Below are 238,925 nucleotides of genomic sequence, written 5' to 3' on the forward strand. Positions count from 1 at the left end.
TTATAAAAACAACTATAGATAGAAATTTATGTAAAGGGTAATGTTTATAGCTCAGGGTTGAAATGAGGGGTCCTTGGTGCTCTCTGTGCTTGTTGGCTTTCTTGCAGATGTTTCAGTACCCAAGCTAAGTAACATCATCAATGCTAGTAAGGAGTGGGGTTTGCTTTCAATTTGTATTCTAATGGCTTGCCCAGTTGGTGTTGGTGGAAATGGTTTTGGTGGTTTGTTGTTGTTGTTTTTGGTTGGGCTGTTTACTGTGGTTTGTTTGGCAGTACTTTGATTGGAGTATTTTTCACATCTTAATTGTTGGTCTAATGTTAATCTTGATGTTAAATTCTGCTCATCTGGGTGTTGAATGCTGGTGGGAAGATATTTTGGTCTCTCTTTTTGGCTTATTGATTGTCTCTTTTGAATAGTTTCTCTATTTATCTCTACATGCTTGTTGATCATCGATTTTTCTGAGTGCCAATATTCTAGAAATTCTCTAGCATCTATGGATTTTACTTGGTCAAGGATGGTCAAGGTTTTCCAGTTGAAACTATGGTTACGTTTGTCAATATGTTGTAAAATTAAAGAGTTTTCATCATGTCTTCTGGCTACTGGTTAGTGCTCATGGATAAATTCAGCTAGCCTTCTATCTGATTGTCCTACATAATGACTGTTACAGTCTTTAGTCTGTATGTTGCAGATGATTCTTATTTTTCTTCTGGGACTGCTGGGTATTTTGGTTTACTTAGAATATTTTGGAAAGGTTTAGTTGTTTTGTGTGCTATGCTGAGGTCATGTAGTTGCAATAGTCTGTTGATGGTTTCTAAGATGTTTTTGAGGGATGACAGTGTTAGCCTTTTTACAGCTTCAGTGGGTCGTGCTATATTGGGTTCAGCAGTCAAGCACTTTTTTGATGAAGTTGCACATATATCCATTTTGTTAGAAGATGTTATATGGATGATCTGTTTCTTTATCCTGCTGTTCAGGATTGCTGCAATGTGTTCTTACACAGCTTCTCTTGTGGGAGGTTGGATTATTACTTACTTTGATAGTGGAGCACTTGGTTGGTATGGATGGTTTTCAGTACATCTGTGTTTTAGTTTGCCATTGTACTCTCTGCTAATAAGAATATCCATGAAAGTTAAGGTGTTATTTTTTTCTTCTCTTGTGAATTAGATTCATTTTAAGATGTTGCTGATGGTTTGCTAATTGGTCCTTTTTTACTATGGTAAAAGTGTTGTCTAAATACCTGGTACATATTTTGGGTTGTATGTGTGGGAATGCTATCAATTCCAGACAATTCCAGAAATATATACCTATTAATTCTATATGAATAATTAATGTAAGTTAAACTTTGCTGTTACATGAATTCTGGTGTTTGGACATCATCTGCCCAAAGCACACAACAGATTTTTCAAACTCATCATTTATTAGCAACCTTTTATAGGAAATACCTTGGGTTTCAATAAGATTATAATTTACATTACAAGTAGGCTGATTGACAAATCACTCATCAGTAGCTTAATCTTACCTTTAGTCCCATTGGACCAGGCCATCCAATAGATCCTGGCATTCCAGGGACACCTGGAGGACCTCGACTGCCCTTCAAAAAAACAGAAGATGGAGTAAATGAAATGAAATTAATTAAATTAAATTAATCAGATATAATAGCATGGGTGTTCACATAGTTTCAACATTCAAAACGACTGTAACGTTGTAACTTCAACTAGTAATTAGTCACCTACTTTACATACACCATTGGAAATTCTCCATGACCGTGAAGCACCCAGAAATCCAATGTACTCATCCCTTCCTCATCTGTCACTTCATTGCAGCCATTCCACCAGATTTCAGGAAAAGGAGAATTAGATCTGCCAAGAAAATGGCTGCTGGAATAGGAACTTCTTGGCCCAGAAGTGAAAGAGAAGGGGAGCCTAACAGATTTCTTGGGACAGGAATAACTTCTTTTTCAACTATAGAGAATAGATATGTGATATCTATATATCTCAGATTAATGCATGTTTATCAGTGTCTGATGTCATGTAGAACTTTTATAACAAATCTACATGCCTTAGCATATGCACAAAAGCAGCCTTCCCCAACCTGAACCCATTTTAGATGTATGGACTTCAGTTTTCACTATTCTCCGCAATGCCAATAGTGGTTGGAGGACTCTGACCACTGAAATCCACACCTGGAATTAAATTAAGTTGGGAAAAACTTCTAGAAATCAGCCTTCCCAAATGTGCTGGACTACAACTTCCATCACCCACATCCAGCATGACCTTGCTGAGTGGAAGTCAGGGGTTGCAGTCCAACACACCATGAGGGTGCCAGATTGAAGATGGCTGCCGCAAGCCTTATAATGTAAGAGATCTTATGCGTTTTTTCTTATACCTTTCTTCCTGGTCTTCCAATCTCACCCTGTCAGAGAAAATAATACATCAGTAGGAGTCACAAACAATTTGAATGTAGCTGGTCATTTTTAATTTGGTTGATTAGCAAGAAGAGAGGAAAGCAGTGTGTGACAGATTCCTATATTCTTTTTTATATTCAGGATTTCTATTAATCAGACAGATCACACTTCTTGGGACCAAGATAGACACTCATAAAATGAATACGGGGGGGGGGGGGAGACAGTGATGACCCCAAACATTAAGGCTCTTACAGGTTTTTTGGGAGACAAGTTTGGAGGGAGTCCAGATGACTTCCCCAACTTGGCTGGGAAAAATCTGAAAATGTGTTTAGATGACATGATTAGATTGTTCTTTGTCTGAGCAGGAATCTTACACAATCAAGATTCTGACCATCCAGAGGATAGAAAGGATCTTCAGTAAATCAAAACTGAAGCTCCTCTTCAACCTTTCCAATTCAACCTACAATGGTCAAGAGAAAAGGCCAGAACCAGAAGTTGCATTCCAAATTCCTACTATTGCGATATGAAGACAGCCAAATCAGGAATGGATTGCTGCTGGTTTTATTACCAGTTCGCAACCCGCACTTCCTGTGCACACACATGCACGTGCTGTTCAATGTAAATTGTTCTGCACACATGCACAGAACAATTTACAGCGAACTGCGCACGCACAGTCACTGAAATCCAAAACGGTGGTGGTCCAGCAGTGGCAAGGGAACCTGTTCAGGGGTATGACAGGCCTGTGTCGCTGCTAGTTCTGCAACCAAGGCCTGAGTTCCACTACTGGTTCGGCTGAAACCGGATGAACTGGCAGCAACCCACCTCTGAATCAAATCTGGATTACAAAAATCTAGATGGCAGCAAATATTTAATTTCTGAATCTCTTTGCTGCCATGTATATGAATTTTTGAAGCCCAGATCTGCCAATCTTAAAATATGATCTCGTACTCTGACATGCTTTGTTTAAAGTAGGCATTTCTGCTACAAAAATCCAGACTTAGTTGGTAACAAAGAAATAAAATTAAAAAAACTCTCTTTGCTGCCATTTGGGTTTAAAAGTTGAGTTATGAGAACCTTCCCTACAGGTGAACTGCATTTCTACAACAATCAACGTAATCAGCTTGCATTCCATATTTGCATACTTGTATGAGCAAATTCCCCCAAGATTTTTGGGTTTTTTTACATTAACAAAACAACTTTGGAGCTTACTTTTACTCCTTTTGGTCCTTTCACACCAGGAATACCTTGTGGGCCCTAAAAATAGAAGTACGGTGTTTAAATATCTTCATCATGCAATTTGTTCACTGACTTGTCAGTGATAACTTGTGACTCCACAAAACTTTTCTTATTTCTTATTGAAAGAATCTATACCAAGTTTAGACACTTCAATTTCTCTTTGGGCGACATATAAATGTTATTAAACTCAAAACTCTTTAATTTGGACAGAAAACTTCACATGCAACATGGTTCATGTCTGTTTAGAGCTGCTATTTTGGCCTCATTTAATGTTCAGATTTTAAGAATTTTTAGACCTAATGATAGATGCTTCCAAAAAGGCTTTTATTGTGCAACCTCCTGATAAACTCTGGAATTCTGTTAGTGACTCAGAATGACATTTTCTTACCATTGTAACTCTGTCCTTTGCCTTCACATCTGCCTGCATATTTGTTTCTAGAAATATTATTTAAGGAACAGTTAGACTGTGCTTTCATTTGGTAGAATTTGGAGTCTTTCCTATGGAAACACTATATAAAATATATTGGAGAGATTGGATAGAAGCATAACAGCTGGAATTTTGGGGAGGGAGGGATTCTATTTAGCAATGAAAAAAATAGAAAACCCATTTTAGTTATAGTTAGATTAGGCTCCCAGAACTGACCAGATGGAAATGAAGCTAGCAAGCACATCTGCCTGAACCTTATGCTGCAACAATGGAGAAACTTAAAAAGAAAGAATGTGGCAGCAACAGCCATGTTAGATTTCCAGACCCTTGGATGTGCTGAGAGGGGACAGATGGGAACAGATAGGCACCGGTTCAGCCCTAAGTGTGCCACTGCGCTAACTAGGCTATTTTTAAAATTAGGCATTTCAGTAGAAAATTAAAGCTTGCCTACGTCTCAAAATCAAATAGAGGTGGTATGTTCAAAGATTAGCAAATAATTATAGTTTAAAATGAATATTTCTGAAACTTTTAATGTTTCCCCCTTGTTTAAGATGATCTGTACCCATCAAACAAGAGCTAAGTTTTCAGAATCATAGAATTTTCATGGACCTATAGAAACATTGGATTCCTTATTAGTTTATATAATATTTAATTGCTTGCATATTTAAACCAGTCTATTTAAAAAGCACTAAAAGCACCTTTTGCCTTGATGGCTCAACAAGTATATTAACTAAATGAAGGCCCTATAAGTATATTTTAAGTAAGGAAGCTGCTTTATTTGCATCATTCCCATCTTCCTCTCATTGTGTGTTTTCTATTCTTCCATGCCATCTGACAAAGTAACTTATGAGAAATCCTGTCCCCGGTGACTACATTTTGTCCTTCCAAAATAAAATACTAACCTGGGGGCCAGGAGGTCCTGGGGGACATACAGATTCTGCACAGGGAGATTGTGTTATCTGAAGCTCTTGACACAAGTTTTTCAGATCCAGAGTAAACAACATCTAAGAAATTAAAAGGAGGAGGGGAGGCACAAAAGGACATAAAAGGTAAAATTTGTTTTGAGTTGAGTTTAACTCTTGATAACTTTATGGATATATCCATGCAATTTTCTTAGTAAGAGCATGGAAGGGATTTGCCATTTTTTTCTAGATGCTTAGCTAAAGCTTTGATAATTCTATTTTGGCTTCCCATCCAAGTATCAACAATGCCTGACTTTATTTAGCTTCTCAGAGCCAATAAAGTTGATAAAGTACAATTATGTGTTGAATAAAGTCCCACTAGAATTGAGCTTCATATCTAGGAACGTCCTGATATATCCATGTATTTATTTTTTACCAATGTTACAAAATTGTTTGTATGGTCTGCTGCTGGAATGACTTTTCAGCTTCCTGATTCTTTCCATAGTTTCCTGGAGATCTTACATCCAAAAACTAACCCAATCCTGTTTAGCTTCCCAATATAAATGCCCCATATACATGAGCAGTAGTCCAATTTCAGAACAGCTGAATAAATTTTTGTATGTGTAGCATCCACATGCCTCTTTCATCCATTCATGGGTCATCTAGATATTTTCCAATTTCTGATTTCCCAGGTTCTATCCAATGTTTTTGGATAGAAAGAGTTCTAGCTCAATAACTGGGTTCCATTCACACTAAGCAATGGTTTGATGCATAATCTAGAAATAGCTGGATTCACCTTTGATACTAAATTCTACATCATAGTTTATGTGCCACAAAGGTCAACATACTAAGCCATAGCAAGGTTTATTCTTTGTGGGAAATAAGGCTACCAGTGGTTATAAACCATTTTGTTACTAATAAAATACATGTTTCTGGGGCACATGAACTGCTACTAAGCTCACATATGGGTAAGCCTGTTTGGTCTCTGTGGAAATAGAATACTAGACTACACGGGATTTCAATCTGACTCTTCTCACCTTCTTTCTACAACACAACTTCCTCAACCAAAATAGACCTTCCTGCTTATAGCACAAATTGCAAGTAGCAGATGCTCCCAGAAATAGCATCTCCCAATAAAGCAGTCACCATATGACCCGAATACAGGTATTTCTCTATTTACGACTGTAATTGAGCCTGGGATTAGAGTCATAAATTGTGCTGAACACTAGACAACCCTTGATTTTACAAACACTTTTGTGGCACTTGTTAAGTGAATTACCATAGTCGTTGATTGAATAATCTATTGTCTACCACAGGTGTTTCCAGAAAAAAAGAGTCATAAATCAGTCACATACTATGGTATGCTGCAAACTGCTGTAAATTTGGACCAGTTGCTGAGCACCTGAAATGTGACCATGTGACCAGTTCTGCTTCTTGCAAACTATTCATTTAAAAAAATGAAATAACAGTCAGAGGACATATATCATATTCTCTTACCTATTAAAACTGAAGTTATATAATGCAGAAAGGATAGAACAGGAAACAATAGAAAGTCTTTCTCTCCTGACAGTTTTTCATATTACAATAAAATTAGGACTCCCAGTTGTACTTCTGGCGCCCTTGGAAGCCTGATCTGCAAGCTCTGCAGTCAGCTCCGACCTCTCCCTGTCGGAGGGTTCAATTTTGGACCACAGCCACCCTGAAGGGGTGATGAAGTAAGGTGGGACCACCTGGCAGGTCGAGAAGAGCTTCAATTCTCCTCCCTGACTTGGAAAGCTCCTTCATGTGAAGACGAGGAGCAGTGGCAGCCAAAATGGCTGCCATGAAGCTGGGGACAGCCTGAATAACCAAGATTGCGCTGGAGAGAGAAAGTGAATGGAGTGTGAGCTGGGTGAGAAAATACTTTTTATTGGAAGTTGACCCCAGAAATACGAGTGGGAAGCATATTTAAAGCTATTTTTTGAAGCTGCGAATGGGCACACAGGAAAAATACCGAAGAATTGAAGAAGAAAAATTGGTTTTTAAATAATAAATAGAAACTTGGTTCCTCAAAGCTAAAAGGCATGGTATTGAGAGCATTTTAAAATGCTGGAATTAAAGCCCCAAATTTCTCCTTACAAACATTGCTCAATTATCAGATTTATAATTTAAAAATTATTTGAATAATTGAAAAAGTAATTAAAATCAGAACGCTTAACAATATTGCAGAGATTGAAACAGACAGAAGCGAGAGTGCCATCTGCTGACGAAAAGGGAAATATGCAAACTATTCAAAAAAACGAAATATTTGTTAAATACAGACCTGCTCTAAGACCATTAGAGATTTGATTATTAACTAAGGACTTCAGTTAAGAGCCCCTGAACATAATTGAATATTATTGAACATATATGGTAATTTGAAAAGGCGTGGCTATCTCCTGGTGAATTCAAATTGCATGGACTGACTATTGATGAGACATTTAAATTGTGACTTGAAAGTTTGGCTTTTTGAATTAATGAACTCTGGACAGTGGACTAAAAAAAGAGATTGGCTACACACAGATACAACATAAGACAGAAGTGAGGAGAACCTAAACAGAATGGAGTTTTTTGAAAGCATTGAGAAAATATTTGATAGTATAGACCAAAACTGGGAAATTTAATACAAAGAATAACGGACAATGATAAGGACAAGGAAGAAAGAATGGAGCTACCAGAAGAAACAGAGAGGAAAGTGGAGAGAAATCAGCAAGAGGAAGATAACAAGGAGGAGATGTTGGCAAAATGAATAGTGATTAAGGAACTAAAGAAGGAGGGAAATAATGTTAAAGATTTTAAAAGGGAATGGGAGAAACAGGAAAAGATCTGGGGAAAAGAAATAGATGGTGGAATGGATAGTTCTGAAATAGACAGTGGGAAAGGGTAGAGTTGGGAGGAAAAGTTAGATTGCATAGACAAATAGAGGGAATAAAAGACCTAAGGGACAAATATGAATATAAATACCTAATGTATAAATGATCATGATTGATACTAAAACTGTATAAAGAGACGTTGAAAAATGGAAGAAAGAAGGATGGAACTTTGATTTAACTAAGGAAATATGAACAACAAAATAGGTGGAAAACATGTTATAGCAATATGAAATGGGGGAGTTAAAATAGGGATAGAAAATAATGGGGGAAATAATAATTATATATTAAAATAATTATAAAATGTTAACATATACAAAAGGACAGAAAGATGGTTCAGAAAAGAAGGGTGATAATAAAATAATAATAAATAAATAAATAATATGAAACAATGGAAATGAAATGTAATATTTAGGAATAATAAGACTATGTTTATGTGCACTGAAATGTATGTTACCCAGTTACCACATCATTCACTCAGTGATATGTATAAAGTATATAAAAATAAAAAATTGATTGAAAAATAAAAAGAAAGCATAAAACTATATTAGTTACTATAGCTTGATTGTATACATTTCCTCTCACATATTCCAATAATGTTATTTAAGATCACTACCCTCTGCTCTGAGTCAGCAGAAGACTTTGCATATACAGTATTCATCTATATAAAGTATTTCAAAGATTTTTAGAGGTTGTGGAATGGTTTTTTAAATTTCAGATTCTGGCTGGAAATGAGCTTATTCTTTTCCTTCTGAAACTGTGGAAACTGCAGGGAAAGATTCAACACTAAAATAGATAGCTAGATAGATAGCTAGATGATAGATAGATAGATAGATAGATAGATAGATAGATAGATAGATAGATAGATAGATACACGAATCTTTCAGAGGAGAATGGATGATAATAGGAGCTGTGGTGGTGCAATGCTCAAAATGCAGTATTGTAGACAAATTCTGCGCAAGTCCAGTTCAATCCTGACAGGGTTCAAGTTGACTCAGCCTTCCATCCTTCTGAGGTCAGTAAAAGGAGGATCCAGATTGTTGGGGACAATATGCAAATAATGCTTCTATGTTGCTAACCTCCCAGAGAGTGCTGCAAAACACTATGGGGTGATATATAAGTCTAAATACTATTGCTGTATGGAAAACATCTAGAGGCCAATAGGAACCACAGCCAAACGTTATCTATACAGTTTGCATTTTCCATGTAAGTTTTATCTATTTTTTATTTATTAAATTAAATGCCACTCATCTTACTGTTGAGGGAGATATTGAAACATCATGGGTTAATATAGAACATGTACTGAAAAAAGAAAAAGGGTACACTATGACCATTCTTCAGTGCAAATTCAGTTGCATGAAAATATATTTTACGTTGAGTCAAATTTTTCAACTTTCGAATTCCAAACATCAGAGGTGCTCAAATGTTGTGACATGCTTTGGGGATTATAAAGATGTTTTGATTACTGTAATATAATTTAGATGTACTTGTAATTAACTGCATACACTGATAACTTTTTAACATTTTGTCTGTTTCATCATATATTCTTAGCACAAGGTTCTTTTGGTGCAGCCTTACTGGAATTATTGACCTCTTTATGCTGATTTTTATGACAATCCATCTTATTCTTGGTTTTGTTGCTAGAATTCTTCTTATACTATTGCATGTTCTATATGTTCACTCACAGTTCTAGGGCAGCTCGTGGGATGCAGCTCATGGAATTCTTCATGGGAGGAATTCAAGGAAGAGGGTAGATTAAATCTGTTTAAGTCTCAATCAAGTTCCTTCATATGCAATGAAATAATGGCAGTCAATTAGAAAGTGTGGGGTGGTGAAGGAACATTAAAACTAATATCATAAAAAGTTTGGGAAGTCTTCCAATAATTGTGACATGATAGAATGGATTTATGCAACTATTAGAAACTAGATAGGATTATAGGACATTTTGTCCCAAAAAGAACATCTTGATATTCCAATAAAGATACATACTCTAATTCAGTTTCATAGAATTCTTATTTGCTTCCGATTTGTAATTTATTTATTTATTTTTACATCAAGAAGCCTGCTGCCTGTGCACTGTTGAGATACAGATATTAAATTATATTTTTATGAATGGCAAATTGAATCTAATCTATCTAAATGATGATGATCCTGTCTTTAAGATTACATCACCTCCCCCAAAATAAGATGTAAAATGGGATGATAGATAGATGGTGGGATGGAAGGATGGAGGGATAAAGAGATAGAGAGTGTGTGTGTGTGTGTGTGTGTGTGTGTGTGTGTGTGTGTGTGTATCTATTTATCTATGTATGTATCTATGTATCTAGGTATATGTTTTCTGAGATTTTCGCGGGTGTTAGTATGTAGGTCTTTGATTATTCGAGAAAACCATGTTGTATTTGTGCTGATAAATAAATAAAGGGAGACTAGTATAGATCTATTTCAAGCTATTTAGCTCTCATCAGCTAGCCATACCCTTACTGGGAATCGAACCTGGGCTGTATTACATATAACTGCCTGATATATAATACAGCCTAGGTTCGATTCCCAGTAAGGGTATGGCTAGCTGATGAGAGCTAAATAGCTTGAAATAAATCTATACTAGTCTCCCTTTATTTATTTATCAGCACAAATGCAACACACACACACACACACACACATATACACAGACAGACAAAAAAACCCTATACAAATGGTTATTTTTTTGCAGCCCTGATGATGTTACCTAGTTTGGTAATAAGCAAGAAAACATCCAAGCTCAGATATCAGCTGGGATCCCAGTCAAGGGGGAACTGTCAGAGAGATTAATTACTAACTCAGTTTAGCCCTGACCTACAAATATTTTTTTCCAAATTAAGCTATCCTATTTAGAAATTCATTTTATTGATCTATACTATTTCTATACCAACCACTATTTCTCATATATACCCTATTTTTTTTGGAGTATAAGACGCACCATTTCCCCCCCTAAAAAAGGGTGAACATTTGGATGTGACTTATACACTGAATGTAGCCCACCCACCAGCTCCAACCCTTTGGCTTCTGCCTCCCAGCAATTTATCTCCTTGCAGCAAACGGGGGATTGCGAGGCTGCAATAGGCTATAGTAATCCCTGCAGCCTCAAACAGCTGATGATTGGGAGAAATTGAAAGTGAAACTTGCTGTTCGCTCCACCTGGCAAATTGCTGGGAGGCAGAGGCAGATTTTTTTTTCTTGTGCTAATCAGGCTGTTTGCTGCAAGGAGGTAAGTCAATAACAGAATAAATTCCTATCAGTGGTAGGTTCCAGATCCCGTTGCAACCAGTATGGTGCAACGGGGCCGGGCGTCCACCACATGAATGTGCACAGCACATACATGTGTACTTACCGCCTGCAATGCTCCAGTTGCTCGGCAGAGCATTGTGCAGGTGCCATATGCTCCGTGCGTGTGTGCGGAATCCCTGAAAACTTCAAATACCGGTAAGGAGCACGGGCGGGCGGATGGGCCCTCCTCCATACCAGAACAGTACCTGGTGCTCCCGACAGGCACCAGTATGCCTGTACTGGGGCGTACCAGTCGTAACCCACCTCTGATGCCTATAGAATCCTCAAATTATTAGACATTTTTTAAATATTGCTTTATTATTGTTCTAGACAGCTTAATAAAATGAAGAAGCTTTTTACAATAAATGCTTGATCTGAAAAGGGCCCAGTGCTATTGTATCTTCTTTTAAAAATGCAGAGAATAACTATACTTCCAAAAAACACATCAATTTTAACAACATCTGTACAAGTATAGTCTGAAATGTAACGCTACAAGTCTGTACTGTTTGCTGTTCATTGCAACGAGGCAAATTGATGGGAGACAGAGTCAGATATTTTTCCCTTGTTTTCCTCCCCAAAAGCTAGGTGAATCTTATACTTCAAATATCCTATACTCCAAAAAATATGGTAATCCAGTTACAAAAAATTGCTATACACAAATACACGCATCCACCCATTCATTTATTTTCAACAGCTGTTCTCAAAAGTTACAAGAGCTCCTACTCCATGCACAATTATTGCGGGGGGGGGGGGGAACCTGTCTTGGACAGGTTTGACAGGCAACAAGGGCGTCCACAAGAAGAATGGAAAAAGTAAGATGGTAATAAACATTAAAAAGGGCAGAGTTTTTATGACATTTTTGTGTCCACTATCTTGACTACTTTTTACCACCACCCCCACCTCCATTCCATGTACACAACTGGTACAACATTCAAAGGAAAAGCCCATTGTCAAAAGAATAATAAAACACAGAGTAGTATTTCATTATCCCATGAAATTGAGATAATTTTCATATAACTGAGTTTGCACTAAAGAATGGTCAAAGTGTACCCTTTTTCTTTTTTCAGTACATGTTCTATATTGACCTAGGCTGTTTCAATATATCTATCAACAGTAAGATAAGAGGAATTTAATTTAATAAATAAAAATGCATGGAAAATACAAACTGTATAGGTAACTTGAAGAATTTGATTCTGTGTCATACATCCTGATGTTTAAAATACTTCCAAGCAGGTCTCACATAATACTGCAGGTGTGCTATAATTGCTTGCCAAATTAAATGGAGCATAATTCTATGTCAAAAATGATGGGATTGATTATTCACTTCAGCAGTATATATACTAAAAACAATGGTATTAAAAGAGTTGAGGAAATGGAAGGTATCAGCTCTTCTAATCATTTAGAAGAGTGTTTTAACTTACATCTCCTGCTTTGCATGTAAAAATACTGAAATTGGCAGGATTGACTTGTCAATGGCCACAGGATTGCAGATTATTTTCTGCCTTTTTCCCAACCATGCTCCATTCCACTGTTTTTATTCCTTATTTACAATAAGCTGTTTGGAAGAATGTTAAGCACAGAATCTACTTGGAATTTATAGCAGCAGTGACCAGTCTTTCCAGCTTGGCAGCATGACACAGTGAGGGGGAGAGGGGGCATGGTTCGTTGTGAATGGTGGTCCACTTGCACAACCCAGTTCTGCAGTCACAGCCTACAGGTTGGGGACCCCTGGCTTATAGGACTTAAAGCCAGATGAAAATTTGTTGCACAAACAATTTGGCTTACAATGAGATGAAAACAGTGGATTGATAACAATTGTCCAGACACTTTGAAAATTAAGAGAAACAACATAATGACTCTCATTGTGAATGTTTGTCTTCTCGTGCTCTTTAATGTGTGGAAGCAATATATTGCTTTCCATTATTTATAATACATGCAGGTTATTCTAAATGGGGCAATGGATAAGAAGATCGGTCGCAAAAATAAATATTCTGTTTGCTTGAAATCCCAAGATGTAGAGGCTGAAGCCATATTGATTAATCTCCAAATACAAATAAAATCAAGGGGAAACATCGGCCAGGATGGCATGAATTTCATATAGGATCAGAACCAGAGCACACGATGCAAAAATCATTGCAATTGGACAGCTGATATAACTTTATCAATTACAAGAAACTTTTGCCAAATCATCACTTAATTTTAAAATCTGCATGTATTTTATTCACAGTTCTACAATTAAATCTTCTAATATCAAAATTATTAATTTCAATTGTATTATATTATTGCTCTGAACTGTACTTAAAATATATAATGCTTTTGAAAAAGAATCATAATGCAATCTTATTGCATGCTTGCTTAGAAGAAAATCTAGTTAAATTCCATCAATCTTCTCTCAGATAAGTACAGTACCTACCAGATTATGGTCTTAATCTACTTTAATTAGAATTGCATAGTATCCTATGCTAGATGATCGGCTGATTTCTAACAAAACGTAAGAAAATATATATGCTTAAATCTATACTTACAGAATCCCACCCGTGTGTGAAGTGTGGTGGAGGAAATAATGGTGGGGGAGGAGGAGGGGGAGGAGGAGGAGGAAGTGCAAGAGCGATCAAAGAGCATCCTCGGTTAGAATTGATCCGTTTCTTCTGGTCCAGACAAGGGAGGGCTGTTGGAGAGATTAATTGTGGTCTTTGATGAGCTCCATTTATACTCTCACAAAACTGTATCATGAAACACAAATGTTATATAATTTATTGTATTTGCGCACACTTGTGCACATTATTAAAATAATTAAAGCTATGTTGAAATTATATAGAGATAGATATGACAGAGATAATGAGATATATGAGGCAATAATAGTCCCAATGTCTTTGTGGCTTTAAGTAGAAACCAGTTTGTCATTCCCCTCACCCACCAAGATCACCACTTAAAATATTTTTGTTGCACCATTTAAATCTCTTTTTTTTTGTTTATGTCTGGACACTTCTATTCAGTTACCATTTTTGGTCTTCAAAGCATTGGGATCAATCAAAAAAAGAACACAGCTGTTTTCATCAGAACTACCCACAAGATGCAGAGTTGTTCTGGATGACCCAATCAGCAGCAAATTAATATGGGAGGGCAAAAATCACCACAAGTAGCCACCTTTTTTGCTATTTTGCTCCACCTACCCTCAATTCTCTGTCTTATTTGTTTGATTCCTTTCCATCACTGATTTCAAAAAATTAAGGCCAATTTTTGTGAGAATGACTGACAATGTCTACCCTTACTCTGTTTAACAAGATTAGTAAGCAAATAGCATCTAGTCAGCTATGAGGAGAGAAATAGCCAGAAGTAGAGTGAAAGAAACAACCATTAACTCTATTTTATCACGTTAAAATGCTGGTTATCCAAATCTAACGGCCCTGAATTTTTAGCACCTCATGACTTACTGATCCAAGAAGCAGAAGTCTGTAGACAGAGTGTTGAAGATTTATTTTGAATTCCTTTTGTTTGCTCTTTGTCTAAGAGATTTGGACTAATCTGAGGTAACTTTCTTCTGCCTCTCTTTCGAGACACACACACACACATACGCACACACACACACACACACACACACACACACATGAAATACATGTTGTTAGATTTAAAATGTAATTGTTCTTGCTTGTCCTAGTCATATATTTCTTATAAACATATCATTTTTTCCACTATAATTCTAAAACTTATTAGTGAAATAAGTTTTCAGAGACAACACTTCAGTTTCAAAACTGGTTTTTAGTTATTGCTACTAAGGCACATCTGACTTCAAAATTAGTCAGTTCTACTGCTCCACAAGGGTGTGGTGTAAAAGCACACAATTTGTCAACCTGGAAGTGATGCTGAAGCCCTCTTTGGAAGCACCTTCCATGATATTGTCAGCAAGAGATCAGTATAACAGAGCCCATCCTGAGAGAGATGTCCTAGCTATTCTAGGTATAGTATATTATTATAATTAGGGAAAAACAGTAAAATAAGGTTATGTATCTATATACATTTAGCAAAAACCTATGATACTGGTCCTTTTGCTAATTTAGAGCTAATTGTTATTTTTTTGAAAAGTAAAATACAAGTTAAGCCATACATATTTCACTATATTGTTGTGCCTTCCAAAGGAGTCCCATTAACTCAATTTCCTTTCATAGTAAACGTTGCCAATAGCTTTAAAACAATTATCTGCTCCACTTCCATTAACACATTCTTTTGATTTAAGACCAGTTGTAGCCCTTTGTAACCATTACTTTTCATACTATGGTGGAGATTTATTATAATTCTGAAAATAGTCTGCCCTTCTAGAGTTGTAATTTGTGGCCCTTGGAATGAATGTATTTACCCTGTTTCCCTGAAAATAAAATCTCCCCAAATAATAAGTCCCATTAGATTTTTAGCGCATGTGCTAAAATAAGCCCTCCCCAAAAATAAGACCCCCCAAAAATATTGCAACACAGCAGCCGCCATGAGGTGACCATGCTCACCGCCTCCTGTATCTTAAAAATAATAAGACCTCCCCCAAAATAAGACCAAGTGCTTATTTTGGGGGTCCAAAAATAAGACCCTGTCTTATTTTGGGGAAAACATGGTAGTGCACCTCCTCCACACTTAACATTTATCAATAAATGCAGATATGCCATGCTCATATAAACCTAGAGCTGTTTTCTCCAATCTGGATGTTTCCAGTGTGTGAATATCATAATTCCCATGCTAGACTGACTTGGGATTTTGGGGGCTAATGGCCATATGTTTACAGGGCATCCACATTGGGAAAAGTTGTACTGTTGCCATACAGTCTTGCAATCTGTCTATCCTTCTTTCAGTTTTCAGAAATTAACTTCTGATGTCTCCTTTCCTATAAGGATTATGCATGGTAAATAATATAGCCATGAAAAATCCTACACAGTCATTCTATCTGAAAGACTCATGCAATAAGTGACGCAGCTTAGGAGATTCTGGATTCTCACAGGAGAATGTAAGTGAGTGAGCACATTGAACTTCAGTGGGTCACAAGACAAACAAGAGGGTTTCTATTAAAAGGCCATTGAATAATAGGTCCGTGATTCATTCTGTGGGACATACTAATTCTTTTGGCACCATCTCTGTGTTTCCTAACTTTATTATGACTCAGAATCAAACCTGAAGTTCCCCGATTCAAAGTAGTCTCTCCCTTGGAACATCCCCAGCATTGTTTTACCAGCTATTATACTGCAGTCATAATCTCTATTGCAACTTTTCTGTCTTCAATATTTTGTTTTTGACAAAATGGACAGTTTGAATGAACAGTTTCTACTTCTGAAGCTAGACAGATAAGCTAAGATTTCATTTGGCATCAGATAGGAAGAAGGCTTATTCTGTTCTTCTAAAAAGGAAGGATTCAAATCACTTCTGTATTGTCACCAGGAAAACCCCTCAGGAGTTAAGTTTGTGGGAAGAGTTTGATTTTACAACTGTTATCTATCACCTATCTCCATGTGCCTCCCACTGGCCAGCTGATTTTTTGGGCCTCTGCGCACATGCATGGGAGGACAGTGTCAAACATGCATGTGTGGGGAATCATGCATGCATGTGTCAAGGGAAACACAGGGGTGCAGCACATACACCCCGTGCCCCATTTTTGGTCCCAGGAGGCTGCAGGGAGACCTGTTAAGTCCAAAACAGGTCATAAGGGGTTGCATGTGCATGCACGTGGGGTGTGGGGAGGGTGTTGCATGCATATTGCATTATGGGTGTGGGCATGTATGTGTGTGCTGTAGTGCGCGCCCTTTTGGCATACGAGGACAAAACAATTAGCCATCACTGACCTATCTATTTAACATCTTTATCTATCCATGCATGCATCTATGCATCATTCATTCATCCATCCATCCATCTACCTATCAATCTTTCAGGACTAAAATTCACACTCTCCTGGTTTTTATCCTGGTGCCTTAATCATTACATGAAACTGGCTCTCATATAAAATTTAATTGGATGGGGAAAAATTGAGAGCCAATGGTAGCAAGACCAAACTGAATTTATTCTATTATATAATTCATTATTGTTTTTTATATCACCCTAGTCTATTGTTTTCAAAAATATTTTGAATTCTAAATATTGCCTGGATACATACATCATGGATGGAAGGAAGGAAGGAAGGAAGGGTGGGAGGGAGGGAGAGGCGGGAAAATTAAAATAGAAATGCAATAGTAGAGAAGAAAAGAATAACAAAATTGTTATTTTGTTTTTTGTTAATTTGTTATTATTGCCGAAGAGAATAACAAAATTAGAGAAAACGAGAGGCAGAGGAGAAAGACTCCAAAATACCTTGTGAACTCTGTGGCTAAGTAGCCCTTTAATCACTAGTTTCATTGCTTTCCTTTTGCACTTTCCCTTATTTTAAAACTGACCTTGGAGTAAACAGTTCTTCAACAAGACTGTCATCACAATTTTGAAATTGTCACCCATTCTCACTGTGCTCTCAGGACAGGATCTAGAGAAGCAAGACTTGAGATGCAAAAAGGTTGATTTACCAGGTTTTGAAATATTGTAATAAATTTTATAATTTAAAGAAGAGAGGTTGGGGCAGGTGATGTGCCCCAGCAAATGTGCCATTTCTGCTGTACCACCTGTCCTCTGGAACATTGTCTCTCCTGAGATTGGGATATCTCTGACCCTGAGGATTTTTGGAAGGCTAAGAAGATCTGGTTATTAATATTGAGGTCCCAAGAGGACTCCATTTTCTGGTTGCATTGACACTAACAGATTGTAATATCTATTGGACAATATTTGTATTAAATTTCTTCTTGTATTGTGTTTTATTTGTTTTTATGAATGTTTGTCACCCAGTGTCACCTAGTTTGAGATGGGCAGCTACACAAATTAAAAAAAAACCCAAAGACATAAATAATAAATAGAATAATTAAATCATCTTAGAATCCCCAATAAGCTATAATTGTGGATTGAATCTTTTTCTGATATTGACAGGATATAACATAATGACCTAGAATCCTAAATTGCTAACTCGACTATGAATGTACACATTTATACAACATACAAATAGCCCTTACATGTTTGTTTTTTTACTGCTGTGGCTTACAATATGGGTTGACATTTGTACTGTTTACATAATCTATAAAGTATCTGCTTTCTGATTTAAAAGTTTGATAAAAATAATTACCAGCTATCGTGATGAAATGAAATCAATTGAAGACACTATGGGAAACTGGTAATCCCTATGCCATTCAGAGCATTACAGAAAACAACCAACATCTTGAATCATACCTGGAAGCAAACCAGCAATTGGCACAGTTCATGAAGCAGCAAGGTTTAATGGGCATACTGAAGTATGCTCATTGTTGTTCACAATGCTACAATGCTGGATTGATAATCTTCAAGTACAACCCCACCTAGCAAATGTGCAATTTCTTTTATTTTCTTTGAGTTTTTTCCTACTGGTTCAATAAAAGAAAAGCTCTTAAATTCAGTATCTGCTAAACAATCAGATTTACTGTGGCTATTTACTTCCGAGGCAGCAAGTAAAAAAGCTGACCTTAACTGCAGAGTCAACTAAACTGATTTAATTTGCTAAACTGTCAAAGTAATGCACATTATATCAGAAACTCTGAAACATAAAATTGCTGCTGCAATCTTTATATGTGAAATGTTCCAGGGTTCAAGGAGCAGAGGTAGAGAAATATAATGATATTGCAATGTCTTGAACTCTGTTTAGTATTAATGCCTAGCAAATTATTTTGAGACCAAAAATATCATAAAAATATTTCATGACATCTAATATCAAAACAACAAAATTAAGTAATATTGTGTTATCCTTCCATGGTACCCAGAATTTATTCCCAGATATGTTTGTCTCATTCTGTCTTACTGTAAATGACTCAGCTGATTTCAAAAAACAAGCCAACAAATTATTCTGCTAACAAAGAATGCTGGGCCCAGAAACACTGATGGAAAGAGCATTGCACTCTATGAATATTCCTCAGCAACAGGGAATTGGTGGTGTTCTTGCAAGATCTGAGACTCAACAATTTGCATAGCAAGCAAGGTGTTGCAGCCCAATGTAGGTGTGTTATGAAAGACTAAAATAAAGTACAGGTTTCTTCCACTCCCAATTGCCTCCCCCATTCTCAGAAACAATTCTCAAGTTTCAAGGAAACTATTCATACCACCATCAATTTCAAAGGGTAGAGAAGATGACTTCATACAATCAAAGCCCTCTCCTGCTGAGTAGGAGAACAGAACCACCACATCCAGTCTCTGTTTTGACATTTCTGAACTTTGTCATTGAAAGAAGGGACTGCAGAGCTGACAAGCCTTCACAATGCTGAGCCCCCTTCCTCCTTAAAGGAACAGAGAAACCACAGGGGAAACCATAGTGTTATAACCTTTGTAGAATGGAAAACCAAGTGAGGTGCTAAGAGCAAAATTATGTAAAAGTTCCCACCAATGTCTCCAAGCTCTATGAGAAAGCAGATTTGGCGGGTTACCTTTAAAACTGCAGCAAAGACAGTAAGAAATCAGCTCAATTGCCAGCACTAAGAACTAAGAAAATGCACTGAAGAAAATGCATTAAAAAAACCCCATCCATAAATATTTTCACCCCTGCAGATTTGTTGTTAGTAACTCAACTGCTATAGCAGAGCCAGATGGAAATGAAGACTCATGGCCACATGTTACCTCATGTAACCTAAAACCTTGAGGCATTTCCTTTAGAAGTGATGTTTCAGCATCAAGAAATCCGGCTAGACAGAGCCAAGAGGATCAACCACTATATCTGGAAACAAGATGGTGCCTAGTCTTGGAGCTATTGAGTTGGGGGAATGAACCCATGGTAAAACCACGTGTCTATTTATCACAATTGTGATCTCTTGGTGATAGCCAATTATTTTGCTTCATTTGTTTGCTACTCTGCTTAGTAATCCTGTTTAGATGGTTCAGCTAGTTTGTTTGTTCATTTCATTTTAAATTAGCATCTCCTGAGAGGGTGCCTTTACTTGTACTAGATAGAAATAAGAGAGTGGGATTTTCCCTCCTTCTGTGCAACTCTATTAGACATTTACTATGTGTATTCAGCATAGATGCTTTGAAGCATCAAGTACACAAAAAAGGTGAAGAAACTTTTGCAAGAAGTCAGCAGATGATGGTTATCCAAACTGTAGGTCCTTTTTATGTTTGTTTTAATGTATTTTTAAAAAGACTTAAGATAAAAAAGAAAAAGCAGACATACAAAATAACAAGAATAAGATTTTATTGCCCTTCTAGTCCTTCCTTTGACCTCTGCAAATTTGCATTTGATCCCTGCACAAAATGAATTTGTGAACTTTGAAAGAGTATCTCAGCAAGCACTGTTCTAGACACTATATTAGTGCTAGTTCCATTTATGAGTATAATATTGTTTGTTTAAATAAACATGAATGAACAAAGGGAAGGAAAGGATGGCATGGTTTTAAACAATATTTTTATTTAAATATAATTCCTAAAAATTTAAAATGTCTTCCAACATGTTTTTTTAATAACTACTTCATAACTCTAATATATATAGTGAAGCATTGGCATAAATGTGTAGTTGAGCCATGAAGTTATACTAAAGTTTCATCAGTTACCAAAACCTACATCTGAAGTCAATATTTTAAAGAAATATTACACAATAGTTATATCCAGCCTAATTCTTAAAATAATTTATTCAGATTGCATCCTTCCAATGCCTTTAATAATTTTAGGAAGTTAACATCCCTTTTGAGAAAGCTGTGAAGTTTAAAACTACACATTGTAGTAACTAATATCATTCAGACAAGTGATGATTCTAGTTAGCATGAATTCAAAAGTAAACTTACATTTTAAAATTGTTGCTTCCCATCCCAGTGGTTGGGACTTCCATTATTCCTACTGATAAGAAACCTTTTCCCCCTGAGAATGAAATTGAAATTGAAAAGAAGGTATTGCCTATTCCCTGTCTTCTTTCCACTGCATACAGCTGAAGGAAAGCTAGGACTAGAGTGGTAAATAAGACTCCCTCCACTCAGACAATACACACTGGGTGACGGTCAGTTTTTCCATGCAGTGTTTTTTTATATCAATTAGCTATCAAAGTTATCTGAGTTTTTGATAGTTTGAGTATTATTTTTCATAAGATGTTTATCCTGATTATATCCAACAATGCAGGATAAAGTCAGGGATATATTAGCAAAATGGATAATATAATTAATTTCTCTTCCCTAATGTCCAAGTTAAATAATATCTTCAAGGGAACATCAACTGTCAAAATAAATTAGACCTATATTACAGGAGACAGCATATTTCCTGGGAATATGATTGGTTTACTATTAAATAGATGTTCACTCTTAGATCCTGAAATAAGATAGATATATTTAGGGGAGCTACATCTTGATTTACATTTGCAATCAAGTTTCTCAAAGCTTAGTGATTAGAGAGATTAGAAACAAAAAACATGTTTCAAAAAATCACCTAAGAGAAGATATGTAACTCACCAAGAAGCAAAGCAAGGTTGTCATTTACCTGCTGAAATGGAGAAGACACTGTCGACAAAAGAGGTTTGAGACAAAGCCCAACAGAAAAAGAGCTGAAGATAAAATCCCAGAGCAATCCAGCTGAGGATAACCATTCTGGCTGCGAGCTGTATGATTTCTTGACCACTGTCTTTTCTGCTTGCCTTTCCTCCTTCAGCCTCTCACTGATTCGAGATGTTTATGTGTGCATGTCTCTCTCGTCTCTCTCTCCCTCTCCCTCTGTTCTTTAGGGAGAAAGAATGCTAACCATTTCCCATTAAATCTTCTCCTTACACTAGACAGGGCTATATTTAACTCAAGCATTGGATCAGATGCCCCATCACAAATACCAGCTATTAAAACATAGCCAGAGCACTAATGAAGAGAGGGAGGGTGTGGTATGAAGCTGAGTGGGAAAGCCATGTCTCTGATTGATAACTAGATGATCACTGAACTAAATCCTTTCATGAATGAAGATAACTCCATTAACAATTTCAACATCCGGGACATGCAGATAGTAACCTCATGTTTTTTTTCATAGTGTTTCCATGTCTATAATTCATTTCAAAACTTCATGTGATTTAACAAATTAAATTGAGATACTAGAGTGCTATTCAATATCAAGTGCCATGGCCTTCAGCCTGGTGCCCACGAGCACCAATGTGGGGGTTTGGAAGGGATAATTAACATTTTAGAAAACTGGCACTTTGTACATGTAATGGGTTTTCTCTCCAGAATCTTTGTCAATGCATAATAATGCTTTAATTTATTTAATTTGTGTCCAGATCAAAGTTTCAACTTCCAGAATGAACCCACCTTTTTGGCTTTAACATTGGTCAGAAACTTGCCCCTTTTAGTGTATTCTACTGTAGACCAACAAATGGGCCAGACTCTGCATCCCTCCACATTCATATACCATGTTGTTATTCACCCACAAACCCCATTTGTTCTTACACTTAGGCACTCCTAAGAATGTTGAGACTATGTTTTTAAAATTTCAAATAAACTACTACTACAAAGAGTTTGGAGATCACTTTTCTAGTAAATATCATTAAGTCTAAATTATACTTATTGTAATGATGCAGGACTAACCATTCTTCAAGAAAAGTATTTTGAATTTTCAGTAACTAAAATAAAAAGGTTTCTTTCTCAGTCTGTTTAAAACTTTCCATCTTTTAGGAAATGTTGCATGTTACAAATGCACTTCATGTTCTGTATGAACTATGAATCAGAATTTGCCATGGGCTTCATCCCAACCCTTTTTCTGCAACACTTTAATAAGAAAACAACTATATTATTATCGAAGGACAAAATGTTTTTCAGGGAAACCATTCTGCAGTTATGGGGAAGACCTAGTAAACGTCTAAGGAATGTCAGGGTCTTTAAATAGAACAGTTTGGAAAGTACTGCTCTAAGGGATTAAGTCTTTGGCCAAATTGCAATGATGCAGATATGCTGGAGTCTAGATTATCCCTGTTATACCTGAAGTATGGATAAGAGAGAACACTTTATTTCTATTTACTGGTATGGCGTTTTTTATTTGATTCTTAAGTTCAAACAGAAGCTATAAAACTTTAACTCCAGTCTCTACAGACATATTTTTATGCTGTTGGTTTCTAAAGATAACTGATCACACTCTGGTCCAAGCCCTTACCTTAGATTTTTCAGAACTTCTCTTCAAAAAGGAGGAACAGTGCAAGCAAAGAATATTGAAATCGTGCTCCCCCTCACTCAATTATAAAAGAATTAAAATCCAAGCCAACTCTTAGTTAGCAATGAATTCTGCTATAGTGGTTTGGTAATTGCATGCCAATTATAGGCATAGCTGAAGGGCACCGTTCTTTTTGATTCCTCTTTTGTTATTTATTTAGGAAAATTTATATGGCTGCCTAACTCACTGATAGACTGCGGCTTACAAGGATAAAAACCCAATATAAAAAGCAATTAAAAGGAATAATCCCCTATCCCTTTGGAACAAGTCAAATAAGTCTTTTGATGGGTTCCATCCTATTCTAGGGCCAAGTCCATTGGCAAAACTAGGTCTTCAGAGCCTTGTAAAAATATGTCAAACGGGGGACAATTTTATCTCCACAAGTAAGATATTCCACAGGGAGCAAGCAATCACGGAGGAGGTCTTTCTTCTTGGTTCCATTAGATGGACCTCCTAGGGAATGAACCAGTAGCATTTCCTACTCTGATAAATCAGATAAATGTGACCAAGAAAAGATGGTTCTTCAAGAAACCTGATCCCAAACCATATAAGGCTTTGAAGGTAGCAACCAGCATCTTGAATTGGAAGCAAATCAGTACAGTTCCTACAGAAAAAAAGATACATGCACATCTAGGCCTGCACAAAACCATGCAGTCCATCACATTTTGAACCAATTGAAACTTCCAAATATTTTCAAGGACAGCTCTCTGTAGAATGCTTTGTAATAGTCAAGACAAGAGGTGACTAATGCATGGGTGACTGTGAACAGGAACTGTTGGTCTAGGAAAGATGTAACTGGTGCACAATTCTCAGTTGTGTCTAGACCCTCCTGGCCATGAGTGCCACCTGCTCCTTGAGCAGGAGTCTAGAGCAGTGATGGGCAACCTTTTTGGCGTGGTGTGTCAAAAATCGGCAAAAAATCGAGCATAACTCGTGTTGTGTGTCACTTCGACAAAAACATAATTTTGCGCAATTTATAGTTTAAACTACAAAAATGTATAATTGCAATATATAATTGTATTTAATAAACCAAAAACAAATTATTTAACATACCTGCTTAGTAACTTCTTTGTTCATCAGTCGATTTTGTATGTTGCCCTTGATATTATTGAACTTGTTTGGGGTGCCGTGAACCAGGGCTATGGAGTGAGCAATGCTCAAACTTACAGAGTTTAAATTTGTAGAGCCTTTCATAAATTTAAGGATGGAGTTAGATTGGCTCTTATAAAGGTGTAGCTTCCTGGAAATGTATTCCCTCCTTTCATCCTCACTTTTTTCCAAGAGCTGGGAATGATTAGTTTCAAAATGTCTATTTATATTCCACGTTCTGCTTACTACCGTTTCAGTACATAGAACGCAAAATGATCTGCCATTTTTTTCTATAATGCCATACATCTCGCTCCATGTCTCTTGAAAGGGTCGGCCACTGCCACTACCACTCCCTTTACTTAACCTTTGTTTTTTATTTTTTGGGTGCTCCATCAGTGGGCCAGTGACAGCAGATAGAATTATAGATAGCCAATTAGGGGTTAACTAGCCTAACAAGCTAACACAACCTCCCCCTCACTTATCTCAGTTATTGTGGGCAATTACAAGTCCATGGCACCCCAATAGTTGCTGCTAATGGCGCTCACAGTTCCCGTTGGCACTCCGCTGTTCCCTGCTGTGGTGCGGTCGTAACCGACAGTCCCAGGAGTAGACTCTCTGTGCTGGCCTGACTGGAGAGAGGCGCGCACTGTTCCCGTGCTCCTCTCCTGCGGGTCCTCCCTCGCCGCGCTGATGACGTGTGTGCGCACGGCACGCACGCCTTACCAGCAGCCCCTGCGCTCAGAAAGGGGCGGCGGCGATACAGTAAGTGAGTGCGGGCGGGGGAGATCACACGTCCCACCCACCCCCGTTCCTCCAGCACAGATTCTTTCATCCTCGGTGGCCGTGCAGGAGCCGAGGATGAATCCCATGAAATCCTGTGCGTGTCACCCCAAATGGCTACGCGTGTCAGCACTGACACGCGTGTCATAGGTTTGCCATCACTGGTCTAGAGGCTAGAAGAATCCTCAAATTATGCACCCGATCAATCTGGGGCAGTGCCATCCAATCCAAAACAAAGGTGTCTTCTATGGACCAAAGAACCCCAAACTCAGAGCCATTCCAACTTGTCAGGATTGTTTCAATCTGTTGCTCCCAATCCAGCCCTTAACAGCCTTCAAGCACTGCAAGAGGGAGGCTATAACATTGCTTAACCCAACACAGGCTGAGATATAAACTGGCATATGGGTATCTCAGCCTGTGGTGGCAGATAATCTTGGCTTCATGTTGAAGTTAAACAGAAATGCGAAAGTATAAAACTCTGACGATCCCCAAAAAAGGATGAGGGCTGGACCTTTCACTTCCAACACTGAGAGTGACCAGGGATGAAGGAAGTAAACCAGGACAACACAGAGCCCCCCACAAACTCTGAAGCTGTTCTAGGAGGATACCAAGGTTAATGGTATCGAAAGCCCTTTTTTGACATTTCATTTTCTCTCTTTCTTATTCTGACTTTTACTGCAAAGAATGAGACATACAGTATGTACAACAAACTCTTACAAACGATTTTAAAATAAAACAAGGCCAAGTAGTAAATCAAGAGATACATATACTCTAATATATTGTTGTTCTTTTCATGTTATATCTTCCACTACTTCTCTGTAAAGGAGTCCCCAGTTTTCCAAGAAAACCAAATCCTTAAATTCTGTATCAATGTCATTTCAATTTTTGGGATCATGCAGAAATCATAACATCTCATAGATTAGGATTCAATAAAATACCATCTGCTGGTAACTTAAGGAGTTCTTACTAAAATAAAATTGAAATCTCAAGTGAGAGCATGAAAATCTCATAAGATTTTGAATTCCTGGGGTTTCATCATTTAAATAACTATTTATATAGCATAAATTCTGTCAATCGCTTTTCAAAATAAATTTAAGCTTAATGTATTATTGTGACTTCTTTTTGAGTTGGCAGTGGTTCAATAAAGGATTTTCCCATGTCTCCTCAATTTTAACTTGACAGCTTTTTCATCTGTGGTTAAGAATGGAAGATAATGCATGGGCAGCAATCTTAGTTTCCTCTGAAAGTACACAACTCATTTATTAGTAAGCTCTTCAAACGATTTTTCAAAGTGGGCTGCAAACATTGAAATGAAGCTACTATTTTAAGTTACTTAAATGTGAAATGGAGACAAAGTGAGTTAGTGGTCTAGGAAGTAGCCTAGAAAATAAAATAAAATTTCTATTTTTTTATTCTATTTATAAAGTTTGTATATTTTAAGTATCATCATCATCATTATCATCATCTTTCTAGTGTTATTCTTGTGGGTGTGAGGTCCACTTTTCAGATTGAAAAATACCATCTTGCATGATCAAATGCAGTATCTGGATGCAACTGGATAATTTTAAAAAAATTGTGTCTTGCCAGCTTTGCTTTGGCCTTCTAAATGGATGCTTGCTATCTGTATTAAAGTAGAAGGTAATGCAGGCAACAGTGAGAGTGTTGCTCATAGGACATGGCCACACTACTGTAGGCATTTCTTCTGCATTTTCTTAGATATTGGCTCAATGCCCATTTGCACTGTCTCATTGCTGACATGGTCAAGAGAAACACCTAATGACCAACAAAGCGTGCACATGCTCCATAAAGATTGTTCAATGAATTTAGTAGTGGCCAGATCTCAGCACCCTATAAAGCTACTAGGCATACCATTTTTTTATATACGGTACCTTCGATTTTGGAAAGATTGGCATGTATCAGAATACTTCGGTGATCTCCTTCCGTTGTAGCCATACTTCACTCTTGCATGCACTTTATCATTAATGCTACTGTCACTTTGTAAATGGGATCCTAAGTAACAGAAGATGTTGGTCTTCCCTAATCTTTACCACTGACTTGTATGATGAAGGTGCTTCGTCTGGTCTGTATGTATTCTGTCTTCTTGAGGTTGAGGCACAGGCCAAATTGGCGATTGTTCCATGTCTACATATATTGCTTTAGTTCTTCTCTAGTGGCAGCTGCAAGCATATCATCAGCATAAAGCAATGCCCAAGGGATATCATGTTGCAGTTCTTTCATGAGAGTAACCATAATGAGAATGAATAGCAAGGGTGATAATTACATATCTTGGTGAATACCAACTTATCTATCGGAAAGGCCTGCAGTGTCCATCACCTGACCTTGTATTTGTATAAAGCATCTGCTTTATTTGTATAAAGCATCTAGGCACATTTTATCAGTTGCTCAGGCACATCATGATCACGTAGTGCATACCAGATTAACTGATGCTAAGGCTTTTTCAAGGTCAAGGAAAGCCAAGTACAATAGTTGCTCCTTTTCTCAGTGTTTCTTCATTAGCATGCGGACAATGAAAATGGCATCAGTTGGGCTAGAACATTTGGAGGTGAATTGATCAATAGAGAAATATGCTGGGTCACTTTTATTCTTGAAGAGGGGCAATCAACAGTTATGTGTCCAGAGTCCACAAAGGCATTCAAAAAATGTTAGCCAATTGGCTGCTTTTCCACTAAATTCTTCCAGTTTCCAAATGTCTGCTAATAGGACATCAGGGCCTGGCACTTTTGAATTCTTCATGTCACAAATTCCTTTGTAATCTCTTCCAGCAAGATGTGTGGGACTGGACCAGCATTGGGCAAGCCCTCAGAAATTAGTGGGTGTAGAAATTTGACGTTAGATATTTCACTGAAGTACTGTTGCCAATTTTCCAGAATTTCGTGTTTGTCCACCTTTCTTTCACACATACATAGTGCTCTTATTTGCTAACCTTCATGTCCAGTTGTTTGTATAAGTCACAATAAGTCCCAGTATTTTTTTTTAAGTATAAAGATAAAGGATCCCCTTGCACATCTGTGCTAGTCGTTCCAAACTTGAGGGCAGTACTCATTTCCATTTCAAAATCGAAGAATCAGCGCTGCCCGAAGACGTCTCCGTGGTCATGTGGTCGGCATGACTAAACACCAAAGGCGCACAGAACACAGTTACCTTCCCACCAAAGTGGTCCCTATTTTTTCTACTTGCATTTTTTTACATGCTTTCAAACTGCTAGGTTGGCAGAAGCTGGGACAGGTAATGGGAACTCACTCCATTACACGGTGCTAGTGATTTGAAGTATACAAACATATAGAATTAAAAAATAATTTACAATGAACTTGTGCACATACCAATCTCAAAAAAAGCTCCTTAAAAATGCTTCCAATTTTTCAATAGTTTGCTTATAAAGCATAGCAGTATCCCTGCCAAGCTATGTCACACATCTGAGAGCTGCATTTGATCTTTAGAATTAGAATTATTTATTTGTCAGTGCACAACATATGTACAATGAGATTGGTTGATCTCCCTCAGTGCACCCTTCCCCAACACAATACAACTCACAGTGAAGCAAACATCCCTAATACAATAAATCATACTGACAAACACCCAGTTCTATTGCACCAGTGTGAACATGTTACATGTTGCGTGGCCCTACAAGTCCATCATACTACATAGTTATGATGTTATTTTGCATTTAGAAGTCTAGCAGCCCATGGATCTTTTTCTTTCTGTGTACCCTCAAGCAGAAATAAGGCTTAAATCTTCAACCAAGATTTCATCATACACTTTTAACATCTATACATTTTCTATATCAATGTGTTATGTTCTGATTATTTTACTTCTATTAGCAATCTCAATTATCTTGTTGGAGAGAAAGACATATACTTACATATCAACATACCCATCATGCTATTTCCTTATAAGAAAAGCAACATTATGTAAAACACAGAAGCAGCAAGATAAATGGTGGGCAAAATAAATGGGACACATAAGATGGATGAAAAAGAAATCTAATTCCAGCTTAGACAAACACAATTCACTTTAGCTCTTCATTCCCTTCTATTATTGGTGCTATCATGTTGATACACTACAACACCCTTTATTCTTTAAAATTCTTATTTCTATTCTTCTTCTTTTTTTAGGATTAAATTTATTTCTCACCGCTGAAGAAGTTTTAACAGAGGTTATCAGGGATGCTGTAACAGTGGCTGCCTATACTGGGACTAAAAATCTTCAAATTTCTTTTACATTACCTAAAAAAAGTTTTCATCAGCCTCAACCAGTAATAACATTCTTGGTTCATTTCTCTGCCTTTCAATCTATTTACTCTCCTTTCATATGCTGTATTTATTCTGCAAAAAAAAAAAGATCAGATCAATATGAGTCCTCTATACTAGTGACTGTGATTTGTATTCAATCCACATTTATTCTTCACCTGTATATTCTTGGCATGACAAAAGTTTATCATTGATGAATGGTATGGGAAAGTGAAAACGTGTGTTTTCTCCATTGTGAATAATTATATTTGGAATTATGAATTAATTCAGGAGAGATAAAAGATCTGAATCAGATCACATGATAGAGCAATGATATCACTTCTTATAGTGTACCTCCCTGTTGCCCAGAGGCAGCATAAAACCAGGTGGTACTCCTGTAAATTAATATACTATGCCTTTCCACAAAGGTCACCAAGGGGTAAGAGTACATACATAAAGTTCAACTCTCAGAATAATAATACAATATTAGAAGCAATGTAGAATAGTCTTGAATCCGCTTTTTTTTAAAGAATTGAAAATGGGAACCCATCCAGTGCTGGAAAAAAATATTTTCACAATTTGGAAAAATACAAGAAACTTTTCTTTAAAAACAACAACTAAACAAACTTTGGGGGTTTCCTTTCTTTCTGTCTGATAAAAACTGGGAACAATAAAAAAAAAATACTCCCATGATAGGAAAGCATAGTGGAATAAAATGTGCTGATCACTACCAAGAATAGGATAAGTGCTGGAATCATTGTGCATCTATACTCCGTAAGGCCATTTTTAACCCATTGCCTGGTTGATTACTTAATACAGCAGCCTCCTTTTTCAGTATTTTCCATTTTAATCTCAGACTATAGTACCTGATGTATGAAATCAGGTGAAGTATGGAGCTAATGTATAGACATCAAATCAAAAGTACTTATACAAATGTACAAATTTGATGTACTAACATCAAACATTAGAACCATTTTATAATACCTTAGTAAGATCACACTTGGAATATTGCATCCAGTTTGGGTTGCCACAATGTAAAAAAGATGTTGAGACTCTAGAAAGAGTACAGGAAAGAGCAACAAAGATTATTAGGGGACTGGAGGTTAAAACATATGAAGAATGATTGCAGGAATTGAGTATGTCTGATTTAATGAAAGAAGGACTAGGGGAGACATGATAGCAGTGTTTCAATATCTCAGGGACTGCCACAAAGAAGAGGGAGTCAAGCTATGCTCCAAAGTACCTGAGGGCAGGACAAGAAGCAATAGATGGAAACTAATCAAGGAGAGAAACATCCTAGAACTAAGGAGAAATTCCCTGACAGTTAGAATAATTAATCAGTGGAATGACTTGCCTCCAGAAGCTGTGGATGCTCCAACACTGGAAGATTTTAAGAAAGATTGGACAACCATTTCTCTGAAATGGTATAGGGCCGGGATGGTGAACATATGGCATGCGTGCCACAGGTGGCACACCGAGCCATTTGTCAGGGCACGCGAGGCGTTGCCCTGTCAGCTGGCCAGGGCTCATGTCCGTGCTGGCCAGCTGAGTTCAGCCTTTTTAAAGCCATTTTTCACCCTCCCCAGGCTCCAGAGGCTTTATAGGAGCCTGGGGAGGGTGAAAACAGCCCCCCACCCATGAGGTCCTCCGGAGGCTTCAGGAGCTTTCCTGAAGTCTCCAAAGCACAAAAAACTCACCCTTTGGGCAAACTGGAAGTTCGGGAAATGACTTCCGGTTTGCTCGTAAGGTTGGTTTAAGCCCTCCGGAGGCTTCAGGGACCTTCAGGAGGACTAATTTCCGGTTTGCTTGTAGGGTCGTTTTTAGCCTCCTAAAGATCCCTGAGGCCTCCAGAGGACTAAAAACAGCCCCACAAGCAAACCAGAAGTCACTTCCTGTTTTCTTGTAGGGCTGTTTTTAGTCCTCCAGAGGACTGGACTTGGACTTAATCTTCGTAAATGTCAACGTCCATAAGGCAGTGACCGTTGCATTGTGAAGGCCAGGGGCAGGACGTCACGGATTACAGCACGCCATTGATTCCGATTTAGGGCGGCTTGTTGGGCATCGGTTATCGAGAAATGGAGTGGTTGAAGGTCGTGAGCCACTTGGGATATCCACGTTTTCTTTGGGGCATTTCGTGCGATTTTCCACCCATCCGGTCGCAGCGAGTTAATCGATCGGTAAGGTAATCGGCTATTGTCCATATGGCAAACGTGTCCAAACCATCTAAGTCATTGTCTTCTTAGGTAAAGTTCGATTGTAGTTTGGTTTTTACACAGCTGTAATACCGTTTCGTTTTTCCATCGGTCCCGTAGAGTTATGTGCAGAATGTTGCGCAGGCATCTTAGCTGGAATCGTTCTAATAGGTTCAGGTCGCTTTTAAGTAAAGTAAAGTAAAGGCTTCAGGGAAGCCTCCTGAAGGTCCCAAAAGCCTCCAGAGGGCCTCCGGTGGGTGGGGGAGGCTGTTTTTGCTATAAAGCCTGTGGAGCCTGGGGAGGGCGAAAAAAGTATGCAAAAATGAGGGGAGTGTCTATCATGCGCGCATGCGCACTGGGGCAGTCGTGCATTGTATTATGGGTGCGGCATGCCCCCTGCACTCCCCCAACCTTATGGCATGCAAGCCAAAATAGGTTCACCATCGCTGGTATAGGGTTTCCTACTTGAGCAGGAGTTGGCAGTATAAGACCGCCAAGGTCCTTTCCAGCTCTATTCTCATTCTGATTCTAATTTTAATTCAAACAAATAAATAATTCCTTTAAAAACAGCAGATTAGTGTTTGTTTTTTAAGTTTTAAAGGCATCTTGAATAAATGGCGCCCTCTGGTGATTTTATCTATGCTTTGAAGAAAGATTTATTTCCAAAAGAATTGTACAAAATGGATATGTTATAAATTGCAAATATGGAATTAAAACATATCCAACATTTTTCCAGATTAAAACACACAAACTATTTAGTACTAAAGTATAAATTAATCAAATGCTTTCATATAATAATTTATTTGGTTTCAAGCTTTTGCTAACTTCTCCGTGGTATCTATGAGACGATTCATAACAATATGACTTTTAAAGAAATGTATATGGCCGCCTAACTTATACAAACTCGATGATATGCAATTAAAGTTAGTAAAGCATACTACAAAGCCAATTAAAACAATAAACATAGATAAGAGTACAAGAATACAAGTGACTGACAGAACAAGGTAATTTAATTTGAAAAAAAATATTCAGTGATGTAAATTAAGCATGCAAAATGCATACTCCAGCAGTTTTAAGCAACTATAGATTTCAACAGGAGTTAAATCATACATCTAAATGGTACATAGTTTGCGAAGGTTTCTCTAATGAAAGACACAGAAAAGGCTCTGTTGCATTCCCATGCTATAAAAATACAAAGAAAGCAAAAGTGAATCAGTACGTTATGTACCTCTTGTTTTTAAGATCAATGGGCAGGCATTAAAGTAAATGCTTTCAAAAGCTGATACAAGCAGTGGAAAAAGAAATAGAAGTTAGATGTCTTTTCTCTCCCAGAAAATTGGTTTATCTGGTTTCTCTTCAGATCGTATAAATCTTTTGCCTTTCTCTCCCAAAATGGCAAAATGTATGTAATTAGCAATCCTTCCTTATACATAGCAATCAACATGTTCATTCAATTTGTAAGAACAGCTAGCAACTGTAATTATGCTGTTGAATCTGGACATCCGTTGAGTTTACATAGGGATTTTACTTCAAGTTTTTTCATCGTCTGTTACATGTTAGAACGGGTCAGCCAGTGAAAATCCTGAGAATACAAAGGAGTAGCAATACTCAACATTTCGGGATAAGAAACTACAAGAAATGATACACAGACACAAGGTATAGCAGATTATAATATTCAAGGATATACTGAAAAATTTTCTAAACGTCACTCACTTTGTAAATGTTTAATAAAAATGACGATCTATTATTCAGGACTGATCAAATAATGGAATTAATGTTAATATTAAAAAGTCAAGAATAACGACAAATTCCACAAACACTTACTTGCATTTTTCTGTATGATTGTGGGTTGATCATGACATTAAGGAGAGAAGGGACAAGCTTTTCAGCTAAGCTTTTTCTCAGGGCAGTTTGTAATTCTTCCGGTGTTTGAACAAAGTACCCTTTGCCACCAAAGGCAGACATAATCTGCTCATAGCGAGCATCTGGCAACAAAGCTACTGGAGGTGCGCTGAAATTAAGTAAAAGGATTTGGCTTAGGGTAGTGGGTTAACAGTCTTAAGCAAGAAATCAAACATCATAAAACGTCACTGTTAATTTGCTAAACAAGTAGAACTTCATTTTACCAAAGCCCCAGGGAAATTGCTCAGGACCCAATTAATTACTATTAATTAATTAATTAATTAATTAAAACAGGATTTTATTGAAGAAGAAATCTCATTGGTGGAAAAACAGCTTTTTGATCTCTTCTGTTCAATTTCAAAGCATTCTGGGTGATTTCAACAAAGCTCTCTAACAGATTTTTAAGTCTCAGTGAAATTTTTTAGTAATTAAAATTCTCAGAATGGAAGCTCTTTCACAATGGAAGCATTCAGAAGAACCCCTCATTTCAATGTTAAGTTACAAATATTCTCCTTTATCGGAAGCATTGACTATAGCAATTATTTGATGTGCATCTTTTCCATGCTTAGTTTTTATTTATTTATTTATTTTTATGATAAGCACTATCATCTTCTCCACTTTCTATTTATACAAACTTTTTTTCCTTATTTGGGCCAGCATCAATTGCACCAGAATTCTCCAATCTGGTTTCTTCCAGAAGTAGAGGATTATACATTTCTGAATTCTCAGCAGCTGTTTGGAAATGTGCAGGATCTTAGAATGGGGATACCTGGCAAAAGCAGTTAAAATGCAGGATAACATTTCACCACTGCCATACTGACAATGATTGGAAATGCTAGGAATGCAAAGTGTATCCCACTCTGGGGTTCTCCTTTCTTAATGATAGTATCTTTTTATTTTTGATTTTTCAGGAGCAGAGGAACTCTACCTCTTCCAATTAAAAACAGAAAACCAAAACCATGACCATCTTTCCTTCCAGAAGATAGGAGTGTTCTGGGATACTCTAGAGGTTTTGAAAATTCCACTGCTCAAGGTAGTATGGCCAGTGCAGAAAGGGAAGCTGGAATTTCTACTCTAAAGCACCTCATTGTTTCTCAAACTTGGCAAATTTAGGATGTGTGGACTTTTTTACTTTCAGAATTCCCCAGCTAAAGCTGCCAAATTTAGGAAACATTGACCTAGAACAGCAATAGTGGACCTTTTTTGGCTCACATGCCATAAGCGGGGGGAGCGCAGGAGGGTCAGGTGTGGGTGTGCCGCACTCATAATGCAATACCCACCTCCCGCAGTGTGTAAGCTTGCATGACAGGCACAACTCCCAATTTTTTGCATGTTTTTTTCACCCTCCCTAGGCTCCAGAGGCTTTATAGGAGCAAGGGGAGAGCGAAAACACCCTCCCCCGCCCCCTCGGAGGCCCCCCGGAGGTTTCAGGAGCTTCCCTGAAGCCTCCGGAGGACTAAAAACGACCCTACAAGCAAACTGGAAGTGACTTCCGTTTTACTCGTAGAGCTGTTTTTAGTCCTCCGGAGCCTTCAGGGAAGCCTCCGGAAGGCCCCTGAAGGCTCCAGGGGGCTTAAACCGGCCCTATGAGCAAACCGGAAGTCCATTCCCGAACTTCCGGTTTGCCTGTAGGGCCGTTTTTTGCGCTTCGGAGGCTTCAGGGAAGTTCCTTAAGCCTCCAGAGGGCCTCCAAAGGGGGCGGGGAAGGCTGTTTTCGCCCTCCCTAGGCTTCTATAAAGCCTCTGGAGCCTGGGGAGGGCAAAATGGCTTTAAAAAAGGCTGAACTCAGCTGGCCAGTGCATACATGCGCGCTGGCCAGCTGATAGGGCAACGCCTCACATGCCCTGACAAATGGCTCCGCGTGCCACCTGTGGTACCTGTGCCCTAGGTTCGCCATCCTGGACCTAGAAGAATAAGTATAATAGAGCACATTTGTGAGGGAAGGGTGCTACTGCTATATTTAGCACAGGTAATATCGGAATGAGAAGTAGTATGATATGGCACCCACCCTTATTTCATTTAACTCTAGAGTTTGATGAAGTTGAAGCAATTATGATACTTTATTGTATACACTGTAGCTTGTAATGCTTTAAATACAACATCCAATTTGTAAGAGCAAGAAGTTAAATATTCTAAAGACTAATCAAAGTCAACACCAAAGTACTTACTATGTAGAAGGTTCTCCAAGCTTCAGCATATCCTTCCAGGTGTTTGAGTCCAAGCCAGTGTATATTCCATTGTTGTTGACTATGATTATAATGACTGGCAAGTTATGCCTGTAGTGATTAATGAAAAGGAACTCATCTGAAGGACAGTTTTCTATTTGAAGGATTGTTTTCTAATTATAATATGGTAGAAACTCTCACTTTGCACAGGAAGAGGTTTTTGTTTTTGTTTTAAAATAAAATTTGGTAGCACAAAAGTTTTACCTGCAAAGTGTCTCCACTTCCATACCAGAAAAACCAAATGCACTATCGCCTTCTATACAGATCACTCGCTGCTCAGGATTACAGGTTTTAGCAACCATAGCAGCTGCAATTGCAAAACCAAGTCCAACTCCCATTGTCCCAAAGGTACCAGCATCCAACCTACAAGGAATATATATTTTATATAAATTTAAATTTTTCCATCATAGAATGTTTTCTGTTGGAGGTTTCTTAATTCACATCCACAATCCCAACTTCTTAAGAATATAGGGAATATCTTTATAAATACCAGATAGATAGTATATATGTATGTGTGTGTGTGTGTATGTGTGTGTGTGTGTGTGTGTGTGTGTGTGTGTGTGTGTATGTATGTATGTATGTATGTATGTATATATATATATATATATATATATATATATATATATATATATATATATATATATATATATATATAGTATTTTGTGCTGATAAATAAATAAAGGGAGACTAGTATAGATCTATTTCAAGCTATTTAGCTCTCATCAGCTAGCCATACCCTTACTAGGATTTGAACCTGGGCACCATATAGTGTCACAACCCCCTGGTATGCCTAAATATGGGAGGAAGCTTACTGCTTCCATTCTCTGTCCATCGGCTCGTCACAAGAGACCATCCAGACAGAAACCCAATATTTTTAATGTTGCCTTTTGTTACATTTGTGTTGTATTTGTGCTGATAGTCTCCCTTTATTTATTTATCAGCACAAATACAACATATATATATATATATATACATACATACATACATATACATACACACACACACACACATACATATACATACATACATACATACATACATACATACGAATAATACTGATTTATACATAAGTAATTAATAAATGCTGGACAAGAACAGAGCTATTTCAGATACTGTAAATAGGTAATTTTTATTATGGTCACAGATCAGCATTTCAAAGTTTTTCTACAATCTGTTAATTACAACACAACTTTTTTAGCTGCTTGCTTTTAAGTTGAATTATCAAATTTCAAAGTTCATGCTGATTAAACTGAGCTAGTGGACACGGCTATCAATTCTATCTCCCTCGGATCCCCTTTTTCTTTTTGTTTACTCATTCTAACATTTTATTTTCTGATCTCTCATTCCTTTCTTCCCAGAGTGAACCATTTATTTGCAGAAGGCCCCTAAATACAAAGCATCTAATCACACCAATATCATGGGTCATTCAATTCTGCTTTAAAAATTCCACTCTCCAATGCTTGCATGTATACTTATTACAGGTGGTCTTTGGGTTACAACTACTCGTTTAGCAACTGTTCAAAATCACAACTTCACTAATCAAAGTTATACTTTTTGGAAACGAAAATGGGTGGACAGAGTTCTTTCTATGTTCTAGAAATTATCTGTTGAATTAAAAGTCTGATAGAACAAATAGTATTCATGGCTGGCTAGTTCCATTTATTTAACTAATTTTATAAAATATTATTTCATAGGAAATTTTTAATGGTGTAACCTGATGGTGGAGAAAAAAATCTATTCCTCATAAGAAACAATACTTTTCTCTAATTCCCTATTGGCATAACAAGAATGAAATACATAATAGTTTCCTTTTATATTTATATTTAACTAAGAACTTTATCTGGATGGTAAAATATGGAGGTAAAAAATGTAAATTGAAGTAAATGTTTCATCAGCATGTGCTAATATCAGGAATGTAAATATAAATTATCTTTATTTGTCCTTCCAAGCAAATTGAATACAAATTGTCAAAATATTTACTCAGAAGGAAACTAATATATATTTACCTGTGCCGAGGAAGATAATTTGGGAGCATGGTGCGCCCAATATCCATTGTATTTGCTCCCTCACTGATCAGAATACAATCCTTTGGCAAAAGTTCCCTTACATGATGGAATACTGTATAGTAATTCATTGGCAACTGTTTTTCTAGTGATAGTGCCTTAAATGAATGAGAAAATGGTGTTAAAAATCAGCTCGCTCAACTTTTCCTGAACATATAAATATTACAAAATCAGGATTTTGTATTTTATTAATGTTTATACATTTTTCCCATTTCAATCTCTAATCACCAAGGGAATCTGAGTAAATAAATAAAACCAGAGTTTAATGCTGACTTTATTTTGTTCACTGAAGTCATCCAGTGTCTAATAAACCAATATGGAGAAGTAATCAACCCACTGGATTCAGTAACTGATTCCACCAATTTCATTTGGAATAACTGCAGTCAAACAATTCCTGTACTTAGTTATCAGTTTCCAACATCTTATGTGGGATTTCAGGTCCATTCTCCATGATAAATGTCTTTAAAAAATCATAATAAGAGCCGAGGTGGCGCAGTGTTTAAATGCAGGACTGCAGGCTACTTCAGCTGACTGCAGTTCTGCAGGTCGGCTGTTCAAATCTCACTGGCTCAGGGTTGACTCAGCTTTCCATCCTTCCGAGGTGGGTAAAATGAGGACCCGGATTGTTGTTGGGGGCAATATGCTGACTCTGTAAACCGCTTAGAGAGGGCTGAAAGCCCTATGAAGCGGTATACAAGTCTAACTGCTATTGCTATTGCTATGAAGTAATGCTGATTTTAGTGAAGGTAAGGCAGACCATAAATCCCAGGATATATTGTTTTGGGATTCATGCTGGGAACCTTAATGATTTTAGGTCACACCCTTGGAATGATTTTGTTTAATAGTGTATTAGTACAACTGGTCCTAGTCACTCTTTTAATTGAAGTTTGACTAAATTGTAATTGACTACACTTTGCTAAAGTTGTTTGAAGGGAAAATGCTTTTTCAAAAAAGCGTGTGTGTATGTATAAATGGCCTGTCTTCATTTCCTTTTCTTCTGACCTCGCAGTTTATATCTCTTCCAGCCATGGAAGTATTCATGCTTATAGCTGGATAATACTGAAATATGTTATGCAATAATAAATTTATTAACATATTTATTGCCACATGACTTTGCTTTTTTTTAAAAAGCCGAACTCCTTCCTGATACATATCAAAATGATACCTTAGATGTTGCCACGTTGCTTTGCATTTTAGCTCGAAGATCTTTCCACCAATCTGTATCTGAAGGGTATTTCCAAAGTTTCCTGTTAAATTCATCTAAAAGCTAAGAATATAGCAAAATGATTGTGAATAATATCATATAATATGAATATATGTATATATATGTATATACCCTATATATATAGATCTGTATACAAAAATAATTAGCTTTAGAAATGTACTGTTACATTTTCCAGCATGCTGGTGCACATTTGGTCAACCAAAATGATTTTCCATCAAATACTTCAACTCAGCTCCTACATCCAACCAACAGAGAATGGCACTTACATAAGAGGGCATGTTACCTGATCAGTCACTGCTTTTATGTCTCCCAACAAGGCTGCAGCAGGTTTCACATTGTTTCCCAGCTCTTCAGCACAAATGTCTACCTGTGAAAAAACACCAAGAAAGCAAAGAAGCAAACGAATTATCTCCTTGCAGGAAAAAAAATTAGATGGTGACTTCAGCAATAACAGGTTTCTTTAGACCTCAGGAGGTCACTGTGCCTCAGATAGGCGGGTGTGAGTCCATTTTTGTGAAATAGTGCCTTGGAGTTCAGGTGGGCCTTTTGTTACGTACCTGTCTCCCTGCTACGTTTCATCGGCCCTGCTGGAGCTGCTGAATGTGTTAGCTGGATTGGTGGTTGATTTCCCCAGGCTTATGATCCTGGGGGATTTCAATCTGCCTTCCATTGGCGAGACATCTGAGTCAGCTCGGGAGTCCATGGCTTCCATGACGGCTATGGACCTAACTCAGTTAATTCAAGACCCCACCCATAATGGGGGACGCACGCTCAACCTGATTTTTGTCTCTGGGCAGTGGATGAATGATCTAGATTTAGGGGATATTTCTATCCAACCCTTGTCATGGTTAGATCATTTCCTCATCAGGCTTGACTTCCATACTGCTACCCCTCACTGCAGGGAGGCGGAACTGACTAGATGGTTCCGCCCCAGGCGCCTGATGGACCCTGAAAGGTTCCTGATGGAGCTTGGGACTTTTCCTGAATCCCTTGCTCACAACTCAACCGAAGCCCTAGTGGAAGCCTGGGATAGGGTGGCCACTGGGGCTTTGGATCATGTTGTGCCTTTGCAGCCTCTGACCCGGTGTCGATCCCGGGTAGCCCCCTGGTTTAGCGAGGAGCTCCAGGAGATGAAACACCGGAAAAGACACCTAGAGAGTGGTTGGAGGGCCAGCCAGTCCGAATCTGATCGAACACTAGTAAGAATTCATATTACCGTATTTATCGGCGTATAACACGCAGTTTTAAAACTAAAATTGCAAGCTTAAACCCTGCCTGCGTGTTATACGCCGATACTCCGGGTGGCAGAAGCCCGGGACCCAGTCAAATTCGCTGCGCAAGGTGAAACGGCCGGCAGCAGCCCTGCTCTCCTGCTGCGGCTTCTGTTTCAATAGGGAAGAAAACTTCCTTTCGCTTCCCGGGCTTCTGCCGCCCGGCAGAAGCCCCGGGACCCAGTCAAATTCGGGAAGCGAAAGGAAGTTTTCTTCCCTACTGAAACAGAAGCCGCAGCAGGAGAGCGAGGCCAGCGTCCGTTTCAGTCGCTTCCCTTCTCCGTCTTGATTGCTGGAAGCAGTAACAAACGGCGCGTCCGCTCCGCATCGCCCTGACAACCACCCCAGCCGGCGGCTGCCAGGCCTCGCTGGAGTCAATTGCAAAGCTGCGTTCAGCGCTTTGAGGACCTGAGGCATCTTGGGAAATGTAGTTCCCTATCAGAAAGAATGGAGTAGCTGCGAATTTGTAACAACATAATATAACTTGGTGCTTCGCAGGTTACGAAAATCTCGTTTGATTTGCACACTGTTTTTTAAAAGTTAGATAAAGAAATTATGCTGTGAAAGCGACTAGATAGCCCCCCTCCCCTTCCTGTGTGTGAGAAAGGGAAGGAGAGGAAGGAAGGAGGGAGGGGGGAGGAAAAGAAGAAGGGAGGGGGGAGAAGATGGAAGGAGAAAAGATGGATGGAAGGAGAAAGAATGGAAGGAGAAGGAGGAAGATGGAAGAAGAAAGGAAGAAAAAGAAGAAGGGAGGGAGAAGGAAGGAGGTAGGAAGAAAAGGGGAAGAGAGGGAAAGAGCAGAAAGACAAAGAGGATGAAGTTGATAGGCAAGAGGAAGGGGGAAGGAAGGGAAAAAAGAGGGAGAGAGTGAAGATGAGGAAGAGGTTTTTGGTTTTCCAAAAAGCAGTGATTCTGATTAAGTTTTTTTGCTCAAAGAGGTGTTTTTTCATTTCATATTTGCCTTTTAAGAGGAGTTAATGTTATAATTCATGTTCTAATGTTATAAATTTTAATCCAACATTAAGTTCCGAGCTTCCAAGTCATTTATTTTTAATGAAAAAAATTTTTACTCAAATTTTTGTGTTAAAATGGGGGGTGCGTGTTATACGCCGGTGCGTGTTATATGCCGATAAATACGGTAAATCCTACTTAGTGGTGATAAAAGCGGCAAAACGGCAACACTTTTCTGCTCTTATCGCGTCCGCAGATAACTGCCCAGCCACCCTGTTTAGGGTGACCCGTTCCTTACTTAACCAAGGAGCTGGGAAAGACTCCTTGCAGGGTAGGGCTGAAGAATTTGTTCAGTATCTGCAGGATAAAATCGCTCAGATCCGGACAAGCTTGGACTCTGACTGGGTAGATTCGGGCGAGTCGACAGGGATGAATCTTGTGGAGACCATCTGGGATGAGTTTGATCCTGTGACCCCCGAGGGCATGGACAGGATTATGGGGAGACTCAGTGTTGCCACGTGTGTACTGGACCCGTGTCCCTCTTGGTTAGTCTCAGCTGCCCGGGAGGTGACACGAGGCTGGCTCCAGGCGATTACCAACGCTTCATTGAGAGAGGGGTTATTTCCCACCGCCTTGAAGGAGGCGGTGGTGAGGCCCCTCCTTAAGAAACCTTCCCTGGACCCAGCTTCTTTAGCCAACTATCGTCCGGTCTCCAACCTTTGCTTTGTAGCTAAAGTTGTTGAGAGTGCGATAGCACGTCAGCTTCCCCAGTCCCTGGATGAAGCTGTCTACCCGGATCCGTTTCAGTCGAGTTTCAGGCCCGGATACAGCACGGAGACGGCATTGGTCGCGTTGGTCGATGATCTCTGGCGGGCCCGGGACAGGGGCTGCTCCTCTGTCCTGGTCCTATTAGACCTCTCAGCGGCTTTCGATATCATCGACCATGGTATCCTACTGCGACGACTCAGGGAGTTGGGAGTGGAGGGCACCGTTTTACGGTGGTTCTCCTACTACCTGTCGGATCGATCACAGTTTGTGTTGACTGGAGGGCAAGGATCGACCCCGAGGCGCGTCACTTGTGGGGTGCCCCAGGGGTCGGTTCTCTCACCCCTCCTGTTCAACATATATATGAAACCACTGGGTGAGATCATCCGTGGTTTTTGGGTACGGTATCATCAATATGCTGATGATACCCAACTTTTCATCTCTACCCCAGACCACCCAAACGATGCCCTCGACGTGATGTCCCGATGCCTGGAGGCTGTGTGGATCAGGATGGGGAGGAACAGGCTCAAGCTCAATCCCTTCAAGACGGAGTGGCTGTGGTTTCCGTCATCCCAATTTGTGCATCTTGTTCCATCTTTGATGATGGGGAGAGAAATTTTCGCCCCCTCAGAAAGGGCCCGCAATCTGGACATCCTCCTGGGTACATGGCTTAGTTTAGAAGAACACCTGACGGCCGTGACCAGGGAGGCCTTTTACCAGGTTCGCCTGGTACGTCAGTTGCGCCCCTTCCTGGATCGGGATGCTCTGTGCACAGTCACTCATGCCCTCGTCCTTTCTCGCCTGGACTACTGTAACACTCTCTACATGGGGCTGCCCTTGAAGCGCACCCGGAGGCTTCAACTGGTCCAGAATGCGGCTGCGGGTTATCATGGGGGTACCTAGGTGCTCCCATTTTGCGCCCCTTTTAGGCAGCCTGCACTGGTTGCCGGTTGTCTTCCGGGTGCGATTCAAGGTACTAATTATGACCTTTAAAGCGCTCCATGGCTTAGGCCCAGGGTACCTCCAAGACCACCTACTGCCACCGGTAGCCTCCCATCGTCCAGTGCGATCCCACAGAGTTGGCCTCCTCAGGGTGCCGTCGGTCAGACAGTGTCAGCTAGTGACCCCCAGGGGAAGAGCCTTCTCTGTGGGAGCGCCTTCCCTCTGGAATGAGCTGCCCCCGGAGCTTCATATAATTCCTGACCTCCGGTCTTTCCGACGCGCCCTAAAAAGTTGGCTTTTCCAGCAAGCCAGCCTGGCCTAAACAAAATAAAATTAAGCATTGATCACTGTTAATTTAATTCTAATTTTTTTTAAAAAATGTATTGTCAATTTTAATTGGGTTTTGGATACTCCATTTAATTTTTAAAAACTTTATATTATGTATATTATATTTATATTTTTAACTTTTATATTATGTATACTTATATTATATTATATTTTAATTGTTGTACGCCACCCTGAGTCCTTGGGAGAAGGGCGGCATATAAATCTAATAAATCTCAAATCTCTTAAACCCCAGGGCTTCAGTTTTTAGTTCAGAAAAGGAAAATATGAACTACTTGTTTCCCTTTAGTTGTTCTTTCTCTTTTTGCCTAAGATTTACAACATATTTCAAATAAAAACCTCAGGCTCGATGAGACATATTGCCTCTAAAAGCAAGCAAAAAAAGAAACTCCACCAAGGAACAGAAAAAGCCAGAAAGGCAAATAAAATTTGTCTCTACAGCACTTTAAGAGGAAACTTTTTCAAGAAAAATTTAAATCAAAGAGATCTCTGATCACATCAGGAACTAGGGTTTTTTTCTCTAAAAATTTTTGCTCTTGATTTAATATCCTGTCTTTTAACCATAATTATGCAGATGTGTTTGGATGATTAAATTTTTTTAAAACTGATGTTACATTATTTTTCACTTATCCTGTCTCCAGTAAATCTTGCACTCGGTATACATTCCGACTATACCAGCCTTCTGTCCAACTGCTGCTTTTTAAATATATAAGTTCCAGGTCCCAAGCAAACATGGAAAATTGCATTGAACATTTTGCGCATTGTACTTTAACTACCTTTGAAGAGCACCCTATTTTAAAAAATAGCTCTGGAATGTATCTATAAAAATATTTGTCTGAATACCTGAATAACTTTTACATCTGGCTGAAATCTTGGTGGAAGTCCAAAATGCAGAATCCAATTCAGTCTGGCTCCAAGTAACACTATCACATCAGCATATTGTAGTGCCCTAATCATTAAAAAGAAAAGAAGTGAATTAGTTTATTTTCATATATATTAAAAATATAGAGAATAGCAATTAAAATTTTGTGTTCTTTAATCACTTTAATTGAACGTTGCTTTTTATCACTCCAAAGTATTATCAGTTTGGAGATTTGGAATGATTCCTACTCCTCTAAACTGGAAAGGTGGATTGTTTAATTGTGGTTTATTGAATAAGTTATCTCCCAATAAATTCCTAATATGACCTTGGTATCTTTACCATTATGTTATTTTTGCTCTTGTAACAGTGATAACTAGTATGATCTTTATCCTTAATTTCAAAGGTTGGAAGGTAAGGCTCTATTTGTGTATTTACCTAGATCTGGCTGCAGCCACACAATATGGATGGTTGTCAGGAACAACTCCCTTCCCCATTGGCGTAGGCAAAAATGGAAGCCCACACTGGTCCACCAATTTCCTGATGCTGTTTTCAGCACGTGAGTAAGCAGCACCTAAGAGACATACCCACCACTATAAAAGCTCCACGACATTATTTCAGTACCCTATTAACTTTTTCTATGACCAATCCAGTATCGCTGTTTACTGATGATGTTGTTAAGAGCCACTTATATCTTCATTTGAATGTTAGAAAAAAATAATATGCAGATTCGTATTAATAAAGTCTTGCATACAAAAGGATAATATTTTACCATAGAATATGGTTAATTTGCAGCAGTATTAAACTTTAAAAATTTACAATATTTTATTGGGATTGCAAAAATGACTTATTTTCCAATAATGACTAGTGTTTTCAATTAAAACTGACCTATAAAAAGAATGATTGTTACAATCAAAATTTCTGATTTGACAACATGCAAGAATTCAAAATAATAATCTATGCATTTTGAACAAGCCATTTACTTAAAATAATAATTAAACATTTTAAATTACAAATTCATCTGGCATCATTTTATAGCAAAGCAGTTGTCTAATATAGTCTCTCCCTTTGCAGAAGTATGGTAAATGTCAACTCTATGCAACTGTCAAGATCCCTTTTTGCTGCCAATTATACTGCCAAGATTGGACAATATGGTCCAATATTTACAATTTTTTTCCTCCCTCTAAATTAAATTCTAAAATAGGTATGTTGCTCCCTAGAAAGTCTAATAATTCAATTTTAAGGTAATCTACTTTTTAAAAAATAATTTTACTTCCCATCCACTGTGGTGATAACCCTGCATTATCATCATATTCAGAGTTTAAAAAATTTAAAAGTACAATTTCTTAAAAAAAGCTGTTTAGCAACCAAATATTTTCAGAGAAAGTTATTATATTTTGTTTAATAGGCAAAAAAATCCCTGAGACATATTAATTCAACAGACAAAATAATTTATTTGCTTATTTTATAAATAGACTAAACATTTTAATTTCAACAGACAAAATAATTATTTACTTATTTTATGAATAGACTAAACAATATGACAAGGAAAAAACATTTCAATTATTATATTTTGCAGTTTTAGGGAATAGGGTGTTTGTTTGTTTGATAGGACTGAAATAAGGTTACCTTTGCCAATAATTAAAAGTGGTTTCTTGGAATGTAAAATAAATGAAACTGCTTTTGAAATGGTCATCTCTTCAGCCATACTGATAGGAGGTGCAGGACAGCAATCAATGTACCTGTAAAACAGAATAAAAAACTAATCCTCACAAAAGACCTGGAATAAACAACAGAATAAATAAGCAACAATTTAATTTGTGTCTTATCATTTCAGGCTATTATTATGAGAAGCAACTAATGTGAACATATTGCATTCTCAGCATAATGAAACACTGGCTTACTATGGAGCTATTTTTTTTATAGTGAATGGAAGTATCCTGAAAATTAGATTGCTCCTCCTACTCGTTTTGATAGGCAGAACTAAAATCATTCCTAAGAGTCAGAGAGCAACACTCTCTTACAGATACAAAATCAAAAATCAATGAGCTCAAAAAGATTTCAAGAGGAAAACCAGACAATATATACAGTATTTTTCTGACTATAAGATGCTCCTGACCATAAGACACACCTAGCTTTTGGGGAGAAAAACAAGAAAAAAAGTCTGCTTCTACTCCCAGCAATTTGCTCCTTGCAGGAAACAGCCTGGTCAGCTTCAACACAGTCTGATTTAGCACAAGCAGGTGATTGAATTAAGGACATACCATGGAGATTCAAAGGTGACAAAATTTGAATCAAATTGGAAAGTCAAGATTTAACTTCAATTGATTTATCATTTGATTTAGTAAAATGCCTGACTCTCAGGTCATGGAAAAGCATCAAATGCCTGCAGCTGGTTCCCCCTCCCCCCCATACAAAGGAACAAAAATAACAGGAATAGTAGATCTTTTAGAGGACATTAATCCTGTTTCAGCCAGATAGTTGAAAGGCTTATCGTTCAAGCAACCTTTCAAACAGCCTGGTCTGCTTCAGAATAGCCTGATTTAGTACAAGCAGCTGATTGGCGGTTGGTTCTGCCTCCCAGAACACCTCTTATAAGCTGTTCCAGGCTACAGGGATCACCACGGCTCATTGCTGGCTGTCGCCACCCATCACCACTGCTGCCTAATGCCACCCCCATGTATCCCATTATAAGCCTCCGCACGGTCCAATTTTCAGCCCGTTCCAGGTGGCAGGGATTGATGCCTATTCCTGGCACCTGGAACAGGCCAAAAACGGGACACATGGAGGCCAAAAATGGAATGTGCGGAGGCTGAAAATGGGGTGCAAGGGGGAGATTGGCAGCAGTGGCGACGGCAATCCCCACAGCCTGGAACAGCTAATAGGCGGTATTACGGGAGGCAGATCCAACCGCCAACCAGCTGCTTGTGCTAAATCAAGCTGTGCTGAAGCTGACCAGGCTGTTTGCTGCAAGGAGGCAAAGCCAAAGGGTAGGGGTAGGAGGCTTTAGCAAGATTCACTGCATAAGATGCAGAGACATTTCTACCCACTTTGGGAGGGGGGAAGTGTATCTTATACACTGAAAAATACGACAATAGAAGTAATTTCCTACAGCAAAATTATCTCACAAGAGATAAACAGATACCCACTGTAGAAAAGAAACCATCAAAGCAAGTTCAATGATCCATTTTCTTATAGTGGAGAAAAATATTCTGAAATTGTTTCATAAAAGAAATTCAGGATTCAATCCACTTTGAAAATATAATTGGGGAGACATTACATTTCAATATGATCTGAGAAGAAATACTGTAACTTGTACTAGAAAGAGAGAAGTAATGTGTGTCTTACAAGCTTATCTGCTGGACTTATGTCCAATCAATGGTTGGCTTAAACGTAAGCAAAAATTACTGCAAAGCAAAGTTAGAAAAGTTTATATGCAATTAAAGATTAAAAATTAAAGGACAATAAAGAAGCATATGAACTCTGAAAATAATAGAAACACATGTTTTTTCTGATGAATAGAGATTGTTGTAAGTCAAAGACTATATTGTTAAGTACAATCACCTCGTCACCAGGCATAAACTAATGGAAATCACTTTCTGATAATGTAGAATGTGTTGCTGAAGAAATGAAACAAAGACTAAGCTGGGATTTTCCCCAAAAAAGTTGTCACTGGCAAACCACTTTTATATTGTTGCCAAACCCACAATATGGATATATAAACTCACAAGTTGAGTTCAGTTTGAAAGTGTCTTAGCAAGCAACCCAATATACAGGGTAGAATTCTCTGTTGTATCGAAGTATATACCTCCCTCCCACCCCACCCCAAAAAATGGGTGGAAATGTCTGTGTGTCTTATGGAGCAAATATTGTGTCCCAGACTTGTCTTTGTTACTGCCCATCTCTTCTGGCTCTCTTCCGCAGTGCAGGAGTCAATAGGCAGAGCTGGCACATGAGGACACCTATCTGTGATCCTCTCAGGCTCTGCCTCCTGCCCTCATTACACTGCTGCTCCATGTTCCCCGTTCCATGTTCACAGTGAGATGGCACTCCATATTCATTTTTTTTTCTTGTTTTCCACTCTAAATCTATGTGTGTGTTATGGTCAAGTGCATCTTACAGTGCAAAAAATACAGTAGATGTGGAAAGAAAAAAATATTAGCCTTCAAAAGTAAAGCTAGCATTTTGTGTATTTACAAATGCTTAATCTGTAATAAGGTCTTTTTAATACATAGGTAAAAATCTTAAAACAAATTGCATTCAGAGGCAAATTGTGTATTTTGTTTCGTAGCATATGGGCAGATGTAAGCAGAATGGAACCTGCAGATACTAATTTCTAAACAATTAAATTTCTTTTATATGATTAGAATATCACTTATTTTTTTCAATGAGTTAAAGATTATATTCAATTAATTTCCGGGTAGCTTTTTTTCAAATGCTTCTTACATGGGTTCTTTACGTTCTCTCACATTTATTCTCAAGGAACAAGATCAAAAGCAAACAATACATTACAGCCTCAAATGTAATATCCATTTAAAAAAATAGGAAAGTTGCTGTAAAGCTTTGAAAGGAACATAAGACATAGCAATTGAAAGGTAAAAATTGAGTATTCCTGTAATGGTGGCTCTCAAACTGATAACGATTCATGTGGCCATTGTCTATGTATTTGAAAGGAGATCAGTTTAGCTTAATTATATCTTAAAGTTATGAGAAACAGACCCGGAAAGTCTTTGTCCTAAGGTAGAGTACATTTTGATTCTAAAGAAAAATGTTTCATTTTCTGGCATTTTTTCAGCATACCTTTTTTCATCTTAAGAAACCTTATTTTTTTAAAATGGGGAAATTCATGCTTGAGACACCTGCCAATGCTCTGGCATTCCTTTGTAAAATACTGGATGTGGCATATGATTTGGAAATCCTGAGATCCCTTCCAAAATCTGAAGTGTTTTATTTAAGCAATGAGTTAACATTAAATCCCATATAATTGTTCTTAAGGATGCATTTCTATATCTGAGTCACTCATAGAATTAAACATTCATTTAAATAATCTTGACCTCAATTGTTTTATCTTTCATTTTAAATAATTTCCTTATAAAAGTTTGTCGAAGAATAAATTAAAAAAGTTAGAGTTCATTGGATGGGACCACTTAGTTACCAAGTTCTGATGAGTCTGACTTACATTTCTTTAAAGTTTCTCATGCCAGAAAATATTTTGTGCTATAGGTAGTTTTTAGAGTCAATATCTACCTTTATTAAGCGTATATCCCATGAGAAACCATAAATATGGTAAAAGTACCACAACATTATCGGTAGAAACAATTTGCTATTTATAATGGTAACAACTCACTTGACAGAGCTTTTCTTCACTGTCAGATTTACAAAGTCTCCAGGTATGTCAATATAGCAGGCACCTGGGCGTCCATAAATACTGGTTCTCACAGCCTAGATTGATTAGAGAAGTTGGAAGATAAAATATATGGCAGTAATCATAATTAAGATTTTATTTTATTTTTAATTATACCAGTTCTTATTGATAAAAATGCATTAAGTAAACAATGGACAAAATAAACATCCCTCTACTGAAGAATGAATAACTTGGATTCAGTCTGTAAATAAGCATATCCATGATTTAATTAGCTCTATGAACAAATAGATTTGGAGTCATCAATCAAAATCCCTGGCTGAATTCTACAACAAACATGACTCCTAGATCGATATTCCTTGAAAATGGACTTGTTTTTCCTGTAGCAAATCTTTTGTATCTTGGGGTTGTGCATTGCAGCACAGCCATGCTATAACAGTGACGTCCCCCTCAGATGTAAATTGAACTACAGGCTCATTAAAGACTCCTGGAGCAAAAGCTCTAATGTAAGGATTCTTATAAATCATTGTTATGGTCTTTGTAATTGAGTTAGAAATTTTGTAAATGTACAGCTTTTCTAAGCTCTGATAACCACTATGACCAGCACTACTGGTTTATGGCCATTATTATTATCATGGTTGGTTGAAATCAACCAGATGTTTAGACTGTATTGTGCATTTTTATTCACCTAATGAGTCCTTCCTAAGGACCTGAGATAGGCAGATGTTATTTGATGGATGTATAGGTAATATTGCAGAATGTAAGCTGTTCCTTTAGCAATTGACTGGTGGTGATTCTGTCAATCATTATATATTATAAGCTAAGTGGGGTGTGTATAAATTATTATCGTCATTGTCTACAATAACACTGTATAAAATTACATAGCGAACATATTTATGAAATAATGTTAACATATAATGCTACATCTTAAAAGATACTGGTCATTTTCTAAAGTTAGATGCTGTTTTGATTATTATTACCCTGAAATATAAATAACTGAACCCATTCATTTATTCAGGCATCACCAGTCATATGACAATTTTCCAGTGCTATTTGTGCCTCACAGAGCTACATGAAAAGAATTACATATTATTACTTTTTATCTTTTACCTTCTCGATAATTGCAGGAATAGCTTCTAGACTGCTTGGTCTGACAGAAAATTGCTAAAAAGTCTACATGCTTCAATCTGAAAACAACACATATATTATTATTTTTAAATAACAAGAGATTTTACAACAGGAGTTGATCAGTCCAACACTCCATTTAATTCGTATCCCACTTTCACAAAAAATAATAATGAAAAGCAGGGAACTACCACAACTGATTTGCAGAGATATCCTAGAAATTAACATGGAGGTTCTATTTATAAATGCCACAACTATTAGTTAATTACAGAAAATGCAAGGATTACTCACAATTACTCTATCATAATTATCGGCAGAAAGTTTCTTTATAAAGACTTTCAATCACACATTACATAATATTTACTCTTAACACAAAAGGTTATGATTTGTAAAACATACAGCATTGCCATTTCAAAAGTTTTGATATTTGAAAAATTAGGAATGAAGTTGTTTTATAGTTAAAAATTCAAATAATCCAAAAAGGTGGAACAAGCATCCATGTAAATTGAACAAAATAAATTAATAGCATTTGGCCATAGGTGGGCAAAGGACACCAGATTATATGTCATTTTATACTTGTTTAATGGAATAAAGTCTTAATATCATTAATGCCCCACTATTCCAAAACTGTTCCAGGGGAAACTTAAGGTATCCATGAGAGGGGCTAGGGAGGAGAGTAAGAAAAAGCTAGGTGTATATCTGCTTATATTAATTGTTTGGAGGGGAAGATAAATCAATTATCAATTGCTGATGATCACAAGAATAAATCCCTGAAGTTTCCTGGTCCAAAGTCACTTAGCTTCCTTGTGCTAACGCAGATCTAGAACACAGTATCCCAATTTCTAGCCCAGTGTCTTTAATCACTATACTAACTGCTCTCAATACTGAATATAGTATGTTAATAATAATTAAGTTCAATATGAGTCCCTAAGAATGAAGTAGTTGGAGAAGATCAGAAAGCACTATAATGCAGCAGAAGATACCAGAAAGACTAGGCAAAACAACTGTCCTTTATATTTACATTACATTAATGTAATGTAATTTTTAATTTACATTAAAAAGAAACAGAAAGCAGTTTTCAAAGAGCCAGTAGTTGCAGATGACAAAGATTTGCGGGTGATGGTGAACATTGATTTTATGTAAAATATTCAGTAAAGGGACTCAGAGAGTATATTCTTATAGGTAAAAACAGGAGAAAGGAAGGTTTATTCAATTTAATCTGGTTTTTTCATATTATGTCTATCAATATATTTATTGAGATATGAAAATCTTGTCAGGAGATGCTCTAAAGAGCATCAGCTACAATAATGTTTCTCAACCTTGACAACTTTAAAATGTGTTGACTTTCAACTCTAGAATTCCCTGGAAGTTGAAGTTCACTCATCTTAAAATAGTCAAGGTTGAGAATTGTAATTGGAAGATGGATTTCTAAAGTATTCAGGTATTCTTGTATGAAAAAAAAAATAACAGAAGAGATGTGCACCTGTGGGAATTCTGAAAAGCTCCCATAGTCTCTTGATTTCTGTCAGAGGAGCCATCCAATGACAATCAATGGCCTTAAAAAATTAAACAAAAGTTAATTCCTTAAAACAAAAGCTAGATTCACTTAATTCTTGAATAAGCAACTTGTGAACCTAAAGGCTATATATTCCTAATACTGCTTGCTTTAACATTCAATTAAAACTGATATCTTATTGCCTGGGCAGATATTGTAAGAACTGGTTTCATCAGTTAGATCAAGTCTTTGGGACTTTCAATCGATTCAAAAAGAAGGAAAAGATAGTAAGGAGAAAAAAAGGAATTAAATACTGCTTCACTAGTTTGTTCTACATTACTATTGTCTAGGTTTGTCATAGCTTTTATCCAAAGAGCAAGTGTCCTTTAATTTCATGGCTGCAATCACAGTATGCATTGATTTTGGAGCCCAAGAAAATAAAATATGTCACTGCTCCCATTTCTTCCCCTTCTTTCAGGAAGTGATGATACTGGTTGCCATGTTAATTTTTTAAATGTTGAGTTCAAGCCAACCTTTGCACACTCCTCTTTTACTTTTATCAAGAGACTCTTTAGTTCCTCTTCACTTTCTGCTTTAGAATGATATTCTTCTAGATACGATAGTTCTCCCGGCAATTTAATTCTTGCTTGGGATTCATCTAGTGCAGCATTTGCATAATGTACTCTGCATATAATTAAATGAGGTGGATGACAATACACAACCTTGTTGTACTCCTTTCCTTATTTTGAACTAATCAATATTCCATGTCTTGTTCTAACTGTTCTTTTTGCAGGTTTCTCAGGAGATAGATAAGGTGGTCTGGTATTCCTATAGCTTTAAGAATTTGCCCAGTTTATGTGATCCATAGAGTCTAAGGCTTTAATGTAGAAATAGATGTTTTTGAAACAAATGTTTTTGGAACTTGCTTGTTTTCTCCATAATCCAGCAAATGTTGCCAGTTTGGTATCTAATTTCTCTGCTTCTTTGAACCCAGCTTATACTTCTGGTAGCTCTGGTTCACATTTGCTGAAGACTAGCGTTGTAGATTATGAGCATGACTTGTTATCACTTGAAATGAATGCAATTGTATAAGAGAACCACTATCTTTATCTTAAAGCAACATTCTTATGTTTCTATCAGATAATTTGACAGTTACCAAAAATGACTTACTTTTAAAGAAGCACTAAGTGGTATCATCAACTTCTCAAAGCAAGTGAAGGTTATATGCAATATACAGTTAATAAAAAAGCTGCTACAAAAGCATGAAATCTTTATGCAAAATCTGTTTGGTAATCTTCCCCAATCTTCCAGTGTTTATGTCCCATCATCATTAGACCATAGAGATCACTCACTGAAATGGGGAAGGCAATGAATTAAAGTACATTAGACAATCCTTAATTCTTGGGATATAACATGTCATATTTGTGTTCTCCCCTATGTAGATGTGATCTACTTAAAACTGAATAAAATGGGAGAGGAAATGGGATGAGGGGATGAGGATATGAATACGACTATCTGCTTTCCTGATAAATAGTATTGAGTGTGTGGTATTGGAAATAAAATAGAAAATACAGATTTATTACCAGCAGTTCATATTTGCCTTTGCCATTCCAGCCAGAGCATTTACAAGGACCAGGGCCAGAAACAACAAGGCATACGGCAGGCCTAGAAACAAAAAGAAAAGCTGCTGAGGTTTTCAATTGAAGCAAAAATAACTTCGGAGGTATCATACACAAACATTTCTGAAGGATTCGTTTGAAAGCAAGGAAAATTTTTCATTTTTATTGAACTGGAGTATTTTAAATCTACTTTCTGCCCTCAGTACAAAAGAGAAGGTCAAAATATTGTAATACATAAAGTAAATAGAAAAGAAATAAGAAAACTAGGTTGAAGGGCAAGTTATCACTCACATGTTCATCTACAATGGTGTTTACAACCATAAATATAAAATAGATTTAAATGTAAATGAAATCATTTACAGCTCAGAGGTGTACGAATGTTAGCAAGTTCAGCTTTTTTCATTTTGTTTTTATTTATTATGCACATCCTCAATGATAGAAAACTGAGGTTGTGGTAGTAGGGACTAATAGAAACACTGCTGCATAAACTACAAAAAGTTTAGATGAACTCAAAATTCTGAAATACTATTATATCAAAATCTTAGAATACAAGAAATAATTTTTATAATTAACTTACCGGGCAGTCAAATACCCCACAGCAGAAGCTGCATAGAGGCCTATTGAAAATGAAACATTAATTAAATCTGAATGGAAATAGGTAGTACACCAAAACAATAGATTTATATACTATTTTGTAAGGCTTAGCAAAGCATTTGAAAGACTGACACAAATGAAGCATCCTCCATTCAAAAGATTTGATGCAACTGTTTCAAGAGTCTTTCCAAATTGTCTCTGCTTTGTATAAAGTTACTAACAATTCTCCAGTGTCTACTAATGAAGTGAAGTGGTGATGTGTGCAAAGATGATCTAGTTTAATTCTAATATCCATATCAATCCTTTCAGAGGCTGCAGTTGACGCACAACTTCAATCAACGTATATGATAATGTCCTTTACAAAGAAACTCTTCAGGTATTTTTCATAATCTATAAATCAAAGCTTGCCTATTGATGAGGCTGCTATTCTGTATACATAGAAGCTGTGCCTATTTGATTTCAGACCTCAGTTGCCTCTTCGTCACCACTGGTCATTTTCAATCATTAGTCCTCCCACTGCAGCTATTCATTTGTTCCATTTACCGAATTGAAGATCTCCCACTCTTCCTGCAGGATTATCTGATACTGGTAGTCTCCCATTTCTTTCTTTAAACTTTTTAAAATCCTGTTTAATGGGGTCCTATTCCCTGTAGTTTTTTGGCAAGATATTTTCAGAAACGTTTTTGCCATTGCCTTTCTTTGGGCTGAGAGAAGGTGACTGGTCCAAAGTCACAGAATTGGCTTCATGCCCAAGGCAAATTCAGTCTCGTGATTTGTAGCCTAATAACTACTATGGGTTGTGAATGGAGAAAAAGACAATTCTGTCTAGAGTCAGATCAGCTATTTTCTTGTGTAATGCAACAATTGGCAGATATTTTCCATGCTGAATTGTGATGTGCTGAGTAACACCAATGGAGAAAACCAATCTCCTTGTTTATAATTATTGGAACTTGCAAAAATCAGATCTTGAAAATCATTTTCTGGCAGTAACTTGAACAGAGACTGACCATCGGATATAAAAAATTATGTTGATATTACTTTGTGCCAATTCAAAGATTGTGACAGCTTTTTAATTTAGCAGTGGGAACAAAAAAAAATTAACAAATGAACTCATCTTGAGTTCATATTGACAGCTTTAACTAAAAGTTTTTTAATGGGATATTTTCCATCCAAACAATATACAACTTAGATACAAAACCTGGTTCATAAGCTTCACATTTAAATATTGTAATTATTAAATTATTTAATTGCAATTAAATAACTGCAATTATAATTACATATAGAAATTCATATAAAATATAGAATACAGCTTCTTCAAAATGGATTTGATGTCTTCATTTCTCTAGATTAAAGCAGTATTTTCTAATCTGGTGCTTTCAAACTGAATGACTAAAGAAGATGAAGTTTAAATTTCATATTGCTGCATGGTACCAGGTTCAGAAGCTCAGCCTACATTAATCTAACAGAAAAAGCATGCTATTCTTCATGCTGAGAGTTGAGGATGGATGTAATAAGCTTTTGGGTTTTGGCCTACCTTAATAAACTACAATTATTTTATTATAAATTTTAATTAACTGTCATTTTGGACATTTAGAGTTACTTAGATCAGGCCGGAAATTAATATAGCAAAATAATAGGATGCATCTGAATGTCTTTTACAGTATTTATGCAGCATACCTTTAGGGGGAAGAAATGATTCCCCTCCCACCCTGCCCTCAATGAGGTCTAGCCATAATATACAAAAAATTGTGAAAAAAAATTATACTTGAGAGGACTGATGATTTCAGAAAGCATCATGTAGAAGACAATATGGGACATAGTACAAGAGTTAAGTTATTAAAATTGCAGATACTATTTTTTATATAACATATTTCAAAAATTAAAACTTAAACACCAGAAGGTAATTTATGCATTTCTCTTCTATTTCTGAAAGAAAAACATGCCAAGTAATGTAGAAACAGTTAAAGATATCCAGAGTGGGTGTTCTATTGGCAAAACTGTTTGTACTTAAGTGCCATGATGCCATGACAACACATTGTCAAACCAAGTGGCAAATTAAAATGCTATATAAAACTTTGCAGATGCCTGGAATGATTATTCTTATAATTATGTAATCATTTTTGCTAATTGTAAAAGAAAAATGTGCCACTATTTGTAAGTATATTTTGTTATGGATTCAGATATATTAATGCATGTAATTATACAGGTAATAGATGGAAAATATTAGCAAATGCTTGCCCATACTTTTCTTGTGCCAGTTTTTCTCCAACCAATAATTTTAAGCCCTTGGTACAAAAAACACTGGTTCATCATTATTATTTTTTCTACATAAACAAATTATGAAACTTTAATGCTTGTTAATAAATTTCAGTAATATAAAATGTCACTGGATATTTGAAAAGGAAATGAATCCATGGTTTAAATATCAAGAATAGTCAATATTAAGGAGTGCTCTTCTGCTGCAGAATAGTTTCTACAATTAGTATTCAATCAAGCAAACTAAATATAAGAGAAAAACTACATGAGAGAGAATTCTATATCATTTATTTTATATAATGAGAGAATAATATATTAAGTCAATTCTTATTATTGAGGCTTGACTAAGTGAGTGTGTTGGACTCTGCTTTTTTAAGTAAACATCTGCAGCAATCATGACATCTACGCAATCTTCATGCAAATCCTGTCCTTATACACTTGCATCTTGAAGTCTGATGCAAGTACATAGGTTGCAGAATTCGTAGAGTAATATTATGCAACTGCCATAATTTCCCCTGTCCCCCTCTCCTCCCAGACAGTTGCCTGATCTTTCCTGGGAGCTTACAAAAAGGGAAAAATTAACTTGTGACATTGCAAATAATTAACATTAACTCATAATTCTGCATGTGCACTGGGGAACTGCTCTTCCAGTTTCTGGCGCTCTGTGTGCTGCTGCTTCGTGTTCTCCTGCATGCTCCTGTTTCGGCACTTGGTGCCGAAAAGATTCGCCAACACTCCCTTATTACAACAATCCTGTAAGGCACATAGACTCTCATTCCACTAATTCCAGAGAATGCTTTGGGGAAAAAACACTTTTGTTAAAGACAAAAACGTGTAGAAATTACCATCTTTCTGTGGCAATTCAGCAATAAGTAAATAAAAGTGTTTGATTCTGTGCTGTCAGTATGTCAGATTATGTAACAGTAAAATGAGCTTTTAGCATTGAATAGTTATTGAGCAAGCAGAGACACTAATTAACTCCCCAAATACTTACAGCTTGTTCATTGCGCATTCCTATATATTTAATTCCACTTGCTTGTGCAGCAGTTGCTACTTCTGTTATAGGAACACCAACAATGCCAAACATGTATTCAATTTCCTGAAATAAATAAATTTTATTTTAATGCATCTGTTTAATTTAACCAACTATCTTTATTGTCTCATCCCTATCCCCATTTGGAATTTTATATAATCTGACAATATGAAGGGCAAAGTGAGATAGGCTTTATACACAAGGCAAAATTAGAATTTGTATAATCTGTTCCAAGTGAAACTGCCTTTTGCAACTGACTGTGATTTTGGCAATGTCCATGGTATTGAAATGGTGCTACAATTATTCTGGTATTGCACTCAAAAAGTCTATTACTATTGGAACTACCTTTGCGTTGTTGTTTTTGCCAGTTATTCTATTTTTGCAGGTCTCTGTATTTTGTTATCTTCTACATTTTTTTCTTCTATTCTACTGTCCCCATGTACATCATGTCCACTATTTTATTCTTATAGTCATATTAAAATTATTGGCTTTTTATAAGGTTAATTACATTATGAGATATATCTTATTAATCACAAAATGAGTTTGTAATTCAAAAGAACCCATTTTCCCACAATGCTCTTTTTTGCATCTATTTTTCTAAGTACTATTTATTTTCATTTAACCATAAAATCTAAACTTATGGATTCTGTTCAGTGTTAGTTTCAACATCCTAGACTCTAGGACCTAGAGTTAAGATAGAAATAAATAAATCAATATAGAATAGGATAAAGGACAATAGTGAAACAACAGTGGTTAGTTTAGTTTAAAATAAACCAAATTTTCTTGGTCTACAAATCACTTCACCTCTGCAGAATTAAGGGGAAAAAACCCACCAGTACCTAGACTGAAACTACATGTAAGGCTTTGTTTGATCAGAATAGAATTTTCTTCTAAACAAATGCATAGATTCCCAGTTTGAGTAGTACTTATAACAGTCACCGGGTGAGTATCCCATAAATATTCACACTTAAAATAATAAACATTTAGAGCTTTCTAGAATAGGTGCAGGTGAATACCATGTAATTTTCTTGCAAATTCCTATAATCACCAAAATTATCACTCCTGTCTTTGCAGATGTATCACGAAAATTTACATGGATGTTTTAAAGCGAATCTTCTATGTCTGTTTCTTGCCATTTGATTGAGATTAACAGCACTATGTCCTGATTCGCACAAGAAACATAAAATTATTTCTTTGTATTGATCCTACAGCAGGAGTCCCCAAACTTGGCAACTTTAAGATTTGTGGCCTTTTAACTCTCAGAATTCTCCAGCCAGCTGGCTGGGGAATTCTGGGAGTTGAAGTCCACAAGTCTTAAAGCTGCCAAGTTTGAAAAACTCTGTAGAGTGTGTGGCTTATTCAATAAACCGTTTAAAACAAAACGGGTCAGAGGCAAGTTTTGCCCGTGCAAGGGAGGAGGTTAGCAGCGGCACAGAGATCTTCTGATCGCTTTGCCCGCCTCTTGGAATTGATTCCACAACTCGGCACCCCCTCGGCACTTCGAAATGGTCTTTCCCATTCCGCTGTTCAGGGTGAAGCCACACTCGGGAGTTACCCAGCGCTCTTACTTGTATCTTAGGGACTCCGCGATAAGCTGAGCCCCGCTAACAACTTCATCTTCCTCCAACAATACCAGATTTTGCGAGGCCATCTTCCGTGGAATGGAGACAAGGACGATAGCCCCGCCACTTATGCTGAGGTACGTTTCTCTCGACCAACGGGAAAAACCTAGTCTAAGGCTTGGGGAAAAAAGCCAGCCATTGAAGAACTTGTGGGCGTGGTTTTACAGGGATTCTGGTGAAACGGCGCAGCCCCAGGAATGTCAAAGCAGCTCCCTCTGAATTTGACGGCTGGTCACGTGACAAGAGGACGTGTCAGATACAATTTTCTGATTGGCCGGCTTGTGCCAACCTGCTTCCCTTCCTTATTTGCCAATCTGTTGGGAAGAGAAGAAGGTCCAAGGGTTTTTTAGTTCAGGGATCTGTGGAAAAAGTCAAAAGCAACGATTGTGCAATAGAGTGTGCTTGAAATATATGACAATAAAGAAGGTGCTCATTCCAATGAAAACGAGTTTTCCGACTGTCTTAAGCACTACAGCACTGAATCAAATCTATTAGTTTGACTTATTTTTCTGAGTTTGCACAATCCTACATGGTAAATGAACACAACCTTTGGCTGCTAAAGCATGGTGCCAGTCAGTATGATGTATGAGTACGGCCTATATTTGTAAATTTGTAAATAAACTATCCTGAAATGCTGAACTTGAAGAATATTTTAAGAAACGAGTGAATGTAAAATTAGGGGTTAAAATCTGGATAACAAATATTGCAGTCTCTTTGTATTGTATCTAAGAAATTCAGAATAACATATTATCCCAATACACACATTTCAGAGGAATAGATACTTGATTTATTATTTCATTTTTAAGGACATCCATCTCCATAGTAACTTTGTGCAGCTTACAATTTTTAAAAAAAAAAGACAAATAAGAAAAAAAAGAATGTTTTCCAAGGCCTGAAGAACAAGCAGGTTTTTAGCAGTTTACAGAGACAAAGGGGTGGGAGAAAATATGGATTGGGGGGGTTGATCCATGTGGTGAGTTTGACAGTTTATTGGAAATTAGGTGCCTCTCCCTTCTACTCCGGAGATTCATTATCCCCAGGCAGAATGCTTGTGAGGTATCTAATAATGTCAACAAAGAAATGTAAAACAAATGGAAGGAAAATAATTGCCACAGAGAAGTCCTGGGGTTTTAAATTACCAATTAGTTAAGTTGAACAATAAATATAGCTGATTTTTATAATATTTTGTGTCTTATTAATCTGAAAATGAGAAGGCTAGATTATCAGTTTTGTCAATCAACAGGAGCGGGTTTTTTTAACAAAACAAAGTTGTTACCAATATAATGCTACAGGTTTAAGTCAGATTTAAATCCACATATTTAATTTTTATTGAAGTTTTTCAGAATTTCCATTCTTCTTTGATTAGAAACAAACCCATCTGCATATACTGTAGTTGAGCATTTTACAAAAACAACAACCAGGAGGATAAAAATATGTTGAAAACAACTTGGTGACATACAACAATATATTTTACATATTTCTCCTTAAATGTTTATTTCAGTTTTAGTTGTTTACATTGCTACTTTTTCTGGTTGTTGCTGATTATTATGTACTACTTTTCAGTTAGGTTTGGCCTCTTGTTTTTTCTATAATTTTTATTTCACTTATAGGGAGCAAATACCATTTTACCTTCTGTTTAGCCTCGCTTTATCACTAGTGTATGTTTTAACTCCATCGACATGAAAGATTGGCACTCATTTTGACAAATCACGACACGTGCATTCAGGTTTGGGGGGGGTTGCCTTAACTGACACACAGTTTTTTGACATAAGAACATCTGGTTTTCCACTTGTCATACAGAATATGAAAAACAGTTTTACATTAGCTAGTAGTAACGTTAACCAGTAATAAAATAGTTTCATACTGTTCTGTTAGTTGTGATTTTTTTTTACTTATTATATTTCAAAAAGTATGTCAGGATACAAAATCTGTAATCCTGCAGATTATTGTTCTTGCCCATTGGTTATGTTTGCTGGATTTATGATATATCCTTTATGATATTTAAAAGGTCACCGATTCTCCATATTTGATATAAAGAAGCAATATTTTTGAATGCAGTTAGTATATGAAACAAACTTTTAACATGTTAGTGTTAAACTGGATTGTGAATTTGCACACAGTTCCTATTAAAACCGTGGATTGTGTTCATATTTTTACAGTGCATTTATTAAAGGGTTGGGATGCAGGGAGATGTTTACATAATAGCAAATGTCATCCTAATGTATGTAAGATCCCCAGCCAATAATTTCTTGAGATCAATCCTCATGTTTGCACTCTGATACCAAAATCCAGTTGATGGAACAGTGCAAAGAAGAAGAACCAATAACTTACAAAGTCAGTGGGGTTAGATTTCCATTTCATCAAACAAGAATTTTAAAAACAATTTTCTTCTTTTGAAACTTAGCTAAGTGTTGCCAAATCTACAATAATTAAAACAACTTGTTTTATAAATGTCATTAGAAATCACAACCATCTGTGCTAAGAAATTAATAAACTTTCCATCCTTCCAAGGTTGGTAAAATGAGGAGGCAGATTGTTGGGGGCAATATGCTGACTCTGAAAACTGCTTAAAGGGCTGTAAAGCACTGTGAAATGGTATATAAGTCTAAGTGCTATTGCTAAGTGCTATACACAGTTTTTTTCAACCGTGTAAATACCGTTTTTATTCTATTGCATGGCCTAAAAATAAAGCCAATGTCAGAGACTTTTGGCTAGAATCCTGATAAGTTTTTTTAATGGAATTTCACCTTTATTTTCTTCCAGAAGTCTTTGATACTGGAGGTCTTCATGACAATCATTATTTAAGTATGGATAATTCTTATAATAATGTACTGCTATACTTGCTGTTCGGCCAGTCTATGATGCTAAAAGGTATTGCCCAAGTGATTTCCTAAGTACAGTAACAGCTTCACAGAGACAGGTCTAACAAGGCTCATGAAATGGCATATATTCCTATGTCTTCATATATTTTTCTTTCTTTTATTTTTTTAAGTTTCCCCCTTTATTACACCTTTTTTCTTTGTTTTCTTTTTGTTTTTCTTGTTTACTTTCTATTGGTATATTATATTAAGTTTTAATAAAAACATTACTTTTATTTTTATTTAAGTTTTAATAAAAAATACATAAAATAGTATATATTTCTTATGTGCCTTCCTTACCAATTGCAACAAGTAATTAAAAGTGTATCCTTTCCCTGGGCAGAATAACATCATATATCACCCTTCTGTATAGTATCACATTACATTACACACTCACTAACTGCATCTGTATTTTTTAACAGGCTTTGCACAAAGGAACATTTATTCTTGTGTTTAAGCTGTTCAAACTCTTCTGTGTGTTCAAAGCAGCAGCTGAATTGTTCTCTTAGAGCAAGTAAATCAATTACCAGAAGAGGACATTCTTACAGGAGGCCAAAACAGTGTAGCCAGAATTTGCTTTAAAATAGCTTATGGTAATAATCACATTTGTTACAATAGCATTTCCCAATCTAATAGCATCCTGATGTGTTGGCTGTACTACTGTCAATTTTCTCAACTCACATTGTCTTGAAATTGTGGGTGCTGTAATCCCAACTCTTATAGAGAATATTATATTGAAAATGTGGTTTGAATATTAGGTGATATATATTATTATATTGTGACTTTAAGTATATACCTCCCACCCTGGCTGGCTGATAAAGGAGTCGGTCTCTGTAGCTCAAATGGTTAACTCCCTGCCTGGGAGGCAATAGAGCACAGGTTCGATTCCCAAAAACTTGGGTATGGCTAGCTGATGAGAGCTAAATAGCTTGAAATAGATCTATACTAGTCTCCCTTTATTTATTTATCAGCATAAATATAACATATATATATATATATATATATATATATATATATATATATATATATATATATATATATATGTATGTATATATATGTATATATATGTATATATATGTCTTAGTTTAACTAAATTTGACTTACTCTTTTTTTTAATATTATAAGCTTTTATACATAACAGAGCTTCTAAACTTCCTTTCATGATCACCATTTAGAATTTATACCAAATTTCCTCTTATCAAACCAATACATATGTGTACATTGTTAGCATTATCAATTATTTATCTAATTAGATCCATTATCACTTCATTTTTAACATAATGCTCTAATTTTAACTAAATTTGACTAATATTTTGTTATTACTTTTCATATCTCAACCTGTGTTTTTCCCGTAATAGTGCAGTCTTACGTTTTTTGCCATTTGTGGAATCTTCTGGTTATTTCCTTAATCAAATTTGTGTGGACTTCTCTTCGCAACTTGTTGCTTTTTACATATCTTGTAAAAGGTCGAGACCCTCCGTCAGCTTCTTTAATCAGCTTATTTTTGTTATCAGTAGTGCTTTTGTCAAAGTTTCTCTCCTTGAATCCAGCAATTCATCTCTTTCTTCTTCTTCTATACCTTGAAATCTGGGGTGGAGCTCCTTTCCATCTATCTTCCCTTTCCATGTTCCATTCTTTCCATCTCCAACTACACTCAGTTCACTGTCAGTATCCACAATTATCTTGCCTCTTTGTTCATTTTTCCTTTGGGTTTTTAGAACTCTAACCTCCACTTTTTCCATTTGCTGTATATCTTCAATTTTTCCATCAAATTTTACTGCATTACAATCTATATTTTCCAATCTCTTCTCAATTCTCTCTGTGGTTTCTAATAATTTTTGAATTTCAAGCATAATCTGCTGTGTTCGGAGACTGCAATTAGTCCAGAATGCAGCCGTGCGAGCGATACTGGGTGTGCCAAGGTACACCCATATCACACCTATTCTCCGCGAGCTGCACTGGCTGCCCATTGTTCTCCAAGCACGATTCAAGGTGCTGGTTATTACCTTTAAAGCCCTACATGGCCTAGGACCTGGGTACCTACGGGACCGTCTTCTGCCACATACCTCCCTCAGACCAATAAGATCGCACAGGATGGGCCTTCTCTGGGTACCTTCAGTGGAACAATGCCGGCTGGCAGTGCCTAGGAGTAGGGCCTTCTCTGTTGCCGCTCCAGCCCTATGGAATGAGCTGCCCCCAGAGATCCAGGCCCTACCCACTCTCATGGCCTTTCGCAAAGCCAGCAAAACCTGGCTTTTCCGGCAGGCCTGGGGCTGTTGACTCCTTGATGGAGGTCCAGCCCCATCTGATTGAGTGTCTGTTGTGTCCCTTTTTAACTTGTTGTGTCCCATTGTTTTTAATAATTCTTTTTAATTCTTTTTTTCATTTCTGTAAGCCACTCGGAGTCCTCCAGGATTGGGCAACATAGAAATTAAATAAATGAAATGAAATGAATGCTGTAATGTTATGGTTTCTTTTTGGTTTTGTGCCATACTTCCAACTAGTAAACACTGCCACTCTAGTTTCAAAACAAGGTTTTGTTTTTACTTCTCTCAGCTGCCAAAGAAGCATCCAAAGATCACCTGTATAAACAACCTTTGCTCTTCTCCTTATCTCTTCTGTAAACAAGCTGAAGCTTGTTTGCTGAAGCAAAGTCAAAATGGTCAAAGACAAAAAAGAGAAAGAATATTTCCAGGACTCAACCTCCAACCTCCAAGTGGCAGTGTAACTTCTTTTCCCTCTGATTTTACTACCCTCTTTATATTCCTTTTATATCTTCTTTATATTCCAGGCTTAAAAGAAACAAAATTCTTAAATGGAGCAAAATAAAGAGAAAAAGCCCATCCAAACCAATATTTTAAAAATAAAGAAAAAGATTTAATCCATAGGTAAAAAAAGAAATAGAAGAAGAAAAACCAATACTTTCACTTTAAAAAGTAAGAAATATTTGCAAAACTTCCATCCATAAAAAAAAGGATAACACACTGTCCAATATAGCTTAATTTTGCTGCTTATTTTCTTTTCTTTGCAAGTTTAATTTAGCTTTGATTTTTTGGAGGCAGTCTCTTTTATAACAATAAAATCTCCTCACCAGACACACTTTCTCTTTCCGCTTTCCTCCCATTGCGGAGCTGTCCCAACTTCAGCAGCTTTTGGCTACACTTCTGTCGCCGGCAAGAAGAGATTCTCTTGGATCAATCAGGGACTTTGCAATGTCCCTGAGATCAGCAAGACGTACTCTTCCTTGTCACCGTGCCTTTGGGAAGGTTTAGGTCCAAAAGAACCGTACAGCGGCAAAAGTATCAACTGCGATCTTGGAGCTCCGAGATTGCACGTTGTACCATTGCGATGCTAGCTCCTTTCTGGGAGGTTCTTGTAAAGGCTCCAGATATTGTGCAAGAGCAGGCCCTCTCATGTGACTTAGAGGGTGCAGAGGCCATGCAAGAGCATATCACATTCTTGTGTGGCCATTGCAGCCTCCACAAAATGTGTGATGTGAATTTTTGAAGCCTCCAAAGGCCACACAAAAATAAGGTAAGTTCTCACATGGGCCCCAAACCCTCCGGAGCATCCAAAAATCACACAAGAAAGAGGCCTCTTGTTCTGTTGTTGTTGTTTTTTTGGAGGCTGCAAGGTTACACAACAGCATCTCTGACATTTCCAAGCCTCATGTGATCTAGAGCTGCTTTTGGTGGGCATTTTTTTTCTGAGAGGCAAAGATAAATTAAAAAAATATTTACATTTCTTTTTTGTACATGCCACCCATAACATTATCCAAAGTGACACTTCGTTATGAACTGTTTTTCTTTTGACCTGGGAGGAGAGAGGTTAACACTCCAGAAGAGTCAAGTTAGGTAATTTATGATTTTTTGACACTGCAAGCTCAAAAGGTTCAACATTACTGATCTAGGATGTTATTGATCATGGTCATATTCATCTGCTTTCATTTTAGGTTCATGGCAAGTGTCATCTTGTTTGTTCTTGGTCATCAAGTTCTTTCCATAGATATTCAAAGAGGAAAACATTATGTTGCTGCTGTATATGAACATCATGCCATCCTGAATCCCAATCCAGCGGCCATCATTGATCGACAAAATGCATTACAATTAATGAAGCGGAATCTAGACATTTATGAAGAGCAAGTAATTAATGCAGCAAAACAGGTAGAATATTAGTCTTTTCCATTTTTAATATAAAATTTGACTACCATTGGAAATCAGTTGAAAATAACTTATTGCAACACTCTAAATTGGCACAGACCTAAAGAACAGTGAACAGATTAGCTTCAATTTTATAACATAATATAGTAGTATTATTTAGCAGTATGGTAGTATTATAGTCATTAAGTTATTAAAATGTAGACCAGATATTTGGACTGTTAAGAGACTATCACCTTGGTTTCTATTATGAGTTTCCAGAACCTTAGATCACCCTTGGTTGTTTTTTTTTTAGATTAATTAAATATGTGATGTTAAACAAGATGTCTTATACTTTTACTGTAAGAGTTTGTTATAGGTATCCTATGAAGTGCTTGAGGAAGGAATGGTTGCATTTGGTGTCTACATAAGATAGATTTGTTCATTTCTAAAATTACTGTGTTTCAGTCATAATTTCCATTTAATTTCCATTAAAATACAAATACAATCTATTAATTTCTTCATAATTATGAAATTATTTGTTAATGAAAGCAATTATATACCTTAAACCATAGCTATTTAATAAAGAAATCATTTTGTTTCACTTTTGGTCTTTGGCTGATAAATATTTTTTGTTACTGTTAGGGAGCCCAAATAATTATCTTTCCTGAAGATGGAATTCAGGGTTTCAACTTCACAAGGACGTCCATTTATCCTTACCTGGATTTCATTCCAAATCTGGACTCTCTGACATGGAATCCATGCAAAGAATTTTACTTATTCAATGACACTGAGGTAATTTCTTTAATTAATGTAATTTTTCCTCTATCTTCTTATTGCACTCTTCCAAATAAAAATCATTTAAAAGCTAAAATTGTACCTACCGTATTTTTTGGTGTATAAGATGCACTTCTCCCCCCAAAAAGTGGAAAGTGTGGAAATGTCTGTGTGTCTTATACAGTGAATGTTGCCAAAGCCCCACCCACCCGACAGCTCCCACCAGAGGTGGTATTCAGCAGGTTCTGACCAGTTCTGGAGGACCGGTAGTGGAAATTTTGAGTAGTTCGGAGAACCTCTGACTGACCCTGCCCCCATCTATTCTTTGCCTCTCAAATCACAGCTGATTATGAGGAAATGGGGATTTTGCAGTAACCTTCTCCTGGAGTGTAGAGGGAATAGAGATTTTACAGTATCCTTCCCCTGCCACACCTACCAAGCCATGCCACCCCCACCAAGCCACACTCACAGAACTGGTAGTAACATTTTTTGAATCCCACCACTGATCCACACACTTCGGCCTCTGCCTCCCAGCAATTTGCCTCCTTGCAGCAAACAGCAAACGCCCTGGTCAGCTTCAGCACAGCCTAATTTAGCATGAGCAGCTAATTGGTGGTTGGATCTGCCTCCCAGAATAATGCCTATCAGCTGTTGCAGGCTGTGGGGATTGCCACCACCTGTCATCACCCATCACCTGTGCTACCCATTGCCATTTCCGTGCACCCCATTTTCGGCCTCCGTGCATCCTATTTTTGGCCTCCGTGCACCCCATTTTTGGCCTCCATGCGTGCTGTTTTTGGCCCGTTCCAAGCAACGGGAATCACTGCGGTCTATCCAGGAGGCAGATCCAACTGCCAAACAGCTGCTTATGCTAAATCAGGCTGTGCTGAAGTTGACCAGGCTGTTTGCTGCAAGGAGGCAAATTGCTGGGAGGCAGAGGCAGATTTTTTTTTGTTTTCCTTCTAAAAGCTAGGTGTGTCTTATAATCTGGAGCATCTTATAGTCTGAAAAATATGGTAATTCAATAGTCAGTTAACACAATACTGTAGCTAACTGTTTTTCTTTTTTATATAAGATAACATTCCATTTTAAATATTTTAAAAACCTTTTGCTTTTATAGGTTCTCCATCAACTCAGCTGTATGGCGTTGAGAAACCAAATATTTTTAGTTGTAAATTTGGGAACTAAAGAGCACTGCATGCAAAGTGATCCCCACTGTCCACCAGATGGAAGATATCAGTTTAATACCAATGTAGTATTTAATGACAATGGCACACTGATAGCCAGATACAGAAAACAAAACCTATACTTTGAGTATGCCTTTAATACTCCACCAGAGATTGATTATACAGTTTTTGATACACCTTTCGCAGGCAGATTTGGAATCTTTACTTGCTTTGATATTTTATTTTATGAGCCAGCTGTAAACCTTATAAAGCAATACAACATAACCCAGGTGGCATATCCTACTGCATGGATGAATCAACTCCCACTTTTGTCTGCTGTAGAATTTCAACAAGCTTTTGCAATCGCCTTTAAAATAAATCTTTTGGCAGCAAATATCCATCATCCTGACTTGGGCATGACAGGCAGTGGTATATATACACCATCAAAATCTTTCACTTATTATGATATGGAAAGCATTAATGGGAAACTTATAGTTGCAGAAATCCCAGTTATTACATCAGATCATGAAACTAATATGGAAAATAATGCAATGTCCCACAATGGTCAAAAGAGTTCTTTGAATTTTTATAGAGAGAAACAGATTTGCCATAAAGATCAAGAAACTGACTGTAAAATAGAAGAAAAGCCATCCCAAGATTTTTTACCTGTATTTTATGGAATCATGATGTATGATAATTTTACCTTAATGCCCATACTAAATGCAGAAGGAAATATAGAAGTTTGTTCCAATACACTTTGTTGTAATTTAATCTATAAGCAATTAGAAAAAACAAATGAACTTTATGTTTTAGGAGTTTTTGATGATTTGCATATAGTGCATGGAAGATACTATGTTCAAGCCTGTGTATTAGTTAAATGTGGTGGACTTAACTATTCAACCTGTGGGCAAGAAATCACAGAGGCATCTGGATTGATAGATTTTCAGCTCCAAGGAAATTTCAGTACTACTTTTATCTTTCCTCTCTTGCTAAGATCTGGGGTCACTCTAGACTTTCCTGACTATTTGGGCTGGGGGGGAAAATCCTATGTCATGTACAAAATGGGAGGGTCTTCTGGTTTAATAACAGCTGGCCTATATGGGCGCTGGTATGAGAGGGACACAAATAGTTTTTGATACCAATATTGTCTCAAAATTATTACTGCAAGAACCCAATAAATATTTTTCGATGTGATTATTCAAAGCCTTTGGACTTTTATTGCACATACACAGTATATGGAACATACTATGATTAAAGTTGAATTATTTCATCAAAATGTCTTGTACGTTAGAGAATTTCACAGGTGTAGCTTCAACGTAGCAGAATATGCCATCTCTGACATCATACATTTGGAAGCAAGTATATCTTTGGTACAAACTCCAAACTGCCCTTTTTTACTTGAAGGGTCATTTCAATTTGCTAATACCTAAAATTCACATTTAGCAATTGATTTCATCTCTCAGCTCTTTCACTCCTGCTGTGGCTCCCTGTCTCCCTGTCATGGCAGAGGGATGAAAAAGCTGTTGCACTGTTGCAGCAGTAGTGATGAACTACTGAGCTTTAGTGCATCTTTGTACTTGCCTTTGTGTGGCAACAGGCTTCCACCTTCATCATGGTACATTTGCTATTGCTGCAAGCAGAGGGCTGGAAGAGAATGGTGGGAGCAGATCTTGTGGGGTGGGGTAATCTCCCAAGCTTGGCCTTCATCTTCCCTCGTCGGTTGGGCCAAGCGAAAGAAGGGGGTGGTGTAGGAAAGTGATCCCCTCCCTTGTCAAGCACAGAGTACAAAAGCCCAGCAGAAAATGTGGCGGCTGGCCTGGCAGAAGTGCCCCCATTGGTGAGTCAGATGGTAGAGAGGTTTGGCCCGGTTCTCACAGCAGGAAACTGTTTGGCACCTTCAGACACGAGCTCCTCCCTTTGAAATGCACAGCGCTTTTGAGGAAGCCATGCAGCGATGGCTTGGGCTGTGGAGGGGGAGGAAGCAGAGGCAACAGGGCTGCTCTCCCTCTCCCCAGCAAGCTGTGCTTGGAGGAGTACCTGACTGCTGGAGGCTCAGAAGACACACTACGATGTCACCCCAACCTGCATTTCCAGTGAGTACACCTCTGACTCAAAGTGGGATTGAGTGGGGGGGGGTAGGGCAAAGGGAGCAGGGGGAAGGGTAGGGAGGCTTGAAGGAGGAGAAACCTGGCTGGCTTTCCTTTTGGTGTGGGGCAAGGGGAAAACCCAATATTCCCTCCATGCCTTGCCTATCAGGCCTTCAAGCCATCTTTTCTTTTGGATCTCAGACCTGCCACACTTTTGATTATTCTACTATGCATTTTCTATTGTGGGAAAATTAGAGGGGGATTATATGGAACTGTGTGATATGTAGCCAATACAAAAAAATTATAGAAAGCCAAAGTCATCCTTTGTCTCTGCAACTTTGCACTGGACTGGAACTGGATGGGTGGAAGCTGCCAGTATGGCAGATTGGATCATGTGATGGACTTGTGGGCGTGGGGGTAAGATCTTGAACTTTCAACTGGGTGGGAAAACCGGGAAACTTTCAGATTTGCAGTCAGGCAGTGAGAGAGATGCAGAGACAGATATGGCTCGATTTGGCTTCTTCTGCTCCCCTCTCTCTGCCTTTGCCCAGTTTTGTAGGAATTCAGTGGACACTGCCTTTGCTATGAATGGGGGTCATCCCATACTTTGCCTGACAAGTGTCTTCAGGAGCATCTGGCAACTATATTTTCTGGCCATTTTGGACCAAGTTGCAGAATGTGTATGCATGCCTGGGTGAGTGTGCTGCTGCTTGGGATGATGCTTCTCTGAAGTGTGTATGGCGATCTAAGGCAGCAACCTCATGGTGCTGTGATGTAACAGCCTGACAGTCATCCCTTTTACAATGCAAGATTTATTTTTGTATCTTTCCAGAGACAAAACATGGCTGAATTTCCTTAGTTATTCCCTGGGAGTATGTTGGGAAGTAGGGGAAGGGGATTGAGAGAAAGAAAAAGATGAGAGGGAGATAATGAGTGGGGGGGAGACAGAAAGATGTGAGAGAAAGAGATGAAAGGGGGGAGGGGAAGGGAGCAAGAGAGAGGGGGAGAGGGAGGGAGATAAAGATATGGGAGAGATGGGGAGATAGAAAGAGATGGGAGAGATGAGAGATCCGGTTTCCCATAGAAAACACCAGGAGTCACAAAACTTGGGTAGGCGTGGCTTAGTGGGTCATGTGACTGGGTGGGAGTGAGTGACATTAAGTTGGCCACACCCAGCGATTTTGTAGCTCCAGGTGTTTTATGTGGGAAATGAGTCCAAATGGCTCTTTGAGTTTTTAAGGTTGCAGACCCCTGATCTAGCAAGAATGGCTTATCACGGCAACCTTCTGTGCTATATGAAATGATGCTCTTACCATTGCCATGAATCATCCATTCCCAGTATTTTCCTGTATTGCTATTGCCCAATACATATATATTGTTAGCTTTAGCTGGGCAGCTGGGATGATCTTCATGCCAACTCTCAGGATTCTTCACTTATCCCTTACTGGTATACCTTTCCATCATGATAAAGCACCGTAACTCTGGGGAGAAAGTAAAGTAATATTTGACCTGTAATCAAGCAAATAGGTTAATTGGTCTCTTCACATAAAACAAATTAAAGTTTGTAGTTATACATCTTTTGTTTTGTTTTTTAAAAAATCCCTTCAGATTTCTATTCTGAGATCCAGGTATTTAAGGTTATACGAAGAATATCAGGGACTTATACATTATTATTCTTTTGAGCAGCGATGTGGCCTAGAGGTGGAGATGCTTGCCTCAGATGGTTGAGAGTGCAACCCTAGGCAGCGGCATGTTTCTCTATCAAGGGCACAAAGAGAAAATATCTGCTGCAAACTCCACATACGTGTCAGAAAGGGCATCCAACCGGTAAACACTCAGCTCCACTCAGTCACCTTGTCTCCAACCCGAATAAAGTGATTAGAGTTGTAAAAGAAAAGAAATACATTATTCTTTTTATTGAATTTTGTTGAATCGATTCATTCACTTTTTTAGGAAATCAAAATAAAAATTTACTCAAAATTATTGCAATCTTTAGTGATAACCTTTTTTATTTTTTTCAGAACTCATATTCTGAGGTGTGTGGGGAGGATGGTATAAAACGTAAACAGAATTACCATTTCCAAGATATACATATTAAACAAAACTGAACTTTCTTAGAACTAAGGGATCTTTTCAGGTTTTTTGAACAGGACTAATTTAAAACTTCTATTGCATTCTATCAAGTGTTGAGTGTAATCTCTGCTTTTTTATATATCCAATTCCTTGTAGAAAAGCACTTATTATAGAAGCATATTCATTTCAAATGCTGTGTCAACCCCCTTTGCTTTGACATTACATTCCGATTGTAGGTAGGAAACTGACTTAAGTAGATGTTCCTAGAATTAAAACTAAAACTAATGCATTGTTGGTATCTTAGGATATAAACTGGACTGTAAAAAGTTGATGTAATGGTCAAGGACGAACAGTGTATTTGCATTTTTCATGAGAGGACTGGGGTGTGTTAAGACTTGTTCATCTGCAATATGAAATATCACATATAATAGTTTTATGTTGTTTCATACATTGTCTTTTACATTTGATGGTGAAATAGCAAAATTGGTACTAAGTTTTGGAATATTATAGTATTCTTTTTATTCTGTACAAATATTGTACTCATTACGGTTGTCTTACTTTTACTGTTCCAGAATGGCCTTTGTCTGCATTGTTTCTCAGATATAATCTTCTAAATTATCAAACTGGTTGGAGCCATATTTTGTGTCTACCTTCTTTGTATTGCCTGCTTATATTCCAAAAGGCACTAGATATTAGGTATTAGATCAGAAAAAAAGCTTTCACAGCATTTCAATTCAGGGAATTATGTGCTCTGAATATAAAGTTGGAATCTAACTGATTTTGTTTAAATGAAGAAATAAATACATTATTTATCAGTTTTAGCTTATTTTAGCTGCTCTGGATTGAATTATAAGGATCTGAATAGAATTGTATATTTTTAAAACTGGCTAACATAGATTTTATTGCTAATTGCTGATGTATAGATCAATGAAAGCTATTGGAAGATATTATTTAAACAGGGTAAATATGACTTTACTGTTTTATTGTGTTTTCTTTTGCCTGTCTAAAGATTTTGAGAAAAATACAAGACAAATCAATGATTTGATTGAGTAAAACAAGTAACTAAATGTCTTATAGTTCATCAATTCAAATGTTCGAAAGGTTGGTAGCTTCATTTATAAAATAAATTGCTTTCAGAGTTAATTGTGAAGTAAAAAGGAAGTCTTATAAAGAGCATGTTGATACCCAGCTAATTAATTACTAGACTTTTATATCTATTCCATTTTAGACATTACTGTATATAAAGTGATACAGAAAACCTCAGACTTTCAGGATGTTTTCAACTGCCCAATAATAGCTATGATTCTTTCAGAAATTAAATCCAAATTAAATAAAGAGATAACAAAGTCCCAAAAATATATATTTAAATATCTGAATTACTGCTAATTCAGATACCAGTTAAGCTAATTATTGCTTTAGAATAAAGAAAATAAAAAAGCATTGCACAATAAGATTTATAAATCTGAGGTTTCAATACAATAAATTTGACTTAATTCTCAGTACTCCATAATGATACATAAATTATACATTATACAATTCTCACATTTGGATTTTATTATATTCTGTAAAATATACACAGTAATCTTGATGTACTGAAAGAGTGCAGGTAAGTACAGTATTCAAGCAAATGCTATTTCTATGTACATGCTCGTTAATTCTTCAAAAAACCCACAAAATTATCAAATAGATCAAAATACTGTCTTGTGTTTTCACACTATGTTCAGAAAACAAGATGATAGTTTACAATGGTATTAAGGTTTCCAGTTTCACAATATAAAAAGGATAAAAGAAGGTAGGGATCCATTTGCTATAACTTATCATGCAAGATAGTCTTGCATGTACATAACCAAAGCAAGTAATAATTATACTATTTAATTTTTCAATTAAAGCAGAACCAAATAAAGTTCTATTTTAACAAGTTCTATTTTAACAAACCAATATGAGGGGAAAATGCCATTCTTTCATGTTTATATTTTTTACAGGAGCCTATTATAAATTAGACCAACACAGATAAAAGTTTTTTACTGTAACAGAAGGATCAGCATCATTTGAAAAATTATAAAATGAACCACTTCTTTATGTTTCCAAGATCCGACATTGTACCTTTTTGGTAAAAGGGTAAAAGTATTTTATTATATTCTGTTCAGTCATATTCATAGCCTTAAAAAAAACATTTTTAATTATATGTACACCATAGAGGCACCAATATCATTCATTAAATTAAGTAAAATATTGGGTGAATTTAAGAAACAATATTCTATAAGGCAGCCTAATAAAATACCAGGATATTGCAGTTATATTTTTGACGCAGTTTGACATGCCCAGAGAATCCACCTTCCCCCAGTCTGTATTTGTGTGTGTGTGTGTGTCTGTGTGCACCCTCTCTCTTTGCATCCCTCTCTTTTTTTTCTTTGTGATAAATAAAAGAAAGCTGAGCAGTGATTACTACATTGCTGTATTTGTATTCATTTTATCCTGACAATTCTTGGTTCAGCTAGTAACAGCTTTAGTACCGTAAAAGTATTAACAAATTAAAAGCTGTATTTCTATGGTACATTTAATATTGTCGGAAGGCTATCAGATGATTAAAGACAAATCAACAGTTAAAACCAATTTGAGATTAATTGCTAGTTGTAATTTAAGGGTTAAGACTATTACTTGTTTAAGCTATTCAAGTGTTGTCATAAACGGTTTGTTAAATTTAAAAAAAAGTCTTAAGTTATTTGGTCCTTTGGCAATTTGTAGCACAAACAATGCCTCCTGTACCAAACTCAATTATTGCCTTAAAAATGATCTTAGTTTTTATAGTTAAGATTTGAATGTATTGTCCATTTTGTTGTATAATTGCATATTTCGTTATACAATGATGCACCACCATTGGGATTATTCATTAAAACCAGTACATTGCAATTAAATAACATTCTCGATAACTTTTTTCAATCATAGATTCCAACCATTTCTTTCATAACCTGCTTTTAAAAAATCTCTCGAGTCATATTTTTCGTGTATCCCCATACTTTTGTTAAAGAAATCTTTCCCTTGGGTTGTCCTTTTTTTATATTCAGCAAGACACTTTTCTCCAATAACAAACTGGAAATTCAGCAAGTAAGTTCACTCTTCAGACTTCTAATGAAGCTTTTTAATAGGTTTCCGAATCAGAGTCATTGAGTTCATCTTCTTCTGTATATGAATAGCCGTCTTCCCTCCCAATGTTGTTGAAACTACAGTAAGAGCTATGTTCACTTCGAGTAATTGGTGAAGAATCAAAGGTAACTGTTTTTGAACTGCTAGTATAATGATTAATGGAATTAAATGTAAGAGAAGGTATTTGGCTGCTTGATGAAACAGGCATCATTGTAGCCAGAATGAGAGCTAAGCAGTCAGCCACATCTTTATTTGGAGCACAGGCCAATGCTGGTGTATAACCTAGAGACGAGAGAAAAGTAGTAATTTTATTTTACTTTCTTTGAGTTCTGCTGTGGATGTAAAAGCAAAATGCAACCTTTTTATGCTTAAAAAACAAATACATGATTCTAACTGGATTATAATTTTGCTCTTAATTTAAATAATGATGGGGCCACCTCTAAAAAACATTAGCATCATATTCCTGAAATCATTAAAAAAGGAAATGAATGAGAACTGCTAATGTGAAAGATATAAAATCTATCACACTAAACAATTTTCTTGGACAAGTTGGGTATTAAAATACCTAAATAATGGGTAATATATATTAGCCAATAGATTTAATTTTGAACCTTAATGCAATTAAACCCATTTTTATTGAAAATTGGTAATGCAATTTCATGAGAAATACTAAAAATATTATATTATAACCCATAAAACAGCCTACTGGACATCAAATATTTGTCTCAATAAAGGAGAATATTTGTAGCTTAAGATTGAAATAAAGGGTCGTTGGTGCTCTCTGAGCTTGCTTGTTTTCTTTTTTCATTCTCTAACTAGGTAACAGCATTAGTGCTAGTCTAGAGACTCTGGACCAGGGCTGTCAAACTCCTGGGCCATGAGCTGGATGTGTCACGCACTGGCCATGCCCTTGCCCGATTTAGCAAAAGGGAAAAAAGTCCCAATATTTCATGTGACGCCACTGTGACGTGAGTTGGACACCCCTGCTCTAGACTAGCACTGATGATGTTACCTAATTAGGGAATGAAACATTTGCAGGAAATCAAGCAAGCTCAGAGAGCACGAAGGACCCCTCAAATATTTGTCTATTCTTTCTTTATAGAATATCAGTTTTCCTCTAAAGCAAATACAGAGAGAGGAAGAGAGAAAAAATATCTATAAGAAACAATAAAAGGTGTACTCATGATGGGACATTGATAAGCAACCTTCTCAAATACCCTTTCCCCCACCCTTCACTTGAAGGAACGCATATTTGGCAATATTGATTTATAAAGCTATTCATCGATTACTGCTATAAAGCAATAGAGAGAAAAAAATCTACAATTTGCCATGGACTTTTTCAGTATTTTTTTTTTTTTTTAAGAAATGTGATTTGTATAACTATACATATTTTTAAAATAGGGAAGAAAATATTTGAAGTAAATTTACTATGCTGATTTTATAGCAACCATCAAAGAAACAATCAACTTCCTGGGCGGGACCTTGCTGATGGTAACAGCTTAACAGAGCTGCTCCCGAGTTCCTGGTCGCGTTATCTGTCTAGACATCTGACAGGTACCTTATCCTTCAGGCAAGAAGGGAAGGAGAGAGATCCAGCTGGCAAAGTGCCTTTTTGATCTTTGCAGCTTTTATGTCTGCGAAGAGAGGGGGGGCCAGCCGAGGCTGAATCATCTCCGTGCCGGAATCTACAGCTGTTTTTTTACAGCCCAAAGTAAGATCCCCCCACTTAGAACAACATTTGAACTATTTGATTTTAATACAAGCAGAGCCCATATCTGAGAACTTCATTTACTTATTTAAATCCTAGCTTCATTTTTTTACAAGATCTTCCTTCGTTAATTTGGCTATTTAAAAAAGCCTTTAAAATGGCGACTGTGAATTCTCCGTAACAATGCTCACCTTCTTAATCTTCTTGCAAAGAACAGCTATAAAACTTCAAAGGAAGGGAGTGATTCATCATTCTGTCTTATAGCCGGCCAGCAGATTTTTATTAATTAGTTTCACTTCTGCAAGATTCTACAAGACCTTTTTTTTCTTATCAACTTTGCTAATATATATTTCTAATATAAAGAAGTCTAAAATGGCGTTGAATATGCTGAGCTGTTTCGTTACAATGTTTTTTCTGAAACCTTCTGAAAAGTCCTAAGGAGTTAATAAAGGGGTGATTTAATACCTCTTTTCATAGCTGCATAGCAGGCCAGTAGAGTTTGATTAATTGCTTGAAGATAAGACTTGGAATGGCCTCAAAACTAAATCCTGGTCTGAAACCCCCTCCTAGAAGTACATCCCCAATACCTGGCACAAAGTCGCAGCCTCCACCCTCTATGCCCCCTACTGGAGATTTGCTAACGAAAGAACTTTTTTTGGAAACTTTTAGAGATTTTAAAGAAGAGATAAAAGAGGAGATAAAAGAACTTAAGGCGGACTTGTATGATAAAATTGATGCTAGGATTGCTAACATGAAAGATGATATGCTGGGACTTGTAACTGTACTGACAGAACATGTTTCTGGAATTGAAGATAGCCTAGAAGATCTTAACGAAGCCAATACCAATCTGATATCCAAAACTGAGGTGGTGCAACAAAAAGTTGAAAACGCTGAAAGACAAATTATACAGTACAGGTAGATGGAGGTGGCATTAAGAGTAAGGGGGTTGCGTGAGGATAAACAGGAGAACTTGAAACAGATTCTTTCAGAAGCTTTTGATTGTCTGGTGGGAAGACCGGGGTCTAACTTTGACTGGCAGATCGATAAAGCTTATTGCGTTAATTCTTGGGTGGCAAAACAGAAACAACTCCCCCGAGATGTAGTTATATATTTCACTACAAGAGAGCTCAGAAACATGATATTACAAGAGTCCTATAACATTAGGCTCCAAATTGGGGACGAGGATTTGACTGTTTTGAAAGAAATACCACCTCAAATGCTAAGGGCCAGGAGAGACTATGCTTTTTTTAGTGGAAGAACTCAGAAACCGTCAGATACAGTACAGATGGGACGCACCATTTGGTATTATATTTACATTTGACAGGCAAAGATATTGTCTCAACTCTGTATGGAAAGTTCGAGATTTTTATCACAATATTTTGAAGGCGGTACACCCTGCACCATCTGGATCCAGAGAAAGACCACAAGAAGGACAAGACAGACAGCAAACCACACAGCTACCAGACAAGGTGTACCATCTCCCATCCCTAGAAGGGCAAGGTGTTACGGAACAAAGACCTAGCCGTATGACTACCAGACGAATGGAAAAACAAGCTAAAAGGCAACAACCTCAACAATCACCGGCATCGATCAAGGAGTTACAGCAACAAGCTCAGAAGCCGTGGGAGGAGCTAGGCCAAAGGTTAAACAGGCCATGCAGGAGGCTCTAAAAAAGCTTCAGGTAACCAAAGATGACAACTAAGATTCTAACATGGAATGTCAATGGATTGAATTCTCCACAGAAGAGAAAGAAAATATTTCACTATCTTAAACAGTTTAAGAATGATATAATTTGTTTGCAAGAAACTCATATCAAATCAACTGATCAAAAATATTTGATTAACCCAAAACTTGGTCAACATTTTGTAGCTTCTGCTAGGGAAAAGAAAAATGGTATAGTTGTATACTTAAGAAAAGACATCAAAGCTGAATTAATTGAAGCAGATCCCTTTGGAAGATATATTGCGTTAGATCTAATCTTAGAAGGGAAAAAGACATTACTTTGGGGAATTTATGCTCCTAATCAACAGCAAGATGGATTCTATAGAAATCTTCATGCTAAATTAGTACAGTGGGACTATAGGTCTTGTATACTATTGGGTGATTGGAATGGTGTGATAGATACTAAAAGAGATAAGAAGGCTTCTCGCCCAAATACTAAGATGCGAGCAAAGCTACCCAAACCTTTTTTTGACGATGGACGACTTTGAATTGAGAGATATTTGGCGAGAAAGAAATGCAGAGGAATATGATTTCACCTTCTTTTCTGATAGACATCAATCCCTTTCAAGGATTGATTTTATACTAATCACTAATGATTTGCTTTCTAGGGTGAAGAAGACAAAGATTGCAGCTAGGGTCCTTTCGGATCATAACCCAGTTTGGATGGAATTGGGAAGGGCAGTGCAGACGAGATGGTCTTGGAGATTGAATGAAAACTTATTTAGATATGAAAAGTATATTAATGATTGTAAAAAATTGTTAACCGAATACTTTGTTTTGAATATGAATAAGGGTACACCTATGGAATTCGTATGGGATGCAAGTAAAGCGTATATGAGAGGAGTGCTGATGAATATAAATAAAACACATAGATATAAACAAGGGTTAAAACGAACAGAATTGGAAGAGGAAATTAAGAGGAAAGAGTTGGAGTTAACAGTGAATCCAGGTGATACAAAGGTTAAGGAAGCAATCACCATATTAAAATCTCAATTTGACATGTTGATCTCTGACCAGGTAGCCACTAGTTTATTATATGCAAAACACAATACTCTTTGTAACGCAAACAAACCTGACAGATGGTTAGCTTATCAGATTAGGAAAAAAAGGAAAACTCGAAATATATCTAAACTGATTTACAGAGGGAAGGAGGTGTTTCAACAGGAGGAGATTCAAAAGGCATTTCGGGAATTTTTTACAGAATTGTATAAAGGGGATAAAATTAATGGTTTAGATATAGACAAATATTTAGATAAAGAGAAAATACCCTCAGTTAGAGATGAGCACAGGCAAAAATTGAACCAACCAATTACCTTGGGGGAAATTTTGCAGGTAATTAAGCAATTAAAGTTAGGGAAAGCACCAGGTACAGATGGTTTGACAGCGGTTTACTATAAAAATTTACAGTTAGAAATGGTAGAATCTCTTAGAGAATTATTTAATAAGATTCAAACGGAAGGTAAGGTGCCTCCATCTTGGAAGACAGTGTTTATATCTTTGATACCCAAAGAAGATCAAGATACTACCCAACCAAAAAATTATAGACCTATCTCATTACTTAATGTAGATTATAAAATTTTTACTAAAATACTAGCAAATAGGTTAATGCTGGTTATTCAACAACTGATACACACCGACCAAACAGGTTTTATACAGGGGAGACATGAAAAGTAACGTTAGATTAATTATTAATGCATTAGAATATTTGGGAAAGAACAACCAAATTCCTGCTGCGTTCATATTTTTGGATGCTGAGAAGGCCTTTGATCGAGTTAACTGGCAATTTCTGTTGAAGATATTGCAAAAAATGCAGATAGGAGATAGCTTTTTACAGTCAATTAAAGCAATATACCAACAGCAAACAGCACAAATCATAGTCAATGGAAGTTTAACAGACTCTTCAAATTGGAAAAGGTACAAGACAGGGCTGTCCTTTGTCCCCACTACTGTTTATTATAACTTTGGAAGTATTGTTGAATAAAATACGGGGCTTGGAGGGTCTAAAAGGGATCAAGATTAGGCAGCAAGAATACAGAGTGCGCGCTTTTGCGGATGATCTGGTCATAATATTGGAACAACCGAAGGAATCCAGTATGGTTTTAATGAATATGATTAATCAATATGGTCAAGTGTCTGGTTTTAAAATAAATTTAGGAAAAACAAAAATATTAGCTATAAATATGAATACTAAACAAAAGGAAGAACTAGGAGGGATGCTAGGATGTGAGGTAGTCAAAAAAGTCAAATATCTTGGAGTTAATATTTTAACTTCAAATGGGAAACTATATAAGCACAATTATGAACCACTTTGGCATAGTATACATATAGATATGAAAAAATGGGAGAAATTGCACTTATCTTTGCTGGGTAGGATAGCGGCAGTGAAAATGAACATCTTACCAAAATTTTTATTTCTCTTCCAAATGTTACCTATACTTTAAAAAGAGCCAAGGTGGCGCAGTGGTTAAATGCAGCACTGCAGGCTACTGCTAGATCAGCAGGTCAGCGGTTCAAATCTCACCGGCTCAGGGTTGACTCAGCCTTCCATCCTTCCGAGGTGGGTAAAATGAGGACCCAGATTGTTGGGGGCAATATGCTGACTCTCTGTAAACCGCTTAGAGAGGCCTGAAAGGCCTATGAAGCGGTATATAAGTCTACTGCTATTGCTATTAAAAAAAAAAAAAAAGATGCGAATCTTTTAGAATGGCAGAAGGGTATTAACAAATTTGTATGGGCAGGAAAGAAGCCGAGGGTAAAGATGAAAATAATGCAAGATGTACGCGAGAGAGGAGGCTTGAAATTACCTAACCTAAAACTATGTTATGATGCAGTGGCGCTATCTGTAATTAGTGATTGGACTCATTTAACTAACGAGAGAATATTGAATATTGAGGGACATGATCTGGTATATGGTTGGCATGCTTACCTGTTATTCAACAAAAAACTGGACAAGAATTTTAAAAGTCATATTTTAAAAAATGCTTTACTGCGGGTCTGGAAAAAATACCAATATAAATTAAATGACAAGATACCCATGTGGGCAATTCCTAGACACGCAATTGAAAATATGAATATAGCACAAAAACAGGATAGAATTACCTACAGACAGCTTCTCATTTTGGAAAGGGGGGGTACTACAACTAAAATCTTTAGAGGTATTAAAAGAGGAGAAGGTAGTTCAAACATGGTTCCAGTATGGGCAATTACAGGCCAGGTGGAAAATAGATCAAAAAATTGATTTTATCCAAGTTGAGGATAATCTGTTTAAACAAATAAGAGATCAAAGTTTAATGCATATAAAGAGGATATATAATGTATTAATACAGATAGATTCGGAAACAGAATTAGTTAAAGACTGTATGATAAAGTGGGCTCAAAATATTGAAGAACCAATAATGTTGGATACATGGGAAAGAACCTGGGTAAGAAATGTGAAATTTACACAAGCTGAAAACCTGAGAGAAAATTTTTATAAGATGTTCTATAGATGGCATTTAGATCCTAAAACGCTGGCTTCTATGTATCCGGATTTACAGCCTAAATGTTGGAGATGTGGTTCTCTCGATGCTACATATTTTCATATATGGTGGACCTGCCAAAAGGTTAAGGCATTTTGGATAAAAATATGGTGGATTATGCAAAATATTTTTAAAAGAAGGATAAAGTTTACTCCTCAGTTATTTTTACTAGGTATAAATACTGACTTTACAGTGGTAGAGACTAACTTGATTCTGCACCTAATAACGGAAGCAAGACTGTTGGTGGGGCTTGGCGTTATGCCTGATACCCTTGCCCGCAGTTCGGCGGAGACCTTAGTCACTACTTGGAACTCAGTAGTGTCTGAGGCTCTCCACCGAATTGCGCCTTTACGGCCGATCCGCAGCAGTGGATCCAGGAGGGCTCCTTGGTTTACCGACGACCTCCGGGAGATGAAGCGCCAAAAGAGACGCCTAGAGCACTGCCGGAGGGCCAGTAAATCTGAGTCAGACCGAGCACTCTTAAAAGCCTGCATTGGACCATATCTATCGGCATTACGGACAGCCAAGAACAACCACATTGCCGCTCTGATAGCGTCCGCTGAGTCCCACCCTGCCGCCTTGTTTAGGGTGACCCGCTCCCTCTTAAATACGAGGGTTGCGGGGAACCCCTTACAAGGTAGAGCAGAGGAATATGTCCAGTTCCTCGCGGACAAAGTTGCTCGGCTTCGGATGGACCTGGACTCCAATTGCGCAGAGCCAGCCGAGGTACCGGGGGAAGGTCTTGAACGACATCTCTGGACTGATTTTCAACCTGTTGCTCCTGATGAAGTGGCCATGGGAGTGGTGAGCGCTTCCACATGTGTACTGGACCCGTGCCCCTCCTGGCTGGTCGCGAACAGCAAGGAGGTGACGCGGGGCTGGATCCAGGCGGTGGTGAATGCCTCTCTTCGGGAGGGTTTCTTCCCACCGGCATTGAAGGTAGCGGTGGTGAGACCCCTCCTGAAGAAGCCATCACTGGACCCAGCCAGTTTGAACAACTACCGTCCAGTCTCCAACCTCCCCTTCATTGGGAAGGTTGTTGAGAAAGTGGTGGCCTCGCAACTCCGGCGGTCCTTGGATGAAGCTGATTATCTAGACTCCTTTCAGTCGGGTTTCAGGCCTGGCTACAGCACGGAAACCGCTTTGGTTGCACTGACCGATGATCTCTGGAGAGCCAGGGATGGAAGTCATTCCTCCATCCTAGTGCTCCTTGACCTCTCAGCGACCTTCGATACCATCGACCATGGTATCCTTCTGCAACGGTTGCGAGAGGTGGGGGTGGGAGGCACCGTTTTTCGGTGGTTCTCCTCCTACCTCTCGGACAGGTCGCAGTCGGTGTTAGTTGGGGAGGAGAGGTCGACCCCTAGGCCCCTGAAATATGGGGTTCCTCAGGGTTCGGTCCTGTCCCTCCAGCTGTTTAATATCTACATGAAGCCACTGGGTGAGATCATTCGATGGCATGGGATAAAACACCATCAATATGCGGACAATACACAGCTGTATCTGTCCGCCGCGTGCCAACTCAGTGAAGCTGTTGACATGATGTGCCAGTGCCTGGAGGCTGTTAGGGTCTGGATGGGGGTTAACAAGCTTGTACTCAATCCAGACAAGACCGAGTGGCTGTTGTGTTTCCCTCCCAAAAATTTGGTCAATATTCCATCACTCAGGCTGGGGGGTGAAAATCTATGCCCCTCAGACAGGGCTCGCAACTTGGGGGTCCTCCTGGATCCACAGCTGACTTTAGAACACCATTTGTCGGCTGTGACCAGGGGGGCATTTGCCCAGGTTCGCCTGGTGCACCAGTTGCGTCCCTACCTGGACCGGGAGGTGCTCGCAACAGTCACTCACGCCCTTGTGACCTCAAGACTGGACTACTGCAATGCGCTCTACATGGGGCAGCCCTTGAAGAGTATTCGGAGACTTCAACTCATCCAGAACGCAGCCGCGCGAGCGATTGAGGGTGCACCTTGGTACACCAACGTTACACCTATCCTCCGCGAGCTGCACTGGTTACCGATCAGTCTCCGGATACGCTTCAAGGTGCTAGTCGTAACTTATAAAGCCCTTCATGGTATTGGATCTGGGTACTTGAGAGACCGCCTGCTGCCAATTACCTCCCACAGACCCATTAGATCTCACAGGGTTGGCCTCCACCGGGTTCCATCTACCAGCCAATGCCATCTGGCTATTACCCGGGGGAGGGCCTTCTCTGTGGCAGCTCCGGCCCTCTGGAATGAACTCCCCGCAGGGATTCGGACCCTCACCTCTCTCCAGGCCTTCCGAAAAGCCGTCAAAACCTGGCTTTGCCGGCAGGCCTGGGGGTGATGAGTTCCCTCCCCTCTCGACATGTATGGTTGTGCAGCTGATGCTTATTTTTATTATTTGTATTTCGCTTTTATGTTCCCCTTTTTCCCCTTTTGAATTGTTCGTCGCCCTGAGTCCTCCTGGAGAAGGGCGACATATAAATAATAAAATTCCATTCCATTCCATTCCAATACTGGAAGAAGGAAGACTTGTCTACAACTCAAGAATGGACCTTGAAAGTTACAAATTTAGCTGAGATGGCTAAAATATCGGCATATCTTAAAGATCATTCAAATGAGAGATATAAACGAGACTGGAAAAAATGGATTGACTATATACAAAACAAATATGGGACTAAGAAATTCCAGATAGTCTATGCTTAAGATCAGGAATGATTTAAACTGTTCAAAGTTAGCGTAGCAAGACAAAGCTAAGATCAATGTAGAGATGTTATTAACCCTTTTTTTTATTTCTATATTAGAAATAATTTTTATTTCTATATTAAAAATAATTATTTTTATTTAGACTGTGTTTGTTAAAAATCCATACCGTGTACGGGCTCTGGGAAGTCAGGGGGGGAGGGAGGTGGGGTGTCGGGGGGGGGGAGGGTGGGGGGAGGGAGGGATATATACTATGTGTTAGATTTCAATGTAATGCGATTTCACATGTATACTGTTTTTCTTTAATTTCTCTGCAAAAATAGGATAAGTTAAGTACATTGACATATAGTGGAAATACACCAAGGGGAGGAGGAGTGGGATAGAAGAAAGAGGGGTAGAGAGGGCAGGAGAGAGGATGGGAGGGAGGGTGAGAAAGAAGGGAGGGAGTGGATCGGGAGAGAGGAGTGGTAGAGGGAGAGGGGAAGTGGGATAGAGGGGGATGATGGAGGGAAGATAGAAAGTTGGAGGGGGGTGGAAGAAAGAGGTGTACAGATAGTGGAAGAGGTGTATTGGGTTTCTATTTTGGGGGGGTATTGTTGACAAGAGGAATTGCTGCGATTATTGTTTAATGTTGTATTGCTCCGGCTATGCACAGTATATATGTGAGTGTATGAAAATGAAAAAATGGAAAATAAAAACCTTTTACAAGAGCAAAGAAACAATTAAATTCATGGATGCATCCCAATTATTATAATGACAAAATCAAGCCAACCTATCTAAAATAGTGTGCCTAGACTTATAAGCAGCATTTGGCTTGCCATGATTAGACTGCAGTTTATCCTGTTTTCATCCACTTACCATTTTCATCTACTGCAAGTACACTTGCTCCTTTCCCCAGAAGTTCTTGAACTACAACTGTTAATCCATTTCGTGCAGCAACATGTAACGGCCTGTGCAGAAAACCCACAAAGTATGAAAACACTGCAACAAAAAATCAGCAATGTACACAAGGATCAATCTACAGATATCTCTAGTATTTCTTTTTTTGTATCCCTTAGCACTAAAAATTTGGATGCAAAATGTAACAAAAAATCCCAGGCATTTCTAGAGCAGGAAAAAGAACAATTTTCACTTTATTAGAATAAATTATCTAAAAATGACTACATGATTTAAGCATAAAATATTTGTAACAAATAAACATAAATATGAAGCAGATATGTAAATTGCTTGTTGTATGTCTAAAGAGTTAATAGTGAGAATATGAAATTAGTGAATCTATATTGCATGAAATTCAGCAGCTATTTGGATTTCAACCTACTTGTATCTAAATGTTTATTGTTAACACTAATGGTTATATTATTTGCATTAAATGGATTACTTAGTCCAGTTCCCTTATGAAAAAGCACCTTTGGGACAACCATGACTTGGATGACTGAGAATCTCTACAGACATAGATTGCTTAGGTTCAATGACATTGATAAAAGCATTTAAATCCATAGATTTTTAGAATCTGTTTATATACAAAAGTTAATATTAATCTTTTTATTGATTAAATGACACAAAATTATGATTAACTTGACAGCAGAAGGGTTTTCTCTCAGCTATGAGACCAAGAGCACATTAATTAAGGTTAATCTTTCACTACAAAAATATGGTGTAATATTGTGCCAAACAATATTTGCTTACGTCTGCAATGCTGTATTGGTGGCATTGATCAGATTTCTATCTGTAATCTTCTCTAATATTAACAAGGCACTGGTTTCATGACCCTAAAAAGAGACAGAAAGAAAAATTGGTATATTATTTCTCTTTTAAAAAGTAATATTTATTTCTTCAAGGCTTAGAAAACACCAGCTTCTACTCTTGAAACAATCCATAACAAATGTATTTAGTCACATAAGGAACATATAGCTGTAACTTAAAGATGGAGTTTTATTGACAAATATGCAATAATATGGTCTACTAGATAGTTTATTAAATAGAGTTCATGCCTGGCACAAGATTTTTGAATATTCTATATAATACTTCACTTGCCTTTACACTAGTGGCTATATTTCCTGTTTCTAAAAAAATATCTCCCTTCATCCCGTTGAGGTATCATCCTGCTTTTCCTTTTGCCAAATCCAGTGCTAGATATGTTTTATGGAAATTGAATTGATATATAAATAAAATAGTTCAGGAATAAAGTAAATTAAGCTCTTAGATTCTTGTTAAAAATGTGTTTCTCCCTCATTATCTGGTCAGGACCAAGAAATAATCAGAAAAAATCCCTTCTATTCTCATCACATATAATTGTAGAGAAGAAATATTTACTTCCTACTGCAGTTGAAATGGTGTACTGCCACTGCTGGTCTGGAGCAGCTTAATTTATGAGGATAAAATTACAAGAACAGCAGCAGCAATACATCACAGAAGCTTCAAATCAGAAAATCATATATACCTTGCTGCAAGCCAGATGTAGTGCAGTGTTTTTACACTTATCTTGCAAAGTCAGATCAGCTTTAGCACTGCTAACCAATACCTCTGGGGAAAAAATAGAATACTATATTAACTAAAAAGCTAAATTTGTCAACAGCACTTGCATGGTATACATTTATACTCTAAAATTCATTTCTTATCAACAGAGATTCATGACTCTGATTTGTAAATAGTTTGAAAGATTTCTGAATTATTTTTTTACACTGTAATGCTGATTGCTCTTCATTCATACAGTGGATATAGAAATTCTATACAGCCCTGTTAAAATGCTATGTGTTTGAAATGTAAAAAAGTCACACCAAGATAAATTACTTCATAATTCTTTTCACTTTTAATATACCATATAAGCTGTACATTTTAATTGAAAAACAAATTAAAATTAATGAGGAAAAAAAGAATAATGTGGCTCATAGGTGTTCATACCCTTTATAGGGACTAACCAATTACACTCAAACTGATGTTAAATTATAGTCAATACACACCTCCATTCACTTAAATTGACTCTGTTCAAATCCACATAAAGTTCAGTTGTGCTAGTAGGATTTTTCTGACATTTACTCAGTTGTCTCTTACAGCACAAGCCATGGTCTGCAAAGAGCTTACAAAGCATCAAAGCGATCTTATTGTTGGAAGGTATCAGTCGGGAGAAGCATACAATTTTTTCCCCAATGCACTGCATATACCATAAAACACAGTGAAGACTATCATCCACAAATGGAGAATATATGGCACATATATAGTGACCTAATGAAGAATTGGATGTCTCTCCAAAACTGATGAAAAAACAAGAAATAAAACTACTCTGAGAGGCTGGGAAGAGGCCTATAGCAACATTAAAGGAGCTGCAAGAATTTCTGGTAAACACTGGTTGCGTATTACATGTGACAATAATCTCCCATGTTATTCTGGGCTGTGGGGTAAGTTGGCAAGATGGAAGCCTTTTCTTATAAAGAAAAACATCCAAGCCCAGCTAAATTTAGCAAAAACCTATATCAAGTCTGACAAAAGCATATGAGAAAATATATTATGGTCGATGAGACCAAGATTTAATTTTGGGGGCCATAATTCCAAAAAGTATGCTTGGTGCAAAAACAATATTATGTATCACCAAAAGTACACTATACCTACAGTGAAGCATGATGGTGACAATATTATACTTTGGGGGTATTTTTCAAGTGGAACTGGAGGCTTAGTCAGAATGGAAAGAATTACAAACTGTTCCAAATTTCAGTCTATTTTGGCACAAAACCTTCAATCCTCTACTAAAATGTTAAAGATGAATTTCATCTTTCAACATGACAATCACCCAAAGCATACCTCCAGACCAACAAAAGAATTGCTTCACCAGAAGATGATCAAAACTTTGAAATGGTCCAACCAGAGCCAGGATCTGAATTCAATGGAAAATCTGTAAGGTGACCTAAAGAGATTTGTGGACAGGAGATGCCATTGCAATCTGAGGAAGTGGAACACTTTTGTGAGAAAGAGCAGGCAAAGATTTCCAAGACAAGATATGCCATGCTAATAGGTTCCTATCCCAAAAGAATGAATGCTGTCATAAAATCAAAACATGCTCCAACAAAGTATTAGTTCAATAATGTGTATCTTTATGCAACCATTGTATGTTTATTTTTTTCCTTAAAAATTACAATTTGTTTTTCAATTGAGCTGTATAGTTTATATATTGTATTAAAAGTAGAAAGAATTCTGAAGTAATTTATCGTACTTTATTTATATCTCAAAAACCTGGCATTTTAACTGGAACATATAGACTTCCTGCATTGACTGTATAAGTTTCAAATGCCTCTTGAAAGGCAAAACTAATTTAATCCTACAACTAAAATTATGAAACTGAAAAGATAAGAAAAATTAATATTAAGATATATTAAAGGTGCCATGGGGATGATAGTCAGGAGCTATTGTTCACGGCTACCAGAAAGTAGGAACAGAAATAAGGGCTACAAATTGCAACTACACGTAGTTCTTTGTTTATTCTGTCATATGGTCAGCTACCATTCAAAATTATGATAGACTCTGTAATGAGGAGATGAGTTGGCCCCCATCAGTTGCTAGTTCTGATGAAGACGAGCTGGAACCAGGATCATCAGAAAGAGGCATCATGGATTCTCAGGAGCACTCAGAGCCTGATGGCTAAGGAGAATACAATTTCTGGATCATCGAACATCGGGGAAAGCGCCCAACCAGATGAATAGCCACTCGCATGAGCAGAAGAAGTAGAGGTACGGCTGCCACTGGTTAGTGCTGTAGAGTGGCAACAGGCTGCCTTCAATGAAGAACAGCTGCCACACCCACCCAATCAATTGACGTGAAAAGCAAAAAAAAGGGAAGCACAGAGGAAGTTGGCAAAGCTACTTGTGAGGCAGCAATCTCTTCCCTCCTAATGAGAAACATTGCATTTGGAAATATTTAACCAGGTGCATGAGATGGGATGGAGATAGCCATTCATTTTATCAACGCATATTCTTCTTCAGCTCCGTGATTCCAGCACCCAGCTCTTGTGAGTTTGGACTTGTCTTGCTAGTTCTGCAGTTCTTGGAACTGGTATTTGGACTGATCATTTCTGGACTGCCTAGTGGAACTAGCTTATGAAGTGTGAGTCTTTGAAAACTTGGTAGAACAACCTATTGCTATATTCTGCTGATGCTCCTGTCAGCACTGGAAACTTATGATTGGTCCTCAAAATTGTATTCATTGCAGTATTCTCACACTTATGATTATAATTTAGGTGCTTGGACACTGTTTGTGATTATGATGGTCACAGCATCTTATTGGCACAATTGACATTTGCAAGAATGGGACAACTTGCCACAGCCAACTTGCCTCAGCCAACTCAACACAGGTAACTTGCCATGGGCCAACTCGCCATGGAACAACTTGCTGCAGGACAATTTAACAATTCTATTTAATCATTTAAAATAAATAAAAAATATTTTAATTTTTGCCATTTACATTTCATTCTGTCCCTCCTTTTGCATCCTTTCTTTGATGATTCTATTCCATCATTTTTTTGATATTAGTCCAGGGGTCTGCAACCTTAAACATTCAAAGAACCATTTGGACTCGTTTCCCACAGAAAACGAAACCACAAAATCTGGGTGGAAATGGCCAACTCGATGTCACTCATTCCCACACAGTCACATGATCCACCCAGCCACGCCTCCCAATGTTTTGTAGCTCCTGGTGTTTTCTATGGGAAACAGGTATCTCTCTCTCTGTCCCCTTTCTTTTCCTCTCTGTCTCTGATCTCTCTTTCTCCCTCTGTCTGAACCCATCACTGGCTGGCCATGCCCCTTGCCTTCCCCTCCCAGTCACTCTTCGCCTGGCTCGAGAAGGTAAGGGTGATGACAGGGATGGATACTTGCTTCATATTCCAGAGCGGGAGCGAAGCGTGTCTGTAGTTGCCTCTTCTTCCGGCCCTTGTTGATGCTGCACACACCTCAGTTACTTGAGGAGATGTGGACTTGCTTTTCGTTCAAGACATTGGCCCAGCCCGGCTGCTGCTGTTGCAACTCCACAGCCTACCCACTATTGCCTTGCGCAGCAGAGTTAAATTTAGCACGCTTCACAAATAGGGAGATAGTCTTCCCTTCTCTTCCTGGAGCCCATTACAACATAGAGTGAGTCTACAACCCCTGCCCTGGCCCTTACCTTCTCAGACCAGGTGAGGAGTAACTGGGAAGGGAGGGCCAGAGCCAGGGCCAGCCAGTGATGGGTTCAGCCAACAGGGAGTCACAGCAGGGGGACGAAAGAGCTTCAGAACCATGGGCTGCCAACACCCGTATTAATGTAACTCTTATCCCACACCGAGCTGTCCTCTGATGAGATGACCATAGTGAGTGTCTTGCAGCAAGTTGGCTGGGGCAAGTTGACTGTAGCAAGTTAGCCACAGTGAGTTGGCTGTAGTAAGCTGGCTGTGGTAAATTGTCATAGATCCATCATTTGCAACTTTCAGTGCTGGCTTCCAACAAGCAAAATCAATGGAAAAGCTGTCGAAAGGTTGCAAATGGCAATCACATGTTTTCATGATTAATATCTGTATGGGATTCACTTAATAACTTGCAACTGGAATTGCTAACATAAGTTGGCCCTATCATATGATGTTTTATTTTACCACTACATTGCTTAGCAACAGTTCTTGGTCCCAATTGCCACTAAAAACTGTATTTAAGTTTACTACATACTATATACTATACCACATACAACGGAGCTTAAAAGTTTGTGACCTCTTTAAAAGTTTCGGTATTTTTGCACAAATATGGCCTAAAAGCTACTCGCGAGGCAGCAATCTCTTCCCTCCTAATGAGAAACATTGCATTTGGAATTATTTAACCAGGTGTATGAGATGGGATGGAGATAGCCTTTGCTATCTGGGCAAAGGGGGGCCTTTGCCCAGGTTCGCCTAGTGCACCAATTGCGACCCTATCTGGACCGAGAGGCCCTTCGGATGGTCACTCACGCCATTGTCACCTCAAGACTGGATTACTGTAACACGCTCTACATGTGGCTGCCCCTGAAGAGTGTTTGAAGATTTCAGTTAGTCCAGAATGCAGCCGCGCGAGTGATAGTGGGTGTACCTAGGTACACCCACGTTACACTTATCCTCCGCGAGCTGCACTGGCTTCCCATTGGTCTCCGGACACACTTCAAGGTGCTAGTCATTACTTTTAAAGCCCTACATGGTATCGGACCTGGCTACCTGAGAGACCGCCTCCTGCCAGTTACCTCCCAGAGACCTATAAGATCGCACAGACTAGGCCTCCTCCGGATTCCATCTGCCGCTCAATGTCGGCTGGCAACTCCCCGGGGGGAGGCCTTCTCTGTAGCTGCTCCGGCCCTAAGAACGATCTTCCCATGGAGATCTGGACCCTTACTACCCTTCCGGCCTTCCGCAAAGCGACCAAGACCTGGCTGTTCCGGCAGGCCTGGGGCTGTTGATTTATCCAGCCCTATCCTAAGTTATGAATGTTTGGAATTTTTAATGTTGTTTTTTATTTTTTGTATGTCGTCCCTCCCTTTTTTTACCTGTAAGCCGCCCTGAGTCTCTTTGAGAGTGGGCGACATACAAACTAAATAAATAAAATAAATAAATAAATAAAATGTGGTATGTCCTTGGTACAAGTCACAGATGAAGATAAATCTCCCAAAATATTACACATTCGCTCTTGAATTTCTGGAGAATTCAATGGCGCTGATTGCCTTCATTTGTATATTATCTGCCTGATGGTGAACTAGCTGAATCCAAAATCTTTGAAAATAATTTTGTTAACTGTTTTTTGGAGATCTACTGAAATCAGTTTTGTTTGAGCCATGGCATATCTCAATATTCCTGCGTTATGAAGATCATATTTTATTAGTGAATATATCAAGTATTCTGTTCTTTAAATAAGCCAGGGCCTCCGACACTCAAGCTTATCATTCCATTGATTGAAAGACCTGATTTTAATTTCTCATTCAAATGCTAATCCTAGATGATTCCACAATTTTGCCAAATGCAAATACATAGCTTTGGATTATTTCCCAATTTACACTTTTATGTGCCATATAATTTTGGGTCAAATTTATGCAGATATTGAAAATTCAAAAGGATTCACAAACTTTTAAGCACAACTGTAAGAAAAGATTTGCTAATGGAAAGATCTGTAATAGTTTTAAGTGGCCACTGGACAGCTACCTCCTAAGCAGAGTTTAACCAGTTTCTTCCAATTTCACAACTCTATGTAGGACTACTAGATCTGGCCAGCAACAATACAGATGATCATTAGATGGTAGCAAAGAATCAGAACTGTCTGTATCTCTTTGCCATCATCCACAGGTTGTCAGTTTTGCTGCACGGATTTGTTAATTCTATTTTGAGGAACACTATGCTTATACAAAGATTTATATTTTTAGCTATAAATCTAATCATTTATTAAGAAAACAGAGAATATCATTTGCTTGAATTTCTAGCTGACCTAGCTGTTTTTTATTTAAAACTTTTGATCCTAATGCTGTGTTTTTACAGTAGTAAATTATTGGTTAACAGTAATAACAATAAAAATTAGCTTTCATCTTACCAACTGTATTTGTTTGCCCATTTTCTGCAGCCATCATTAAAGGTGTCTTCCCAGAAGAATCTACAGAGTTTATTTGTGCATTATGGCTAAGCAAAAGCTGTAAACACTCTACGTGATCTGTAAAGGCTGCTGCATGTAGGGGAGTTCTAAGAAGGAAAAAAACACATGTTCTTAGAAACAAAAATCAATGGAGCTCTATTATAGCCATGATTTCATATAAGAGAGCCTGTATAATAAATCTTTAAAAATGCTTAAATGTATAATCTGGAAGAACATAAGGGAAGAACAAGAAAAAAATATAAAATGTTGTAGCATGTGATGCTCACATAAATAATCACTAGTTTCTAATTTAAATTTATTATAGCCTTCTAGCCAACTCTGGACAGTTTACAAAATGTAATACTAAACTAAAATAATGAAAATGATAGACAAAACAAAAGATCTGACTAAAAGCGTCCATCAAAACAAAAAATAACACACACACCCAATACATTAACCACAGGCCTAGGACCAAACCAAGATTGAGCAACAGAGAGGATGCCATTCATACTCTTTGGGTCTGTGATAGAAAAGGCATGCTACTTAGATTCCACCAGATGGGAGCAATTAACAGAAGTGACCTAGAATATAACCACTTTGCCTGAATGTATCAGGTGGGCATAAACAATGGGTTCTTCAGGTAACTAGATCCTATGTTATGAAGGGTTTCAAAGGTAACAACCAGCACTCTGGATAGCACCCAACAATTGCACAGCCAACTAGCAGTTAATTTAGTTCATATAGTAGTGATGACACATGAGCAAGAGAAGTGCCCTTAACTGTTTGCACTGATGCATTGTGAATCAACTATAGGTTCTGGATGATCTTTGAACACTGCCCCCTTGACCCTTTCCAGTCCGGCTTCAGACCTGGTTACAGCACAGAAACCGCTTTGGTCGCATTGACCGATGATCTCTGGAGAGCCAGGGATGGAGGCCATGCATCCATCCTGGTTCTCCTTGACCTCTCGGCGGCTTTCGATACCATCGACTATGGTATCCTTCTGCGACGACTGCGGGAGGTGGGGGTGGGAGGCACTGTTTTGCAGTGGTTCTCCTCCTACCTCTCGGACAGGTTGCAGTCGGTGTTGGTTGGGGGGCAGAGATTGACCCCTAGGCCCCTAACATATGGGGTGCCGCAGGGTTCGGTCTTATCCCCCCTACTATTTAACATCTAAATGAAACCGCTGGGCGAGATCATTCGGAGGCACGGGATAAGATACTACCAATACGCGGACAATACTCAGTTGTATCTGTCCGCCCCGTGCCAACTCAATGAAGCGGTGGACGTGATGAACCGGGGTCTCGAAGCCGTTAGGGACTGGATGAGGGCTAACAAACTGGTACTCAACCCGGATAAGACCGAGTGGCTGTTGTGTTTCCCTCCCAATAATTTGGCTAGTGTTCCATCACTCAGGCTGGGGGGGCCAAATTTTACACCCCTCAGACAGGGTTCGCAACTTGGGAGTCCTCCTGGACCCACAGCTGACCTTTGACCACCATCTGTCGGCTGTGACCAGGGGGGCATTTGCCCAGGTTCGCCTGGTGCGCCAGTTGTGACCCTACCTGAACCGGGAGGCTCTCACAACAGTCACTCGGGCCCTTGTGACCTCTAGGCTGGAATACTGCAACGTGCTCTACATGGGGCTGCCCTTGAAGAGCATCCGGCGACTTCAGCTAGTCCAGAATGCGGCCGCGCGAGTGATTGTGGGTGCACCATGGTTCGCCCACATAACACCTATCCTCCGCGAGCTGCGCTGGCTACCTGTTGATCTCCGGGTGGCTTCAAGGTGCTACTTACCACCCATAAAGCCCTCCATGGTAGTGGATCTGAGTACTTGAGAGACCGCCTCCTGCCAATTACCTCCTTACGACCTATTAGATCACACAGATTAGGCCTCGTCCGAGTTCCATCCGCCAGTCAGTGTCGACTGGCAACTACGCGGAGGAGAGCCTTTTCAGTAGTAGCTCCGACCCTTTGGAACGATCTCCCCGTGGAGATTCGTACCCTCACCACCGTCCAGACCTTCCGCACAGCCCTTAAGACCTGGCTATCCCGTCAGGCCTGGGGATAAAGATTGTAATCCGTCCCCACCCGAATGATGAATGAATGTTGTGTTCTATTTTTACTTATGTATTGTTTTATGTCTTACTGTCTTGTATTCCCCTCCCCATAAATTGTAAGCCGCCCTGAGTCCCCTCAGGGCAAAGGGCGGCCTATAAATAATAAACCATAACCATAACCATAACCATAAAGAGCATATTGCAGTAGTCCAGTTGTGAAGTGACCAAAATGTGAGTGACTATCAGTAGGACTTCCTGGTCAAGGAAGGGATGCAATCAGTGCACAAGATGTATCTATATAAAGGTCTCCTAACCACAGCTGATACCTGCTCTTTGAACCGTAGCTATAGTTCCAGGAGGACCCCCAAATGTGCATCAGTCTCAAATGGAGAAATTCAACTTTATCCAAGACCAACAATAGAGATATATCTGTCAAAGTAGGGACATGGCACCACTGTTATGTCAGAATTGAGCCATAGTCTGTTCCTCCTCATCTAGAGCTGAGTGGCCTCCAGTCACTAGATCAGTACCTTGACAGCTTCCTTTACTTCCAATACTGATATTGAGACCCAAACCAGCTGACGTCATCCAGCAGTTTCATGTTAAACAGGAGAAGGGAAAGTATCAACCTTGGGGCACCCTAGAAGCAAGGGGTTATGGGCACCATCTCTCCACATTTTTCAATATCAAGTGGAACACTGCAACCATGTGCCTCTCATTACCAACTCCTGCAATTGATCCAGAAAGATATCATAATTGATGGTATTGAAAATTACTGAGTGATTAAGAAGCACAAGAATGGATATGAAAACATATCCGCCAAATGTTGGAAATGCAATCAGATACCAGGTTCGTATCATCATATGTCAGTGATGGCGAACCTATGACACGCGTGTCAGTGCTGACACGCGTAGCCATTTGGGGTGACACGCACAGGATTCATCCCTAAGGTGACCAGACGTTCTGCTGTTGGGACGCGATGCATCTGTAGCGGAGGAGCGGGATCCCTAGGGAGGCTGTTGCAGAAGGGTGAAATCTGAGATTTCTTCGCTTCTGCGGCAGGATAACATTTGTTCTTTAGAGGAAGGGGGGGAGAGACCACTACAGTTGCATTTCTTTTCTTGCTGGGGATTTAGAAGTCTTATGTTCACTTTTATTCCCGGGGAAAAAAACAAACCCGAGCCTCCGCCGTTGTCCAACCCTCGCGTTTCCTGGCAAGAAATTCATCCCCCATTATGACGAGGTACGCCGGATTTCGATTGGTAAGGCATCCTCGGCATGCCCCGGGTGATCTCCGGGCCCCCGGCTTCCCCATCTCCTCTCCTATGGGGAGACGTGCATCATAATGTTGTAAGCCGCCCGGAGTTACCTGTGTGTGAGGTGGGCTGCCCTATGCATTTGCGTTTGTGTGCTGGAGAGAGAGTGAAAAAGAGAGGGAGAATTATATTAATTAGAAGCGGCGGTGGCGGACGTCGGCAGCGACTGTAACGACTGCTCGGGCGAGGTGCGGAAGAAGAACGGAAGGTCCCTCCCGCTCGCGACGACGGCTCCAGCCATGGACGACCAGGCTGGCCCCAACAACAACGCACTGCTCTTGCCGCCACCTCCGGATGGGAAGCAACCACGCCTGTGCGGCCCCTGTGCTGAGGTGGGAAGCGAGTCGGCAAGGCGTGGTTGCTTCCCACCCGGAGGTGGCGGCAAGAGCAGCGCGTTGTTGTTGTTGTTGAAGAAGACGCCGGGGCCAGCCTGCTCGTCCATGGCTGGAGCCGTCGTCGCGGGCGGGAGGGACCTTCCGTTCTTCCTCCGCACCTCGCCCGCGCGGTCGTTACAGTCGCTGCTGACGTCCGCCACCGCCGCTTCCCTCGTCCGTCTCGATTGCTGGAAGCAGTAACAAACGGCGCGACTGCTCCGCTGTCAGCGCCTTGACAGCCACCCCAGCTGGCGGCTACCGGGCCTCGCTGGAGTCAATTGCAAAACCGCGTTCAGCGCTTTGAGGACCTGAGGCATCTTGGGAAATGCAGTTCCCTATCGGAAAGAATGGAGTAGCTGCGAATTTGTAACAACAGAAGATAATAACTTGGTGCTTCGCAGGTTACGAAAATCTCAAGTTTGATTTGCACAGTTTTTTAAAAGTTAGATAAAGAAATTATGCTGTGAAAGCGACTAGAAAGCCTCCCCTCCCCTTCCTGTGTGCGAGAAAGGGAAGGAGAGGAAGGAAGGAGGGAGGGGGGAAGGAAAAGAAGAAGGGAGGGGGGAGAAGATGGAAGGAGAAAAGATGGATGGAAGGAGAAAGAATGGGAGGAGAAGAGGAAGATGGAAGAAAAAAAGAAGAAAAAGAAGAAGGGAGGGAGAAAAGAGGGAAGGAGGTAGGAAGAAAAGGGGAAGAGAGGGAAAGAGCAGAAAGACAAAGAGGATGAAGTTGATAGGCAAGAGGAAAGAGGAAGGAAGGAAAAAAGAAAAAGGGAGGGAGAGAGGAAAGAAGAAAAGATGGAACTAGAAAGGAAAGAAGGGAGGGAGGGAGGAAAGGGGAAGACAGGGAAAGAGCAGAAAGACAGAGAAGGTGAAGGTAGATAGGCAGAAGGAAGGAAGAAGGAAGAAATAGGGAAAGAGGGAAGGAGGAAGGAACAGAAGCGAAGAGGAAGAGAGAAATGGAAAGAGCAGAAAGACAGAGAAGGTAGATAGGCAAAAGAAATGAAGCTCAAAGAATGGAAGGAGGAAGGAAGAGGAAAGGAGGAAGGGAGTGAGTGAGGAAAGAAGAGAGGATGGAAGGAGAAAGGAAGGAAGAGAGGGAAAGAGCAGAAGACAGATAAGGTGAAGGTAGATAAGCAAGAGGAATGAAGGAAGAAGTGAGGAGTCTCGAGGAGGGGGAAAACATTTAGTGACCAGAGTTACAATGGCATTGAAAAAAGTGACTGATGAACAAAGAAGTTACTAAGCAGGTATGTTAAATAATTTGTTTTTGGTTTATTAAATACAATTATATTGCAATTATATATTTTTGTAGTTTAAACTATAAATTGCGCAAAATTATGTTTTTGTCGAAGTGACACACAACGCGAGTTATGCTTGATTTTTTGCCGATTTTTGACACACCACGCCAAAAAGGTTGCCCATCACTGTCATATGTGGTAGACACGTCCAAAAGTAAAAAAAAAAGGACCAAAATACATACATGGTTAGAAAAAATTATAAAGCAACATATTGATTTTAAACCATATGTTAACAGCAGCAGAATTGTTTTGCGCAATAGTGGAAAAATGAAGCCATCCCTTCAGATGGAAGTGTCATAAAAAAGTATTCGAATGTGCAGAGATGGACAAATTAATATTAAAAATAAAGGAGAAGGAAGAAACAGAATACTTTCTAACATGGGATTTGTTTTACCAATGGCTAATTAACAGAAACAGAGGTTAGAAAATAAAATGATTAAGAGAATGATTAATTATATAATAAAAGTTTTCTAGTATGGGTAAGCTAATGCCGATATTACGTCACCATTATCGATATGTATATTATGATTACTACTCTGTTTACTGTCTTTTTGTTATTCAAAATGAATGGTAGTCAGACCACACGCTGTTCTTATGGATATTTATTTTATGTTTTAAAGAAAAATATATCAATAAAACATTTAAATAAATGGATGTGTTGCCCTCATCTTGTTTCTCCCAGATTACTGTCAAGCACAACTAACAAGCTATCTGTCCTACACTGAAACAAGCTCAGATAATACTTTTTTTAACAACCTAACTGCAATTTGACCACTTTCTCTACAATTTTCCCAAAAAGAGAAGATTGAAAACTGGCTGATAGTTGTCTAAAACAGAAAGATGCAGAAAAGTATCTTCAAGATATACTTTTTAAATTTTTCTTATTTTTCCTTCATCTTCTCTTCTTGCTCCTATTTTACGTCCACTTCTTTTTCTCTAGAAATGCTGAGATTTTTCTAAGCCTACCATGTCTGATGCCTTCTATTTGCAAATCATATAGTTTTAATGACAGAATCTGAAGTTTGTCCATTTTTAAAGAGTTCTATACACCTTTTTTCATATACAACTCAATGGGGGACTCATTCCTCCTCTTATAACAGCAGTAGCCCTGTGAGGTGAAGTGAATTGGGCTGAGAGAGCACAATTGGCCCAAAGTCACCCACCATGTTTTTTATGTCTAAGGCAGGATTAGAACTCATAATCTCCTGGATTCCAGGCCAGCTTTAACCACTACATCAAAGTGGCTCTCTAGCTAAAAAAACTAGAAATAGTTAGAAACTCAAGGTAAAGAGCAACCTTTGTTATATATTAGATCCATAGTTATACTATTTGGCTATAGTTTCATTTTATTTAATATCTATATAAGATTAAACAAAATATCAGAATAGTTATACCTATTTTTGTATAGTTTCATTTTATTTAATATCTATAGAAGATTAAACAAAATATCAGAATTAAATATTTTAAAATATTCTTCAGTATAATATTTTCAACTTTACCTTGCCTTTGCATCTGTAGAATTTACAATTTCTGATCCCAGTATATCAATTAGCATTTCAGCAGCACCCTCGTTATCATTTATCCTATTAAAGAATTTTAAAAGAAATTAATTCCACAACTGATGATTAAAAAAACCATAATGAAGTATTTTGGAGTCACACAGAAGTTGCTTACACTGCACAATGTAATGGACTGAAAGAATTGCCTTCCATTTTCTGAAAAACTTCCTGATCCAAAAGAAATTCCACACAGTAATCATGACCTAAAAGTTTTAAATACCAGAGAATAAGCACATAATACAGTTCATTTTTATTATTAATGAACATTTATACATTTAACTCACAGTAATATATAACTATCCTGATATTAAAAAGCTCTCTTTTTATGGCCCTGCAATCCCTTAATTCTTGGTAGAGTCTGGGCGACTAAATGGAGCTGAGCATTTACGGACTGGAACCCCTTCCAGACATCATACAGAGTTCACAACATATATTTTTTTCTTGCTCCCTAGGAGAGAAATATCAGCACTACTTAGGATTAAATTCTCAATGTTCCAAGTGGGAGGTGAGCATCTTCACTACGAAGCCACCATGTTGCTCATAACTATTCTGTGTGTGTGTGTGTGTGTGTGTGTGTGTGTGTGTGTTTCAGATAGCCAAGAGCAATAATTACAGGATAAAATCAAGAATGGGGTTGTATTATTATTATTATTTATTTATTATTATTTATTAAATTTATAGGCTGCCCAATCCTGGAGGACTCCGGGCGGCTTACAAAGAAAGAAGAAAAAGAAAATAAAAGAACAGTTTAAAAATTCACAACACGCATACATTCTAGTCGGAGCTGGACCTTGATAATAAGGTCAACAGCCCCAGGCCTGCCGGAACAGCCAGGTTTTAACAGCTTTCCTGAAGGCCATGAGAGTGGGTAAGGTCCGGACCTCTGGGGGTAGCTGATTCCACAGGGTCGGAGCAGCCACAGAGAAGGCTCTCCTCCGGGGGCCCACCAGCCGACACTGTCCGGCTGACGGCATCCGAAGGAGGCCCACCCTGTGGGATCTTATCGGCCGTTGGGAGGTGTGTGGCAGTAGGCGGTCTCGCAGATACGCTGGTCCTAAGCTATGTAGGGCTTTAAAGGTAATAACCAACACCTTGAATTGTGTCCGAAGACCAAGTGGCAGCCAGTGCAGCTCACGGAGGACAGGTGTAATATGGGTGTATCTCGGTACACCCAATATCGCTTGTGCGGCTGCATTCTGGACTAGCTGTAGTCTCCAAACGCTTTTCAAGAGTAGCCCCATGTAGAGCACATTGCAATAATCCAGCCGTGAGGTGACAAGGGCATGAGTGACCGTTTGAAGTGCCCCCCGGTCCAAGTAGGGCCGCAATTGGTGTACCAGGCGAACCTGGGCAAAGGCCCCCCTGGTCACAGCCAGGAGGACCCCCAAATTGCGGGCCCTCTCTGAGGGGTGTAAGTTTTCACCCCCCAGGATCAAGGACGGACTGTCTGAACTGTCCTTCGGGGGCAACATCCAAAGCCATTCGGTCTTATCGGGATTGAGTACCAATTTGTTCATCCCCATCCAGATCCTGACAGCTTCCAGGCATTGGCACATCATGTCCGCCGCTACACTGAGCTGGCATGGGGCAGATAGATACAATTGTGTATCATCTGCATATTGATGGTACTTTATCCCGTGCTGTCGTATGATCTCACCCAGCGGCTTCATGTCGATGTTGAATAGGAGGGGGGCCAGGACCGAACCCTGCGGCACCCCACATTTGAGGGGCCTAGGGGTTGACCTCTGTCCCCCGACCAACACTGACCTGTCGGAGAGGTAAGAGGAGAACCACTGTAAAACAGTGCTTCTCACTCCCACCTCCTCCAGACGTCGCAGAAGGATACCATGGTCGATGGTATCGAAAGCCGCTGAGAGGTCAAAAAGCACCAGGATAGAGGAATGCCCTCTATCCCTAGCCCGCCAGAGATCATCGATCAGTGCGACCAAAGCAGTTTCCGTGCTATACCCAGGCCTGAAACCAGACTGAAAGGAATCCAGATAATCCGCTTCATTCAAGGTCCGTCGGAGTGAAGCGCCACCACCTTCTCAACAACCTTCCCCAGAAAAGGAAGGTTGGAGACAGGACGGTAGTTTTTCAGGACGGCTGTATCCAGGGAACGCTTCTTGAGGAAGAGTCTCACCACCGCTTCCTTTAGTGGTTGCCGGAAGGACCCCTCCTGCAAAGATGCGTTGATAATCGCCTGGAGCCAGCCTCATGTCACCTCCCTGCCGGTTGAGACCAGCCAGGAGGGGCACGGGTCCAGTAAGCAGGTGGAGGCGCTCATCGCTCCCATGGCCTTGTCCACTTCCTCAGGGGTGACAAATTCGAACTCATCCCAGGAAATCCGACTTAGACTTACCTCGGCATCTCGACTGGTATTGCCCAAGCGGAGTCAAGGTCTGTCCGAAACGGAGTGATTTTATCCGATAGAAACTGAACAAATTCCTCAGCTCTTCCCTGCAGGGGTTCCCCCACCCCCTCACCTTTCAGGAGGGAGAGGGCCACCCTGAACAGGGTGGCTGGGTGGGATTCCGCGGACGCAATAAGAGTGGAAAAATGCGTGCATTTTGCCGCCGGTATCGCCACTGGGTAAGTCCTAATAAAGGCTCTTAGTAGTGTTCGATCAGATTCAGAGTTACTAGTCCTCCAACGTCGCTCTAGGCATCTCTTTTGGCACTTCATCTCCCGGAGTTCCTCGGTAAACCAAGGTGCCCTCCTGGATCCACTGCCGCGGAGAGGTCTCAAAGGCGCAATCCGATCCAGTGCCTCAGTCGCCGCAGCATTCCAGGCAGCGACTAAGGAGTCGGTCGGATTGGGGGCAAGGGAGTCAGGTATCTCTCCAAGCTCCCTCTGAAATCCCATCGGGTCCATCAGGCACCTGGGGCGGAACCACTTAATCGGTTCCACCTCCCTGCAGTGGGGGAGTAGTGTCCTGAAGTCAAACCTCAGCAAGGAGTGATCCGACCATGACAAGGGCAAGGTCTCTATTCCCCTTAATTCCAGATCACGTCTACACTGCCCCGAGAGAAATACGAAGTCGAGTGTGTGTCCCGCTCTATGAGTTGGACCCTGAACCATTAGCCTGGGGAACTCTACTGCCAACCCGGCTACTGCCTCTAGTAGCACAGGCAGGGCTGTCGTGACGCAGCTGGGAGGTAGGTACGTCAAGAAAAAGCCCACTTGAACCCCTAGGTCCAACTTCAAGAGAAGAGACTCACACCCCACAATCTCCGGGGCAGGGATCCTGTGAGGAACTAATGACTCACGGACGACCATTGCTACTCCCCCACCCCTTCTCTGATGTCATGGTTGGTGGAGCACCTGGAACCCATCTGGGCACATCTCTGAGAGGGGGACTCCTCCCTCTTGTCCCAGCCAGGTTTCAGTTATACATGCCAGGTCTGCTCCCTCGTCTAATATTAAGTCCCGGACGAGGGGCGCCTTATTCACAACAGACCTGGCATTTAGCAGCAGCAACCTGAGACCAGGGCCCTGATCTTTTTTGCCACCAGGTTCTTGAGGTGAGCCTGAGGGGCCGGAACAAGGAATCACTGTAATGTAGCGAGTCCTTCTTCCCCAGTAATGGCTAGCCCTACAGCTCCCGTCATATCTGCCCCTCCCGGTCATAACCGAAATGCTCCGACCCTCTCCCCCACCCGTAGACCCCCCTCCCATGGCCCCCATTCTTCCCGGCAGGCCACACACACCATTCTAGGGCGAGGGGCGGATCCGGGCCCCCATCCACTTCTGCTTCTGCACTCAGTGGAGGGGGCTCCAGGTCGCACCCACAGTCCTATCATGTTCACTCAACAAACATTCTGCTCAGACACACCCCACAGTATTGTACATGTGTAGGTTTTCATTTTTCCTTAGCTTTTACTTAAAAATTTGCCTGAGTCATAATTGGTTTCTGTTTTATAAATTTACTGATTATAAATTGTGTGACTAATCAATTTACAATATTTTTTAGAGATTTAATATATACACATCAATATAGCAAGTGTCTGGAAACAAACAACTGCTTTTGGCAAGTATCTTTTGAAATTCCTGTACCATTTTAGGATTTTCGTTTATTTTCTACCATTCTTCCACCAAAACAATATTTATTTTCTTACCATTGTAACAGGCCCAGTGTAATGATGTATATCCGAGATTGTCAGCAGGTATCATATCCCCAGGTGACAATGATTGTAAGAGTGCTCCTAATACCCCAATATGTCCACAAGCAGCAGATAAATGTATAGGTGTACGTCCTCTGCAGTCTCGTAATGTGGATTTTGCACCATGATGAAGAAGTGCTTCTACGCATTCCTCATGCCCAGTAACTGCCTGAGAGAAAATTAATAAAATATGCATTAAGTATGGATATAGGCCCTTGCAGATATGAAAAAATAAAAAAGCTGTTCTCCCCAACCAGCTTTCATTTATTTTACTACAGTTGCTTTACTGATATAAAAACTAATAAGCAAATACAATTGCTAATTAGTTTTGATATCAATAAAGGACAAAGCTACTACAGAAAAAAATATTTGTAACTCAGGATTGAACTATGGAGTCCTTGGTGCTCTCTGAGCTTGGCTATTTTCTTGCAGACTTTTCATTATCTAATCAGGGTAATATTACTGCATTGAACATCTTCTAGGACACTGAATGTCATTACCAGTACCTAGTTTTGTAATAAAACACACACACATACACACAGACACACAGCAAGCTCAGAGAGCACAATGGAGCAAAATTAGATAGCTGTGGATATAAAAAGTCAGATGGGATCTTGTGATTAATATAGCTTGTTCCATACTTATCTTGCTGGACCATGCCTTTAACCAAGTAAGACATTCAATTACATCTTAGCTAAAATCTAAACAATTATATTCAGGCTGATTTCCTGGATTACACTAAAGCATCTACATTAAATTGTAGATGAGATACAATGAAGTTAAATCAGAAGTATAGATTGATCAGCTTGAACTCAGTTCTCCAACTCTAGAAATACTTTTGCTTTGGACAAATTTTCTGTCTTCATCACATTACAAAGACTTAAGTTCTTGAGCCCCGACATTCAAGGTATGGATTTGCTTCCCACCAACTTCCCTAGTAACATATTCTTAAATATTAAGATTGTTGTCTAATTATTGTTTGCTATGAGTATCATTTTAATAAATGTCCATTCTGTTTTCTGATAAAAATATTTTCTTGTATTCCTTTAGGTTTTTTTTCCAGCCTAGGATATCACCCAGAATTTAATATAAGAAAATAAAGAAGATTTGGGCAATATTCTTAGGTTATAAATTATCAACTCCATAAATGGTGAGATTCTGAAATAAAAAATAAAACATATTTAGCAATTTATTCTATCTCACAAATGCAAGCAGTATTAAGAACATTTTTCTGTAAGTTTGGGGATGCCTACTGTTGAATTCCAATTCTCTGTACTCTATTTTCCCTTTTTATCAGTAGCTCCCTAGAAACTAAATTGCCCATTACTGCACTTCAAATCCCAAATGGCAAAGAGAATCTGAAAAAAGAGAAAATATATTCTTCCAGACCAATTGTGATGAAAATATGAAGTTGGATACAGATGGAATATTTCTAAAGAATAAGATAATACATTGAATTTTTTTTGGAAGGGACACTTCCATGGTAATATAAATTATATATATTTTTAATTATAGGAATGATATAAGATTTATACATTCACTGTGAATAATGTAGATTAATACAGTAAACTGGATTTAGACTATTGCAATACATTTTCGTACAATCTATTGCATTTATAAGTTATTATTTCAACGACACCTGCTTAGTCTGGATCCAACATAATATTTCTGTTACCTTAGTTGGAATTGCAGCAATGCTACCTATTGAAGCAAAGAGCAGGGTGGGGGTAGGAGGACACACCTGTTGTCTCTCTTACCCCTCTGTGTAATGCTGTTCTTCCCCATTTATCTTTGGCATCTACATTTGCTCCTTTGTTGAGCAGGGAATAGACACAATCTGTATGCCCATTAAGAACAGACAACATCAAAGGGGTTCTGAAAGACAAAGATAACATAATGTACAGTAACAGCATCATTCTGCTATCATGCTCATAACCTGTTTAAATAGGCAGTGAGAAACAATATAAGGAAACCTGATCCATGAATTATACCTCCAACAGCAAAGGTCCTGTACATTTAAATGACAGAAATCACATCCTTTTCAAAAGGATCTTGTGTCTTTTACTACTTGGGTGAGAGATCACTGCAGACAATCATGATTGCTGACCAGGAAAACTCAAAAAGCAACACTTTCCCTTAAATTCTATATTGTTACCAGAAAACTACATGAGAAATCACCAGGAGTCTGCCCTACCCCAAAAAGTACTATGAAACAGAACTAGGGTTCCAAGTTACTATACTTTCTATTCATTTTATTGTTTTTAGTAATACAATGTTATTCTGGACTATGGAGTTTTATTTCTTTAAAAAGAACTGCAAAAATGATAAAGCTTATTTTCATTTGCAATATTCTATAATGTACAGACAGACTTTGGATACACATTTCTGTAATGTATATATGGTTTTAAATTATATTCCTAAATAAAATAACCATTTTCTCTGATGTTTTTATTACAACCTCTGGATTTCTTGCCAGATGGTCTGAAACTTTGCCCTTTGGGTCTGAATGGGGAGGAACAAGTTTAAAGACATCTGTGATAAAACTCAGTGGCAGCATATTGCTAATTACTTTGGTATCATGGATCTTTCATCTTTAGTTCTAAGTGGGGCTATTATGTATTATTTGATAAAACTGGTGTGCAATTTTGGTTTTTTCCTTAACTTTTAGCTCCTGCTCAAACAGCAGATGATATCAGTGCCATAAAGTAAACTAAACCAAGAAATCAATTTCATAATTCCAGCTAAAGCTGCTCTTTACCTGACTGTTGTGGACTTAAAATATATTTTACTCTTGCTGCCTTGGCAATGAAGCTGGTGTTATTTCACCAGAAATTCTTCTTTACTCTGAATAAGGGTAGCTATAGCCAGAAAGACTTTTGTACAAAATCATCTCTTCCACCAATTTGGGCTTTTCCTAGATTGGAGTTCCTTGTCACGGTTACTTGTGCACCAGTCATTTCTGTATCAACCATAGAACATTCTTGATGACTTTGAGCCAAACATGCCTCCACATAGTAGTTGTTATGAGGACATAATTTAGGGAGACTCTTACTGAAGCCATCTCAAACTACCCCACAAAAAGGCAATATATAATCAGAATAATAATTATATTCTATAACTTATATTTTGTTATGTAATAATAGATAACATTTAACACATTTATTTTATGTATTTGATATAACAATGCATGCTAATAAATACATTAAGAAGGCTAATACACATTATAGTTACATTGCAGTTATCTGCAATAGATAAGCCCACGTTGCAACTTTTCTCACTTTAGATACAATTATTTGAAACTTACTGTCCATTTCCATCTTGAATATCCACAGCATTCTGTGGTTCTGCATTTCCAATTAACAACCGCAAGCATTCTGAATGACCATTTGTAGCTGCAAAATACCATCAACAAATAGTAATCATAACCAGTGATTAAGAACAAGTCTATTTTGAAGAGTTACATTTACCATACAAAACCATTTTTAAGATGTAATAGATATAAAACTGATACATCAGTTCTTGTTTTATGAAAGACATGAATCACCTAGCTGAAATTAATGGATCACCTCAAATCTAAGTACATCTGTATTCAATCTTCTTTATGCAAATATTTTTATATTATGTAATCATTTGAAATGTATTCTTTAATATAAAACTTCCTTGTTTAATATTTAAATGGCAACCAGACCATTTAATGGTCTGGTTGCCAGCACACTTACAGGTGTGATTCAAAATATTAGTTATCACCTACAAAGTTAAATGGAATAGAAATAAGTTATTTGAGCATCTGCCTATCTCCTATGATTTCTGCCAATAGAAACAGATCAAGTTGGTGTGTGACAGTTCCACTTGGTTAAATAGTGCCATCTACTGGGAGCCAGGAAGTATGCCTTCTGTAATGGTACCAGTGCTTGATGTAGTTCCTGGAGACACTAAAGATATGACTGTTCTCCCAGGGCTTAGATGAGGTGTTTGTGGAAAATTTTGCTGGATATTTTTTGTACATTGTTTTTTTGCCAAGTACACAGATTATCATCTTTTTAATCTATTTTATATTTTGATTTTATCTTGCTTTTGTTATATTGGAAAGTGCCCAGATTCAGTTCAATGAAATAACATTAAATAAACTAATTTCTTTTAAACATAGAATTATGTGATTGTAGCATCACCAAGACCCAAATACCTAAAACATTTCTACAATGGACCTGTTGGAATGAAAACCAGAAAGGAGAGGCCATAACACGCTTCCATCTGTAAAATAATCTTCCACTATGATAGAAAAACTATGTATTTACCAGCAGCATGTATTGGTGTTCTCTTTATAATGTAGTCTTTTACCAAGATAGAGGCTCCCTGATTAATGAGTACATCCACACATTCAACATGTCCCTTAAAAGCTGCAAGATCCAAAGGTGTTCTTCCATTATTGTTCCGGACATCAAGATCCAACAAAGACTGCACTAATACTTCCAAAGCTTGGTGATGTCCATGATAGGCCTAAACAAAAATAATAATAATGAAGACATTGCTCATACCTTAGATGTCCACAAAGACAAGTAATTACTGAACTATAAATATTAAATCATACAGATATCAGGTAGCTTTAAATAATCCTACATTCAATGTTGGATACAATGAGTACTTACAGCTAAATGCAATGGACTAATCGGTGTTCTGTTGTCTGAATCATTCAGCATGTCAGACCCTGATGTTTCCATTAACTAAATAAAAATACAGTTGATAATGCAATCAGATGTTTTTAGTTTAACATAAATACCTATTATTCCATTTTAACTAATGGATAAGAAATATCAAAGTTCAGTCTATAAAATACAAATGTCTTTGCTAAAAATAATCCAAGCATTACATGACAAATGATGGACAGGTAGATGAGTGTGTGGGTGCATGACTGGATGCATGATGTTTCTAGCTATCAGGACAGTAATAATCTGAAATGCTTTGGATTCTATTGTAAAAAGCTGCTAGTTGCATGTGGGAATACAAAGATAGCACCTTTCTGCATCTCTTTATAGCAGCAAGGTACTTGTCCAGTACTACTATCGGACAAGTACCTTTCACAGCAACCAGAAAAACTGAAAGCAGCTTCAAAAAGCTGGAGACAGATATATATGAATGAATGTGCATTCTGATTAACTTTTAATAGAATCATACATATTGTTTAATAAAATATATCTGATTTCTCAATCTGATTTCTACATTTCAGAATATTTATGATTTCCACAGCAAAGATTCTTGTACTTACAACATCTAAAGGTGTTTCATTGGCAATCTGTAATGAAATCAATTTTAATACAAGTTAAGTCTGAAGTGTTAAAATGTAAGTTATTCAAACAATTTAGAATTAAGCAAGATAGCCCTTGCTTAATCAATCATTCATTCAGCAGCCATCCAAGGTTACAATGACACTGGATAAATGGTAGTTATGAACTGTCCTTGAAGTTAAGAGTAATTCTCAAAGCACTTGCTAGAATGCAAGTAGATCTGTAATGCTGGGGTATAACCATAACTGTATTTTTTTAAAATGCAAGCAGATTCTAATTAAAATGTATATGAAAATAGCTATATATACAGTATTTATCTATTAAATTTATTTATTTATTTACATTACAATAGCAAAATAATGAAATAATAAACAACAAAAATAGTTTATTTAATAAACTAGCAAATAATTAAATAAAATAATAATGAGATTAAAAGATGGGAAGGAGGAATTGGGGAATGTAGAGGGGAAGTTGCTATTAATCTAGTAGTCACCTCTAGTAGTATCATACTTAATGGATACTGTCTACTAATTTAATCAAATCTTTAATATTATCATTAGCTTGAAATAAAACATTCAGATATGACCGAGACTGGGCTTCATGCTGTTTAGAGTTCAAATAAAAGTATTACATGATTCCAAGAAGATAGCATAGAATGCTCAAAGGCTTCTAATACAGTATAATGACCTGGAATTCATATGAATAGATACAAAGATTTTCAAATTCGGTTTAACTTTTCAAAACTCAATACTAAACTTCATTTTCTGCACTAATTTAATTATCCATTTTTTTCTTTTTAACTTTTAAAAATAATTTATCAAAATTTTTTTCTAAAATAGAGTTTTGCATTAATGATTATTTATTTCTAAACATAATTCATATTTATTTTTCCTACCAATTCAAGGCATAAACGATGTCCGTAAGCAGCAGCATAATGAACGGCATTGTAACCTTGCTTGTCTCGAATCCCTGGGTTTGCATCATTTCGAAGTAAGTATTTCAGGCACCTAAACAAAATGAATAAAATTTTAATATACTTATTCAATGAGAAGGGACAGCCTAACATGAAATAGTCACTTTTGAATCTTCTCCCTTACCCAGATTATGGTATTATGAAATATGGCAAAGACTTATATTGCTGGGGATGCAAATCTAGTCCAATCTAGAATAGTATTTTCTTACAAGATTTCTAGGTCTGTGAAGGAATGATATGCTAAAGCTTATTTTCCTGTGTGCATTACTATGTCCCTGCATTCTAAAAGATCTAATCTAATGTTTTTCAAACTAAGCAACTTTAACTTAATGTGGATTTCTGGCTAGGATATTCTGGAAATTGAAGTTCATACATCTTAATGTTTGAAAAACAGTGATCTAATCAATATTTATTTTTAGTGTCCTTTCACAATTATCATCAATATTGCAAATAATTTGTTTCTATGAATGTAATATTCTTTGAATTTAAATAATATCAACCAATGTTCTTTGCATATTCAGCAGTTACAATATGGGAATCTAAAAACAAGTAGCCCATAAAAGTTTTTGATGTCATAGTTAGTCTCTATTTTTTTTAAAAAGGAAAGTGTTGCAGTAGAATTAAGAACAAGCAAATGAACCTTTCATTCTACCCTGTTTTCTGTTACTGGAAAGTTTAGAAGGATAACTGCATTGGTAAAAAGCTACACTATATCATTAATTTCTGATTATGTAACTATATAATTAATATTTGATTACCAAATTATACTGAGAATTATAGAAGCTATTGATTAGCACAATTTGTGAAGAGAGAGGTTTGAGGTAAGATCTGTGTTTCAATTACAATTTTGTATATTTAATTTTACAGCACAAGTCATAACAAAAATTAATTAATCGACATGGAATGTGTTACATACTTAATGTGTCACATACTTTAATAGTAGGAATTGGGTTTTTTTCCAATAACATATAATATCTTGCATAATCATACAGATTGAACATGCAGGAGTAACATCATAATTATCATAATAGGCTGCTCTCTTTAAAATTCTTCTTCTTTTAAATATAAGGTAATCTGTCAAGAAACCTTTTTGGAAGGAAATTATTGCTGTATTGAAGCATGCAAATATTACACATTATGTTAAATATTTATAACAAATCATATTTCATTTTAGTCAAAAGAAAATTCAGCGCTGAATCAGGTTTATGTCCAAGTGAGAAGCTATAGTAAGGAAGTTTGCAATTTCAAAAAGAACGCCATACTTACTTTCCATCAGTGTCTGATGCAGCTGCATAATGTAGTGGTGTACAACCTCTTTCATCAAGGTCATTTACGCTAGCTCCAGAACCCACAAGGGCAAACAGACACTTGTAATTACAGTTGGCAGCGGCATAGTGGAGTGGAGTTCTGTAGTATATAAATATACATATATTTTTAAAAAGCACAGAAATGTGTATAGTGTTATATACTGAAAAACTTATCTCCGATGCACAACTATCTAATAAATATTCTCTTTCCAATTCTTATTTTCTGGAGGTCTCTTACATAGAGAGTATTTTAATCAAATATGTGTTTTACATCAATTAGTCCTGTTTAACTCCTACAATGGAATTCTTTATTGAGTGCAGTGAATGTATATGTATACTACTTGTATAATATACTAAATAGGCAAAATTGCAAAAAGTTATAATTTTAATGCAAAATGTCAGCCTGCTTTGGTGGTAGGCAGGAAGTTAAGGATGGAAATTAAAGTGACTCACCTGCCATTTACTCCTATTTTCTCTTTATTCTTGAGAAAGAAAATTAACCATTGGACAACTATATTAAACACAACTAAAGGATTGTATTATAGAATAACAGCCATTTTGTTGATAGATTTCATCAGAATGATTTCAGGATAGTACGACACCAGAGATAAACACTGTGAGTCACATGTAACTGTTGTCTTAGATTAGTCATTGACTAAGTACCTTCTATGACAAAGTGTCATAATGGATAGATCCTGAGGACACTTTGGGAGTTGCTCAAGGATCTGGTGGGCAGTTCAGTTGAAACTTCTCACTGTGAAGCAATCATATCCAATACAATGGCTACCCTCCTGTTTCAGTAAGTGAAATACCAGGGTAGCCATGTTATTGGACATGACTGCCTCACAAGTGGCTTTTATCTTCTTGCAGATCCACGGGGGCTCCTTTGTTCTCTGAAGAATTTAAGGACATAAAGTGGCCCAGGTATCCCAGTTATGTATTTTTATTGTGTGACAAAGAGGTAATGCAGTAGAAATCCTGACCTACTGCCAGTTCAGGGTCTGAGTGGAAAGAAACAGTTTTAGAGTAAACATACTAAGTAGACCAAACTATTTCAGGTTAGTACCATCTTTTGCTCTGAAGAAAGTTCTATTCACCTATTGAAAAGTGGTCTGCAAGTTGAGAAATTCCTAGATTGACAAGTTATGCTTTGGGTTAGCACAACTGAGAGACATTGGTAGAATTGCATGTCATAGGCTGGATTAAGCCTGGATTCAGAAGCCCTGCTTACAGTCACTCATGCTTTAGTCATCCCCTATTTGAATTATTCTAACATGCTAAACCTGCTATACATGCTATACATGAAGCTCCTATGGTTTTCCCAGTAATAATTTATGGCTGTGAGAGCTGGACTACAAGGAAGGCTGAGCACCAAAGAATTGATGCTTTCAAATTGTGGTGTTTAAGAAGACAATGGAGGATCCCTTGGACTGCAAGGAGATCAAATCAGTCAATCCTGGAGGAAACAAACCCTGATTGTTCCTTGGAAGGATAGATACTGAAGCTGAAGTTCAAATACTTTAGCCACCTAATGAGAGGTTAGAAGAAAAGATCCTGATGTTAGGAAGATTGAAAGCAAAAGGAGAAGGGTACAGCAGAAGATGAGATGGTTAGATAATGTTATCGATGCAATGAACATGAATCTGAGCAAACTCCAGGATACAGTGGAGGTTAGAGGGACTGAACTGCTACGGTTCATAAGGTTGCAAACAGCTGGTCATGACTTAGCAACTAAACAATACAAAATATGCCAGCTTAGACACTAATTGGTGTTTCCCTTTATATTTGGATATAAGTTCCTACTAGCTTTGGGCCTAGTTATGTTGTAGGATTGTCTTCTCCCATAGTTATTTGCCTGTCCAACCTGCTCAAATAGGATAAACTCATTCCAGGCCCAAATATCTAATAATGCCATTTGACAGAACTTATAAAATGCTTTTTTAATTGCTAGTCTGATGCTTTAGAGCCTTTTTTTCTATGGAAAACTTGTCAACTCTTTTTTTGGGGGGGATTTCAAGAAAACAGACATGGCTTTTCTATCTAACTAAGGAGAAAGACATGTTAAGAATATTGGGATGCACTGTCAGAAATAGATTTTCTGTATCTTTATTTATTTATTATAATTATGATTTTAATGGGTCTATTTTTGTTGAGATGTGCTAAAGTTACTCAGAGCTCTTAAGAATGAGCAAATGCAAATATTAGTTAGTTGGTTAGTTATAAAGTGACACATCATTTTTAGCTCCCGTTGCAACAACATTCCTGTTTAGACAACAATAAACTGATCACCTTCATAGCTTAAATCAGGCAGCCATGGACAGCTTGTAATAAGGACCCACAAGTTTATAAACTTTTAACATTATTATATGCATTTATATACATTAGACAATAACTCTTCACTCAATGTGGCCTAGGCAAGCCAAAAGGTTGAACATGCCTGGTTTAAACAACCTTCTATTTATACCACCATATGCATATTTATGTAGAGCTATCCTTGTAGCATTCTCTCTTACCTTCCAAATTTGTCTTTTTTATTAAAATCTGCACCTGTGTTGAGCAACAGATTAAGGCACTCCAAATTTCTGAAAGTTAAATTAAAAGTTAATATCAGATTATACTTTTTTAAAAAGCACATGACCTGTGACTTAAGACTTTGAAATAATATTTTATAAAATAGCATTATAAATGCTCTAATATTTTAGATTTCTATGCATAATTATATCTCCATGTGTTTATGCCAACAATGTTAACAAGATTGTTTTTTCCTTTACCCCAATTATTTCCAATTCTCAGAATACAAAAGATTCCTGCAGTTTCTTTGGTAAGGTTTTTCAGAAGTGATTTGCCATTGCCTCCTTCTTAGGAATGAGAGAAACTGACTAGCCCAAGGTCACCTACCTGCCTTTATGCCTAAGGTGGGACTAGAGCTTATAGTATCCAAGTTTTTAGGCTGATATCTTAATCACTACAACAGAATTGCTCTTAGCAGAGGTATATAAATCAATACAATACAATAGTATAGTTGGAAGGGACCTTGGAGGTCTTCTAGCCCAACCCCCTGCCTAGGCAGGAAACCCTATACTGTTTCATACAAAAGACTTCCAGTGTTGGGGCATTCACAACTTCTGGAGGCAAGCTGTTCCACTGATTAACCATTTTAACTGTCAGGAAATTTCTCCTCAGTTCTAAGTTGCTTCTCTCCTTGATTAGTTTCCACCCGTTGCTTCTTGTTCTATCCTCAGGTGCCTTGGAGAATAGTTTGACGCCCTCTTCTTTGTGGCAACCCCTGAGATATTGGAACACTGCTATCATGTCTCCCCTAGTCCTTCTTTCTATTAAACTAGACATACCCAGTTCCTGCAACCGTTCTTCATATGTTTTAGTCTCCAGTCCCCTAATCATCTTTGTTGCTCTTCTCTGAACTCTTTCTAGAGTCTCCACATCTTTTCTACATCATGGTGACCAAAACTGAGTGCAGTATTCCAAGTGTGGCCTTACCCAAGGCATTATAAAGTGGTATTAACCCTTCACGTGATCTTGATTCTATTCCTGTTTATGCAGCCTAGAACTGTGTTGGCTTTTTTGGCAGCTGCTGCACACTGCTGGCTCATATTTAAATGGTTGTCCACTAGGACTCCAAGATCCCTCTCACAGTTACTACTATTGAGCAAGATACCACTTATACTGTACCTGTGCATTTTGGTTTTCTTGCCTAAATGTAGAACCTTACTTTTTTCATCACTGAATTTCATTTTATTAGATAGCGCCCAATGTTCAAGTTTATCAAGATCCTTCTGTAGGTTCTACCACAAAACCGCGGACGACAAAATTGCGGTCGACGAAAGCGCGTATATGACGTCATCACAGCGCGACGAAAAAGATCGAAAAAGATCGAAAAATGTAAAAATAAAGCTAAAACCTTCCCCTAACCCCCCCAAACCTAACCCTAAACCTAACCCTAAACCTAACCCTTAACCTAACCCTAAACCTAACCCTTAACGTAACAAAAACCTAACACTAACCCTTAACCTAACGCTAAACGTAACGCTAACGCTCTAACCCTAACCCTTAACCTAACCCTAACCCTAACCCTTAACCTAACCCTTACCTTTATGTGAATCGGCTTGCTGTAATTTAATTTTATTTCAATTTTTCGATCTTTTTCGTCGCGTTGTGATGACGTCACATACGCGATTTCGTTGACCGCGCTTTTGTGGAACGCGCTTTTGACGGGTCACGCCTTCTGTATCTTAAGCCTATCTTCTGGAGTGTTGGCTATTCCTGCCAGCTTAGTGTCATCTGCAAATTTGATGAGTTCCCCATTTATTCCCTCATCCAAATCATTGATGAAGATGTTGAAGAGTACTGGGCCTAAAACAGAGCCTTGTGGTACTCCACTACATACCTCCCTCCATGTAGATGCAGTTCCATTGAGGACTACATGTTGAGTGTGATTGGTCAGCCAGTTACGAATCCATCTGGTGGTGATGCTGTCTAACCTACATTTTTCTACTTTATCTAGTAGTAGGTTATGGTTTACCTTATCAAATGCCTTACTGAAGTCCAAGTAAACTATATTGACGGCATTCCTCTGGTCACTAATTTTGTCACATTGTCAAAGAATGCCATAAGATTAGTGTGATATGATCTGTTTTTGACAAACCCATGTTGGCTTTTGGCTATTACTTTGTTTGCTTCTAGGTGTTCGCTAATTTGTTGCTTGATTATCTTTTCCAGAACCTTTCCTGATGTTTAGGTCAGGTCTGTAGTTTCCTGGATCTATTTTTTCCCCTTTTTTGAAGAAGGGAACATCCTCCAACAGAATGTAGTTTTAATTGAGAATACTTTCAAATCCAAAATTTAAAACTTTCTTGAACTATAAAAATACATACCCTCCAGCTGCAGCTGCATGAAGGCAAGTCCTGCCAAAGTCATCTGAAGTATCTATTTCAAAGCCTGTGAAAGAAGGATTTTTTGAAACTACTAATAAAATTCATCAACTTTATCAATTTGTAATAACATGCCATTAGGCAATTTTTATTATACTGTAACTCATTCTTTATAGAACTATAGTGTTATCAACATGATGCTTATTTAATGTGTGAAAAGTGTTTTCATCTTAGTTTTGAGAGATCAATAATTTTATTTTTAAGATAGAATATCACATTATGGTCTACTGCAGTGGCTCCCATCATTTTGGGCACCAGGGACCGGTTCAATGGAGAAAGGTTTTGCAAATGAAGGGTGCGGTTTTCGTACTGCCTGCATTCCATGGAGAGGGTTTCGTTTGTTTGTGCATCCTAGTTGCTGGTATGCTAAGGAACTCCTGGTCTAGTGTAATGTGGAAGAGATTATGAACATACAGTTCTGCCTGTCTCCTTCTTAGCAAAGCCAGAAGATAAAGATTCTGTTTTTAAACTGAAGTAGAGACATGTTAAAGAAAAGAAAGTCAACAATATATATTTTACTTAAAATGAAAATAATTTTCTTTCATCTCTTTCATATACCACTGAAGTGATCAAAAATAAAATAATTATTTTTCCAAATATCTATTCTATTCAAAGTTTTGTACTTTATAAAATCAGGAAAGGGTTGTTAATTTCTAGTGCAATTTTCTCTTAATATAAAATTTCATCAAAGAGATACATGATTTGAATAATAATTTTCAAGAATAAATGCTTATGCCATATATTCACTACAATTAAAATTGTATGTCCTTCAAAAATTAAATGAAGAAAGTGTAACTGAATCTAGTTTAAGTTCTAGGAATGGAAATAAAAATAATGCACAATAATAGAGAAATCAGAATAGGAAATACTTATTTTTACTGTTTAAAAATAATACTTCAAATTAGAGCACTTTTTCTTATACCATTGTCAAAATTGAAATAGTACAGACTTAGTAGTAGGCAAATGGGAGTCTTACCTTGGTCACTCTATCCCCAATCAATTAAGTTAATAAGACTGTAAACAAACTCATAATATTTGTTAAGTATCTACTAACATTCTTATTTCTTCCACTCAGCAAAAAATAATAAAAAACTAACAATATTGATTTCATCTATAGTAAAAATTAAAAGTGTAATTATTTCTTTAACCTAGAAAAAAATAAATTTAGTATAAACCTTGTCTATTAGTTATCTGTAGATGTCATGTAGAATTGTGAAAAGTAAGTACTCTCTACTGAATTTTTTACTTTATCAATAAATTTCAAAATATAGATATTTGATCTTAATTTCAACAATATTGATAGATAAAGGGGATATTAGTAAAAATATTATGCACGTTTATATTTTGTAGTAAAATATATATATTTTGTAAGGGGAAAATATGCAGGTAGTCCTTGACTAACCTAAAATTAAGCCCAAAATTTCCATTGCTAAGCAAGGCAGTTGTTAAATAAATTTTACCCATTTTATGACTTTTCTTGCCACAGTTAAGTGAATCATTGCAGTTGTTAAGTTAGTAGCAAGTTTGTTAAGAGAATGTAGCTTCTGTGTTGACTTTGCTTGTTGTAAGGTTGAAAAAGATGGTCGTATGATCCTGGGGCATTACAACTATCATAAATACATGCTAGTTACCAAGCACCCAAATTCTGATCACATTATTTTGGGATGCTGCAATGGTTGTAAGTGTAAAAAACAGTCATAAGACACTTTTTTCAATGCCATTGTAACTTCAAATGGTCACTAAAAAAATGATTGTAAATCAAACACTGCCTATAAGTACATTTCTACATATATCATGTTCTTTTAACAACTCCATAATTCCTTGCAGAGTGGAGTCTTGGCAACAGAATGGAGCTAGCAGAGTATTTACTGGCCAGATGCTCTTCCTGTCATCAATGCAGAGTTTTGTTCAGCAGATATATTTTCACTGTGCCCAGCAGGGGTGGGTTTCTCGCCCCGTTCCAACCTGTTCGGTTGGAACGAGGCCGGCGGCGTCCTTGTGCATGCATGCGGCGCGCGCGTGCATGCGCGCAGCGCACGCATGCATACTAGCGTCTGTGCGATGCTCCAGCTGCTCCTGGAGGATCGCGCATGCGCTGTATGCGTCCTGCGCATGCGTGGAAGCGCAGAATTTGGCAAAACCGGGTAAGGAGTGGGCGAGCGCGCACGCGCGCAGGCGCGGGGGGGGGCCTTCACCGTTCCCGGAAGTTACTTACTTCCGGGTTCGGCGACCAACCGGATCGCAGGGACCGCCGCGAACCGGTTGAAACCCACCCCTGGTGCCCAGAGAAAGAAATATCTGCATCTACCTAGGATCATACTCACAGCCTCCTGATTATGAGGCAAGAGCTCCACCTCTAGGCCACTGCACCACTCCACATTTCTACATATATTACCTCAAATATCTGAAATTATAATCAGGCATGCTAAATCAGATTCAAATGATTAGAACACTGCCACAGATGATATTGGATGGACCTGTTTTGTTTAAGTTTCAAAGAAAATTTACATTTTTTGTAAAAATTACATTTTTTTGGTAAAAATTTACATTTTTTTGGAAGAATTTACAGGTGTTCTCATGAGGCTACCATTAGAAAGAAGCTGCATAAGTTAGATACATGGGAGGTATGCTAAAGAAAGCGAGAAGACTGCTGTCTGGAAAAACATTTGAGCAAGATTAACATTTGCTCATGAGCATCTAACATCATCACTATTCCATGATTTCTTGAACAGTGTGCTCTAGAGGGACAACGTAAAGATATAGAGATATATAACCACAATACCAAAAGAAGTGTTTGGTGAAAAGCAAAGATGGTATTTCATCAGAAGAACCTGAACCCAGCCTTAAAGTCTGGTGATGAAATGATTTGGGGCTGCTTTCCTGCATTTGGGTGTGGGCAGCTCCTCATCATAGAATCCTCTATAAATTCTTTTTTGTACCAGAAGCTGCTTGACAACAATCAAATTTAATCTAGAGTGGGCCTTGTTACATGACAATGATCCTAAACATTCCAATAAGTCCACCAGGAATTCCTGAAAAAAAGAAATAAATGGTTCTGGAATGGGCAAGTCAAAGCCTGGATCTAAATCCCATTCAGATGTTGTGGATGACTGAAACACACTATGCTTTCAAGAAACTCTCAAACATTGCCCAACCTCAATACCATCCACCCCGGGGGAAAAAATCTGGATGAAACAGTGGGGAAAAAATCCTCACAGTTGATATCAAAAAGTTATAAGAAATACCTACTTAAGACTTTTTGATTGCAAAGCCATGTTTTCATAGGGTTTTTTATTCAATGTTCATAGGTCTGTAGATAAAATATACACTTGTTCATATATGTTAAAAAGTAAAACATTGTACATGAGATGTGCTTTCTCTGTAATGGCTGTATGGTTTAAGGTAGTGTGATTGCAAATTATTTGAATATCTCCCTACTTCTTTTGTATGGAGGGTGAAGGCTTTCCTTAAAGGGCTTTAATCAGGCTGTATCATGCCACTGTCTTATCTTCTCAGGAAAGTCTTATCACAGCAAAAGCATAGCAAGACAGCTGACATCTGCCTTCAGTTTGAGTATAAATATGCTATGTCTGACAAGAAACCTGACCTCTGAATTTCTGTCACTTCCAGGGGTAAAGTCAACTGAGCTACTTTCACATTCCGTGCCCAGCTCTGAACTGGAATTTAAATACATGCCTATGAATCTCTGCTCAATGGGTGCACTGACTTTCTGGCAAGCAAAAAGGAAAACCGAACCTTTGACCTTTCTTCTAGGTCAAGCAGCTGAACTGAAAGCTTATTTATGCACTACAAGAATACCCTCTAAGCTTAGGACACAGTAGGAATTCTACAGCTCCAATGCTGCATTTTAGATACACAACAAAAGGTTAGGGACATGATTCTGTCTCTGGTGGAGTAGAGTAGAAATCTGGTACCAGCAAATACTTGGCTAGCAAGACCTAGCAAATTTATCTGCTTACATTTTAGACACTTTTTCCAAATTGCAAAACAAAAATCAACAATGCTTTGTAATTCAGATTGAAAGGCACTTCTGTACTTTTTGAAATACATTACATTTTAACTTTGGGATTTGATTATTATAACTATTATTATAGAAGTAATGTGTATTATGGTAATTCCGGTAAAAAATGTTTTTATATTTGTATCTGTACCAAATAAAGTGTTTTCTATATTTTTTTTCATCAACCCACCTGATCAGACTCATCAGATGGCTGTACACTGATCAGAAGGCAACAGTGTAAATGTTCTTTGGTACCACATATTGATTCAGGTTCAGTAAGAGAAGTAGACAGAGATGTATTTTATCACTATTATTGTTTAATCTGGACACTGAAGTGATCATGCAGAAATTAGACCTAGAACTGCCTGATTTGGGAGTGAAGATTGGAGGAAGAACCAGAAATAATTTGAGGTATGCAGATGATATAAATTATTGGCTGAAAATGAGGAAGAGCTGGACAAAATGAGGATCTGGAAAATCAAGGATGAAAGTAAAAAAGTAGGATTGAATATTAACTGCAGGAAAACAAAGATAATGACAAAAGCTGCAAATGGACACGAAATGTTTAAAATCAACAAGGAGGAAATTGAATTAATTCAATAATTTATTTTCCTTGGATCAAAAATTGTTCAAGATAGCAGTTCTGCAGCTGAAATTAAATGCAGGATAACCTTAGCCACACTGTAATGGTTAAAATGAACAAGATGGAAAAGCAGAGATATTGATATAAATGTAAAAATCAGGCTAGTTGGAGCAATAGTCTTTCCTAAAATGATACATAGGTGTGAGAGCTGGTCACGAAGAATGGCTGACCGAAGAAGAATTAACATCTTTGAACTGTGGTGCTGATGTAAATTATTGAGTATACCATGGAGAGCCAGAATAAGTGCTGAATCATATAAAACCAGAAGCATCACAAGACTACGTCTGATTTACTTTGGCTACATCATGCATGCAAATTCATTCGAGAAATCAATGATGCTAGGAATGGTTAGCAGATCAAACAATGATGTGGAATTAGAGTAATAATTAAGAACAGTTAACAAATTTTATAAATAAATGCATATGAAATCTAACAACTATTTGATTAGAACTAAAGATTTATGACTAGATAAATGAGAATTTTTCTATAATCAAATCATTAAATCGCCTCTTAAAACTATTCTATATAAATTAAATAAATTTCTGGATGTAATCTAAATTACTATATTAAAATGCTATCTTTTTTTCTTAATTATAACTTTATAAACCATCTTTTATTGTTTATATTATCATAATAATTCAGAATATTCATATGATTAAAAAATAAATACCAAAAATATGATTTCTAAAAATTAGTTTTGATTCATAATACAATGGAGAAAGATTTTTATATTTTTATACATACTGTTTACTTGATTATTGTATCCCACCAGAATTGTTTTTGGTGAGATAGGTGGCTATACAAATTTGATTAATAAAAAATAAATAAACACTGAATCAAAGATATCAATAGTATGCTATAGTGGGGAGCACCTGGGCCTTTAAATCAAAAGCCAAATTTATTTGCCCAAAGGCAGTCACCTGATCCCTAAGGGCCAATAGGCGGGGGAAAGGGGTTCTGAGAGATTCTGGTAGGAAGAGTTATAAACATATTTTCTGAGGGAGTTGGCTAAAGTCCTAGATAAGATAATTGCTTCAGGTGAGGTTGAAAATTATTCAGCCATGGTTAGAATTGTGTTAAGATAGTTTGCATTTAAATTATGTATAGTGTTTATGGAAACATGGTATTTTTTAATAAAGCCAGTGGTTTTTCAGTCTTAGAATTGACCTTTTATCTGTCTCAGCTTGACTGAACTACTGACAACTAAAGTTTTTATTTTATTTTCCTCTTTGTATTTATCCAGACCCAGAGTGGAGCAAAGATTTCCTCTTAGATTCTCTCCTGGTTCCCCGAAAGGCTAGTGTGGAAGAGAAAACCAGTTAGTTTATATTGAAGGGTGATGGCAGCAAAGAGACTAATTTGCTAATTAGTCTAGGGCTAATTAGTCTAGGGCTGAACCTACCCCTAGAGAAGGGGTAGGTTCAGCCCTGATGGAGCCTTGTTCCCTTGTTAGACATGCATTTATTTAACTTTTTTTTTTAAAAAAAGCACTATCTGAGAGGTATAATTTGTAAACCAAGTTATTGATTTTTCCCTGTGGATCAGGGATAAGGTCATAACTTTCAATAATTATTAGTGTCTAGTTCTACTATAAAAATCTTTTATAATGTATTAACCTTGAAAAAACCAAATTTTGTTCTTCAATACAAGCAAAGTTTAAAGGAGAAGAGTTAAAATTCATTTAAATGGCTTACCTGATGAAAGCAGCTTTCTGCAACAGTCTGAAAATCCACTTAGTGCTGCCAAATGGAGAGGAAACATTCCATGTATACCCCGCCTAAGATACACCACAATCAGACATCATAGTATTATTACAATACAATATTGCAAGATGTCATGCCAAATTCCATTTTAACGAACATTAGCGTATTTTTCAGAGTATAAGACGCATCTTTTTCCCTCAAAAAAGAGACTGAAAATCTGGATGCGTCTTATAAATTGAATATAGCATTTTTTTGCCTCCCGAAACCCCACCCCCTTCACCAAAAATGCCATGCATAGCCTTTAGGAGGCTTCCAGAGTGCTCCTGGGGGCTGGAGAGGGCAGAAATGAGAGAAAAATGGGCTGTTTTTTCCTCAATATTACCCCTCCCCATTAGTACTCTATAATCCTCCTAAAGGCTATGGATGCCCTTTTTTGACAAAAAAGCAGAGCTGTTTTTGCCCCCCACCCCACCCACCCGGAGCGCTCTACAAGCCTCCTAAAGGCTATTCATGCCCTTTTTTTTTGAAAAAAGAAAACGGTCCTGTTTTTGTGAAAAACAGCCCGTTTTGGGGAAGTCTGCAGAGTGCAAAAACTTTCTTTAAAAAAATTTTCCTCTTCAAAATCTTGCTGTGTCTTATACTCCGGTATGTCTTACACTCCAAAAAATACAGCAATTTCTTAGAGTGAAAATGTCCTAATACATTGAGATTTGTCTATTGAAATAAGTTATACATTTTCACACCAGAACTATAAGTTACATTTATAAATATTGTTTTGTATATTTTGGAAGGATATCATATTAGACTGCATATCAACAGAAGAATTTAAACAATAATTATGAACACTATTCATAATAGAATATTTAAACCAGTAAATTCTCTGGAAATTGCTATGTAAGCTGTCACTAATGTTTTCTGTGGTAAACAATCATATTTCAAAGATAATGGTTGGGTATTTTGTATCCTTTCAAAATTGCCATTTTACCCAGGTAATTTGCTAGCTTTTATGCAGGGTACTATATCACATTTGAATGAGAGTCTTCTGCTCTAAAAAGAACTTTATAACTTTTGCTACTATATTATTGAGCACTAAAGTGCATTAAGGAATTATCACCTATTGTTCAAAACCTTCTGAATTAATATGCATTTTGGGTACCAGCAAAACTCATGTTCGATTTCCTTTCTGGATTATGATTAATTATCCTGACCATGTCCCTGAAACTGTAACACTTCCCCAGGCTAAAATGGTTCAAAAGAGATTCATTCTGATAAAAGTTCATGAAAAATTCCATTTCATGACTTTTGCATACCCACACATACACTATATTTGGACATAGTTAAAATGTTTAAATGTTACTTACTTTGCTATATCAGCACCACTTGTAATCAGTGTGTTAATGAGCAGTTCATGGCCATATCTAGCTGCTATGTGTAATGGTGTATTCCCATTTTTATCTTCACAGTCTATTTCCGCTCCTAAATATTAAATTAATATTAAGTATAGTCATTTGAGTGTATTAAATGTTAAACAAATACATTCACAGTTAAAAAGATCAGGGAATTTTAAATGGTGAAGCGGAGATTAAATTCTATGAATAGTCCAACTATATAACTAATACCTATTTCTCTTATACAAAGAAAAAAGCAAAAGCAAAGAGTACACACAATGACATCTACTATACAAATATGTTTTGCAGTGTGATATTTTAACATTTTTTCTAAGTTGAAATAATTTTATGATTTAAATAACACCAAAGTGCACATGCATTTTATTTTTGTGATAAGAGTGATGTTTGTTAGTTTCACAATCCCAAATCCTAGTTTTTTTTCTGAACGTAACACTATCAAGCAAATTTGTCCCACAAATTACAGGCTGAAATGAGAAGACAAAAGTTCACTCAGATAAGCCTTCACTATTTTTGAAATTTATTCATTAAAAATTCACTATTTGTAAAACTAAAAATAATGACATTGAGTTTTAGACTTAGAAGTCAGAATATAAAATTAAAGCTAAGGTATAAACACTATCAAACTATAATAGAACTTGGACTACTTCAGCACTGAAGGATAATGAAATTTCAGATATCTAAACAAGCGAAACAATATCCTACAGATTTTGTAGTCTGAAATCCACATTTAAAATATTCAGATTTATATAATTATTCATTTAAGCAGATCAGAAGATAAAAATTAATTATTCTAAATAATAATTCAGTCAAATAATGCGCAGTACTATATCTTTTAAAATTTTACCATTGTGGATAATGGTTTGTGATCTTGAAAATCTTCCATGAATAGCTGTCATATGTAATGGTGTTTTTCCATCTTTACTCTGGGGAAAAAGAAATCAAACCCATGACTATCAAAAGACCATTTACAAAATTAAATACAGAATTTGCTGTTTATTTTTCTTTCCTATTTATTTATAGTTTTATTTACAAATTCTACTGGTTATTACGAGTCAAAAAAGGCTGTAGATTTTTCAAGATGGTCATTTTGTTATTCTTATTAATAACCAAATCATCATTACACAGGAAAAAAATTTTTGGTCCCTTGATATGTAGTTAATGATAGCAGTTAAGTTAAATATAAAACATACATTCAACTTTTACATGAAAGTATATGTTTATGCTTATTTACTTGCACTTTTAGCTTTAAGGCTGTAAATAATGTAGTAAAGGGCTATCTAAAATTTTATCTAATTATTAAATACATAAAAAAACCTTATCCGTACAAAATTATTTTAGAAATGCCAATCTTTATATATAAGGATGTTTCTATTTTCCCGCCCCCAAATGTTTATTATATATTTATAATCTTCAATCAAAATTAGCTAACACAAACTTCAGAAAACATTTTCATATGTCTACTGCTAATCTATTACTATAAATTGTATTTTTGTATCTTTTCATAATTTTTAATTTAGTAAACTGTAAGCATCATGATTATTATTTTATAGTTAATAATGTTAACTATATTGATTCATATACATAGTTTCAGGATTGTGGACCAATTAATTTTTTCCCTGTGTCATCATCTCAAAAAAAGAGGAATGTTTCTAGATCTAGGTTATAAGGTGATACGGTCTAGTGCCCATGTATTATTTACATCAGTGAGTCTCAACCTTCCTAATGCCTTGACCATTTTAATACAGTTCCTCATGTTGTGGTGACACCCAATCATAAAATTATTTTATGTTTTCCGTATTTTTTCAAAAATATGTATTTTCTGATGGTCTTAGGCAACCCCTGTGAAAGAGTCGTTCGACCCTCAAAGGGGTCCCGACCCACAGGTTGAGAACTGCTGATTTACATGATCATAATATCTTTACTGCTTGATAAACACACATTTATTTAACAGGCTAGAATAACCATCCTGGATTCTCCCATCAATACCATGGAAACTTAGCCATTCTTACTTATTTTCTAATGAAAGAAAGATTATGTTTGATGATTTTGCATTGCATAAAATTTCTCTTTAGTAACATTCAGATATTTTTAAATGAACATTTTAAAAATGTTTAAAGTTGCTTATTATTATTTGTCAATATTCTAAACATATATTAAAAAGGAAGCTTTAGATATATAGGTTGAGAATACGTTGCAAATCACCTTTTTCAGGGTCATCATAATTTTGAACCATTGCTAAATAAATGGTTATAAGTCAAAACTTCCCTAACTAAGAGATGAATATAATCCTTATTCCCTAAATATCCACACAATAAAATGTATTTGTTGAGCATTAAAAATGAATGTTTTATTTTCTATGACTTTCAGGGATGATGTCAATATTAATATATTAAGATATTCAAAATACTATTACAGCATTTAAAATTCACCTTTCAATTATTTTACCTTCGCATTTACATCTGCACCATTACAAACCAGGACCTCTAAACATAAAGCTCCATGAGTTGATGTAGCAGCAAAATGTAAAGGTGTAAATCCCTTCTTATTCATCTGATTTACATTAGCACCACGGTCTATCAGTTCATTTACTACAATATCTTGTCCATTGAAGCAAGCAATATGAAGAGGTGTATTACCATATGCATTTGGTTCATTGATCTGTTAAAGAGTAAAAGCAATGATGTAAATTTCATTAAAGTTATCTGTCCATCTGTTCATCCATCCATCTGTCCCATATATTTTTATTCCATCGCAGCAGAACTCATACCCAAAGAGTTTTAGGAATCATGGTGCTTCCCTGTATTAAAAAACCCCCAGAATTTCAATATAAAAAGGTAGGCAAAGTTACAGAAAATTTAATTTCTTCAAATATATCTCAGATTCCCAGGAATAACAAATCCTACTTCCTGTCCGTGCAGATTAGATTGGGGAGACTTATGGTATTGCTAAATAAAATATATTTTAGGTATGTTAATTTGAAGAAATAAGGCAAGGTGCATGATAGGGCATTCAATAGCAGTAGACTTATATACCACTTCATAGGCCTTCAGGCCTCTCTAAGCGGTTTACAGAGAGTCAGCATATTGCCCCCAACAATCTGGGTCCTCATTTTACCCACCTCGGAAGGATGGAAGGCTGAGTCAACCCTGAGCCGGTGAGATTTGAACCGCTGACCTGCTGATCTAGCAGTAGCCTGCAGTGCTGCATTTAACCACTGCGCCACCTTGGCTCTTACATTCATCCATATTGTGTTGAATATTTAAAACAATAAGCAACTGAGAGTTCAGATAAAGGCAGCAAAAATCAGAAAATAACAAATATTTTCATTATTGGTATATTTTTAAATCTTTCTTTTTGCATTTTTACATGATTTTATTTTAGATTTGTGAGATAATGAGCAAAACTGGTTTTTTCTCAGTATTTGAATGGTGTTTAGTATCTGCTGTGTAAATTATCTTTATTACTTTTTATATATTTCATTGTCATGAAAATATTTAAGGCTTATCCTGAAGACTACAGTTTTAGAGAATAATTATTTTTAAACACTTTCTGACAGAATTAGATTGTCACAATGCTCCTTTGAAATACAAGTCTAAGAAAACAAACTACAATCTATCAAGTGACATTTAATAGCAATAGCAATAGCAGTTAGACTTATATACCACTTCATAGGGCTTTCAGGCCTCTCTAAGCGGTTTACAGGGTCAGCATATCGCCCCCACAGTCTGGGTCCTCATTTCACCCACCTCGGAAGGATGGAAGGCTGAGTCAACCTTTGAGCCGGTGAGATTTGAACCGCTGAACTGCAGATAACAGTCAGCTGAAGTGGCCTGCAGTACTGCACCCTAACCACTGCGCCATCTCGGCTCTTGAAAGTTAATTTTAAAAAGTTAATTTAAAAAAGAAAACTGAAATGTTAGCAAGTTTATTCTTATTTAAAAGTACTTATAAAGATGTTATATTATGGCAATATACCAATTAAATCAAATGAAATAATGTAATTTAGGATTATTTCTACTTACATCAACTCCAAGATCAAGAAGGTACTTGACTACATTAATCATATCAGCAGATGCTGCAGCATGTAATGGTGTATATGATTTCTTGTCTTTACATGTCACTTCTGCTCCGTGAGCTACAAGCAGTTTTACCACATCAATATAACCTCAACAAATAAAATAAAATAAAATTCATTCATTCATTCATTTTATGTGACTACCCATCTGGATAAAACACCACAAAATATATAATGCACACATACAACATACACTTATTCAGTATCTGTGGTAAAAACAGACCTACTGACACAAATCAGTAGAATCATTATACAGACTCTGTCAGCAAGCTCAGTGACAAAACCATCTTTAATGCTTAATAAAGGCCAAGTTGAGGGGGCAGATGATTCAAAGGATAGGTGCCCCAATAGAAAAGATTATGTTACTGGATTTCACCAGATGGTATTCCCTAATACTAGAACCCAGTACATGCCTTTGCTGCTGTACCTAATGGAATGAATAAATGTAATTGGAGAGAGATGGTCCATCAAATAACTCATACCATGAAAAGCTTTATGGGTTTACTATAGGTAATCCTCGACTTAAGACCACAATTGAGCCCAAAATTTATGTTGCTAAGTGAAACATTTGTTATGTGAGTTTATGACTTTCTTGTCACAGTATTAAGTGAATCACTGCAATCCATTCAGGAGGTAAACATTGGTATTATGTGGTAATCAGCTCTGCCCAGGAATAGATGCAAATGGTGCACAATACAAAATTGTGTAAAGGTTCAACTGCCCTCACCTACCACCTGTCCCTGAAATAAGAGCTGTGAGTCCCGGAGGACCTTAAATTACACACTGGTTAGTGCAACCCCACCAAGATATTCAGTCCAAAGAAAAAGCAGATCCTAATACCAAAACTATTTAGTCTTACTAGGGTTTAATTGAAATATTTTGTTCAAGTTTTTGTAAAGATTTAATTTCTAGTCTAATCAGTTAGTTTTAATACTTATAGATATTTATATATCGATATTTATAAATATCTATATAGATATTTTTAGAAATTATTATAGCTCTGATGTTATAATATATAATTGCAAAGGAACATATTAAAATGCCTTTTCTTTCTATTATTCCTTTCAATACAAATTATCATTTTAAATATTTAACCAATTATAACTCTGTGAGAGTTTTTAAATTCATAAAGAGAGAACTCTAACTTATTACACCATGTGACTGTCTGTTGGTAACAGAATATCATGATTTTAAACTAGATGATCCTTATAATACTGGTAGAGCAATAACTTTTCATCTGTACCAAGAAGGAAATATACTGGACATATGCCCCCAAATATCCATTCACACTTCATGTAAACTATGCAGGAAGAAAATAGCATGCAAATGGCTGCTTTAAATAAAGTCAAGGAAAAAAGTTAGTTTACATACCCATATAGGCTGCCCAGTGGATAGCCCGTCTATCTTTTTTATCAAATGCATTGATATTGGCACCTCTAGACAATAATAAATTGACCATCTAGAATGAAGACAGTTATATTTCTTAATATACAGAATTATTTGGGTGAAATCCAATCTTCAATGCTTGGGTAACATTTTTTAAGCAGTAACATTTTATTTATAACAAAGAAAGAATATTACCACATATACCATAATATTTAAACTCATTTAAAATGTACTGATAACTGAGAGTATCAGTACTTCAAGTTAAGCCAGATCAGAGAACAGAATCTTTAAATGTTTCTCCCTGCCCCCTTTCATTAGAAACAAAATCAAATCAGTGTTATCCTGAATATCTTTCTTACCCCTTTTTCCTTATGAGACTAATTTGATGTCTATTTAACAGTACATTGTACATTTGAATGGTCGCTGAACAAGTGATCATTAAACTTAAAACCCCCATAATGGAATGCATATTTAATCTTGAGGAAAAGAGAAAAGAGATGCCACCTAGTAAACCATTAGACAAGAGAAGAGGCAGAAGCCTGCAACTGTTTAGCAGCCAAAGGAAGAAATGTAGAAAGGTTTCCCCTAATGGGTCCACCAGTTAAAAGTGGCCGACAAAAAAAATCTGTGTTTTCAGATCTGAAGGATTCTGTGTATGTAGTCTTATAATAAAGTAAATTTAGCTCATCTAGTCGTGTTTCCTGTCTGGTTTTTCCAGGAAGGCCAACATCACCTGTAATAAGAAAACAGTAAAGCCTAGGTGCATATAAAGCAGAACACTGTTGAATCTTTGCTTGCTTGGAACTGGCTAGTGTCTTCTATAAAATTTGCTTGGTAATTCCATATTTAATTCCTTCTGTTCCACTATGCAATAACATCAACTGATTTAAAATTTAAAAAATAATGGATTGATTGAAAGAACATTTGAACATGCTAGCTATATGATGATTTCCTATCATATTTGAAAATTCAGATATGTTTTGTTACTTTTTTACATGTACCAGTAAGATCAGATAAATGAACACCTGCTTGCAGTTAGCTGACTGATTTGGGGAATTGAAAATAAGTCATTTGTACCTGAACTTGTCCACTCAACGCTGCATAGTGTAATGCTGTTCTACCAGCACGATCTGATACATTTACATTACTAAGTAGCGGCACCAAAGCTTCTGCACACTTGACAGCTTTCTTTGTAGCTGCTATGTGTAATGGTGTTTGCCAGTTTTTGTCACGGGCATTGACATCAGCTGAATGCTTCAACAACACCTGAACAGCATCCTAAAAAATAACATGCCATTATATAATATAATTACTAATGATCTTCCCATTCTTAACATTTCCTTAAACCAAAACCCAAGATATTATTGAAGTCTAACCTAATTCAAGGGAGGGTTAAGCAAAAAAGGCCAATCAAAAATCAAAAATTAGTATGTGACTGATTTCTAATCCTGTGAGGTAATTTTGATAAATTTTATCTTTTAGAATAAAGCTAGCAAAAGTCCTAGTGTTGATGGACCTTTAAGAAGATAAGAAGAAAAATCCATATAAATGTACTTGTAAAATAACTGTGGTATTTAGTTATATGGATAAATGTTTTCACGTAGGCAATTGTCAGATTTATTTGCTTCATATCACATCCTACATTTTGGCAAGCTCCTACTGAGCTACACATGCTCACCCCCACAATATGTTGCTTTTTAACAGTAGCTACTAGTTATTTTCATAGCAAAACTAATGCTTTAATTGTTACACATTTTTTGGAAGCAATTCTACCTGCCTTTTGGTTGTAGCAAACAATAAGTAAGTTAGGACATATATCATGCTCTGCTATTCTAAATCTTACCATGGTATAGTCCTGATAAATGCCATCTCTGTCCCCAACTCTTTGAGCTTCCATTCATGAATCATAGCAAAATGTCTTTATATTAGATAAATAATCCAATGAAGAATAGAGGCCCTTTTAAAATTAACAATTCCTATTGAATTATACCCACTGAATATTATACTTATACCTATAATTAGTAGAAGTCCCAGAGGAAAGTGATATTCCAACTATAATACAGATATATTGGAGAGGACTTACTTATTTCCATTCTTTGTTAAATCCAATTAATATTTATTTTAAAAAAGCTATTTTGACATATTAAAGTAGCACTAGTGTGGAATATATACATTATATTGTCATTATTGAATTCTGTTATTCCAATCATCCTATAGAATCAATCATGACTGTGATGGTATAATATCTAATATAAACTTTTGCCAGCATCATAACAGGAAGATATTATGTATCAACTCCATATAGTTTGCAAATGTGTCAATGTATGAGTAATACCAATCCTTCTCCAAGTGCTGTAAATTGAAGATTACAATACAAAAATATTCTGAAATAAAATATATTTTAAGTGGTTTTAAAAAAAACTTGCATACCTCACTACGTGTTGCAACAGCTCGGTGTAAAGGAGATAACCACTTGTTGTCTTTGGCATTAACTCTAGCTCCTGCAAATAGATGCACAGAAATTTACAGTATTAACTTTTAGGAAACTACAACTGAAGGTCCCCCCAAAAAAGAGAGATATGAATTAATACAGATTAGAATTCAAAATTGTAATCCTTTATATCTTATCTAGAAATAAGCTCCACTGAATACAGTGAGACTAGTTTCCAAGTAACATTCATAGTTACACTGCAAGAAGTGGAAGATGCAGAGCTTCCAATAAACTACATTCTTGGAATAAAAGAAAGAAGAGAGTTTTTGGAAGAAAAACAGTAAACTGTCCAAATTTATTACCACCCACATTAAAACATTTTGTTAAAGAGAAGTAATACTAGCAAGAGGAATATTAATTCTCAGGGTTTTATTTAAAAGTCACATTAATATTACTATTAAGAACTAACTTCAGTTTATTAACTGAGCTGCATCCCTAGGGATAAAATTCTCGAGGCAAGTTTTGAAGAGAGTTAAAAAGGGTAATTGGATTAAAATAAATAAAAATAAAATGAATGCATGCATTACTATTAGAAAAACATTAAAACATGAGATAGGTATATAAAATTGCATGTTTTCAAATCAAATGATTAATGTATCTTTAGAAAAAAATAAGCAAACCTATTTCCCCATCAAACTCCTGTTCTAAGAGAGACTTCTACTGTACTTTTTTTTTAAAAAATGCAGTACTACATAACATTTACTACATGTTTTACTTATCATTTATTTAATCCTCTTATTCTGATCTTTCAGAGGTTATAATACATTCAACTCACTGAGGTACACCGACAGACCCTGACTTACAACCACAATTGAACTCAAAATTTTGGCCATAGATCATGGTCATTAAATGAGGCAACTAGTGTTGAGAGGGGGGAAGAGACCTTTATGTCGCTGAGTAGCTGAGGCTTTCTGGCTGTGCTGGGGCAGGGAAAAAGCAAGGTTTCCCAGGAATGGTGGGAGAAGAGGCCCATTAAGTGCTGGGCCTAGTTGGTTAAGGCCATCCAGATGTGGTGGGGCAGGGTGAAGCCCTGAACATTGTTGGATGTAGCCAGCAAGGATGTTCGGCCTCTGGCAGACGTCCGCATACTTAAGCAATTGAAGCTTCTGGACCCAATGGATTGAGGAGGAGTTGTGCTCCCATGTCCCCCTAGGTGGCTAGGGGGACATGCAATTGTTAGAATTTCAGGCAGGGCTTCACTACTTCTACTTTTAGCATGTTTACAATCATTAAAACAACTGAACTTGTTAATACATCTAGAAAATTTGGGATATTCTAGCAATACCCCAAATTCCTCCAATCAAAAATAGTTTACAATCCTTACATTTTCACTTAAAAATATTAGAAAATATTGTTAATGTGAGAATTTAGCAGGTAGATTTTCCTAATACTTATTTCTAACCATTGTTTTTAATAAGCTAATACATAAATGACATTTTTTCTCTATAAAATTGATACTAATACTCTTGATACTTTTTCTAAATGTTATATTTTTTGTTGCTTGCTTTAAAAGGAATATTTTAATAAAACATGGTTTATCTGTGATATTTTTTGAATCACAGAAGCAATATAATTGCCAGAAATGTAGTATTATACTGGCATTTACATCTCTTTATAAATGGATGTCCACGAAGTTGATCTTTGGTTAGTATTAAAACAGTTAATATATAAAAATTTAGAGTATCAATATTTTTATTACATTTGAAAGGATCTGTAAAAAAGATTTTCCATATGAAGAGTTTTCCCCATATAAACAAAAAGTTTCATACCAGATAAAATAAGCAACTCAATAATTTCTGCATCTCCAAAATATGCAGCAGCATGTAAAGGGGTCCGCTTTTCATTATCCTTTATTAAGAGAAGAAATATATTAAACTTTAGTAACCTCACTCATAAAACTATTTACAATTTAGAATTCTGGCATAAAATATTTATATATTTGCTTTTTTATTTTTTTTATTTAAGCAGTATATTAAATCTGAAAATATAAAATAAAACAATAAAACCCATGTAAGCCAAAATTATACAGGAGAAAATATATTTTAAAATTCATACAGATAATATATATAAATACATTTCTAATCTTCAAGATATAAATTCATTTCTAATCTTCAAGACATAAAATTTCCTTTTATTTAAATGGGATATTTTAATCAGACAAAAAAATCAGAAGTTTTTGTCCAACATTTTGTTAAAAAAGAGCACTGCTTAAATAAATAATTCTATTTGTTAAGTTACTTGCTATTATATAGATTAATCATAACTTTAAAAACCTAAATAAGTGTCCTCACTCTAAAAATAAAATAACAAATAAAGCACTGATTGAATAAATAAGATTATTGGTGTAATTTAAAAAGGTGGTAATGGCAGGAATTAGTAATCTTCTAAATATCTGCAGTGATTAATTGAACTAATTAAAACTTATTTTAATCCTAATAAAGTATTTATTTATTTTATTTATATTTAAAAGATTTGTATGGCTGCCCATCTTAAACAATTCTGTTGGCTCATAACAGCAAAGCATAACCATAAAACAGTAAATAAAATAATCAAACAAAAGCAAAGCATGATCCAGGTGTTAAAGTGCTTCCAGTGTCCAAGAGACAAAAAGCCACTACTACCTTGCCAGGGCTGAGTCAAAGTCAATGCATCCCCATTCAGAACCTTGCAGCGTCCAGGTACTTAGATAGCACTGGAACAGCATCATGTGCTCAATCAGAAATAGAGACATAAAGCTGGATATCATCAACAGATTGATGACATCGTACTCTCTGCATTCTAATAAATTTACTTAATAATTTCATGTAGGTATGGGGGAAGAGGAGAGGAGCCTTTGGGCACTACTTGCTACATGTTCCTTGGGCTTTACCTCTCCTTACCCATCAACATCAACTGGAACCAGTCACAAAGAAAGAAGAATCACAGTAAATTGGTGTCTCCCATTCACAATCCCAGTGACAGTCCAGAAGAATCCCAAGATCAATTGGTATTGAAAGTCATCAAGAGACCCAGTAGAGCCAAAAAATTGCACCATCTCTGAGCCCTCCAAAAATTATGAACAGATGCAATCACTGCTGCTTCAGTGCTATTTTATTTTTATATATTTAATTTTACCCCTTTATTATTTTTACAAATAACTCAAGGTAGCAAACATATCCAACACACCTTCCTCCTCATATTTTCTCCACAACATTATAAGATAGGCTGAGAGAGGGACAGGCCCAAAATTAACCAGCTGTCAACCAATTAAGGAGGACTTGAATTCATGATTTCCTGTTATACCCCAGTCTGAGCCCACACTAACATGGCTGGGTACACTGACAGCTTTTGAAAACAATCACACCACTGCCTTAGGCAGGCAGTACTACTTTCTTTCACCAAGAAGCATTAACCACTGCTTGGTCTATCCGTATGCCACCTCCTGGGAGGCTTTAACCAAGGAGGGACAAGGTTCTAGAATACATTTAGCCAAACTCACACCCATGAAAACATTGCCCACTTCCTCATGATCAATTACTTTAAATTCCTCCCAGATAATAGAGCTCAGACTTGTTTCAGTTACTTCTAAAGGATCTGCTTAGCCAGAATTCGACTCTGACAAGTCAAGTGATTGTGTCTGACAGATGCTAAGAATATTCTTTAAAATGGGCTTGCAGGAGCTCCCTGATCACCTGAAAGAAATCTGCAGGATGGAGAAATAAAAAGTACGCTTCTCCCACTATTGCCATAAGGTTAAGTCCTCATATAAGCTCCTACCTATGCTCATTTGACTTCACTCTTGATCTTCCCCCAGAGTGCTCTAGATGCCTCTTTTGTTGCTTCATATCAACAAAATACTTAATGACATATAAATCAATAAAATGTTTCCTACATTTATTCAGGAAATTCCATTTGCTAAATGATTATTTTTACCAAATGAACAAATAAGGAACAGATTGTCATAAGAAAATTTATCTACAATAGGACCTCTGATCACGAACGCTTCTAACCACGGCTAAATTGGGTTCCTACCAAAAAATTTACAATTTTTTTCCTGCAGCTGATTTCCTCTTCCACGCCATGTTGTTATAAAATATGTGTTTATTTTGAGGTACTTGGGCCCCATGCAACACTTTAATGTTTTATTGGAATTTTTTCTCCAATAAAGCTAATAACAAATCCTTTTCAGAAATTTTTTGATAGTGGAGTATTAACATGAAGAATAAACACAAATAAATTATATGACTAAATACAAGGAAAAATGACATTTGTCATAACAATTGTCTTTTTTTGCTATTTGTCGATGATAATTGTATCTTTAAAAATATGGTTTAAAAGTTGAGAGACCTGTTTAAGACTGGTACACTAAAAAGTAGCTAAAATCTGTCAGATAAAGTGTTTTCTCTGTGTGTTTTTCATGCAAGCTTTACTTGCATGAATTGAATTTACTAAGATTAAATAATATCCTAAAAAGGGGAAAGCACTATAAGGAGAAAACAAATCTGCTTACCTGAAAATTGACATCTTCTTTTTTAAAAATTAGTGCACGAACTTCATCAGGATCTCCATTAAATATAGCTTGGACAAGTGGTGGCTGAAATAAAACAATAACAATATATTTTAATTTTAAATTAAGTGTTCAAAGGTAATTATATATTAAATCACGAATAGCTAAAAATATTTAGAAAGTTATCTTAGAATGTTATAAAAACCATCATTAAAAATGTCCTGCTTAAACAACTGTATTATTTTCAAAACTAAACAAAACAAATATGTACTGCATGGAACATATTACCACAGAAAGAAAAGGATATATAGCCTTACCACATTACTTTAAAAAAAATTCAATAACACATTCCCTTACCAACAGAAAATACGGAAAGTTTATGAAGTTATTGTGATAATGAAATGCAGAATATCGAAATTATCTGATAATATTCATTACATATTTGGAAAAATATCTATTGCACATGTTCTATCATCATTACAAAACTTGCCAATATAAAATACAGGAACATTTATGTAGTTTTGTTACAATAAGCAAAGAAGTGCAAAATATCTAAATTATCTCATGATAATCATTACATATCTCTAAAAATATCTATTGTACATATTTTATCGTCATCACAAAACATTGCACATATGCCATAGTATAATAAATAAATATCAATCTTAATAGAACGTTAGCTTCAATTACAAGATTAAGTAGTTTAAAACCACAGGATCTATGTTTACATGTTTAGGAACAGAGCGTAACATATGAGTTCTTAAAAAAGAATTCTCAGCCAATTAGAATCCATTAAACTAGCAGATGATGCTGACCATTAAGCATGTCTCCTTTTTATTTCTAAAGAAAATCACCACAATAATCCTTTTTAGAATGTTAGAATATATAGATTTCCATAAAATAGGAATTAGATAGTATATATTGAATTTTTATTAACTTCTATTTTTTGACAATGAATATCAATTATATTTTATATGCAAAAATATTTATATCAAGTCAAGTGATTTGAACTAAAATTATAATAAGGCACATACAAGAGAAGTCCCTTACCATGCCATATTCTGAAGCTGAAGGATGTAGAGATAAGTTTTCCTGAGGCAGTTTGGAAATAAATGTGGGAGAATCATCCTCCACTTCCTCCAAAACAACAATACACACTCGACTCATTTGATCATTAAAAAAAACAACCAGTAACTTAAACTTGCAATTGCCTTGTAGTGAAGCAGACACTGAACATAAAAGTTCTTTTCTTCTAACCTAAGTTACAAAAAGTACTCCTGTGTTTTCAAATTTTTAACTAACACTACTAATACGTTTACTAGTTGCCAATTCAGTTAACAAGGTATTTTCTAATAATGTTTTCAAGAAATATTTCATAAATAAAAAATACGTTCCTACTGAATTTTTATTCAGTATTGATCTTCGTCCAAACAGTATTAAAATATAAACTACAACAGTACATATATTCTATATCTTACATCAAATACATTGCTTTTGTTTAATTTCTACAGAACAGTTTTTTCTAAACAGTATGCTCGTTGTTGTAGACAACATAACACCATTCTGTGCAGAAAGAGACAATTGCTCTGGCAGAGATAATCACAGCTCTCCCCAGTCCGGCAAGGTCAGTCTCCAGTTAATAGTAGTCAGATTTCTATCAGAAAAAGGCACACAGGACTAATCAAGTGCTTCCATTCGTAATTCATTTTAATTAACAAAATTTTAATCTTCATATCTAAAATTAACAAGTAAAAATTATTTTTCTGTAGTTATTCAAAACCAGATATTCAAGATTAGTATTTCTTCATTTAAAAATTCCTGAAATGTACAACTAGGTTGCAGTACCTTTACATGTAACAATTCAGAAAATAAAGAACAATGAAATGCAAATAATAATGATAATACTCTTTGTTCAACCCAGATTCTCTAACATACAGTAACAAAGAATGCTTTACTCTATCAGGCAGAAAGCAATGCAGTACATTTGTTGTCAGCCCACTGCTCTAGCTACTCGAAGAAGGCATAAAAACAGCAAGTATAAGCACTTTAGGAAAATATTAAAGCATAAGCACTGGAATTATTGCTTTAGACTTTTCTCGCAGAAGTAGTTCATCACTCCAATGCTTCTTTTCATCCCTGTGAATAAGTTCTTCTTAAAGCTTCATTCAGACCAAAAAGAAAAAAGAAACAAAAGAGGGGGAGAAGTAAGGGGGGGGGAATCAGGTCCTACATGTAATCTTTCAGTCAACTTCTTTATTCAAAGATGTATGCCGATGCCACCTTGGAGGTTGCTTCAGGTTAAATGCTCAATCCAAAAGCTGCTATTAATTTATGATGTTTGATGTAGTAGATGCAGTGCCTTAAAAAGATAATTACAAAAGACACTAACAGGACATAAAGTTGCATCCACAGCAGTATTCCAATCAAGCGATCATCTAAACAGCAGGCTGCAGAACCGCAGTATGAAATGCCTAGTAATGCTCACATGTTACACTTACCAAAGAACTGAGTTACTGCTCTGGATGCAACTTCCTGTGCAGAGAGAAGAAAGCGCTTTTGGGCAGTTCTCACAGAGTATCCATGCCAATTGTGTATGACTAATTCAGTTCTAACATAAAAATTATGTTGGTACTTTTAACATTTTCCACTAAAAGCCACAGAAAGACTAGTATACTGGCACAGCTGAGTAACAATATAGGGAAACAAACAATTCCAAACCCCTAACTACTTTCATCTGTTACTCTATTTTTAGAGCAGTCTCTATTAACCCACTATGAGCACGAAATGTTTCTGACAGATAGTTATAAAAATCAACATTAAAAAAGCTTCTAAAGAGGCAATCCATTACCACCAATTCCTATTTACTAGAAAAAAAACTGCATGTAAGCTGCAATTTTAGTATTCTCACAAATGCTAGAAAAAACTGTATTCATATAGAAAAAAAATAACCCATTACCTGAATTTACATTTTAGTTCTAATGTGCTCAAATGACAACACTGATCTGTGAGGATATCATTCAGGATATACTGTATGCCCAAAGCACTAGAAACTGATTAATTATAAAACATGTTAATGCTTATTAAGTAATTCTAATAATAGATTTCTATCCTTTACTGAGAGACAACATAGATGTCAACTTTGGAAGTAATGACTCTGGTCACACTGCATTTCCTCCCTTTCCACTGAAACTAAAAATTCTCATTAATTTCAAAACAGAGTAATCTGCTGCAATATTTGCTACAACCAAGGTTCACCATCCTGAATAGTTATCTTGCTGCAGCCTAGAATTTCCAATTTTAATAATTCAAAGTAATATCTTGTACCCCAAAATATCCCTTAAAAATTATTGTTGGATAAACATTCATGAGATTGGGTTGGAATGTTCATACAGTAAATCAAAATAACAGAAAGAAAATAGCAAAACAAACAAAAAAATCCATGTGTAATTGGAATTATTTGAGCTCTACAGGAAACATTCTGAGAGATGAGATTCAGACTCAATTTCCTGCATATCCATAAAACCCATTCAGTGATTTCAGCCCAGTCACTATGTCTATGTCGTGAGTTATTGTGAGAATAAAAATGAACATTTAAGCCTGCTGTTTTAAACTCTAAATCTTCAAATACACCAAAAAAATTGATTAAAAGGAACAAAAGAATTATGAAAAATGGCTTGATAGAATCCTCAATACAATTCACCTTCAATTACTCAATATAATTCAAGATTACATCTCCCTCCTCAGCAAATACTGGCATGTTCACTTTTTAATCCCTGTATGCCGGCTGGAGTCACCTGTATTAGATGAGTGACCACATAAATAACATAAATAAATAAATATTACAGATAAACCAGAACATTTCTCACTTTTTAAATATGTGGATGGTTTAGGCCCGTGATGGTGAACCTATGGCATGTGTACCACAGGTGGCATGTGGATCCATCTCTGCGAGCACTCAAGCCGTCTCCCAAGTCAGCTCCACTGTGCATGCAGGCGCACCTCCCACCGGCCAGCTGATTTTTAGGTCTCTGCTAGGAGGCGCATGTGCGCATGTGTGTGTGTGGAGCAGTGGTGGGTTCCGGATCCTGTTCCAACTGCTACAGTTGGAACGGGCCCAGCGTCGCCCACATGGTTGTGCACACCTGCTTCGTACCTCCCTGTGATGCTTCCGTAAACCTCTGCGATGCTCCAGATGCTTGGTGGAGCATTGTGCAGGGGCTGCATGAGCCATGCGCAGGTGCGGAAGTGCCAAAGGCTTAAAGGACAGGTAAGGAACTCGGGCGAGCGGGCAGGCCCTCCAGAGCACCTGGGCAGCCTCCGGTACGCCCAGGTGCTCTGGAGGGCCTGCCCGCTCACTCTGGGCAGCCTCCGGTACGCCCGTACCAAGGCATACCGCCTGCAACCCACCATTGGGGTGGAGTCACATGAACATGCATGGGACGCTGGGGGGGTTGTGTGTGCATGCACAGGGTGGGGGATGCGGTGCACCCTCCCACCCCATTTTTGATTCCAGGAGACTTCAGGGACGTCTGCTAGCACCAAAATGGGGGTTGCACATGCATTTGCAGGGGTAGTACAGTGGGTCACCCACGCATGTGCGGGGGGCCATCAGGGGGGCATTGCATTATGGTTGTCAGCACACATGCGCTTTTGGCACCTAAGGAAATAATGGTTCGCCATCACTGGCTTAAACATTCTGGATATTACACATATTTACAAACTACTAAGTGCTCAGTTTAATGGCTTACAATTATGATACAAGTTCTACTAAATACTGATTTAATATTTAAAGTACAAAAATATTTCAGTAACTATTTCCATTTCTTGTATTAAGCTTCTAAAAACGTATTGATAGACACAAACACATATGGACACATTTGGGTTTTAACTCTTAAGAACTAGTTGAGGGATTGATAAGACTACTTGGGCAACATGAAGCCATACATACTTTAACTAAAAATAAGTTATAAAATAAAATAAATTGTGGGTTTTTTTCTTGGATTCCTTTATCAGCATTCAAAGTTATCTTGTTTCAGATCTTATTCTAAATCCTTTCATATTTAGCAATTCATATATCTATTCATTATGCCATATGCTTGGGCTTCATTATTTATGGCCTTATTATTTTGATGGTTGCTAAATAAAGACCTAGTATGAAATAAAGATTTTCAGAATATCAAGAGTTGCAAGGGACCTTGGAGGTCTTCTATCCCAGGGTCTGCAATCTTAAACATTCAAAAGAGCCATTTGGATCAGTTTCCCACAGAAAACACCAGGAGCCACAAAACTGGTGGACATGGTCAACTCAACGTCACTCATTCCCACCCAGTCACATGACCCACCCAGCCATGCCTTACCCAGGTTTTGTGGTTCCTGGTGTTTTCTGTGGGAAACACAACTTTCTCTCCCTCTCTCCCCCTCCCTCCTTTCCTCTCTCATCTCTCTCTTTCTACTTCTTTCTCCGAGAAAGTAAGGGTGACAACGGGGGATAGAAACTCGTTCCATATTCTACAGTGGGAGCAAAGTGCCCCTGTACATGCCTCTTCTTCTGGCCCTTGTTAGTGTTGCACACACCTCCATCACTCAGAGACATATGACTTGCTCTCCACCCCGAGACACTGGTCTGGCTGCGACCAATACCACTGCTGTTGCCACCTTCATAGCCTGCCCACTGCTGCTTTGCACAGCAGAGTTAAATTTAGGATGCTCCAAAATGGGAGATACTGTGTCTCCTTCTCTTCCTGGAGCCCTTTACGATGTGGAGTGAGTCTCCATCCCTTGCCCTCGTCCTTACCTTCTGAGTCCAGGCAAGGAGTCACTGGGAGGAGAGGGCAAAGGGAGGGGCCAGCCAGTGGTGAGTTCAGCCAACAGGGAGCCACAGTAGGTGGACGAAAGAGCCCTCATCCAACTCCAGACGTTGCCGACACCTGTTCTAGCTCCAGAGATTGCCGACACCCATTCTAGTCCAACCCTCTGCTCAGGCATGAAACCCTGTACCATTTCAGACAAATGGTTGTCCACTTTTTTCTTTAAAACCTCCAGTTTTGGAGACCCACAACATTTGGAGCCAAGTCATTCCACTGATTAATTGTTCTAACTCTCAGGAAATTGTTTCTTATTTCTAGGTTGGTTCTCTCCTTCCATTGCTTCTTCTCCTGGCTTCAGGTGCATTGCTCTTCCATGCTAGAGTTTGCAACTCCATCTGCCCCAATCTCCCCTTTATTGCTGGGTGGAAAGGAAGCTGGAGGCTTGCAAGCTCCAGCAGATTCATGCTGCTATACCTGCTTGATGTACTCAGGATAGATAAGTAGGGACCCAGTGGGGTAGGTGAGTGTACACTGCAGAATCCCTGTAGTCCATCATAAGAGTAAATGACTTTGGGGGTGTTGCAGCAGTCATAACTTTTTTTATTAAAAAGTTTTTTTATTAAAGATAAATTAAAACATTGGACATAGTGTAGACTGTCCTAGCAGAATCTATGCCATACATGCTAAGATATTCACTTATACATTGTAGCCACCCTATTTTTTTAACATTTGATCCATACTGTATTAACAAAAAGAAAAAAAGTAACCTATTTCCAGCTGTGTTGGTTTGTGTTTATCTTATACATTCTCACCTTTATCATTTCATACATAATTCTAGCCAATTACCTCCTTGCGACCTATTAGATCGCACAGATTAGGCCTCCTCCGAGTTCCATCCGCCAGTCAGTGTCGACTGGCAACTACACGGAGGAGAGCCTTTTCAGTAGTAGCTCCGACCCTTTGGAACGATCTCCCCGTGGAGATTCATACCCTCACCACCGTCCAGACCTTCCGCACAGCCCTCAAGACCTGGCTATCCCGTCAGGCCTGGGGATAAAGATCGTAATCCGTCCCCACCCGAATGATGAATGTTGTGTACTATTTTTACTTATGTATTGTTTTATGTCTTACTGTCTTGTACTCCCCTCCCTATATATTGTAAGCCGCCCTGAGTCCCCTCAGGGAAAAGGGCGGCCTATAAATAATAAAACCATAAAACCATAGTCTACATTCTATGAATCTTGACTCATGCCTATTTTGGGCTTTCCCTTTTATATTCCAACCATTGATAAAATTTATCCCAGATTTTATAATATTCAGATTCATCTTTATTCTTCAATTTCCACGTCAATTTGTCCATTTCAACGTAGATCAAAATTTTCCTAATTATTTCCTTCATTTTGAGTTTTCTTGTTTTTCCAATTTTGAGCAAAGACCATTCTTACTGCCGTGATAATATGTATAGTTAAAATATGTATAGTTAAAATACAGCCTGCTTGTTGTATTTCTTGTTTATAATTCCAAGAGAAATAGTTCTAGTATGAATTCTATTTCCTTTTCGTTTATCACTATCAACTACTTTTGGATATTCTGCCAGTATATTTTGCGGTTTTGGCACGACCACCACATATGGTAGTATGTGCCTGGTTCTTGGTCACATTTCCAGCACAGCAGTCATAACTTTGACAGCAATGTTTAACAATGCTTATTTGAAAAAAAGTCTCTTAGATTTCAATAGTATTTTATTTTTCAATATTACATTCAAAGTGTAAAGTTAATTACAAACAACTGATATACAACAATTTGCTAAGAAATCCACTGCATTTTTTACTTTAATTTATTAACAAGAAACCCTTTTACAGTTTGACCCTCTGCAAGGCTCATCCACCTCCATGCATCGCTGCAGTCACTAAGCTACCCAATATATAGTTCAGGAGACAAGAATTTCCAGAATTTAATTTGTATTCATCAGTTCCTCCCAATGCTGTCTAGCTGAGGAAAAAATAAACCTCTAAAATATCTCCAATTTAAATACATACATTTTAGCAGATTACTCTAGTTTGGTGGTAGAGAAAGAAAAACAGGAAAACTTCTTTATGGTTAAAATACGTTGCTAGGGTTACAAAATGTTTATCTAGACCAACTATGGGCCACTTGAAAAAAATTCCCTCAAAAAAACCCCGTGGATGTATCAGCATGGCTATTTAGAAGTTGTTACCAATATCTTACATATATTTCAGGAATACCCACCACTAAAACTACTTGGAAAAAGTGAAAAATAACAATATTCTGAAGGATAGGGAAAACATAGTCATTACAACAATTTAAAATGTTCAGCAATGACTCACATTAACAATGACTCAGAATAACACATTAATTTCAGTCTTTTAAAAAAGTAATATCATATATTAATAAATGAGCTAGTATGTACAACATTTATAGCTTAGAACACAACTATGTAACAAAATAGTATTAGCATACAATATGCAACTAAATCACACTGTAATTTACTTAAAATAAATGTGTGTTTACTTAAAATAAAGCCACTGTTTTCAGTAAAACTGTTAAGAATATAATAATCATTCTTACATATACCTATTTGAAAATAACTTCAGAATATGTACACTTACAGTTTAAATAATTGGATTGTGTGTTACGAAAACTGGAAAATTTCCTCTTTTTCTTGACTAACAAGGGGAGAAGGATGGCTATATTATTTGCACATTTACTAACTCAGATCTTTGGCAACTGGTTCATATTTATGATGGTTGCAGTGTTGGGGTCACATGATCTCCTTGTGCAACTTTCTAACAAGGAAAGTCAATGTTGAAGCAGGTTTTACTTAATAACCATGTTACTAACTTGATAACTCCAGTGACTCAGCTAATAATTGTGGCAAGAAAAAACGTGATATAGGACAAAATTCACTTAACAACTGTCTTGTTAGCAACAGAAATTTTGGGCTCCATTCTGGTCGTAAATAGAGGACTACCTGTACTAGAATATAGGTAGTCCTCAACTTACAACTATTCATTTAATGACCATTCAAAGTCACAACAGCACTGAAAAAGTGATATGGCTGCTTTTCATACTTATAATCATCCCCATGGTCACGTGACCAAAATTTGTACACTTGGCAATTGGTTCATATTTATTAAGTAACATGATGTCATATTTTTGTGGCCTTTTGACAGGAAAAGCCAGTGGGAAACCAAATGTGTTACTAATTTAACAGTTGGAGTGATTCACTTAACAACTTATTTAACAACAACACCAGAGGTGGTTGCCAGATAGCTGAATTGGACATCCAGTTATGAGGCCACTGCCACACCATTCAATAAAAAAAATTGTTCCCATAGATAGCTTAAAAATTCCAACTTCTGCATATTAGTCATTATAACTTTACCTGAACAACATAACTTAACCCGCAAGGGTTACACTTAGTCATTATATATTAATTGTAGGTATAGATATTAAAAGAAACTAGTTCTTATCAGTACTCCTTATTTTTATACTCAACTTTGCCTGGACTTGAGTCTCCATAATGAAATCTTAAAAATGATTAAGAAGCATCATGTTCCAAGAGCAGAAAAAATGCAAAGCAATCTGAATGTTTGTAATGTTTAAGTTTAGTCCTGTAAATCAGCAAAATACAGAAAAGAAATAAAATTGCTTGTCCTTATTCATTATACACACTCCAGTATAAATAGGTCCTGGCTTTGACTCTAGAAGGAGCGTTGGCTTACCTGAACGGTCTTCTCTGCGTGCTGCAGGAGAGTCTGAACGGTCTTCTCTTTGTCCAAGCATGAGTTAATTCTGTCTGACTGCCCTGGACTAAATTGAAAGATCTTTAGCCATGCCTCTGCTGCTGGCACGCAGATTTTTCCAATGAAGGTGTGGACCTGTAAGTCTGTTCAACAGTGGTTCTGTTGTGTCTGTCATAAGCTCAAGTCAAAGTTAGTTCACATAAGTCATGAGTCAGTTGTGTTTGCCATAAATTCAAATCAACTTAGTACATGTAATTCGCAAGTCAGAGATAGATCATGTCAACGAAGTTGGAGTCTGTGAGAGATCTTAGGGTGGGGTTGGACTTTCCCGCAGCACACAGAGAAGACTTTCAGGTAAGCCAATGCTCCTTCTCCTGTGCGCTGCTTGGAGAGTCCAAGCACGGAACATACCCAAGCTAAATGTCACTAGGGCCGGGAGCAAGCGAGTCACTGATCTCTCCAGTAGAATGGATACCCTGAAGGACTCTTCTCCCAAAAGCTGCTTCCACTGATGCGAACTTGTCTAATTTGTAATTTCGCACAAACTGAGACGACAATGCCCACGTTGCCGTTTGCAGATTTCTTCTATTGGCGCTTGAGTTGCCCAGGCTGCTGTGGAGTGGGCCATGATGTGGCGCGGTACCTACTTGGACTGGAGCTCATAAGCAAGGGCAATGCAGGTGCACAACCATCAGCCAATGGTGGCAAAGGTGACTTTATGTCCCATAGTGGCCGGTTGAAATGAAATGAAGAGTGATTCCGACCACCTCAACAATGCCGTATGCTTAATATACTTGCAAATGGCTCTGCACACGTCAATCTTGTGCCATCTGCATTCTCTAGGATGTCTCAGATGAGGACAGAAGTCCAGAAGGATGACTTCCTGGCTCTGATGGAACCAGGAATTGACCTTAGGAAGGAATGAGGGGTCTAGACGGAGAACTACCCTGTCTGGGTGTATGAGACATAGGTCCTCCTTGACGGACAGGGCTGCCACCTCTGAGATCCTTCGAGCATAGGTGCTAGCAGTCAGAAAGGGCGTTTTGAAAATCAGGTGTTTTAAGTCACAGGATCAGAGGGCCTCAAACGGTGGACCAATCAGTGCCCTGAGTACAGTGTTCAATTCCCAAGTCGGATATCTATGGACGACTGGGGGCCTCAGGTTGGTGGCACCCTTCAGGAAACTGCGGGCCCTGGGATGACATGCCAGGGAGAGGTGTTCACTGGAGGCCAGGCCGGTGGACAGTGCCGCAACTTGGCGATGAATCGGGTTAGCAGCCAACCCTTGGTCCAACCCCTCCTGCAAAAAGTCCAAAATCTGCAATATGGAAGTGGAAGTGGGATCAATCTGGTTTTCTATGCACCATTTTGCGAAGGCCGACTAGGAGATATCATAAATTCTGGTAGTCGATGGTTGACGCAATGCCTGAATGGTTTGGATGACTTTAGCAGAGAGCCTGTCCCTCTCTAGGAGGTCCCTTTAAAGTGTCAGATGGCCAATTGCAGCCACTGAGGCTCTAGATGGGATAGGGTCCCCTGGCTAAGAGACACCTCTTTTGGAGGGATTCTCCACGGCTTGGCGATTGACAGGCTGACAACCTCGGCAAACCATGCCCGTCTGGGCCAAAACGGCACTACCAGAAGCATCTCCGCTTGCTCCAGGAGGATCTTGTGAATCATCTTGGGAAGGAGTGGCAAGGGCAGAAACATGTAGAGTAGACCGGGTGGCCAGTGGCAAAGAAGGGCGTTGATGCCTTCTGCTCTTGGGCATCTGAATCTGGAGAAGCAGCGAGGGAGATGTGTGTTCTCCGAGGTGGCGAATAGGTCGACTGATGGGCAGCCGAGCTTCTGTGTGATCTTGAGGAAGAGATAGGGGTGCAGGCGCCACACCGAGTGATTGATCGTGGCCCTACTCAGCCAGTCCGTCTAGACGTTGCTCACCCCAGAGATGCGCTCAGCACGAAGAGATGACAGGTGTTTCTCTGCCCACTTCCCCAGGTGCTCCACCTCCGCCATCAATGACTTGGATCAGGTGCCCCTCTGGCAGTTGACATGCGCCTTGGTGGCTACATTGTCCATGAGAAGCATTAAATGGTGGCCCTGAATGGTTGACTGGAAATGAAAAAGAGCTAGTCTTGCCGCTTTTAGCTCCAGCCAATTTATGCTGTGCTTGAGATTGCTGGTGAACCACCTGCCCTGCGCAACCTGATTGTTGAGCTGGGCTCCCCATCCGAATATGCTGGCATCTGTTGTGATGGTTAGATGAGCCATCTCGCAGAAAAGTCTGCCCTTGGATAGTGCAGGAGACTGCCAACACTGCAGGGGTAATTGAACCTTGCGAGGGACAGGAATCAAGGCAGGAGAGTTGCTGGCTTTGACCCTTTGATGGGGCAGGAGACACCATTGTATTGCCATGAGTGCGACCTCATCCATGGCACAATCGACAGGGAAGAGCTCAATTTGCCTAGGAGCTTCGACAACAGGGCAATAGACACACTTCATGAAGTCCGCACTTGGTGTACCATGCATCTGATGCTGGAAATCCGTTCCTGAGATAGGGAGACTTGGCAATTGGCAGTGTCTATTATGGCCCCAAGATGCAGCAACCTGGTGGTAGAAGTGAGGTGGCTTTTCTCCAGGTTGATGGAGAACTCATGGCCTTGAAGAGTTCTTATCGTCACCTGGAGGGTCTCGGAAACCTTGTTGGCAAGATGACGACTGGATGAGGATGTTGTCCAGGTAGGTTTGGAGCTGCACCGGACACGACCTCAGTGATGCCAGTACAGCTGCCAGGACCTTTGTAAAGGTCCTGGGGGCCGATGACAGGCCGAATGGCAGAGTCTTGCATTGATAATGGTGCCCTGCATAATAAACTCTCAGGAACCTGTGGTGAGCCATGTGAACTGGGAGGTGGAGGTATGCTTCTCTGAGATCTATTGATGTTAGCAGATCTCCTGGTCTGATGCAGGCCAGTATTGACTGGAGAGACTGCATTTTGAAGCGTTTGTACACTAGATGATAATTTAATTTCTTTAGATTTAATATCCCCCTCCATCCTCCCAAGTTCTTTGGAACCAAGAACAGGATGGAGTAGAAGCCTGACCCCTCTTGTCCTGCTGGCACTGATTCTATGTCCCTATGCTGAATCTCCTGCTCCATTAGGGATCTTTTGGCTGGGGAGGAGGGGGGTGGGACAGCGGATGAAGTGGGGGAGTGACAAATTCCAAGGTCAGACCCAGTCGAACTGTTTGAAGTACCCACAGGTCTGACATGGTCTGCTCCCATCAGTCCTGGAACAGCTGCAGGCAGCCTCCGATGGGAGCCATCTGCTGGTTGTCACTTGTAGCAACGGAAGAGCCTGGAGCCTGATACGCCACGAAAAGGCAGCTTGGTAAAGGTCTGCTGGCGGCCCCATCCCAAAATGTCTGATGGTCCTGGGACCAATCAGAACCCTGAGCATATGGACAGTGGTACTGTCCATTGCTAGTCGATGGTTCAGAGGCACTAAAGGACTGCTTCCTGAAAAACCCGGAACTTCTACGCTCCGCCTTCTTGGTTACAGAAGGCATGACCTTCTTTTTATCTTTATTTTCAATGAAGACTGGGTCCAAGGCCTCCCCAAAAAGTTTCGCTCCCTTGACGGAAGCAGAGGCCAACTTCCACTTGGACCTCATATCAGTGTTCCAGTGATGTAGCCACAGGAGCCGCCTAGTGGTGATGTTAGATGCTAGGGCTCTGGAGGTGAATTTAGCGGAATTAAGAGTAGTATCCGTTGTGTACTCCACCACTGCTATAATTTTGTTTAACTCCTGTCTGGACTTAGTATTGCCCACCGGGAGTTTGCCCACCAGATTGCCTGGTGGGTGTTATGACATGCCTTTTCCAATCTCTTATCCTCTGCCTTCAACCCCTCTAGGAGGTCAGGTGGTAAAACAGAGGAGGATGTGAGGGCTTGCACTGAAGGATCCACCTGAGGAAGCTTTAAAAGATCTTCCAAGGTGGGATCCACTGTATAAAGTTTATAATCATTGTTACTAGGTGTGGCGAGAGTGCCAGGTTGCGCCCACTAGGGATTGTACCACATTCAGGAACAATTTGCGAACGGGCACAATTTCTTGGGGGACAACAGGCTCCTCAAATAGCCCTTCACTGGGATCTGACAGCTCAGTAGTGGCCAGGTTGGGAGCAGAGACACTCAAGCGGGTAGCGGCCTTGGCCTTATTCAAGATGGGTTTGAAAGAAGTATGCTTAAAAAGGCCAGCAAATGCTGGTTTATCAGGAATGGCCCCCTCATCCCCAGAGAATTCTTGTTCTGGCAGGACATCCTCCTCCACAGCCAAATCTTCGCTATTCAGTGAAGATTGATGCGAAGGTGACCCCTGGGCCGCCTCCTGAGGGGAAACCCTACTGGAACTAGATCTGTGTGGGCACTTAGATAGTTGTTTAAGACCTTTTGCAATGCCCTGGGAAATGGCCCTGGCTATCACTCCTACATTTCCAGGGACAGAGCAGCCCTCTGATCCTCTACAGGCATAGCCTGTTTCGTGGGCTGGGGTAAAGGATGCTGGGGCGCCAGGGGCAGAACTGATGGGGCATCCTTCTCGGCCTCCAATGGGCAATGAAATAAGTCTGTATTGTCTGCCATGGATGGCCTAGGAGAGCCTGCAGAAACCAATGAGGCATCTGAAGAAAATTCCTGACCTTCCTCCTCACTATCCAACACCGTGACAGGGGCTGGCGTCTCGGATGAACTCCCTATGGCTTCCAGGGGAACAGTCACAGATTGGAGCTGGGCTTTTTCAAACTGTTTCTCTAGCGTCTTTTGGCGTCTAAGGGCTACCTTGTCTTGAGTATTGGCCCGCTTCTTACCCCCTGCCTGTTGTTGTTTGCTGAGAGCCTCTGAGGCTGCTTGCTAGCCTGCCTAGTAAATCCCCTGCTGGTTGAGGGCCTTGGCTGTTCTGAGTCCTCAGCTGCCTCTGCCATTGTGGGATTGTTGTTAAAATCCACAGCAAGCAGTTGTAACCCCACTCACCACCAAGATAGTATGGTAGATAGTGTGGTGGCTGCTATGCAGAGAGAGAGAGAGTACTGAATTGATGAGCTGATGCTGGCAATCAATGACCTGTGCCGCGATTCAAAAGTCCCTCAGTGCCCTGCAGATTTCGCTAACTGGAGTATGACCCTAGAATGGCCATAAACTGCACTGCTGCAACTCTGAGGACAAGAGACCACTCTGCTGGCCTTTGTAGTTAACACACTGCCTAGATGGACAGAAAGACTCCACATGGTGATCTGATGAGAGCAATGTCCGTCGGGCGGCTCCGATGATAAGCGCAGAAGAAGGCACAGTCTAAAATAGCTGCCGCGTTAAATGCTATGCAGAAACAGCCAACGTGCTGATAAGACAGGAGAATTGCAGTTTTAAATGGCCATTGCAACCATCCAGCCGCTGCGATGAGAATTCAAAGCGAAGTTTGACGCTAAAGGCTGGGAATGAGACAATGATGCGAACAACTGGGTCCTCACACCACTGGCCGCCACACAAGCCAAACGAGGGAATAATGCTAGCGGCTGGGTCCTTGCACCGCTGACCTCTGCGCTAGAAACTGGCTTGATCACGAGGGCGTCGGCACCACAAGCCACTCACGTCACCTTGCCGCCCAGACGACTGCACGCACCCGAGCTAAACCTGGGACACGTTGGCGAATCTACTGATGGTAGGGAAGACAAAGAAGGCTCACCAGACCTTGCTCTCTGTGAAAGAATAATAAGAAAAAAGACCAAATCTGGTCCAAATAGGGATTAATAACGGGAACCACTTGAAACATGTTCACTGGGCTAGACTGAAGTGAAAAAATCTGAGGTACCAGCAGCGGAGGCGTGGCTAAAGATCTTTCAATTCAGTCCAGGGCAGCAAGACAGAATTAACCCATGCTTGGACTCTCTAAGCAGCACACAAGAAAACAATGATGCAGGACAGCTTACTTTTGCATTTCCGTCTTAAGAACAAATTGGACTTGAAAGTAAAAAGTTCAAAACATTAGGATCCTTACCCTATTTAAGTCCTACTCTTAACAACGGATATTTATTAGTAATTACATCTCTTTCACATCATAGTTTTTAAACTATCTTAACTGGAGAAATTTAATATTTGCAGAACTGGAATTCATAGTTTACAAGATACCAGATAGATATTTTTTTCTTGCATGGGTAGTCCTCAACTTACAACCACAATTGAGCCCAAAATTTCTGTTGCGAAACAAAACCATTTTAAAAAACAGATAAATAAGAACATTATTTTAATCTTTTTGAAGAAATATACACATGTATATATGAGTGGGTGTATGTATCTGGGCACTAGAAGAAATGCTTATGTGTGTATGTAAATGCATAAAACATACAGTTTAAACATACATGCACAAATATAAATGTTCCAGAACATTTAAGATCTAAATTGAATTATTGCAACACTAAAATAGAAATCATCTAAGTTATAACCACATAAGTCCTAATGGTATATTTCTTTCAATTACTGTAAAGCACAAGGGAAAGGCATATAAAAGTCATTTTAAAATGAGCTCTGAATTTGTTGTGCTGAAACTAATAAACAGGATAGTATAAAAAGTAGACGACTGCCCCCTGCAGTACTTTTTCAGAATATCATCCAGTATACTACTGTATTCCAATAATTATATTTATAGTATGCAAGTAAATTGTTCAAATATATCTGTCATATAGACATGTTTTTTATGTTTTACATATTAAACTAGAGGGAAGAAAAGTTGGACAGACCAAAATTGAGCTAATAATTCTAGAGTTTCTATGTATTATCAAAATAGAATTATTTTCCCCAGCTATTTCTAAAAATCTGATTTAAAGAGATAATGTATCTAATTACATTACATCTAATTACGTTGATACACGAAACTGTCATCAGACTTCTGAAATTCAAAATTGTTAGTTCATTAATGAATAAATTTAGAATCTACAAATAGCAAAACAAACAAAAAAACCAGAAAATTTACTTTAAACAAAAGTGCCCATGAATTTGAGTACTTGAATTTAAGCCAATATCATCCCATTATTTAGATCAATGATAGAACATTTATTTAACAAGAATGCTGAAAACTACATTCTGAATGAAACATGTTTGAAATCTGAGATCTTTTGCCTAAACAAAAGATCTGAATATAAATCAAGCTATAATTTTGATAATGGATTTGATTAATTATTAAGAGTATTCAGCCCCCCCAAAAGGATATAATTCATGTAAATTCTTCAGTGTCTCTGTACCCTCTATATTAATTTGGACAAAAGTCCCTTTGATCCAGCTATATTGAAAAATTTCCTCTGAAGGACTTCAGATGGATCTTGCTGAAATATACTTCAAAAAATGTCACCAATTTCTACTAGATTTCTGGCTTTGCAAGGTCTGGTCATATCAATGACTAGATTTATTAAGAAGGAAGTGCTCTTCAGTGGAATTTTAGTCCACCTATCATTTACTTCTTAGTCCAGTTTCTTTTCTTATTGATCCCTACCCACCATCCCTTTGTAATATAAGGCTGACACATCTAATTTTGCTCTGGCAATTGTATTACTCCATGCTACTTCAGAGTTTCCAGGCAGCGCTACCTTGTGTGCATATCCTTCCAAGCAGGTGCTGCTGGCTGAATTCAACAAGGACCTTGCTTATTTTTCATTTATTTTAAACAAGGTTTAGAAAGTTGCTCAATTCAGACAATGTGACTCTGGGCAGCAAACAAAATAAAAAACAAACAATAAACCAATCCTTACCACCACCATCATATAACCGTAAAACAACAAAGTGTGTGAAATGCAAAATATTAAAACATTTATTAAATTTATGTGGCTCCTTATTTCACACAAAGTGTGAAGAACATTAAATAAAACATACAACATAAACTATATAACTATATAAAAGCAATAATTAAAAATGACCATTATTAAAAATATAAATTAAACACAATGATACTGCTACTTTAAAATATCTCTGATATTCTTGGGACTCTCAAGCCTCATGACAAAGTCAGGTCTTCAAACACCTACAGAACATTAACAGGGATGGAGCAACCTCATTTGGGAAGGGGAAAGAATATTCCATAAGGCGCGTGTCACAGCAGGGAAAGCCTGCCTCTTGGCACTGCAAATAAAAGGCTCCTGCAGGCAGAACCCAAAGCATGCTGTCTGCCAGATGTAATGGGGCAGGTAGATGCAACTGGGGAGAGGAGGTTCTTCAAATGGCCTAGTCCCATGCCATGTAGTTTGAAGTGGTCCCAGAAGCAAACTGAAATCAATGTTGCTTATGTTTTGTTCTAGAAATAGATATGACTGCTTGTGCCACTTCCTTCTGCATGGTGCTTACAGAATAATCAGGAATTGACTAGGACATGAGTGACTGTGAGCAGAGAATCCCAATATAGGAATGGGTACAATTGGTGCACAACACAAACTTATGCAATGGCCCTTCTATCAATTATTGCCACCTGTTTCTTGAACAATAATCATGAGTCCCAGAATCCATACCAACTATGTCCGGAGCAAAGTAACCACATCCAGCATCAAAAATGACATAGTCCTAGAGGCATCCGATTCCAAAACCAAAGCTACCCAGTCTTGCCAGGGTTCAGCTGAAGCTTACTGTTCCCGATACAGATTGTCAGTCTCCAGGCACTAGCATAAGACATTTAAGAGTATAGTTTAATTTGCTAGGTACTGAAATATACAATGGATATCCTCAAGATGCTGATGACATCTTACTCTACAATGATAAATGAGCATCACACCCTGCAGCAAGTTACATAATAGCGGCTAAGGGCAGGCTAAGGTATTCTCCCCAATCAGCACCAGCTGGAATCAACCTTAAGGGAGGAGGCACACCAGCCCAATTGTGTGCTTCCCATCCCTGCTCCTTGTGAGCTGATCCAGAAAGATATCATGATGGTACCAAAGGCCACAAAGAAACAGGGCAAGAATAGATAGATGATAAAAGATAGATAAGAGAGAGAGAGAGAGAGAGAGAGAGAGAGAGAGATATGGAGGCAGGGAGATAAAATCTGCATCCCCGTTTGACACTAATTAATTTTTAATTCCAGGCTAATAAGGGTTCGTTATTCTTCATTCTTCAACAAATTACCACTAATATCAGTAATGGAAAGCAAACATGATTTTGGAAGAAGAGAAAAGAGAAATTGAGCACAAAAGGGGTGGTGGTTCCTACCTGAGATCCCTGTTCTCATGGCAGTGGAGATAGCATCCAAGAATGGGTTAACTTCGTCCCGCATCCAATCGGACTGAGTCTACAAACTGTGATGTCACATTTTCTGTGGTAGCTCCTCCCAGCTTTTGACAAATGTGGTCTATAGACTGATATGCAGGAGAATAAAGCAAAACTGTCTCTCCTCTAGTACACTGTCTAACTTCGATCCGGACCAGAAGAAAGGGTGGGGCTGTATGTTATCTCCAATGACATGAGAACGGGTGTCTCAGGTAAGAACCAATGCCTATTCTCCAAAGTTGATGGAGATAGCATCCAGGAATGGGACATACCAAAGCCTGTCCTGTCCTTACAGGGGATGGGGGGTGTCAATGTCTGGGCTGAACTCTCCTGTACTGAATGGACCTGTTGTAATACTCGTCTGCCAAAGGCAGTCTTCGCTGATCCGTATCTATTAAGTCTGTAATAGCAAATAAATGGGGATAGAGATGTCCACATGGCCACCCTACAGATCTTCTATACAGAGGCCTGAGTGGCCTAGGCTGCTGTGATGACTGCACCCTTGGTTGAGTGGGCCATAATGCATTGAGGAGAAGCCAACAAGTGGCCATGTAAGCTTTGGTAATGCATGACCTGATTCAACACCCACTAGACGAAGCGGGGGGGGGGGCTTAGAACTGAGAAAGGCTGGTTGGAAAGACACAAATAATGCTTCAGTGTGACGAAAAGGACCTCCTGGTGTAAATGCGGCGAGCTCGGTGAACGTCAAGGGTATGTGTTCCAACCTGTGTGCTGAATTGGGCAAAAGTTGGGCAGGATTAGTTCCTGTGTTCTGTGAAAGATAGAGTTGACTTTTGGAATGAAGATCAGATCGAGACGAAGGACGACTCTGTCTGAGTAGAATACACAGAGGTTGTGCTTGATGGACAAAGCAGCAATTCCCAAAATTTGTCTCGCCGATGTAATGACTACCAAGAAAGCCACCTTCAAGGTAAGATATGCAATGATATAGTCTATAACAGTTCAAAAGGTACCTCGGTGATAGAATCCAGGACCTTGGATAAGTCCCAGGTTGGGTACTTGTGGGCAATGGGAGGTTTGAGAAAACGGCGGATATGCGGATGATAAGGATTCGAAGGATTGGACGGTAAGGACCGATAACAAAGCTGCCACTTGATGGCAGAGGGTGTTTGGGGAGAGACTCTTTTGTAGGAACTCTGGAACATCCAGAATGGAAGCCAACAAGGGGATGATGTTGCTCCTTGTGCACCAGGTGGAGAAGGCCCCCCATGTGGCATCGTATATCTGGTTAGTGGAAGCATGCCTAGACACTTGGATAGTCCGAATGACATTAGAGAGGTTGGCCGCACTTAGGGCTGCCCACTCAATCTCCAAACGGTGAGCTGCAACCACTGAGGGTCTGGATGGTGGAATGACTATTGGCTGAGTGAGAGCTTGGTCGGGGAGATTCACCATGGAGGAGCTATGGAGAGAATTACCAAATCCATGAACCAAGGTTGGTGAGGCCAATGAGGAGCCAGGACAAGAAGCTCTGCCTCTTTCTCCAGCATCTTTCAAATGACTCTCTGCAGTAGAGGCAAGGATAGGAATGCGTACAGAAGCCGGGGGGGGGGGGGAACCATTGACAACAGAGCGCATCCACTCCTTCCGACCCTGGTGCAGCATACCTTGGTAGTTGAGATGTGTAGCAAAGAAGTCCAGAACTGGAAGACCGTACCTGTCGGTCAGGTCCTGGAAGAAGTGTCGGTGGATGTTCCACTCTGCGTGGTCTACCTGAGAGGGATTGAACCAATCTGCCTGTATGTTGTCGACACCAGAGACGTGCTCTGCTTGGAGAGAAAAAAGATGAGTCTCTGCCCAACGACCCAGAAGATATGCCTCTTGCATAAGAGACCTGGCCCTCATCACGCTCTGGCGGTTGATATGCGCCTTTGCGGTGATATTGTCCGTGTGGACTAGAATATGGGAATTGGTCACTGGGGCCTGAAAATGCAATAGGGCGAGAGGTGCTGTGGCTCTCGTAACAAGAGCTCTCTTGCCAAGGGCTGTGGACAACCACCGCCCCTGGTCACTTCTGGTGGAACACTGATATGAACGGATGAGCAGCTATTGTTGGCCTTCTGATGTGGGAGTAGAAACCATTGGAGACATCGGCTGTGGAGGCGAAAATGATAGAGAAACAGGATACAATCTTCCCCAGAAGATGGGGGAGCTGGAGCAGTTGAACACACCTTTGACTTTTTACCTTGGCAGCCAATTCCTGGAGACTAGCCTGTCACTCTGGGGAAAGGAAGACCCTGCACTGCACTGTGTTTATGAGAGCCCCCAAGTGTAACAGGCGGGTGGTAGGAACGTGACTCTAGTCTAGATTGATGGAAAATCCATGCTCCTGAAAGACCTGGATGGTAATCTGGAGATCCCTGCTTGCCTGTTTGACTGATTTAAACTGGAGTAAAATGTCATCCAGATAGCATTGAATCCGGATGGGCCTGGAGCAGAGATGGGCTGCTATCACCGAGAGTAAGCTTGGTAAAAACCTTGGGGCCAATGACAGGCCGAAGGAGAGGGCCCAGTACTGAAAATGCCTCCCTGTGTAGGAGAAACGCAGAAACGTCCTATGGACAGGGAGAATGGGGATTGGAGGTACGCCTTTGTAAGATCAACCGAGGTGAGAAGGTCGCTGATGAAACCCGTCTCATCCCCTGGCTGGAGGGGGGGGGCAGGAGAAGACAAGTTGTCCTCACTTTCAGGAGATAGTTCCGCAGGTTGAGGTCGGTGGGGATAGGGATGGCTTGAAAAGGATGGGGGCTCACCCCATCCTGCGACTGATCCATGGCCTTTCTGGCCGCTACCTGTTTGGCCCTATTAAATTCTTTATCCAGTGCTTTGTGGTGATGGCTCTCCACTTGTTGTGTGGCCTTGAAGGCCTTGGCTGGGGCTCCATTAACCATGGTGTCGGTAGCTACCCTTTTCCTGGATTCCTGGAGGCCCAATGCGGCTGTCTGGCAGAGAAGGCCAGGCGGGTCTGATGAGAGAGACCACCCCCTCTGGAATTGGAAGCCATGTCAGGGCAATTTGGGGCACCACCCACGGGCTAATGCTGCTAATGAAAGGCCAAAGGGCTTTGTCACTGATCATCTGTGATGTTTTGCTGACTTAAAATGGCCACCATAGCCGCTTCCTGACAAAACAAAATGGCCACCGGGGATTTGGCGTCTCATCAGTGCTGAGCGAGGCTTCCAACAATTGAGCGGCCTCCGCGCGATTACAAGATGATGGGGGTGAGGTAAGGCAGAGGCCGCAGGGTTTCCACCTGTGGGCTTGGCTCCTAGCCTCAGCAGTTCCAACAATGCCAGAAAATACCCCAGATAGAGCACTCCAGTACTAGCTTGTCGCACAGCTCCCCATGCATGATGCAAAGAAGTTGCTTCATCCTGCGGTGTGGGAAGAAACCCCAATCCATCAGTAATCTCCCCCTGCCTCTCAAGATGTTAATAGAGGAGGCATAGGTAGAATCAGAAGTAGGCAAAAGTAGGAATTACCCTAAATAAACTCTAAAGGTGGAGGAGAGAGCTAATTGCACATCCAGTCCAAGGATAGACTGAGTCTAAAAGCTGGGAAAAGCTATCACAGGAGGTATGACATCACAGTTTGAAGACACAGTCCGATTGGATGCTGGACGGAATTAACCCATTCCTGGATGCTATCTTCACCAACTCTTCCCAGAAGTGGGAAGAGCCTACAACTAATTGATAGGCAGAAAAAGAGACTTAGAAAGGATTCACTCTTACTGGTCAGGTAGCTAAAAAAGACAGCAAAAGATCTGTACTTTCAGACTTGCAAAATTCTGTTAATGTAATAAATAGAATTTGTTCATCTTATGTTCTTGATCTGCTTGGGATACTAAAAGTATTACATTCTGTAGGTAGATATTTTAATCCAGAGTGTAAAAAACTTGATTGCAATGATTATTCTTTAGGAGGTTCTACTTTTTCTACTTATTAAATCAAATTATGTTTAAGATATTAATATTAAATAACTTGTATTTACTGTCTCCAATCTATGCTCAAGGACTTGGTCATAATTTCAAATGAGTCAGATTTAATCATCCTTCAGAAATTATACTATTCTCACCAATTAAGATTTAACAATATTTAAGATTGATCTATGTCAAAAGGAATTGCATATTTTTGTTCTAAGAAACTCCATGTTATTAAAAATAACAGCTTTTATGAGAATCTTAAAAACTTGAAATAATGACTTTGGATTTGGACAACGTATTTCAGATAAACTCTTTGAGACATTAAAGGCTTTGTCTTTCTATTTCAGCTATGCATCTTTCACAACAAATGTTACGTTAGTTTATTATTCATATTTTTTAAGGCATGCATAGTGTGAAATTAAGAAACTAATTCCTGCTAACACAAACAATGGAAAACTAAACTAGATCTTTGGATAGTAAAGGTAAGTAAAAATATGCTCTGACTAGTTTCTACTCCAACCTTAACAATAAAGCCACCTGGATGGCACCTTGAACCAGTGACTTAGCAATGAAGCAATGACGAACGACTTCCCCAAAACTTTGTAAGAAAGCTGCAGACTTGTCTAGGCAGCCATCAGAAATCAACATTGAAGAAAATTGCTCCACCCCCACAAAAAAACCCTGGCCCCAAACCTAAATAACTTTACTAGGGACTAAGAGCTTTTCTTTAGATCATTTGAATTTCAGAGTTAATTAATTCTGACTCTATTAGTCTTCTGGAAATCTCTTAAAATAAGTTTTTCTAACAATCTTGGGGATCCCATGGAAATAGGGAGCTGAGCTATGGTTATATTATGATAAAGTTGTTGCTTCATTCTCCCACAATTTTATTTTATATTTATTTTTAATGCCTGTTTCGACTTGTTTTTAACTATTCGTTTTAATGCACACTTCCCACAATCACATTTGTGAACTGGGTGCTATAAAGACTGTTCTTTAAGTAAGATGAATCAACTGTAAAGTGCAGTGTTTTTAATTCTTCTCAGGATCCTTTCCTACTTTTAAAAATTATAGGATTCCAAAAAACATTGTATTAAAAATAAAAATTGACGCATTCACTGCTACTACTGCTTTTTTTTTGTTCTTTCAGTGATAAGAGTGAATAAAAGTTCTAACCACCATCATGTGGAATAAAGATTTGGAGGAAGAGAAGAATCAAGAATCCTGCTAGGAAAAAATAGGTTGAAAAGATGAAGAAAAAAAAGCTTTTGAAAGAAATTAGAAACAAAACTAATATAAAAGACAGATTGAACTTTATAGAAAAAGGACTATAGCTCGATAGATTAACAATATATAGGAATTAAGACAACAGAAATAAAGAATTCAGCAATAAACAGATATATTGGAGATATAGGATAGAAAGAATATAGTAAAACTGGATTTTAAAGAATATAGTATGCATAAGGAGTATATAAAATAGAAAATAGTTTTATTAAACTCAATTTATAAACTAATTAAAGACATTTATTAATTTATCATTCTATTTTTTTTTTGAACTATACAGATAGTTTTTGCTTAGCAACTACAACTGGAACCTCAATAGCTCAATGTTGTGGTCACTATTTGGAAAAGAATGTGACCAAGAGGCTTACAATCTTATTTCCTCTTTGGTTAAGCAAAGTGCCACATCAATAAGCAAAAAATAAAAAAAAATCACATAATCCATGACTTATGATTTTATTTCCATCTTCTGTAGTCTCTTCTTGTTTCAAACCGGTTGCAAAGCCTGTAAATGATCACATGACCACCAGACACTGCAACAAGTCATAAAAGTGTACTCGTTGAAAAATGCCCAAATAGTGATCATGTGATAACAGGACAGCAGGATGATTGTAGACATGATGACTGGTCACAAAGCTATTTGTTTTACACTGTTGTAACATCAATCAGTCATTAAATGAGACAGTTGGTAATTGAGGACTAACTTAAATGTCTCCTTCAAAGCTACTATAAGGAGATATAAAAACCTAACCAAATATCCAAGTTTCAATTTTTGTATCTGTTGAATTAAGGTCAATATGGTTATGGATGATTCAGGAAGAGAGTCCACAAGAGACGACATAAACATAAAGAAGATTTTTACAGAAAGTTTTGATATGAACATCTTCATATTAGTCTTCCTAATTCTCTATAATATAGCTGCTTATTTAACTTTCTTGTATTTGTGTGGGAATGTGGAAGAGTACTTTTTAGCAATGTTATAGTGAACTTTAATAGCTACAGCAATGAAAACAGCAAAGACAACAAACAATTAAAGAAGCTAAAAAAGCAAAGAACTGAAGAGCCTATATGCCCATCTTCCTCAATCTGGGTTGAGTAGCAAAATATGAAAAAATTCAACTGACATTACATTTGCTCTGAAACAAAACTCTCTGAACAATTAGGAACACTTCTTTATTAAGGTTATCAATCACATGATTTCTGTTCACTGAGGGAGAGCACAGAGTTAAGAGGATGAACCAGTTCAATCTCTATAAAACACTGTGAAGTATAAAACTTTGTGAACTCTTGGACAACTGAATGAAAAAAGGAGAAACACAAAAAATAGAATGAGGGACACATAACTAAGGTACATTAACCAACAAATAACCCGAGCCAAATTTAGAAAAGCTAAGAATCAGAACAAAATAAGACTTGCAACAAATGTCAAAAGTAGTAAAGTTTCTTTTAACACATAAAAAACAAGCAAAAAAGTAAAACTAACAATTGGTCCTCTAATGAGAGATGATGGCAAGGAAGTAACAAGCAGTAGAGAGAAAACAAAACTACTTAATTCATTCTTTGCATCTGTCTTCACACAAAAAGATAATACAACCCAACTTACCAAAAATAGAACCATAAAAGAGAGGCTAGGACCGCAAATTAAAATAAGCAAAAATAAGGTAAAAGAACACCTGTCAGCTCTAGACAAATTCAAATCATCAGAACTTGATAGATTACATCCCAGAATTCTGAGGGAGCTGGCAGACATGATCTTTGAATCACTGAAACGAACCTGAAGACTGGAAAACAGTTGATGTGGTTCCCATCTTTTTTTTTAAAAAAAGTGGGGGGGAGATCCAGGAAATTAGACCAATCAGCCTGAAATCAATACTTGGGATGAACTTGGAAAAGATAATCAAACAAATATGCGAACACCTAGAAACAAAGTTATAATCAGAATCCAAGTCAGATTTGTCAAAAACAGATTATGCCAAACAAATCTTATTTCATTCTTTGACAAAATGACTAAATTAGTTGATCAATGAAATACTGTGGACATAATAGATTTCAGTAAGGCATTTGACAAAGTAGACCACTACCTGTTTTTTGGTAAGCTAGAAAAATTTGGGACAAACAGCAGCACCATCAGATGGATTTCTAACTGGTTGATAAACCATACTCAACATATAATCCTTAACAGAACTACAGGTGAAACTAAAAAAATTAGACTATCATGCAAACGTTCATTTATTTCAGTAATGTAACTTAAAATGTGAAACTAATATATGAGATAAGCCTCATTACATGCAAAGCAAGATAGCTCAAGCCATGATTTGTCATAATTGTGATGATTATGGCATACAGCTCATGAAAACCCCAAATCCACCATCTCATAAAATTAGAGTATTACATGCAATCAATAAAACAAGGATTGTACATAGAACAATATCGGACCTCTGAAAAATATAAGCATGCATATGTACTCAGTACTTGGTTTGGGCCCCTTTTGCAGCAATTACTGCCTCAATGCAGCGTGACATGGAAGCTACAAGCCTGTGGCATTGCTGAGGTGTTATGGAAGACCAGGATGCTTCAATAGCGGCCTTCAGCTCTTCTGCATTGTTCGGTCTCATGTCTCTCATCTTTCTTGGCAATGCCCCATAGATTTTCTATGGGGTTCAGGTCAGGCGAGTTTGCTGGCCAATCAAGCACAGTAACCCCACAGTCATTGAACCAGGTTTTGGTGCTTTTGGCAGTGTGGGCAGCTGGAAAATGAAGTCAGCATCCCCATAAAGCTCGTCTGCGGAAGGAAGCATGAAGTGCTCCAAAATCTCCTGGTTGACGGCTGCGTTGACCCTGGTCTTAATGAAGCACAATGGTCCAAAGTCCTGTTGCTCCTTGGTCCAAAGTCCTCTTTTCTGATGAGAGCAACTTTTGCCAAAAGCACCAAAAACTGGTTCAATGACTGTGGAATTACTGTGCTTGATTGGCCGCTCCATTCTTCCTCCATACTCTGGGTCCTTGGTTTCCAAATGAGATGCAAAAGTTGCATTATAATTTTCTGAGATGGTGGATTTGGGGTTTTCATGAGCTGTACGCCATAATCATCACCATTATGACAAATCACGGCTTGAACTATCTTGCTTTGCATGTAATGAATCTTATCTCATATATTAGTTTCACCTTTTAAGTTGTATTACTGAAATAAATGAACTTTTGCACGATATTATAATTTTTTGAGTTTCACCTGTATATCCACATGGAAAGAAGTAAACAATAGGGTATCCCAAGGTTCTGTTTTAGGGCCAGTACGCTTCAATATCTTCATAATGATTTAGATGAGGGAATAGAAGTGAAACTCATAAAATTTGCAGATGACACTAAGCTGGAAGGAATAGCCAACTCTCAAAAAATAAGCTCAAGGTCCAAATGGATCTTGACAGACTTGAAAACTAGGGATTGTGGAACAAAATGAAATCCAATGTGGATAAAAGTAAGATTTTACACTTAGGCAAGAAAAACCAATTGTACAGGTTCAGACTAGGTTAAACTTGTCTCAATACCAATAACTATGATAGGATCTTACCGTCCTAGTGGACAATTCCTTATATATGTGCCAGCAGTGTGCAGCCACCGCCAAATAGGCAATGCAATCCTAGGCTGAATTAATAGAGGGACAGAATCAAGATAATGTATTAGTACCGCTTTACAAAGCCTTAGTAACAACACACTTGGAATACTGCATCCAGTTTTGGTCACCACAATATAAAAAGGATGTTGAGACACTAGAAAGATTGCAGAGAAAAGCAATATAGATGATTAAGACTTATATATCACTTTACAGTGCTTCACAGCCTTCTCTAAACTGTTTACAGAGTCAGCATATTTATCAAATAGGAATTTGTCTTTATGATCTACCTATGTTACTATAAACATTTTGTGGCAAAAAAACAGTATTGCAAGCCGTAATATTAAAGCATGACAAACAAACGAGGTAGAAATTTTTCTCCCCCTTAAATTCTAAGCTTTCTCCAGACATTGCTTCCATAGTCTCAAGGATCAACAAAAATCAATTGCTAGTATTACACTACCATATAAATGTTCAAGCATAATACAGAGTATACAAATAAGGTTTACTGATTATACTATAAATTAAATTACCAAAGTAAGTAAAGATAGCAAGTTCAATTTCAAGGTAATGATTCCTCTTCAAAACTCCTTGCTGTTAGAGTACAAAAAACATCAAACTATGTCCTTTCCTGCATCCACTTTAGGGGAAAGCATACTATTTTAATGTAAATGATGTTGTTGGTTCCTAGCCAGGAGACTAAGTAAAGTACTTACAAAAATCTCTGATTTAAAAAAAAATGAAACATTAATTTGAACTTATGTTTTGCAGTCAGCATTTTAAATCAACATTCCAGTTCAAACAAAAGAGAAAATTTATTTAATATACCAGAAATATGTAAATGAAAAGAAAGGGTAGGTTTAGACAGCATTTATACTTCTCAATTCCTTGCCTACTAACATCTATATTTTAAAAAATTATGAAATCTAAAACAAGTTACTTAAGGCTGTATACTGCAAGTCCATGGTAATTATTTTGTATACATATCACAGACACAGCATCTTATTACCTATATTTTATATTCATCATTATTGGTAAGATTGCTATACTGCTGTATTCTACCCAGTTTTAGAGTACTATATAACATAAAAAAATTAAAATAAAGGGAAGAGATTCTATCATATGCCATAATGGCACAATCCAAAAGGACAATCTTAAATCCCTCAAATGTTCCAGAATTAGGTTTTCATCACTCTCTGGAAACTCATCTGGGTGATGGTGGTCAATATAGAGGAGATCAAGTTATTCCATTAGAAGCAAGCCATCATTGGGAAAGCCTGATTATGGAATCATACAGATGATTAGGTATAAGGCTTCATAGTAGGATTTTCTTCTTAATCTTATGATTAGGCACTCTCTATGGAGCAGGTGATCTTGGAGATAATGAAGCCCATGCAGCACATTTAAGATAACCAGCATCTGAATTGGATCCAGAAGCTGATTGGTAGCCTGTGGAGCTCTTCCACGGAAGTGTTAAATTGGAAAATCTAGAGGTATGCATCACTGTAAATTGAGCCCACTTAAGCAAGAACCCTAAACCAATTTGCAATGCATTGAAAAATAATTTATCCCCTCCCTCCAAACTTTATGTTGACAAATTATTTCACCAAGGAGTTTTCGGTCACTATTTAATAGTAAGGGGAAAATAACAATGGAAAAAGGTCTAAGCCCTATGCTACCTCAACCTTTCCTACCCATCTATTGGAACTGATCTCTCAGGAAGCAAAACCACTGGAAAAAGATGGCATTCAACCACTACAAAACATTATTTTAATCTATCTTTTTACTGCATGTCATAATGCACAAACTCTTTCAAACAAACATCATTTGAGTTTTAATATCTATGGAGATTCTCAAAAGATGCTTATTCAAAGACACTGGACTTCCTGAGTTTTTTTCTTGACGTTTCACTTCTCATCCAAGGAACTTCAATTCTGACTAAATAGTGGGGAAATGTAGGATTCATATTCTTTGCACTCAATTGATCATTAGCACTCTGAAGGTTAGTAGTTAGATCTCAGAGTCATTGAGGTCACTTGGAGGTTATATGTACCCTCAGAATCACCTGAATCAGAGTGCAAACGGCTGTGGAATCTTTTAGAAACTGCTGAAAGGATTGTGTTGTAGACCAGACATAGGTGGTGGTGTATCCCTCTCCCTTTATTGATAGAGGGATGTTCAATTTTGACATAGATGGCCTCTTTTACCCCTCCTTCAAACCAGTGGTCCTCTGTCCAGAATGTAGACTTTGCAGTTTTCAACAGAGTGACCTTTGTCTTCAAATGCAGATGGACTGCCGAATCATGTCCTATGTTGTGCATACATACATTGTAACGATAGATTGCTAAATTGCATTTCTGTTAAGCTGTCAACTGATAATGGGCAAAACCAAGTACCAAAACCAATTATCTGGGCAAGATTAACCAAAGAACCTGTTCAGTCACACTTCCCCCATATCTACAAATAGGCTGTCCAGATACCAAAACAACAAAATACAAGCCAACAGACCACCAGAAAGGATAATTAAGATTGATCTTTTGACAATCACACACTAGAACTGGTATGTGCACAATGATTTAAAAACTTTGTTAAAAGAAATTGGAAACAGCTACATGAAACATAATTAAATAATTCTCAGCAAGCAAATATTTAAAAAGGGCTCAAGCATGTTGGGTAGCAAAGAAGTAAAACAGGAAGGCTTGAAATAAAACATACAAAAAGTATAGTTAGGATAAATGAGGATTTCTGACATGTAGTAAGCTTATTTACATTTTTTAAAAACAACAAAACCCTAAATATGCATATTAAGAAAAGCAAGCCGATGTTTCCATTCACAAAAATACTTAAACCAAAAAAAATTAAAAGCTACATTAATAATTTGTTTGGAATTATTACATTTTTAAAAGTAAAAAGAAACCTTGATCTCTCTGTCTATTTTTCGATGGGCAAAAATATAGTGATATCAATGCTGTAAATATGATATTGGGTTATAAACACTGACAAACAGAAAAACAATATAGAGACTCACTTTAGCTCAATATCTGGAAAATGTGAGTTCAAATCCTTGCTTCACTATTATTATATCATATCGGCACTGGTAATTCACTAAATCTCAGTTGGATTATTCTTAGCTTTCATGAAACCTTAAATATCTCAAATCTGAGGCCAATATACCTACTGTACAGTTGCAACACCTTAAAATGGATAGGACAGAATGAAGGACCCATGTCAAAGTAGGAGCTCCATTTTAAATATATCAGGCTCAAAGGCAGATGCACCTCAACATGTTACTTCAGCCTCTTCGTGGAAAAACAACGTTTGTAGCAGTATCCTTCCCTAACATTCAGCAGCAGCCTATGTTTCTAATGGAGGGATGCCCAAGAACACCTGGCTGAACTCGGGGGTGGGGGTGAGGATAAAGGAGGCTACATTACCCTTCGGTCGGATCCACTTTTCTCCTGTTTTTCGGCGACATACATAGGAGCAGCCGCTCTGAACATAACTACGGAGGGCAAAAGGTCATCGCTTTAGGTCCAGTCTCCGTAGCCCTGGAGACTACACAAAAACAGCGCACCTATCCGAGGTCCCAACGAGACACACTGGGCTGGGGAGAAAGGGGGCGTGCGCCTGGGGCGTGCACGCGCGGCAGCTCTGGCCTTGAAGGAATGAGAACAGGCGGGACCAGAGAAGAGAAGGGGAAGCGGCTGGCTACCACCTGTTAGGCCCAGGCAGGGGTAACCTGGGAAAGAAGGTGGGGTCTCGAGGGGAATGGGAGGGTGCGTGAGAACAAGAAAAAGGAAGGGGGTGTGGATTCAATAGCCCGCCACTCCTCGCCGTTTTCCCTGGCAGGCGGGCGCGCTTTCCAGCACCTCCGCCGGCACGCACGCCATCCTTCGGAAGACAAACGCGGTCGTCCGTTCCCCCCACGCCGCCACTACCTCCTCCTTCTCTTCTCCCACGCGCTCCCGTCACTAAACCTGAAACCGTTCGGCGCGGCAGGGACACCACAACCCCACCCACCACCAGCCGTTCCCAATGCCGCCATAGTGCCTCCTTCTCCCTCCCCCCAACCCAGCCTGTCACCTTCTCCCAGGAGGGAAAACAGGCGGCCAGGCTCGCCCCCTCAGAAAGACTAAAGGAAGCGGAACAAGGCAACACCGTTGATCCTCCGCCCGAAGAGCATCTACCTGCTCGCGCAGCTCGAGGAGAACCATAGTGAGGCGAGGTGAGGCTATCCCGCCTGAGGTATCCTTGTCCTCCGCCGTTTCAGTCACAGCTCCGGCTCCTCACTTCCGCCAACGATTCCTTGCCCAGCAGCCCCGCCTCCTCCCGTGTCTGGGCCGCGCAGACCGTGCAGCAGGTCCCGCCCACGGCTCCACCTCCTTCGCGTCTTCCAGAGGTCGCGGGTGCGGGTTCCGCCAAGTGCGCGGAAAGATCCGGAGGGCGAAGGTGGCGGGGGTGAACCTTTCACTCCTACCACTTCTCCAACGATCTCTAGCCTTTCCCGGAGTTCTTCCGCCGAGGGACAGAAACTGAATTAATCCCTCCTCCCTCCCCTTTTTATCGATGCCGCTTCTACAACGTCCGTCATTCTCTAAAGCTGATTGGGCAGCTCGGTGTGACGAAAACATACATGCTCGCCCACAGACGTATATAAATAAAAGCAAAAGCAACGATGATTGGAAGAGGGAGAGGGGTTCTGATGGGAGGTTTAATGTGATTGGTGGGAATTAGAAGAGCGAGGGAAGAATTAGGAAAGCGAATACTCGAAAGTGGGGAGGCTGTTAGGGTAAGGAGTTGCGGGGGTCTAGACGTTAGTGTGGTGGAGGCTTGTTAAAATCATGAGGTTTCATCTTGGAATAGGGCAGTATTTCGTTTGCAACTTTTCCCAAACTGATGTTTTCTCTGTGGGAGTTGGACCGTACTTTCCATCGTCTGCTGTCCGCATACTGATCGTTTGACGGCCAACGCAATCCCTCACATCAGGAAAATGCCACCTTATCTAATGCCTCTAACCCATTTTAGAAAAGGAGCTGTCCTGTATGTACACACCCCTAACTCAGAGAGTAGGAAGCAGGGTGCTACTTCTCTTCTGGACTTAATTGAAAAGTGCATCCATTCTGGGGACCTATCATCTATAACTGGTTATCAATTAGAATGAAGTGTTCAGACATGCTAAATCATTATTATTTAACAATAGATTCATGAATAAATCATAACTGGGTCACATAAATCACCATACTATAATATAATTAATGTTCCTTAGTGAACATGCTTCAAATTGCAGTAAGCCAGAAACATGTTTGGAATTGACTACTTAATTTTTAAATTTGCTGATTAAATTGCTACACTTCTCCAAGTTTATAGATAGCATATAATGGTTGTTTTAAAAAAATATCTAGCAAGCTTTGCTCTTAAGCCTTGTCATTAGCTGAGTCTTTTGTGGCATACTACATTTGCATATTGGTTGCACTCAACCTGATGTTTGAATAATTCTAATAGACATTCCTAAAAGTAGGTTTTAGAATCTAATGTGTAGTTTTATGGAGGTAGATTTTAAGAAATCATTCCAATAACTGTTCCTAGTGTTAGCAGCTTTATCTCACCTGACGGGCAATTTATATTTGACTTTGTTTGCACCATAAGTCATGCTTTCCTATTTGTTTCTTCTTCAAAAATATCACAGTTATTCTAAAAATAACCTTAGTTCCCTCAAATCTCTGTCTTGTTTATTAGCCCAGAATTCCTGTAAAAATTAGATCTACAACTTAAAAAAAATTAAAGGGAATATAGTAATTAAAATCAATTACAAGTATACAAGAATGATACAAGGAAACAAATAATCCTGATTCAAGTTAAATACACAATGGTTTAAATTTATCATATAATTCTACTTACTGTAATATTCTTCCAGTTTACATACAAAATTCAATGTAAGAATAGATCTTGAAATGTAACTTGTTATTAAACTGGAATCAATCCATATTGTGAAGCATATCACTTTCTGGTTTGTATCCTAAGTGCCAACTACATGTGACCACTGCTGCTAATTTCCAATTGCTGAAAGATGCCAAGGAAATTTGGGGAAAGGGAAATGTTTTCCATTGTTTCTATACAACATTAATTTCAAAAGAATATAAAAAAGGGACTAATTTTTAAAAGAAATGTTTGAAACCTATTTAGGAAATCAATCTGTAAAAGTCAGAGAAATGTCTGTACAGTAAGACATACCCAGTTAAATTCAACTTTATTTGTTTTTCCAGGATTTTCAGCTACATAGTACTATAAGATAATATCTAATATATCGTCCTATAAACTGTGAGTATCCCTGTACTTGCTTTGTTTCTATATCTGGCAATAACAAATTGGTACAGGTTTGTTTCAGATTTTCCATTTTGAATCTAAAGGATATAACTACACTCTGCTAATCACTGTTTTATTCTCTATCCAATGCAAGGAAGGAACAATACTCAAGGAATTAGCTCTTCAAGTATTGCTCAAATAATGAAGTTCTCATACCTTTCAGACATTTTATGCTAAATTCTATTGACAAATGAGGCAATAAATGTAGTCAGTGTAGATGGAGCAAGATTTTGGAATAACTACTTTTTTTGTTTTTCTACGAATGTTCTGGAATAGCTGTGCGAAATCAAAAACATTATATGATTCTGTGAGGAACCAAACACAGCTGTTAATATTGTGGCCAGGTAGTTTGGAAAGAGCAAAATACAGGTATGTTCCTTCACAGAATTGAATCCTGGGGTGAATAGAATTCCTAGTTATGTGTGGGATTCTTTCTATATTTAATTATGCAATCTATTGTAAGGTGGAATTGGTAGAAAAGTTGGAGACTTCTCAAATCTTTATTTGCTTTATCCATTGGAAATGTTAAATTATATAGTTTCCAACTCTGAAGCTAATGAGAAAATTCTGGCAGTGCTTAGCAGGTTTAAGTTTGGCATATACTTATTAATTTAGTAGTTGTAATTGTTTTTAAAGGAATTTGTACAAATTATATACAATCACAATTATCACTTCCTTTCATAGTGACACATTACAAGTGGTAATTGTGGTTGTACATAAACAGTGAACAATTAAAGTAAACTTAATCAAATTTACCTAACAACTTAGTACAGTAGTGGGCAGTTTTGTTTCTTGCCAATATTTAGTCTAGATTTTTTCTTTGTACTATGCTTGAACTTTTTACTTTATTCCTTATTCCTCTCTGAATATGTTTGTAGCTCAAAAGAGGAGTATTAAATATACTATTACTCTACCATAAATTAGCTATAGCTATATTGCTGTGATTTGTTGTTTAATTGAAAATAGTTTTTTTAAAATGTCTCCTGAATTTGTTTTGGTATAAATGAATGAATAAATAAATATATATCATTATCAATACAATTCATTATTTTTCTTACATGCCAAATTCATGTAAAACAACAATCTTTGTGAATCCTATTGAGTCAAGATATTATAGAATTATATCTCTGTATATTGTAGAATATTAAATGTATTAAGTAGCATTTAAGGGTTCACCTGAATCTCAAAAACATTAAAGATTTCTATGTAACAGTGCAGTTTCTAACTAGGAAATGAGAATGATATATTAGAGCACTATTTGAGTCTTCAGTCCAATTAAAGAGCAAAATTCATGGTTGTACAATAAGCTTATATTTAAAATCAATATCACTTCTAAAAACTTATATTACATAATAGTGTATTCATACTGCAACTCTATAGCTTCATTGTTCAAAAATCTGCTTTGTATATAGAAATCATGCCAAATCTGGAACAATTTCTAATGGATATTCAGTTTCCTAGAGGAAAAAAAAGTACAGTTATTGCTTTGTATTTCAAGCTCTATTAATTTGCTTTTGATTCATTTGGACAACATAACTTCTGATAATAAGAACTTTAAATGAATTTTATAATCTAATGAAATGTTATGCAATAACAGGTATAAAAGAACCACAATTTGTTATGGTTTGTCGCACTGTCAGCCAGATGTTCCAACTGGATTTGGCATTTTTGTCTAACTATTGAGTCTTTTCCAAGGACCTGGAGAGGCACTGCTATATAGTTTGTACAGTCTGCTATAGTATCTTCTCCTCTCATCTCCCTCAGAGCACACAAGCCCACAACCACATCAAGGTAGTCCCTTACTGGGGATGATGATGATGATTACATTTATTTGCCACCCATATTGCACTTTAAGGGGACTCTGAGCACTTATTTCCTCCCAATGTAGCTGTGGATAAAGCAAGGAAATTGAATCTTAATTTTGCTATTGGGAACACTCCCCCCCCCAGCTCCAAACCAATAAGGGTACAAGTCTTCTATTAGTTGTTAATTTTTAAAAAAAAGTAAAATACAATGTCAGATATGAGATACATCTCTGGAGGCAAAGGATGCATATTCAATTAGGAATCACTATTAATTTGTATTTGTACTAAGAAGAGATACTGGCCCATTTAATTATGACTGACAGCTTCCAGGCTTCCTGATCCTAGGTGATGCATGCCAAGTTGTAGTCATATAGTTTTACATGGGTAGCTATCACTCTGACAGGCCATGAAGTGCACTAACTGATCTCAAACAGCAGGCCAGTGATTTAGAGCTGCAATCAGATCTATCAGTCCTAGTTAGACACATATTTTTGAAACATTATGCATATTGATTGTCTTCAACCAGCCAGATACCTAAGAGGCATATGGATTCAAAAATTATTTAGGTTTTATCCTTGGCTAGATTTAATGCTGCAACTATTATTGAAGGAACATTCCTTTTGAATAGAGACACTGTCCATGTAGTGGAGGAGTATTTGAAACGATAAAATACTTTTCATAGCTGCTTGCCAGGAATTATTATCATAATTCTTCTTTTAAATCCTGGCTGTTTTGATTCACTTTATCTTATGTTGTTACTGTATGTTCATTCTGATTTCATTTTGTTGATCACAGCTAAGCACTGCTGTGTAGTTTATACAGTATGCTAAAATATCTTCTCCAATTTTTCTTAAATATTTTTCACATTTTATATGTTTCTCTTTTACCTTAATTAATTGTGATTTTGGTTTTATATATTAGTTTATGGCCAAATAAAGATTAAAAAGACTAATTTTGTTTACACACTATGGTGAGACATGGTGACCTTATTAGGGTTTCTTCAGTAAGCCAAAATTGGACTAGCATAAGATCATGAAATATGGTTTAAAATTACCTGCAATAAATCAAAGCCAAATTCATCACAATATAGCTTAACTCGTGTGAACCCAATCCAAGATGAAATTCAAATATTAATTTTCTGCATGTTATGAAATACAATCAATGTTGTATTCATGTTTTGTTTCACAATGTTGTTTTCACTTTTTAAACATAGTATATAACCGAAGCCAAAAGAACAATGTGTCAACTTAAGAAGTGGTAGCCTACCTTTAATAATAAAGTCAGTTGGTTTGTAAATTGTTTTTCCATGAACATAATCTCAACTGTTCACAAAAATCATGATTAAAAATAACTAAACCATAAAAATAAATAACTACTTAATATTGTTCTAAATATAAAATAACTAAATATATTTCCTTATTATATTATTATGATTCATTGTTTCAGGTGACTCATCATTCTGACTGTCACTACACCATGGCTCAGGAATCAAATTGTTTCACTGTATTTATTTTATTTTTATCCTGCTTTTATTATTTTTATAAATAACTCAAGGTGGTGAACATACCCAATACTCCTTCCTCCTTTTCTTCTCCCCACAACAACAACCTTGTAAGGTTGGGTTGAGAGTGTGTGACTACCCAATGTTACTAGCCATCTTTCAAGCTAAAGACTGGACTGGAACTCACAGTCTCCTGGTTTCTAGCCTGATGCCTTGACCACTAGACCAAACTATTCCTCTTTAGTGCTTATATAAGCAGAGAGGCAGAATATAAATGTAATAATAGACTTAAAAATGGTTCAGGACAAGGTCTCATAATATGGCAGCCAGGGAATTCGGGGCTCTAGGAACCGTAAACTTGGATTCTGAAGAGAGTCATATTTCATTCATGTAATAGATTAATATAACAGACCAGTAGTTTATAGCCTTTGGTCTACAAATGCTGCAGGTGTTGTAATATAATCTCATGCATTTCATATATAGTAAATTTGATCTTACATTATTTACAATGTCATTTGTTTCATAAATATCTTAGTTTAGTATGGCTTTCTCTGCATTTAAATGGAGATTCAACAAGAGAAATATATTCATTCTATATGTGAATGAACGTAATAAATTATTAACTGTATTTTAATACTCGTTGTTACATAAATATATCTTAATAGATGTGAGAGAATAAATATTCCCTTTATATGATAGACTACAATAAGACATCATGTTCTACATAAAAAAATACAGCATTGGCAGTTAGTGTCATAGGCAACACCAACTCTATAGAATACTTGTATATTTCATTATGGTTTTACCTGAAGAATCGTGTTACTCAATACTGGAAAGATTTCAAATACAGGTTCACACCTGATCAATTAAATATACTGTAAACTTGGCCAAGGTAATACATTTTCCAAACATATATTACAAAAATTTGAGATACTGAGTTGATAGTTGTTTGAGATTCTGAAATATTATATAAAGCAAATTCTTTAACAGATAACAGGAGCAATGATTTTCACATCTTTCCCAAGAAGATCTTATCGTTTCGCATCGAGAACTCCTATTAATTGCTTTCTCATTTTTTTTCTGTCCCATCCAGCCTTCATCTTAGCCTTTTTTCATCCTTAGCCACACACCATCTCACTCCAGCTGTGCTGTTCTCTGCTTCAAGTTCAATTGGCACTATTGTGTAACAAGCTTCCTGTATATAAAGGAACTTTCCATTTGGACAATATAATCCACTATTTTCTCAAAGGCTATTTTTGGGGGGGGGGTAGATTAAAAATACTTTTCATTCATGTTTCAGTGATGAAGCATTATTGTTAAGCTCCCATAACACATTAATTGAGCCCTCCCTAAATACCAGAAAGACCACTAGGTGTGATGTTTATGTATTATATTGGGTGGGTAATAAATTTCATTATATCTTATGTTGAAAGAGGATGCTGGATATTAACTACCATTGTTTTTATTTTAGATTAAAATTGAAAATGACTTTTTATAATGCATTAAGAGAATGCTGCCTTGAAAAGCATACTGAAATCATAAATTAGTTATGTAAGGTTCACGATTTGGCCAGATTAATATCTAGTTACACCTAGAGTCATTTGCTTGTCAATATCTCTGGCTATTCCCTTCTGTTTATAACATCCACTTCTTCAAATCATTATTTTATCACACTAGAGTAGATGTGGGCATTTTATGGTCCACAGGCACATCTGGTTCTTCAGCTGTCCCCTCCATTGACTGGAGACAGCAGAGGTGGGTTCCTACTGGTTCGGACTGGTTTGGCTGAATAGGTAGTAACTTGGCTGCTTGGGTGGCTGGAACCAGCAGCTACCCAGGCCTGCCACCCTCCAATCCGGTTTCCTGGTTGTTTCCCACGCCCACCCGCCCCATGCAGTCATTCCTCACCTCCCAGGCAGCTGCCCTGCCCAAGCCGCCTTGCCTGCCTAAGCTACCACATGGTGCCTGCCCTGCACCCCAGCTGAACTGCCTCCTCCACCTACCTACGGGTAAGTCTCAGTAACTCTCCAGAGCTTGCTGCCCCCCCCCACTGTCCCCCACTGGGCTCGCAACCTTACCTTCCCCTGCCCCTTTTGGGATCCCTCCGAACCCCATTTTGGCTTCAAGCAGGCTTCAAGCAGGCCTGCTAGCCCCAAAATAGGGCATGGCCCCCTGCGCCCATTTTGGCCCCCACCAGGCTTCAGGGAGGCCTGCTAGGCGCATAATGGGGGGGGGGGCATTTTGGCTCCCAATAAGCTTCAGGCAAGCCTGCTAGGCCCAAAATGGGACATGGGGGGTGCCTAGCAAGCCTCCCTGCGCCCCCCTGGGAGCAAAAACGGAAGAAAGAAAGAAATCCTCACCATTAGGGGATCCTAAAGTGCATGGAGCAGAGGTCTGCAAACTTGGCAACTTTAAGATTTATGGACTTCAACTCCCAGAATTCAGCTCTGCTGGCTGGAGAATTCTGGGAGTTGAAGTCTACAAGTCTTAAAGTTGCCAAGTTTGAAGACCTCTGCTAGCTGCTATCCTCAATAGCGGAGCTTTAAGAATGCCAGATGATTAATGGGCATGTTCTCAATTTCAAAACATCTGATTTTTCTTCCTCTTCCCAAAGACCCTCAGGTGTTCTTCACAGGAAGGGAGGAAAGAAGGAAGGAAGGGGAAGAGGGAGGGAGTTAAGGGAAGGGAAAGGAATGAGATATGAATGGATGGATGGATAGGGGGAGGGAAGGAAGGAGAGAGAGAAAAAGGAGAAGAAAGAAGGACCCCAAACCTGGTATTAGACACAGCTTCAGAGGATGCTTTGAAACACCACAGCAATCCAGGACTAGAGACCTCAAAGGTCATCTAGTCCAACCCCCTGCTCCAGCAGGAGACCTTATATTATCTTCATTATTTTGGTGTCTCTAACACAAGGAGACATTCCCAGAAATTCCCAGGCATTAGCAACCTCTCCTGCCCCCAGTAAAAAAAATCTAGGGGAAAAACTTGATGCAGTATTAAAAAAAATAAAAAAGAGGGCTGCTGTGTATTGTTCAATAGACTGCTAAATTGGCAAAATGGATGGCTAAATTGGCCATATCCACCGAGTCACATGACCACCAAGTCACTCCCACCCGGTCACATGACTGCCAAGCCACACCCACAAAATAAGCCACACCCACAGAATCGGTAATAAAAAAATTGAAACCCATCACTGGGAAGCAGGGTAAGATGGTGGTACAGGGCAGCATTGGCAGGAGTGGGGTGGTGTTGGCATGGGGCAGGATGATGGGTGTAGGCAGCAACAGTGGCTCTTCACCAGAGTCATAGTTTTTTATGTAGCCTCTTGGGAAATATAATTGCCCACCCCTACGCTAAAGAATATCCACAGAAATTGTGAACGGTAAAAAACAGTTTCCCCAAACCTAGTGCCCTTGAAATGGATTGAATTACAACCTTCTCTATCTCACTCTCTGGGAAACTGAAGCAAAGATTAGTAGAAAGCAAAGACTTTCTTGCAATAGCAGCATATATATAATTTGACTAATCTGTGTGTATGATTTGTAAATATAATCAATATTATAAATCTTATATTATTTAGAATAAAGTAATGGACATCCTATAGACACCTATTTGGATGTACATAACCTATAAATAATGAAACTGAATAATCTGGATACAGATAGATCTTGTTACAATTGCAATGGAGACTGCCCTTATAGTCACAAGAGACTATAGTGATAGTCATTAAACAAGGAATCCATACTATCACTTCACTTATATAACCCAATGCTTTCTGTCCCTGATGTGGTCATTAAGTGCAACACAGGATACTTCAAAGGTAGGGAAGACCTGGGAGGTCTAGAATAGGCCCATAGCCACCTGTCACAGGCTTTTCAAGAATTCCCCCAATTCCTGAGGCACCCTGTGTACTAATTCCTGTCCCTCAGTACCCAAGGAGGCCTTGGGCCTGCTTTTGCTTCCCCATTACCATCCCTGCAGGCCCACAGCTTCCTGGATAGGTGGAAAGAAAACTAGAGATTAACTATGAGATTAACATCAGATCAACAATCAAGTAAACACTATCTCAATCAAGGAACTGTCAAAAAAGCCAACAATGAACAATCCAACCAAAGAACCTCTAAGATCATCCCCACCAACATTGACGGGGCAAGCCACTAGAATATAAACTGAGAGCAAATCCCAATCCTTACTAGCACCGATGATGTTACTAATTTGGATAATGAAACTTCTGCAAAAAAACAACAACCCACCAACAACAACCAAGCTTAGAGAACACCAAGGATCCTTTCAAGTAAGTGTATGTCCTTCCCTTCCTAACTATTTTCAAACATTGCCTATTAGTGGGTTTAAGAAAGTTAAACACCTTTGGAATGGCAGGATTGGAAACACTGGATAAAGGAATGCTCAAATTTTATTACATCAAGTTAGCAGGAATAGTCAACACTCCAGAAGATAGGCTCAAGATTCAGAAGGATATTGACAGACTTGAATATTGAGCGTTATCTAACAAATTGAAGTTCAACGGTGAAAAAAGTAAGGTTTTACATTTAACATAAAATGTAAACAAAAACAAATGCACAGGTACAGTATATGTGGTTCCTCATTCAGTAGTAATAACTGTGAGAGGGATCTTGGAGTCCTAGTTAACAATCATATAAATATGAGCCACCTGTGTGCTGCAGCTGCCAAAAAACCCAAGACAGTTCTAGGCTGCATAAACAGAGAGATAGTATCAATATCACATGAAGTTTTAATACCGCTTTATAATGCTTTGGTAAGGCCACTCTTGGAGTATTACGTCCAATTTTGGTCGCCATGATGTAAAAAAAAATATGACGACTCTAGAAAGAGTACAGATAAGAGCAACAAAGATGATTAGGGGACTGGAGGCTAAAACATATAAAGGACGGTTGCTGGAATTGGGTATGTCTACTTTGATGAAAAGAAGGACTAGGGATGATATGATAGCAGTGTTCCAATATCTCAGGGGTTGCCAGAATGAAGAGAGAATCAAGCTACTCTCCAAAGCACCTGAGGGCAGGACAAGAAGCAATGGGTGGAAACTAATCAAAGAGAGAAGCAACATAGAACTGAGGAGAAATTTCCTGACAGTTAGAACAATTAATCAGTGGAACAGTTTGCCTCCAGAAGTTGTGAATGCTCCAAAACTGAAATTTTTAAGAAGAGATTGGGTAACCATTTGTCTGAAATGCTATAATCCTCCAAGGTCCCTTCCAACTCTGTTTTCTATGCTAATCCTCAGTGTAAGAATATAAAAAATATTTTTTATAATGTTTAAGAACTTAAAGAGCAAAAAGTAAGGTAGAGTTTTGGCTACAGAAAGATCTAAGGGTTAAAAAAAGTTAGACTTTGAATATTAAGATTTTGAAACTTTTAAAAATGTATGCTTACGGAAAAGAAAATTTGTTTTTGATTTTGGAGTCATAAGACAAACAATTTATAATAACTTTTACAAACATCTTTGAAGAACTGTGCAAAAGGCTGTTATCATGAAATGGAAGTTATGTTGTGTCTTCGGTAACCAAGTGAAGATAATACGGAAACAAATATGCAGTAAAGTTTATTTGAGAAGAATACGAATGCTTTGTTATAATTAATAAGAAATGAGATGTGGAATGTTGAATTTTATATATATTAATTAATGTTAACATCTTACAGCTCTTCATGAATCTTTTGCTGGTAACTGGATTGAAGAAGACATTACTTATTTTGTTTGCCTATTATTAAGAAATGGGTCATGGGATGAAGAGTATTATATTTACTAGCTAAGGAGAGTTGGAAAGACTAAGAAATTGTTTATACTAGTGACAAAGAGAGTGAGGAATTCTTTTTGGCATTTTTTTCTCACAGTTTCTATTATTTTTTCTTTCATTTAACCTTTAACGCAAATTATTTTTAAAAGGAAAATATTCATAGAAGGGAGAGCATACATTACATTACTTAAATCACATGAGCCTTTGCAGCAGGTTATTACTCTCAAGGTTTCATTACATCACATAGCACCCTTCTTATTGACAGACAGATGGTACTAGGTATAGCTTGGCTATACCACCAGTTTGAGAAGTACCGTATGTTTGAAAGTTTGAGCTAGAGAGCTTACCTCTGTGGCCACCTGATTACAGAAGTGTTTATGTACAAACATTTCCTTGGCTAGGAAACATAGATGAGCACCATTCCCTAGAATCAGATATGACTAGTAAGGGGAAACCTTTACCTTTTTTTAAAAAAAATTGAGATGGAACGAGAAATAATCTGAGGTTGCCTACTTCAATCTTTGAGAGACTACAGTTGTATCCAGATCAGGCTAACAACACTCACCTGGACATATAATATATTCACTGTCTTGTCCACATTGAATTTTAATTTGTTCGCCATAATGTTGTTCATTAATATTCATTTTATATTAAGCAATTCTTCTACTTCACCTAGATTCAGTGAAAAAGGAAAACATTAAATGTTCTAAGTATATTGATTATATCATTCATCTTTTTTCATATGGAAGTGGAACAGTGTGGGAGATTGAATGAAACTTTGTGGAGTGGCACAACACAAATACTATGAGGTTGAGCAGAAATCTCCCAACAGTACCTTTTGATACACTAGGCATATATTATGTTCTTGTTAGTGCCTGGGAAAGAGGAGGGCTGTATGGGGAACTTTCAAATTCAGAACATCTGTGCATTCTTCATGCCCAAGCCTGCATTTAGCCATGGTTAAATAGCGACAAACATTTGATGGAAAGTGCGCAATGGCTGGCATAAGACTGATCTAGAAAGTGGTGACAATTAAAATAAGTGTCACTGATTTAGTAACGAGTAATATTGGCTGGTAAATTGGACTGGCAGCATTTTATTGCTGAAGGCTTGTTGACAGCTCCAAAGATGATTGCTGAAACATCATGGAAGAATTCCTTAAAAGCTCTTTTTTAAGGAAAGAGGATGCAACACAAGATCTAGTCTAATCTATACAGATGATTCCTCTAAGATAAAAAATGACAGAAAACAAGTTATTTTGCCTGCCAGAGTCAAGAGAGGACACCTATGGCAATCTGAGCAAAAGAGAAAGAGATGTTTATTATGATGATTCCTATACTACAAAACCCATCTCAAAAAATGTGATGGCAAAAAACCTGCAATATAACATAGAGCTATTGCTTCCCAGCCATCCCAAACCCCAGGTACAGAGATAATTGTTAATAATAACACAGAGATTGTTACAGGGATTGCTGCAAGTATAGTTTGTTAATAATAACACAATTCACTGAGAAGTTCCAACTAAAATATTTGAGTTATATTAATGAAATGAAAGGTAACATGATTTTATGTCCCAGAATGACAAATAGATTAATAAACATAAACAGATAAGGAAATATAAAAGACCATCAAATTTATGTGGTATATCCAGAAGGAAAGTTACAGTGACAAAGCCCTTTTCTTTTGTCTAATTCTGTTTGTGGAATATTAAATCATGAAAGCAATGATATGTCCCATATGCTATATGGAAACATTGGAACAATCATACAGTTTCATCCTGAAATATTGTTTTAGGTTCATGAAGCAAAAGTCTCCATTTACCAAACTTCTGCTTTAGAGCATTTCTATAAATCCTGCAATTTATAGTTGTCAAAATAATGCCAATCACATTATTGGAATCCCAAATAGGACAGGAACAATATTTATTTTTAATCAAACCTTTGCCATTGAATATCAAATAATAAATGGGATTATAGCATAGAATATAGAATTGTGTTCACAAAAATAATTAGAATCATATGGTTTGTTATGAATATATTTCTGTTCATGTCACCTTATGTTATAAATGCAGGATGCTTTTAGTATGGACACCAGATTCAGGACTACAGTAAAGATTAGAGATCTTTTAGATATGCATATACTTATAGATATGGTTATATATGCACATCGTTACATCAGACCTTCTCTCTTCACTTGGAATCACCTTCCAAGTTTTATTTTATTTTTTATTCTTCTAATAGACAAATTTCATTCTTATAAAATATATCCTTGGTCTTTAAGGAATATTAATATAATTTTTGTCAAACATACATCATAGTCAGTATTGTTAAGACTATGATTTTATTTATACTTTGGCATGGCACAATACACACATCTCTTGCTTCTCTCATGATTAAAGGATTTTCAAACTCTTGTATTATTGGATTCTGTAGACAAGAGTTTAAAATTAGGCAATGTATTTTTTTGGAGCATAAGACACGCCTTTCCCCATCCTAAAAGAGTGTGGAAATGTTGGTAGGCCTTATACACTAAATACAGCCATTATTGGTCTCCCAAGCCCCGCACCCACATCTCATTTTTGCGAAAACAGGTCATTTTTTGCAAAAATGGAGGCTTTTTTTTGCTTTACCCCAGCCCTGCTGAGGTATGCAGAGTGTGCTGGGGGCTGAGGGAAGGCAAAAAAGCCTCCATTTGTTGCGAAAAACGGACAGCTTTTTGCCTGTTTTTCGCAAAAACAGGGACATTTTTGCCTTGCCTCAGACCTGCTGAGGCCTGCAGAGTGTTGCTGCAGGCTGAGGGAAGGCAAACACATTTTTTATTTTTATTATTCTTTTTATTTCTTATTCACCTCTTTGAAATCTTGGTGCGTCTTATACATTGGTGCGTCTTATAGTCCGAAAAATATGGTAGTATTTTTTCCTATATGTTATTTTGCTTTAATGAGCTACTGGCATGGCAGTAAGTGAGGGGTCAGGAGCAAATGAATAAATAAATACGAATCTGTTGCCAAACAAAATTTTGATCACATGACCATGAGGATGCTGCAACGGTCGCTAAGTGTGAAAAATGGTCGCAACGGTCGCTAAGTGTGAAAAATGGTCGCAACGGTCGCTAAGTGTGAAAAATGGTCATCAGTCACTTTTTTCAATGCCATTGTAACTTTGGTCACTAAATGTTTTCCCCCTCCTCGAGACTCCTCACTTCTTCCTTCATTCCTCTTGCTTATCTACCTTCACCTTATCTGTCTTCTGCTCTTTCCCTCTCTTCCTTCCTTCCTCCCTCCTTCCATCCTCTTCTTTCCTCACTCACTCCCTTCCTCCTTTTTTCTCTTCCTTCCTCCTTCCATTCTTTATACGATATAAAATTCAATGAGGGTGAAACACACCAAATCTGGCAAAGCTGCCTTGCACCAACCTGGCCTGCCCATAGAATAGCAGCCACTTTGAGACACATAAACCTGGTCTGAACATATTGCATCACAAAGATTTGCAAAGATCACATTTGCAAAAAGGAACATTTCTTGTAGTAAATACATTTTATAAACAATTTAAAAGTAAAAATCCCCCCCAAATAATAAAAAAGGTATTCTATAAATAAAAGAAATCCTTAAAAACCATTGTTAAGTATTACACCAGCAATAATTTATACTGTCACCATTTCAAACTATCATCAGAAATACGAATCCGTTGCCAAACATCAACATTTTGATCGCGTAACCATGAGGATGCCACAACGGTCGCTAAGTGTGAAAATGGTCGCTAAGTGTGAAAAATGGTCATCAGTCACTTTTTTCAATGCCATTGTATCTTCCTGATTATGAAAAGTGCAAATTCACTCAGTGTCAATCATGACTCCTGAGTCCATTTCAAAGTATTGTGCATAGAAATTTTAAAAATGGCTTGTTTCAATTTATTTTGGATAGAATCTTTTTTTAAATAGTTTAAGACAATTTAAAAAAAGAATCAACACAGAATAACACTATTTTTAAAAATCATATGCACAATGAATAAAATATTATTTTAAAATACATTAAAAAAATAAAAGAAAAAACCCAGCTCACTTACCAGCAGGCAGGCAGAGTCAGCAGATCTTCGTAGGGATGGATGGAAGCACACAGGGAGCCTATATATACGCAACTGCAGTAACAATGACAATGATGAAGGATTGGATTGAGTTAAAGAATAAAAGAATTCTGATCTTAGAAGGCCATGACCTGCAGGCAGGCTGGCATAATTTCTTATGGAATGAATGACAAACATAAAACGCACAAATACTTTCAAAATCATTTAATTAGAACTTTACTGCAACAATGGCTCAAAATAAAAAAAATCCACTATGTGAAAACCCCAAATTGGCTATCACCAACAGAAAGAACGACACACCCAAATTTTACAGATTGGAACAAAATTCTAAGATACAGAGATCTAATTGACAGACAGGGAAATTTAAAAACAATTGAAGAATTGGCAGATCAGAATATGAAAGGTGACTGGCTAACCTACCTCCAAATTAAAACTAAATACAATAAAGACACTAAAATATATGGTATTGAAACAGAACCACACGAATTGGATAAAATTATTCAAAGTCTGGACAGAAAGATGATAGGGAAAATATACAAATTCCTCTTGAAGTATCAAATGGAAGAGGAAATTGTAAAAGAACCAATGATAAAATGGGCACAGAACTTTGGCTATAACATTGAACTAGACAAATGGGAAAAATTTTGGGGAATAAATTTAAGAATGACACTATCAATCCCATACAAGGAAAACCAGTACAAAATGCTTTATTATAGATGGCATCTGGCACCGTCAAGGTTGGCCAAAATTTCAACAAATACCTCGCTAAATTTCTGGAAATGTGATTCAATACATCATGGCACATATTATCATTTATGGTGGACTTGTGAAGAGGCAAAAAAATTCTGGAAAAGGATCAAAAATTGGTTGGAAGAAATAACAAAGGTTAAGTTAGATTGGAAACCTGAACTCTTTCTATTAGGAACACAGGGATCTTCAAACCTGACAGCTTAAGACTGTGGACTTCAACTCCCAGAATTCCTCCTCCAGTCATATTGGCTCAGAAACTCTGGCAGTGAAGCATGCAAGTCTTAAAGCTGTCAAGTTACAAGATCCTTGCACCCCTAACCCTTTAGGGAAAAAAAACACAGGGATCTTCAAACCTGACAGCTTAAGACTGTGGACTTCAACTCCCAGAATTCCTCCTCCAGTCATGTGGCGGCGACATCATCTGCTCCATCTTCGGGTTTTTTCACAGGGGCAGGGCTGCCGCTGAAGATGCCGACGAGCCTCCCCCCCCACCAGAATAACTCCTGCCGCCTCCCCCTCCTCCTCCAAGAGGACCACCACATTTGCTGCCCAGCGCTGCAGCCGAGGTGAAGCCGCCAAAGCTCCCGCAGGCGCCCCCGCCCATGGCAGCGGCGGCGGTGCCTGCCTCCCCCTCCGCTCGGAACACCTCACCTAAGCAGGGATGCTGGCGGGAGCTTTGGCGGCTTCACCTCAGCCGCAGCGTTGGGCGGCAAATCCGGCAGTGCTGTTGGGGGAGGAGGAGGCAGCAGAAGATATTCCGTTCGAGCAGAAAGCAGGGCAAGGGATGGGAGGAAAGGAAAGAGCCTGAAGCGCCCGAAGCGATGGGCTTCCGGAAGGCGGAAAACGGGAGGGGGGAGATACCGGCAGGTCAGGCGTCCAGGAGAGCCATCTCGGTGCCGCCGAGGGGGGGGACGCCAGGTGCTGGGCTGCCTCTGACTCACCCTCTCCATGGCTCCCCAGGGCTGCAGCAAACCAAGCAACAAAGCGAGCTAGAAGGACCGCCGTTTTTTTAAAATATCTCTCCCAGTCTGGGGAAGTCCTTTGCGGGCGGCCAGTTCTAGCCGCCTGCAAAGGACTTTCCCACGTTTGCTTTCCCACACAATCTCTCTCTCTCTCTCTCACACACACACACACACACACACACACAATCTCTCTCTCTCTCTCACACACACACACATTCTCCCACGCAGAGCGGGAAAGGCGGGACCAAAGCCTGGCCGCGAGCGAGGGAGCGCATGGCGACCAGCAACGCCGGTGTTTTCCCCCCCCTCCTCCTCTCTCCGCCCCGAGCGAGGGAGCACGCGGCGACCAGCAACGCCGGTGCTTTCCCCCCTCTCCTCCTCTCTCCGCCCCGAGCGAGGGAGCACGCGGCGACCAGCAACGCCGGTGCTTTCCCCCCCTCCTCCTCTCTCCACCCCGAGCAAGGGAGCACGCGGCGACCAGCAACGCCGGTGTTTTCCCCCCCCTCCTCTCTCCGCCCCGAGCGAGGGAGCACGCGGCGACCAGCAACGCCGGTGTTTTCCCCCCCCTCCTCCTCTCTCCGCCCCGAGCGAGGGAGCACGCGGCGACCAGCAACGCCGGTGTTTTCCCCCCCCTCCTCCTCTCTCCGCCCCGAGCGAGGGAGCACGCGGCGACCAGCAACGCCGGTGCTTTCCCCCCTCCTCCTCTCTCCGCCCCGAGCGAGGGAGCACGCGGCGACCAGCAACGCCGGTGCTTTCCCCCCCCTCCTCCTCTCTCCGCCCCGAGCGAGGGAGCACGCGGCGACCAGCAACGCCGGTGTTTTCCCCCCCCTCCTCTCTCCGCCCCGAGCGAGGGAGCACGCGGCGACCAGCAACGCCGGTGTTTTCCCCCCCCCCTCCTCCTCTCTCCGCCCCGAGCGAGGGAGCACGCGGCGACCAGCAACGCCGGTGTTTTCCCCCCCTCCTCCTCTCTCCGCCCCGAGCGAGGGAGCACGCGGCGACCAGCAACGCCGGTGCTTTCCCCCCTCCTCCTCTCTCCGCCCCGAGCGAGGGAGCACGCGGCGACCAGCAACGCCGGTGTTTTCCCCCCCCCCTCCTCCTCTCTCCGCCCCGAGCGAGGGAGCACGCGGCGACCAGCAACGCCGGTGTTTTCCCCCCCCTCCTCCTCTCTCCGCCCCGAGCGAGGGAGCACGCGGCGACCAGCAACGCCGGTGTTTTCCCCCCTCTCCTCCTCTCTCCGCCCCGAGCGAGGGAGCACGCGGCGACCAGCAACGCCGGTGTTTTCCCCCCCTCCTCCTCTCTCCGCCCCGAGCGAGGGAGCACGCGGCGACCAGCAACGCCGGTGTTTTCCCCCCCTCCTCCTCTCTCCGCCCCGAGCGAGGGAGCACGCGGCGACCAGCAACGCCGGTGTTTTCCCCCCATCTCCTCTCTCCGCCCCGAGCGAGGGAGCACGCGGCGACCAGCAATGCCGGTGCTTTCCCCCCTCTTCTCCTCTCTCCGCCCCGAGCGAGGGAGCACACGGCGACCAGCAACGCCGGTGCTTTCCCCCCCTCCTCCTCTCTCCGCCCCGAGCGAGGGAGCACGCGGCGACCAGCAACGCCGGTGCTTTCCCCCCCTCCTCCTCTCTCCTTAAATAAAATTAAATTATAATAAAATTACAATAAAATTATCAGAATAAAATAATACATTATTTATTTATTTACTCACCACCAGTGAGTAAGCGCAGCAGCTGCAACCCCAACAAGAAAGAAAGACGAAATAAAATGGAAACTCGCGCATGCGCCCTCAGCTAAGGAGTCCAGCCAATCAGTGAGCTGGTTGGGATGGAAAATTTTCAGCACGTGGCGTGCTGAAAATTTTCCATCCCAGCCAGCTCACTGATTGGCTGGAGTCCAGGCCAATCAAATTAGTGAGAGGGAGGCTGGGCTGGCTTAAATTTGTAGGTAGCATAGAACGAAACGATGAGCCAGCCCAGCGAGCTAGCTAGCAGCTGATGGGCGGGGGAGGCTCCCCCGCCCAGACTGGCTTATCGTTTCGTTATGCTACCAGGCTACCTACAAATTTAAGCCAGCCCAGCTGGGGAGGGCGGGCGGGGCGGCGGCTGTTTTTCACCTCGCCCAGAGAACTTCCACGTGGCTTCTGCCGGGCGGCGAGAGAGCCGCGGAAGCGAGTGAAAGTTGTCTGCAAGGGCAGCAAGGCTGAAAAACGGACTCTGCGGCAGGAGAGCCGCAGGGGAGGGCGGCGGGACGCGACCACGCCTCGCAGACTTGCGGCGTGGTCGCTGGGAAGCCAGGAAGGCAAGCGCACAGCACAGGCGCCGCCACAAAGCTCCGTCCGTGACCGAGACAATAAGACAATAAAATTATCAGAATAAAATAATACATTATTTATTTATTTACTCACCACCAGTGAGTAAGCGCAGCAGCTGCAACCCCAACAAGAAAGAAAGACGAAATAAAAATGGAAACTCGCGCATGCGCCCTCAGCTAAGGAGTCCAGCCAATCAGTGAGCTGGTTGGCCAGCTCACTGATTGGCTGGAGTCCAGCCAATCAAATCAATGAGCGGCAGGCTGGGCTGGCTTAAATTTGTAGGTAGCATAGAACGAAACGATGAGCCAGCCCAGCAGCTGATGGGCGGGAGCTGCGCGCGCCAAAAAAAGCGTGCCTTTTTAAAAAGCGGGCGGGACGCGGGAATATGCATCAAAAGGCGGGGGTGTCCCGCCAAAAGCGGGACGTCTGGTCACCTTAGTCTAGATATAAAATCTCACTTTTCGCTACATTGAATTTCATTTTGTTAGACAGGCCCAATATTCAAGTCTGTCAAGATCGTTCTGTATCTTGAGCCTGGTCTTCAGTATTGGCTATTCCTGCCAGCTTCGTATCATCTTCAAATTTGATGAGTTCTGCTTCTATAAGTCATTAATGAAAATATTGAAGAATACTGAATCTATGACAGAGCCTTGGGGTACCTCACTGCATACTTCCTGCCATGTAGATGCAGTTCCATTAAGGACAACACACTGAGTGGGGTTGGTTGGTCAGTTACATTTTAAAGACAACTCATTGGAAATTAAATATTGAAGATTCCTAAGCATTATTTTGCATTATTATATTAAGTATTAGGATAGTATATTGCTTCATTTTGAAGACAAAAACATGCTCTGGGAGATACCAGTTACTCCTAGTAAAAGATACAATTACTTTAAAATGGATCCTTCATAAATCCAGCTACATAAGCAGCCTTTCATTTTCAAATTTGAAGCATAGTTGTATTAAACATTTTTCTACTTGATTGAACTTCCTTGATATAATCTGGGGAAAGTATGTGGGACTTAGGACTTCCTACTAAGTGTGGTGAGCATGACACAGTATCCAATTGATAACATTCTGGTGAAGCCAACATTTCATGTATTAGAATTTCCATAATCATAATCATTTGGTTCTAGGTAGTATTAAAAATTGACCAGCTGAGAATGTGTTTTTATGCCATTATTTGTTCAAAGGATGTTATGAGTTTTCAATAAAATAATTGAAAATCAATTTCTTGTGATCTTCCAGTTGATATATTCTATCCCCAACCATGTCCAATCTCAAAACTATATTTAAAATATCTATAAAAACTTGTGCATTCTCTCTTATTTCCAAAAAAACATTAAGCCATTATAGTGTCCTCAGTAGTCTATCATCTTCATAGAAGAAAATGATGGAGGGAATTTCTTGGGTGCCATCAGACAAACAAATTACAAGCCTAGTAATGAAACAATTGAAAATCACTTCTATCTAGTTTCTGCAATAGCAATGAAAGTGGCAGTTTAATGGCAATTGACATATAAATAGGTAGAGAGCTGCAAAATATTAATTGCTGGTCATTGACCTGGAGATAAAAAGGATGATTTTCACCTTGACCAGAAGTCAAATTGAAGTGGGGAAAATCCTGAAAATCCTAACCTGTTTATCAATTTGACATGATCTTTTTGTATTATTATACTACCAACCAAAGTATTTGGTCACCTCTAACAAATGTTTATTATGACCCACAATCATCCTGCTATAGTCTGATCTTCTGAGGAAAAACAAAACAAAACAAAAATATAGTTGCACAAAATAATACTTCTATACAGAAACTAAGAAGCAATTATAAAAAAAACATTGCTTTTTATAAATCAAGACTGGAAAAGCAAACAAATGATGGGTTGCTGGCCAAGACAGCAATAGTTAAGATTCATGCTTCAAATGGTGTGAAATTAATCATGTTTGGGGGAAAATGATGTAACCTCAACTACTTAATCCACTGAATGACTGAGCTGTAGGAATTTTGTTGCTGCCTATCATTGAAGAGGGTGTCCCCTGTTTCCTTGAAAATAAGACTTCCCCAGATAATAAGCCCAATCGGGCTTTTAAGCGCTTGCAGCCCTCCCCCAAAAATATGCTCGGGCTGAAAATATTGCAACACAGCAGCAGCCATGAGGTGACCACACTCGCTGCCTCCTGCATTTTAAAAATAAGAAGACCTCCCCAAAAATAAGGCCAAGTGCTTATTTTGGGGGTCAAAAGGAAATAAGATCCTGTCTTATTTTTGGAAACATGGTATTGGATGTATTAATATTTTGGTATACTGTCATGCCAATCCTTGCAAGATGCATTTCTGCTGGAAATGTCAGGTGTAGGAATCAATTCTAGAGAATATTTTAAGCTTAGATTATCATATTCTATTATTTTCAAGAAAAATCATAAAGGTGAGGGTAGGCAGTTATTTTCAGGATATTGCATGCTTACAAAAAGAATGTATTTATGCAGTTTTATATCTATCTCCATGGAAGCTCCTTATTTTCTGTAATCTATTTCTATAACTTCAGCAACTAAAGGTGGAGGCAGAAGCAATCCACATTTGAAAAGTGTTGCACTTTTCCTTTTCAATCTCAACACATTTAGAACTAATAAATATTCAATAGCACTCTTAAGCAAAAGTAACTGCTTACTTGTAATGCCAAGGTAATATTTGATTAAAAAGAAATCATTCCTGGAAGGTAAAGAAAGTAACAAAATTGCTTTTATGTTCTGAGAATTATGGCTAACCCCCCCCCCCCCCCCCGCAAAAAAATTTCTTCTATTCTGCCTCATCTTGGTGGGAGGTATGCATGTACATTAAGAATATATACTAGCAGGATCACTCAAGGTGTGAGGTCATTCTAGCTCCCCTTCTAAAGCAGGAAGATACCTATTTGGACAGCAGAAATACAGAACGATACTGAAAGTAGACAATCATTCAGTGATTACAGCAAAAGCATTTCATATTGCATGGAAGTAGGAAATTGTAAATCACTCCTGTATTTTACACAGAAAACCAGATAGGTAGATAGTATAAAATGATTGATAGTATAGTGTCAGATGATGGCCCCCTCAGGGAGCTTCAGTGTGTTGCTGAGGAAGATCTGAGGATATTTTTGTGCAAAATGGTGCTTATGACACATCTGGATTAATGCCTTTAGAACAGTTAGTTGCTGCTGTTTCTACAATACTCAGAAAAAACAGTCCTAAACTGCAAAAACAGAATTACTGTGGGAACAATGAGCACACGCTAAAGTTCAACAGAGTGAAAAATGAAATAAATTAACTATATTCTTGACATTTTTTGTCATTAGTGAATTGGAATGGATTGAAGTCAGCCACTTTCAGTCAGAAGATCATACTGTTTACTATTAATGATATGAGAAACAAAGAAAGAATGTTATTGAATTTATAATCAGAAAGATTGTAATAAAGACAGTACTTGGGTTAAAATTGGAAACAGTAAAGAGGAAAATAGGAATGAAGTAAGCAAATAATAATATATTTATGCCAATCCAATGATTATTAACACAGTCCTGAAACAACCAAAGCAACATCTATATTCTTCAAAGCACCTGAGGATAGGACAAGAAGCAATAGGTGGAAACAAATCAAGGAGAGAAGCATCTTAGAACTAAGAAAAAAATTTCCTGACACTCAGAACAATTAATCAGTGGAACAAATTGCCTCCAGAAGTTGTGAATGTTCCAACACTGGGTATCTTTTAAGAAGATGTTGGATATCCATTTGTCTGAAGTGGTGTAGGGTTTCTGGACTAAGCAGCGGGTTGGAATAGAAGATCTTCAAGATTCCTCCACCTCTGTTATTCTATATTCTACATGCCTAGACATCACTAAATGAAACACAAAGAAATCAAATTATTTAATCTAAGAAAGCTCACAACAGAAAATGTATGGTAAGTGTGGATTGTGGAATAGATCACAAATGGCTCATGTGCAAGCTTGCAAGTTAACCTAAAGTGCAAGAACAAACCAACCAGTTTCCATTATGTAATTTTGAACATTTATCAGCATTTTCAAAAAAAAAAAAGTATCAGGATTCACTTTGAAACACTAAAACTCAAGGACAAATATGAAAAGAGACTGTCAAAGACCAAGACATAGAAGAAAGCAAAGAATGGTGGAAATTGTCAAGAAGAGAAAAGAAGCCAAAGCCAAGAAAGACAGAGATCTTGGGAGGGAACTTAACTAAAATTTCAGAGAGCTGTTGGAAAAAAAACAAGCAGTAGTACAATGACTAATATAAAACTATTGAAGATAGTCTGATATCACAAACTCAGCTTCATAAACAGATGTTACCACACTTTGATATAGCCTGCTGGGCCCCTATGACTTTTTCTATGGTGTTCCAAGGATTTTCTGGAGCACAGTTTAAGAATCACAGCTTTACAAGGTTCTTCCTATTTACAAGAACCTCTAGTATTAGAAGGTGAGCTTTGATCAGCATTCCTGTCATTGCCAAGTTGGAAAATTTGCTTAATTTCATACAATAGTTAAATAAAACTTTAGGCATATCCAATGCATATTAAAGGCTTACATGGAAAAAGAAATGCCAGATATTCAAACTGATTTTAGAAATAGCCAAGAGACAAGAAACATTATCCCTGAGGCACACTGATGATTGAGAAAACCAAAGAATAGAAAAAAGTCAATATGTGCTTCACTGACTATAGAAAGCCCCGTAATCTTGTCAAGCATGTCAACCTGTGGAACGTCTTTAAACAAATGGGAATCTTCATGGGTAACATGTATAAAATGCCACAGTATAAGGCAAACATACTGGCTCCAAGTTAGCAACAGTTAGAGTGAGAGCAGAAGCAAGGTGTATTGACCTTATTGCAATGTCAATGAATGCAGCACTGAGAGAATTGAAGGGCCAGACTGAGGAGAAATCATCCTACAGAAAATATATGTGTTCAGTAAGAGCTGACACCAACGCTTATGGTATTTAATCAGATGATGTATAAGGAAATTGTTGCCCACTCATTTCATAATTTCTCTTATATAATAGAAATTTATAAAATTCAGCTTTTAATTTGTTTTGCTCAGGATACATGTTCCTTCAAAGTAATGATTGTTGTGAGTGTTTCCTATTTTCAGAGCATTCAAAATGTATTTTCCACCTCAAATACCATAATTATCTAGATAGCACATTGACTGATATTGCAAGGCTGGGGCATGCTGAGTACTATTTGTATAATTTGTAAAATGGCAATATGGTTATATTCCCCCCTCAAATTCTTTAACATGAAATTGCCTGCTGCCCAAACTTCTGTTTATGACAGAATGATAGGTCAGCAATAGAGTATATGTTTTGTACACAGATGGTTCCTATTCAATTCATCATATCTGCAATTCAAATTATCAAGAAACAAATGATGTGATCAGTTTTCTGCTGATAGTTTCTGGGAACTATGTTTATTTAATTATCTGTTCCTAGTGCATGCTATGTTATTGTTGGTTTTTTACTTACAATTACAATTGGTCCAGAATCTCAGTTGTTGAGCGAAGTGACATATCATGTAAACAATTCATTCAACAATCTAGAGTCCACATTCCTGGTTAGGATTGTTAAGCAATCTTGGGAACATTAAGCAGATGGAGTTCCAGGTAATGAGCATTTGGTGTATCAAGGAAGTGGGGGAGGCTCTGGGAGGATTGATGCAGATCACACATGAGTTGGCAGGGTACTTCAGTGCCCAACTCCAGAAGAATCACTGTCTAGCTCGCCCACCTAGACAAGCAAAATGCTCCACTTACGTTCTCCATTTTTTTCTAGCTGCTGACAGGTGTGCCCAGCTATGTGAGTCATGGCCTTCTCATGGAGGACACCTTGTACCATTGTCTAAGTGGGCTCTCTTCTCACACTCCTACAGAAGGCTGCTTCTCCAAATCACTCAATTTGGAGAGGGAGGCTTTCAAAGGATAAGAGTAGGCTACCATTTCTGCAATCTTCTAATATCTCCTTCTTCAAATTGCACGATTTGGCGAAGGAAACTTCTGAAGGATTGTGAGAATGGAACTCACTTGGAGAATATCATGGGGCAGTCTTAATAAGAAGGCCATGTTTTGCATAGATTTTGCATGCAGCAGAATAGCAAAGGTAAATAGAATGCTTTGCATGTACTGGTGGGATACTGGGTAATTATTTTTCTTGGATCTGGGAAGTTTTGTGGGCTGGATGGGCAATGGGCTAGGGTAGCAGTGAGATTTCCTGGGCTATGGCCATTTTCCTGGTAAGCCAGGATGGTGGGCAGCTGAGATTAGAGGGAAGATAGGCAGGTGGGGGGAAGTTGCAATGCCCTTAAAGTCGTGTGATAAGAACCCAAATTTTATCATGTGATCAGTGAAAGTGGCAATAGCTGTAACTTCAAGCATGTGTAGTAAGTCTCTTTGTTCAGTGCCATCATAAGTTTGAATGATCACTCATCAAATAGTCATAAGGCAAGGGCTACCTGTATTAGACACGTAAACAATTTGACTTGCTATAAAATTTTCTATGTCTAATTCCAGTAGAGTGTTCATCTTCACAGGAAATTACTGCAACTTTCATCTGTAGAACTCATAAAGGAAAACAAGATATTTGGCATATTATCTCTAAGAACATGTGAGAAAGTGCATCAAAGAATGGTCAATGTACAATAATTAGAATACTTTAAAACTCACTACAGTCAGTTCTGTAATACTGGTGCTCTATCAGAGTGCTTCTTAATGCTTTAAGGCTTTTTTTCTCTCTTTATAAAAATAGTCACATTTATACCCAGCAAGGTTTTTTTTCTGTAGTCTTTCAGTCATCAGGGGAGGGAAGGTGGGCAAAACATGTTGCTTTCATTTTTAATAACAGATGAGTGCTCTTTCTTTCAGTGTGGAATAAACTGTTCACCTTTTTCCAGCAACACTTTTGTGCTTTTAAATAGTCCATAAGGGACAAAAAGTTAACCTTTTATCCTGATCCCCCACTCAAGAGTTTCTTTTCAGTGAATGTATCATAGCAGGGGTAGACAATGAAACTTCTGCATGCTTGCATAGGTTGCCAAATAGTGTGAATTTATAATTCTGAGATTTGGCCCTATGCCTTTGAGGTAAAAATACAGATGAAAAGGAAGGAATATGAATATTTGAAACAATAGGCTTCAAATAGCACAAAATCCCCCCCCCCCAAGCTATAAATTGGAATTGTGTTTTACAGCAAGAAGTCAGGGGACAATATGCTTTTTTGCCTTAGATATCCCATGCGACTTGGTGGGCCAGAAATGATGACATATGGATATTCCTGTCCCATTTCTTGTGATCAAAGCACTCATTCTGCTTGTAATAAATAGCACTCTTCTGGATGTAATACGTATAACTTTTTACAGCTTTTGAAGCTACACAATTACGAACATTAAAATAGTAACTGCTAGCTGTATTTTTTTTAAGATTGTGATAAAATAAATAATGTTACTAAACATACTTTCAATTAGGAACTATGAGAAATTCTGTTCTTATACTTGATGTCACAGTCCTTTTTACTTCTATAGGCCCAGAATTAGCAAAAATAAAAATAAAAAAACCACCAACCCCCCAAAAACCTATGATAGCATTACTCCACAGAACATCTGACGTAATTAAATACATTAAGATTGAAACACAAAGAATAATAGACCTTATCAACTTCTGTCTAATCACATACTTTAAACCCAGCAGATAAAGTTATCAATAAATCAAAGGTACATTCATGGATCACCACTTTCAGGACTCAGAGTGGAGATCATCATGCAATGTTTGGAATCAATAGCTCTCCCACAACCCAAAACATGGATCATGTATGTAGATGACACTTCTACCATAATAAAAAGGACCAAATAGCAAACACCCACAAACCATTAACAACATCTTCAAAGAAATCCAATTCATAAGAGAAGAAGAAAACAACATGCTATAGAGACTACAATGGCAAACTAGAAACACAAATGTACCAAAAATCACCCACATAAATAAAGTGCTCCAATACCAAAGTAATAATCCAATCTTCCCCCTAAGAGAAGCTGTATGCAACCCTGAACAGCAGTAAAAACAAATAGATCATCTATGCATATTCCAACAAAATGGATATCCACACAACTTCATCAAATATTGCCTGAGTATTGAACCCAATATAGCACAACTAACCCAAAACATCAAAAAACCCTCAACAGATTATTGTAACATGTCATCAGCATACACATAAACCAACTAAAGCCCTCCAAAACATCCTAAGTTAACCAAAGGACACAGCAGCCCCCAGAAGAAGAAACAGGAGTCATTTACAACATTCAGTGCAAAGTCATTGTGTAGAACAAACTACAGACTACAAAATACTAGCAAAAAGCATCCATGAACACCAACTAGCAGTAAGTAGATATGATTAAAACTCTTTAATTTCATATATACCAGATCACATATGGCCAGAAGGCAAGTTTTAAATAGGAAACCATGACTATCTTAGGCCATAAACACTAGAGATTTCCTGGAAGCTTGATGTTCTGACAAATCAGCCATTAATAGACACATAGATATAAACAACATCTACATACTGTGCAAGACCTAAACATCTCCCTACTAGCAATTAACAGCCAGATGAATATACCTTAACACCAAGATTAACATCAGTCCAACAATCAAGAAGTGAATAATACGCCAATCAAAGAACTTTCAAACAAGCCAACAGTAAACAGCCCAACTAAAAAATCCCCCCAAAATCCACCAACCACTCCCAGCAACAATGAAAGGGCAAACTATAAGAATATAAATTGAGAACAAACCCAACTTGCTACCAGCGCTGATAATGTTTCCTAGTTTGGGTAATGAAATGGCTGCAAGAAAACAGTGAAACTTTGGGAGCACCGAGGATCTTTCATTTCAATCCTGAGCTACAAACATTCTCCTTTATCTACACTCTCAATTAATTGTATTAAGGGATCAGGCTGTAAATTCCATTGATTTCATCTGAGAATGCTAATCTTTTCAGCTTCTTGACCTACTTTTTCATTATTTCCAGATTTTATAGATATGATGAATGAAATCTAAATTGCTAATATTAATATGGTTTATTGACATTTTTATGCCGCCCACTCCCTAGGGACTCTGGGCGGCTAATATGCTCCATATAATCCATATAATCAAGGTTATAACCCAAATAGAAGAGAAGCGAGCTTGATGCTTCCTACTTATTAACTACAGGAATCATGATTACTGATTATTGTAATACAGGCATACAAGGTTTTGAAACTGAAAATATATAGCAAATCATAAAAAAGGAGGGAATCTTTACAATTAATGTACTCACATTCTTTAGGGACAATGCCACCCACTATATTACTTACATAATTAAAATCTCATGATAGCCTCATTAAAGCAATATTAAGAACAAATCAGTCATAGGAGTGTTCTAATCAAGTTCCATCTGCTGATGTTGCTAAAATTAATTGTGTGTTGCTTAGAGTTCTGAAGCTCTGGGGTGGCCTTATAAATAGACATAAATGAGAAAATAAAACATTTTTATTTCTATTTGCCCATTCAGCTCTAAAAGCTGCTATGTTTTGATATATTTTAATCTCAATTAAAATATATCAAAAGAGAAATAGTTAACTTTGAGGCATCTTTGTTTAGACTACAGCCCCATATCAACTGGGTTCCCATCTTGCACTGAACTATGGTTTAGGTTAACCATAGTCTGTTGACTAACTATAGTTAATCTGTTTTAAAGATAAAAACAAAGAAAAATGCAATGAATTGCAGAAACTGGCAAAAGAAAAGTGGTTTGCAAAGAGATGCAAAGAAATAGAAGAAACAGAACGTATTCATGATAATTTCAATTTACACAAAAAGTGAAAGAAGCAGCAGGTATCTACAAAAATAAAACCAACAACTTAGTTGATAAGGACGGGGAAATCATCTTGGCTGAGGATGAAAAACTAAAAAGATGGAAGGAATATATTGAAGAACTTTTTGAGGACACTAGGGATGATATAGGAAGTATAACAACTGGACCAAAGCCACAGGATCTGATGATATCCCAGTAGAAATTTTAAAATTGCTGGAAGACAATGGGAAGAAATTTTTACTGCACCTCTTCAATCAAATATATGAAATAGGAAAGATACCAAATGATTGGCTAAAGTCAACCTTCGTGACATTCCCCCAAAAAATAAATGCAAAGAAGTGTACCAAATACAGAACAATAAATTTAAAAAGATGCCAAACATCTGGAAAAAGCCCACACTGAATCTTTCAAGAGCTGAAGTTGATCAGTTTGAGGATAAATAAATGTTTCTAATTCAATGCCTTGATTTACACAATGGGATAAGCTATAACCAAGCAACCTGGTTGTTTTAGTACAAGGTGTATCCCAACCACCAAAATAAATATATGGTAACTACACATTTTATGAGCACAGGAAAGATATCTTTGAAAGAAGCAGAAAGAATTGGCCTGCTTTATGGTTGTACTGTTTAGCATTTAGAGATATAGTCTCATAGAATATTTACATTGTAGGGTAACCTAGTAATTTAGATATTATAGAAAACTTTTAAAATGTGATGTTTGAACATAATCAGCAGTTTTAGAGTTCAAGCTGCCAAGTGTGAGCAGTAGTTATTGTTGAACAGTGGATGCTATTTGGTTTGGAACACATGTTTGACGTGATCCCACTTATCTTAATAAAAGAAATGATACTAAAATCAAGGACATACTTTTATCCACGGACTCCCAGGGCCATGAATACAACTATGGTCTAACCACGGTGAAAATAAGAAAACAAAAACTAAGAGATAATTTTCAACAGTCCCAAGGCATTTTTCTTCAGTATTATCTATCCAGCCACAAATATTCTGAGATTGTCACTGAGTGGAATGCAGACCACAGGAATTGTTCTCTTGTTCCTACCATCACAATGGTCTTCTCTAATTGTAAGCTAAATTGTCTATCTACTTGGCTTTCATCTATTGATTTAAAACTTACCAGTGCCAGTAGTAATAATTATTTGAAGAAAAAGAGAGAATGTGAATGCAGATATTTTCATGATATAAACATTTATTTGCTGCAAAAGTTCAAGAAAGAAAAATGCAACAGCCACTTAAAATATAGTTGCAAACTTCAAAGAAAGCTTAGTATAATTTTCATCTCTAGGAGCTAGGAAAAAGATCTGCTATATTTGATAGATCCTAAACAAAATAGGAAACTTAGTAGAAAAGAGGTGAATTCACCCTTATTCCTGTTCTATCTTAATCTTGGCTTTATTCTTTACAGTTTAGGAAACTCCTGTCAGACTGAAATTATGAGTACAGGTATTATAGCCCTTGTTTAGCAACCACAGTTGGAACTGGCAACTTGGTTGACAAGCAAAGCAGATATTAAGTGAAACTCAATTGTGGGTATGACCTTATTTCAGCTTTCCTGTACTTCACAAACCTCTGAATGTTCCAAATGTGAGGATTGGTTGCAAACTTACTTATTTTTCATCATCATCATTTTAAGCAGTCATGTATGCAGCAGTCTCTGGACTGCAGCAATAAGTTATCTGGAGCTTGCAAATCAGTTTGGATTGCTGGCTACAACATCCTGCCTCTGGGTACTTTCCTTGCTGCTATGTCCTCCCAACTGCCTTTTCTCTATTGTACAAGTTGATGAAAATAAGAGGCTGTGTGTCATTGTGTACATGTGTGAGTTTGTGCTTGTATTATATATATATAATATCGTATATAATGCTTTCGTATATTTTCACAGTTAGGTATGCTGGTCTTGTTGTATTTGGGTCTTTTCCCATGTAAGATTGAAATTTTCTTGGCAACATTTCGGGAAGATTTCACTCGCCATCTTCAGACTGGTGTTTTCGGCTTAAAGCGTGGTCGGAGCTGCCATCTTTCTATAAATCTTGGTGGGGGTATGTGGAGTGCTGGCTTTGTTTCAGTAAGTGGATTGATTGGTTGTGTAGTTGTATCATGATTTGTAGATTGGTGCTAGCTGTGTGTCCGTTGTTGTTTTGTGTTGTAATGACCTGGGTGGTGGATGGGGCTCATTTGTTGACTAGGGCTGGTTTCCAGATTTTGGTAGGCGGGAGGAATCATCATGTTTATTCATGTTGTGGGGGTGTTTCTCTATTTTGATAGCTTCCATAATTATTCTCTTGTTGAAGTGTTTAGTTTTGGAGATTGATTTGGTTCCTTCAAAATTAGTTTCATGTCCTATTGCTTTAAGGTGCTTCCTGTTTAAGTTGTTCGCCGCCCTGAGTCCCTTTTGGGAATAGGGCGGCATATAAATAAAATAAAACTTAAACTTAAAGGGAGAAAGTTTTTTTCTTTTTTTCTTACTGCATTCTTGTGTTCTGTGATGCATGCATTTATTCTCCTGTTTAAACACAGCCTGTTCCTGTCATTTCCTGAGGGGGAGAGGGAACATGCGCCCAACACATACCTACCATCTTCGCGGAGGCTGCTCCCACAAACCCTAGTTACCGAGTCCCTTCTCTTAGTGGCAGCCACAAAGAGTGGCAGGCCCAGCGATGCAAGGGCTGGCAAGAGTATTCCAGAAAAGGAGACAGAACTTCTGGCCCTCTCTGGATCAGCTGATCAGTGGGCCATGGGCCCAGGTCAAGGGGCTTCCTGCACCTCAAAAATAATAAGACCTCCCCCAAAATAAGGTCAAGCACTTATTTCAGGGATCAATAGAAAATGAGATCCTGTCTGATTTTCAGGGAAACATGGTGTGTGTGTGTGTGTGTGTCTGTGTGTCTGTGTGTAAATATATCAGAATATGAAATGGGAAATGAGGTGAGTTACCAAAGAAACATGCATTTAAAATCTGTAGAAATGGTATCTGAAAAAATAAGGTACTATGAGCTATGATTAGCAAAGAACAAAAATAGGGTTTTCAGATCAGTTCAAAATAATAGGAGGAAAATAGAAGATAAGCTACCAATAAATGAGAATATTTGTAGTTCAAGGTTGAAATAAGGGGTCCTTAGTGCTCTCTAAGCTTGCTTGTTTTCTTGTAGACATGGAGAGATTGGCTACTACCATCCTGAATGTGTCTCAGAGACATGCTGGAAAAAGAAAAACCAAACTGAAAAGCAAAGTCCTGAAACTCAGTTCCACAACCAAAGAAACATCAGAGCCTGGATGGGTGGTCAATATGTCCAGCCGCTAACAATCCATGGCAGAACACAGGATTTTAGAAAAATCACTGAACTATAATACAGGTGCTAATCAACTAGCATGTTTTGCAGCTCTAGAAGGGGCATTTAAGACCACCAAACTCACCACAGAGGTCCAAGAAAGGTGATCATTCCACAGATCAGAAAAAGACAGGATCAGAATCAACTTACAACAGAAGACAAAGCATCCTTCAGAAACCTAAAAAAAGGACCAGACCATCATCATCCTACCTGCAGACAAAGGCCGAACCACAGTGATTATGGACAGAGCACAACACCTACAAAAAGCAAATAATAATAATAATAATAATAATAATAATAATAATAATACTGAAGGATAAAGAAACCTACGTCCCTATGAACCCAATAGAATACAAAAATTAGACAATCAGATCAAAAGAACCCTCAGTTATCTCACTAAGAAAGGCCAAATAACAAAGAGGAATGGTGAAAGATGGGAAGCAGTAGACCCATCCTCCCATGCTTCTAAGGATGCCCCAAAATACACAAAACTGGCATATCCCTCCATCTAATCATATCTCTACCAGGGATCCCTACATACAACATTGCAAAAGAACTAACAAAAAAGCTTGGGCATCTCACAAGGGGAAGCCAACACTCCATTAACTCTCCATTGCAGTGCCTTCAAATAATCAGGGATGTGATTGTAGATGAAGTCGAAATCATGGTCTCATTTGAGATCACAGCCCTGTTCACGTCTATAGATCCAGAATTAGCCAAAGAATCCATGACTCCATTGCTTCACAGTACACGTGACTTAATTTTGATTTTAACAAAGATCAAAGCTTCCACAAATACAGCCGAAAATATTGATCAGATATGTAGATGACACTTTCACCATAATAAAAAAGATCAATTAGAGAATCATCAATAACATTTTTAAAGAAATCCAGTTAACTAGAGAAGATGAAAACAACAACTTGCTACCCTTCCTGGACATCCTGATTAGCAGAGGCCACAATGGCAAACTAGAAATGCAAGTCTATAAAAAAAACACCCATACTGACCAAGTGCTCTACTACTAAAGCAACAACCCAACCTTCCACAAGAGAAGCTGTTTGAGGACTTTATTTAAATGAAACCAAACATACTGCAGCAATCAAGAAAAGCAGAAAAAAGGAAATGAAGCATCTATAGAACACATTCCAACAAAATGGATACCCATGCAACTTTATCAAACAGTCCCTGACCATTCAACCCAAGACAACACAACCATCACAACCCTAAAAAGAATTACACTGTCATACATCAAGAATATCTCAAAAACCACAAATAGATTACTACAACCACATGGAATCAGCATAGCACACAACCAACTAAAGCCCTTCAAAACATCCTAAGCAAACCAAAAAACTCAGAAATCCAGAAACAAAAACAGGAATCATCTACAACAATCAATGTAAGAACTGCAAAAACCATTATGTAGAACAAACAGGCCAAAGACTGGCAGAATGCATCCATAAACATCAACTAGCAATCAGAAGACATGATGAAAATTCTTTGATTTCACAACTTATAGACAGATTTAACCATAGTTTCAATTGGAGAAAATGTGACAATCCTAGACTAGGCCAAATCCAAAAATACCAGGGAATTTCTAGAAGCCTGGCACTCTGACAAATCATCCATCCATAGACATATAGACATTAACAACATCTATACACCAGAGGTGGTATTCAGCCAGTTCACACTGGTTTGGGTGAACTGGTAGGGGAAATTTGACCTGGTTCGCCGAACCAGTAGTGAGCTCTGGCCCCACTCCCCACCTGATTGCCCAGTTGCCACTCACTTGCCCGGCCACCCAGTTGCCATTCACTCAACCCGCCCACTTGCTTGGTGCCCACTCACCTGCTTGATGCTCACTCCCTCACTCCACCCACCCACTTGAGGCCATCCTGGAAAATGTTAGGGGCCAGCCCATGTTCACTGGCCCATTCTACCCAATGTGAAGAGGGAACATCAGGCCGGTGTGGCTTCGTCCCAGTCTACCCAATGCAAAGAGGAAGCATGCCAGCAATTTGGGGAGTGGTGTCAAGCTAGCCATGCCCACCCAGTTAGTCACCCCCCCCCCCAGATCAACCATAGCCTTGATGCTGCTCTCAGTGAAATTTAGTTTGACACCGCTGCCCTAAATGAAAGGTGGAATAAGTAAATAAATAGTGGTCTGGACATGAAAAAGAGGAGAAAGGGGAATGTGACCACTAGAGTGTGAGAGAGAAGAGAGTAAAACTACACATGATTTACAATGCTGTATTGATGTTTTACCTTATAATCAAGTTAATAATATTCCAAGGCATACATGAAAGAATACAAGAGTATTAACAATATCTGGCTAAGCAAGGAATTGATCAATTCCAACATTTTAAAAAGCCCAATGTAACTGCTTTTCTTTTTTCCCCTTCTCCAAGGAAAAACAGTTTGGGGACGAGGAACGGCATGTAGGTTACGAGATATAACAAGGCAACAAAACTATATGATTTATTTGAAAAATATAATGACTGGATTCTTATGTAATATTCAGTTAAGATTTTTAAATCATGGTTTGTGGAGCCATCTTGGTTTCAATGTTGGAAGAAATCAAGTCTGCTATTTTACCTGTTGAACACCAGGGGGAGGTCAGAAGAGAAGCGACTTGATGGAGCAGCCAAAACAACAGGAGAGATTAATATTCAGATAATTTTCTCTAAATCACATTTCTTTGCCATGTGTGTTTTGCCATGTATGTAATGTGTATATATGCAGATTTCAATTATTTGTAATATATACTTGCACATCATTTTTTTGTGAAATAAGCATCCTACTATTAATACCTAAATTTGCCACGTGTAAAGTGTTAAAGATACAATAAAAAGACAGTAATGGGGCTTCTTGTGTGCAAAATGAGCATTTGAAATGTTTAGAACAGGGATTGCCAACCCCCAGTCCCTGGACTGGCACCGATCCACGGGATGCCAAAAACCGGTCCATGCAAACAAGCAAAACTCCATTTGCGGGATGCAGGCTGCATACAAAACCACGCTTCTGCAGTCCACGAGAAAACCTCTCTCCCTGGAACCAGTCCTTGGTTTAACAATGGTGACCATGTAATTTGCATTCATGCGAGCACAGTTTGAAGAAATCTTCATTTCCACGTTTCTTCGGAGGAGTAACACAGCTGTTTCGCACAGCAATCCGCTCTGACGCAAGAATCAGCTGAGAAGATAAGGGTAGGAAAATAGCACGGGCCTGACCAGTTGGAACCGGTAGAATTCCACCCCGTTGCCACTGGTATAGAACATGTGGTTTTCTACCAGAACTTCAAGGATCAATTTGTTACTAAACATACAACAGATAGAGTAGAATTTATGTTTCAACTGCATTGAACAGGATTACTTGTAATCATATTTATTACATATTCCAGAGAGATAATAACTCTCTTTTTCAGTAAAGCTCCTTAAACACCAGTAAATTTGTTTAAGATATTGTGGGCTGCATCTCACTCCATTATTCCAGTTAAGATTATAACAAACAGCAGTTTTTAAGGGAATACAGGCCTCAGTTTTCTTATTGTAACAATGCATGTCCTGTTTCATTTGCTAACATAATTATTTTTTCTAGGATTCGTAGCTAGAACTGCATGAGCAAAATAGAAAATAGGAGAGGATTTAAGTAAGTGAAGCATTGATGCAAAATAAGCAGAACCATCTCATACACAAGAATGGGAACAGAATATACTGGATTTTTAAGCCTTTAAGGATGTGCTTTGACAGGGAAATAATCAAAATATGTTCATTTTAGAAAGTAATATATTTTGGGCATTCTGCCTCATAATGGCAAAATATTATTTAAATTTGTCCAATGCACAATTTGAATTACTGCTGTTATTTTTGAAAAAAACAGGCTGCTTTTCAAACATATCAAATACTACGGCCATGTAAGGCCATAATAAGGCCAAGTAAGAACTAAAATGATAACATTTGGTATTTTCCAAAACAACATTTTTAAAAAGCACAGCAGGGAGAATTCCACAGCTGTACAAAATATGATAATGTCCCATTCATCTTTGCAATAACAACAGCGGCAACAAGCATTGTCTATAATAAAAAATTAGCTACACTGAAAATAATAAAACAAAGAAAGTAAAATATAGTCTACAGAATACATTGTTTTCACTGCAATACACAAGTGGTTTTAAAGAATGATAAACAATCCTTGCAGAGTTCTGATAAAAATTACAGTAATACAAAATATGCTCAGTACCCTGGTTTCCCCAAAATAGCACAGGCAGGTGCAATTTGCCCTGTTGTAACATCAGTGGTAGTATGTTTTGTCTGGCAATAAAAAAAATATTTCGTCAACTTGGAGAAACTTGGTACACATAGATAACTTATAAATTCCCAGATGCCTTTATTATCAAATGCTGCTATTTCGATAAAGGATGCTAATCAACTTCAGTTTGATGTTCAATGTCATTTTGCCTTTGAAGCACAATCTTTTCAGCCTGATCACAGGCAGAGGACAGAAGTGATTCTACAGAAGTGAAGCTCAGATAACTTTAGGGTCTGTCCCACTGCTGATGTCAATGTTATCTGTTAGACTTGACGGTACCAGCACCATGGAGAAACGTTTAATCTTCGACCAGTATATCCTTGCTGCTGTTTTGGGCATTTCAAGTTTCAAACTTGTATTTGGGGTCCCCTTAAGATGCTGCAAATGCCTCTGACATTCTTCCCTAATTTTTCAATTATCTTTTGTAAGGATAATCCCATTTTTATTATATATTGTCCTTCTGTAAATGACCCTCTCCTCCTTTCTGTAGCTTTTGCTGCAGTTCTAGTAGTAGCCATTTATTTTATTATTTGTAATCCAGAAAGAGTACAAATTAAAAGAAAAATCCCCCATGTCTGTAATTTTTAATACCTTTTGAAACTCAATATATCTGTAGTCACATGATAGCAATAGAAATAGCACTTAGACTTATATACTGCCTCATAGTGCTTTCCAGCTCTCTCTCTCTCTAAGCGGTTTACAGAATCAGCCTATTGCCCCCAACAATCTGGCTCATTTTACTCACCTCGGAAAGATGGTGCTACCACAAAATTATACATAGAGTTTGGCTCCTGTGACTATAGATTACAGAAGACATTATACTATAATATCATTGCACTGTGGTGTCACAATGGTTAGCATGCAGTACTGCAGGCTACTTCTGCTGATCTATAGTCACAGGAGCCAAACTCTTTGTATTGTTTTGTAGTAGCACTGGTTGCACATGTGCCTGGACTGGGATTCTTGTTCATATTCACTCATGCGCTCAAAGCGGTGATAAATTACTGGCTTTATTGACTATAAGAACTATAACACTCTCTGTTACTCTGTTATCGGTAACTTTGGTTGTGTTTGTTTGGTTTTTCATTGTTTTTCTTTGTTATTGTATGTTGCCCTGAGGCATAAATCTGTGAGATAAATGCGGTCACAAACAAATATTTTCCAATTTCCCTTTTTTCTCTATTAATCTCTTCATTTAACAGAGACAGCTAATCCTTCTCCTTAGCAAATTTAAACAGTTCTTTTGCCCATAGAGGTATGTGTTATTTATTTAATTACCTCAAAAATATTCCAAATGTAAATATTTTCTTTGTCCAGTTTTATTGTTTGCACTTCAAACTTCTAACAAACCTTTAGCTATTTGATCCCTTTATATCCTTATAGTTATTCTCGAGCTGGGATGGATTCTGCTGTTTCAAAAGTCTTTCTCCACTTTAAATTCTTCCAGTCAAAAATCTTTTAGAGAGTGGATTCTGCAAATCCAATGTCCTTTAAACAGGCTTTGCCTGAGGCTGTGAGCATGTTCCATGCCTTCATAGTTCCAGACACTCTATTTATAAACTGCCTATTGGGTCCCTCCAGATTCTGCTGATTTCTTCATGAGGAACTGCTCTCCAGAGCTCCAGTGGCAGATCTCAAGGCTTTTTCCTTATCCAGAGTAGTTCTGTTACTCAGGAAGAAATTTCCTTGGGAAATCACTGATACTGAGAAGAAATAGACATGGAAGCAGCTGCCAGAAAAGGGATCCTTTAATTCAGGAAGGCAAGAAGAGTAGTGACACAGCTCAAGCATTCCTGAGTTGCAAGCAAGGTGGCCTGATAAGTTAAGGTGACCAGACGTCCCGCTTTTGGTGGGATAGTCACGCTTTTTCACAATTTTTCCCGCCTCCCAGGTTTTTTTTAAAAAGTCCCATTTTTAAAAAAAGTTACGAAAAAGCCTCCAGCTGCCGAGGCTCTCCTAGCATATTCTTCTTCGAGACGAGCGCATACCCACCCGCGCGTCCTTGGGAGCTGTTGCCAATGGCTGAGGGAGGAGAAGACTTACACCATGTGGAGACCGTGGACTTCCCTCACTGATTTTTTCTTTTTCTGTTGCTTTGAGCAGCCCATCCCTCCCCCCTCTCTTCCTCTCTCTCTCTCAGAGATAGCAGCTGCCTCCGAGGCTGTCCAAGCTCAGCCCCTCCCCCTCCCCCGCACCGGACTGCTGCTTCTCCTCACTGCTCGGGGCTTCTAAATTGGCATTGCGTATTGTTGTTTGTGGAGGGAATTACTGTGCTATAGAAACACAGCGTGTGTCTCATGTAGCTGATAACCTGGTCTCTACAGAAGAGGTAATTTTAAAAACTTCGGAGCGAATCCAGAAAGAGGGGAGAAAGAGGCTGAAGGATGTGTGAGGAGGGGGGATTTCCTAAACCCCATTGAATCCAGAGGAGGGAAGAGAGAGAGAGAGAGAGAGAGAGAGAGAGAGAGAGAGAGAGAGAGAGAGAGAGAGGGAGTGTGTGAGGAGGGGGGATTTCCTAAACCCCATTGAATCCAGAAGAGGAGAGAGAGAGAGAGAGAGAGAGAGAGAGAGAGAGAGAGAGAAAGAGGGAGTGCGTGAGGAGGGGGGATTTCCTAAACCCATTGAATCCAGAGGAGAGAAGAGAGAGAGAGAAAGAGAAAGAGGGAGTGTGTGAGGAGGGGGGATTTCCTAAACCCCCTTGAATCCAGAGGAGGGAAGAGAGAGAGGGGGGGAGGGAGTGTGTGAGTAGGGGGGATTTTCTAAACCCCATTAAATCCAGAGGGGAGAGAGAGGGGGGGGAGGGAGTGTGTGAGTAGGGGGGGATTTTCTAAACCCCATTGAATCCAGAGGAGTGGAGAGAGAGAGAAAGAGAGAGAGAGAGAGAGGGAGTGTGTGAGTAGGGGGGATTTTCTAAAAGTCCCATTGAATCCAGAGGAGGAGTGTGTGTGTGTGTGTGTGTGTGTGTGAGAGAGAGAGAGAGAGAGAGAGAGAGAGAGAGAGACTATCACTAAGTGTTGTTGCTTATGATTCTTAATGAATGTATTCTATTATTATTTTTTATGTACACCGAAGACAAATTCCTTGTGTGTCCAATCACACTTGGCTAATAAACTACTCTACTCTACTCTTTTCTACTACTCTACTCTACTCATTTCAGTTTCAATTCTAATAAGTTTAGCTTCCCTCTCTTGAAAATGTAAGCTAGCATAATGCAAGCTAGCTTTAGCTTTCAAACAGTTCATTTAGTGACCAAAGTTACAATGGCATTGAAAAAAGTGACTGATGACCATTTTTCACACTTAGCGACCATTTTTCACACTTAGCGACCATTGAAGCATCCTCATGGTCACGTGATCAAAATTTTGATGTTTGGCAACAGATTCATATTTATGATGCTTTCAGTGTCCTGGGGTCATGTAATCGCCTCGTGTGACCTTTTGACAAAATATAAAAATTTTAATCAAGCCCTCCCCCCACCCCCGGTCAATGGTGTCCCTCTTTACCAATCTGAAAATCTGGTCACCTTATGATAAGTGTATGGATTTTTATATCCATCTTCCCTTTGAAGTTGGTGTGATTTGATTTTGTATGTGCCTTTAGTTAAGGTAATTGCTCTGAATTCTGTCTTCCTGCCTTAGTGGTTTAATCCTGTTCATTGGTTTATTTTTCCTATCCTGGGGTTTAATTTTGCAAGAAAGAGGAAAAGAGGCATTTTAGGTGAGTCATTTTTAACCTGATTCCCCTTATCTTAATGTCTCTACTTAAGTATTTCTATTGTCAGCTCTGTTAGCAGGGCTGATTTGTGTTTTTCTTTCGGCTGGTGCTTCTTGGTTTTCTTAAAGGGGGAAGGGCTGGCTTGAGTTTCTTGGCACTGTTTTCTGAGGCTTCTGGTGTTATGAGTCCCTGGAGTACACTTCCCACAGCACATTGCCCATCTAGTGGTCATTGGCTCACTGTCATCACCTTGTAGGGGAACAAGCAGTCTGATATATTTCTACCTAGAAGTTCCATAAAAGAAGACTTTTAACGTCAAAAGTTTTGGGGCCAATGACATTAATCTAACTCCCCCTTTAATGTAAAAGAACTTCTTTATAGACCTTGTGGATTTTAAAGCAATTTGAGTAATATATTCCTGATAAGATTGCCAAGTTTCCTTCGCATGAAAAACTATTCTCATATACTTAAAGGAGAGCATCTGCTATATTCTATTTCCATCTATAACTCACTTTTGTTCTTTGAGCTTTTTTGCAAACGCCCAAATTTTAGATTTCTGATAATTTATTATTATCTTATTCTGTTTGTTGTACTGAGTGATAATCTCATTATGGAAAATACCACAAAAAACAGGTTTATTTAAATCCCATTAATGTGAAATATCAGTCTGTAGTTCTGCTCTTTGATTTTGAATATACCTTTCTCTTTTTTTAAACCCTCTTTTGACTCTTTGAAATGAGTGCTAGAGGAATAGTTCTAGTATTCAATTTACTTCTTGTCTACTATACAGTATAGCAGTTCTTATAAGAAGGGCACAAACATTTCAAAACTTGTCTCTGTATGGTGACATTATCTACTCTGTCTCAAGAGACGTATGGATTTATCATCCCCATCCTGGCTACAAGAAAGCTTGCATTCTGTTTGAAAGGCTTATCTGAAGTGGGATGTTCCATGGCAAAAATGTCACTCACAAACTGGAATATTTTGCAGTTATTCAGAGGACTTTTAAAATGTGCTCTATCCATATCAAAAAACAAAAAGAAATATTACCCCGGCAAGGTGCACCAAATGTGGGGGCTTGATGTTTCTACATCAATCTTTCACAATTTCTGCACCGAGCCAACTAGCTACACTGCTGCCAATCACTTTACTCTAAAGAAATCCTTCCAGTAATGTATGGAGGAAGGAAAATTGAACTAACCCTATTATTCTGTATTACCAAGAAACTGCTAAAAACTAGATCCCATTCCCTGAATGAGCATAGAAGTATTACTGATGCAGTACAAATTTTAAATCTTGATTGTAACAAGCAAGATCAGACAAGTAAAAGTCAGTTGAAAACTCGGGAATGCATTGGAAAGAAGTGTCAATAACATCAAAACAGCAGTCAAAACTGAGCAATTGTAGTCCCACCCCTTTTTAATCATATGCATCACATGGATGTAAAATAGAATAAGACTTGGATTACCTGGTGTGCTTGCCATTTTGTTGTAATTGACACTTCCGTTTGCAGACCTCCCAGTTGTCAAGAAAAAAGAAAGAAAGAAATTGGGGAAGGAAGGAACATTTGTTGTCTGAAGAGATAGGTGGTAATCTATGAGGAATCTAGGCTTCCATTGTTGAATTTCTGCAAAGGTTGTATTTTCCCACTAAGACTGTTTTTTTGGAAACTGTAGAATATATTAAAGTTGTAAGATACAGTTAGCCCTCCTGTTATGGAGCTTTGCCATTTTGGTTGCGAGTTGTGGTTAAGTGAGACTCAGAGATGCCTGAGCCTGTGCTAGGCCCCTCATGGTCTCCCCCATCTTGAGGCACTCTGCGCACAACTTAACAATTACATCAGGGAGTGCATGGGTGGAGATCATCTAGCAAGACAATTACATCACAATTTCAACCACAATAGGCAGACTCCATTACAGTTGTTACTCTATCTATAATGTGTTCTGCTAGTGAATTAAGAAAATCTCCAAAAGTGAACATATGATAAGTGAATGACAAGCTAGTTAATGTAGTCTAGTGGCTTGACACATGATTGCTGACAGGAGATTCACAAGACCTTGATACCCAAAGTTGATCTGGCTTTTATAGTCAGCTATACAATGTATCCTATTTGTATTCTTGATTTAAGAGAGTGCCTTTGGCTGTCTTTATATGCTTACTCAAGAAACAGAAAAGATGTTCTTCTTCCTGATTCTATTATTAAATCTGCAGGAAATAAAACAAAAGAAATTCCTAAGATGTGGTAGCAAAATGCCAACAATCCCACAGCATCAGGATGTGCAGCAATCATAATGTGCACCACACATATTATGAGTCATTCAGCCCATATTTCTCTCAAAGTCTTGACATTCTTCATAGTTATATAAGCTATTTTACAATTTCATCATCACTGTTTCACCTTCCTATGGTAACATTAACCATTCATTAACCATTCATTTAATCTTTTGGACCTCTCAATACAGGTAGTGCTTGACTTATGGTCGCAACTGAACCCAGAATGTATGTTGCTAAGTGAGAAATTTGTTAAGTGGGTTTTGCCTCATCCTACAACTTTGCTTGCTACATTAGTGAATCACTGCAGTTGTTCAATTAGTAACACAGTTGCTAATTGAAACTGGCTTCCCCATTGACTTTGCTTCTTAGAAAGTCCCAAAAGCAGATCACATGACACCCATACACAGCAATCATCATAAATATAAACCAGTGTCAAGCATCCAAATATAAATCATGTGACCATGTGGAAGCTGCAATAGTCGTTAGTGTGAAAAATGGTCAAAAGTACTTTTTTTGAGTGTCATTGTAAGTTTGAACAGTCACTAAACAAACTGTTGTAATTGGAAGATTACCTGTATTAATCTAAATTTTGCTGAAACTGTTCACAGTCTCTTCCACTTTAGAACAGAAGAATGTGTTTGTGTGAATATGGGATAATATGAAGCCTACAATCAAATGAACATTTGAAACTGATTTTAATTTTAACTTTATATAAACTTTGTATTAAAATATTTATTGGCAGTATTACAGAAGAATTCTGGAGTCCTGAATAGCAAGGAAGTATGAGAATGAGTTTCAAAACAACTGTACCTTAATTACACGGGTATAAATTGTATAGGACAATTACTTCAATAGGCTTTCAAGATTATGATGCATTACTCTAGGACCAAGAAAATTATTTCCAGAAAGGTAACAATACCTGTTTTCTCAGTCTGCCAGCCTCACAGAATTTGACAACACACAAAGATAAATTTATGCTACAAGAAAAGAATGATCTAGGACAGCCTTCTCTAGCCTATTTCTCTGAGGATTCACTGGATTTCAGTTATTTCTATTAAATGGAACAGCCTACATCAGAAGAAAATCTACTGCAAAACAGCAGTATTTATTTATTTATTTGTAAAATTTATTTGCCGCATGTTGTCATATAACTCCTTGTGTAGGTGTGGCGGTCACCCATGGCCCAGTGCATAACAGGGCATGCGCAGCCACGCTGAACCACATAGGAAAAAACAAACTCCTAAAGAACGTAACATCCTGATAGTTCATAACATAACATCCTGATATTTCATTCTAGATGTGCCTTACCCAACGATGCCTAGGATTTTACCATATATAGACAGAACTTCCCTGAGCAGTAGATTAGCAATTGTAGTTTGACAGGCTGTCTTAAATCACATGCTGATTGCTCCTCCTGCCTTTGTCCTATCTCAATAAAAGGGGCTTCCAGACCCCAATCTGGGTCGCTCCATCCCGAGAAAGCTCGTGTCCGTGTCTTTTCTCAACATTGGCCTCATGGACGAACCACGGGTACTTCACAGCCACATATCTCCAATGATTCTGGGCGGCTTGCAGAGTAACGACATAAAAACATTAAAAACATTTAAATCAACAATCATAGAAACGTAGAGCATAAAATCATTAACAAATAAAATCATTAGCACCAGATGGGAAAAGAAGAAGCTGGAAAACATGGGGTGAGTGGGGATGGAGAGGTGGAAACTAAGTTTTAATTATACCAGTGTGAAATACCTCCATTGGTTCCCCAAGACATCTCATAGAGCCAGGGATTATGGCTCTTACTCTTTCCCCACTCCACTTTCCAATCCTTGGTGAAAAGATATCAAAGGCAGGTGAGACGCATCAGTTCCAAGAACGTTGGACCCATCCTATTTTATGACAGGTTATCTGCAATAACCCAGTCTTGGTTCCATGCCCAAGTTTGAAACCTGATGGGAAAGGAATCAGATATTCTACTTCATCCAGGGCTCTTTGCAGGCTCTCACACTGCAGGTTCTCATGTTGCTAGTAGATGTGAATTGCAGGTATGTTTAGAATCCAATAGGAATTAAAGTAGAGCTTTGATAGTGTTTATTTTTATATAACATAATATTCATAGCTGCATGAACAATATTATTCTTGTATATTACCAAGATACATTCTTGCAATAAACAATAAATCAGTAACTTCTTCTGGACAGATTCTAGGATGTTCCTCCTCAAGGTCAGAGATTGACCTCCATTCACCTCCCCCCTTTATTGGAAGAAATGCAACAACAGGCATCTTTTCCTGTCTACCTGTTAGATTCAGAGATTTCTGATCTTGGAAATCTCTAAAGGGATGTGACTTAGCAAGGCTAAGAAGAAATCATTGGATCCCAAGCGTCTTTCATCCTCCACTCTACTACCAGTTGCTGATAAACTTGACATTATTGATCTATACAACCAATTGCTGACAAACTTGACCTATTCATGATGTATAATTGGAAGATTTTTGTTTCTCAAACCACAAAAATAGGATGGCAGTATTTGCCATTTCCAGCAAGATTGTTTGAACTACCAAGCTATTTAAGTTTTTTAAATCCAGTCTTTATGACTTTTATAAATAACTCAAGGTGGCGAACCTACCTATTAGACATTCCTTCTCCTATTTTCCCCAAAACAATCCTGTGAGTTGAGTTGGGCTGAGAGTCAACCTGTATGCTTTCATGCTTGTCTCCTGGTTTTTAGTTTGATGTCTTAATCATTACCCACACTGACCTCATCACTTCATTTAGAAGGCATGGAATTAATAAAACCACTATAAATTGATATTTTTGATGTTATTAAGACGTGATAGGCAATGGAAACTATCTCAGTTCAATGACTGAGAAGATAGAGGACATACTAAGGATTAAGTTAGTTAATATAATTAATTATTTGCTTATCTACCCAATGTTGTGGACATCCATGCATTTTTTAAACTAACTTACTCTTTCCAACTTAGCTTACAAGTTACTTGGTGCTTAGAATAATGTTTATTGCAAGGGTAGGAAACTACATCTGGCCCAACATCCCATCTTTCCTCCCCCACTTTTCCTTGGCTAGATGTCAAGGAAAGGATTTCAATGGAAAAATGCCTCCTTTAATATTTCTTTGCCCTCGCCTGCCACTCAACAGCTGTACTCAGAACAAAGTTGGGAAAAATTACTCAAGTCTCCAACTGAGTGAAGCAAGAAAGTTACCATTTCCCTCATTGCAGAAGGAAAGGGGAAGAACTGGTAATTCACAGCCTCACCTGCACACAGCAGTAAAATATTAATGTTGTTCACAGTTTGAATGATGAAACTTGTTTTCAACTTCTTCCTATACGTGGAGGAAATGTTTGATTTCATAGGCACAGAATAAGCTGATTCTTCTCCTATACATGGAGATTTCAGATTTGTCAAATCTGTTTTGATTTTTAAAATCCCAGGATTTGTTAAGATGTTTTAAAAGACAGGGTGTCTCTGAACATTATGGGAACAGAGGTTTAATCCTATTGGTTGAAGGGTCTGACAGCTCCCTATAAAAGGGCTGCTGTCAGACTCAACCTTCGCTGGATTGTTCTCACTTGTTGTATTAAATAAAGAGCTGTTGTTACCATTAGCCTGTGTGTGCCTATCCATTATCCGATCTAACACTGGCGATGAGGGTGGGATTGAAAGGCAACTAGGTGAACCAAAAAGAGCGTAGCAATCAGCAAGTACATCCAGCTCAGAGCTCAGTTTGGCTTCAAGCAGCCATTTTTGAGCGGCAAACTCAAAACACCCTCAGAACACAAAATCGCCATGTACGACCCACCGACTCCGTATGATCTTGTCACCAAGCACTAGGAATTGTTTATGCTATGATTTGATTGTTTCCACAAGGCCAACAACCTCATGAGCCTTTCTGAAGGCTGAAAGAAGAACATGTTCCTCGGATACTGTGGCCAGGAAGTGTTCGAAAAGGCGAAAGACCTCTCTGAGCTGACACCGTTGCAATCAGTCGCTCGGTCCGTGCTCCAGCAGACGCTGAGGACCCACTATGCACCCAGGCCATCCAAGCATGTTCGCTGGCATGAGGTTAACTTCAGAAACCAGAAAGAGGGTGAATCGATTAATAGTATGTTGCAGCGCTGCAAAAGGCCACAGTGTACTGCAAGTTCCGAGACCTGGATGAGCTGATTCTGGACCACATAATTTGCAGCATGTGGGACATTAACCTACAGAGGAGGTTACTCGCTAAATCTAACCTCAGTCTACAGATTGCCTTGGATGAAGCCAGGCCGTCTGAATCAGCCGTCAAATCCACTGAGACTCTGCAGTGCCAAAGCCCTCCACAAGATGCACGGAAAAGTACACGTGTACATCACAAGGCAGCATGTCCTAAGAGCTCAGAAGGTGAGGAAGATGACAGCTGCCACATGCACAGTAGCCGTGCCCAGCCGGTGCGCAAATTCAAACCACCTCTCCCGCCTTGTGCTAGTTGCAGAGGAGACTATGCCAGATTGGCTTGCTGTTTCCATGATGCTACCTGCCAGTGCTGCGAGCAAAAGGGGCACATCGCCAAGGTGTGCTGGAGCGAATTCCCCTCTCCTACCTGGCAGCCTAGAAGCACACCAAACCGCCAAATGAGGCCCAACCAAGGGGCCTGGCAGAAGCCACCATGGCGCTCAGAGGGCGACACTCAAGTCACCTACCATATGTCAATCTGCCAAGTCCGCACCAGGTGGCCAAAAAAGCTTAAGGTCACAGTCCTCATCTAGGACTCTCCATGCGAGATGGAGATAGATACCAGGTCATCATTGATCATCATGCCATGGTGTACCCTCAAACAGGCTATCCCTAGTCTGAAGAAACAACATCTACGCATCCCTGACATCCGTCTATGAGATTACCAGGGCAACCGGGTCCCCATCATGGGCCAAGGCACCTTCCAGGTGAAATTCAAGCAGTTCAGTGGTCAACTCCCAGTGACGGTGGTCAGAAGCAACCTGCAGAGCCTCCTGAGGCTTGACTGGTTCAAAGCCCTGGGCTTAGAAGTGACCGGTATCAACTACTTGAAAGACGACAGCGCCAAAGCCATCTTTAAGGAGTTGGAGGACATTTTCAGCACCGGTCTGGGTAAGTATGTGGAGACTACAATTTCCTTTAGTTTGGACCCTAACATAGCCCCAATAAGGCTAAAATCCAGGAGAGTACATTTTGCTCTCCGCCTCAAAATTGACAGGGAAATTGACAAGCTCATAGGCCAGGGAATCCTAGAGCCAGTTGCATGCTGGGAGACCCCTATTGTTACACCTGTCAAATCTGACGGGTCTGTCCGCATCTATGCGGACTACAAGTGCACAATCAATAAAGCACTACAACATAGCACTTACCCTGTACCCATTGTACAGCACCTACTTCATTCTTTAGGCCCTGGGAAAATATTCACAAAATTGGACATGGTGCAGGCATACCAACAATTGCCTGAAGATGGCACTACGGCGGAGGCCCAAACCATTGTGACGCACAATGTCACCGCCTGCAATTCGGTGTTAGTATCTCCCCTGGACTGTTCCAAAGCCTCATGGAACAGCTTTTGCAGGGGATTCCAGGAGTCATCCCCTATTTTGATGACATCTTGGTATTGGCTGCAAATGAGGCGCAACTTTTCAAACGTGTACGAACAGGTTTGGTTCGAATTAGAGACAAAGGCCTCCGTCTCAAGAAAGAAAAATGCCAAATTAACGTGAATTCTTAGGGTACCTAATCGATGGTTCTGAGATTCACCCAACCACCCCAAAAATTCAAGCAATTTAGGACACCCCCACACTTTGCAATCAAATCGAGCTGCAGGTGTTCCTCGGGCTCCTTAATTTCTACAGCTTCTTTCTTAAACAGAAAGCCACCATTGCTGAGCCCTTACATCGTCTCTTGGCTAAGAAAATGAAGTGGTCCTAGGGCAGAGCCGAGGCTGCCGCATGTGCCATGGTAAAACGACTCCTGTCAGCGGACTCCTTCCTGGTACAGTACAGCCAGACCCTGCTGTTGGTGCTGACCTGTGATGCTTTCCCGTTCGGCGTTGGCACCATCCTCAGCCACTGCATGCCCAATGGAACTGAGGCTCCCATTGCTTTTTACTCCAGGACCTTCTCCACTGCCAAGTGGAACTACAGCCAGCTGGACTGTGAGGCTTTGGCTGCAGTGGCTGGAGTAAAGAGGTTCCATGAGTTTGAAATGATTATGGACCACAAGCCATTGTTGGGCTTACTGGCTGTCATTATCATCGCGAATAACCAGATGGATCATCTTCCTAGCTGTCTACTCCTACCGTCTCATCCACCAACCAAGCTCCACTTTGGGGCACACTGATGCTTTGAGCCACTGCCCGCTGCCTGAACTTCTTACTGACCCTACCCCCAAGATGCCAGTCCTCCTCATTGACTGCCTTGAGACTGGGCCTGTCTTGTCCAGTGGCGTTGCCCATCACTCTGCAAAGGACTCCACCATCAAACAAATTTTGAACTGGGTGTGAAGGGGATAGCCCAAGGGGCCTGTTGGGGTTGATTTCAAAATGTATTTTACCAAACATGATGAGTTATCAGTTGTAAATGGCTATTTACTGTGGTGGGACCGGGTCGTTGTTCCATCCAAACTACGCATTGCAGTATTAGAGGCTTTACATGTAGGGTATCCTGGAATTGTCAGGATAAAGTCTTTGGCTAGGAGTAGCCTAACATGGACAGGGAGTTCAAAGAATGGGTGGCTACTGCACACCATGCCAGGAGTCCAGACCAGCTCCCCCAGAGGCACCCGCTAAGGAGTGGGAGCGACCTCAAGCACCATGGTCTAGGGCAGTGATGGGCAACCTTTTTGGCGTGGTGTGTCAAAAATCGGCAAAAAATCGAGCATAACTCGCGTTGTGTGTCACTTCGACAAAAACATAATTTTGCGCAATTTATAGTTTAAACTACAAAAATGTATAATTGCAATATATAATTGTATTTAATAAACCAAAAACAAATTATTTAACATACCTGCTTAGTAACTTCTTTGTTCATCAGTCGATTTTGTATGTTGCCCTTGATATTATTGAACTTGTTTGGGGTGCCGTGAACCAGGGCTATGGAGTGAGCAATGCTCAAACTTGCAGAGTTTAAATTTGTAGAGCCTTTCATAAATTTAAGGATGGAGTTAGATTGGCTCTTATAAAGGTGTAGCTTCCTGGAAATGTATTCCCTCCTTTCATCCTCACTTTTTTCCAAGAGCTGGGAATGATTAGTTTCAAAATGTCTATTTATATTCCACGTTCTGCTTACTACCGTTTCAGTACATAGAACGCAAAATGATCTGCCATTTTTTTCTATAATGCCATACATCTCGCTCCATGTCTCTTGAAAGGGTCGGCCACTGCCACTACCACTCCCTTTACTTAACCTTTGTTTTTTATTTTTTGGGTGCTCCATCAGTGGGCCAGTGACAGCAGATAGAATTATAGATAGCCAATTAGGGGTTAACTAGCCTAACAAGCTAACACAACCTCCCCCTCACTTATCTCAGTTATTGTGGGCAATTACAAGTCCATGGCACCCCAATAGTTGCTGCTAATGGCGCTCACAGTTCCCGTTGGCACTCCGCTATTCCCTGCTGTGGTGCGGTCGTAACCGACAGTCCCAGGAGTAGACTCTCTGTGCCGGCCTGACTGGAGAGAGGCGCGCACTGTTCCCGTGCTCCTCTCCTGCGGGTCCTCCCTCGCCGCGCTGATGACGTGTGTGCGCACGGCACGCACGCCTTACCAGCAGCCCCTGCGCTCAGAAAGGGGCGGCGGCGATACAGTAAGTGAGTGCGGGCGGGGGAGATCACACGTCCCACCCACCCCCGTTCCTCCAGCACAGATTCTTTCATCCTCGGTGGCCGTGCAGGAGCCGAGGATGAATCCCATGAAATCCTGTGCGTGTCACCCCAAATGGCTACGCGTGTCAGCACTGACACACGTGTCATAGGTTTGCCATCACTGGTCTAGGGTGCACATTGACTTTGCTGGCCCAGTTCATAGCCAGACATTTCTCGTAGTTGTGAATGCCTACTTGAAATGGTTAGAGGTAGTCCTGATGACCTCTACGATGGCAGAAGCAGTCATTAAGGTACTACGGAGAGTTTTCTCCATACACGGCCTGCCCGACATCTTGGTCTCTGACAATGGGCCCCAATTCACAGCCATGCAATTTGAGACCTTCCTAGCAGCTCAGGGAATCAGGCATGCCGTGGTCCCATCATTCCATCCGGCCTCCAATGGTCAGGCAGAGAGAATGGTGAGATCTGCAAAAGAGGTCCTCTCTAGGATGGGTCCGGGAGATTGGCAAACACGGGTTGACCACTATTTGCCAATTCAGCACATCATACCCAGTGCCACTACAGGGAAAAGCCCTCTGAGCTTCTCATGGGTCGCCGGCTAAGGTCCCACTTAGACTGGCTACATCCAAACCATTCTGCCTCATTGCCCCCAGACTCCACAAGGAAGATTCAGACATTTAGCCTAGGCGATTCGGTATACACCCACAACTACACCGGGGGAACTCTGTGGATTCTTGCCACAGTGATAGGCATTACAGGGCCTCACTCTTGCCTCTTAGAGCTCGAGGATGGTCGGAATTGGAGAAGGCATGTTGACTAACTCCATGGCCGCCTCTCCAACTCCACTCTTAGGCAACCAGAGGTAACTCCTGCACGAGTTAGCCAAAGCCCTACCCAAACGGAGCAAACACTCGCTTCTTCCACAGCCAGCTCGAGGGTACCGGGAAACTTATCTGGTTATGTTGCAGGCCCACAGCGAGCTCTGAGCGAACCAGCTCTAGAAGCTCCAGCCGCGGCCTGTGAAAGGTTCCAGGAGCTTCCACCAAGTGGAGCTGCGGAGCAAACCTGTCCAAGGAAACCCCTCCTACTGAACTGAGCAAGTCTGGCAGAGCTACACAAAAGCCTGTCTACCTACATGACTACGTAACAAGTAAGATTATTCCATCGAAGACGGGAGGGGTGTTAGATACTTGTTCTGACTACAGTGGTTTCCACCAAGGTCCTCTGTTCCACTGGGAACAGAGGTTTAATCCTATTGGTCGAATGGTCTGACAGCATTCCAGTACTGCTCTGTTAAAATTTCTGAGATTTGTGAGCTGCCACTTTGAATATCTGTTTTAGAGCTTAACCGCCTGTAATAACCATCTGCAATGCTCTATTTGTTGTTGCACAGGTCACTAACAATTTCAAAATCAATTTGTGAGAGTAGAGAAGAGTTTTTAGGTGCATCTGAACTTAACAGAATGTAAAATAGCATTCAAGCATGAATCCTACGCTAGATATGAATGCTTCTGTAAATTTCCCTCTCCTCTTTCTTATACATAATTATATTACTTATATGCAGTTGTTATTCTTCATCTGTTTATTGAACTGAACATTGAATTATCACTGTTTTAGTAGTTATACCAAGCATAGATGCAAAAATTGGAACTGAAATGGATGATTTCTCACTGAAATAATTGGGATATACAGTAAGCATTATTAAATGTACTGGAGGACATTTCAGGCAGAATCAAAATGGTGTTCTGATATGTAATCATAGTTATTATCATAAAAGTCCCTAATTGAGTAATGGAAACAAAAGCATAATCCCAACTCAAGAATACATCTGTACTGTATCTTAAGATATATATGTAAAAGTAGCTATTTCTACCTTGACCCACATCCTCGAGTTAGTCTACTCATAAGAAGATTGTAAAAATTCCATTCTGGAATCTCCTCTAGAGTTCAGGTAGGCAACCCCTTGTTCTTTCTTTATCTAGAAAGATTTCATCTGCCAGAAATCACTGTTGGCTGCCAGTGATTTTGCTGCACCATTTCCAATACTTTGAGGCATCTATTATGCCATAGAACTTTAAGTGGAAACACCAGAATTCATTGCTTATATGCAATGAATATGTCTTGATTGTCAAGTTAAATGGTATACAGAGACCACCACAAATAACTGTCATAATTAAGAAGAAAATATGCTATTTAATTCCATGAGGTATATTGTCATTTTCTTCAATTTATAACATCTTGAAATTATAGCCTTTAACTTATTTTGCTAGACAGCTAACTATGAATAAACAGGGTTTCTCTTTGAGTTATTAATTGATCAACACAATTTCTATAGCTACCCATATCACTACAATGATTCCAGGCAAGTAAGTTGTAGCCACAGTAGTTTTGATATAACTTATATATTTGTATAGAGTTTTCTGAAATGTCTGTTGTAATAATGCAGTTTTCAAGGCGTTACAGTTGCTTTAAAAGAAATAATCCTTCTTCAGTGACTCATTTTAGAAGGGAATGCTGTGAAAAGAGTAGTTCTCTCAAAGCCCTTTGAAATGAAGTACATCAATGAATTAAGTTTTCTGCTGCAAAAGATATGAGAATGATTTGACACTCCACCAACAGAATTTCAAAAAGAAGAGATCAAGCAATTCTTTTGTTAAATAAGACTGGGAGTTTGAAGGAGAATCTTTTTTTCCCAAAACTTCATTGCTGACAATCCCTGATTTAACAAGAATCTGTTTATCTGCTTTGCCCATTTTATTTTCTCCAACAGGAAAAAGAAGTTGTCGGTATCCTAAATGGCTTGATAAATTATGATGGTCTCCTCCTATAGATTCTAATTTTCACTATTCCACCTCCATGTATTTAAACTAACTAAAAGAATAACTATTTACTTAAATTTTGTTTCATGGGCACCCCAGGTTCATCTGGAATTGATGATTAGCATTAACATAAAAATGATTACATGGTCATTTGGTTAATGATATAGTTTGATGGCAACATTTCATGAAGATGAAGACACTGCAATGGTGTGGGTGGTTTTGGAGGTAGGGGTGATGATGATGATGATGATCTCTGTATCTGAGTCTTGCCATAATCACATCTAATCAATTTTCAACTCAATTATGCATTAGTAAGTCTGTAATTCATAACCATGTGTATATATAGGTAGTCCTCAACTTACAACTGGTTCCTTAGTGACAATTCAAAGTTCCAACAGACGTGCCTGGAGGGTACATCCGTTTGTAGTTTGCATTCAAGTTATTTGCACTCACATTTATAATTCCAATAGTCACCAACATAATATACATGTCATATTCTTGGCAACCAAATCAAATGTATGGCAGTTTGAGCATCCCACGGTCATGTGACCACATTGTTTGCTGAAAAATGGCATTTATTTCCATTTTTGGCAAAACTGCCCCCTTAGGAAACCATTAGTTAGCTTAATGACCATGGTGTTTGTTTATAATCACCCCAAAAATGTAAAATTTGGTTAGTCACAAGATCAACTGGTTTCATGGCAGACTCCATTATAGTCATAACTCAAGGACTATCTATAATAATAACAAATATTGTTTTCACATAATAGACTTTCACACAACTGTAACAAACTTCTGCAGGTTTTGTTTAAGAAATGGGATAGTGTATGTTTACTACAAGTTTCTCTAACATTGCACCTTAAACATATACTGGTGTCGAAGTTCCTTTTTGGGGAAAAATACAATAATTGAAAAGAATCCCTCAGAGGGGAAGCAGGTTAAAATGTTGGGGAGACCCACATCTAAATTTCCATGCAGCACCAAAGCTCACTGGGTGAGACTGTCTTATTCTACCTCTGATCTACCTCATAAAGCTGTTGCATTGATCAAGGAGAAGAGACCCTGCCATCTCAGCCACCTGGAAGGAAAGATTGCACTAAATATAATTGGGAATTTGAATGGATTGCTTTATTTTTGTTATTATCTGGTAGACTGAATGAGAATGCAGTCAACATTAAACTCTGGAATAAAACATGCTTTAAGAGTCATAACCTCTCTTGTTTAAGAAGTTATAAAACGGCTTGCTCCAAGGCTTGTCACATCTGGGGGACCCAAGAGACATGCTTTCTCTGTGCAGCTTCAGAATGACATTCTTCCTGGGTTCTGGATGATCCTCACCTTCTTTAAGACAATAAAGAGTGTTTTATTCCTCAGGCATTGGATCTGGGAGCAATATCTCCCATTGGATGATTTTTTTCCATGGCACTTTGTATGTTTATATATTTTTGTCTTTATTTCTCTTTTGTACATTATTGTGTTTTTATAGAATGTGTTGCATATTGATGTATACAACTCTGAATTATGCCTTGGCAATAAGAATCAAGTAAGATATGTCAGAACAGGGCAGGACAGGAAAGGGAAAGATAGACTGAACTGATGAGCTGAGTACTTTTATTAACTTCCAGCTATGTTTTCTGCCCCCTTCTTATTTCCATTGACTTCAAGGTTTTGATTTAAGAGCGTGAGGATAGAGAGGTCATTGACCAAGGAAAATATATACATACATCTGATAAAGTGCATATTCATGAGTGAAGTAAGTGGGAGGCTGAATAGTTTATGTTAATTGATTTCACTGAATTTAAGCCATCTGAAGAGAAGAAGAAAAATTATCACTTCTGTCTCAACATAAACTCTCTTCTGTTCTCGCTCTAATTACACTAGAAATTATGTTTGCAGTTACAGAACAGTAGATGGAAGAAAACCTTAAAGACTTTTTTTAATTTCAGAATAAAAGAGAAATCAATTCAATTATAAATACCCCTAATGGACTTTTTGATAAACTAATATTCCTTTTCCCATTATTTGCTAAGTGGATTCTTTTAAGTTTTTAATTAGTTTGACAAGTAGCCATAGGATTTTTTTGTCTAGTAACACTAGTTATGAAGCACCTTTAACAAACTAAAAGCAGGGGGAAATATATTAACAGGCTCTTTAGTTGCCATGAAATCAGAGAACTCTAATGTAAAGCATACATAATCCGTTTTTAATGTAACAATTGGCATGACTTTGTTGCTGAACCTGTGATTTGGAAAAGACCCATGGCTCACAGAAATTACTATTTTTCTTCTTGCTGTTTTTTTACTTTGGATAATAACAGCCCAAGATGCAGTTGCTAGGAGTCAAAAAATTATTTCCTAGACTCACTTAAAGCCAAGAGAAGCCATACTAAGTGAAACGATCCCTTATAAACAAACAGCAGAGGAGAGGGCAATAGATGGGCAAGGAAATGCAAGACCCAGAATTCCTACTCTAGTTCTTTGCCCAAAGAATGGGTTCTTCCCATTCAATTCAAGCATCTCAAGAAATCCATTAAAAGTACCCTATAGGCACTCCACGAAGAATATGTGATATCTGAATGAAATCACAAGTCTTGTTATTGAATATGATTCTCTGAGGTATTCTCCGACCTTGCTTTTCTCAGAAAACTAAACACTTTTGTTCTGCCAACCATTGGGCAGTAATTAAACTGAGGGATTTGAATGTGCTTTGTGCATGTTTTGTTCTGCATTGCTATTCTTATTGTTGTTTTTTATTTTATTGTTTACTTGCTTGCTTTATATTATGCTAGCCAGAGACTTATGGTGAGATAGTCTATACATCTTGTAAATACATAAATAAATAAACAAATTGACTATAACTTACCTAGAAACTCAAGAATTTAATGAAGCAGCTAGCAGACAAATTTCTCTGCACAAAACCTGCCTGAAGTGTACACTTTTTGCAAGCAAAGCTTCTTATTTAAACCTGATCTTCCAGATCTCAAGAAATAAAATTCTTGCCTATGCTGTTCCCAAAATAATAACTCTCAGGAATTATCTGCACTTCCTGCATAGCTCATCACTGTACAGCCCACTCATACTCCTGAGTTCAGGAACTAATACCATCATTTGCCTCTAACTCCCAGTCCACCACAAATGTACCTCATGCTGGCCTTCTTTTTAGCTGTGTTTCAAAACTACTGTTTTCTAACCCGTCTTCTTAAGCCCCTCAGAGTATTTCCAGCATTCTAGGGGAAGTCCCAGCTCTAAGTTTGCTGCAGTGCCTTCTTCTCCGATTGCTGGATAAGTATAAGTAAGTATAAGTATAATCTTTATTGACATTGTGCTTAAATACAACAAAATTGGTTTTAACCTCACTGGTGCAAAATTCTAACAGAAACGAAAAAAGAAAGAAAAAGAAAAAACCTAGCATGTGTATGGAGTGATTGTGGCTGTATTTAAAAGTCTCACAGCCCAAGGATAGAAACTATCTTTAAACCTGTTTGTTCAGTTGGCTATACTTTGATGTTGATGTTGATGTTGATGTTGTTGTTGTTGTTGATTTTATTTATATGCCGCCCTTTTCCCCAAAGGGGACTCAGGGCGGCTCACAACTCAACCAGGGAAGGGGGATACAAACAAGAATTTAAACGACATAAAAAAACAATGCATAATTAAAACACAACAGTCATACCAATTCGAGGCGGGGGCAACAGTTCTTTAGCCCCAGGCCTGTCGGAACAGCCAGGTTTTAAGGGCTTTGCGGAAGGCCTGGAGGGTGGTGAGGGTTCGAATCTCCACGGGGAGTTTGTTCCAGAGGGTCGGGGCAGCCACAGAGAAGGCTCTCCTCCGAGTAGTCGCCAGTCGACATTGGGCAGCGGATGGAATTCGGAGGAGGCCTAATCTGTGGGATCTAATCGGTCTAGTGGAGGTAATTGGCAGCAGGCGGTCTCTCAAGTACCCAGGTCCAATACCATGAAGGGCTTCTGCCTTCTGCAAAGAGACATTGACCAGGGTGTGAATCATCTCTGAGTATCTTCCTTACTCTGCTAAAGCAGTGAGATCTGGCGATGTCATCCAGTGGTGTCAGAGGGCAACGAATGGTTTCTTGTGCCGAATTGATCACTCTCTGTAGTCCCTTCCAGTCCGCAGCTGTTAAACCAGCATACCATACTGTAATACAATATGTAAGGACACTTTCTATGGTGGACTGATAGAAAGAGGTTATCAGCCATTGTTCCACCTGATTTTTTTGCAGGACTCTAAGGAAATGAAGTCTCTGTTGGGCCTTTCCAATCACCAGAGATGTGTTGTATTTCCATGTGAGATCTTGACTAATAAGCACTCCCAAGAATTTAAAAGAGGAAACCCTCTCCACATAGCCCACCTTGATATAGAGTGGGGCAGATTCTTCTCTGTGCTTCCAGAAATCTAGCACCATCTCCTTTGTCTTACTAATATTTAGATGTAAGTTGTTTGAGCACCATGCAGATACCTTCTGGACTTCTTCCCTTATGCTGATTCGTCCCCTCCAGTTATGAGATCCAGCACTATTGTATTGTCTGCAAACTTTATTATGATGTTGTATAGATCAGAGGATATGCAGTCATATGTATACAGCGAGTACAGATAGGGGCTGAGCACACAGCCCTGAGGGGAGCCTGTGCTGAGCTTCAGTGTGGAAGATGTAAAGGACCCAACCCTTACTGTTTGTGGATGATCCGTCAGGAAGTCTTTGATCCATTCACAAGTGAGGGGAGGGAAATTCAGGTCAGTCAACTTTTCAATGAGAATTCCTGGTAAGATGGTGTTAAAGGCCGAGCTATAATCTACAAAAGGCATTCTGACGTAATCCTCAGATTTCTCAAGGTGGCTTAGTACAATATGTAGAACAGTGGCGATGGCGTCTCCTGTTGACCTGTTGCTTCTATAAGCAAAATGGTGTTGATCAAAATTTGGTGGAAGATAGGACCTGAGATGTTGTAGGACCAGTCTCTCAAAGCACTTCATCACTATACACGTCAGTGCAATGGGTCTATAGTCATTCAAGCTTTTTATGACTGCTTTCTTCAGAACTGGGATAATTGTGGCTGCTTTCAAGCATGATGGGGCTCTAGCCTGTTGCAGGGAGAGGTTAAAAATCCTTGTCAGGACCCCTGTTAATTGGTCAGCACAAGTTTTTATCACTTCCCCCAACACTCCGTCTAGACCTGCAGCTTTGTTGGGATTTATAGCCTTCATCTCAGCTCTCGATGTTCATCCAGGGCGAGTGGCTGAAGGTCAGAGAGCCTTTGGGCTAGAGCCACAGAGACTGATCTTTTGACCTCAAAGCGGGTGAAGAAGCTATTTAGCTGGGCATTAGCATTGGCTATTTTTTTCATATTGCCCTTATAGTTGATTAGATGTTGTAGCCCCTGCCACACCTGTCTTGAGTTATTATCTTCCAGATACTTCTCTACCTTTTGTTTGTATTTCTGTTTAGCCACCTTAGTGCCTCTTCTCAAGTTTGCCCTGGCTTCATTGTATTTGTCTTCGTTTCCTGCCTTGAAGGTGGAGTTTCCGGATTTCAGAAGTGATGCTGCCCTGGGAAGCAATTTTGTCCTAGTTTTCTGGGCTGCTGTATTTTCATCTGGTCAGCAATTGTTGTTATTTATTTTTATTTATTTTTTATTTTATTAAATCAATTTATAGGCCGCCCAATCCCGGAGGGATTGTTGTGGTTGTTAAAATAATTTCTAGTTAACTCAACAATTAATGGATACTAACTTAACTCAATGGATACTAACTCAACAAGTAATGGATACTGATGAGTGAAGCTCATGAAAATTTAAACCTCACATAAAGTTGTTGGTCTAAAAAGATGGTACCAGACTCTTTTTGAGTTTTGTAGGTTGTTTTTAAAATCTGACAATAAGATAGTCTGGCAAATAATAATGATTTTCAGCCTGAGTATACCAGTTCATAGACAAATAAACAAGCGAATACATCTTCATGTGTCATTTGGAAAAAGCTTCACTTTCAAACTGTTGGAAAAGATTCAGAGAATAGTAGGGGAAATTGTCAAGAACTATAAACTATATGAAGAGATCAAAGGATGTCAGCATATTTAGCTTTGAAAAGACCATTGAAATGAGATATGACAGCATATTTCAGTACTATCACATTGAAGATGATTGATTATGTGCCATCAATAGTTTTGAACTCTTAATGACGATATGAATAGATTTTCTCTATTACATATATTGAAGATTGTCAAGACTTATTCTCTCCAAAGTGGAGAATAAGGACAGTATATTTAAATTACACAAAGCCAAATTCCATGTAAATGTTTGCAAGGGGACCTCCTGTGCAGTAAAGGCAGTTTTATAATGAACAAATTGCCCAGAGAGGTTGTGGAGTTCTCTTCGGTGTATTTGCTTGTATACAACTATCTGTGCGGAATACTTTGGTTTAGATTCCTGCCTAAGTAGAACCTAACTGCTTCCTTTCAGTTTTTGAGTTTAAGACTATCATCATAGAATATCTGTGCAGTACATAGATGAGAACCTTCCAAATGTTGCTAAACTACACCAATATCAGTGGGATTTTTTTTACTCCTGTATCACCAATGTTACCAATTGTTGTACAAAATCTGGAAACAACTTATTCCCCATTCCTGGTTTAGCACATACAGTGGTACTCTTTAACCAAGCAGATACCAGATTTTAAATTAAAGTTTAATAATGGTTGTTGCTCTTTAACAAAGTATGTAATTGGTGACCTCTACTGGCAAATATAGGAATAATTCAAGTTTTATAATAAAACCTTTTTAAATACTGCTGGATATTTTTAAGCTCTTGCTTATCTGATTAATATCAATAGTCAAGAATCACAGCTCTACCCCAGATCAAATGAAAAATACAGTGGAAATATTGTCCTGCAACCTGAAAGCTGTAAAGGTTTTGTGAAACTAAATTGAAACAAAATGGACTGGTTGTTGCTCCAGAAGCCAACCAATTCCAAGACAGTTTCATTTTTAGCGCTAGATTGCATTGTATGCTGCTCCAAAAGGAGTTGGGTTATAACCTGGGGTGGAGGTATGTTTGTGGACTCACAGTTCTTGTGGAATGAACAGGCAGAGAGTGTAATCAGAATGCCCTTTGTCTACCTTCCGCTAATGTTATCAAAAATCATTCCTGGAGCAGGATATTGTTTGTTTCATGCCCACATTACCTTGTAACTGGAGTGTAATTCAGGGAACATGAAATTATCCCTGCGAACTATCTGGAAACTAGAATTGTTATACATTATAAAAATCCATGTACCAATAACTTATCAATACTCTCACAGAATGCCTATGCTGCAGGAATTCTATTGGTTACCAGCTTGCTTCTGGGTGCAATTCAGAATGCTAGTAGGAACCCATAAAGTCCTGTGTGATTTATAAACTGGATTTCTACAAGTCTACTTGTTTTGAATAGAACATAGCTGACCAATGTGTCATGATTCAGAGCACTTGTAAATGATACCTCTATTCTATGAGGTGGTACATAAGAAAATTCAGAATATATAGTTATTTATTTTGGCATATACTGTCTATTTTATCATACTTCCAAACTATTTTGATTATTCTGTGAAGTGGCATAAAAGTACATGAAATAAATAAAGACATAAAAATAATAAAATGTAACAATAGTATTTTAATTTAAGAAAATTTATTTTAGTTTGATTTGAAAGCTCTTAATGTGAGGGCCAAATGATGCAATTCCACACTTGACTGTGGCCAGATCCTCAGGACTGCAGCATTGACGTGATGGTATTATCGATGAAATGTTATGTTGATATAATCATGATTTATTATGGATGCTGCAAGTTGTTCTTGACTTGCAAATCTTAAGATATATCGAGTTTCTTGTTTGTGGAAGAAAAAGTAAGGAACTGACATTTTACCTCATTGTCATGGTTGCCAAATTTGGTTTGTGGTGTCCTCCATCCCCACAGATAAATTGCCCTGGGAGTAAGAGCTGCAGACTCATCTGTTGTGGAGGTGGAAGTTTTCAACAAGCCTTTCCAACCAGCCTATTTTCATTCTAGGAATGAAGAATTAATACATGGGACAAATTGTTAAAGCTCACTTTATATGTTTTAAGTATATAAAAAGAAGCTGTTCTAATTCAAATAGTGGCACATAGATTGCTCCTTGCCAGAATGAAAGTTTAGTTTCATCGGATGGCACAGCTTCCTCTAATTATATACCTTATAATGGGAATACGATACAATTAAGCCTAAATTATATAATCAGTTCCATTGTCTGAAAAAGGCTGTACAAAAAGTATTTCCCATTTAATAAGAGGATTACAGCAAAGAACCCAATTATGAATAAGGGCCAACATAGTTTTTAAAAGCTGGATCTGGAGTCCTTTCACTCAACAGAGGATTGCCCACATGCTATGTGCAAAAAAATAAAAAACAAAAAAACTGTAAATAGAAAGAGACATTGAGAGTGAGAGATTGGTAAAAAGGCAGATAACTCCAAGATAAAATTAGTTTTGATCATTGAAGATTAATTTAAATGGTCCAAAATGTGGAAAATTCTATGATGCTGATTTTCAATCATATTTGTTCACAAATACATATTATTATAGACCTTATAGGAAGAGAGACCCATGTTAGTCTCTGGACCAAAAATATCTGGAGTCTAGTAGCATCTTTTTTGATTAACATTTTCTTAAAAATTTATGTATGTTCTTAACATATCTGTTTATAAAGTGTAAATCTTGGAAAATTAGATGTGCGGGAAGGATCCCTCCCGGAGAGAGGTGTTCACAATCGTCTGGAGCCAGCCACGTTTCACCTCCCTGCTGGTCGAGACCAGCCAGGAGGGGCACGGGTCCAGTATACAGGTGGAGGCACTCACCGCTCCCATGGCTTTGTCCATTTCCTCAGGAGCGACAAATTGAAACTTGCTCCATAAAATCCGCTCAAGTCCTTCCCCCGGTACCTCGGCTGGTACCGTGCAATTGGAGTCCAGGTCCGTCCGAATCCGAGCGACTTTATCTGACAGAAACTGGACAAATTCCTCAGCTCTACCCTGTAAAGGGTCATCCGCATCCCTCCCTTTCAAGAGGGAGCAGGCTATTCTAAACAAGGCAGCTGGGCGCGATTCTGCGGATGCAATAAGAGCGGAAAAATGCACACATTTTGCCGCCCGTATTGCCACAAGATAGTCCTGATATAGGCTCTCATCAGTGCTCGATCAAATTCAGAGTTACTAGCCCTCCAGCAGCGCTCTAAGCATCTCTTTTGGCGTTTCATCTCCCGGAGTTCCTCGGTGAACCAAGGAGCCCTCCTGGATCCACTGCCTTGGAGAGGCCGTAAAGGCGCAATCCGGTTTAGAGCCCCTGCCGCTGCTATATTCCAAGCAGCGACTAAGGACTCTGCCGTACTGTGGACGAGAGCGTCAGGTATTTCACCAAGCGCCGTCTGAAATCCCATAGGGTCCATCAGGCGCCTGGGGCGGAACCACCTAATCAGTTCCCCCTCCCTACAGTGGGGGAATGGTTTCCGAAAGTCAAGCCACAGTAGGAAGCGATCAGACCATGACAAGGGCAAGGTCTTAATGCCCTTCAAATCTAGATCACATCTCCACTGCTCCGAGAGAAATACGAGGTCAAGCGTGTGACCCGCTGAGTGAGTCGAACCCCAGATTACTTGGGTCAAGTCCATGGCTGTCATGGAAGCCACGAACTCCTGCGCCCCATCAGAGCATTCGCTGAGCGAAGGCAGGTTGAAATTCCCCAGCACCATAAGCCTGGGGAACTCTACCGCCAGCTCGGCTACTGACTCGAGGAGCACAGGGAGGGCTGTTGTAACGCTGTTGGGAGGCAGGTACATTAACAACAAGCCCACTTGACCCTCAAGATCCAACTTCACCAACAGGGACTCACACCCAACAAGCTCCGGAGCAGGGATCCTACGAGGAACTAATGACCTTCGGATGATGACAGCCACACACCCCCACCCCTTCCCTGGGGTCGCGGCTGATGGAGCACCTGAAACCCTTCTGGGCACATTTCAGTGAGGGGGACTCCTCCCTCCTGGCCCAACCAGGTTTCAGTAATACATGCCAGGTCTCCCCCCTCATCTAATATTAGGTCCCGGATGAGGGGAGCTTTGTAAGTCACAGACCTGGCATTTAGCAACAGCAGCCTGAGACCAGGGCCCTGACAACTCTCACCATCTGGTCCTGGCGTGGAGCTAGCAGGGCCGGAAGGAGGGATCGCTGCATCATAGCGGACCCTCCTTACCCGGTAATGGCTAGCCCTGAAGTTCCCATCGTACCTGCCCCTCCCAGTCATGACCGTAATGCTCTGGCCCAACCCCGTGCCCGTAGACCCCCTCTATCTTCCAAAGCCTCCATTCTTCTCAGCAGGCCATACAAATCACACACTCCGGGCTGGGAGGCACTGCCGGGCCCCCATCCACTTCTGCTTCTGCACTCAGTGGAGGGGGCACCAGGCTGCACTCTCAGTCCACTCATATACACCCCACAACCATTCTCTCAAGCATATCCCACTGTAATAATTAAAACATATAAAATACAATAGTACAATAGTATAAATAAAAGTGGGTTGCTGCAGCCAAAAAGGCCAGTCCTAGGTTTCATCAACAGAAAATAGTATCAAAATATGTGAAGCATTAGTACTTTTTTGTACTGTACTAGTAAGATCACACATGGAATATTACATCCAGTTTTGGTCACCATGATTCAAAAAGATGTTGAGATTTTAGAATTAATGCAGAGAAGGAAAACAAAGATGATTTGATGTCTGAAAGCAAAACTATATGATGAATGGTTGCAGGAACTTGGTGGGTCGAATATAACAAAAAGAAGGACTAGGGGTGACATGATAGCAGTCTTCAATATTTGAGTGACTGTTACAGAAAGACAGAAGTCAACCTATTCTGAGGGTAGGACAAGAAGTAACAGATAGAAGCTTATCAAAGAGAGAACCAACCCAGAATTAAGGAGAAATTTCCTAAGAGTGACAGCAATTAACCTGTAGAACAACTTGCCTCCAGAAGTTGTGAATGCTCCAACACTGGAAGTTTTTAAGAAGAGTTTGGACAACCATTTGTTTGAAATGGTATAGGGCTTCCTGCCCAAGCAAGGGGCTGGACTAGAAGGCCTCCAAGGTGTCTTCCAACTCTGTAATTCTTTTATTGATTGTCCTTGCTTTTGGCCCTTGTGAATGTATTTCTTCCTCTCTGGTCACTTTAGCGAAGGCCAGGTGTCAGCTTCTGCTTTGCTGTTGCTTCAGCTGCCATGAAACGGGAAGGGGGGGCGTGTATGTGGGAGGGATTTAATTGATGTGCTGGAGGAATGCTGGAGGAATGTTCTAGGATGTACCAGTCGTTGGGATTGCGCATGCGTACGTGTTTCCCGCCTGCATCAACGGCCTACACATTCCATCTTCGGCCTGTCTTTTTGAAGTTATCTCACACCTGACATTTGAAGGACTTATGATTGGACTGGAGCTTTGATCCTAAGGGGAGGGGAACGGGCTTTCCTATATATCAATTGCTTTCGCGCCATATTATTCAGATTTTGCTTCACTACTGCTCACTTACCATTTATAATTAGTAAAAGTACTTTGGATTTCCAACCCATGGAGTCTCTTAGCCTTCTTTCCTAATTATGGAGTGGAGTGGGGCGTGACAAGAAGCAAAATCTGAATATATCCCTTTCCAGGAGATTTACGTCTACCGAGAAGGGAAATAATGTCTTCTCCGACCAGAGAAGAGGAGGGCGCCGTTGGAGGGGCGGATTCCAGTGAACTAGGACCTCCCGACCTTTCTTTACACCAGCCCAGCCCGTCTGACCGACCTTTGCACGAAGATTTATTTCAACTGCAAATTTCCAGTCAGCCTGAACCTTCCCCCCCACCCCGCTGGTCAACTTCAGTGGGGCAAAGAGAGATAGAGACAAGCTGGAATGCTGGGCTCACCCAAAGACCACATCAACAAACTTTGCTGGAGCCAGGTGCCGTGAGAAAACCTCAGGCGAGTGAGTTCCCTGACTATTGGAGCCAAAGGTACTGTGGGGAAAGAAGAGGGGGCGATGAAGGAGAATGGAGAAGCTATCAGCACCAGGGGCCGATGAGAAAACCCCATCGGAGTGAATTACCTGATTATTGGGGTCAAACATTTTTGGAGGAGAGAAGGGGGGAGGAGGAAAGAGACTGGAGAAATTGGCAACGTTACCCACGCCAGGATTCTCCCCCACCCCCCCCTCGGCCCGTGTCTCCCCCTGCGGCTAGAGGTTTTGCTGATCAAAGAGGACCTCCCCCCCAGCCTCCCCCCCGAAGACATCGAATGGCTAAAATCCCTCCCTTGCCTGTACGTTTTAAGGGGGATTCTACTAGCCTTCCCTCCTTTCTTATGCAGGTGTTTAACTACATGGAAATTTATGGCCGGGACTTTGAATCTGACACTTTAAGGGTCAGAATGATTCTTTTATCTTTGGATGGTGAGGCGGCTACATGGTCGACTGCTTTGCACATGTCTGGCTCTCCCCTCTTGGGGAATTTCAACCGTTTTATGGAGGCTTTCCGCCAACGTTTTGATGACCCGTTAACTGAGAAGCGGAACAAATTGAAGTTTTTAACCTTCGACCAAGACGATGGACCTGTCGCCCAATACATCCAGGAATTTCAGTGTCTTTCCCAATACATGAGAGGCTGGGGGGAGGATGCGCTTCTGGACAGATTTGCTGAAGGGTTGAACGCCGACATTTATCAACAATGTGTCAATCGTAACCTGCCAAGACGTTTAATCACTTGGTTTGAGCATGCTGCAGACGCCGAGCTTGACTTGATCCGTCTGCGTTATGCCACAGAAGAAAGAAGGAAGCGGAAAGAGAGGGCTGCCAGGTCCCTCCCCCCTCCTACTACTCAATCGTTTTCCAAACGACGAGGCGACACGAGGGGGCCCCCTTCTGGCTCCTCCAGACCTTTAACATGCTTTCGCTGTGGCAAGCTTGGGCACACCGCCCCCGAGTGCCGGGCTAAATTGCCCCTCTCTGCCCAACCCCCTCCCAGACGTGAGGAAAAGCCTGCCAGAGGCTCTGAAAAGAAGAAGAAGGAAACGGCGTTTGCTGGGGAAACCAACCCCCCTCCTTTTGCCCAACCATTAAAGGATGACGCAGATGCTAACTCCTCTTCTTCTGAGGACTCTGATGACGACACATCGCCTCGCTGGGTGAGTTCAAACAAGGGGCCCCTTCTAATCCCTATTGAATTGAAAGTCCCTCCTGAAGGGACCCCTGCCACCCTCCTAGCTTTACTTGATTCCGGCTGTTCCCGATCCATGATCAATCCAGCCATGGTAGAAAAATTGGGTATCAAATTGCGCACTTTGAAAACCCCGATTGTGTTTTGCCAAATAGATGGATCGATTGCGGGGGGGGGGGCGCCCATTTTTTTACTGAGCCTTTGGAAATGAGAATGGGTACCCATACTGAATTAATCTCTTTTGTGGTCGCGCCTGGCATGGACAGGCCACTCATTTTGGGCATCCCATGGCTCCGGAAGTGGAACCCTCACATAAATTGGCGGACAGGCCGCTTGCGTGTTCGCTCGAAGGTGCCTCCAGTGGGGGAGGGCTCTCCGGACCAACCTGAAGTCACTAACGTTCCTGAAGTCGCCGCTAGAGGGCAGGAGAGGATTGCAGGAGAGGACAAAATCCCGAAAGAATATTTGGATCTTAAGGACGTCTTCAGCGAGCAATCTTCGGACATTCTACCCCCCCACAGGCCTACTGATTGCTCCATTGACATTTTGCCCGGGGTCAAACTCCCAAAACCCCGCATTTACTCCATGTCACCCAGGGAAATGGAGGAGATGCGTTCTTTCATTGACAAAAATTTGAAACGTGGTTTCATTGAACCGGCCCGACCCAAAGTGGCTGCCCCTGTACTGTTTCGTGAAAAGAAAGATGGGTCTCTTCGTTTATGCTGTGATTTTCGCAACCTTAACGCGATCTGTACTCAAAACCTCTACCCACTCCCATTGATGAGGGACTTGTTGGCGCAACTGGGGAAGGGCCGCATCTTCACAAAATTGGACCTGCGAGAAGCTTACTATAGAGTACGCATTAAGGAAGGGGACGAATGGAAGACCGCATTCAACTGCCCTCTTGGTTGTTTCCAGTTCCGAGTTATGCCTTTTGGCCTACAGGGGGCTCCTGCTGTGTTCATGCAATTTATTAATGAGATCCTGCACGATCATCTCTATAAGGGCGTTATCGTATATCTGGACGATATCCTCATTTATACCCGCTCTTACGACCACCACGTCAATCTGGTGCGCACTGTTTTGAAAAAACTCCGTGCTGCCAACCTGTATGCCAAATTGTCTAAGTGCGAGTTTCACCAAACGACTATTGACTATCTGGACTACCATATCTCCTCTGATGGCGTTGAAATGGACCCTGAAAAAGTGAAGGCGGTCACTGAATGGGACGCACCCAAAACTCGTAAACAATTGCAAAAATTTTTGGGTTTCGCTAATTTCTACCGTCAATTTATTCCCTCTTTTGCCAACATTGCTCTCCCTATTACTAATTTGCTCAAGACTAAAGGCGACCCGAAGCCTAAACCCAATAAGCCTTTGGACTGGACCATGGAATGCCAGGCGGCATTCGAAAAGCTTAAACGCCTTTTTGCCGCTGAACCAGTTCTTAAACATCCTGATCTCAACCAGCCGTTCGTCGTCCAGGCTGATGCCAGTGATGTCGCCGTTGGGGCCGTTCTCCTACAAGCCAATGACCAAGGTAACTTACAGCCTTGCGCGTACACCTCACGTAAACTCACTGACACGGAGCGGCGCTGGGCGGTTTGGGAGAAAGAGGCTTTTGCGGTCCGTTGGGCCCTCGCTACTTGGCGCCATTTCCTCGAAGGCTCTAAACACCCATTTGAGGTGTGGACTGACCACAAGAACTTGGAAGCGTTGCGCACACCTCGTCGCCTCTCCCCCAAACAGATGCGTTGGGCACAATATTTTAACCGTTTCAATTTCACTCTAAAGTATATCCCGGGCGGGAAGAACTTCATGGCCGATGCTTTGTCCCGGTTACCTCAGTATAATTGCTCCAAACTGAGTATCGTCCAACCGCTCTTGGCAGCTCCGGTACTCACACGTCAACAGACCAAAGCTCAAAAGGAAGTGCCTCACGATCTACTTTCTGACCTCAAAGCGGCTCTTCCTCAAGACGACTGGTTCCTGGCCCATCGGGACGAGTGCACCATGAGGGACGATCTACCGTGGATTGGTGCTAAATTATACATCCCCGCTTCCCTACGACTTGTCGTCCTTCGTCGCGCTCATGACTCCAGGATGGCGGGTCATTTTGGGTTCGTAAAAACTTTGCACCTCGTAAAGAGACAATTCTGGTGGCCCTCTTTAAAAAAGGACATTGAACTTTATGTGGCCAGTTGCCCGGTTTGCGCTACCGCCAAAAAGCCGCCGGGAAAACCGCAGGGACTTCTACAGTCCGTCGCCCGCCCGGTTGCCCCTTGGAAGGAGATTTCTATGGACTTTATTGTTGAGCTTCCCGAGAGCCAGGGGCACACCGTCATCTGGGTGGTCACTGATTTGTTTTCCAAGCAAGTTCATTTCGTGCCTTGCCACAAAATTCCTTCCGCTAAGGCGTTGGCTAAACTATTCCTTTCCCACATCTACCGATTACATGGGGTTCCCGACCGTATTATCTCCGATCGTGGAGTCCAATTCACATCTAAATTTTGGAAGGAGTTCCTCGCTCGCATTGGTTCCGCCCAAGGCCTTAGCTCCGCCTACCATCCTCAGACTAATGGCGGCTGTGAACGTACTAATTCCGTCCTTGAACAATATTTACGTTGTTTCATCAATTATCAACAGGACGATTGGGTTGACTTGTTACCACATGCTGAAGTAGCCTATAACAATTCGGTTCACTCCAGCACGGGTTTCACCCCTTTCCGGGTCGTTTACGGCCAGGATTTTGTTCCTATTCCCGAACTGCCTACGGCCCAGCCTCAGGTTCCTTCCGTTGCAGACTGGAGTGAACGTCTCAGTCGCCTTTGGCCCCTGACTCTTTCCACCTTGGACGCTGCCCATAAGGCTCATAAGAAGCAAGCTGATAAGAAACGCTCTCAGCCCTATGAGTACCACGTTGG

General features: G+C 38.8%; 4 protein-coding genes across 9 annotated transcripts in view; 1 reads left to right on the forward strand and 3 right to left on the reverse strand.

Annotated features, from left to right (window-relative positions):
- COLQ (collagen like tail subunit of asymmetric acetylcholinesterase) overlaps positions 1–24,305 on the reverse strand; it is a 61,136-nt gene extending 36,831 nt beyond the window's left edge. For both annotated transcript variants that reach the window (XM_032237169.1, XM_032237168.1), the window contains exons 1-6: positions 21,685–24,305; positions 13,686–13,828; positions 4,970–5,071; positions 3,614–3,658; positions 2,386–2,412; positions 1,520–1,591 (exon numbers count right to left, since the gene is read on the reverse strand). In XM_032237169.1, coding sequence (XP_032093060.1) covers positions 1,520–1,591; positions 2,386–2,412; positions 3,614–3,658; positions 4,970–5,071; positions 13,686–13,828; positions 21,685–21,790 — 495 coding nt within the window. In that variant the 5' untranslated portion in view covers positions 21,791–24,305. The remainder of the gene's footprint in view (positions 1–1,519; positions 1,592–2,385; positions 2,413–3,613; positions 3,659–4,969; positions 5,072–13,685; positions 13,829–21,684) is intronic.
- An 8,173-nt stretch (positions 24,306–32,478) lies between these two features.
- HACL1 (2-hydroxyacyl-CoA lyase 1) lies at positions 32,479–59,391 on the reverse strand. Its single transcript, XM_032235121.1, is given in 21 exon segments — positions 32,479–33,275; positions 33,518–33,704; positions 35,764–35,871; positions 36,025–36,183; positions 37,827–37,981; positions 39,049–39,150; positions 39,392–39,475; positions 44,226–44,331; positions 44,680–44,815; positions 45,871–45,983; positions 49,589–49,683; positions 50,714–50,769; positions 50,772–50,790; positions 52,212–52,225; positions 52,228–52,264; positions 52,266–52,284; positions 53,807–53,853; positions 53,855–53,888; positions 54,420–54,459; positions 57,683–57,791; positions 59,281–59,391. Coding segments are annotated over 21 exon segments (1,749 nt in total). The 5' UTR covers positions 59,377–59,391; the 3' UTR covers positions 32,479–33,242.
- BTD (biotinidase) lies at positions 59,124–69,481 on the forward strand. Of its 2 annotated transcripts, XM_032235120.1 has the most exons (5): positions 59,124–59,424; positions 62,111–62,218; positions 66,158–66,368; positions 66,987–67,136; positions 68,239–69,481. In XM_032235120.1, exons 3-5 carry the CDS (start codon positions 66,162–66,164, stop codon positions 69,418–69,420), a joined length of 1,539 nt encoding a protein of 512 aa, XP_032091011.1. In that variant the 5' UTR covers positions 59,124–59,424; positions 62,111–62,218; positions 66,158–66,161; the 3' UTR covers positions 69,421–69,481. The 2 variants fall into 2 exon arrangements, with proteins under 2 accessions (XP_032091011.1, XP_032091010.1); XM_032235119.1 differs by lacking the exon at positions 62,111–62,218.
- Positions 69,482–74,106: 4,625 nt separating this feature from the next.
- Positions 74,107–169,585, reverse strand: ANKRD28 (ankyrin repeat domain 28). Of its 4 annotated transcripts, XM_032235728.1 has the most exons (29): positions 138,362–138,478; positions 137,890–137,895; positions 137,315–137,398; positions 134,595–134,673; positions 132,765–132,835; positions 131,412–131,612; positions 130,320–130,407; positions 128,896–129,038; positions 127,319–127,531; positions 125,718–125,796; positions 124,826–124,940; positions 123,456–123,538; positions 117,041–117,104; positions 114,662–114,730; positions 112,108–112,248; positions 110,764–110,875; positions 109,850–109,876; positions 109,233–109,307; positions 108,882–109,083; positions 107,891–107,978; positions 106,344–106,461; positions 104,542–104,755; positions 100,539–100,626; positions 100,364–100,447; positions 93,773–93,918; positions 87,661–87,743; positions 86,907–86,989; positions 86,079–86,170; positions 74,107–75,870 (listed from the first exon to the last, which is right to left on the reverse strand). In XM_032235728.1, the coding sequence occupies exons 1-29, from the start codon at positions 138,476–138,478 to the stop codon at positions 75,584–75,586; spliced, it is 3,252 nt and encodes a 1,083-aa protein (XP_032091619.1). In that variant the 3' UTR covers positions 74,107–75,583. The 4 variants fall into 4 exon arrangements, with proteins under 4 accessions (XP_032091619.1, XP_032091621.1, XP_032091620.1 ...); XM_032235730.1 differs by lacking the exons at positions 137,890–137,895; positions 138,362–138,478 and adding an exon at positions 169,205–169,585; XM_032235729.1 differs by lacking the exons at positions 137,890–137,895; positions 138,362–138,478 and adding an exon at positions 168,452–168,702.
- Positions 169,586–238,925: the final 69,340 nt, after the last annotated feature.

The sequence above is a fragment of the Thamnophis elegans genome, chromosome Z, assembly GCF_009769535.1.
Source record: "Thamnophis elegans isolate rThaEle1 chromosome Z, rThaEle1.pri, whole genome shotgun sequence".
Taxonomy (NCBI): domain Eukaryota; kingdom Metazoa; phylum Chordata; class Lepidosauria; order Squamata; family Colubridae; genus Thamnophis; species Thamnophis elegans.

Coding starts and splice junctions, on each gene's coding strand:
- BTD (XM_032235119.1), top strand. CDS start 59,387: ATGGAGACAAGGACGATAGCCCCGCCACTTATGCTGAG. Junction 59,425..66,157: donor GCCCCGCCACTTATGCTGAG/GTACGTTTCTCT, acceptor CTTTCATTTTAG/GTTCATGGCAAGTGTCATCT. Junction 67,137..68,238: donor ACTTATTCAATGACACTGAG/GTAATTTCTTTA, acceptor TTGCTTTTATAG/GTTCTCCATCAACTCAGCTG.
- ANKRD28 (XM_032235728.1), bottom strand. CDS start 138,478: ATGAGTCGAGTGTGTATTGTTGTTTTGGAGGAAGTGGAGGATGATTCT. Junction 100,627..104,541: donor ACACTGGGCCTGTTACAATG/GTAAGAAAATAA, acceptor TAAAACTTTTAG/GTCATGATTACTGTGTGGAA. Junction 100,448..100,538: donor AGTCCATTACATTGTGCAGT/GTAAGCAACTTC, acceptor ATTCTTTAATAG/GATAAATGATAACGAGGGTG.